Raw genomic sequence first — 288,358 nt, 5'->3', positions numbered from 1 at the left:
TATTTTAACCTGTAGCTTCAAAATTCAAGCCTGCCCTCTGAATCATATTCAATCCCGGCCCCAAGGTGCGCATGTGATGATAGGTAGGAATTGAAAGCTTTATAGAGAGGAAACCTGGTAGCCGGGATGAATACCAAGTAGAGTTGGCACTTTTTCTTCTTCTTCTTCTTCTCAAAAGCAGAGCATAAACAAGTGTAGGAGCCTCGGCGAATAAAGGATACGACTCTGTAAAGACGAACGGTGGGAACTGAGAGATATGGTGGGAGGGGGAAGGTATTTCATCATTCCAGCAAGATGTTAGTCATTGAATCAGTCAAGTCGGTGAACGGGAAGTCAACAATTTTTAACACGCTCCTCTGCCTTCCCCCCTCGGAGCGTCTTCATCCTTCTTAAAAGCAGCAGGAGATTCCTCCCTCCGCTCCTCCACGGCGGGAGAAGCGAGGCCCGTTCTCACATTTCAGGCCATTTATATCCTGGCAGATGCAGCTCGGTGATCTTAGCCCGTCGTTAGCCCGCACAGGGAAGCATCCAGTGCAAGTAAACAAAAAAATTAAGAGACGGCCCATTTATTCCCTCCCTCCCCCTCGTCTTCCGTGTGACTTGCGATTTCCTCAAAGCGAGAGGCATTACATTCGCCGTTTTGACAAATCGCAGCTCTGGCCTCCGTGTTAACGAGGCCTTGTTTGCGTGTCCCCAAAAATGTGTGCAGCCGGCACAGAAATGGAGCAGCTCTCCGGTGCAGTTGTCGTGAAGTTGATATTTCGCAAAAGATAAATTGCACCCGTGTTTCCTCAGGGTCCGTTAGCGAAGGGGATTCAAGCGGGCCACAGTCAGCCGTTGCGTAATCTCACACTTTTAGCCGGAAAAGGCAAATCTCTCACAGTTGTAAATAAATCACTGCTGTCAGCTGCGTTTCGCTGTTTCTGTAATTAATGCAGCCAAGAGTTAAGATATTCACGACCCCCAAAACACATCAAATGTCAGGAGGAAAGAGATTGGGATCATTTCAATCATTTTCCTTTTTCTTGGGGTGGAATAATCAATCTTCTCTCAGTGATGTGAAAAATACATACATCAAACTGGACATGATCCTATGTATTGTTATTTACCTGTTTAAGTACTTATGAATTCACCTGAAGTCACTTTTGATTTCATATATTGTTTATTATTATGCTCACATGGTTATTAATGGATTATTTGACCAACAGAAATGTAATCTGCTTCCAATTTCATTGTCCAAAACTCCAATATACCTCCAATATATATTTTTAAATGTTTTTATCATTGTGAAATGATCTACATCTTCGGTCTTTGGATTGCTGATGGGTCACATACGGAGATCTAAAGGCTCATCTGGGCTTTCTGGAAGATTGTCATGAGCAATTTTATCATCCAAAGTGACTTCCAACAAGTGCATTCAACCGTGAGCACAAACTCAGAACAACAAGAATCAGGAAAGTACAATTCCTTCAATGGAGTCAAACTACAAAGTGCAGTAAGAGACATTTAAGTGCTACTAAAGTGCTACTACTGCGCTAGTTTCCTTATGCAAGTAGTCGAAAAAGATGTGTTTTTAGTTTGCGCTGGAAGATGTGGACACTTCCTGCTGTCTTGATGTCAACTAGGAGCACGTTCCACCATCGAGGAGCCGGGACGGCAAACAGTCGTGACTTTGTCGAGTGTTTAGCTCGCAGTGAAGAAGCTACTAGCCGATTGGCAGAAGCTAAGCGGAGTGAGCGAGCTGAAAGTGTACGGTTTCACCATGTCCTGTATGTAGATCGGACCTGATCTGTTCGTAGCACAGTATTTAAGAGCTAATGTTTTGAAGCGGATGCGGGCGGCTACCGCTAACCAGTGAAGGGAGCGGAGTAGTGTGGCTGAATTTCAGGAGGTTAAAGATCAGTCGGATGCTGCTGCAGTCGAGCTGTAGAGGTCTGTAGACCTGCCAGGAGGGAGTTACAATAGTCAAGAGATGATCAGAGCCTCGACGAGAAGTTGGGCCGCCTTCTGAGTGAGAAAGGGAGGTTTTCTCCTGATGCCGTACAGCACGTACCTACAGGAACGTGCTGTTGCGGTAATGTTGGCAGTCAGGGAGAGTTGACCGCCGAGAGTCACACCGAGGTTCCTGGCCGTCGGGGTCGGGGCCAACACCGAGTCGCTGAAGGTAATAGTGGTGGTCGTGGATGAGAGAGCCTTTTTTCTGTTAGGAAAAGTAGCTCAGTCGATGTCATGATTTCAAAATGGTGGCTTAAGCCAGTTTAAAAATGATTAGCTTCAAATGAATTGATACCTACAAAAAGCTGCACACCTTCACGGTGAAGTCTCAGATTGTTGCGACACATAAAACAACACATTCTTAAATATCATTGCGCATGCAGAATTAATGAAGAAACCCAGCAATTAGTACAACACCTCTGACACTTGCAGTCCAATCACTAATCGTAGCTCTCTGCCCTCTCTATTGAATATCAGTGCTGAAAAAGATCTTTAAATTATAATTGAAAGTCAGAAATTAGACTGCTGAGGAGTGTGCTGTCGAAATCTTCTGAAATTGATACTGATATACTAATTATAACAGCGAGAGAGAGAGGCTGATTTCCCTCAGGAAAGATGATCGTACCGAAGGAAACGATGAACGAGGTTTTTTTACCGTGGAGATTGATTGTGACGAGTCGGATCCTGGCTCTTCGGCGGCATTTATTCCCGGCTCAGTTGTGTTGAAAAATGCTCAGCGTGGTCAAAAAGGAAAAGGGGGTCACATTTACCCAAACGAGTGTCAGCTGAAATACGCAGTCTGGCGATGTGACGAATAGTTTCGAGAGCTTCAACTGTAATTTCCCGTCATTTGGTTCCCTCTATTAGGGCATATATGCGCTTCAGCCTGCCCTTTGAGAGGTAGTTTTCCTCTCCGCCGACTGTTTACTCCGACAACCGTAGTCAGTTATTATTGTGAAGTATTCAAACGTGGTGGGGAAACAATGCTCGGCTGAGTGGCTGCTTTAAAAAAAAAAGAAGTAGTAGTTTGAAACGTAAGAAAGAGAAACCCGCACATTGGGGCTGCAGAGATCTGAGCGGGTGACGGCTTCGCTCCATCAGGAAGTCTGACACACACACACACACACACACCGATATCAAGGTCTGCTTTTAGTCTCAACTCCATCGCGATGGCAGCCGGCAATAAAGAGACTCTTGTTCATCCAGACCTTTTTTTTTTTTTTCCCCGTCTGCGACGCGCGGAGGCGCGTCAAGGCCTGAAGATTAACGCCGCCAAAAAAAGTATGCAAACACTGGAGGAGAACTGTGCAGCGACGCTAATGTGCAATACGAAGAACAATATAAGGCGACAACGTTCCAGTGCAGAAACGGTCGGACGGGAAAATGAATCGATTACTCGTTTCATTTCCATTCAGACTCGGCATCCGTTCAGGTTTTGACCTGTCGGGGCGGACAAAACAAGACATTTAATGACATCGCCTCGGACTCACTCGGCGGGATTTATAATGGGCATTTTCCACATTTTACTTTAATGACATTCCATACACGAGAGGATGAATGTATCCATCAAGGAAATTTGGTCAGAATAATGACAGAGATAGTGAATCGCGGCCCTAAATAATTGAGCATTACCTGATGCAATGATGAATGCTGTTTATGGATCGTTACAGGGCTGCAGCAGAGCGCTGCACAACGTGACGCTGGAACCGACGGAGCAGCTGACGGCAACAATTCAATACAATTGCTGTTAAAAGTAGAAGAGTGACATTTTTCAGACCGCGTTGACGCGCTGGATAAAAATTTAAAAAAGCAGACGAGTGACCGATGGTCGGCTCAGGCTCATCATCATTTTTTTGCTGCTTAAAAAAAACAAGGTATTACCCCTCTAGACCACTCACACATGTATCAATGCATCCTTTTAGTGCTCATTTCAGTCATTTTCCCCCCCTCCTTTCGCTTGAGACATAGTGGCAGGCTTTTTTTTCTCGAAAGCTCTCCCATCTTTGTCTGCAGCTCAGGCCTGCACTCCATACTCTTTCCTCGGGGCAGCCTTCCTCCACCTTCCTATTGATCTGCTGCGCAGCATCAACATGCCGGAGTGTCAATTAGAGAGCCCCTCCTGCCCATCTGTGAGAGGAGAGCTCAAACACATCTATAAAAGTTTCCCTTGGCTGGCTTTGCCATCCAGCAGCTGCTCAATCTCAGAAGATGAAGAGGGGAACAATCTGCGGAAAATAAATATATATATATATTAACTGGATATGTATCCTTGTTTGTATTCATAATGTTCCACTAGCAATGCCGATGGGATTGTAAAATGCTGGGGCCATATAGCGAGGAGTGCTGGAAAAAATAGGAGGCAGTTTCAAGGGCGGGGAGGGGGGGCTGGTCTGCGCAGTAACATTCTTCATCTTCATCTTCAAACAGAGCTTATCTTTGGTTTTCTTTCAGGTGGCGCGCAACTGTAAGGGCAGGCGGGTCGAGTACAGCGGAAGCGACGTATATTCCTCAGTGAAACGAGTTTCTGTTTGTGGCGTTGCGTCTCTCCCCTCCTCCCCCCTCCCCTTGTCGACGGCGTGTTCGCCGCACATCTTTCTGGATCAAACCTCGGCTGTTTTTATATTCGGTGTAAAAACACAAGTTGTCCCTAAACCACCTCCAGTCATTCTTTCTTTTGCACATTTGCAACACTTCCCTAAATATGAAAATGGGTCGTACGCTGGAAAAACTAGTCCCGGCGACAGATGTGTCGACGAAGCGAGACCAGACGCAATGTCAAACAACGCCCACGCCGCGTGCTCCCGTGCGTTCAAAGTCTTCATATTTTGATAATATTTCAGTCCGGATTCCTCATTAAGTCAAACCACCACGAATGGAAGTTGTCAAAACAGACATCTCCAATGCGCAGAAAGTAAATACAGATTGTTTTGAATATATTTTTCCGTAAACCCACAGGTTTCTAAACTTATCATTATTTTGCTGTTTCAGCTGCTGTCGCTGACGTGGCCGTCTAACAACGCTCTTATTTGCCTGAAGGTTATTGCATGGCCTTTTGAAATTAATGCATAGTCTATTCCGAGACTTGTTGGGCACCTGAGGAAAGGTTGTTCTCCTGTGAGGAAATCTCCAGTAACTCCCGCAGCTATCTTTGACATTTTGTAGCCGGTGAGCATTTTAGTTTTTTTCTTGGAGTCTGTGTCATACATGTTGTGATTCACCTTTAATTAAGGGCTTGTATGTAGATACCGTATGCACACTTTCCTTCTCTCTCATTCAGCGCTCTTGAAACTTGTTCCTCCGAAACAAACAGGGACTGAGGTCTGATTACAATTACACTGTAAGATCTACAATTACACTGTAAGATCTACAATTACACTGTAAGATATACAATTACACTGTAAGATATACAGTTACACTGCAAAATATAGTTACACTTTAAGATATACAATTACACTGTAAGTTATACAGTTACACTGTAAGATATACAATTACACTGTAAGTTATACAATCACACTGTAAGATCTACAATTACACTGTAAGATATACAATTACACTGTAAGATATATAATTACACTGTAAGATATACAGTTACACTGTAAGATATAGTTACACTTTAAGATATACAATTACACTGTAAGTTATACAGTTACACTGTAAGATATACAATTACACTGTAAGATATACAGTTACACAGTAAGATATACAATTACACTGTAAGATATACAGTTACACAGTAAGATATACAATTACACTTTAAGATATAGTTACACTTTAAGATATACTTTAAGATATACAATTACACTGTAAGTTATACAGTTACACTGTAAAATATACAGTTACACTGTAAAATATAGTTACACTTTAAGATATACAATTACACTGTAAGATATACAATTACACTGTAACATACAATTACAGTGTAAAATATACAGTTAGACTGTATATTTTACAGTGTAATTGTATATCTTATAGTTACACTGTAACATACAGTTACACTGTAAGATATAGTTACACTCTAAGATATACTGTTACATTGTAAGATATTCAATTACACTGTAAAATATACAGTTACACTTTAAGATATAGTTACACTTTAAGATATACTTTAAGATATACAATTACACTGTAAGTTATACAGTTACACTGTAAAATATACAGTTACACTGTAAAATATAGTTACACTTTAAGATATACTTTAAGATATACAATTACACTGTAAGATATACAATTACACTGTAACATACAATTACACTGTAAAATATACAGTCAGACTGTATATTTTACAGTGTAATTGTATATCTTATAGTTACACTGTAACATATACAGTTCCACTGTAAGATATAGTTACACTCTAAGATATACTGTTACATTGTAAGATATACAATTACACTGTAAAATATACAGTTACACTGTAAGATATTCAATTACACTTTAAGCCGACCTCAGTGAAACATTGATGAAATGCAACAGGTTCCTCTGTATCTCTTTTTACATTTGCTTACAGTGTGTCATGTTGAATACGGCCCTGAGAGGAGGCCGGCCTTAACCAAGGTGAATGTTTTCAAAATGGGGTTCACAGGTTTCAAAAGAATGATTTAAGTTTCTGAAATCATTCTTTCAGAGGATAAAACCAGCTCTCACCTGAAGCACCGACTTCTCCAAGATCATAGAAGGATTTGCGTGCATCCTGGTCAAGGAGGAAACGCTTCATAATGCATCTGGCGTGAGACAAAACAAGCTGATTAACGTGATAATGCGAGGAAGACGTTTTTCCTTCACTTGCTCTCGCGTTACTCTCTCAGATTGGCTCGCTGTTTCTCAGTCTGAAGGAGACGCGAGCTGTCTCCCCACCAGCTCTATTCTTCTGTGCAAACATGACGTTTGATGACATCTTTCTTGAAACCCGCAGTCTCGCAGAACTCTTTTTGAACCCTTCAGTTTATACAGCTGTATTTTTTTTTTCTTCTTCTTCTTCTTCTTTTTCTTCTGCCTTACCTATGCCGATGTATGTTGGCAGCTCACTGCCTTCACCTCGGCGCGCGCATTAGACGTTAGCTACGGCGTGTTGCTGGGTTGCGGGGGCCCAAGGTGAGTTTGCCGTCTTCGCAGTTGTCATCTGCTCTGCAGCAGTTAAAGTTAACCTGCAGTGAATCAACTCTGAAAAATGACTTCTCACTCAGGAGGAGATAGTTGGGTGTATTCAAAGGACCTTGTCACTTCCAATATGCTCTCAATGAATCTCAGATCCAAGGCTTCAACCCACTCCGCTGGGGAAAAAAAACAACCCAATGTCCACAGCTCTATTCCTCCCCGTGTGCAGGCAGATTGTTCCTTCCGACCAGGTGTTTTTTTTTGTGTGTGTCTATGTGGCACGCATCTAAAGTTTATGTCGGAAAGGAAGAAAAAAAAGAAAAAAAACACAAGTGAGGGAATAATATTGTCAGATTGTGGCGACGTGCAGAATGGGAACTCTGAATCCGGTAAAACAACAATTGCAATGTAGTGAGGTAGAGAGCTGGATTGTTGATCTTTGCTCTGTAACAGGTCCGTCGTCAGCGGACTCGGTGCAACATGTTTATATCCCGTCACGGGGGGAAAATGGCCGGCCGCACCAGTGATGATAGTTATGTAATTCTGGAAATGTTCACCATCCTGAGCCATGTTAATGGCTGCGTAGAAGTCCGCTTGCTTATTGCAGTGATTTCTCAAGGTGGGTATTTCTTTTTCTCCATTTCTGCCGACCGCGGATATAAAAGCGTCTCTCCGTCTGTAAAGGCATAATTAGGATTGCACACTCATTTCGGAGACTGTACCCTCTTCGGTTTGTTATACTTTTACCTACAAGGCACCGATTTGGACAAGCTTAAGAGACCCACATGTGAACGTTATTATACTATATGTAATTGATTTGCCCTGTAGTAGTTAGAAATACATGGGTAAGAGGTCCATTTGGCACAAAGAAATATCAGCTTCATCTGTAGCCCATTCAGTCAATTTGAACTTCCCTTGAAATCCTTTATGTTTCTGATGCTTTGTCGGGCTTTGAAGAAGTAATACGGCAGCAATGGTGAGACATTTTCTGGTAAATAATGATTTCGTAGCAACGCAGCGACACAGAACAGCATTATAACTAACACACAGCAGAACTACTGCGGACGCCAGGAGCGCGGTCGCGTGTTCCTGGCACCATAAAACAAGTCAGCCCCTTTTTTTCAGCTTTGATTCCAAATCAGTTTGATGTGAAATCAATAGCAAAAATAGGACATGTAATAGTTAAAGAACGCCACACTACGGACATGAAGCGTGAAGATGAAGCGTGTCGCTCTGACTGTCAACCTTGAGAGTCCACGGAAACCTTTTGAATTCAAAATGGCAGATGTCGGAGGACTATATGAGAAAAATAAATGAGTTTGGGGGCAGAACTGTCTCTTCGTGCCACATAATGCTGCACTAAAAAGGTTACGCACTAAAAAAAGAGGTATTGAAAAGCTCACACCAATACAAACCCCTTTGCCTTTTTTGGCCCTGTTTTCACTGTGCATTGTCTCACTGTCTTCTCTTTTTCATCTTTCAGGAATTCGCTGTGAAGCCTGTGGACCTAAGCAGGCCTGAGGGCTCTGACATATACCAAATCCCTGCCCAGGGGAACAGCAGAGATTAAAAACTTCTGATTGAGGTGGAGAGGAAAGAGACACACAGAGAGAAAAGGGGGGGAGAGAGAGAGAGAGAGAGAGAGAGAGACGGAGAGGAGAAAAAAAAGCTTATCGTTCACCTTTGTTCTTCCTAATGCCCCGAGTGAAAGATCTCCATCGGCAAGACTGTGAATAACAACAGACACCAGAGCAGCTGCCCACCGCTGTGGTCAGACGATGGAGTGAAAGAGGAGCAGAGCGGCAGGATTACGGCCCGTGACATAAGCCAACCTCATATTCACAATTAATTGAATGACCGGGAGAAAGGAGAGACATGAGAGGAAGCCATTTCTGTGCCAACTGCTTCAAGAGCTATTGCAATTAACCCTCTGGCCGTCCTAAAACAATACCTGGCGTCTGCTGTTTTCTTTTTCTTTTCTAAATTAGCCGGGGGTTTCGGTTGCACCGCGTGGATGCGCGCTCGGGCTGCGGCCATGGTTCAACCCCCGGTGTGTCGACCGGAGTGGACCGGCCGGATCCTGCTGCTGCTGCTGCTGCTGCTGCTCCTCGACAGCTCCCCGAAGGCCGCTCAGGCCGCCAAACCCAAAGGGCCGGGACAAACGCATTTGAACTCCATCCGCATCGACGGGGACATCTCCTTAGGCGGGCTCTTCCCGGTGCACGCCAGGGGCCACGACGGCAAGCCGTGCGGGGAGCTGAAGAAGGAGAAGGGCATCCACCGGCTGGAGGCCATGCTCTTTGCCCTCGACCGCATCAACAACGACAATAACCTGCTGCCCAACATCACGCTGGGGGCGCGCATCCTGGACACCTGTTCCAGGGACACACACGCCTTGGAGCAGTCGCTCACCTTCGTGCAGGCGCTGATCGAGAAGGACGGGACGGATGTTAAGTGTCTGGGCGGGGGCGCGCCCATCATCACCAAACCGGAGAGGGTGGTGGGCGTCATCGGCGCCTCCTCCAGCTCCGTCTCCATCATGGTGGCGAACATACTGCGGCTGTTTAAGGTAAGACGTTTGCCCTGGCTTGTTTTTTGTCTTCCCGGCTCCAGATTGCGAACGTCCACTTCTTCGCAGAACGAAGAACACGAGCTGTGTTTCAGTGCCGTGATTTGTGTTGTTTTATTGATCCTCTTATATGTTTTTTTCTTTAATAATTAATAACGCTGGCTGGAAAAAAAAAAAAAAAGCTAAACAATAGCAGCTGCAGGACAGTGTGGGAACACACTATGTGTTGGACACTATAGAGAGAAGAAAAGATGGTGAATCTCATCACTGGCTGTGGCCCTGCAGGGGTTGGTTGCTAAGCAGTGAGAGGTGTTATTGCCTGTCACAATACAGTCGTGATTAATAGAATACGACTTAATTTCATTTTCTCCCCATAGCCGCTTCTTCCAATCAGTTTGTTGTATACATCTGTTCCACGGTGGGAGAAATATCTTCCATTCATGTACATTTGAACATCTGATGAATTATTGAACACATTGTGTCTGCTGTGGAGCAAGTGCAACGGCTCTTTCTACGTTACTGAAGCTTTCATTGCTGTTTACTGCTCGGCTCTCTGCAAAATAATGCACCTGTTTTTGTTTTTTTTTTAATTTAAAAAAGAATTACCTTTTATGAATTACTGCAATGTGTTTCAACAGTTTCATGGGTAATTACACATTTTAGCACCGATATTACCTAAATTACTCTCCTTGGGACCGGCGAGGTAGTGGTTTATTCAAATGTTGTGTTAGAAAATGGGAAATCTTTACTTGGTTGAAACACAACTTCAAAATATGTGTGAAATCCTCTGCAATGCTTTCATCTAAACAGCTGATCGTAATCCTGACTTGAAGATGTACCTTCTCCTTAATCTCACGTGGAAATGACTTCCCTCGTCTGGAAGTGCTGAGGTCATGTGACTCTCCTCGCAACTGATTCAGTGTTTTAATTAAGGACACTGTCTGCATCCGACTTTTTGTCACCATTGCACGAAGAAAACATGACAACATGTGCACGTTTCACATTTTAAAGACCGATCCTTGAAAAAAAAACGGACTGCAAGTGAAAGAAAAACAAGAAAAAGAATCCCACTATTTTGATAATCGACGTCTAATTTGCGTCATGCTTTTCTTCATTCTCCAATTACAGCTTCTCAATTGTGAGAACCAGCTGCTTTTCTTTCTCTTCGGGCAATCTGAAGACGTTACCTTGTGATATAGGTCATTACAGTGACCTTTTTTGGTATTCTCTGACATTTTATTGAACAAAAAGTCGTAGATATCAGGCAAAAAACCCACTGGTGGATCAATTAATTATGAAAATAATCATAAGTTGCATTCATAGATGACTGAAATGGAAGCTAGAGCTGCGTGTTGTGTGGCCTGTGTGTTCATCTTTGTGTCTGCTGGCCGCTTTGATGCTCTCGGCTCATGATACTGAATGCTAGACTACTCTTGAACCAGACCAGACTCTGGCACGGCTTCGACTGCTGCCTTCCAGTGCGATCAACACGACACCAATGCCGAGCTGGAGAGATGCTCTGCAGTGTGTGATAGGATATAATTACTGAACTGTGATTAGGATAGCACTTCTTTTTTTTTGGGGGGGATTTCGTTGGCTGCGGGAACCCTGTGTTTTCACATGGCTGATGGAGATCGTGTCTGATGTGAGCACAGTGAGTCACGAGGTGAAACACGATTTCACACGGAGGCCGTTTAGGGCTGCGTCGACTCATCGACGTGATGGACACGGTCAATAACAGAAAAACATGGATTTACATGCAGTGAGTCAGCGCTGTTACACTGCAGCAGGTGAGAGTGGGATGGTTGGAGGATTCCTTTTTGGTGACGTGGATACAAAGCAAATATTGAAGAATAAATAAAAGAAAAATCGACAGCGCAGTGTGCAACCAATGGAAATGTCTCTTGTGTACCAAGTGTGTCAAAGAACTACAGTGGCCGACATAAATACGGGAGTGGCCTCATCTAGAGCCAGTGTTTGTTTTGTCTCTTCTGGGCCAGAACATTGTGGCTGCCTGTCTGAAGAGTATGGAAGCCCAGCCCCGCCACAAAAAAACAACTTCATAATTGTGACCAAAAAAAATTAGATCATAATTATGACAAAAAAGTATGACAAAAAATAAAATAAAAAGTAAGACAAAAAAGGTATGACAAAAAAGTTGACAAAAAATTATAATTCTGATCATAATAAAGACAAAAATAAATATGATAAAAAAGTGACAAAAAATAATTCATATGACAAAAAGAAATTACAAACAAAGTCTGTGCCGAAAAATAAAACAAAAAGGTATGACAAAAAAACAACATAATTATGGCCACTTAAACATTGTGGCTGTGAAAAAATTGTGAAAAAAAAGGAAATCGTAATTAGGACAAAAAAAGTTTTAAAAAATCCCCCCAAAAAAATCATAATTATGACAACAACAAAAAATTCACCAAAAAAAGTGTCTGGCTGAAGTGTATGGAGGCCCATTTCCGGCACAAAAAAACATGACACAAAGAAAAAATATATAATTATGACCAAAAAAAAGTTTGAGGAAAAAAAAATTCGACAAAAAAAAGAAAACTTATGAAATAATATTTCTTTTGTCATATTTATTTTTGTTGTCATAATTTTTTTTTTGCACGGATATGGGCTTCCATACAGGAGGACCCGCTCCACTGTAAAAAAAAAAAAAAAAGAAGCTCATTCTACGGTAATTATTCTATTTATATTGAATTCTGCCAATAGATCCCTCCACCAATGTACCTTTCATGCTTTTTGTGTGTAGCAGTTAATCTAATATGCAACAGCCTGCAGTGTGTGTATGCTTTAATAAGCTGCCTGGTTCCAGAGTGTCACAACCCACATGGGGACGTATCCTGTTTGTCGAGGCCCCCAGCGTAAACTGGATTGAACCTTTTATGCGCTCGAGGTATTGTTCTTCCTCTTTGCGTTGGTGTGCTTCACATGAACCTGTTGATCTACAAACGAGCTCGCGTGAACTCTTACATTTCCTTCTGTCTCACACATAAATCAGGAGTGTGCGCACGCTCACACAGGTAGACGTTGGCACACAGTAATGAGCCTCTCCAGCGGCGTGTTCTTGATCCCTCTCTCACATGGAAGCCTTAAATCCTTCGTCATTAGCACGGTGCTCCTTCCCGCTTCATTAATGCACGTAAGCGCTATCCTTGCATATTTAATTTAGATTTCTCTGATCTCCCTTCTCTTTATCCTCAATGTATATATTAGCATTTCCCTCTTACATTCAGGCATCTGTGGAGGTTAAAAACAAGCAGCTTCGACAGGTTGAGTACCTACTCAGCATAGTGCGATTTTACCGGTCCATCTTCAGTTACTGCCATCCGGGTTATGGTTCCAAGATAGTCGCCTATCAATCAACATCCACTCTAATTGAATGACGCTCATTGCAACGATCAGAAAAGAGGAAAAAAAAAGCTCCCCCGGACGTGAAGTAAAGCGGTCTGGCCTGTTCTATAGATTAAACCGTGAACCTTTAATGGAGAGTGGTGTGTGTGTGTGTGGTCATTTAGGGGGAGTCTTGAGTTACGGCTTCCCAGCGATCCATAGGTCAGCCGGACGACCGCCGGCTCTCTCCCTTCCTCGCGGATCACGCCGCCGGTCCCCGGGAAGGTAACCGGCTTGACTTTACGAGCGCCTCGTACCATGCGCCGCGCCAGCAAGACATCATTTGCTGCACGATGGAGCGTGCAGGGAGGAGAGGGACGAGCTCGTATACCGGCGCTGCGGCCAGACATAGATGTTTGCTTTGAACGGAGGCAACGCGTGCACTCGAGGACACACTCGGCATGCTGATGACGCCTGGAAGACCGTTGGACATGCAGACGTGCACGTTACACTCTGCCGTGTGCAAAACTCTCGCCACTCAAACACACACGGCGTCCATAAACACTCGGCACACGGAAACACAAGCAGACCACTTTAGGAGCCGGCGTCAGCGTCAGCCAGCGTGGTGTTGTTAGCAGGTTTCGAGAAAAGTGTTTCCTCAGCACTCGGCTGCATACAGATGTGGTCCAGAGCAGCGTGATGAATATTTTAACTCCGGCCTTATGTAATGGGAACACGGGGACCACGGGAGCTGGAGCTGGAGAACATTTTAGTGTGGTTTGCCGGGAGGTGGGAGATGCTGTGACAAGCGGTTGGGGGGAAAAAGATAATTCATGATCACAGACGAGATATGTCGGATGACTACATTATTCATTTGCGTAGCAGATGCGTTCATGAAGTTGACCCGTATCTGCGACAACGCACCGCTCCACCGGGTCTGTGCCTCTTGACTTGAACACCAGCGGGTGATAGTGACGGTTTTTTTTGTTTTTTTTTCTCAAATTAACCGTATTCGATAAGTTTGCTTCGTGCTCAGTGAGAGGAAAATGTATTTTCTTTTCATGAATCCTCGTTTGTTTCATTCTGCGGTGCACACGAGTAACACAAAAGAGAGGCAGTGACCCAGGAATGAGAAGCTCAAAGCGTTCTCGTCTGCACCGCTCCGTGGAAAACATTTTGGTGGGTTTCTTGTTCTGACATTACAGTTTATCGCTGGCTGAACAAAGCATCTCACATTCACTGAAGTGGCTAGTATCAGTAGTAGAGGGGGCCACAGAAGAGTAGAAAATGATCCATTTAGAGGGAGAAAAGTCGAAGGAAAAATACAAAATTCATGCAAGAGCACACAGGCCTTCAGCAACCCACTCATTCTGCCGTTTTCCCTCACCCTTAGTTCATGCTCTTGATTTTTAAGTTTCGCATCAGAGACACAGAAGCTGACCCACTGAGTAATTGTTTATGCACATTCACATCGTGTAGGAACCGTCTCCACCGTCTCACGATGGCGAATCGTCTGTGCGTCGTCTCAGAGGCGCATAACAAAACACAACACAACATCAATTACATGATCTTGTTTTCTTCCCCACATTGGAGGCAGGGCCCGTTTGCCGCCGCCACACCGCTTCACGTGGCGTTGCTGTAATTACAGTTTGGCAGTTAAATTGGTCTCAACCCTCCATGGGTTAGTTACGCGCTTCAAACTGTCAACAGAATGTGAAGCAAATAATATTTAGTGCAGGATAAACACTATATGTAATGAAAAGTTGATTAGAGATTGCCCAGAGCTGAGCCGTGTTTCCTCGTGAATTCCTTCTCGGCTTTCGTACATGATAACGTTGCTGATAAAACCATGTAAATAATGAACCACGGTGTTGAATAATACATTTACAAGACAGACGAGCAGTTATGAATACACTGGCTATTATTCATACACTTTGAGCTCATACAATGAACCAGATTTAATTCTAGCTGTATTTTTTTTTGGGCAAGCGACCAGCATCTTGTTGGATGTCGAGCGAGAGAAACACATTTTTGGGTATTAAAAGAAAAAGATTGAAAAAATTGAGCGTGTGTATGATTATTTACATATATATATATATATATATATACATATATATATATATATATATATATATATATATATATATATATATATATATATATTATAGTAAAGCTGCTATTATATGACAGCTGTAAAGGTAAAAGCTATCAGTGTCAATCTCAGTCAAAATACATGCATAAGGTGGAAACCCGGCCGCCCAGCGTACCGCGAGCAGGATGGCAGACATCATTAGCAGTTGACGGTTTCTTTCATGATTCCTTGAATGAGCGAGCCGATCCATTCTGCAGCTGTTTTGTGGTCAAAGCTGCGCTACATCCCTCTTTCCCAGAGGTGCTCACCATCTGCTTTGTTGCAACCTCCTTTTAGCGAGATAATGATTATTTCCCTCCAGTGGAGCCTCTGCTACTGTTAACATTTTTTTTTTTTTTGCTTCAGACCTGTTTGGTATTATGAGTCAATGTTATGTATTAATGTACCACACCACCTCAAACATTCCTCTTTTCTCTCTTTGGCAACAGTGAGGGAGCTCATAGATTATTTGTTTCTGCTTTACACTTGAAATCAGCCGTGTTTGATTTGTCTCTGACACAGAAATTGAAGTTCAACTTTTGTACTGAAGCACTACCTACTCTATTATTTTTTTTTTCAATTATCATTATTTTAATTTGAGGTTTTCAAGGGTTGGGCCAGAGTAACGGCTGTCATACTGGTTTGATATGAAGCCAAACACTGGACTGGATTGGTATATCAGATCCTACTATTTGGTAAATTGCTCCCTGTTGCTGTGTCTACGGTGTGTCGAGCAAAAAATGTAAGTCGCTTTGGATAAAAAAGCGCCAGCTAAATGAAACGTAACGTCAACTGAGCAGCCGCTCGACCAAAACTCCTAATGATAGCTTTCCTCTTAAATGAGAATAGTTGGTCCACGAGTCGACAAGTACAATTAAGAAAACACTCAAAACAGTCCGCATGATTTTCAGTTTAATCGAGACGTTTAAACATTGTGTATAAGAGCCATTTGAAATATATATATGTAGTAACCATATCAAATTTAAAATGCTGTTTGAATCAAATGTCCCCAGTGGCTGCTCTGGTTGCTCCGTTACGAATGCACCTCACAACCCCAGTGTGTGGTGTAATATTTTATGAAACAGGAGGTACTGTGCCACTGTTCATTAGCATGTTAGTGTGCAAGTTTTATTACCTTTCACCTTCTTTTACTCTCTCTCTCTCTCTCTCTCTCTCTCTCTCTCTCTTCGCCCTCCAACGTCCAAACAGCAAGCGATGCGGCGCTCGGCCCACAATTGTCTCTTTAACATGAATTGTCGCAGTCCTCAGTCCTCAAGTCCAAATGGATTGGGGGGGAAAAATTCACAACACGTTGCCACTTGGCCATCAGGATCTAAACTAATGCGCACTCACACGCCCGATGGCGGGGCCTTCGGGAGCAATTTGGGGTTCAGTATCTTGCCCAAGGACCATTTGACACGCGGACTGGAGGAGCTGGGGACTGAAACGCCGATAACGGGTACCACAGACCTCGGAAGCTTCGTTCAAAAAACCTCAGGCGAAGCTTGCTGGCCAATCCCGTCTATTAGGAGAAAACACTGTCTCGGTCAGAGGAGGCGTTTAGTCTGCGAGTCTACTTAACATGCAGATCCCTACAAGCGAGACATGAGAACATGGCTTGGGTCGTGATGTGTAGCATCGATTCATCAACAAATGGCCTAAACTCTACACACTGCACTGCTACGCACACACGGCGAGAGCAAACAAACACAACATGTGCCGTGCTCCTCCTCCCCAACCTCGACTCAAATTTTCTGCAGTGAATTGTGCTCGGCCTGTCGGGCACCAGTGGCTCGATTAGTCTGTTCATCAACAATATAATATATGAATCAATATTAATTACGTTGTCGTATTGCGCGTTGCAATACCAGCTGAGTCTGGCGCCGCGACGCTGTCGGCTCAGGTTGCGGATGTAGGCTACTTTTTTTAATTTCCCCGAACATGTCATTATAATGGCACGTCGGTTCTGCTGATTTGCACAGAATCATTGGACCCAACCCGACCCTGGTGAAACCCATCTCCTCCTTTTGTCAGCTTTTCAGAGCATTTAATTTGAGTTGCATTTGATCTTTTAGCCGCTGGACTTGTGTGACGCAATCCCACGAGCAGAGCTCTTCTATGGGAAAACGTAATCAAATGTATTAATTTAAATGCATGCTTTTTTTCTCAGACAGAATTAGATTAGAGGTAAAAAATAATATAATCCACTTGAAGAATTGGGTGTTAATCTTGCTTAAGAATTGTGTTTTATTTTCCATTTTCTTCTCTATGTAAACGGGAATTTAAAGATTGACATTCCCTAAAATTTAGCACAAACGGCCTTATTTTATATGAAGCTTATTCCTTTTTATTTATTTTTTACACCATTTCATCACTGCTTGGTTGAAAAACGAGTGGTCCTGTTTCTTGCATTTCATCACTGCTTGGTTGCCCAAACTTGTAGTGACTCTGGATAAGCCTGATAAATAATATAGGTCCAATCATGTATTATCCATTGTTTTAATTTCACCCTCATTGTGTATGGCGCATTCTTAAAACAAGAAAAAATGGTTTCATGTCATGAAATTTCATGCTTCGTCTGGCCTTGTTCCCATTTTTATACCCCTATAAACCTTCTCGCGACACAGTGGAACGACTGCCCCGTGTCACAATTGATTTAGCAGCTCATTTGGGGGAATGACGGCTAAATCAAGATAAACTAGTATCAGCCCATGGAGGCATCTCACTTCAAGCAAACCCACTCAGATGGCCAGTCACAATGCGGTTGTTCACACCCATTGCTTCTCTATGGAGCCATTAAAGACTGCTTCCTTACTCGACAGTACACGCGCTTTAATTTCATACAAGAAAGTAATAAGTTGAATGTTCATCATAATTGTTAGTGAGAGCAATTTGCCATGTACTATGTAGTTCAGTGACAAATGTGCACAATGGAGTCATGCAATATTGGGCCTATTTAATTGGCCAATGGGAGACTGTAGCAGATATGTCTGTATCCGTTCATATGCAGTTTGATTTACGCGGATATGGATTTTTAAAGGAACTAATATGGAAAGTGCTGCTTGAGTAATTTGGAAACGGTGCCATCACATAGTTTATCGAGCAGAGTGTCGTCCCTCTTAGGATACAGTGACAGAGCGCTTGGCATGCGATGCAAGACTTCTGCAATGTCAACCCAATGTTTCACAACATGGAGGACAAGAGCTGTGTGTCGGCGTCGCAAAGTACAGCAACTTAACCTGCTAATCAGTCCAGCACGCGGCATTAAGCAGGCACAATTAGAAAAGTGGGCCATACCTATCGCTACAAAACATGCGAGTCACAGCTAGCTTAAGCCTATTGCGTTTTACACTGCTTGAATTAGCCTAGCAGCTAGCAGCCCTTCCTTTTACTGACAACTGTTCTACTCTTACTTGGTTTTACGGCACTTCATCTTCCGGTTGAACACCGCTATTGAATTTCAGCCTGCATGCAAGTTTTTCCAGCCTAACTTTATTGAAACGGACTAGCTCGTAGCCTACTGGTAGCAAGGGCCGACAAGTTAGGGAACTGGCTATGTTGTGAATGCCATCGCTCTGTTCTCACAAAGTTTGTCCCTCATTGAAACACAGGAGAGAGGACAATTGAGCCAAAGTAAAGACTCTTCACAATGAGCTGAAATAAATCTAGTAAATATTATGTTTTCTGTGTTTCTTTCAGGCAATCTTAGGGGAAACACTGAAGTTTGTACTCTTCCCTGTAAAATATCCTGCCTCACACATATTTGTGTTATAAGTGTTTGATAGCCACAAGTGAGGGGCTACTGTGTTTGTGTGTCTATCAATAATCTTTCGCTTATACATCACGTACAGATGAATACCGGACGATAATTCCAAAACGTTTGTCTAATCCCTAATGAATTACCTCAAATATTCCGTATTGGTTGGGTTATGTTAGATTTACTCGCAGATGTCAGTTGAAGCACAGCTAGATTATATTATATTCTTTAATTAACAGAAAGCTGGACCGCATCCACGTCGCTCCAGACAGCAAAGCTGCAGCACCAATGGAAAGATATTATAGGGCATTGTTACTTTGTAATTTTGAAATGAGAGCCATCTTGGCCAGAGTACTGTAAGTCAATGTGTGAGCTTGCAGATAATAATCCCGTTCAGTTCAGGGAGGTAATACTTTTTCCAATTTTCCGTGGCTTCATCCACGTCATTTCATTCGGCTCATGCACACACTGCCTGCACCTATAGTGCAGGGCTCTGTCTGTCTCAACACATGAGAGGGGCAATTTGTGGAAATGTTTCTTTTTCACTGATTTGACCAAATCCTAAATCGCACCCCCCCCCTTAAAAAAATAGCTTTTTACAGAATGGCTCAGATTTGATGGATGGATATGCTGCAGAGCCACTTTCTGCAGGCCCTGTAGACCTGTGAAGGTGCAGGGCAGCATACTGTATATTGGTACCGGGTGTTGATTCGTGTCCCTGTTTTTAACTTAGTGGTTTCCAATGTTTTTGGCTTGTGACCCTTTAAATTGAAGCAATATCTTCGTGTGACCCCCAAGTCCCTAGTTACATACCAGTTGTTGTTTTTTTTGGGAGTCTAGAAAAAGTCTAATTAACCAAAGAAAAGATTGGGCGAAGCAAAGATTGGACTAAAGTTCTGAAAAGATGAACGGTGTTGGTTTTGTAGTCGCGGTAGTATTTAACCCCTCTGATTTATTTCACTACACTTTGAATGGGTCTAAACCCGCGGATGGAAAACCACTGTTTCAGTCGCATATTTCAGGTTAAATTAGATCGTTAGTGTCATTGAAATCACGTTGTGCCTAATAGTGATTCCAACAGTTTATCGTCAGCCAGGCACACTTTTAAGTTTACTTCTTTTATAACACTGAGGCATCCTTCATCCTTCATTAAATAATGGACCTGATGGCATTCGACATATCCTGTGTCAACCTCCGGGTTGATATTGTGTATTTGTTTCCATTGTGCAACGTGATTTTCCACTTAATTGTCCCATTAAACTGCTTTTCCACGGGAAGGATGAGAATATCAAAGTGTTGTGCACCAGAGGAAACACCTTTTGAAGAATCCTTAGTTTTGCTCTGTTTGTTTTTTTCTTTTCAAGAATTGTGACCAAGGGGCGGCCGTAGCTCATGCGGGGAGCGATCACGAGTAGTCTTCCTGGAAAACCACAAGGTAGCCGGTTCCATCCCTGGTCTCCCCATAGTTCGCGTGTCGAAGTCCTTGAGCAAGACACTGAAGCCCCAGTTGCTCCCCGGGCGCTTCACAGCCGCACAACGCTCCTTAATTACTGAGGATGGGTAAAATGCCGAGAATAATTTCCCCACTGTGCGATTAATAAAGGATTCCAAAATGATTTTATAGTTGAAAAAAATCAACTCGTCAGCGCTCGCTATAGTGAGGAAACTAAACTATGTCACAGTCACATCGTTTCTAAATGACCTCAATCTTAATTTGCCATTTGTCCTACAATTTCTTGCTGATTATCGGCTGACATTGATACCAAAATAATCTGCAACGTGTCAATATAGTTAAACTGGACATATTGGCATAGCTCTAATGCAGCCAATTACATCTGCTTATGTATGTGCAGCACACCTGTAAGGAATAGGATATTTATTTAGGGAAAAGTAGCCATGTTGCTTTGATGTGACGGGTGAATCCGATTGCTCTTTTTGCACTCTGCGAAATAACATTGTCTTCATATTAATGGCTTTATTTTCCACTCCGCTGCTTGAAGTGTTGATTCATTGTGACTTAGAAGACAGACACTTTATAACAACAACTGTAATTATACGACAAACGTGCCTCTGAGTTTTCACAAAGTTAAAAGACCGTACGCCATTTAGATTTTTTTTTAAAAAGGAACAATCCCTGAGTGTTTTTGTTGTGATTCTTTGTGATAGGTGATTTATTTCTCTTCAATCTGTTTGTTTTCCTCCCGTCAAAGAGACAAATCACCAGTGGCAGGTTTTGGCCTCCTCTGTAGGATTTCTGTGTGCCGCATGTTGTGTGTGTAACTGTATAATTACATTGTTTTACTCTATAATCATATTTTTCCTTACTTGTGATCTCATCGCACCAAATCCTCGCGTCTGATTCTTCGTGGAAATCAGACATAACGACATTTCGGTGTCTTCAGTAGTTGACAATCGTCCATCCACAATCCAAATCCAGACCTTCTTACCATCTGCCGGCTTCCTTCATGCCAGACACTCTCGTGTTTGTCTGTACGTGTGTGGGTGGGCGGGTTTGACCACATATGTGCGAGTGTGTGTCTTACAGGCTGCGTATTTACATGTTTGGTAATATGGACATTACTCCAATTCAACAGACGCATGTTTCTGATAAACCGGCCTGTATTTCCCTTTTGGCTCAACTTTATGTCAACAGAAAGCACATTTTGACTGCACAGAATCCATCAATGTTTATTCTGTTTTTCATTCTATTGTTGTGGATCTGTGTGGATGTTACGAAACCACCGGACGGCAGAAGTGAGTTGGCGTTAATGCTAGTCGATTGTTACCCATGTAAAGCTAATCCTAATTTATAATGTAAGATGCTTCCCTGGTTCCAAACCACTGAATTATGACCAAAACCCTCTATCACCATATAGGTCATCTCATCTCTCCATAGCAATAATCTTACATCTGTTTTGTGATTTATAGGTGAATGAAACAGTCATTTAGTAGCAGCTACTGGCATCCTTATCCTCTTGTTTTGGTGTCGGCATCGACCCGTTTTAGGTTTTTAAATGCATAAAAGAAGCACGTAAATGTGCTTATTGCATCAAGGCTTTTTGACTTGAACCTCTATTTCACTACATTATAAAATGCTCTGCTTGAAATGATGATCTTTATGTTGTTAGGGTCGGTCTCGACCCAGTTATACAAATGAGATTTGCTTTATTGGTTGTTATATTTTGTGTTCTGACTTAATTTTGCTTTTCATTTTGCGTTTGTATTGAAGTTCTATTGCTGAAAAAACTAAATATTTAAGAGAGGTGTTCTAAATAGTTAGGTAACAAAACAACCTTTTATTCTTGAGGTTGATTTGTAGTTTTTAGTGTATTTTACAGCTGATTTAAGACGTGGGTCAAAACCAACGATTCCAAGAGATGGTAACAGAAAGCTAAGACAAGAGGAAGGTTAACTTACTTTGATGAGATGACGTGGCATGGCCTGTAAATATAAATGAAATATTATTCATTTTTCAGTCAAATACCAACTTGGATGTTGTGTAAACGTTACAGCTCGGCAGCATTAGCCACTACTACGCTGTGAGGTGCAAAACACACCTCCAAACATTGTGACACTGTTTGTATTGGCTATTAGCGGCTTGCATTATGTTTTGATGCTTTCAATGGTTTTATGTGAAGCACTTTAAAACATATTGTTGTTCAAATGTGCTCTACAAATAAACATGCCTTACTGGAAAGTAACAAAAAGCAAACAGGGAAATTGCTGATAACTCTTGATTTGGTGAAAAGTCACACTCGACACATGCTGATTGCTTTAGGAGAGTTTAAATCCTCTCAGAAGATCACTTTTAGATCAACTTTCTGACGTCGTCAATCTGGTTTGGTAAAACTACAGCGAATGCTGAACGCCCACATGAAAGAAGACCAATCACAATGCCGCTGATCCTCATGACAGACGCTCGGCCACGCTGCTCCTTGCCTGGAGGGAACATTATCTTTGAGAAAAAAACAAACATAGCGCACGCATATTCATAACACAGGTTGTTATTTCACGAGCGGAAACTTCCCATGTATCCTCAAAACTACCCGACAAGTCAAGAATATGACTGAATACATCAATAAGTATATAACTGAATACATCAATAAGTATATAACTGAATACATCAATAAGTATATAACTGAATACATCAATAAGTATATAACTGAATACATCAATAAGTATATAACTGAATACATCAATAAGTATATAACTGAATACATCAATAAGTATATAACTGAATACATCAATAAGTATATAACTGAATACATCAATAAGTATATAACTGAATACATCAATAAGTATATAACTGAATACATCAATAAGTATATAACTGAATACATCAATAAGTATATAACTGAATAGATCAATAAGTATATAACTGAATACATCAATAAGTATATAACTGAATACATCAATAAGTATATAACTGAATACATCAATAAGTATATAACTGAATACATCAATAAGTATATAACTGAATACATCAATAAGTATATAACTGAATACATCAATAAGTATATAACTGAATACATCAATTAGTATATAACTGAATACATCAATTAGTATATAACTGAATACATCAATAAGTATATAACTGAATACATCAATAAGCGATATCGCAAGTTACATAATTCAAATCACGCATACAAATAATTAGAAAGTTTCTACTTTTATATCTTCCAATCAGTTGTGAAAAGAATATTTTGAATTTTAAAACGTGTAACTGATGGTCACATTTCTATTTCATTGAATTTAACTTTGAGATTTGTTTTGAAGTGAAAAATTACGATTATCAAAAATATTCCAACACCCTTCCTGGCAGCGATAGTTTGACTAGTTTTATAAACATTGTGGACTAAACGTAATAATTATTTTCACTCACAAATAACAAACGGGCCGTGTGCAAAGGCCTTCAGTCAGTATAGCGTTAGCGAGTGTATTTGCTAAAGTACAACATGTACACAGGATCAATTCACTGTACTTTACATGAATACAAATATGATCGCAAGATTAAAAAAAAAGGAATTAAACGGAGGACAGCAATATAATTAAAAAATCTCCAGTAAAAATGAAAATACAAAGTACATGAAACAGAATGAAGACATTAAAAAAGCAGCTCAATCACATGAAAGGAGACGTGTTTTTAACCTTAATAAAACAACGGCTACGTGTGGTGCACGCTCCCAGTTTGTCCCACTTGCATGCAGCATAACGGCTATTTTCATTTAGCATTTTCAACTTCACAGCATAAGAGAGGACTTTTAGTTTTATAGTTTTTTTTGTAATCCGTTGCCTTTTTGGGAACGTTTTCAGTGTTCGTACAGTGTAACACTGAGTATTCCTCATTTTTCATAAAGAAGATTATTATATTGTTTACTGTTAGAACAATGCCGCTCAACACCACGAGTACGATCCTTAATCGGGTAATTTGTTCAAACCCTTCAAGACGAGAGGCGGGCAGTGGAGGTTTGGCTCTACTCGACCCGGCTGCCTCCTCATCTTCCTTGAGATCAAGTCTCGATTGTCTTTCTGTGGGAGCTTCTTCCGAACAGCAGGTGTGTTAATTCTTTTAATACTCGCTGCTTCTGCCACCAGTACGACTGAAAACACTCGGCCTTCAGTCATGTAACGGCAAGACAAAGCTTCTAGGACAGAAACGCAACTATGCACACAAACTTAACACGAGGAAACATGCGGAAAGCGAAACAAATCAAAAAATGCACAACAGTGAATTAACCCGTAGGCCCTCAGACCATGCATGCTATTCACGGTCCCTTTGTTGCGTGAGACTTCCGACGATAAAAATAAGATAATCCTTTTTTAGATTAGATTAGATATTCCTTTATTCGTCCCGCAGTGGGGAAATTCACAGGATGAAATATGGAGTGTGTTTTAAAGGTACCTGAAACATCTCCTAATGTCAACATTCTGTGATCTGTAAGCCTGAAAAGTATTATTTTTCCAACATTGACCAAAGTTGCCTCGGTCCACAGCAGGTGGACCGTGTCCATCTACGACACCTGTGCTACTGGCGCATGAGTAAGACGCGCCTAAACTATGTTATCTTTACCGGCGCTGCCCCGATCGATTGGCTGCTCATCGCCATCGGCTAATATTCAGTAAACTTATGCAATATCGGCATTAATGCTTTCTAGTTGCTGATCCCGGATTTTGCTACATTGTGAAAGGAAAAACCATCTGTGCTAAAATGAGCGGGAGCAGCGCTAGTTAGCGGTTAGCTGCCAGTGGGCAGGAAGTCCACGCTTAGCAAAATTGCTGCTAACGGATGTTGCACTGAGTCACATCCTGATGCGTTAAAGCTCTATTCCGGAAGAATTAGTATCGGGTAAAGATGTATTATAAGTTTTGTCAAATGTAGAATCTTGAATCAAAACAGTTTTTTTTAAAAAAGGAGATGTTTTCACAGAAATATAGTAGATGATAAAGAGTCAATAATGACCTGTTGGACTTCCTAACACTAGCTCTGTGTCTATAATACATTATTACAACGACTAGGCCAGTTATGTTTAACTCAGGTGTGTATTCATGCAAATAGCTACATGTAAAACAAATCATAGCAACAGGATAACATTTAAAATGTCTGTCCTCTTGTCGTGACATTGATGGTGTTTATCTGGATTGTGGTCCATGCTTATACTACTCACATGAATCATTTCTGTTGTGTTCATGCTATGTGCTGTAACTCTGTTACGTTGCTCATTCTGGTCACATGACATCTTTTTGCTTCTGTCCATTCGGGGAGAAGGATCCTCCCGTGTTGCTCTCACGAAGGTTTCTTCCCTTTTTTTTTTTTCCTGTAAAAGGTTTTTTTCTATATTTTTTGGTGAAGTTTTCCCAGATCCGATGTGAGGTCCCGGGACATGGACGTCGTACATGGACAGATTGTAAAGCCCGCCGAGGCAAATTTGTCATTTGTAATTTTGGGCTGAATTGTCCAGTTGTTAAATAATGTTTTCATAGGTTCACATCTCTTTGGGGTTGATTGCTGGCAAAATGTGATCAGTATTTTTCACTAGTTCCTGAGCTTTTCTTACTATTATATGGACAAAACAATTATTCCATTGGGTCCAATAATCGTCAGATTAATCTGTAGTTATGTGAATGAAATCATTAGTTGCAGAAGAATGTTTTTTCTCTCCATCCGAGCCTGCATTGAGTCTTTGATGACCAATCCAAGCAAAGAAAAGACACGTCCGTACGACTTTGAACTATTTTTTTTTTCCACTAAGAAATGTCACGCCACTCAATGCAAATCGCATCGCTCACAGTACGTCGATGCCTCGCCTGTAGCCGCGTTGCTCTCCGGCATGCGCTGATCAGCCCGTGAAAAAAAAAAAAAGTGTATTGATTTGTTATTGAGCTACACGAGCTTCATCACATATTCTCATGGATTCACAGATCGCTGAACTACGTGATCGCTGGAGAGAGAGAGAAAATCCTATAAAGCGCATGCATTCTGTTTTTATCATACAGTAAACACATGGGATGCAATGATGTGGACATGGGCGACATCATTCCATCCCATGTGTTTACTGCACGTGTGTAAGTAGTCAAACGTCCGATTGCGGAGCGCAATTTATCATAAAAGGTCCACAACGCACGCTGCTCTAATACATCTGTTGACAGGCAAATGGTCAAAGTGGTTTATTATGGGACAAGATGATGTATTGATCTCTTAAGCTTTACGTCAGCCTTCCATGGTGTAGCTATGCACTTTCCATCCTCATCACACCCACACCAACACCCAAACAAGTGATTACAGCTGCTTACAGATCGCTGCTGTAATAGTCGGTGTGTCAGGCGGGGGGGAAAAAAGGCCGTGGCAGTGTCCGCAACGCGCAATCAGCTGCCTACGGGAAGCCTGAGCACTTCTTATCAAGCCGCTCGGCTGAGCGGCACAGATCGATTGTCAAGACGCTGGAACGTCAGATCGACCGGGGGGGAGGAGGGAGAAGTGAAATCCTGTTGTGGGCCGTTTTTTTTCTTTTTCTTTCCAGTGACATCTGGTTCATAAAATCGGGCTCATCATAACCTTTCCAAACATGAAAAGAGCCCAGCGTTTCACCTTTCGGCTGCTGGAGTATGATTGAGTAAGTAATTATTTAGACAAGCTTGTTTTTTTGTTTTTTTTTCGAGACGCCTCGGACAACCCGCAATTTGGTTTGACCTATTTGCGATCGTCAGTCTGACAGTGAAGTGGACAAATGCCAAACAGCGGAGAGAAACTGGAGGAAAAAAAACAAACACGCTCTGCTTGTGCGTTTTCCCTCTCAGTCAGTGCACTTGTGGTGCATGTCCATGGGCTTGTGTTTGTGCTGAAGTGCCTTCAACCTGCGTGTGTGTGTGTGTGTGTGTGTGTGTGTGCGCAGTCTGGGTGTCTTGTTTGTGAAAAGGCCACCGGACCTGTCGGAAATTGTTGAGGAGCAATGTTAACCCACCGCGGTTCAATTCCGTGCGTAGCTTTCGCCGGCTGACGACAGTCTGCAGCGAGGCATGAGAGAGACCATTACACACACGCCTGGCACGCTTTTAGATGATGAAGAGATCTGGGAACCCATCCTCTCTCGGAGAAGAAGAAAGAAAAAAAAACCCGCCTCCGGCCGAGACGACGTGCGCAGCAGCGAGTACGGGGCCGCGGCCGAGCTTTCGCCAGGCGCCGCTGACAAGACATACACGCGGCGGACGCTTCCCGGAGACGGCCCCGTGTCACACTCGAGTGTTAATAATTGATTGAAATGAATTGTGATCCCGCAGCGAGAGGAAAATGGGAATCCAGAGAGTGTCCTGATAAAGGGGTAAAAAGACACGGCGGAAAATATATTTGATATGTTATTAGCGTGGCTACAAAAAAAACGGGGATGACGAAAATGCTGGATGCATCTTCTTTGTGGTTCATTTAAATATTTGCTGTAATATAACTAATTATTGTAGAAAATGTTAGTAAGTTAGCAAAGACTTGCTTTGGTATTTCCTTTTTAAACACCCCATTTTAAATACACTTTAATATATCTTTGTTTAAAGTAAAAGGGAATACCCTTTGCAACAGTCTCCTGGGTTTCACTTCCTTTTTCTCGCTGACTTTAAATGCCAAGCTCAAGTAGTGTGAGAGCGAGGAGAGCGTCAATGAAGCAATTAGGGTAATTGTGACAGCGAGGGAGTGTTAAGTAGTCAAAAAGCATGTCTGTCTGATCAATTCTGACCAATATCTTGTCTGCTGCTTCAGGGGACTGCAGGGGCAGGAATCACACGGATGCTTAAGATGTGGTTTGAATTCAGTGTGTTTTGATCTGATTGAAATACATTTTGATTATCATAAATATTCAGATGTATTACATACGTGATGCATTTGTGCTCAGAGTGAGTCACTTTACAACCAAGAAATGGTCACGATGGGATCCCGCGATTTGCGAAAGTCTCGCAAGATAGTTGGAGTTAGACGTTGACCATGAACGGGTAAAGTGACAGTTCAACCCTTTTACCGGACGAAGACGAGGATGAAGACGAGGATGAAGACGAGGACGAAGACGAGGATGAGGACGAAGACGAGGACGAATCCGAGGACGAGGATAAAGACGAGGATGAAGACGAGGACGAAGACGAGGATGAGGACGTAGACGAGGACGAGGATGAGGATGAAGACGAGGACGAATCCGAGGACGAGGATAAAGACGAGGACGAGGATAAAGACGAGGATGAAGACGAGGCCGAATCTGAGGACAAGGACGAGGATAAAGACGAGGACGTAGACGCGGACGTAGACGAAGACGAGGACAAGACAAGGACGAAAACGATGATGAGGAAGAAGACGAGGACAAGACAAGGACGAAAACGATGATGAGGAAGAAGACGAGAAGAAGACAAGGACAAACGATGATGAGGAAGAAGACGAGGACGTAGACGAGGACGAAGACGAGGACGAGAACATAGACGAGGACGTAGACGAAGACGAGGACGTGGACGAAGACGAGGACGAGGACGAAGACGAGGATAAAGACGAGGACGTGGACGAGGACGAGGACGAGGACGAATACGAGGACGAAGACGAGGATAAAGACGAGGACGTGGACGAGGACGAGGACGAGGACTCTGGGTTTACGATTGTGAGAGCAGAGGAGAGAAACACCTGCCCTGATATCACCAAAACGTAGCGGCATAGTTTTTCTGTTCATTGTCATCCCATCCACACATTTACCTTCATGCTGAATCTGAAAGTCACTAAACTTCGCCGTAAAATGCATCCAAAATCCACAATTCGGCAAATGCTACGATAATCCGGCATTTACAACTGATTCCATTTTCATCCTCTAAGCCATAAATAATCTAATCACAGGAGCAGTTTAACTCTCTTTTTTTAGAAAAGCTGGAATCGGTCGTTGGGCAGACGAGCAAGACTTTTTTCTCCCAAGTGTGGGTTGTGGGTTATCTCACCACAACTAAATCATGAATTTCCCAGCTTCACTGTCACATTTCCCACAAAAGGTGTTCTAACTCTTCAGCACAGCAGCGGCGCGCCAACTCGGCCTTGGCGTGTAAACGTCTCCGCGCGGCGACAGAGTCTTTTGTCCCGGCGATATTGTGGCTCTTGAATAAAGTGCAGCTGTCGTCTTTGAAACGGCGTCAACTTATTTTCCAACAAGCTGTTTCCTCGACATCGCTCGCTGCTTTTGTGCGACGTCATTTCTGCGAATGCGTCGGATGAAACGGACCGACGGCGGTCTCGCTCTCCGTCTCCGTCTGACAGAACAGCTGTGGACTCGCTCTGGCCTCATCTTTAATCAAATCAAGCCCAGACATCAACTTGCCAGAGGATGAGAAACAACGTGGGATTGGAGCTCATGCACATTGGATCCCTGCACGGGTTTGGTCCAACTGTAACATGGCAACTGCATAAAGAGCAATGAAGTGATAATCTACCTGTTTTTTGATGTGGAAGTAAGAAAAAAAAACAAGAATGGGAGCATACACTTGTTATTTAATGAATCTAATCTTCTTTTATTGTATATGTATTTTGACAAATTGGAAATGATGCAACTCCTGAAGTGGACAATCAACAAATTAGTAATAGTTTGTATAAAACCACAAAGAAATCTTCTTTGCAGATGACTCGTGTCTGATCTCGTCCTAAAAAGACTGAATGTGTGATTTTATTCTTGTAGATATGACGATACGAATAATAAATGTACAGAAAATGTAATACGATCTTTGTTGATAAGCCTGTCACAATAATTACTATAATGATTTATTGTAAAATACCTCAAACATTTTTACGTTTCCACTTATCTTAAAATAAAAGAACCTGATCTCAATCATTTTTGCTGACTTTAATATTGTTCATTATGTTTAAATCTGTGTTTAATGTCCTCAATATTTGAGCCAACATTACTCCAGAGTAAAATAAACAATAAGCAGGTTTCCCATCTCTGTTCATGGAGCCAGAGAGTCAATTTTCATCCTTAACTGTTTTGTTTGTGATTTATTAATCACATCTTTATTTAAAAAAAAAAAAAAAAATCATTCTAATTCCAGTGTCTGAATAATTCGGAGTAGTAAAAGTTAATCGCTCTCTAATATCTGCACTCGTAATCTTATGTCAGTGGCATAAATCAGTGGCGCAAAATGACAATATCGTGTATCGCATTTATTAATATCCTCCAATACATCATCCACCAGAGTGATTCACTGTGACGGGGCCTGGTTGTTGATTAAAAAAAAAAAAGTATCACAATTAGAAAACTTCTTGAATTATGTACGCCCACATATTTCTTCTTTTAAGACTAATCATATTCCAAAGCATGTAGAAAGCTGCACATTTCAGCTGACATCCACCAAACAAATTCCTATTAGAAGGAAGGAAATCTCCATATTGCTGAGCCTCAGCACGCCGTCGAGAACCCAGCAGAAGATGTTTTTACGACCCCGGCGTTGATGATTTAACGTTGGCGGTGCAAGGCCGAGGTCAGCGTGACCTCACGAGACAATTTTCTTTTCCCACGATTCAATAATTCACTCGCTAAATATCTAGTAGGATGAAGGAGGAAAAAAAGAGGACAATTTGTACAGAAATGGATGTTTCCTGCAATTTGATTGGTTGGCGGAGGCGTACAAGCTGCGAGGCGAAAGATGAGGGGGGGGGGGAAAAGATCAAATAAACCCTGGAACAACGTGAGCATCGTGAGCAAAAAGGTGGAGGAAACGTGTCGCCATCAGGACCTCGCCTGGAGGCTGCTCCTCCAAGATGGATGATGGAGCAAGAGGGAGCCTCGTCGGGGAAGCGGAGATGCCACGGCAACCTTAAAAAATAAAAAAATAATTAAAAAAAGGCCAGTGCAGTAAAGCGAAGTCTGGCCTCTTGGTGTGTTTTAAAAGAAAACCCTTTTGAGGGCTTTGTGTTGTTCTCAGCGGTAAGATGGGAACGCGTCGACCGTCTCAAACAACGAGGGCGCGTGCTGATTAAAAAGAAGATAAAATACTTTTAATGTGAATACCAAAAAAAAAAGAAGAAAAGTTTGCGCTGTGACTCTGTGGGTGCACCAGAGAAGATGAAGGGCTTCACACCCTTCAAATCCACAGGATGGAGCTTCTACTGGTAAGCAGGACGATGAGAGCATCCTGCTGTGTGCTTCTCTTAAGCGAGGGACAAAAGGCCCGGTCAGGCTGGAAGAGGAGGAGGAGGAGGAGGAGCAGGAGGAGGAGGATGAACGACTGCAAACACCAACATACGCTGAGAAGCTGTGAAAAGAATATGCCGCCCTGTGCACAAAAAAATGAAGACGGAGAGGAAGGATTTCCATTTCCCGGCGTCACAACAATCTTAAGCACCAAACCAAAAGAATGGACTGATTGAAGAGAATTAAGGCTCGAAAGGGGCCAGATTTATGCATTTTAATGAGCGCGCCTCGACGCACTTTGTGAATAGTGAACATGCCACCCTTCCTCATTAGATTGATTATATCAAAAGTCCCCTTTCATGGAAAATACACTTTACAGTTGGGCATAATCACACGGCATTTAAATATAGGACTGTCACGTTAGTAACATGTAGAGTGAAAGGCAGCTCCCCTTTGTCACACGTTGTGTTACTTCTGCATCACCAAGTATACAAGAGGTATCTTTGGATTTGGATTGAACTGATATGGAGATGATAATGTTTTCTCTGGCTCTGGAGGAGCTCCCACTGAATCTCTGCTGTGTCCCTGTTTGAACTTTAAGATACCTGCATTATTTCACCCTCGGCTGTAAAGGAAAACCCAACGTTGTCTCGTTGTCTCTCCTTCCTCAGCAGCCTCTCTCTCTCTTCCTTTTTGCTTTAAAAAAAAAAAAGAAAGGAAATTGCCTTCATTTTTGAAACGCAGTACCCACTATAAGAATCGTTTCATATATTCTGAGGCCGCTATCGTACACACAAGTGCACTCGAATGCTATTTAATTAGTCTCAACCCGCACACATAAAAGAACAACGGGTCGGCTGCGCGTGAAATGAGCTCACAGAGCGATGGGTGGGTGGGTGGAGGGTGGGGAGGAGAAAGCTTCCTCGTTATAGAGTATTTCTGCTCCTCGTGCTTAAAATCTGGTCCCGCGAGCGCGGGGCTGTGACGGATGCCGGCTCCGCCGTCCCCGCGCCATGTCCGGCGCTCGGTCGGTGGGCGCCGACGGCAGCGCTCTCGGCGCGGAGGGGGCCGCGCGACGTTTTAATTGCGCGCGCGGCAACTTGGTTTGCACTCTGGAAGCTCGGGCCGCGCACCAGCCCGCTGCTGTTCGGACGTAATGGACTCGAGGGAAGCGTGTGGTTACTCAGCGAGAGCAGAGCCCGCTCGTAACGAAGGTGCACTTCCCTGCCGCGCTGCGACGACGCGCCTACACTTCGAAACCCAGTCGGGCCGAGCCAGCACGTGTACGGACAAAGCCCATAAAAGTCCCAGTACTGCAAACACGTCCACTTTGATTCAGACCAAACCTTTTTAATTTCATCGTCTCCCGACTTTATGGATGTGCAATACCGAATCACTGCAGTGCCCCTTTAAAGGCTCCTTCTGGTCTCTTACCATTTAGATCGGGACTCTTACGGTGCAGGACAAAAATAATCTGCTCAACGTTCCTAACAGTGGCGCTCTGCCTTCTCTGCTGGCCTGAACAGAATCACAAAGTTCTAGCTATTTTATGATTTAATTGTTTAAATGTAGCAGTCACAAATACACTACATGGATTATACGGTGCGCACACACTCCGGTACTTTAGGTGGCGCTGTATGCACCCAGTGAAGTTGGTTGCGAACCGCCACTTTTAACTTGAAGAAGAGGACGTTTGGCGGGTGCTGTGAAACTAAACAGCTCGCGCAGTGACCATTTCCACAGCCCACCACTGGTTCTTAAAGTGGTCAAACAAGATGGCCACGCAGCAGCTTCCTTTAGCAATGTCTATGACAGACCAGCTTAGCTAAAGGCCCATGGGTCTAAGTCAGCTCTGACTGCACCCACTACTGGAGGAGTTTGTTTTTCTCACTTCTTGGTGGAAATACAAGTCCTGTAGGGTAAAAAAACAACAGGTTTAGTTGTTCGATGCATCCAAATGCAATGTGCTTCATTGGCATGGCTACCATTACAATGCTGTCACACTTTTTACTTGGTGGTTTGCTGTAAATATTGTAATGAATGTCCAAAGCCCTTTTCGTATGTTGTGTTTGTGTTTTTGCCCCCGACCGCGAACCCAATTTCCCCTTCAGGGACGATACAGGTGAACTTAACCAGGGGCCTCACGGCCTTTTGTCAGTTTGTCGGTAAACCTCCATTTCAATTTTTAAAAAATGGCCAAATGGAGGAGGTTGCTGCCACGGACGTGTCGCATTCAGTGTCGCAGAACAAATTGCGGCCAAAACTTGGATCAAAGTTGTCATGAATCATCATTACCCCTTTAAACTAATTCTTTAAAAAAAAAGTTATTATGATTCAGCCTTATCTATTTGTATTGCCCAAGTGACGCTTGGCTTCATCTCTCCCAAGTGTTAATTGGAGGGTGTGAATACTTGTGTATCAAAGGTGTTTGAGTTTCTCAGTTTCAGCACGTTGTCAGACACACACACACACACACACACAGCGACTCACAGCACAGCAGCTTCTGATGGAGTGCCGGTGCAAGGTGTGCAATTGTTCACAACTCCACTTTAAAAAAAAAGGCATTGTTACTCAGCTGACGATAACAGGATGGTGAAAATGGAGACGTTTATTCATCGCGCAGCTGTTACGTCAACGTTTCTCTCGGAGAATGTTGAACCAGCCCTGAAAAGAAACTCGAGGAATTAAAAGATTGCACGAGACGTGACTTTGGAAAAGGTGTTTGTCTCCACTGCCATAGCCCATTCAAAGTCAGACGAAGGGTTTGAGTATCTGGTTTGTGTGTCTGTATTCAGGTTGCACGCATTTATTTCAGGCTCCAAAGGGAAGTGTGTTTGTTTTAAAAATCCCCAATTCCCCCTTTACCTCCCTTTCCTTGAAATCATAACCCATCATAGAGCAAAGACGGGTATCTAAAATTCCAATCCAACATGTCGGCTGCCTATTTAATGCGTTTCAAACGGCATATCTGTCAGATTGTGTTGTTTCATATGACTGAGATGTGGAACGCTGAGCAGTAATTAGGGTATGGTTTGAAGTTAAGAGCAGAAAACATTTCATTATCAAGCTTTTTTGCTATCTTTACTGTACACAATGTTTGATAAGTTTGTTTTAAGAGTAATATATGAAATAACCACGTCCTCCTGACAGTAACAGCATTGATATGGCCATCGTGTTGTCTCATTTGTCAATAAATAGTGACTTAACGGACATTTATTCATATGAAAATCTTCGAGTTGCCCCTCAGAGTTCTGGTTTTCAACCACTGTGCTGTGAGAGATTGTCAGGTGTGCAAAAAAAAATGTAGTTACCACAAATAATTTGCCATTATTGAGCGTCTGAGCCTGCAATATAGTGGCCTAATAACTCAATACTCTTGCTTGCCAGTAGGTAGCGCAGTGGTTGTTGGTTTCTGTAGTGTTTTTCAACCTTTTTTGGAACATTTTCTACAATAAAAAAACCAACAGTTTCGTCTGATTATCCACCTCTTCATTTTTATGCACGAGCACAAGAAGTACGAGAGCGTAAAATGTAACCAGGATGATGTTTGTTGTTTAAAAACAGACAAAAACAAGACCCCTCTTGTGATGAATCTGAATTATCCTGTAATTTAATGCATTTAAGTCATCATATTGCAGATCCTACAACGCCTCAGTAATTGCTAAGTACAGGGGGGGATTTATTAGCTGGGAAATTGAGAGAAATAATCATATTAAGTCTATTCTATTAAGCAGTCTTGAGACTTTCCTCAGACCTGCAAATTGTGACTCACATCTCGGCGAAACAGACAATTGTAAATGTGTTTTTTTTCCACATCTTTATGAATAAAAATGCTCGCTCTCACATTGGAGCTCATGGGATCGAACTGACAACACATCGCTAACAACAGGCAGTCCTCTGATTAGTCGTTCATGAAGTTCTAAACATTTTAAAACGCTGACATCTTCAGCAATTCCCCCGCTTGACTCGCACAGCTTCAGACTCCACAAGTCTATCAGAGGAGTGCAGAAGTATAGGCCCGGCGGGACCAGAGAAAGCAGAACATTGTCCTCACTAATGCTGAATTAGTCATCAAAATAATTAGCCTATTCACGGAGCAAACAAAAGCCAGAAGTACAAGCTACTGTCTCCAAGCAGCCGAGCGAGCCGAGCAACACTCGTGCAATCCGCCATGTTTCTCCTCCCGGTGAACGGAAAAGAAAAGAGCCAGTCAAAGTTTTCAGCTCAACATTTCCGCCACGGACACGTGACACACAACAAACAAACACAGCTCCAGATTACACAAAAATAAACTTGGTTAGCGTCTTTGTTGAGCTCACGTATAACTTTGAAAACACGTCTTTGCGTTCCAACTGAAATGTAACCGATAAGACGCCTCACATGCGATTAACAATTTCATTTTCACCTCACCTTGACCTTTATATATATATATATATATGATTTATTTGTAGACGTTACAAAACAAGACTTAATGTACAATAGACCCTTACAAATAAGGAGTGAAAGGATAACATGTACACATTACAGCCCCCGTTCCCAAAACAAATACACAACAAGGCAAATTGCGACACCAAAAGAAAAGGAAAATTATAAAAACGACCAAAACCCAACAACAGCGACTGGCTGTTAACACCGTGACCTTTTAATAACCTTGTTTTATCTTCCCTCCATGGAAAGGTAAGTCTAGTTTTACTTTATTGTCAAGAAAAGCCATGAAAGAGACCCGGACTAAGACTCACACGCTTAAAGCTGTCTGCCGCAGACCTCCACTGTCCACTGAGAACACAACGAGCCACGCTACTGCTTTTTAAGAGCGATACGAGTGCATTGAATTGAGCTAAACATAAATGTGATAAATAAGCCGCACTCCTCAACTGTGTGAACACACGTGTGAGTGGATGTCTGGTTTACTACACAATTCAAACAGTGGAATTAAGTGATCACGTAAATTGTTCCCGACACACAGTCTGTGCTCGTTTCCCCTGAAATCGATGTGCTCGCTGCCTTTTATTGATAGACAAAGTTAATTGAGGTTTCTTTACAATTACGAGAGAGCGAGAACACATTCTTTCCGTTGATAAGTGTCGGCCTATTTGTTTTCCTTCCTATTATTGCTCAAAGGTGAAAGAAAAGTAATGCTCCACTTTCTCAATTAAAATACTAATATTTGTGAAGACGTCGCAGACGTCTGATCTGATTTACAATTAAAACTGAATTGATAACATCAAAGATGAAAGTTACATTTTTATGCAATTAAATATTCAATCGTTTTATTTGTGCCTCAAACTAATCAGATTTGAATCAGCTGTCGTACACTTTTCCAGCACGAAGTTTCTTTTAACTTTTGCAATGTAATTATCTAATGTAAATGCATATGTCATTCATGCAGCCGTTTTATTGATCCGGCAGTGGCACGACGGCGCTTTACCAACGTAGCAAGAGCGCTTAAGAAGAGAAGAAGCAATGCAAACTCACTGTAGTGGAAATTAAAATGTGCCAAACCTGAAAAAAAACCCATCTCTGATCGATCGGCTTTGCAGGCGTCATAGAATATCATTGAGCTTAACACCGAACCCACTTTAATGTGTTCGCTGCAGTCGTGAGCTGAGGCTCATTCTTCACGTTCCTCTTCAGTTTCCCACCATAATGGCAAGAGAAGGAAAGCCCTGGATAGCTAAAGGGAGACATGTTTATCACGCTGTTGCACGTACACGCTACAGTGCATCACATCTCGGTGTGATGTGATGCAGAGGAAGGAGATTTTCCTGTAGTCGCTCCTAACTCTGGTTTACCTCTGACATCATGCAAAGTGAAAGTGATGTGAAGTGCTATCTGTTGGCCGATATCTTTCCACTGGCCGTCACTCTGATGAACATTTAATCAGACCATCCTCACTACTTGCACTATTACCACCTTTCTTACTAATATCCAAAATGAATTGTTCATAAATCTATTTGTGCCGCCTTTTTTGTTTAATTAATGGTTGTTTATTTCAAGACCTAGTTGGCAATGTGATTTTCCTGTTTGTGCCACGTTATGACATCACTTCCGGCTCGTCACGTCCGGGGGGGTGGGGGCTTCCGGTCGTGTCACTTCCGGTGCGGGACTTCCTGTTTTGTCACTTCCGGTTTAGCCACTTCCTGTGAAATGGTGTCTGGTTTCAGTTCTTCCCGTTGAGCAAACATCTGGACAGTGGACCGCACGCTCCAGAGTCCGCTCGCATCCATGGGGGAAACAACGCAGCAGCAACGCCGTGAGTGCTGTAATATATAGATATGCAATGTATATTAATATTTTGCGACTGTGAAATGTTATGTTAAGAATGTGGACTGAATCTTTGTGTTGTCTTTGTGTGCAGTTTTTTGAGTATCGGTAAATGGGTGAAACTTAGTACGAGCTCTGTCTTCAGTGTAGAACACTACAATATTATTCAATATATATTTATATCGTACATATTCGTTAAATGTTCATGCTGATGCTTCGTTTCTGCCCTTGAAGTCTTTTTTTTCATATTTATCTTCTTTATTTGTATATAATATGTACATAAGTACGGACAAAGTAGAGTCAAATTCCTTGCACGTGTACACACACATGGTCCAATAAAGCTGATCCTGGTAGTGAAATTCCCTGAGTGACGGCAGCGTAGAGCTCAACGTCACACTGCCACCGCGTGCTGGCAGCTAGCGCTCCGTTACGCGACGGCACGCTGCGGTGATCAAACCCGGCAGTGACCGCCGGCGTGTACGATCCCACCGCCGTTGACTGTCGCCTCGGCCAAAGTCCCGAGGATTGATTGCTCGCCGCGTGAGGAGCTTCGGTCCGGCCGCTCTCTGAGCAACGGCGTCGGACTTGTGTTTTGTGTTGCGTTGCAATCTGTAAGACGGGAGCGGAGATTTGTGGCGTTTCCATCTCCAGTCCCAACTTTCCTCACGTTCTCTGGCTCTCGGTTTGGTTCAAAAAACCCCAAGAAATGTGAAAATAGGCCCATTTGGCCCACTTTTCTTGCTCGTGATCGACATCTTTTTTCCCCAGCTCCAGTCAGTTAATTAGTATTATTACTGGAGTTGCACCGCATCGTTCGAAGCTCCATTCACAACGTTGACATTTCAGTTGTTATTTCATAATAACTTCCACCTTCCCTTCGCCTCGGTCTCTCGAACACTCGCTCGCATTCAGAACAGTCGCCGCTGTCGTCTGTTATCGAGGACCAACCAGTGACGCGGTGAGCGATAATGTCATCAGATCGACCGAGCCCGCTCTCTCACAGCCGCGAGAGCCCGTTGGCTTCAGGTCACTGAGACACATGTCGCGGTAGAACTGTTGTTTTGCTGACGGCTGTATGACTCCTTCACCCTTCTGCTGTTGTTATTTCTTCCATCACCGTATAGCTTTCGACCGTTGATAACGTCCTTCGTTTGAAATTAAGACTTTTTATGTTTGATGATAATTGAATTGTCAGGAATAAGTGTAGCATATAATTGTGTTTTTGACATTTTCCATTGTGGGCTTCCTTTTTAAAAATTGAGCTCAGAGGTGAACAAGATGAAGTTAATTAAGCGTCTCCTCCTCGCAGCATGTAGCTAAACCGGTGGGAGTAAAAAGATGAGGACTTTAACTTTTTGAGGAAATAACCCCCCCCTCCCCCCTCTCTTCCACTTCTGCATTCTTCCTCATTTTTTGTGGCCCGCATCAACCTTTTTCGTTGTCTTTACCTGAAAATGTATTTTGTCAGCCTCCCTTTCCATTTAAAGTGACACCGCCTTCCCCCGCTCTATATTTTTCTCGTCGCACTTGACGGGGCTCTCGTTGGCTCAATGACTTCACTCCCATTCTGTTATCCTCACTTTTCTTCTGCTGACTGTGTCCCATTCACCTCCGGAGTCTCGGGAGGCGCCGGGCGCTGAAGCAGGTTCCTCTGATGCGGACCGCCGTATCACAGCGGATTGATAGCGTTTGTTGAACCGTAGCTTTTGCTGGGAAATAATAAAAGTCTGGTGTGGCAGCAAGGGTGTTATTTGAAAATACACCTCTTAAGGAAGAGGAGTGATTGTATTTCAAATAAAGAAGATTCATCTTATATCCCCTCTCATAGTTATTCTAATTAATCTTCCCTGCTCGGGCAGGGTCCGCTCCCGTCGCATGTATTCTTCTTCTGTGGCCTTTATCACCGGGGGGGTAATGCCATTTTCTTTCCCTCTGCCACATATCACAGGCACGGAAACCGAAACTCTGACGGAGACTACAGGACGGAGTCTTTCAAAGGAACTCCAGTGGGTGTTCATGAAAAATGCATGAGTTGCCGGCTGCACATGGATGCTCGCTGACGCCGGGGCTCGGGAAGTATGACAGTGACAAACAATGGTCTGATATGTCAGCGCTACCACCGGGAGGAGGAGTATGGCTGGTGGGTAAGCCCAGGCTGTTGTATGCCAAAACCTCAGAGGGACTTCCAGTACAGTAACCCCCCTCCCCTCCCCCAAAAAATGCACAAGAAGAAACACTCGAGCTTCCTCTGGTTCTAGATTAATGCTTAATCAGGGATTGTTATGCTGCGTCTCCCCCTCGTGTCTTTGAAATCAACATCGTGAGCGGCGTTTCCTTTATCCGGTTAGAACTGTTTTCTTTTCCTTCTTTTTCAATCTGGTGAATCGGAAATTTAAAACTCGACCGCGATAGCGTCTGGTGAAGACAATTTCCTCTGAGCGCAATTTGAGTTGCGGCTCCAAGAAAATGTCCGACAATCGAAGGAGAGTGTACTTTGTGGAAATAAGTGGGTCCGAGGACAATGACGTCAGGGAGCCTGGGATACGTGTGAAGTCAGATTGCTGATCGCGTGGCTCGAGCTTCATACTTTTTTTTATAGCTTTCTTAAGCTCAATAAATGCAGATAATTTCTCCGGGACATTGAAATCTTCAAGGGCACGTGGACTGACACAAAACCCTGATTGTGAGATCAGAAGAAGAAGAAAAACCAATAAAATAAAACCTCTCAAAGTGAAAATGATTCTTTTGTTCGAGTGTTGCTACCCAATGTAGCCCCAGATTATCTCATGGATAAAGAAAGAAGATGGAGCAAATCCCCGAATGGAAATAGTGTTTGATGATTTGCAAAGCGGCAGCCGACGACGACGACGGGCTCTGCTGTAATCCCCCCGTGACGTATTATCGTTTATGAAATGCGACCTTTTCAATCTTGAACCACCTCACCTCGATTCTCCAAAACAAAAAGGGCCTCGAAATCAAATTGAGCGATTTGACGGATGAAACGAGGCAATACGTTAATTCTTGTAACGTCTCCCCTGTAACACTGTTTCGTGGTCACAGTCATCACAGGGGGTGGCACGGCATTGTGGGAGGTGGAAGGAGGGGGAGGAGGGGGGGTCTGTTAAGCCAGAGTCTCACATGAAAGACACGAACAGCTAACGGGCCGATATTAAGTCGGTTTCCCCTCTAATGCTGATAGTCACGGTCTATTTAAACCAGAGCCGATAACTTGGCTGTTACATGTTCGGTTCCACGAGGATACAAGCAGGAGCTGCAGGAGGTGAGGAAAGCCGATTGGAGAAGGAAGAGAGGAGTCGCTGCGGCCGACTTTATCCGTGAAAGTGAAGTCAATGAAACAAGACGGACGGATATTCTCGGCTCTGTTTTTTTTTTTGGGGGGGGAATCGAGGGAACAATGGCAAGTTGGTGAGGTGAAAAGAGTACAATTAACTCCAAATGATGAAAGAGGAGAGAAAAGATGACGAGTTAGCGCAGTCTGATGAAACATTACTTCTTTTTTTTTTTGCCAAACGTCAGCAAATGCATATTTTACCAAAGGGGGGGGGGGAACAAAACAGCTGTTGGGTACGTCTCTAATCAGCCGGCAAAAAAGTGTTGATTGTAATATTTTACCTTTTCACAGAAGTACCTCTTGTCTTTTTTTCCTTTTTTTTAAAATAATCTGAGTAAACCTCATTATTTTGGGAATGATTTTGGCTGGGTGTTGCCATGCTTTCACTTTTCGCTCATGCCCCAAAAGCCTGCTTGGTAATGGAATTTGTGACGCCCTTTTTTTTTTTTTTCGGTGACTCATCCCTGTTCCATCAAAAGGAAAAGAAGGTCACATTAAATGGGGATTTACATAAGGCTATCTGCACAACTATGACTTCCCGAGCTATTATGTCAGATCTGAAAAGGCACATCAATGCTTTTTGGAGAAACATCAAAAATTCATCAGAGACAAAATGATTGAGAAATCCGTCGCGGGAACCTTTGCCATCTCGTCTTTTAGCGTCGCTCGGTGAAGTGCGCACCATTTTGTTACGTGGGTGAAGACATGATGTCATGTCACCGTCTTCGGGGATTTGCTTTCAAAATGTCTCTGCTGGAAAAAAAAAAAAAAAAAAGACAAAAAGACAAATTTCTACCCCGCAAAAAGGAGCTCTTCGTCGTCGCTGTCAGAGTCTGTACGGCTTCCCGTCACTCTCAGAACAGCACAAGAAGCGTTTGATGCTATACGGCGGGGGGACACCACAACAACAAAAAGGCAAGTTCACACCCTGTCGAGCGAAACGTTTGCACAACGTCCTCGCCCGTTCACAATATTGCTCATATTTGTAATATTGGACAGCACATAAAAGATACCGATCTATTTCGCCGTGTGTTGCTCCACATAGGCCCGGCCATTGATAAGAGCGGTCTAATTGAAACGGCGAGGGATCGATTCGCCACGCCGGTGCGGAGAGCTCTCCGTGCGCGCGAGTCTTTATTATTAGATTCCGTACAATCTGATAACCCTTTTTTGCTTTTGATTGATCTCTTCCATTTTCAAACATTCAGGCCTCGGATCAATGGCTCTGCAGCCGCGACTGTCGGAGCAGTAGGAGGCCCGGAGCAGCAGGACATGGTCATTCCCCGAGACCTGCATTCAAGTGAAATCGTACAATGTTAAGACATTGGACACGTAGCATCCCCCCCCCCCCCCCCCGCCCTCTCTCTCTTTAACCAATCCTGGCGGTACACGTCATGAACAGTACATACGCCGAAACGTCAAATAAGAGCCCAGTTTTCATTTCTTTCTCGATAAGCTTCCGTCAAAAACAATTATGACGCCGCGATGCTTTAATAGAGGCTGTCAGATGAGAATCAAAAAAAGGGCCTTTCACTGTCACGGTCTTCACGTTCTTCCATCTGATCTTTCGACAGTGCGTTTCCAAAGAAGTGGGATTTGACAGCGAGGGGAGGAGAGTGAGTAAGCAGAGCTAAGTGCCCCTCTCTAATTCTCTCGGCCCGAATCTCTCGAGATGGTGGGTGTAGCCATATGAACGAACCGAAGGACTGAATGAACTGTAATGAGATTAGTAACTATAGTACACAGGAACAAGCGTTTTATGGGGCTGCACGGCTGGTATTGAATATCCTCCTGGAGCTGATCCTGCCGCTCAGCTCGGGCTAAGTGTATGTCGCCGATGAGAATATAATCTTTTGGAGATAAAGCTACTCAGCATATACATGTGTTTCTAAAGGCTTTCACAGAAAGCTTCAGCGTCTGCAGATCTACTCAAAGATCACAGTACGCTATTTATATCTAGACGTAATCCATACGTTGAAGGACGCTCTCGTTGTACACAATAGGCGGGAAGAGGGGAGCAAACGAGATAGATGACTGTGTTGTATTTTGGCGATTGATTCTCCTGCGACTACGAGCATCTGGAGTTCTGTTCATTTGGGCCAGAGCAAGGGACGGTGGTTTTTCTCGTTTTGTGGGGATGACTGCCTGCGTCGTCGGTGCAAAAACACAATTATGGTGACGGATAGATAGAAATACAGATGTTCTTTTACAGTGTTTTCCTTTCCTCTCTTTTATGTTACTGTGAAAAACACGATTCCATTTTCTCCCCCCCCCCCCCCCCCCCCCAAAAAAAAACTACATTTAAACACATTTTGATAATGTTATAATTTACCTTAACCCAATACACATTTTCACTCAGTGGGCCTTGAAGGCATCATAATGTGACCTAATGGGAGCCTCCGTTATTTAGCGCCGACTGCGCTCTCCCCCGGCTGCTAACGCTACCGCTACTAGCGCTCCAGATTTCAACTGAGATCTGTTGTTCACACTGTCGCATTTTAAGGCTCTTCATCCACTTCCAACCGGTCTGGTTTGTTTGTGGTGTGGCAGCAAAAAGCGCTGACACGGGGGATTTTGTGATAGTAGATATAGGATTATAGTATCGAGTCAGAAGGTAAAGTATTATTAAATCCCTCTGCTGATTTGTATGCACGTCCCCACGCGAGTGCAGGGAGTGAATGGATGTTAAAACAAAGTCATTTTGTGCTTTTGTCCGTGCATTTCGGCAGCTTCTCGTTTTTAAAAAGTGAGCGAATCGTAAAGCGGCCGCACAGTAATGATCAGTTTTTTCGTTTTTGTTTCGCTGGCTCTTTGTGACACCAGACATCACAGATAAACACATGGGAACATGAAAGTGCTGCATGACTCACCATTAGTCACCCGTCACGTTTCGATTCCCACCTCATTGGTCGGCGCGGCGCTGGTGAAGATGGATGACAGTCACCAGAGCTGTCCAATCAGCGAGCTCGCTTTCAGTCAGAAATACTTCACTTGTACGAGACTCGATTCATGAAGCAAAGTCCGTATGAGCACAAAGCAGACCAATGACGGGTAACAAGGGTAGTTTTCAATCCCTGAAATGAATGAAATACATGTTTTTTGTGTTGTTTTCGTAACCCACAGGTACTTTCTAAAACAAATTGCATCACTTGAAACTTCCATCTTGTTACTTCTTGCTTTAGCATTCTGCCCTGCGGATTAAATGTTGATCTGGGATTCTGGTTTTATAGCACTCTGTGGTTCTGACACTGCATGCTTTTTACCCTTGAATTCATCCTCATGAAAAGTTAATGCATTCTCATATACAAGCAGAGAAAAGATCACCGGCTGACGATGAGGATGGTGAGGGGGGGGGGGGACAAGCGACATGCTCTCTCTCCCCAGCGAGCTTCCATATTTGAAAGTGAAAGCGGAAAGCAACAAAAAAAAAAAAATAACACCGTGGCGCTCCATCTTCTCATTTTACCTTATTAAATCCAAACGTACATGCACATATTGAACGCGGGATGAAATGAAAAGCCAACAGACGCTTTTCATTGAGATCCATAACCTTGGAAACACTTTCGGCTGCAGGAACTGTCACAAACTTTGTTTTCTCCCCCCGTAGTGACACCGTGAAGTCCTGCTTATCGCACGTTGTATTGTTTACCCTCCAATCAGGTTCAGCTCCCACGAGGACCTTTTTAGTGTTTCCCCCGACGACACCTACACTAATCACTCAGACAGGCCGACCTGGAGGAATCCATAGTCCGCCTCATTTAAACCCTTCTCCAGGTTATCTTAACGCGCTCAAAGGGCACAGACACGCCCTCGCTAGGCTTCAATCGGGACTTCACGGCCACTTTGCTACGACGCTCATTTTGATAATTGTTCCTCTCGCGACGCAAAAACGACGAGGACGGGCTTACATTCAGCATCCTTACTCAGTTAATTCAATTAAAGTTAAATATAACTGCATTTGGTCCGTGGTATTATGAGCCTTTTCTAGAGCTTGAACCAGTTTGCTTAAAGCCATTATTGAATAACATTTTTTTTTATTTTTTTTTTTTATAAGCCGGCTTTCTCCACTCGCAGCAGAGTAATTGCTCACCCCCGACCCGTATGATCTGTGGCGCGATAACTAATGAGCTTATGAGAATCATAAGTTCCTGGCAGAAACAGTGCTCAATATTAATGAATGTACCCCGAGCTGATTTTGGAATATGAAATTAAATATGAGGATAAACTGCAGTCTATCTCAAGGTTTGGATGTATTTCTTTCTGTTACAGCTGACAACCATCGCAGAGCCCCCCCCCCACCCTCCGCTCCGCTCCGCCTCCCCGACATATTAGAGCGAGGAGAAACAATAACATAAATTGGTGTGCGGGTCGGGGTTGGGGCTGCGTTAGAAGTGGCGATCTGCATAATTAGGTGGAGTAATTAGGTTGTAGTCATCACTCACACGACAGTGTAACGGGGTCTTGGAAGCATCTCCTGAATTATGCAGAGGAGAGTGTGTGAAACGACAACGTCTTTTCTGTTTGCTTTTTTTTCAAGAATTGGTTCCATTAGAGTTGACGTAATTAGTTGGTTAGTCCAGCAATGGCAAGAACATTGATTATTTGATTGATCGATTTTACTGGTTGTTTTGCCCAGTTCGGGTCAAGAGAAAACAAGCTGTAAACACAACATTGATATTAACACAATAAAAGCTGTTGTGGTGAACTTGTTGGTTACAAATCCACCATTAAAAAGGCATTATTAGCATTTATTTGAGGTTGTGCGTCTGACCACCTGATGAATATTGTGTCTTTTTAGCTCTGTTTTGGTCCCAACCCGCTCAGGAGTGAAAGTTTTAGGCCTTTTGCACCTTAATACCTCACTATGTTCAACAGCTAGTTGTGTGTCTGCAGTGTGGTGCAGGACGGGAGGCTTACGCTGGGTTTATCCGAGCTTTTCTCGCTGAAATGACGCTGATCAGAGTAAAAAAGCAGTCGACTGGAAAAGCAAAATCAAGCGCTGAAAGACTCTGACACGCCGTTTTGGAGCTGAGGCAAAGCAGTCGAGTCTGAACTCCGATCGACCGCTTTCACATGACTCATCCTCACTTCACCCCTTGTTGTTACATGAAAATTGACCATTTAACACAAAGAGAATTAAAATATCGTTTTTCTTTTGTTTCAGCTGCACTCAGTAATATCCACAGTAACCTCGTGGAGCGATTTTTGCTGTGACCCTAAATCAAACTTCGTCGACGCGGCCGAGTCTATCGCAACACGTCAAATTCAATATTCATCCTAACATTATGATTATGAATAGATTACATTTTAACTCACTTTCTTCTGCCCGTCAGATCTAATTAGCCGCGGGTCTCATGGCCCTGAGTCTCTCTTTTTTTTTTACCCCTTTTTCTTCCTCTTCCTCTCCTTCTTCTTCCTGTCAGTAAGCGACTTGCCAGCATCCTGTGACCCTTCTGTCTGTGTTACAAAGCTGGCCATCATGCTGTTATAATCATTTATCCAACCGGTCCTGAAAGCCGGCTGTGAACTGCCAATCCCTCCCGCCATGTGCCAGCCTGCCCGAGCCTACTGATGTTGGGAGGCCATGTGCCGGAGAGGGAGTGTCTCGGGGGCAACGTCCCAGGGCTATTTGAAGGTCGCGGTGGCGCACGTCCACAGGCACACGCCGCTAATCGATTGCAAGCAATCTGGGATACGACGTCTCCGTGCGTGCCGTGGAAGTGTTTTGCATATATTTTGATCCATCTGTAATTTTTCCATGTCGCTAAAAAACACGCACGCACGAGATCTCGTGCACGCGTGTCCGTCAGAGGGAAGGATCCCTCCGACGTTTGCTCCTGAGGTTTCTTCCATCTTTTACCTGTTAGGGGTCTTTAGGTCAAGGGTCTAAAGACACAGGATGTTGTATATTGTACTTATTGTAAAGTCCCTTGAGGTTGTATATATATTTTACATATTTTGCACACTGTTGACATTTAATTTAATTGCCTTAATACATTGCAGTTATTTGTATTTTGTATTTGTATTCCATTGTATGTATGTATATATATATATATATATATATATATATATATATATATATATATATATATATATAAACACACAAAATAAAATAAAAAAAATAAATAAATAGCAATATATATTTAAAATAAAAAAATTATACATATATATAAATAAAATAAAATAAAAATATAATATATATTTATATATTTTAATTTTATATATATATATATATATTTTAAATAATAAAATAAAATATTTATATATATATTTTAATTTTCTTTTAATTTTTTAATTTTATTATTTATGTTGTGTGTTTAGTTTGTTTATTTAGTTCATTCCATTTGGTGTCTGTAAAGTGTGTGGCGCTGCTCCTATGACAAGCAATTTCCCCTTGGGGATAAATAATATACATATCAATCTGAATTTGTGAGTTAGGGCTATATAAATATAATTACTCCACTCGACATGCACTAAAATGCTGGTTCTGCTGTGTGTATTTTTTATTTATTTTCATTTGAGCTTTTTAGCCTTATTCTCATGAGTCATGATGCGGGCGAGAAAAGAAAAATCCCAGCATCAAAGGAGAGTGGAAAGAAAACGTGAACTCGCACATCTTGACAAGTTTGTGAAGGCTGACCAGAAGAGACGCCGCGTCACACTGAACGTGTTAATTACTTTGTGAATTCTGACTCGGAGCGCGATGGAGGGATCTCATGAGAAATGAGCCACACCTTTTTCTAAAGAGGAAAAGCAGGATTTCATGGGAGAAGCTCCCGGCTCCGAGACTTCCATTTTGAATGACTTGCTGTGACCAATAGCATTTTCTCCAGCTGTTGCAATTCTCGAGCTTATTCTTGGGGCCAGGGAGACTATCTTACTGACTTGCCAATAAAATGTCTGTTGCCACTGGAAAAGAGCAGGAACTGCCAATTGGTTTCACCTTATCTACCTTAAACATGCCTCTGCTGACTTCATGCTTCTTCCCATTGCTTTTTCATTGCACTTTTTCATTGTTTTCTTTTACCTCATTCTCCCTCGGCACAAATTACTGAAAACACATCATCAAGCTGGAGCTTTTAAACAGAAACCAGTTCAAACAAAGTCACTCTGCGTTTGGAATTAAATGTCTACATTTAGCGTTTGTCTCGTTTTATGATGATTCATTTAAACATGAAACGATATGGAATAATCCTTTGGTTTGATCTTGTCTCCTCACGGTCTGACACTAAAGGAGATTGTGTAACACAAACAGTCTTGTTGATAATCGAGTGTTCACGCGGTATTTGACAGGGGTCGGGTATCTCTTCATTTCTGGAGACAAGAGAGGAGGTCAGGGGAGGTACAACTGGTCCCCGAGTGCTCCTCAAAATCAGGACTCCAAAACAATCGTGGAAATATAGATGACAAAGCCTGGCCGGGGAATTGCTCTCAAAGGCTCTGATTGAAAGCTTGTGTTAGGGAGGCTGAAGCAATCAAAGGACTTGTGTATTTCAAGGCAAAGGAGGTCATGTTGAGAGCATGATAAATCCAGCATCCTGATCCGCCATTCAAAGGCAGCTGTTCTTCCATTATTGCTGCCGCTTGCTTGTGCTTGGCACTCTGAAATATTGTCTCCCCGTCTGCTTTGATGTGCAACAGTCCTGCAAGGTGTCAGAAGAGAGGCTAGGCATTGTTGATTCACTCGCATCTCATTGAGTTACCTATTTCAATCTCCTGCATGCCTTTTGCATTGCAATGACACGACGCTTAATATTATGAAGGAATCCCGACTGTGTAGTAACTTTTCTTTTTAGGTTGGGGCAAGCTGACAACACCGAGGTGCAGTGCTGGCAAGTTTGCCATGCAGGAAACTACCCGGTAATTGAGGAGCTGCCGGTTGGCTTCCAGCACTGCCAAAATGCCAATTAGCAAAAGCACAAGGCACCTGCCTGCTCACAGAGGAGAGTACGCTATTAGGCTGTCCTCGAGGAAATATAGCCTTAGCCGACCAACAGTCGACTTAACAGTGAGTTAAATTAGTTGATAACTTTATCAGCGTGTGTGTAAAACTAAAATGCACTTTTAGTTGGGTTTGTTTCCACGGGTTTCTTGAAAATGAGTCAATCAGCATGACAAAAACACAACCAAAAGATTAGAAATCTTCGTCAACTGAAAGGATCAGCCCTGAGATAAACATCTATACGTCCAAGGTGGCAGTCTTTCATATTGTCAAACTGCGCTTGTCAATGTTTTTATTGATCAAATGACCGTGAAGAATTGAAAGAGCTTGAGTGACAAGGCCACAATGAAAGCTCTGCTAGCTGCTTTAGCTTCTTCAAAGCTAATAGTTTGGGTTTTTTGGCCGACAGCTTTACTGTTTAGTTCACTTTTTACGCTTGTTCATCATCAGCGGCAGCAACGAGCAGATATTTTTCAGCAAAAGTGTTCTGATAAACCCGCTCTACATTACCTGCCCTGCAACAAACGGTAGCCTGACAAAGTTAGCGATTAGCTGGTGAACATAATGGAGGCTCTAGCAACTAAACTGCCAGATATTTTCCTCGGGAGTTAATGGAGAGCAAAGTGAAGCTGAAAAGGAGAAGGGAATGACCTCCATTTGTCAGGTGGACAGAAACACGTCTCCAAATAGACGCTAATGCGGCTTTGTGTCTGCCGGGTTTGTAAATAGGCAATATTGGCTGTTCATGTTAGCCATATCAAAATAATAATGTGATAATACGTCAATGTTGTGTTTACAACTTGTTCCAATGAGCCTCCAAGTAGCCTAAAAAAAAAAAAAATCAATATGCAGTTATTTTTCTTTTCTGGCCTTTTGCCTTTTAATAGATGGGATGGATTGAGACTGCTAAGGGGAGCGAGGAGGGACAACATGCACCACAGGGCCACCGGGAGCACTTTCCTCCCCCCCCCCCCCCCAGTTTTCCACCCGTGTGACATCATGAACCATATCGCTTTGCACCCAGCACTAATCATCACAATTAAGCAGATGCCCCCCCCTCCCCCTCCAAGCCAGTAAGTCACCCGCATTAACCCAGGCACTGCTTTCTACTTCAGGCACATTTAATAATTAAAGAACTCCAAGATCATTAATAATTGAGTCGTTTATTCATTAAACAACAAAAGAAAAGCAACAGAGGCAGAGTCAGTAAAGAACACTCTGCACTATTTATCCCGAGCTGACAGGGAAGCCTGATCTTTAGACCGGAGATTGGACTAAACTATTTTATGAATGACATTGTGGAAGTTATATCTCTTGTGGTTTTGCAGACAGGTTCTCCAGTAGGATGACAGATATGTGGTATGGATAATTGGGCCGGCGATAACTGTCATCTGAGCACTTTATGAAGATAATCTGCTTTTAGTTTGACAGCTCAGTTAGGGCTTTACCACTTTTTTTTACTCCCTGTACATACATTAAAAACTAAAATGATGAAGATCTTACTGTCAATTATAGTTTGAAATATATAATGTTCTGTATTTTTCCTTTTTTTCCTTAGCTCACCAAAATGTTCGAGATAAAGACACAAGCTCCCTCACCTCCTCCTGGTCACAATCGAGACAGAGCAGGGTTTTATAGCTATTAAAGACTATGAAATACTGCAAGTATCCCTCCTTTAGTTTGGGGTTTTTCAAGTACATTCTACTGCATTTCTCCTCGGCTTTGCATACGCTGTGTGTGGAGTGCTAACAAATGCAGAGCTGCTGCCATCAGCAACTTGCATACTAATGTAAATCATGGAAAAATAACTTGTAATATTGCACTCCCAATTTATTCACTATTAACAGCTAGCAGCTACTCATCCCATGAAAAAATAGAAAAACAATTAAAGAAGAAAGAAGCCTTTTTATTCTGGAGCGCCGGCTGAACCTGCCCGTACGAAGAGATACTTACATTGGAGGGGAATACTGGGCAACGTCTTGCTGATTCAATTCATTTGTGATCAATTGGTGATGGACAGTTTTTCCAAAAGGACATATTTAGAAGTGGGAGGGGAGCGGTGTGAAGTGGGAGCGTCGCCTCTTGTGTGATTTGATTCAAAAACAGGAAAATTCCCCTTCGCCGTTCTTCTCTTCTCCTGAAAAGCTCAACCACATGGTTATTGTTTTTAGCATCACCCATATCATCATCATCTATATTTGTCCGCCATCCAGAACCTCGAACAAGGTCAGTGTAATTGTGATTTATTTCACTGACCAGAAGGAGGAAAAACAATAATTTCCCCGAGTACAAGCAAACCCCATTTCAGTCCCACACCTTAAATCATGACAAACAGACTCCCTGGTTGTTCTTATGAGATTCATTTGAGGCAATTTATTTTCATTGACTGCGTGAGGAACACTCCTGCGTCGAGCAGCGTGCGCGGTTTGCGCGCCGGGTTTGTTTGGAGGATTTCTAGTCCGTGAACTCTTGCGCAACACCTTTGCCTCGGACGTTAGATAGACAATGATGATGTCTGCCGAGGATTTATTTATTTTATATGTCGGAAAGTAGTGTTCTCTTGAAGGTGACGACTTCAAGAGACGTCTGGCTCAGTTCAGTGTTTCTTCTTACTTTATAAACGGTTGCACCTTTTCAAAGTTTGGTGTTGACCGTCGATATCTTTTCCCGTCCGCCCTGTTCTGATATCTCAGGAAAACACCTCGAGGAAATGTTTTCAAATGTTGTCAAAGAACAAGATCAGTGTGACCTGACGAAACCCATGTAAGGATGCGTACAGGAGCCCAAAGCGGACGAAGCTTCATTTTGTTTTCCTTTACAACCACACACACACACGTTCTGCCAAGTCCCTACTGGTCTCCACCCATTTCCTCCTTCACAACAATAATTGTGGCAGTACACAATATTATTCTGCCACCTAACGAGACATTTCCATAGAACAAAGGACCTCTCTGTGTCCCAGCTGAGCGCACGGCTGCCAGCGTTCGCCGTCCAACAATAAACACATCCAATAAACTTGTGTCCCTCTTCACCCCACACCTCACACACTACCCGTGGTCTGGGTAGCAGCGGTGCGTTGGTTCGGCCTTAACTCAAGAATTCATAGGGTAATTACGACAAAGACACCATTTTTTATGAAGTTCCCTTAAAGTCCACACTGCAGGATTTTATATGAGACTGGACGGACAAAGTTAGAGTGCAACTTGACTAGTTGTTGGTGATATTCCATTGTTGTAGTCCACTTATCTTACATTTCCATGAGCAAATTGATGTAAATGAATGCAAACCCATATATATTTTTTTTACTATACGGTATGTGTATTATATTTTATCATGCCTTGCTTTTATTTAACGCTATTCATCAATAAACTCTGAATAAAGACACAATTTTAGAACCCCCAACAGTCCCACAAAACACACAAAACAGCAGGCTGGAGTAATGATTTATGTGCAATCGTGCATGTGCCGTCATTTTTTAGGAGAGGACCGTAATAGGTTATTGACCAACAGTGAAGTGAGACTGATGTTGCTGCGGAGGAATTCATAATTACAAATCCCCCCCCCCGATCAACTTCACCACCTCTCGTCTCTTTTTTATTCTCGCAAAATTAGTGCGAAAAATACTCGAAAGTCTTCAAGTTTAATTGGACGCTTGCTCTTTGTATATGAGCCGTGTATAAATATGTCAGGCGCTTTATAGAGAGGATTCTGCGGAGACATTTTCAGCACAGAGTTATGACTTTTTGCCCTTTTTTTTTTGTGGAATGTTTGAAGCGAAGGAAGACTGTAGCATTTTAATGTTTGTTCAGGAACACGGCACATCAACATTAAAGAGCAGAGAATCACACAGAATTTTAAATAAACCCTCAAATGCAACCGTTCCATTTTTATTTCCATCTGCTGGATAGATACCAGCGAGCTGAAATGTGTACTGGAGGTGAACCCAAGTGAGATAACACAAAGGGAGAACACAACCTCATAACCTGCCCGTCCTGATAAGGGTGTGTCTATTGACTCAAGATGTGTGTGTTTTTAAAAGCACGTGGATTAAAACACGACACACACGCAACAACCAATTTTTTTTCCAGGGTCAGTGAACGGGACACAGCTCTGTGGTCGATCCAGTTTGAGGAAAATAATTTGAGGTCCAAGGCAAACATTTTGCCTCTTCCTGTCTCTATAGTCCCAGCAGCGCAATAACGCTGATGGTCAGGTATCGATGATATCTCAGTGTCTTTATGAGGACATCCTCTGTGTGATTAAGTGGCATTTTATTGGTTTGGGAGGTTTTTATCTTGATTTTTCTCTCTCTCTCTCTCTCTCTTAAGCACACTGCAGATAAAGAGACCTTTCTTTTATCCGTCCCAAACCATCCCTAAAACTATTTGGTCATTATCTACCAGCTGGAAGTGTTAGTGTGTGTGTGTGTGTGTGTTTTCTCCCACCATATGCTTTCTAACGGCGGGTTGTCATGTGCCGCCGCTGGTCTCTGTGGACTCGTGAACCTTTGCTCCCGCCATGTCGGTCGGGACGTTATCTTTTGTGCTCGTGTGCCGTGTTTCCATCAGGTGAAGGCTTCCGCGTTTATGTCTTACTGGTTGCGTCGGTGACGGGTGACCGGCCATGCGCAGCAGAGGAGTCCCGCATGCGGATGTTTTTGCAAACAGGACACCAGGACGTGACTGGTGTCCACCTTTTGTACCCTCACTGCTCGGATGTGTTTTGATTTGGAGCGGCGGAGCTGGAAGCCATTCAAGCTTCGCTGGAAGCGGTTTCTGTGGGGTTTTTTGTTTTTTTTCCTTCCTTTTCTTCTTTTTTTCTGGCAAATAAATCCAATGCGCTTGTGAAGGTTGACGCGCGAGGAATGAAGGCGCTGGCGCTGCAAGTGTTAACGCTATTTGTTTGATATCATTTGTCTCACAATCACATCCGCGTGCTGCCGAGCCTTTCTTTCACAGCGGGAGATTTTGGACTTGAACTTGGCTGGAAAAGCACACGTGCGAGGAGTTCAAACCTGGACATTAAAACAAAAATACATGCATTCGATTACAGCATCTTGAATCGGATATTTGCACTGTTTCATTAAAAAAAAAGATAAACAGTATTGGAATTAAAACAATAAAAAGCACCAAGTGGTCAGTTTACTTATTAAAGTCCTCATGAAACTGTTTTAGAGAGTGTTTAATCAACTCAATGGACATTTTAGTGAAAAAGTGCTGCTGTAAGCGTATTAATTCTGATTGTGAACTGTCTTCAATCTGCATTGGGTAGACTAAATATTAGAAGTCAAACAAGATCTAAGTAAAAACAAAAGCCTTAACCTTTTTAAGGGGGCCTTTAACATTGTTTCATTAAATAATCCCAAGAACGCGTTTTCTTTAATTTCCTCGGGCACAGAAACAATTTTCTACATTGTTAATTTAAGTATAGGAGGTTATCCTCCACACCAGTTAGCCAATGCGAAGCAGCCGCTCATTATCTCGACATGTTGCCGTATCTTTACAGATTGTAAAACCCTGCGAGGCAAATTTAGCAATTTGTAAATTTTTGGGCTACACAAAACAAATTGAATTGAATTAAATGGCGCGTGAAGAAAGTTAAGCCCCTATGAGCTGACAGCTGCTTCTGGGTTAATAGATGATGTGGAAATCATCGCCTTCCCTCATCCTTTGTGAACCACCAGCCTGGAGCCGCGATGTAAATGAAACGTCAGTAACCTCTTCCCATTGACTCTCGTGTCTGAGGAGAAGAGTGTCCGCTCACGGAGAGACGGTCGTGGTGGCAGGTGACTGTCCAATGTGAAGGTGTGTGTGTGTGTGTGATACCGTGCAGCCAGGTCTCCATAACCCCCTTTCGAGGTTTGAATGACACGCATTCCCACTGAGCGACGGGACGCACACTCATATCAGACGGAGATGGATGGTGCGACGATGCTTTCAATGATGGATCTGTGAAGCTGGACCAGGACTGGATGCGACACACTGAGCTGCCAAAAACTTGCTCCTGGAGCAACATCCTCTGTTGTCAGATTGGAGAAGCCCTGCTTGTGTCTCCTCTGTGTTCTGAATTCCAGATCGAGAGGACGTCGAACATCTTTTTCCGGGTTATCGGTCTCCGCGAAGTTGTTTTGGGCTCTCTGAAACGGCGGCCGGCCCTCTCATGTGTCATCCGGCGCGGACTTGAGTGTATTTTCAACGAAACTTCAGCAGCTTTGAGTAAAAAAGGTCACTAAAGGTGGCATCTTTGGCGCACACCGAGAGGAGAGAAGAGAGATGGAGACCCAGATAGCAGGGAGTCGATTCCTCACACACTTTGTCATGAGGTCTCTAACAGATGGAAGGTGCTATGTTTAGCACAGATGTGGAGTGCTTCAAAGAACCTTGCAGCATATATATTTATATATATATGTATGGAAACCCATGTGATGAAGTTTGGACTCCGCATTGGAGTGGTATGTATTAATAGTGAGCGTGAGCTTCTTTTGAGGTGTTAGTAGGGCCGGGGCGATATGACGACATCACGATTATATCACATTCTTGCAAAATGAAAGTAGAGACACACCACTGAGAACATGATTTTCACTCTATTGCTAATGTCAGGGACCACAACTGTATTGCTGAGCATCCTGAATCTCATCCAGAAAGAATATTTGGAGAAATAAGCTTTGTTTCTTTTCATACATTTACTATATTTTATATTTGTTTTACCTCTTTTCCCCACAGCCGAGATTACACTTAAACTAATTTACATCTCCGAAGAAACGTAAAGCTCATATAAACCGAAATGGTAAGTTTCACCAATGTGATAAAAGGTGTTTCATTAAATATATTAGAATACACACAAAAGGAAAGACTTCTTTTCATGCATTGAGCTTCAATACGCAAGCTAGGTTGGAAGGAGTAATACAGTCTGAAAGGCTCAAGATATTGTACAGTGTCCTCTCATTGCTTTCTCTGAGCTTCTTCTCTCTGGATGGAGATTTAGACTTCCAGGTCTAAAGGGTGAAAAAGTATTTTATATCTCATCACGTGTCTTGTTGTCACTTGGCATCAATCTTTAATATATAGATCAAATGTTTCGCATGTGATTGGATCGCTAAAAAGTGGGCAGGCTTAGACTTTAGCGCGATATGGAGCTACTGTTGGCTCTGGTCTACACTTTGTGTGCCTCCATGCCGCTGGACCCTGAGCTCTAAGTTGTTTCGCAGCATCCAATGTACATTTATTTTAGTGCTCGCGCAGTGAGACAGAGGTTGAAAATCTGCAGAGTTTCCATGTCATTTAGCTGACACTTTCATCCAAAGTGACTTCCAATAAGTGCATTCAACCGTGAGCACAAACTCAGAACAACAAGAATCAGGAAAGTACAATTCCTTCAATGAAGTCAAACTACAAAGTGCTATCAGCAAGAGACATTTAAGTGCTACTGGAGCGCTGCTACTGCGCTACCTTCCTTATTCAACGGAAAAAGACGTGTTTTTAGTTTGTGACGGAAGATGTGGACACTTCCTGCTGTCATGATGTCAATGGAGAGCTCGTTCCACCATCGAGGAGCCGGGACGGTAAACAGTCGTGACTTTGTTGAGTGTTTAGCGCGCAGTGACGGAGCGACAAGCCGATTGGCTGGAGCTGAGCGCAGTGAACGAGCTGAAGGTGTACGGTTTCACCATGTCCTTCGTGTCGATCGGACCCGATCCGATCGCAGCGCGGTACAACAGTACCAACCGACCACCGGGAACCAGTGAAAGGGTTTCTTTGAAGGAATCAGACCTCAGGGACAAGGAAACGAACTCAATGTCTAAGCTCACGTCTATCAAAACACTTATGTCAGAGAAACACGGATTAAAAAACTGCGACGAATCGACAATGTACTAAGAGATGTACAAGAGCGTGTGAAAGATAAAGAAAACTACCTGCATCTAGCTGCTTTAAACCTCTCACAGGACACATTTTAAGCATATTTATACTCTAGCACTGATACATTATCACCGACTGCCATAAACAGACTCTGACAGCTTGATTCATCCGTCTTTATTGTACTGGTTAATTGATTTCCTCCTTTTAAATTAGGGAAAAATGTAACCGCTCATTAACAGGTTTTGTGAAGTTCTGCCACAGGTTAAAATATCATATTGACGTTCTCCAACTTCAGCGTTTTCTGCAGCACAAAGCAGATTATTTGTAAGAAATTCCTGGAGTTTGTCCAAGAAGCTCTGTGAAATACTGAATATAGCTTCACATCGGGCATATGATTTTAGTTTGCAGGCTAATGTGAGTAACTTTTATTTGTAATCAATCCCAGGTCAAACACAAAGCTCTGTTCAGCAGCCGTAAGGTCATCGCTCTCATCAATTCCAGACTAAATCAAAAGGTTGACAACTTGTTGAGCTAATCTGAGAACGCGGAGCAGAGTTGAGACACAAAAATCAATATCTGGAATGTCCTCTAACACAAAACAGACACGCACACAGTAGCACCCACACACCCGCAGTGTGCGAAGCTATCTGGGTCGATCGTGTGCGAGAGTCGAGCTCAACCGGTCCGTGTGGTGGGAGAAGCTCTCGGATCTTTGAGTCCAGCAGCACCACAGTGTAGAAATACGCTGATAAAGTACAAGTAATTCAAAAATGTTACTTCAGTGTATGTACAGCATCATAATACTGTATGTACAAGGCCCAAAAAATATGAACTATGCAGCTTATTTCTGAGTGGTATGAATAATATAGCTGGATTATAATTAGTGATGCATTCATGTGTAAATATTGCAAACGTTGTGGCTGATAAAGGTAAAAAAAAACACATTTTAATGTATTTTATGTTGTATTTATAATCTAAAGATGGTCTTACATAATTATAGTGGCATAAAAAGTACAATATTTACTTCCAAAATGTGATGGAGTAGAAGAATAAAGAAGTATGATATGGCAGAACTCAAGTACAAAAACCCCAGACTTGTACTTAAATAAACTTATTACATAATGCATACTTTGCATTTTTGCACTTTTCCACTGTTTACCTTTTATCTTTCATCCCAGCTATTTTTATTTTATTTTGTATATATCTTTTACCCTGTTTTATATTTTATTGTGTGTCTGTAAGGTGCTACTCCGTCAACTAATTTCCCCTTGGGGATTAATAAAGTATATATTCATTCATTCATTATTCACATCCCACCTCTGCTAACGCTACGCTGCTAACTGCACTGCACCATTCCCAGCTTAATATTGATTTTGACCACCATGCTTTTTATTATAAAAAGTAATAATCCAGCAGAAAATCACATTCATTCGTTCATGCAAACTTTATAATAGAGCAAAAAAATAATCTTCTTTGCGTGCGGGAGAGTGTTTCATGAATCATCTCTGTACATCATCTCTGACATCACACAGTTGGATGTGGTTTTTCCGTGTTTGAGGACAAACATCTCAAGGTAACCTCCCAGTTGTGCATCATCCGTACTGGTCACATCAGCAGCGTGTTCAGCTTAGTTCACAAAACCTTCCTCGAACTGAAGACTTTCCATCACTTTGCCGCAGCTGAGCGCGGAGGGATCCTGGTTCCCCAGAGTGATCCTGCGATATCGAAGCGAGGCTTATGTCGGCCTCCGTGGAAGACAATGCGGGAGGAGTTCAATTTTATTGGCTTTGCCTTCTTCTCTCAATTCATTGGAATGTCAAAATATTGAAAGGTCAGGTCTGAGCGATGGAAATATTATGAAAAGGTCTCAAGCATGCTTAGAAATGTTATTGGCAGACTCTTGGGGCCAAGCATTTGACAGTGGGCAGTGTGGCCTCGCTCTGCAGCTGTATCTGACTGCACTGGAGACGGGCAGCCTCATATTGTGGCTCACAGTTTACAATTTGAGCTCAATCAACCCCTCCCTAAGCCCTGGCCCCTCAAACTGTGACAGCGACAAGGAGCCCACACTGTCACTAACTGCACTCCCTGACTAAAGAGGATTTACAAAATTTGGGGTGAAAAAAAAAGGGTCTACAATATGCGCTGAAAGGATCTATGTGTCGAACTGATTCAACAATGGGCGACTGTGGCTCAGCGGTGAGCAGGATCGTCTTTAATTTAGAGGCTCGGCGGTTCGATCCCCGGCGACGCGAGCCCTTGTCGATGTGTCCTTGAGCAAGACACTCAACCCTAAAATTGCTCCCGCAGCTGCGCCTACGGAGTGTGAATGGTTGATGATGCTGATGTGGCACCTTGCATGGCGGCTCCTCCCATCAGGGTGTGAATGGGTGAATGATGTCATGTCGTGTTAAAGCGCTTTGAGTTGTTGGAAGACTAGAAAAGCGCGACACAAGTACATTTACTATTTGATAGAAAAAAGAAATCTGTGTAAAAGTGAAGCCCTACATCGAGAGACAAGACAATAAAAAGGAACAAAACTGTGATTCACAAGTATTAAAAAGTAAAACTAGCATCTGTGTACGTGCAGTCAATATCCCTTGAGTAGCTAGCATAGCATAGCGCTAAATAATCCTATTCTAAAACACTCTGTTCTTGTAAACTCCACAGGTTAGGAAATTATAACTCCTTCCAACCTCTCCGGGGAAGGATTATCAATATTACACAATGTGTAACCATGACTTGCTTAAAAATGCACAAAACATAGCCGAAACTTAGCAAACAGCCAATTAACTGTTGACCCAAACTCATTATCACTCGGCAGCGATTTAAAATAAACACAGAAACACAGGGGACGGGAGATACGAGTGTCCGCTTCTGTGAAAGTCCGCGAAAATAATAGAGATGATTAATTTATTTCGCTGCACTTGCACTTCATGTGATACGGCATCGGTCTGAGTCACAGCCAAATGTCCCCATTGTGTTCAGCGCGTCGTCGTCGTCGTTCATTCCCAGAGCAGCGAGAATCTGTTTTGTGAAATCATTATGCAGGAATTGCTTTTCTATTCAGGAGGTTCAGCTATTTGCTGCTCCACTTACCCTGACGGGAACAAAGTGAAACTTTAATCTCCCCTCAGTGTCAACAGCAGCTGATAGCAATTAAGGAGCGAGCCTGGATGCAGGAGTGGTGCGTTTGACTCAAAGAGTTCAACCCGCGTCCATCACTGCAAACATTTAAACGACTTCTCTTCATGCAGCCGCTGTCCAGGCCCAAAATGTATTTTCAGGCGCTTAAATTGAATTAAACAGCTCTGTGAATGAAATCATTCAGTGCGTCTGTGTCTGTGCAGATGTTGAGCACGCATGGGAAAATGGACAATTCTAGCTATATCGTTGTTTCTATTCTCGTGAGTGGCCATTATATAGTTAAACAACATACATTAGAAGCCATCATTTCAGTAAATTGATTCTGCATTTAGCTCGAGCAGAAGACTGCGGGCATTATCTCTGCCTGGATATAGTGGGAACACACTGATGTTTTGCCCACTGACACTTATATATAATAAGAATATTAAGGCAGCTGTTGTTGTACTGCAGCCAACACACAACGCTCCTCTTTGTGAGCGTGAGGAGCTTTTGCAGTGCGGGCGCTGCTGCTCGGTAGCCCTCTGAAACAGAACAAAACAAAGCCAAGCACCGCTGTTCATGGAGAGCAAAAGCAGACCTTGAACTATTTAGACTTTGGAGCCTGGCAGATTTTTCTGACGTTTGTATGATTATTACGACTGCTTGTTTTCGCATCTACACTCGTCTAAAGACGGCAAGCAGAGCGGGGAAAACGCCGATGATGTTGGTGAAATATCTTTTGTGCGTTGGTCTTTGAGTAAAAACATGTCGCCCCCCCACAGCGACCTACGGATCAAAAGAGTGAAGCCGATGCGAAAGCGCCTTAAACCTTCAGGGGGCGACTCCTCTGGTTGGATAGAAGTCTATGAGAAAGTGACCCTACTTCTCACTTGACTTATTCCCTCAGTAAGCATGAGTTTTTTGTTCTCAATCGATAGTTTCAAGTCATTTTCAGTACAGCAAGATGTTCATGTAGTAAATTATGGTCCCGTTGAGAGTGAGATAGATGATAATGGGTATGATTTAGGGCGTGGCTACTTTGTGATAGAGCGCTACATGACATCTGCAGTCCAAACATGGTCACTTCTGCTCACTAATTGCAAAAAAACAAGATGGCTACCACCAAAATCCAGCAGGACATAGGAAAAAAGAGAAGATTTTTCTATAATAAATATAAATTTCTATATTGCAAATGGATAAAACTCACGTTTACATTCAGTACTCTTCGAGATCATCCAAGCAAACTTGTTGATTGTATTTACTTCATGAAATAGTAGAATTGCTGCGTATCTGTCATGACTGTAGTTTTCTGTTTCCTGTTTTATTTTGTAGTCTTGTGTCCTCTGCGTCTTTGCACTTCCTGCTCTGGTGATTGTCTGACGTCTCGTCTATCTGGTTCCTGATTGTGTATTCCCTGCACCTGTGCTGCCCTCGTTGTGCCCACCTGTTGCTCGTTAACTCCCTGCGTGCCTCCTAATGATTTTTCAGCTTCTATCACCAAGTTAATGTTTTTGTTTTCTTCGTTATACCAAAGTTTGTGATGAAGTTGATCCGTAATGTAAAACTCAATTCAGACTAACACAATTGGGAAAACGGAAGTATGATATTAATGAAAAAGCCAAACTATTCTCAAATGGCAGGGTCATGAAGAAAAACCGCTTGGCTGAGCTCACGCTGTGTTGAAAACAGCATTCTTTTGTGATGGAATAAGATTGCCAAGTGGTGAGGATAAACTGTGTTTATCCATCCATGTTTTCCATATACAGCTTGATTGAAGCAGATGCTCTGCATTTGCACCACGCTGCAGGTTGCAAGGATCTGTCAGGTGCCTGCATTACACATGCAAATATAGTCAGCTATTTTGCATGCCGGCATAATTCGCCCAGAAAAAAATACATCACCTCCACCTCGGGTCTCAACATTATTATCATTAAGTTGCTCCAAGTCTTAACAGGATGCTCAACAAACCAAACAAGGGAGACAAATGTGGCCTCTAAAATGCAGTAAAGCACAAAAGGAACAGATTTTTTTTTTTCTTTCAATCATTTTATTTTAAGTTTTAACAGCATAACAACCAACTATCTGAATAGAAAAGGACAGAAAAACATGGACGTAAATTGAACATAAATCATCATCCTCCCTTTTGGAAGCCATGTACCCATATATGTGTACGGACCTCTTGTTCCCTGTGTTCACGTGGTCGAATGAACCCCAAATGAGTTTGAATACTTGTTTAATTTCATATCATTTTTTTTCCAATAATATATATTTTTTTTAATTAATTTTTTTTTAATAACTTCCAGCATCATTATATGAGCAAGATTTGGCAAAAATCCGTTATCGAGCGGTCCCCGAGTTTTTCCAACTTTATGGTCCAAGGCTTTAACAACATCCCACACACTAATAACACCTTTTTTGGAAAGGTCAGAACCTAAGAAATCCAAATCTGCAACAAAATTCACTGCAAAGGAAAGCTTTGACATCTTGGAAGGTTTTTAGTTAAAAAAAAAAAAAATTCGGTTCAAAATCAGAAAAGTTACTTGTTCTATCCGAAAACATTGTTGGATTTTTGCGCGCTGCGGCTTTAAATCTTCAGGAGCTTCTGCTGGTGCTCTGTGACCCGGAAGCAGAAACATCTTGGCTTCAGGGAAGCCTCTGCCTTCAAAATGAACCGCCGGCGAGAAAAAAGAAGACGCTGCGGCCGTTTCGTGACTTTACAGGTAGAATAATGAAGTTTACAAGGACATGGATTACTTTGTTAGACTTTATTAAGGGGAACTTATCACAAGTTTGGTGAAATGTTACGGTCGCTGCAGCAAGTTCATGGAGTTGCGTAAGTACCTCAATTTAAGGGTTACATTATTTTTTTTTACCCATATGTGAATTCACAAGGGTCACAGTATTGCAGCACTTTAAATGAAGTTAATAAATCAAGCGCTGGAATCAAACATGTAAAAGGATTGTATTTATCTCATGCTTACCACCATTTTCATTCCTTCATTCATTCATACAGGCCACCTATCGAATGTCCCCCCCAAGATTGATTATGTACAACATGCTCTCTGCACAGAAAGCCAGACACACCGATATCCAATGCTAGAAAGAAAGAGGGTACAACAGAATTGCCGACGAGGAAACCCCGCATTATGTCGGTCAAAACCATTAAATCATAATAAATATATAAATATTGCGGACCCATCCCTTGACAGAGTCACTCGGGTCCCAAAATTGCAAATACACAATATTTCTATGCCAAATTATTATTTTGGAGAGGCTTTTGGACCCGAGGCGATCTCATGATCTTTGGAAATGTTAAATGTAAATGTCTTGGTACCAATAGGGCAACACTTTAATTGGAAATCAGGCATTTTGGAGTAAATAGTCAAATGTTGGAGACTTTCCACGGGACTGATGAGCAAACCTCTTCACTTGCAGCTCCACATAGATTCAGGAAATAGATCATTGATTAATTAATAGGAGCTATTTGTGCTGCAGTGAATTCATGTAGAGTCTCGAGACTCAAATGCAATGTAATGGGAGACGGGTGTTGCAGTAAGAGATTTTTTTTCCCAGTCAAATAAACATACCTGTGTCACTGGGACACAATTATCACTGCAATGCATTGATGGTTAGTTCCATCACATGCAAAACTCCCACATTCACACGCTCAGGAGCTCACAAGTCGTGCAATATTCCCCTCAAGAGGAACATTTGTACATCTCCCTCAGCAAACAGCAACTTGTCACCTTCACAAATAAAAAACTGCAGTGTTCCCAAAATCTGCTATTTCGGTCCCGGGCGTGTACCTGCTAATAGTCTCGACAATTAAACGACGTTGCACTCTGCTGAGTCCTCGGCATCAAAAGATGAGAAAAACCACATGCCAAGCAGGAAAACAAACGTGTTCACGCTCATGCATGATTCATTTTCTGTTGAAAGACTTTCTTCAAATAGTCCACTCAGAGATGCAAGGTAATTAAGGAGACCTTAATCCATGCATCCTGTTCTGCACGCTGAAGAGTTATTCCTGATAATTTGGTGCAGTGCAGGTCCGTGTTGTCCTTAGTATGTGAAAGGAAAAGGAAGAAACTGGATGAAGAGGAGGGCAACACACCTGGCAAAACCCAAGCTTAATTAGTAAAGATATGGTTCATTACAAAAACAGAACAATAACTTTAATTAATAGGACACTTTGTGTGCTAATTTCACAGTACAAAGCTTTTATTTGACGTATATAATGTGTTGACACAGATAGCTTATTATGAAAGTCACTATAATAGAGAAGTGCAGTGAAAAGACTTGTCAAACATTTCTCAAGCAGCCTTTTAGTAACCTGAAGTATATTGTTTTCTTCCCTGAATAACCTCCATCAGTTGTAGGTTAGGATTTGTTTGGCGGGCTCTTGAAATTTCAGCTCGAGATTACACAGTTCTATTATTACAGTATGTTTTCCATATCATTATTTCATGTTTTTCCCCGACTCTCCCAGCGCATCTTCTTCAGGTCCTTGTACTGAAGTGAATTACCTCGGGGACTCCGGCCTCTAACCTGTCGAAATGAATACATTTCAAACCGAGCGGGGCTAGTGTGGACAAGCTGTGGTGGAGGGGACTGAAAATACAACAAACAAACCCCCTTGTGCCAAACAAAGAGTAAAAATACATCCTTTTTTTTAAAAAAAAACCTTATCGGTCCAAGAAATCTGAACTTTTCATGCCAGAGTCTGCATTGAACGAGGTCTAGATGTTACAACTATTGGTTTAGTTTGAATTAAATAAAAAAAAGAAAACCAACAAAAGATGCCAGCTTTGTTCCTAATCCAGAGTAAATCTATTCCATATGTACAACAACGTACTAATTGCCATTCTTGTCTGTTGTTTGATCACTGAGTATGAAATGATATCAACACATTTTTTAACAGCTCAAGCCAAGAAGAAATGACACAATATGTGTAACGTAATGCAGCTGATTAATCTCCACAAAGAGACACTTTAATGGTTTATTTCACTGTTTTTTTTTCTTTTCTTTCACCACCACCAACATGTATGGTATTGTTCTCCTTTCCTTTATGCATTGCAGTGTGGGAGAAAAATGTGCATCACGTAAGAAATGTGAACACTAAAAACCTGCTAAGACCTCGTTTGTATTATGGAATTGGGACACGGTGACATATTCAATCCAACATGATACATGGACATGCAAATTACAAAATGAAACAAACCTTCAATAGCATAAAACATTGACGTAGGGAATGCGTATAAAACACTAAACCTCGCTGCTGTTTCTCTTCTCTATTACTGACTTGCTTGAACGTTATACACAATATGTACTTTTTGTGTAAAATACTATATATAGTACGACTGAACTCATCTCATGATATCGCGCCATCTGGTAAGCTGCTCACAGCTTAAGCCTGAGAGAGTCTCTTCATTCTGACACAACTTTGATTGTGTCTCCTGGAGACCTAACGGGAACCTAACACCTTCAAATTGATCTCATCTTCCGGTTACACTTTCAAATTAACCTCCTTAATGCAGAGTATTCAATATATACTTTAAATATGCTTCGCTCTAGTCCACTCAAACACCTGTCAATAACGGTGCTTGTGGCTAAATACCGACCATTTCTAACTCTTGGGATTGCCTTAAAGTGACAGTAGACAGTCTCTGCCCCCTCTTAGCCTTCCCACGTCACATTAACCTTTTTGAAACCATGCGCGCCCATTTTTAGTCCCAGCATGCCCCACTCAGACAATATTTTGGCATAAAATACTTCATTTTTCCATTTTTAAACTGAACGACACAGTTTTTTTAGACTGAAACGCCTTCCTAACAGGCCAAGGCTTTTGTTTTATTGGGATCTTTGTTGCATATTCTGATTCTTTAGGTCCTAATCTTTCCAAAAAGGTGTCTTATTGACCGCTCCAGGAGGCATTTTCGGGGAATCTGGCTCATATCATGCTGGATGTTCAAAGTTATGATCAAAATATCTTTTTAAAGTGATTTTTTTGCAGATGTACATGTTTTTCCCAAGGCTTTGCTGAACAAATACATACAATCAACACAAGTATTGGAAATAATTTGGGGTTCCTACGTCGACGCAAACACAGGGAAAAAGGAGGTCTGGAGCTAACGGGTTAATGTTGATGCTGCTTTCTTAAAGACAATTGAAACACTCTCTGTTTACCTCAAAGCCTCCCAGAAACCAACAGGAGACAAACAGGACACACTGCATTGTGTTTTTTTCCACTGTTCCTTTCTTCACAGCATCCGCTTTTTCCACTGCTCGTGGTAGTTACTGCAAAACACGTAGCGGTGATGCTCTTTGGTAACTGGGAAGAGCTACAAGTAGCCACCGGGGTTAACAAAAACGCTACCATCTTCCTGCTTTTGTTGCGTTTGACTTCTCTTCTTTTTGTGCCGTTAATCAAGCCCTCATCGCAGGTTGTGGCAGAAAGAATCGCTTTGTAAAAGCTCAATTCAAACGCGCATGGTGCCAATGTTCTGTAGCCATTAGCCACTTCAACAACAACGTACCTATTGCCACTTTAGTATTCCTGCCATCAAACCTTACACAAATGATTTGTTTACGAGTTCTCATTAGTGTAATGTATGAGATCCACTCGAGCTAAGAACCTTTCTGTAGGTTTTCATCTTCTTTTCTTTTCTAGTCTGTTCTCTTTTTGAACACACACATGCACCCTGTGGCCAAGGGTCAAGATGAAACGCCAGTTCAAGTTTATTTATATATATATATATATATATATATATATATATATATATCCAAATGTGTGAGTTTCGACCACAGTGGTTTTCATCTTGGTGGGAGGAGTTTGCCTTGAAGTTCCATTTTTAATAGCAAGTGTTATCTGGCTCTCTCCGTGTGTGTGTGTGTGTGTGTGTGTGTGTGTGTGTGTGTGTGTGTGTGTGTGTGCTTCACAGCCTACAGGTCTGGTGTCTGTGATAATGAAATGCCACATGTGGCAAAGAGGCATCTGGAGCAAAAAAAAAAAAAAAATCTGTTTTTTCATGAGGGTCGTGTTTCACTGAGTGCACCTTCCCCTCATTTTGTTTAGGGACACCACAATATGACGACAGATCCTCATCAAAAGGGCACACTGTGTATGATTACCAGGAAAACACCCCGGCTGTCTGTCTGTCTGCTGAATCACCGTGAGCCGAAGGGATGAAAAATTCCATTTACCAGAACACAGTTTACCTATTACAACAACAACAAAAAAAATGACACTGCGCAATCCCATGAAAAGCAAACCCCCTGTGGTGAAGCACAACAACCACAGCCAGAAAATCTAAAATGATGGTCACTCAAGACTGTCTTCTTGCTTCAGCTGACCTATTTATATTTTCTCTTGAAGCTCCTTATGTAACTTTTTGCTTTCTTCAGCACACGCATCAGTAAAACAAAAAAAGGAATCTGTGGAGCAGTGGGAGCAGCAGACGCCTGCCATGATGCAAGATCTTGCATTTACAAAGCTTTACTCTTATAAAAGCTGCTGCTGTGTGTACTCTGCAGCAGTGGATCGTTTTCTTTTTTTAAAAATGTATTTATCAAAGACCTTGCAGCTAACAAACACACTCTGTGGCGTGTGAAACATGCTGCGTCCGGATGCTATGAGACATGTTCACGTTGAGCAAGTGACCCCCTATACTCCGAAGTCGGACACGCTCATCGTCTCTGCTCGTGAACCGGCTGCAGCGAGAGGGGGCGCTGAGTCTGCGTCTTTTAAAGGCTTTGTGGTGAGGAGGGAGGGGGGGGGGTTCGGGATCAGTATCTCTGTTCTGAATCTCAAAAGGGATGAAGAATATTGGACGCCCACAGACTTGTCTGGTAGTTTTTTTTTGTCCTTTATCAGAGATAAACAGACACACTTGCTCGTGGAGCCGAAGAAGAGTGATTATAAAAGTCAGAGCTCAGCTCCAGTCTCAAGACCACAGAGCAAGAAATACATCTTTGGCAAATCAGCCTCCCACCATCACCTCAAGAACATATAAAGCATTAAAGGACTTGCGTCTCTGCGAGGGTTACAAAAACTGCAAAGTGGATCACATCAAACCATTTCTCCGACGTGTACATGTTGCTCAAAGGATTGACTTCGAGATGCGAGGTCTACGGAGCTCCTAATGTTTCTGTATCTGTTGCTCCAGACCTCTCGGTTCGGGTCGGCTTACCGTCCCACCAGAGTCCAAACTAAACTCAGAGAAGCAGCTTTCAGTTAGTTATGCAGTTCCCCCGGGGGAAAAAAACCAACTGAACGTGCAATAACTGACTATGTATTCATATCTTGCATTGCACTGTAATTTGTATTCCCATTTCATCAGTTTTATTGTATTTAATCAGAATGTTGTATTATCTTTTATGCCTTTTTACATTGTATTTTAATATACCTTTATGCTACTTTTTATATCTTGCTTTAATAGCTTCCTTCTCTTCACTTTGAATTGCCTTGTTTTTGAAAGGTGCAATTAAAATAAACTCCCCTTCCCTTTTTTTTTTTTTTCATTCACCAACCACTCTCCATAAGCAGTTTCACCAAAAATGCCGCTTCAAGCTCCGTAATGTCATGAATATTCTCCCCCCGTGCAGATACCCCAGGTGAGCTACGCCTCCACGGCTCCGGAGCTCAGCGACAACACCCGCTACGACTTCTTCTCGCGCGTCGTGCCGCCTGACACCTACCAGGCCCAGGCCATGGTGGACATCGTGAAGGCCATGCGCTGGAACTACGTGTCCACGGTGGCCTCGGAGGGGAACTACGGAGAGAGCGGCGTCGACGCCTTCATTCAGAAGTCTCGGGAGGACGGTGAGTACAGTTGGCTTCATTGATCATCGCCGCGCGTCTGGCACCGGGGCGTGGGAAGAGATTACTCATGCAAGCGTTCTGGATTTGAGAAAATCTGTGAATCTCACAACAAAATCGGGTCCTAACTGAGCAGACCTACATAAAGAAGTAGTCCAAAAAGACTCTACGGGTAAAAATGATTCACGCACAATCAGGGCACTATATTTACTTCTATTTATGTCATCATTTTTGTTTTATTTTAGCGCGAGATGCGGATTTAACTGAAGGGAGATATACACTCTTGCAACTACAACTGCGGCTGGCCACGCAGTTGCATCCACGGCCTCGTGTTGGTTTATAGTTCCCGCCTTTTCCAGACGCCAGAACAGTTGGCGGCGCAACGAGCGTTTAGAGTCCACGTTCACCGATATCTCCCTCCGGGAATTTACCGCCATGGATTTCCTTATCCTCCGTCAGACGGGTTTTATAAACGCTCATACTCGCAGGACCTCTTCAGCCGAACGTTCTTCAACGGGATCCATTGTTCGTGTTTCTGCTGCGGCTTTTAAAAACAACGGTATCGTGCTATGAAACCGTGAAGTGCGAGACTCAGAAAGGACGCGGTTAGCAGAGCAACGGCTCGCGTAGCTTTGTCGGATAGTCCGAAATTTTGGGCGACGCACGCAAGATGGCTGACGGGACGACGCGAGGCGGCCTCAGATAACTAAAGACAAAATAACAGGTTGTGAGAATTCATGCTAATAATAATCCATTCTCACTCGCTTACAAAGTCGTATTTTTTGTATCCTCTTTTCTGCTCAGCCAGAACTGAAGTAAACAATTCAGTGTTTTTGTGCAGAACGCAGCAGAGTGTTGGTGTCTCAGGACTCATTGTTGTTTCTCTCTGGCCCAAACATAAACTACACAGTGTGTTGGAGTGTCATAGCTCTCATCCCCCCCCGACCCACCAATATGTACCTGCAGGCAACCATTTCCAGACAAAGCTCAGGCAAGCAAAATGAACACGTCCCGTCTGCGAAAAGCAGTACACAGTTGAGCATCTATAGCAGATGTTTTCCAAGGAGTTGGGGAAGATTGAGCTCAATGGGATGCTCACGCCGCGCCGCGTGCTCTGCATGTGGAAGTGGGCAGTTGTTTGCAGCGTTTCCTTGTCGGTATAGTGTTTGGTTTTGGAGTTTTTTTGTCACGTAGTGTTCACAAATAGCTTATGAGACTAAATGAAGTGTACAAAACACAGTAGCTTCTCTTCAAACCATGAATTATAGGCTTCAGGATTGAAACCAAAGTCTTTGCAACTAGGACTATCTTTGATTATATTTCAAAAGCGTTGATCTCAGTAATCAAGATTTAAAAAAAAACAACAACAGATCTAAAAGACATCTGTGTGTTTAATGAATCAACTCGGGGCCTAAATGTACCGGTTCAATCAGCATTTTAAGGTAGAAAGAAAAAAAATGTAAGCTGAATTTCAGAAAAATAATTTATCTCATAAGTTATACACCAGGACTTTTCAGTTGGATGGATTTTTTTTCTCCCCAATCCAGCAAATTAGTCTACTAAAAGATTTCCCAATGAATGTGAGGGTTTGGTTTGGCACAGTACGAGTGTAATTAAAAGGATGAGACTTCAAGGTGTCCCACTCGTGTCTCCAGCTTGAACTCTGCCCGGACCCGATGAGACCAGCCTGGCTGCGGTTGCTCATCAATTACGTCCGTCTCTCTCTCTTCTCTCTCAACACTTAATGGCCTGGTCGGACATCGCTGAGGGATGGAACAGAAGAGATGCTGGGTAAAACATGGAGGGATGTAATCGGGGGCTGGAGAAAAAAAAACAACCCAAAATGCATGTCTTTGTAAATTGCAACCTATGAGTCGTGTATCACCCAAACATAAGTACAGTGTCACACATGAGGTAAAACAAATGAAAACACTTAAATTGTTCAGTGCAATCAAAGACGGATCTGTCCAACTCTGAATGAACATGCTTATCTGTTGAGAAGGATACATCGATGGGGAATTTATGTGCTTTAAATACGTTTTTCGTCCAGAATCCAAATCATCAAACTCATTTGATATCGAAGGAACGGGAACAGAAGTGCACATCACTCAGTAGACGTGAGGCAACATTAATGACGAGGTAATACCTGAACGCGGTCCAAGCCACATCTTTATTTTTGTATTCCATTCAGCCGTTTTCAAGATATTATACAAACCACCAACATACATTGAGCCCAATACAATGTGGAGACTTTGAACACTTCCTGCATTTTCTTTTTAAATAGTATGGTAATTGAAGCATTTTCAATACTCATTTGCCTGTTCTCTCTCGCCTGCACAGCTCATCACACACACACACACACACACACACACTGAGCGGGGCGGTCATGTTTGAACAAGTCGTGCGGAGCGTGTGTAGTTCAACAACAACCGTAATGAATGCGGGGAACTCGGCCGCAGAGAGGCCGACACTGTTTCCTAACAGCAAGCGCGCGCACGTCTTACCACTTAAAACATCGGTGTGTGGAAGGCTACCCGCTAACTTCCAAGGTTTGTACTTTGTAAGCAGGAAACGCATGTTTTATACAGTGATATTTACTGGAAAATGAGATACAAAATGGCCAACAGCAAGTAGGAAACTTGTGCTGACGATCTCGCTCCAGCGAGCCGCCGCCTCATCTCGGTTTTTGAAGTGAAATGAGGAGGTTTGGTTTCAATTAGTCCTCAATTAAACTTCACGAGTCAGCCGTCCGTCCTCCATTGTCGTGCTTTCAAAGTGAGCAACATGAATTTAAAAGAAAAACACAGTTTGATGGACATCCTTTGCAAAAACAGATATTTGAATAGAACGGTTAAATTGAACGGTGCCTTTAATGGCACTCAAAGTCGTCGTACATCACACAAGACAAGTAATGAAACGTCATGTCATGAGGCAAACAAACTGGACTCTTTCTTTGTACGTGCATGCACACTTGGCTGATTAGGATTCAGCAATAAAAGTGCTTTTATAAGTCGTAGTTTGTTTACAGGCCAAATTTATACTTTTGCTTAGTTTTTTATTTAGTCTGGTTCATTTGAACATTATAAATAACGTATATAAGATGCTGTCGTTATAACTTCCTCAGGTGAGGGTCTATTTAATTAGAAGACGTGTTCATTCACCATCAGTGGAAAAATAGGAAAATAATCAGCAAATATTTTTGACATGAGATGAAGTCTTTTCTCTAATCTAAGGTTTTAATTGTTGTCCCACTTTATCATGCGTGATAATAAACTGCCTCCATCAGGTTTTGGGGTCTCATGGAGTTGTTTCATGTGTTGCTTCTTGGCATAAAATTGGGTTATTATTATTGGGTTATTAGCTTTTGCTTTTTTTTCCAGAAGAATTGGATGAAAATATCATTAATTGGCCTTAATCTGCAGTACCTCACGCACCATTGTTGGTTATCTCGTTGCTCTTTGTAGTAATGGATGGACGTCACATACGTCCATCAAGGTCTAACTCTGTCGTGTTTGCATTTCTTTTCCATAGCGTTTACACAACATTAGCTGTCTTATTTCACAAATGATTTATGGCTTGATGCGATGTCTTTGTCATCATAAAGTTCATTCCAAGTTTGTTTCAACTCGGAGTGGATATAAAAGTCTCTCTAATGAAACTCATCAAATCAGAGTAATTATATATTTTCCTGCCAAGTGATTAGTATCCAGTTTGATCCCTTAATTACATTTTTTACAGTAGTTTGCTCTTGCAGTTTTATACCAGCAAATCCATTAACTGTGGAACTATTTCATCTTTATATATAAACCCTATTTTGCACATATGCTGTTAATTTTCTGCTGCACTTTGCGAGCATTGTTTTGAGCAAAATGTACCAATATGGAGCATGCAGCCTTCACAGCAACAGCAACCCCGGCAGCAACCTGCTTGGAGTTGCACCAGCACAGCTTCACCCTCTCTCCCTTAAGTGGGCTCGCAAATATAACCGAGTACAATGTGGGCAACAAAAAAAAAGCAGATGATGAAAGGCAAATATGTATTCCAGGTGGGGTTTTTTTCTTTCAATCTCTGCTCTTTTTGTACCTCTCTTCTCCGGCATGCGCTTCCAGGAGCCGGGGATCGGTGGCCTCCGGTGCTCCGGTTCTTGGGGCGATTTTGAGGGCGACCATTTTCTCATCTCCCTCCTGCACTGACCCGTGATGAGACACCTCCTAAAGGGAGATATGAGAGCAGACGTAGGATGCATAGACATAGGGAAAGAAATCCCTCTGGTCTGTAAGAAAAAGCACTTCAGAAAACATCAGATGTGCAAGCGCCTGTTGGCCTTCAGATATCAACTCAGAAACAGTCCTATTGACAGCGCACTACATTGAAATTACAGTGAAGTGTGTGTGGTTGTAAAGCTTGTATTGGACGTAGAGCTTGTCTTGACCTTTTCTTTAATTCCAGACTCTATGAGGCTTTCCTGGCAATGTGCAATCTTGTAATTGTTTTTAAATGAAGAAGGCAAAGCAAACAGCAGGACAGCGGGCACTTATATCGCCAAATAATTTAGTAGGAGCATCTTCAGTGATGCATTGCTACCCCGGCCGATATGAACACAGTTCATTCCTCTACGTTCACGGGGCCTATTTTTCTGAAACATGCAATCAGTTTGTGGAATGGAAAGTTCCCAATGGTCATCCGGGGTCTACTTAAATGGTCTCCCGCTGCATGCTAGTTGGGTATTTATGAATATAAGATTATTTTTGAACACAGCCTTTTTGGCAACAGGCAAGACACAGCGAGGCCAGTGAAGAGTGGGCAGAAGAAGACCGGAGAGTCCCATATCTGACTGCCGGCGGCCCCTCCCTGCAGAGATGTTGATTACTGTGGAGCCTGCCCCAATAGATGCCATTAATCAAGTTAATGAAACACAACGTCAATAAGGACCCTAACAAGATTCCCATGCAAACCCGATGCCCCGCCCGACATCAACATGAGAAACACTTCTAATGGAGTACCTGCCGTCCCGGCTTGACGGGCAGGACTTCAAGCGTTAGCCAACGGAGTTGGGAGCGTCGCATGTGGGGAACGCAAAGGGAAGAAGAAGAAGAGGAAGAAGAGGAAGGGAACACAAACGGCTCCGCATTGCTCCCGGGTGATTTATTTCTAGATGCAGAGAACCGACGATATTACACTGGATTGAAGTCATGCAGAAAGGGAAATGCGAAGAGGAAAGTAGAGCCTAATTCTGCTTTGTTAACTGAATCTTAAAAAGATTTTCTTTATTTTTTTTTTAGGTTCATCAGAAGTTGTTTCTCTGAATAATTTATTACGAATAAAGCTGGCGATATTCTGTATGTTTTCTTGTAGTCAGCAAATCCTGTGAAAAGACCAAAACCAGCAATGTGTTCGTCAACGCTATGTGACTTCTCTAGCAACAGCCCATCCTCTCCTACCCAAGACGTAAGTCTTCAAAAACAGCACAAAAATGTGTCCTTAAATTCTTTTTAAAAGCATTATAACTTCCCAAAACTGCTCAATTCTGCTACTTATATGTAAAATCCAATCATTGTTGGTTTTGGTCTTTTCATTTAATGTAACTAAGAGACGTAAAATACCATCAGACATCCTAAATAATTGTAAACACGTTGCAGGACATGCTGATCGCGTTCGAGGACAGGACTGTGGGTCTGCGCACAGAGCAACATGGAGACGTTTGAACATCTGTATTCTAAATGGCTGCAGTCACCGGGGGGAGGAGATCACATCACGCTCAGCAATGTTGCTGCTTCTATCCATGTGGCCTTTTAATCTCTGGTTCATACCTGTGTGTGTGTGTGTGTGTGTGGTGTGTGGCGTGTCAGCCAGTCATTTCTTTATTTATTATTTGACATCACTCAAAATGACCCCTGAGAGCCTCGGATATGTTCTGCTGCAATTTGCTTAAACAGTCGCTTGTCATCGCTTAATTGGGCAAAGTGAATAGAGGAATGATCGGCACTCATCTTCCCTCACTTCTCTCTCTCTCTCTCTCTCTCTCTCTCTCTCTCTCTCTCTCACTCAGGGGCTCTTAGTGATATAAATGTGTCACTCTTAATGCACAGATATTTTAAAAGCCAATTTTCTTAAGCTCGTGCCACTGCTTGAACTTTGATCTCTGGTATTCTATTCAACACCCAGTAGAAGTGGCAGGTCAGTATTTCATGAGCTTTATTTAAACTGAAAGGTAACGCAGGTTCCAGTATGCGAGCATGTGCTTTGTAATGCAACTGTACATGACTAAATATTCAAACGCCGAAGAACATTATATAAACTACGGGTTGCCGATCCGATGGAAAGAGCAGGAAACCAAAGCACCGGATTACAGTACGGGGGAGGTTACGGGGGGGGGGGGGGGGGGGGATGCTGCAGCTTCATTTAGCCTCAATGCTGCACAAGTTGGCCACGAAAAGCCATGCCAATTGGTAAAGATGAGGTTAGCGCCTGCTACAAGCTAGTACACTATATGCATACTTACATGGGACATAAAAAAAAGAGACACAAAGAGGATTCTGGCAGATGTGAGATCAATACAAAATGTTCTGCCAATCGATAGACGGCAATGTCTGAGAAGCGTAATTTAAATGAAAGTCATCGGGTGTCACGTTGCTCTCAGTAACAGGAGACAATCAATTTACTGTACAATAATGATTAAAAGCAACAAATTAAACACGTTTGGGGGGGAAAAGTGCTGAATGAAACCGATTTAACTCATTTATGTAATAGCTCCATGTTTTGGACACTCGTTTGGAAACCGCTTATTTCAAAGCGTGAACAAGGTTTCAAGGATAAAGGATTCGATTTGGAAAGATACTTAAATCTGCGTTTATCTTCCCGAACTGTTAGGAAGGAAGGGATTTCAATTAGACGGCACGAGACAATATTGTAAATTGGACAGCTCATGCAACTAATCTGGATTACAATTCTGTAACTAATCCATGCCGCTCCTCTTCATTAGAACATATCTATCACTTTTTGTCAGGAGGATAAGAATCCCTCTGCTTCCACTAAGCACTTTCTAAACAGCTTCATGGGATCATCATTGGACTAAGCTTACATTTTGTATTATTCAGTGTTATAAAGATTTGATGAAAACATGTTGGAGACATTGATATTTTTCACTCATATGCAATTATGTGGTTATTAAAAGGACTTGCAATATAATTATTGTGTTTTAAAAGTCAAAGCTGTCAGGAAACTAAACAAATACATACTTGAAAAGTGAATGCAAGAGTTGTGTGTTTGACGTGTCTGTGTTTTGTAATTGTGTGAAGTCTCATGACTGATTTGGAGCCAGACATCAAGTTTTTATTAACAAGTTAAAGTTAAAGCCAAATTATAGTTTGGCAGAAATGTAGTTTTGTAGTTTTTACTGCTATTAAGGAAATATCGGATACATCTATTGCGTGTATATATACATGTTTACAAAACTGTGAATATTGATATTACATAACTATCCCAAATCCCACCGACCCAAATGAAACAAAGTAAGTTGATGTTCTTGCTTTTCTCTCTTCAGTAGTATATGTTTTTCTTTCCCTTCCTGGCATCCCGTTCATTTCTTCACCTAAACAATGTGCTCAAACGTGCACGTGATACGTGCACTACTTCACTATTTAAGAGCACAGCTTCATACAATGAATGCCCTCCAGTACAACTGACCTGACATAAATATCTTAATCTAGGAAGATTATAGAGTTCTTGTTGACAAATGTAGAACATTAGAAACATTTATTTTGTTATTTTTATATATTTTGATCATAACTTTGAACATCCAGCACGATATGAGCCAGATTTCCCAAAAATGCCTCCTAGAACGGTCAATAAGACGCCTTTTTGGAAAGATTAGGACCGAAAGAATCGAAATCTGCAACAAGAATCCCAATAAATCAAAGCCTTGGCCTGTTACGAAGGAGTTTCAGTCAAAAAAACGTGTAGTTCTGTTCAAAAATGGAAAAATATTACGTATTACATGCCAAAAGATTGTCTGAATGGGGCATGCCGGGACTTAAAATTGGCGCGGGAGGATTTTTCACACACGGTTTCCAACAGGTTAATCAAATGTTCGCTGCTAACCTGAAGTCATATCATCTTTTTGTCTTTGTATGAAGGAGAATGTTGTTTTTCGAAACATATTCAATGACCTCCAAAGGACACCAGCTGGTATGATGCAGCGACCTCCAACCAGCTTCACACGTGTATGTGTCATTTCAAGAATCAATGATATGAGCAATAATCTTCCTCCTTTTTAAATTGTATCCAATAGAAATGCTATTTTGAGCGGTAAAGTATTTTCTACCCTCAAGAGGTCACCTGACAATCAGTCAGCACTGTGACGTCCGTCTCCTTTCATCCTTTAAGTCAACAGAGGATCTCTTCCCGGTTGGCTTGACTGGCTGCGGCTGCTCCGGCTGCCATGCTGTATTCTCTAATGATACATCTTCACACATCAATCAAGTGTCGCTGCACCCGAACAAACATCTGGAAGTGAAGCGTGTCACTTCCGATGGCGACCAACGCAACGCTGAGACGGACAGAAAGCCGTGACGGAGGAACGTGTTTCCTGGAAACCTGTTAGGAACATTTACTCGACCCCCTCGGAGTAAAATCATTAAAACAGGAACATTTATTCGTTGCAAGGAAGGAGCAGAGTCAGACGTACAACGTGATGGACAAATTGCATATCCAAGACTGCTCAAAGAATGAGCGAAGCGCTGCCTTCTTAAATAGCTTAAGGTTATCAATACACCGAGGCCACCATGACGTCTTCATGGGTTCATCCCCCCAGTACGTCTTTAGATTGGCCTCGGCATGGTATGATGACAATAAAGTTGCACGTTCTTTCAGACAGAGACGCACAGATTCCCCTGTCTCGTTGAAATCAGGAGGCATGCCGAGTGTGTGTGTAAGATTAAACAGACAGTTCAGTGAGAAGTCTGAATATAACAGTGAAACAGCCACCGATTGAGCGTGAATAAGTTTCTCTTCCAACAGTCCCCAAGCGTGATTATTTATCCAAAAGCTGGTAATATTTCCAAGACTTCTTTTGTCTGTCCCTGGATTTCTCCCGTCCATGGCAGCATCACCGCTGGGAGAAGTCTGGAAATTGTTAATTATTTCATCTGGGACCCCCCCCTCAGTGATAATATGCACGTTGTGATATTTACCTACATACGCTGTCGAAAACTAGTCGTGACATTCTGCGGCAGTCTTTTCCAAAGTGACATCTGTAGTTTTTCCTAATTTGCACATTTGACATCTGGATTACCAGACCCATGTAGCCAGTGGCAGCACAGAGCGGCAATAGTCTTTAGATTAAGTCATTGAGTAAGAGTTATTGATTCCCTCGGGGAAATGAGGTCATTCCAGCAGCTAAAGTGCAAAGATTTAGCATAGGCAAAGACAAGGATAATGTAATCACACAAATGTTCAATAATGAAAAAAAAAAAGGTGTTCAGCTTAGCGGAGTTTGATGGGCACAAAATACATAAAGTGGGGACGTAATTAATGAACGTTTTGGGTTTTGTCACTCATTTCTCTTTCCTGACAGTGACGTCTTGACAGTCGCTCAACATTTGTACAATGGGAAAGGCTGGAAAAGGCTGAAAACGGCTTCCGTGAACTGGATATAGATTAAATAATCATTTGTATGCAGGGGAGTTTCTGTCTTGTGCAGTATCTGCATCAGAGCAGACGTTTGCGACGCAGCTCTTTTGCACAACGTCTAGTGGGTAAAGCCTCACGCAGCATGAGGCCTTGTATGACAAGTCAAAATGAAAGGCACATGCATCTGTCAGTACGTCCTCCTTTAGAACTATCGTTCCTTTCAAGATGGTTCCCGCTAATGAACAGGTGGGAGATACTATTGTTTAGTCAGCTTCTCCTCTTCATCCAGGAAAAACACCCTCTTGCAAAACGTCTCCTGTAACCTCAATTTAGAGCCTTTCATTTTAAAACTGGAGGCGTTTCATCCTGATTTGTACCAAAAATGGTTTGTATTTTCATTTTGTGGTCTAGTTTGAGTGGCGATGTATTGATTAGATCTTTTCTCAGGACTGTGTGTGGACACACTCCTCTGTTGCTGGCGCTGCACCTGTCAGGTAGACTTACACGTCTGTGATTCATTTTTTTTTTTTTTTGTAATAACGTTTCCCTCAACCGCATGCTGGTCTTCTCACTAGCTTACCTGTAAAAAAAACAAAAAAAAACGCTGACATTCTTTCTGAATCGACAAGCGTGTCCGAACACCGCGCCTGCTGCGAAGCGGCTCGGGGGACTCGAAGCAAACCAGAGGATTTCAAAGTGTCTTTATTACCTTTTCCATCACAATATACCTCTGTAATATGCTGCACATTTACAATGAAACAAAGACTGATTTCCATTCACACTACACCTTCTTTACCACAGAATAGGAGAACAGACTACTGTTTTAAAAAAAATGAAAAGCACATTCAAAAGAGCAGCCATTAATAAAAACTGTCTTGAAACAGATTCAAAAGGATTAAAAAAAAATGATTGATGACCATCTGTACCTGGAAAGAAGCATACATGTTATGGTACTGTATGATTCAAAAGGATCCAAGATCAACACCTTTAGAGATTATTGTTGCAGTGGCATTAATCTGCCTCTGTACCTGTGTTATACAGTTGAAACACTAATGTAATATCGTGCAGAGACGATTATTCACACATCTGCTTAGAGACCCTGAAGTGAGCCCTTGGTCTCTCGCCACATTGAAAATCAACCGTTTGCCTCGTTTCCATAATAATTTCATTACTCCGCAGTGTTCACAACTGTCGCAAAGGCCCAACAATTTTTTTTCAAACTGTACGCTTCCTCTAATGGAACATAAATGCAATTTCATTCCCGCACAAGGACCTTGAAGGGTCAATTTGGAAGCCGTGGTGTAAGGCGTCCTGGTGTTTAGCGAGGCAGTGGGACCACGATGGGGGACAAATATGGGATTTTGGTTCCTTGTGTGAGGGGAAAAACATCAGCATGAACCAACCACTGACTATCGGGGACAAGTAATCTCCACACACAGTTTGCTGAAGGAGCCTGGATGGTTCGGGAGTGAATGTGATTTAGCAAAAGAACAAACACGATGCTGTATTTTGAACTAGATTTCCATATGGTAATAGGCGTCACAGAGAGACACAAATTGTCCCATTAGCTGGATGAAATCAGGAAATTGTGTAGGCGAGGCAAAGACATCCACAGTTGATTGAAGGGAACGTCGGAGTAATTATTGTTATTCCTGACCGAACGCGTTAGCTTTGCTGACCACAGCTGCAGAACATATGTGCTCTGCCATGTATTCATGTCGTTTGTGGTTTGGTATTTGATCAAATAAATAATACTGGAAAATCTCCTTTGAGGATAAGCACACCATTTGCATTCATAGTCCGCAACATGCTGATTAATATGTCCGTGTGGCTTGTGTTTCGGACCAAACGGGCATTAAAAAACCTTTAGATTTTATTCCTCACTCACCCGTTTAACTTTAAGGTTAAAAGATCTTTCACAGCTTCATAAAAAGGCGAAGCTAACCACGAGTCTCTAGGAAACACCTTCGGGGCCGAGGCAATGCCACAAAAAGTCTTTCTTTGTTCCCGTATAAGAAGAGGCAGCCATTCCAGTGGAGCGGAGAAGGACAAACAGCCTTTTATTTGTTTGTTACCATTTAAAAGTTGAACATAATCCCCCTCCCACCCGCCTCCCCGTTTTCCTCAGCAACCGGCGACTTTCTTCCGTCAAAGACATTGTCTAGCGTTCAGGATTTGTTACAGGAGTTACGGAGGCTCTGTGGGAGTGTTTTTTTAATTGTATTCTGAATGAAGAACAGAGCAAGAGGGATTTAACCTGGCAGGAATTACACAGTACAGTTTTGACAATATGTCACTTTGACTCTGGGCGCGTCAACTTCATTACAAATGACAAGACCAGTCAGTTGAAACACAGAGCGAGGGAGAGGGAGAACGAGGGGGGAGGGCGTATGGGGGCGAGACGAAGCAGGATCAGATTTGAAAGGAAGTAAAGGAAATGTTTGCAGAATGCATGGAAACAGTTGTTTGATCAGCTCGTAGTGAGCAAGCTGCTGTAACTCTGTAACTCGTATTACTCATTTGTTCTTTTGTCAGTCAGATGCAGGTGTGATCAGAAGGAAACTGTTCATTCGTGAGAAAAACCAACGGGCACAATGCGGCGGGCGCCATGTCCCTGCAGGATTGTGTTGTGAACCATCACATACGTTTTCTGCTCTCTCGCGGTACGCGGGTCAATCTGTTGTAGCGGGGACGGGTGGGATATCGTCGAGGGGAGAAATCCATCCTTTTAAATCTTGCACTTCCATTTTTCCTCTTGGTATTGACCCATTTTGTACCATCAGCAAGCTTCGTGGATGGATTAAGCGGCTACGCAAACAAAGAGAACGCGGTGCCCCAACATCAACGGCGTGATCAATGGCGGAGACGTACCGGGTCAACAGTCTCAATGCCGGTGTTTACTGAGGCAAAGTATTGGAGCTGGAGAGGCTGGTGGAATAGAGGGTGCAAACTAGAATCAATACAGCAGCTATCATCATTTGCAAGGTTTATTAATGGCTTTGCCCCAAGCCAACGAGAGAGAAAGAGAGAGAACACTCTCTTGCATTTAGGGAACCAACACTCCGGCGTTTATGCGGCTCTCTTCCTATCAATCATCACAGTGTAAGTTGCTCTCAGCAATGGTCTGGCTACCTCCACTTACCTCACAACCCCCTCCTCCTCGTCCTCCTTCCCCTCAATCATGTAATGAATGGCATCAATTTTGTGCGCGAGGCTGCCAAGATATACAAATGATTCAGAACGGGTCAAAGTCTAAAGGCGAGAAAAAGTGCAGGGCTCAGTTTAATTCACTTTCTTTCCCTCTCCTCCTTGCCACGGCTCAATAGAGTTTTCATGAATTTTAAAAGGTATACCCACCTGTTCGAGACTGACAACAGCATCAGTCACACAGGATACAGCCATGAGGCACACGCGCTTTTTTCCACCAACAGGTGCTGCCGACCCTCGAAGTCGAGAAGATTCCTCGTCGATAAGAATTCTTCCGGACGCGGAGAGACTGCGAAACATGTCGCCGACTCTCATCGGACGGCCGGGAAAGAGACGCGCTGCATTTTACGGCTGTTTCCACAGGACGTAGAAGAGAAAGAGGAAGTTCAGTCAAACATCGTGGTCAGTGTGAAGCAAACGAACAATCCATTTTCCCCCGAATGTCAAATTTAACTGTCGACATTCACGTGAAAGATGAACAAAAAGAGAAATAGAGGTCTGCTATTTTACTCTATGATCAATATAGAGGAAGAGATATGATTGAAGAATGTATTTAGACTCAGTGTAATCTGATCCACAAGCTATCAACCAAGAGCAATGACACAAACCCTTCACGGAATATTGTAGAAATTTCAATCCAATTGAACGAGGGGAGGATTATTACGTCTCAAGACGCATAAAACTGCCAGCTGAGGATTTTTCTTGCTGGCTGTGCAAAGTTATCCTTGTTCTTCTTCTTCTTCTGTGTGGCTCTCAGGTCTTACGTCGCTCCCCAGATTAGACTGCGGTGCTGGGCTCAAGGTGCACTACCATGTCCATGGGATTATCCCCCCCTTTTACCACAGCTCCTGCTGCGCTGACCCACAGATTGAGAAATTGGTAGTCCTGCTTGACAAGGGCTGATCCACACAGGGGAGAGTATACCAGATGCAGGATTACCATATCTGGGGCCAAGAGCTGTGAAGAACACTGACATGAATGCCACCGCAAAGATTTTCTCGTCTCTTTTCACTATCATCTTTATGCCGCAGTACAAGGCCGAAGCGAATGTGCATCACCTCGTGTTTGTCTTCAGTAAATCTGCAGCACCTAGCAGCAGCATAATGAAGAAGGAGTTTGTTGAGCTGTCTAAAGGAAGTGTTTAAAGGTGTATTCACATTTTCACACACTGTTTAGCGCTAACTGTCACACTCACTGCGCGCATTTGACAAGTTGTACAAGACAAAAAGCTTTAATTCAAAGAATAATTGTCTCTTTCTGTCATTTATCATTCGAGGAATGAGAAACTTCTTTTTAGAGTAATTTACCAGAGGACAAACATGGCTGTGGCCCTACTCCTTCCTAGTGTACTTTTATTTCAGAGCTGGGAAATGAACAATTTGTGCATTCTGCTGTGAATCCTCCGAAGAATTTCTTGACAAGGCTTGAAAGAAAATGCAGGCATCAAATAGTCAGATCTCCATACGTTTGATTGTGGAAGTAGAATATCTGTCTGCATGCAAATCAGGGTGCCTTTTTCCCTGTCTTTTTCAAAAACAGGTACTTCCACTTACTTGTCTCTTATCGCGACGTCCATGAATCTCGATCTACAGGAAACACACAAAGCAATTTGCAAAAATATTCATGAGTATGTTCTATTGCAAAAACATCAATATGTAGGGTTATTATTAAGGCTGGCGTTAGAAGATAAACCATAGTTTTAAGTAGGCCCTAAACACATTTAAATTTCCATTTTAAACAAAGCTGCAGCAAATCTGTTTTGCACATTTAGCTAATCCAAATTATCGTTAAATACAATGCTCATCCACAGCTTGCCTTCAGTCATGAGATATTTACTACAATATTCATAATAAAACGCAAATTAGCACAGGAAGAGAGACTGGGCTGGCTGAGTGGGTGATACGCCATGTCTTGAGGAGAACATCAAAATCTTCCACGAGCGAGCCCCGAGGCCACCGGCATATTAAACTCTCATCATTATCTGACTTTACTCATATTGTTTATACCATATAAAATGAGTGTCTGTGAGGAACGGTTGAGACGTTTCTAGCTGAGGGCACTCTTTTAATGTGCCAGCGTGCATTCAAAAATAAATAAATGAATTAACTTCAGCGGTAGCCTGGAGATTAAAGAATTGTAACAGAAAGTGTCCCAGTTTGAAGACTCACTTGAGCTGGAAGAGGCTGGCTGCAGGGGGCCGCGTCGACTTTGTAACTGCTGTCAGCACCGAGAGAGACACTGACCCCAGATTCTTTAGCCTGTAAGCTAAGCAAGTAACACTATTACGGGGACTATATAGAGAAAAATGTATGCCCTCGAGGCACTGTAAACCATTTCGGCGCTTCTGTCGTTGACCCAGAAAAAAAAGCACTTTGTTCTCACAGCGGTGAACTTCATGTCCACTTTTTGGGGGGATTTATAAGTAATCATTTCTTTAAAAAGCTAGGATTTAACATTCAGCAATGCAGTGGCATTAAGAGAAAGTGTTCTCTGTTGTAATGTTTTCAATACATTATGTATAGAGGAAACATAACATGATGTTTATGTAAGGTTGGTCCATTTATATTGATGTAATTTACATAGCATGGAGAATGTTTGGTTATACTACCATCATTATAAAAAGCACAATAAGTTGTTTTTCTGCCTGGGTGAAGAAAATGTACATAGATCTAATAAATAGGAAATACTATTTCTGGAGCCTCGAGACTTCGGATATGAATCGTGTTGAACACTTGTGTTGGAGTAAGAAAACGTAAGGAAACCTGTTGCATCCATTGGTTGTGGTAGAGGAGACAACAACCAAAAGCTTGTTAAATTCACCTCAGACTTGCAGTAATTCTGTACTTTTCTTTACTCTGCTGTAATTATCTACTGTGAGATGACGACAGAAATCCGACTTCGATATCCTTTTTTATTGAAACCGAAATGGCTACAAATTGTTTAATGGTCCTCGAAAAATAATTTGCTGATACGTAGGTATATAATCACATTAAAATGGATGAATAAATAACAAATATGTCTAAAATGCTTGGCTTCATTGCGCCTGTGTGTCTTTCAATCTTCTCTGCTGTGTTGCAGCAGTCGGGACAGCATGCACACGCATCCACAATCAATAAAACAGCGGTATTATTCTGAGAATAATTCATAATAATACATGTTGCTGCACTAAAGAATAATGTGGGATTACTATTAATTATGTCATGGACTATTAGGGGGTTTTGGCGTAATGAATTTCCCAAAACAACAACAATGCATTCAAAGACTGTGTTGATTACCATGCTGACGATGGAGGATGCATTCACTACAAGCCCATACACTACCTGCAACATCTGTACATGTATGTATCTTTCATCTGTATGTTTTTCTTGGAGAATGCAACAACAGGATGGCAGACAAAAAAATGTTTTTAAACCTGGCTTTCATCATGAGAAACCTCTTCACCACAGAAACACCCAACAGGCAACATATTCAAGCCCTCAGAGAACATAGTCACAAAGAAACTGCCAAGTGTTGTTAAGCTCGACATGGACGTCTGCTAGTACAAGCATTTTTACAAAATAATACATTTGATCTGAACAGCGCTTTAAAAGGTATTACAAGGCACTTCACATGGTAAAAAACTGAACTGAACACACTGAACTAGCATCACAGGTTAAAAGCAGATTTGAATAAACCAGTTTTGAGTGAAAGTGCCGCCGGACGGAGAATATCTGAGGTGCCGGGGAGAGAGTTCAGAGTTCAGAGGGACGGGGAAGCAATGGAGAAGGTCCTGACCCCCCCCCCCCCCCCCCAGGTCCCATGCATGGACAGAGTTAGGGGGGCGGTGAGGAGGAGGTTGGCGTCAGCGGATCTGAGACATGAATGGGCTCGGTTATGAAGGGCTTTGTATGTGATGAGAATCTCGAATTGTAATCTGTGCCGTACGAGGAAGTGAAGGTCAGGATCTGAAAAGCGCTGAAGGACACGAGGGTTCATAAACTGCATGTGTTTACAACAACTCTGTGATATTTATTGGTATCTTGCAAGCAGAAAAAAACAAGTTTGAATCGCGCCAAAATAGAGAATGCCGCATTTGTAAAGCAGGAAATGTTGCTGCAAGAGATTTCGGGGGAAAATGATATCACTGTCGCTTTGAATTCTTTTCATCTGGCTTCTTTGATGCAAAATTGGTTTGGTGCAGCTGAGCACTCAACAACATCACAGGGTGTGTGAAATATTTTCCTCTCTGCACACAATCCTGTTTTTAGGGATTGTTTTTGTCAGTGACAACACTCACGTCTTTGTTTAATGTTATCTCAACAGTGCAGTATTAAGATCAGTGTGTTATATTGGCTGTTACAATTTCACAGCCCGTAATTAGACTACCGTTAGCTCAAAACTATCTTAACACACACACACACTCAAACACAAATATACACACATTCATTTCAGTATACTCACTTAAAACCCAACAAAACATTATCTGCCACTGTATTTGTGTTGTCTCAGAATGAACAACTTGAGGTCTTGGGAGCCTAATATAGTTTTTTACATATTAATTTAGGAAAAAGAAAAAAATCATCTCAAGAAGTTGACTAAAAGACATACTGTACTTGGGCTCAATAATGCTGTTCGCTTAATGCTAAGGTCAGCCTTCTAACTTGTGCTTGCAGTGAAATGGTTAGCATTTAATTCAATTACATTTATTTTGTATAGCCCAAAATCACAAAAGAAAAATTTGCCTCAGAGGGCTTGACAATAGGTAAACATACAACGTCCTCTCACCCGGGACCTCACGTCGGTTCAGGACAAACTCCCACAAAAAAAACGCTAACTACAAACCTGAGCCAGCGCTAACTATAAACCTGAGCCAGCGCTAACTATGAACCTGAGCCAGCCCTAACTATAAACCTGAGCCAGCGCTAACTATGAACCTGAGCCAGCCCTAACAATAAACCTGAGCCAGCGCTAACTATAAACCTGAGCCAGCCCTAACTATGAACCTGAGCCAGCGCTAACTATGAACCTGAGCCAGCCCTAACTATAAACCTGAGCCAGCGCTAACTATGAACCTGAGCCAGCCCTAACTATGAACCTGAGCTAGCGCTAACTATAAACCTGAGCCAGCGCTAACTATGAACCTGAGCCAGCGCTAACTATGAACCTGAGCCAGCCCTAACTATAAACCTGAGCCATCGCTAACTATAAACCTGAGCCAGCGCTAACTATAAACCTGAGCCAGCGCTAACTATAAACCTGAGCCAGCCCTAACTATGAACCTGAGCTAGCGCTAACTATAAACCTGAGCCAGCGCTAACTATGAACCTGAGCCAGCGCTAACTATGAACCTGAGCCAGCCCTAACTATAAACCTGAGCTAGCGCTAACTATAAACCTGAGCCAGTGCTACCTATGAACCTGAGCCAGCGCTAACTATAAACCTGAGCCAGCGCTAACTATAAACCTGAGCCAGCGCTTACTATAAACCTGAGCTAGCCCTAATTATAAACCTATAAACCTGAGCCAGCGCTAACTATAAACCTGAGCTAGCCCTAATTATAAACCTAAAAACCTGAGCCAGCCCTAATTATAAACCTAAAAACCTGAGCCAGCCCTAAATATAAACCTATAAACCTGAGCCAGCCCTAAATATAGACGCTATCAAAAAGGAAAGTCTTTTGTCTACTCTTAAATGTGGGGACTGTCTCTTCCCCCGGACTGAAAGTGGAAGCCGGCTCCACAGAAGAGGAGCTTGATAACGACGATGTTTAGACGGTATGTCACGTTCAACATCTTTACTTTGCCCAAAAGAAAAGACAAATTATTACCTGATGACAGAACCAGATGTGTCCTGAGATCACCAACGTAACTGCTGTTCATTTCAAGGGGGAAAATGAAGGCCTGTACCAAATGTGTGTCCCATATTGGTGGGACATTTCAGTCAAAGCCACACATGTAATCCTCCTGGTGGTGCTGAAGGAAACGTCTGGTGGTGGATTTCATCCTCTTTGGAACATAAATCTCTCTAGTACATTTCACGGCAATCTATCCCATAGCTGAGATATAGCAGTCTGGACCTTTAGCTCTCTTTATGCGTCAGGTCTGTTTCTGGCACGATTACTGCAAAGCTCTGCTCATGCCGGAGTTAGGGAGCTGCCACGATGCTTTGTGGGTACTCTGTGCTGAAATGGGCAACTCCTGCCTGTCCTGCTGGGTTTCCTGCTGGCATATTTAACAGCTTTTCCAAGGATGCATGCATTGTGACAGTTTGAATCCAGACATGCGGTACAGACATGTGAATCAAGTTTTCACAGCAAGTCTTAGTCAGCATCGAGAGGAATTAATTAGACCGAGTCGACCAGTTTCTGAGATGTTTTTGTTTATATGGAGAGATTTATTTATATTTATTTATTTGGAGCACCAACAATATTGTGAAAAAAAAACCCAGCTCAAACTTCAAGCTGTTAATAACTTCATGAGCTCATTATTTGGAAGCCGCAGTATTATATTGTGTTGTTTGTGAGGGATTCCTGTTATTTTGTCCATCCCTGTATTTTTGGTTGCCGATGTATCAGACTAGTATTTTGTGTGTCACAGAAACTATCTTTCTATATTGTGTTTTAGGGGATATCTATTTCATATGTTCTGTAATCAGAGTTGGTTGATTAGGTGGAAACACTGTAATTTACCGCGATATTATGGATGAATAAATAGCAGTGTTGTGGAGACATGAACTTTTGAAAAGAACTCATTTCAATATTCTACAAAATATTGATTATTGGGTCTACTTATTTTGAAAGAAAACTGTCTTAGTCAAACACTAATCCCTTAAAAGGGGGAGAAAAAAATCTTTCTTTGAGAGCATTTCAGTTTTTCCTCTTCAGGGGAAACTGAAAGCTGCTCCATGATATCATACTGATCCTTCACCAAGAATGGCAAACAGCTCTCTAATGAAAAATAGTCTTAACGAAATCCATTTCATAAACACCAATTGTCCTGAAGGGTGAAGTTAATATAGATCCCTGATGAATGGTTGGTGTATTGAGATGTGTCCAGGCCTGAGGATGAGCTATTGTTGAGGTGTTTTCCAGACAAATACAATGACAGCTAAATCTTTTTAAGAACTCCCACACAAGTCGGTCTCAGATTTAGGATATTTCTAAAGATGTCGAAGATGAACTCGGTTTTACATTATTTCTGTCTACATTTCTGTCCAAAGGGACTCGACGGCAACAACAAATTAGCGAAACAAAAGACTTGACTTATTTCTTTTGTCTTTAGTTTTTTTTGTTTCCTCAGCAGGCCAGGTTTTTTTTGTGTTTTTTTTTTAAAGATATGAATTCCCAAATGGTGTTTATATCACTTTCCCACATCAGTGGGCCCGCTAAAGCTGCATTGTATAAATCAAATGAAACACTTTAGGAGTTGCATCATAAAAACATCTTATAGGGTGATAGAAAAACAAATCAATCAGTCAATTAGAAGATGAAAGCAGCTGCTTCCTCTGCAGTGTTTTGTCGGCGTTTGATTGGTGGGGAGGTGATGATGATGATGCCGACTGGACAGAGGTCATTCATCTCCTGCAGAGGAGGTTTTCTTTAGCACCGGAACAATCAAAGGCTTTGTCTCGAGAGTAGGGAGGCGAAGAGGTTTTTTATTCCTTTTTTTATTTAGAAAATGGACCTGGTACATTATTCAGCCATTTTGGAAAAACACTTTACTTCACACATCAGTCTTGAGGTTGCACTTACTTCCTTACAAACTTTGCAGAATCGTTTTTTATTATCAAATGTTCCTCCAGGTCTGCTGCATTCATTATGTAAAACAGAATGCTTGATATGATTTCGACAACGCAACATAATGAATTTGCAGAAAAGGACTTGTTTGTTGCCTACATATTTCACCCCATATCTCTGCAGAGGTGTTATCTCTCAGGCCTGGAAGCTTAAGGGCTGGGATTTTCCTCCTTGGAAGCTCCAGCGCTCCCAGGCAACAGGTCCCTCTAATGACGGGAAATTATGCTTGTGGCACGTCAATTATGGTGCAAAAATACTCCTGAGCAGCTGTGTATCATTTTTTTTTTTTAAGGCTTAGCATTTCTCTCATAAGAGGTTTGCTGTGCTGTTGCAGGTCCCTTCCCACCCACAGTATCTCTCACAATAGCACCAATGAAACATTAAGCAAAAACAAACCTGATATATACTCTGAGTTCACGCTGCAAGAACTACTTCTCAGTCAAACTCTTCCTCTGGGAGACGTTTGATTTGACACGTTTTGACAAGAGGGAAAGGTGAACTGGTGTATCGCCAAATTAGCGAGTGAGCCACGTGCGTTCCAACGGAGCAGATTTCTAAAGCACCGGCAGCATGTAAAGACCTATTACCTAATAATTGTCAGCATGTCATTGAAGATGACCTCATCGCCCCAGAAACACAGAGAAAAGCAGCAAAGGGAAATAAAAAAACAGCAGGGGCCCGCTGCTCCGAAGCCTCTTCCCTATGGCGTACAGTTGCTTATTTAAACATCCAGCACATATTAAGTACTAATGTTGATCACTTTTAGCTCCAATTTGCTCTCCACCAACCCTTCAGGCTTCTTAGCTAAATGTTTTCCTATATATTTAGCAGCTATTCGATGACTTTTCCGGTTTTCCACAGGTGCAGGTAGTTTTCCCTAAACCAGCTAGTTGTCGATGACAATGACAGAATTATTATGTGTTATATGTATTTCAAAAACAACCGACAACGAGGAAGTCTAAAAACAACTACTGACTACGAGTAACCCCTTTTACGTCCATGTTTAGAGCCATTGCTCACAGAAAAATAGTTTTAAAGTGCCACTTTAAAATATGTCATGATAGATGGTTAAATATCACATCTGTTGACACGTTGATGTAACTGGTTTGGACTGATCCATCCTCAAAGGCACATGGGTAAGTAGACCTGCATTGTTTCGATGCTCCTCGTCGTGTTGAGGGCGATGCACTTGGAGGTGTATCAGTATTTGTACCAGTGTTGCCAAAGCCTGCTTGAAAGCTCAGTCAATTTGGTGGCACTGAACTATGACACTATTAAAGAGTCAATTAGGTAGGCAGCAGTCAAGTCCTCGTATTCGTAGGGCTTAGTGTGCAGACTCAGCTCTGCCCAAAGCGTTTCTGGACCGCAGTCACAAGGAAGAGGTCAGGCAAAAGTCAATTGGTTTGATTGAAACTGCTGCCCCCTGCTTTAAAGAAGAGGTCAAAATATAGAATAGAACATTATGAAGCCATGTATTATTTTTTTGGCGCGCACATCAAAGAGGGATTGCAATTGTTGATGGGACATCTCTGGTATATGAGAGATGCACCCGATCGATTCAGCCGTTTACCAGAATCGGACGATTTTCAGCTCGATCGGCCGTGACCGGTGACCTCACGGATCGGTCTTCGATACATAGCTGATTCTGTGCCGGTGGAAGCGTAAGAGCAAGTCCCTGCACGGTGGTTACAGGCAGTGCCTGACTGTCGTCAACAACGCGGGAGGTGTCCCTTCTCCTTGTGTGCAGATCACAGTCAGGAGGTGTGGGGAAGGCAGGAGGTAGCCACACCCCGAAGGTGTGGGAGTTGACACAATATAATACACATGAATTCCTACTGATACTGATTCCTTTCTTTTCATATGAATAAATAGAAAAACAAATACGTAGTTTTATACAGATAATTCTCTGTAACAGTCCTACATACACAATAGAGAATAATGTTGTCTCTCATTGTTATCTGATGTGTACATTAGATTATGTGCACATCATGCACGTCGTTTATGAACATGAATGGATCGATACAGGAGAATATTCCTGCCCACTGCTATTAGACTATAAGTCACCTCTGGCCAGACCCTCCTACGATTAAATCAACATCAATAGCCCTAGCCCTTTTGTTGTTGAGTTAGTCACTTCTATTTCACTGTATATACTTGTATACAATTCATATACACAGCATATACATTGCATTTTTGCACTCTGTACTGTTTATTTTTCCTAAATGTAATACGCTCTGCTGTTTTGTTATATATGTTTAGTATTTTTCATACCTAATGATATTTGTGTCTTCGATTCAACTTTGCTTGCTGCTGCCACACAGGTTTCCCCTTGGGGATGAATAATCTGTCTTTCAATCTATTTATCTATTTTCTATTAAAGAAAACTCACTGTCATTTTTAGTCCTTTGAAAAAAAGAAAGGAGGCAGGTCAGACTTTTAGGAAATCGGAATCAATCCAGACTGTAGCGATCGATGCGTCTCTACTGACGATGTTTCAGAAGAGCGGAGTGACTCCTATGTTATTTAATTCATGTGTTCTTTAGTTAAATATGATATGGCAGACACCACCTCCATTCAACGTTGCTAAAACGTCGAGGGATGATTCACTCGGGCACTTTGTTCTGATGTTTTAAAACGTTACAGTGATTAGCTTGATGGAGGCGATACTAACGAAAGGTCGCATCGTAAATGATGATGTGTTTTGACTCCTCCACCATCGCCCGATCCAAAGTGTGAAACAAATTAGGTCATTTTGAACAACATTGTCAAATTTCTGACACTGCAAACCTTTTTTTTGTGATTGCTAATTTTTTCTAGTAAATTATTACTATTATTATTATTATTTGTTTCTGTTTTTTCTAAATTTTTCATTGATTTATTTATTATATATTTTTATTTATTTGACTTGCACCACAGACTAAACACACGAAAAGACGCATAGTAAAGGAATAATAAAATTAGGAAACTCAGTGGAGCGGAGACACAACAAATAGTGTTTTCAGACTTAATACTATTATATTTCTTTGGTCTAATTGAACTCAGCGTTGACGCAGCGTCACAGAATAAAGTCTACAACCAGCCACGCTGACGGGGCAGGGAAAAAAAAATCTTGAAAACCTTTTTTGAGAAACAAATGTCTTTGTTGGACGGGAATTTCTTTTCTGGCACGTCGGACCCGCAGAGGCAGTTAAAGCTACACAGTATGCACTTGGCAAGTAAAGTGAATCATTTGCAGAAGGAAGTTATTTAAAATCTCCTCGCATTTCCTCAAAAACAAGCTCCTGACGCAAAGCAAGCCAACAGCAACCGTACGATTCCTCTTTGTATTGTAAATGCAGTCGGAAGGTAAAACCATCACAGGCAAAGTTACTTTCGAGCATCAAACAGCTTCCCGGGATCCGGTTTCCCGCTTTGAGTCTGCTGTCAGTTCAGTACTTAAAACCTTCCATGAACTTTTTGGACTTTCTGCAGTTTTCGCAATTCATTTGTAAAAAACTACAGTTCAGCTGATGAGAACACAATACTGCTGAATAGTTCACAAGTCTCATTTTTTTTTTTACCTCTGTTTCATATCAGATAAATATTATCAAATACCTTGTTGACAGACATCCTCACTAATCCAGCAATAACTGATGGGTAATGCTGATTTAGTGCTATCAGTATTCAGCATGAGGACAGCTGTGTCTTGTTGTTTTCCGTGAATAACTTTGCTCCCTGACTAAGAGGTCTTTACATAATGCATTCAAATTAGAGCGCAGAGAGAGGAGCAACGCTGAAGTTTTCAATGGAATTAAAAAGCAGCCGTTTTTTTTTTTTTTTTTTAAGGACTACTGCAAGGTTAGCAAGCTCACTGCTGTTCTCACAAGTCCTGATTCAAACAGGAAATTACAGAATGTTTTACCTTGAATTATTACATGAAAGCCGTGAAATAGAAAATGGGCTCTTACTGATGTGAAATACAGGCGAAATGAACGCAGTGACACTAAAGTTCCTGTTACAATAAAATGCTTTTGTCAGCTCATGCGGAGTTCAGCGTCGTGGAAATTTAATCCCGGATTTAAGAGGCGCTGATGCAATACACACGAGATACTGTATACTTCAAATGTTCCTCATCAACACAAACGTTCATGAATTCATACATCTGTGCATTCCTACTTCAACTAAGTTCTGCTAGCAGCTAGGTAGCAAAGAATACGCCCGGCATGTCAAACTAAAGATCTGATTGGTTGAAGACTGACAATCACGACGACATCCCCATGTAATTTAATCTGCAAAGGCCAGCTGGAAGGCCTCGGCTGCTCTTCCTCCATAGAGACATAGGAGGTGAAATCTGATTGGATAAAAAGCTGCGCTGGAAGCAGAGCTACAGAGGAAAACAGGAGCTGTGAGAAAATAAGCTAATAGGCCTGCCGCTGCTCAAACGTCCATCTGGATTCAGGGATGAACTGATTTGAATTTTTGGGGTCAGAAGTTAAAGTTACAGTGACCTCATGTTTTTTTTGTGTCACAAATTAAAGAAGTTAGGAAACACATTCACGACTTTGACAACGCAAATGTGCCCGAAGTAAGTCCCATACGACACACTCACAACTTTGTTTTATTTTTAACATTCAGATTGCATTATTCAGATTTTACTACAGATATTCCCCCCCGCATAGGGTTTGCATTTGACTAATTACTACTTTTGATATAGGTTTAGAGTCTTCCATAAACGTATTGTTATGTCTTTGTTTGATTGTGCTGTATCCTAGAAGCATTACTTCAGTTTTTTGTATTCTCAGTCTTCATTTTCTATCCGGAATGGGATATTTTGATATTTTCCTCATTTGCGTTATAACTACGAAAGGTTTGGCTTTGACAAGACGCAAACTTGCTTTTAAGCTTCGCTGAAGTTCCTTTAATTGCCTAGTATTTAAATATTAACTTCAATATACATTGTCAGTATGGTATTATAATGAATTGTCGTGGAAATGACATCACAATGGGTTTATTTTAAGTTACATTTGTATGTACATTTAATATTTTCAGTCCGAGTCGAGCGTGCAGCGCGGCATCAAGCAGTGGGCGAGTGAGAGAAAACGGTTGACTGTCCTTGAATTTAGTCTCTGATGACCACAGGTCATTAAAAACATTCTTTCACAGTTTCTCATCCCCATTTATGACTCAATAGATCTTCTCGCTGCATTCTCAATCTTATCGTCAGCTTATTTGGATCATCATTTGATTTCACGCTTTACGTAATCTGGTGTTCTCATAATTCAAGCACAAAGAAAAAACCGCAGCGGTTGTTGATGTCTTGACTTGATCTCACACGCGCACTGTGTCCGCTGTTATCCGGGAGGCATCTAAATATAAATGAAAAGCAGAAAATGAAAGCAGCTCAGCCATTGTGGCAAAGACGGATTACACGTCTGCGGCGGTCCTGACGCCGCCGCAGCTATTTGTCAACATTATGTTCCGTTCGTTTCAGTGAACACGTCGTGGAGAGGACCACGTGTGGGGAAAAAAGTCTTCCACTGTGGCATGTGAGAAGCTCAAAGTGACGGTGTGGTTTGCATGCTTCTCACTTATCCCAACCCGTCAATTTGAGTAAACACCCCAAATTGACGATAATAGAGTCTGTTTGAGTCAACTGGACAAGTGGGTCACCGCACACGTTGCTGAAGTGATGAAAACGCTCTCCCTTCAGCAGCCTGCCGTAAACTAACAGATGATGAGAAGCAACCAGACAGTTAAAGTGTGATGTTTTTTTTTTTTTTAATGGATACCTAAAATTTCCTTCTCGGATGAAATGACCCGATGGACGTCCTGCGAAAAATCTGTAACGCATCAAAAAGAAACTTGTTTGGATGTGTTGAAGAAACCTTTTTAGGAACCTGAAACGATCTCAAATCCTTGTTGCTAACCGCCTTGTCAGAACATTGGACTTGACAGAGCTGCACCAGAAACCATTAATCCATAAACTATTCATGTTTATTTATAAAGAATCTACAAATCTAATCTCTAACCCAGTTTCACCGCTGACTCACCAACACAATCTTGTTGTTGCTGTTTTTCCCTCAGTCAGAGGAACAATTGACCAATCGAAGCTTCGCAGCATAGCTATCGAGCTACATCCACAAAAGATTGAGACGGAGAAATGTGCCGGCTAAAAATGGATCCAGTGCTGCAAACAGACTTGCTTGTTTTTCTACTGTTGCAACAAAATAAATAAGAGTAAAAGCCTTCAATTCTGAAGTATTAAAAAGCAGCGATGAAATATGTGCCTCTTACCGTGAGCCCAGAGCTTCAAGACTTTCAAGACTTTTGTACTTTACTCTCTAAAAGAGAGTAAAGTACAAAAAGCCGCGTGACTGAAATTCTGTTTGCTGCAGTGATGAAGAAAGAAAGACGTGACCTAAGTGGGGGGGTCACGGAATAAAAGATTTAGTATTTTTGATTTTGTGGCGAGCGATCTTGATACCCTGCTGTCCCGCCTTTGTTTTTGTTTTTTTGCCTAATGAAGTCAAAAACCGAGCTGGAGAAGAAAGAGAATCTTACCAAATCTATTTCATCTGCAGTAATCCATGCTGGAAAAAAAAGAGAAAGTTGTTACCGAGCCAGATGATCCATTTGGACGACGGGGACGTTGGTTTCTTCGTAAACTCTCATTAGCCGTTGCGGCGAATCATTCTCAATGCGTGTCTCCACGCAGCTCTCATTGCAGAGATTGCTGCAGTTTTCCTCTTCTTTTGCTCGCAAAATTTAAAACCATTGCTTGTCTGAGAAACAAGGTCAGAAATTCTGTCCGACCTTCTCAAACTTAACGAGGTTTTGGTGACAGCTGTGAAAGAACCGGAGAGTTTCATCCAACACTGTCTCAAAAACCTCGAAACTTTTTCAGACAGCTAAATCTGGATTTGGCTGTCCACTCGCTGAGCCGGGCCCGAGGGAGTCTAGACCACCACCACCACCTCCACCACCATGCAGGTCACGCACACGGGACAATAATCTACAACCACTAATATAACAATGGCTCTGCGCTGTTGTATTTATTTATTTTTATCTGCGGGAGCTTCACGCGTCACGTCGTCGACATGACTCGCGCTGATGGAGAGGGAGGTGTTGCTTTAATTAATTTGCAGGTAATTGTACAATCATTTCCGTGGTTGTTTCCTGTGATGGCTTTCAGGGGGACAACGTGTCGGGCTGGAGAGCTAATCTTTCACATGACAAATACAAACTCACTTTGGCAAAGAATTAATTACATAGTTCAGCTTCCCTGACTCCGGTCACCATCTTCCACACAGGACGCATCTATGGTACATATATATATTGGTATATATATATAAGCTCCACAGCGAGCGTACAGGATGTACTAAGACGTTGTCTCGGTCGTGTCCCCACTGTCCTGAGAGCTGCAGGATGCTAAGAAGCAATCCGTCAGACAAACACGCCACACTGAGGCACTCTAAATCTCCCCTAAGAAATCCTGTTGGAGAAGCAGTGGAAACATTGCTGCGACTGCACAAAACACATCCCGACAGCCTTTTTTTTTTTGTTTGTTTTTTTTGGGGGGTCGGGTACTTTTCAGTTTGCTTTTGCGAGGACTCTTAAGTCTTGGTCATATTGTGAGTGTGCTGTATTACGGGTCTGAGCGGGGATTCAGGCCAAGAGCATTCACAGTCTTGCCTAAATGCTCTGTGTGCCGGTGTAGCGCGGTGAACAGTCAGTAAACGCTGCATGCCAGTCATCACTGTCGACATGGCGCCACACACGTTCTGCTCTCATTAACAGCTTCATGCATGACAAAACATTTACCTGCTCTTTGAAGTCGCACATAGTTAGCAAACACAGCATTTGTAAATGTTTGAATGAAAAGACTTGTGAGGCCTGTTGTTCCTTTGTCAATAACAGGACATGCTATGGAAGCCCATTTCCGCCAAAAAAACAAAAACATAATTATAATCATGATGACAAAAAAAATTAAAAATAAAAAGTATGAAAAAAAGGCATAATTATGACACAAAAACTTTCTATCTCATAATTTTGACTTTTTACTTCATCATGTCTTTTTCTTTTTTAAAACTTTATTTTACTTTTTTTCTGTCAGATTTTTTTTTGTCAACTTTTTGTCATATTTTTTTATCATATCTTTTTTTGTCATACTTTTTTGTCGTACTTTTTTGTCATAATTATGATATTTTGTTTTCTTTGTGTCACAATTATGACTTTTTGGGGGGGAAATGGGCTTCCATAACATTCCCTATTGTAGGAACGTGAATAACTCTATATGTAGATATATTTTACAACAGAAAAATACAATGGCATTGATTGGAATCATGGGAAAAGTAAGAAACATGACACATACAGTTAAAATGTGAATGAGTCCCGTTAAAAGTAGCAGGAAAGTATGAGATGAATCCACATGGGAATGTACAGGAATGTATGATGCTCTGTATATAAATAATAAATAATATGCATACACACTATAACACATAATTACATCAACTGCTAAACTGTAGATAAAGAAAATGCCTTGTATTAAGAAACTCTTACAGAGCTGTTTCTTTCTTTCAGAAGCCAATTTTTTAAGCACAACCTGGAAAAGTGACAACTTAAAGCCCTCGATTTCACTACCTCGTTGTTTATTTACGACCCAATTACATTTTTGTTGAATTCAAATGTGACATTTTTCATGTTTAATTCATGTTAACTTTCATTTCTGTGTGTGTGTGTGTGTGTGTGTGTTTAGGTGGTGTGTGCATCTCCCAGTCTGTCAAGATTCCCCGGGAGCCCAAGCAGGGAGAGTTCGACAAGATCATCCGACGCCTCCGAGAAAACCCAAACGCAAGAGTCGTCATACTTTTCGCCAACGAAGATGATATCAGGTAGGTCCTGGTAATAGCTGCACAACACTCCCTTGAAGATTAACGACATCAGAGCAACGGCGGTTCGGCCGGCGACGCCCGGACCGCCGTGTAACCAATTGCAAAACAAAATCAAAGCCGAGCCGGCCGGGGAATGCTGACCTTATCCGCGGCAACATCTGTTTCCTCACCTTTCGCAGGCAGCTGCTTCACGCAGCTAAAAAGGCCAACCAGACGGGTCATTTCATCTGGGTGGGGTCGGACAGCTGGGGCTCAAAGATCTCTCCGGTTGTGCACCAGGAGGAGATGGCAGAGGGAGCCGTCACCATCCTGCCCAAGCGGCTGTCCATCAAAGGTACAGAGAAGCGCATTGTGCTCTGTGCATGCATCCGATAATAAAACCATGTGGATATTTCAGGGAAGATGTTCTTTTCATGTGACGCAGGGCCGTGTCTGTTTGCAGAAGCGGACAAAAACATATTTCTAATGCTTAACCATTGATGATGTGATCATGAAAAGTTTAACATTTCTGTCAAGCAGAGCTACACATTAAATTGAACGCGACGTTTAATATTGAATCAATTGCGCCGTCGCAGCCGTCGGCTCTCAAACTGTACCGACGGCGTTGTTTTGTTTTTTTTGCGCCGATGCACACTATGGTCTGTGACAATGAAACGATGTGTCCAGGGTTTGATCGCTACTTCGTCAGCCGAACGCTGGAGAACAACAGAAGGAATATCTGGTTCGCCGAGTTCTGGGAGAACAACTTCAGCTGCAAACTCAGCCGCCACGCCGTGAAGAAAGGGTCCGGGCTGAAGAAGTGCACAAGTAAGAAACTCTCCTCCTGTGGTGTAAAAAAGCTTGTCTCACGCTCTTTGTGTTCCAACTTTTAACCGCCGTGAAAACATTCGCCTGATGTCTTAAGGGACACATTTGGCTCTGGATGTGTTATGACAGCATTGCACACCTATAAAGTTCAAAAGCACCTTTTAGATTCAATATTTAAACTCGCAGCTCATTTCAGTGCTGCGCTGTGTTTCTGCTGAGTCTAGTGGGTTTACCCACATGGCCATAACAAGCGACTGGCTCAGCTGGGCTGCACGGTTAAAGCTTCAGGCTCCGTGCCATACGTTGTACAGCTGTGGAGAGCACAATCTGTCTTGAGGAAAAAGACGGCGCATTATATGAAGATTTAATCCCCAATTAGGTAGTACAACATATATTTAAAAAATGAGGGAGACAAAAAAAGTTGCCTGGGGGCAGAAGCATCCCTGTTCTGAGGTAAAACTCTGTTACTTTTTCCTACACTAACAATGATCAATATAAAGGATGCTTCACAATAATAACTCTAACTTAATATGTGTAATGATAATCATTTGGGTGCCACGATGTGAGAAACATGCTGATTACACGATAATTATACTTTCAAGATATTCCTGATCATATTATTTAGCAGGGCCAGACATCTTTTTGCTTCTTAATTTGTGCCTATAAGCATACAGATATATTGAGCTGGTTGAAACAACTAGTCGACCATATTAATCAGCAACTAATTACATTTTACGCCTAAAAAGTACTGAACAGTACAGGATGATGAACAACTTGAAGCCTGCAGGGTAGCTAATGTGAGCAGCGTGTTAGCGCATTAGCTTCACAGAGGGAAACTTTAAAGAATACATTTTCTGCTTTGTTCTGTTTTTACATTTGTAAAACAAACCTTGGTGCTTGCTAATGATAAAAGTAAAAAAAATCCACTCACAATTTAACAATGCAGCTCAACAATGTCACCTCACAGCTAGAACAATGACATCTATGACATCTGACACCTCACATTTAAAGGAAATGAAAGAAAATGTGGAACAGAAATTACAAAACCACATGTAGAATAAAACCTGTGCAAGGTGTTCAGTATGTGTCACGAGAACAACGCTCCAGTAGCACAAAGTTAACAATGAAGGTTACTTTACATTTCTAATTAAGACCTCGGACATTAGATAATACTCATGTGACCCAGAAGGTTCATGTATAGACTCTTGAGAATGTGTATGGTTCATGTCGAGACGTGCATACACTACCTGGAAGCATTGAAACCAATAAGACGTACATGCATGAAGCTAAACTCTCAGTTGTCGTTACTGACAATAATTCCACCACACACACACACACATACATACTAGCTAGGACAGTGAGTGTACCCGCTGGTTTAATACATATTTTACCCACCTGCTTTTCCGCTGAATGAGAAGCTAAATGTCCGTCGACACTCGAGTCTCCACGCTCGTGTTGGAGTACAAGCGGAGACACAAACCAGAGGCACACACATCTACAGTGTCGCTTCTTCAGAGTCCAGAGGTTTTTAACTTCAGCAGGCGACCTGGACGACAGAACTTAAAGCTGAGTAATTTGATTCTCCAAGTTTCTGAGCTACCTGTTTGTATCAGAGACGTCTGTCTTTTACCTTTTATCACTGACGCTTGCTTCCCAAAGTGCCAGCGCCGCACTGAGCTCAGTCCTCGAGGCTCCATCCAGTCACGTGCCACAAGTAAAGATAACGAAAAACGGTATTGTTTCACAACATCGTCATGTGCGGCGGACACAGAGAGAAGCGGAGGGAGACGCGTCAGATAGAGCAGTACTTCATTGAGGACGTAGTTGCAAACTCATCAAAGTCTCACACTCATACTTCATTTTAAATCTCTCATCCAGCTGAATAATGTGTCTTTAGGTTGAAGTCACACACACACACACACACACACACACACACACACACACACACACACACTCCAGGGAATCAAAGTAACGACCTTCCTGGTGACTTCTTTGGGTTGTTCAGTCAGTTTCCCAGTTTGTACAGTCTGTAATAAGTCATAAAGGGCGGATCAGCTCATAAATTGGCCTTTTCCTGCTATAAAGATTTGCTTTTATATCTGCTTTAAAAAAAATCCACAATCAATCGACCTCTTGTTATATGTATTGCACTCCAGATGTTTTCGCTAGCTTGATAAAGTAATAAACTAGCAGCTGAGTGTATTACGAGCCTCATGCGGCAGCAGCAGTCTCTTCCATTGTCTCCAATTTTGTTTCTTAATTTTCTGTGAGGAGGAACAATAGTCAACTCCAGATGCACCAAATGTTACCCACAGGGTGCAGAATGATGAGTCCCACTTGATCATAAATCAGAGGCTGATGTAGGAACAAAATATAAAACTAATTGTGTATTCGAAGAAACGTAAGAGGAAATGTGTTCATACATTACTTCCATCATGACTTCCATTACCTTATAACGTGGTATGCGGCAGTAATGGCTGGTCATTATTATTGGGTGATGAGATGTAGATGCCACAAGCCGACAGTAATGTGTTCGCTCTCCGAGTTCCTGCCGCACCGTTGATGGTTAACTCTGTGTGATGGCAACAGACCAATCAGTAAGCAGCACTGCTTCATGGAAATACTGAAACTCAAGCATTTTATTTATAAATATGTGTGATGAAAACGTTGATTTGTCAGGTAGTTAATTCACGGAAGTTTCATTCCATCGCACATTTCCACCTGATTGTTTATCTCTCAAACTTTTCTCAGTCAAGCTTCCTGAAGACTATATGTTAATATATTGCTTTTTACAATGTAGTAAAATGAAATACACCAAGAAGAAGCAACTATTTCCCTTCCTACTGTGCATTAAAACTCAAAGGCTGCGTGGATGTTGCCATATAAAACAGTGATTTTGACGTGCATACATACAGCATGTACACACAGTTTTAATAGATAGGTTAATATCTATTATGTGTTCTTGTAGGAGTGATCATCACACTTATATATTCTCTGTATTGGTGTCTGTAATAAATAAAGTCCACTATGAAGAGATAAGGAGTTTTGTCTAGAGGCTCAAAACTCAAAAGGGTCTCGTTGCTTTTTTTATTTATAGCCTTGATTTAACAAAGGAAGATCTTGGCAAAACGGTAAACGACTAAAAACAGTTCTGCAGGAAACCGGTACAGACTCACTAAATGCACTAGAGAGAAACTCCAACTTTTACTCAGGAGGTGAGCTTCAAAACCAACTGCTGGCAACGTCTTCACAGTCCCGACGCTGAGAGAAACACTGCAGGGAAACGCTCGGACGGAAAAGCTAATACTGATGGACGAGTTAGTCTTGAGATTGGAAACGAGTGACCCCCCGGTTAGCTCGCCAGCGAGAGCGCTGGCGAGAACGTGGACCAGCTCCTCGGGGAGCGCCGGGGACGGTTCAGGAACGTGCCGACTGATCGACACTCTGGATAACGCTGCAAACGCGTGTTTACATTTTCGGAGCATAAGGAGGTGTGCGCGCAGGGGTTTAGATTTGGCTTAAAGACGGCGTGTTTCCATTGTGCACGTACACGCTTTTGTTCTGGGAGTTTTAAAAAAAAGAGTTTCATGCATCTGTCCCCGGAGTCCTCATATAGAGGGGTTGCTGGAATATTTACAAGTATCCCTTTCAGCTTATACAAAAAGTGAAGTTTTTACAGTGAATTGGCTAACGCACAACCCGCCAGGTTTTTAAAGGATACGTCTGGGGATGTTGTCTATTCTTCCTACTGTCAACAGATCTCATGAAAAGACCGAGACAAACACCGTCACAGATGCTCAGGTGAGTTCCGCTCGTAGCGGCTAATGTAGCCTCAAGCCACGAGCCTCAAACGGCTGAGATAAGGACATAAGCTCTCTTCTTTCTACAGTACCGCCACATCTCCGGATTGTTGCATTCCTTCAGCCTCAAACGGATGCTTCAGGCTATTAAATCAGACTTTGCGCCGCTCAGTCTGAAGCTACAAAAGGCTTTAAACCAGTGGCGGGCCGTGCATTTACTACCAGCGCCTTCTGTGCCGTCTTACTGCAGCCGGACAATCTGATAAGCTCATTATGACGTCACAGCGACAGGTTATTACTTGTTTAATGTCAACACCTCATATTCACATAACACTGCAATATTTGACAAGCGAAATAAAACGTCATATGAAGCGCAACACCTGCAAATGCACTAATGCAGAGTGCAGGTGTCACAGGATGGAGGAAGTAACGCCAACAATGGTACCTAAAGGACATTTAGAGACCATTAAACATATTATAGAAAACAAGCTAAGGTCTTTAATAACAGGAGAGAGAAGTATGAAATATCACCAGACCCATCCTTCATAATGAAGATGAGCTGCTTCAAAAGGTGAGGCTGTTCACTGGAGTTGGATTTTTCCTGCGGGTTTGCAAACAAGACGAGAAGCATTAAAACACAACAACCAAATACCAAAGAATGAAACTGCAAAAGTGGGAAAAAGAACACGTCGTTCACACTGTCGAATGAACTAATTATGAGACACACGCCACCTAAATCTCGAGCACTGGACCAAATAATTGACTGAAGTGATCACTAGTGCTGTAAGACATCCACAACCCAGTCAACGTTAATGTAAAAGTAAATGATCCTTTAATGATTACACGAGTTGACGCACTTCCCTACTCCAAATGTGCGCGTCCTCTCCATAATTTACTCATTACAACCCCTCGGTGCAGGGGTTCATTTCATGACTCCGAACATGGTGAACACTCTCGCTTGAGCGGGAAGGCGACCGCGGTAGGTACGCGTGCGACGCAGCCGGTAGCTCCACGACATGCCTTCCTCGTTACAGACATGTAAGCGCCGAGCGTATCCGTGGGCTCTGCTTCGTGGAGGGGAGAGAGAGACAGAGAGAGAGAGAGAGAGAGAGAGAGAGTCTCGCGGCATTTGTTTGAGGTTAAAGTGTGACACTGGGTAACGTCTCCGAGGCGGCTGTGAGAGCGCCGCATGGGGCGTGCCGCAGAGTCATCGGCGTCCTGAGAGGGTTCGGCGGCTCAGCGCGATCAAAGGATAAGGAGGGCATGAAGGACTTGTGAGGGGGGGAGAGGGGGGGAAAGGGAGACTTGTCTTTTATATGGGAATGAAGGAGATGTAACGCTGACATTGATTAGTGTGGAAAGGCTGTGAGGTAAGGTATGAGACCGGCTCATAGGCTCCTTATTTCTCTTGCATATTAATGATGTGGGCACAGCAGGAAACACAGCAATGCAGATAGAGCGAGCGTGTGCTTTGCCTTTTCATCCAAGCATCTATTTTTTAAACCGCTTATCCTGTTCATGGTTGCAGGAAGCTGGAGCCTTTCCCAGCATGCATTTTGGTTAGAGATGGGGCCCATTATTTTTTTTTTTTGTATGATTAAAATAAATACAGCATAGGAGGTGTTTGAGGACAATATCTCGACTCTTTCCTGGAGGCGTAATGTACCGCTGGATACCAGGTAGAAGTCAAATGTTCAGCGAGTTAGAACACTTGTGACTTTGAAACAGTCACACTATAAGACACAAATGTTGTGTTTCATCATATTTTAAAGGTAAAATGCACTTTTAAAATCCCAATTTTGACATTTTTAACCTATAGTTCAAGTCCAATCGATTGGTCAGTTACATGATCAGCTTTGATAATAACATATTTGTTTGTGATTCATGAAGAAAAAAAGGCAAATATTTGCTGATTCCTTCTCACATGACCATCGCTGCTTCCTGTTTCAGATCCGTGTGGCTGTAATATCTTTGGCTTTATTATTGGGAGAAAAACAAGTAACATGAAGACATTATTTTCGGATCTAGGAATCTGTGATTGACGTCTTTCACTGTTTGTTTTTTAATATTTCATAGTCAAAGTAAATATCCTTTTAATTTAAAACCTCTTTTACAGATATTTCAATAATGCAAACAACTGTAAACCCTAAAACCTAAATTGCAGCTTTAGCTGTCGATTCAGTAATACCAAGATATAAAGTCAAATTGTAAGATGAACCCAGTAATGAAATAAATAAGCGCGGCACACAGCGCCATGTGTCAGATTAATTTAAGAGGCAGCCCAAATGTTTTGGCAGGAGAGAACTGGATGGCTTCTGGCCAATCGCGAGATGAAAAACCGGTCAAAGGTCTCAGCCCACACACACTGTCACAAAGTCACACAAATGTCTTGTGTGACACCTCAGAGTGGAAGACACCCACACGTTGCTTCACATTTACTTCTGCTTAATCTTAATGGATTTCTCTGAAAGCAAAACGCCCGCCTGTAAAAAAAAAATGTGTGTGAAAGAGCCAAAAATGCCAACGAGTAGGGAGCTAGAGAGTGAGACGGAGAGGGGGGGGGGGGGGGGGGGAGAAGGGAAATGGTCTTATGGAGAAGAGACAATACAAAGTTAGTGTGGGTGGCCTGCCAAGCCTGCAAGAGAAATATCACTCTCTCTCATTCTGGCTCGCAAAAGATTCCCAATGGCATAAGCATGTAGGCCAAACTGTGACAATCTCTGTCCAATCAATGCCCTGTGGCCCTTAATTACTGAGCCGTAACCTCCGACAATAATTCATGCATTTCAAAAGCACACGAGATAATCGGGGGCATTAAAGCCCCTCTGGTCTGAAGCAAGAGTCGGAGATTGTAGTGAATGAAAGATGGCGAACAGAAGGAGACCTTTGCTGATTTGGGGGCTGGCACTCTTTCAGATTGAAGGGGCTTTTTTTTTTGTTTGTTGGAAAATTGCTTGCACCTGAAGAGGACAGATGTTGCATGAAGAACGAGCGATCTGTCATGAAATGTCTGGTAATGCATCGCTACAGCCGACATGCCTGAAACCTCACCAGAGGCGTGAGGGAAGATGAACGTATGCATCGGCGTGGGTCACTACACTGGCGGTGCATCATGCTGTTAACATATATGCACATTTAATCATTTGTGAAAGCTCCTCAACCAGAAAATGTGAGGATTTCCAAGTACGCACCCAATATATCATCAGCCAATTAAATAAAACACCTAATGTCACAGTGACATTATGAATACAATTAACTGTGATCCTGATTAAACAAGCCGGTTAAACATGTATTGACAATATTTACAAAGTTTTTTTTTATCTGTATATGTTTTATTCAACAAGAATCATTCCTTCACATCCATTTTATTCCCAGGTTTCACTTTATTTTGCTGTGACATGCTACTTTTCCTTTTGCTATCGAGGTAGTCCAATATGTCACTCGCAGATAAAAAATAACAGTATGATTGCACCAAATGTACATCTTGCATTTTGGGTTATTAGTCCCAACATCAAAGCTAAATTGTCTGTTTGCTGCTGTTATTATTTTACCTCTGCAACATAAAGTGCTCTTGTGTCTGAAACCTTTCATGGTTGAACATATATATTTGCTTTATTAAGGAAGGAAAATCATCAACTCAAAAGTCTGATTAGACGCTAGAGATGCAGCGATGCCATCTGGTATCAGGTACCACTATTTTAATCCATGACAATTCAGTACATCTACAGTATGTCTGCATTTATTTGTTATATTTTGTCACGCCTGACATGAGAGTGATCCCGGGCCCTTCCACACCGTACAGCTTATTCATTTAACACTGACATTAGATCTCCTCGGCATCGGTCCATACCCGAAGCCCAGGTTTCATAATTCGGACTGAAAATGTCGCGTGCATCCCGAGAAACTACACCTCTGATTAAATCAACACATTTTGGTTCATAACTTCTAAATTGAGAAACTTAATTCTTATACTTTACATCCATGGATTCCTTACATGGTTTCTACAGTCCCTGATGAAGCCCATGTCAATTTGTTCCCTGTTTATTTTCACAATATCCCCCCGAAAAAGAAGAAAAAACTTACATTTTTAACGAGTTGTTTAAACTGGTTGTTTATTTACTTGTTTCAGATATACGACGTTGTCCTATGCCAAGTAACTGTGCTTTGTATGTTGTATAGTGTCAATTTGGAAAAGCTCTCTGGTTTGACGTGCGGATTTATGATGTCAAACCAAAATTATAAACAACTTTGAACACAGTTGGATTCCTCCTCTGGACACCGTAGATATCTGTACCACATTTCATGGCAAGCCATCTCATAGCGGTTGAGATATCGTATTTACCACATCGGGCGTTATTTCACATTCATGTGCTAAATTTGATGAAAAACGTCTCCACACGCCATCAGGTAATTTTGCACCCACATTTATTTTAGAAATGACACCAGCACATCCCCCACTGTGCGCTTATTAACTTGCAAAGCCTAATTAATACATCCATTTGGCATGTATATAAATATGTGCGGCTCCATCATCAGCTCATCCCTGGTAATTAGTCTACTATTAATCTCAACCGAACACACCTGCTTTTTTTTTAATCTCTCCTGCACGTGAAGCGGAGTTGCACGGAGACGGCTTTCCGATTTGAGACCTGAGAGGAGAAAGGAGAAGTTGGGATTGGCATGTTGTATCTCCCCCCACCGCCTCATAGCAATTAACAATCACAAAAACCTATGGAACGCCCTGGGCCGGGATTAATAAACTCCTATCACGAGTTATTACATTGAGCCTATGAGGGGATTATCCCCGTCCTGTGAATGGATGTCTCCATTTCCTGGGTCTCCGTTTCCTCCGACTTAATTCACAGTCGGACACTCAGTCAAGCAGGTCAGGATTCGATCATAATGGAACATATATCTGTTTTTTTTTTAAAGTTGCTAATGGAAAATGGCATGAGGCATATACTGCGAGTAACAGCTAATGGAATGGACACGTAGGTCCGAGTCCTAATGTGTACAGACTCGCTCGGAGGGAAATCCATGTATTCCTGCCGGAGAGACGAGAAAGACTTTTTGTTTTTTGACTGATGAGATTTCCCGGAGGAGAAAACCTTGCACTTCAGATATTGGAATTGATTTGGTCCTCTGCAGCGGTCCAGATATTTACCTTCCACCTAATTGCGAGAGGCAAGACCCATTCAGCGTAGAAAGAATAAGACTCACCGAGGAGCAATGTATTTCTTCCTCCGGCGCGGCTTTTGGACCGACGCCACACCCTCCATTTAAAAGGTCCGGTCCGACCTGAGCTGCTCTCCAAAGTGGGTGTGACGCGACGTGTCGAAAAAAGATCGATTTTACACCAGGAGTATCTTCAAGTTCTTCTGTAATTGAGTTCCAAAATGGATCGCTGCAAAAATGTTTTTTTCGCTACCATTATGGATATTAGTTGTCTGGGACAAGCACTAAATTTGCTATTCATCACCAGCCCACTTCAAACGAGGGTCAGAGACAAACTCGCGAGTAGATAATTCTTTAAGCTGTACCCGTTCATGGAACCCACTCCAGTCCTTGAGTGAACACATTTCTTCTTGATTGCATGATGTGGCTGAGAGAATTACCCACCGAGTATTTCAAACACACTCGTGAAATCCTTTACAATCTCCCTCCGGATTGTTGAACTAGGCGGATACAAATGTGAGACTCAACCTCTCACTTGACATGTTTAACTATGAGCTGAAGGAGTGACCGCACAGGAGAACTTACCCACCATTTAACTGCGTGCGGGCGGGCAATTTTGCAAAAATGGCACTCATTGCGGCGTATTGACGTACAACTTTCCGTGTCTTGCAGATCAGGAGCGGATTGGAAAGGACTCCAACTATGAGCAGGAAGGAAAAGTGCAGTTTGTTATCGATGCCGTCTACGCCATGGCTCATGCCCTGCACAAGATGCACCAGGAGCTCTGCCCGGGGAAGGTGGGCCTCTGCGCCAAAATGGATCACATCAACGGCACTCACCTGCTGAAGAACATCCGCCATCTGAACTTTGCAGGTCAGTCACATTCATGGATACTGGAGTGCATGTTTGTCTCAACTGGAGAGGGATTGTTGCGTAAGCCTTTGAACGCACTCAGGTCAGTTTAGTTTGCGGTAATACATTAGTGACACAGTTAATGTACAGCTCAAATGCAGCTCTTAAATGTTTTACCGTTCTGGGAAAACCAGACTCAGAGTCTGCAGCCACTGCTGCACTTAGGCAGAGCGATATGCACGCTAACATGCTCACAAGGAAAATGCTAGCATGCTCTTGTTAGCTCGCCCGAATCGAGTGGCACGGCGCCGCGTCGCACAGACATTGACGTTTTATGAATATTACTGTCTTCGCGATTAAACAGTACAGAGGTATAGTTTCAACTCTGGCGGAATCAGTAGACGTTCAGCTTCCTTGTCCTGCTCTCACGTCATCGCAGATGATCCACTCAGTGAGATATGAGCGTGACCTCAGACCTCTGTGGGTTAAGCATGTATCACATTCACCATCAGTTTAGCTTGCAAAATACTATTTCAATTTAAATATAGGTATTCTGGCCTACACATCACATGCTTCAAATGTAAAAAAAATCATCTTTATTTGGGGCAGATCCTGGCAAAAATCACAACTTAGTCATTTAAATATGTTTGATTGAATGATTCCCTCCAATAATGGAAATCATATCACAATTGCAATATCAGTACAACATAATCCCATAAACATACTTTTTATTTATTTGTTGCATCATCATCAATCAGCCATCTCTGTCGACGACATCAACTTCATTCTGTTGCTTGACCCATTTTCCATTTCCTCAATGTCGCCATAGGTTACACCAGCTGTCAGTCAAGAGCACATTCACGACTGACGCATTAATAATGAACTGCTTTGACAGAGAAGAGCATTGGTCCTTAGTTTCATTCTATAGACACTGAAGCATTTTGAGACAATTAAAATCCCCTCTCAGAGAACTTGAGTATGCAGTGTTTGTACAGATAAATTATTCATTTGAACTCCTGCTCTTCAAGCTAATTTGTCATTCTAATATCTACTTGTTGCATTAGTAAAATGTCAATTCAATGTTTAATTCATATCTGAGAAGTGAAAGAAGGTATTTCCTTAAAACTATTAAAATGGTGACTTTAAAGGCTACAAAAATCAGTGTTTTGAGATATACATACATATAAATAGATACACACAGAGTATAAGGGAAGTTTTCTTCCACATGATGCTCAATATTGGTTCACATCAAAGTAAAGCCTCTGAGTAAATCAGGTAGAACAAGTAAATACTCTTCTTCAACAACAACCATTCAGATGCTCGTAACCTGCTTCTTCCCCAGCTGAGCTGCTGGGAATCCAATCGCGTACGTGAGGAAAACAACCGCTGGGCTGTTGTTCACAACATGGAGCCCGTTGGGTTCACTGGTTCTCCTGATCAGTTGTAAAACAGACAAAACTTCTGTTTCTGGTAGTCTGCGTCGAGATAAATGAGCTTTATATAACTGTCAACAAAGCTTATTTTTTAATTGGCGTACTCAGTATGAAATGTTTCATTTAATCTATATATCATTTGTTTTTTACACGATTGAAGCTGGCACGAGTTCAGAGTTTTTAGTTTAAAATGCAACCACTCTGGGAAAACATGGCAGCTTTTATTACTCCCTTTCAGCACGGATGTTGGATTTCTTCTGCAAGGAATGTTTGGAGCTTTGGACAACTAAATCAAGATATTGCAAAAAAAAAAAAAAGATTGATTATCGCTATAAGCTAAGCCCCATTCTCCCCCAGCCTGGTTTTCACAACAACAAAAACTTGTTTTTAAAAACGGAAACTTAATTATCTCTGCAACCACGTGGTTTATAAACTTTATTTAAATTGCTAAAATACCGCAACCCTTGTGTGAAGATACCAATGGCTTAAAAAAAGAAAAAAAACGTTAAGTTTAAGCACTTACGTAAATCTGTAAACTTGCGGCGACCGAACCATTTCGCTAAACTCGTGAGAAGTATTCTTTACTGCAGCGTTCGACATTCCTGCAGCTATCGCCGTCATTACAGTCACCAAAGTGGTTAGCTAGTAGCTCCTAGCAGCTAGCATTCACGGGAGAAAAATGACAGACAACCATCGTCTCTTTGCTCTGGAAACTCACCGAGTGTTTATTCAGCGCATGCGCACAACAGCAGCCAGTGTACACAGCTCATGTGAACGTGTGTTACTGCACCGGACACTCAACATGGCTTTGCTAGTCAGGAGTATGAGGCCGTGTTACACGGCACGCCATGCAATTGCATCAGCACGCTTCATGATATTGAACGTGTACATAAAACAACTTAACTGCTGATTCTGGATTTGCTGGATAGTGAATTATATTTTCGAAGAAACTATTTCCCTGTGTGTTGTGGTGTTCGTATGTGATGCACCAGTGACCACGAGCAATCGTCCCTTTTTTTTTTTCCTCAAACAAATCGCAATCGCGAGTCTGCCTGTAAAATAGGTCTTTCTTTGTTTTGTTATTGTGATGAATCATACTTGAGGCTGAGCCAGCAATAATCTATTGTTATGCATTTCTGTTTGTCAGCAGTTTTAGTGGACATATGCTAAAAATAATTCACATGTCTTCCTCTGCAGAGCTGCACAGCGCTCAGGAGGACCGTCAGACTCTGTCCATAGCTAATGCATTGTGTCTTAGGTCGCATGTGGAATGAAACTGTTGATAAAGGTCAAATGTCAGAGAGCTTTTCTTTTTTTTTTTAAACCAAAGGCTCTCACAGTGGCCATACACCTGGCATGCTCACAAAAGCATTTATCTGTGAAAGCTCAGTGGGCTGTCAGGGTCTCAACAGGGGACACAGTAAGCTCGCTCATGACAGATAACCTTTTAGAAAAGATGAAACGTAATCTGACGGAAGCATTCGCTCCGCTGAGATATTTTCAGTAGTCTGGGATTATCCGTGTGCTTTCCCCGGAGCCTTTGTATTTAAGTACATTTACTCGAATGCTGTACAGTACACAGACTAGGTACTTTTACTTTACTCGAGTATTTTCATTTGATGTAATTTTAGGATTCTACTCCACCTCAGAGACAATTATTTCACTTTTTACTCTTTACTCAAAAGATGTATCGGCACATTTGTTGATTTTCCAATGTGATTTCTCTATGTTTTTCTGCTGTGTTCCTTCATGCAGTACATTATCCTACTTCTTAAACTAAGGCAATAACAACAGTCATTGCTGTGGTTTAAACCCAAAGGAGTTCAAATTTAGTCAACCTTAAAAGTAAAAACGCAACATTTCCTGTTAATCCCAAAAACATTATGTAAAATAGTTCAACACTGACCGTTTTTCTGCATGATGAGTTATTTTTCTTCGTACATGTTTGTAATACTTTCACTTCAGTCATAGTTTGAGTCCAGGACTTTTCCTTGCAGTATTTTCATAGAGTGGTATTATTATTTGGACTCGGGTGAAGGATCTGAATACTCCTTCCACCACTCGATGTCTCTAAAGTTGGGGCTTAATTCTAAATCCTCAACTTTTCATGTGCTCATTTGCTCATTCAGCGGCAGTCGACAAAGCCGAGGAATCAAACACCTCCCGTCTTTGTGCTCCGTTTGACTGTCTTCAGAGCCTCTTTCTCTCGTTCCCACCTCGGCATCCGACGTGTCGAGGAGTCGCTCAGACTTCAATGAGCCACAATTGAATGAAGCTTCTCATCAGTGTTTCATGTCTCTCGCCTCCACGTCGGGGAAAAGGCGCGTTTGCTCCGCCGCAGACTAAAAAGCAGCGGCCTTTTCCCGCCGTCATTCTCACCAGGGACGGCTGTTTTGAGTGCGGCGTGGAGTCGAGATCTGAGGGTTTTCCCATCGCTGCACACCTGCCTCTCCCTCTCTCTCTCTCTCTCTCTCTCTCTCTCTCTCTCTCTCTCTCCTCACGCATGTGCAATGTCTTCATTGTTGTGCAGCTCTGAAGACGCTTCTGGTAGAGAAAATGTCTTTGTGTTTGTATTTTCTTTTCTTTTCCTGACACACCCACGCTCGATGTTCACAAAAAAAAAGGGTGATTATCAGCAAGAATGGACAGCGATAGATACAAAGCTCATTCATGTGGAACATTCAAAAGAAATACAGATATTAGTTGGTTTTTGCACAGATTACAAAGTGATTGCACATGTTACTAGTTTTTGTCTGATGGAGCAATCTGGTTTACTTGAAAAGGATTCAAATTTTCTTTAATCTATTATTTGAAAAAGCACGGATGGAAGAGTTACAAAAAGTTGGAGCGTTTTGTTAAAAATGTCTTGTGGCGGTGGGGGCCGAATATTTTTCTTCCTCCAAATTGCGGCGTGACATAAAAAAGTTTGAGAACCCCTGCTTCACGTAGTCGTCGTGGGATAATGCACATTTCCACATTTCATATCAACGTCACAGTTTTTCTTCTGTAACAAAAATGCTCTTTTCATTTACTGTTAAGTTACCGTCAGTTAAACTCGACTGACGCTCCACTTTCAAATCCGTCCCGTGACTCAAAGGCCGTGAAGCTCTGAATGTGAGACGGTGAGTGTTAATTTGTACTGAAAACAACTTAATCACACATTCTGTTCGAATGAGCGAAAACTCTATTTCTGTTTAAATGGAGAAAGTATAAGCAGGAAATGGGCGCGCTTGGCGCTGCGTGAAATGTACAAGCGCTAAATTTACCTCGTGCCACGTCTGCTGCACTTGTGGAGAGCGGAAGCGAGCCGACGTCTCGACATTGACGGAGGAGCGGCGGGAGAAAAAAAAGGACACACACCTCTTTCCGCGGGTGAAGTGTGTCCGTAGTAAATTCTGCATGACTTGCCCGCGTCCAGGTCTTTAAGAGTTAATGACCGAGAGGAGGGGCGGGAAAAGGCGGCGCCGCGGTTCACTTACGGTGTCCCCCCCCCGGTTGTGCGCCGGTGCAGAACGAGCGCATGTTGGATTAACGATCACTCGGGTAATTCTTAAGGTGTTTGGAAGAGAGGGAGCTGGATGGAGCGAGGGGGTTGAGCCAACACAACGATCATTAAATATTACATATAATCACAAGCACCTCATTAACCCCCAACGCTTCGTTGAGAGGAAACGAGCGCTGGTGCACACACACGCACACACACGTACGCGAGCGCGACCCCCGGGCTACCCTGTCACATTAGTGCACAGCCCAATGCAGCGGTGGCAGAAGCCTCTGAGGGACTCATTATGCCCCTGACTTAGTGAGAGGACTGTTTAGACAAGCAATTTGTGCCACATGACAGGCCTAATTCCTCATCTGCAACTCAAACATTGACCATATGCCCAAAACCGCGGCGCTCTCTTCACTCTTAATGAGGGGGACAACGCCGCCGCCTCCGGAACAATGGCAGCGACCCCGGGCAGTATTTCCCCACAGTGCCTTTAATCTGTCAATTCATTACCGTGCACAGGGAAGCCAGGTTTGTCTTCTCCGTTTGTTTCACCGTTATGGGCACCAGAGGAGGTGTGTGATGTCGTGTGCCAGCACACAATGCCATCTGAGAACTTCTCATGTGCCGAAATGTTGAAGTTGCAGCACATTATTATACTTATTTGGCTCTGGATCTGCTGCGTTAAGATGAAAGGAACACAAATTAAGTCATTTTGCTTTCACACACAGGCGACAGCTGAGAACAGCAACTTGGTTAAAAGAAGTAGATAACTACTTTTAAGTGGTAATATTTAGGGACATTGTTTTATTTTTGACACTTCCCAGAAATTATTTGAGCAGCGTGATCAATCCTGACTTGAATTAGTGGTGGTTGTTGCTGCTGTTGCTGATCACTCACCTCACTGATTCATTTCATTGTGTTGTCATGACCGTCAGACATGTAGCAGCTGATGTAGCACTGAAGAAGAAGCTCTCGTGATGTGAGCGCAGTTTGAACAACAGTCTTCATGATCTATGGGAAAAAAAGAAGAAAAAAATCTGATTTTATGTGTAAACACAATGGTCCCAAAATGAAAACATTAATTTTTAGTTTTTTTTACGGTCACTACAAAGCAAATTCTTTAAATTACTTTCATGTGGCTCAAACTTGTGTGTGTCTGTGTGTTCAAAATGAGTAGAAATGTGTGCATATTCAAATAACAGATGTCAATGAAAGGTACGAATATGAAAAGCCAGCGTGACCGAAAGACCCACGAAGCTATTAAATACAATAATCATATACTGACCACCATGATGGTATTCAGGGTCCATTTTGCTCTTTCAGTGTATGTCGTAGGAAAAAACTACAATCTTTGATAGAAAATATGACGGCTTACACATAGCGTAGATGTGCTTAATATTCTCATGTAGACATATTGCATCTCTTCTTTTATAAAGCCACTGTGATCCTCCCCTGATCATTAAACTGCTTTGTGATGTGGGCGGCATTGTCACAGATGCACGTCGGAGTGAAATAGTACGCTGTAATCCAGCGGGGCTGACTCATCAAGATGTGGATTAGGGCGCCGCATCTACCTCGAAAACAAAAAGGCAAGAACAAAAGCGACAAAAAAAGACTCATCAGCAGAAATCCATCCGCAGCAATTGGCCACGTTAGATGTGTTGTTCTCACTTGGTAATAAAACAGCTTTCATTTGTTTGACGGCAGAGAGCTTTCGTGTACGTTGATGTGAAAAGCAATTAGACGAAGAAGTTTTGTCCCTCTACGGAGAACTTTTCATGTTCTACCTTTATTAAATGGATCGCTTTACAGGAAGTGTGCTTCACCTCGTTACAGAGAAATCTGTGGTGGGCGACTTGACCTAAAAATGTCCCACTTCAATACATTATTGTTCTAACATTGTTGTAACAATGATGTTATTGTTATAACATTGTTATAGCAATGCATTCCTGTGTGTTCGAGGGCCGTTTGGCTGCAGAACGCCAGATACTGCTGATTTAAAAGCTGTGATCATCCTCAATGACATCTTTTAACAACCTTTTAAGTTGCAAATTTGTAAATCACAACCACAGCTTTCTCAAAATAAGCAAACCTAAACACTCCAGTGAAGGTTAAGGTGTGATCTAATTTGCTAATCAGACTTAATTGCCTTCTTGATTTCTGTTTGGTATGGGGGATGTTTTGTTTTGCTTGATCTAATCAGGGGCAATTAATGTATCCTTCATGCCGGCATCGTTTTAATTCAACAAGGAAGCTGTGGTAGCGATTAGTAGGAGCATTACATAATTGTATTACTGTATGACCCATTTTTCTTGTAGGTAGCTAGGTTGTTAGCTAGCTATTATTGCTAATTAAGACGATGTTGCCATTCTCAAGCCCACCTCTAACGCTCTGAGTGGATGGTTGTTTCTCCAATTAGGAGATAAAGGTGGTGATTTCAATATATGAATCCAGACTTGATGACCATTATAAAGAGCCCAAATCTTTTGGGCTGTGAAGGGACATGAACGGCAATCTTCGCCATTCACCAGCCCGACCTTCGCATCACTCACATTTCCACATCGCAAGCTGAGAGCAAGTCGGCAATGAGCAGAAGTCTTTATGCATTCAAATTGTCCAAAATGATCCTAATTCTCAGTGCATATGCTGAATGTTCTCATTAGGAAACAGTGGTTGAGAATATGTGCTCAGTCGTCTTGCCAAACAAGAGAAAAAAATGAAATAGTGTTTGATTCGCGAGCATAATTTTGATTTCTAATGTAGTGGAATAATAACTCGTATCAATGACAACACATTAGTTTGCTCTCGTAGAATCAACGCTCACTCTGCAGAACAAAACTCAACGATGTGCAGTAAATGATGATGATGATGATTGTTCTCTCCTTTAGGCATAGCTGGAAACCCGGTGCTCTTCAATGAAAACGGAGATGCTCCTGGACGCTACGAGATCTACCAGTACCAGATCAGAAACCAGACCTCCGAATACAAAATCATTGGCCACTGGACGGATCAACTCAATCTCAACGTGAGCGTCGCTTTTTTCAATTCCTGTTATGTTTGTGTTTACTGTCGAAAGTCCTCCGCCGGAGAAAAAAAAATAAATGTTTTCCCCAGCTCTGCAGCTGCGAGTTTGCTCACTGACTCCTCCCCCCAACCATTTGATAGCGCTTAGCGCCATCTTCAAAGGTGTAAATATCCAGAGGGCGCTTTAAATGATTAACAGGGCGAGCTGTGATAAAGAGAAAGCCATGAGAGCTTACGGACGGACATATTTAATATCACCTCTGCAGACGGCATTGCTGGCTTCCAAAAAAACAATACTGTGGGCAGGCGGTGTAATGAAGTAACAGTAAATTACACGAAGGAACCAAAGAAATTCTGTTTTGACGAAATGGAGAGGAAGCCCTGGGCAGCCAGACGAGAGTACAATTGAACACATAAAGCAGCTTGAGAGGAGCTTTGCCTTCTTTACCTCTTTCAACTACATGTGCCGTGGAAGAAAAAAGGAAAAAGCGTTTGTGGTGGGCACCTACTGCGGGATGTGCCAGTTCTGACTCTTAAGCCATATTTAATTAGCGTTCTTTGAGTTCTTAATTAAATGCACATTTAGAGACACATTTAACGGCTTTGAATGAACAGCCACAATTGAATAAAATTGATAACGTAACATCAAAGGGAGCGGACACGTTTGAAATGACGTATTTAATTCATCTGTGCAAGAATGCTTGTAAAAAAAAAAGGTGTGTGGGGGTGTGTGGGGGGGGGGGATCCACAAGAGGAGGAGTATCCTAAAACAAAATTCATCCATTTCTCTTCTGATCAGAGACAGGCGCGGTATTGATTTATTTTTAACACAGACAACAATTTACGAGGAGAAACACTGTCAGTTCCCTTCAGAAAAAAAAACAGTATGCTTCCTTCTTTCTTTGGAAAATTCAACCTCGCACTGGAAGACATTTGACCCCTAGCTTTCCCTTTTCCACCCAACACCCAAGTAAATAAATAAAACCAAGAAGCACGGGGAGTTTACAGAATGGTACTCCGGGCCAGGTTCAAAACACTCACACGGTAAGTGGCCACTGTAGACTTTCCTTGACCCCCAGGTGGCCTGGAGGGGCCTCCTTTGGATCGATAAAGCAACATGTTCTCTACATGACAACATTTTAAAAGGATATGAACAGTTTCGTTCTCCACAAACGTCTTCTCTTCTGTCCGTTGACGTCTGTCCGTGTTCCCCTCGCCTCCTTTCGCAGGTCCGTACGATGCAGTGGCCCGGCGGTGTCCGTCAGATCCCTTCCTCCATCTGCAGCCACCCCTGTCAGGCCGGCGAGCGCAAGAAGATTGTCAAGGGCATGCCTTGCTGTTGGCACTGCGAGCGCTGCGACGGCTATCAGTACCAGGCCGACACCTACACGTGTAAGATGTGCCGCTTTGACTTGCGGCCCAACGTGAATCACACCGGCTGCGTCCCGATCCCCATCGTTAAGCTGGAGTGGAGCTCGCCGTGGGCCGTCTTCCCCGTGCTGATTGCGGTCGTCGGCATCATGGCCACCGTGTTCGTGGTGGCCACGTTCGTCCGCTACAACGACACGCCCATTGTGAAAGCGTCCGGCCGAGAGCTGAGCTACGTGCTGCTCACTGGCATCTTCCTCTGCTACGCCACGACGTTCCTCATGATTTCCACCCCCGATGTGGGAATCTGCTCCCTCCGGAGGATCTTCTTGGGTCTGGGCATGAGCATTAGTTACGCCGCCCTGCTCACCAAAACCAACCGTATCTACCGCATCTTCGAGCAGGGCTCCATGTCCGTCAGTGCGCCCAGGTTGATTTCTCCAGCCTCCCAGCTGGTCATCACGTTCACCCTGGCCTCGGTGCAGCTGCTCGGGGTGTGCATCTGGTTCGGCGTGGACCCCTCCAAGGCCATTATTGACTATGAGGACCAGAGGACCTCTAACCCGGTGATGTCTCGTGGGGTGCTCAAGTGCGACATCTCTGATCTGTCTCTCATCTGCCTGCTGGGCTACAGCATGCTGCTCATGGTCACCTGTACGGTCTACGCCATAAAAACCAGAGGAGTGCCGGAGACCTTCAATGAGGCCAAACCCATCGGTTTCACCATGTACACCACCTGCATTATCTGGCTGGCCTTCATCCCGATCTTCTTTGGCACTTCACAGTCCACGGAAAAGGTACGCTTACAACTATTTGCTAACTCACGGCATTACTTAAGAGTCTTTAGAAATCTTCACAGGCACACAAAAGCTTCGTTAATACCAAACCTGTTAGGTTGCTTTCTTTGTTTATTGCTTGTTTGTTCACAAGAATGTTTGCAACACCAATGCAGGAGTGTGCAGGTACAGATAAAGAAAAAGTACCGTTGGTGGAAAATACTTAAGTACATCTACTGAAGTACAATGTTGAGGTACATGTTGTGCTTCTTTACACTTATACTTCATTACACTTCAGTGTACTTTTAATTCCACTACATTTCTCTGACTTCTATGATTACTGGTTACATTGCAGGATATATTTTGTAAGTAAATTATGAAGCATTGTTAAAGATAAAACCAGAACTTCCAGCGCCTTTTGGTCTCATGACCCCTGCAAACAAAAGGACATCTTCCTGTCATCTCCTTGAGTGCCGGACACGTGTTGCCTGCGTCTTCAAACTGTAACCAGTTGAACCAAATGATTTTTCCCTCATTGTTTCATTTTCTTCTTTTCCATTTAGCACCTCTAGACCTGTCACATTTGTCTTGTGAGGGTCTTGACCCACAGATTAGGAACTATTGAATTAAACTAACCAACAGTATAATAGGCACTTACAATTAGGTCAGCTACATTATAATATATAGTATTATAAAGTGTAATTTTACTGTAAGACTCAGTTGTAAGTTCATTCTGCTGCTAATGCCTCTGCACCTTTACTTGCTTGAACATGTAATGTCAGATTTTTTTTTATAAATTGTAATACCACAATTTAAAAAAATACTCCATTATGTAAGGTTATAAGTAGTTCTTCCACTACTACACATAAGTCAACTTATTTTTTTAAATCAGCAATGTTTAAATGTGTCTTTTAGTCCCATGAAGACCTCCAATGTTCTTGTTCTCCTCGCCTCGTGTTTCATATGCACTAACAACATACCGCATGTGGACACAGAGTTGTATAAGTGCATTCTGTAATAACGCCATGCAGGCCTATGACTCACACACTGTGTATGTGATGGCTGTATGCCACAGTGCATTAGAGACTCCTGAGCTGTTTACACAAAGACGAGATCGCACTCGTACTCTTGGGTCAAATCGATGTGGCCCTACCTCGTGGACCTGGATCGCATCCAGTCGGAGCTCTGGGGCGCTGCAGGTCAAGTGAGATACAAAACGAGGGGCATGGAAACGGAGGGCCGGGCTTGGAACTCACATTCAGCGGAGACAGTCTGGGTTGGGAGCCAAAAGGGGTAAAACAATGACGGTTAGAAATGTGTAGATCCACTTGAAAGAGGTATGTTGGCAGTGCAACAAAACGGGCTCAGTGGCTACAAGAGAGGACAGTGGTGAGGGGAAAATCCTCATATTGGCATGGACACTATCGGCGGTGCCAGCGTGGGTCTGACAGATGCAACAAATTAATCCTTACCTCCTCCCCTCCGGGATTAAACAAAACAATGCATCAAAACGCTAGCCTTGAAAACTGGCTGCGGTAGTTAGCTTTGTGGGAAAGAGAGAGACCAATTGTGTGCATTGTGTCACTGCTCAACGTCCCAAAAAATAATGACCACTGTATAGTCGACTCCTGCATTGCAGGAAATCTGCATATGACTGCAGCCACATTGAATTATATTAATAATGTAGTATGTGACCAGCAGCACAATGACTTCATATGCTGCATGTTGTGTTACACCCACAAAGTTCAAACTGCTGTGAATCTGCATATTGGCCTTCTCTTGCCCCATAAATCTCCCGCTGTTAACACTAAAATTGAGCAACAGCAGCAACATGTTGAAAACAATGAGAGACCTGCTGCGCCCGCCAGATGCTGCTTGTTACGCTGCAGTTACTGAAATATATCAAGGAAAATGTTACCGAAATGTCAACCGCAGCTCTGTCACGATACGGTCTTGATCCGCGCGCACAGTAAAGAGAATCCCGGAGAAAGTCCGAGTTCAAAGTGCATGTTGTTTTTATACTGCGACTGTTGCACGTCTTAAGTCGCATGTCAACAGCAGCCGTGGATATCAGCGAGTTCTTTGTTTAATCATTCCATCTCCTCTCTCTGAAGATCAAAGAGAATTATACAATCACAGAGGGAACAGCCTTTTTGGAGGATGAGGTAATCCATTAGCTAGCATGGCTTTGAATAGTGAAATAGAAGTGGGGGGGAAAAAGTATTTAAGGGTAAGTGAAGCCCTACTTTTTGTTTCTTCTTCTTCTTACAAACCCTGAAAAACTTCTCGCTCACCCTGATTAAAGATAGGCACTCCAAATGATATTGTTCACTCATTAATAATTATTTCCTGTGGAAAGATGAACAAACAATGTCGAGGAGATAGTTTCACTTTTGTTATTTGGAAAACTTCTCCCATTGCCCTCGGCGTTGTTAAGGTAAGACATGAAATGGAAGATAAAACGGAAATCTGGCTGCAGGGAAATGTCCTACATTTTTCCTCATTTAAGAGAGAATAATCATATTTAATATAGAACCAAAAGGACTGTGCAGTCAGAAAAAAACTTCACTTAATTCACAGTCTAATACGGTTTCGTCTAGTCAGACCATGCAGCAGGTTTGTTATTGAGGAACGTCCTCCCGAGAACAACAACTTGTGTTTATGCTGAAGTGACAGCGACAGTGTTGTGACGCTGTTTACCTGCTTGTTTCCTTTTTCCTTCTCCCTCTTCTTTTAACCACCACCATGACGGTTAACCAACCTTAACCCGGTGGTTGTTATTGTCATCGTGACGAGGAAGTAGTCATTTCAACACAAACCACGATGACCATAAAAGAGATTTGTTCATGTGAATAGATGCACTTTGAGGTACTTTTATGGATCGTCCTCGGCCACTACATTAATTTAAAGAGTTAGCTTGTTACTACGAGATTTAGATAATTAATGCAAAACTATAAAATCTCTCAACCACCAATCTCTCAACCACTTTTATATCACGTCAGAAGGTAATCAAGAAGAAAACGTGGTATTAATCCCCAAAAAATTACAAAAAAAACATGTTGGGTATCAAATTAAACACACAAATCAGGGCTACAATAATATATAATCCCCATGTACAACCTTTTAACACAACTCAAACAATAAATAGGATTAGGGGTTGGTGTTGGGGCTTGAAGGGCTAATATGTAGCACGTTGGAAGCACACATCCAAGAGAAAGCTACAGGAATAGTGGACAATATAGTGACATCGAGCGGAAGAAGCTTAAACTGGCCTTTGTGCTAAATGAATACTAATCAGTATAATGTATTGCTATATCTTGTGTACTTTTTAATTAAGTATGATTTTTGAATGCAGGGTATTAGTGCAGCATTTTCACCCTGCAGTATTGCTTTCTATTTTCTCTCGAGAAGAAGATCTGAGATGCTTATTCCACCATCCTTCCAAACTGAATAGTTATGCCGCGGGAAGTTAAGAACAATTGATGTCACCATGGGGATGGATCAGAAAACATCTAACAGTGTATGTAAGACATTTTAAAGTTGCCACTTTTGTAAATAAAAAAAAAACCCTTTCACTGATTCGCCGAGCGCTTACATAAAAAGAAATGTTATTTAGGGAATTAACACGTCAAAGCAAACACACCTCATGATCATTTCACTGTAAATGACAGACCCCACAAAGCCTCCGCATCCCACTTCGACGCGTCTTTTAGAGCAATTAAATGCTCCACTTCCTCCGGGTCTTGATTTACCTTATCGAGCCGCCCGTGTGCTCGTCGCCACTGCACGAGCGGGGCCTCAGCGCTACAAGCGCACGCCGTCTCTTATTTGTCATCTGGCGCCAGGATAAATGCAACAAATGCCACGGGAGCCTCTCGCTTATCGATCAAATAGGGACATCTGCTCCATCTCCGGAGAGCGTGGTCGCCGAGCGTTGCCGCGCTCGCGTCAGGAATAGACGCGACACCTGCTTACCTGGAGAAGCAGTTTCGAATCGGCGGCGGCGGCGGCGGCGGCCTCAAAGACAGGAGTGAGAGGCGACGGACAATGGCGTGCATGGGAATGAGGCTTTCGGCACAATGGGGCCCGGTTCAAATTCAATCAGCCCACACAAAGAGGTCCTGCCATCACGGCGCGTGAATGGGCTGGTGAATCGAGTGGTTTCCTGTATTTCCCCTATGAAGCCTCCGCCGCGCCATCGGCATTGTCGGCTCGACCGCGACAACAACAAAAAACTGCTGTTAGTGCACTCGGCAGACAAAGAGGACGGGGAGTGGCAGCGAGTTCAACGGGGACCAGATGTCAGACAGGAGGGTCCCCCCCCCCCCCCCCCCCCCCACACACACACCCTCCGCTACCTGTAACCACCTCCCCCCCCGGTCCCTTTCCATATCTCCGTCTTTGTCACTTTTCAGTACAAAGGCACACGGCGTTACTCACAGTAGCGTCCCCGCAGGCCCAATAACACGTAATGAAGATTGATGCTCCGGAGCGGCGGGAGCTCGGCAACGTCTCCGAACCTCGCAGAGCAGTTTGTTGTGTTCGTTAGGCCTACGGCGGAGAAGCCCTCTGGGGTCGTGGCCGTTGACCTCCCGGGTGCTCCGACGATAACAACAACGAGCTGTGAAGCCAATCAGGGCTGGAGAATTGTGATCTTTATACTCGACGTTCTCCCAAGAAGCCATGTTATTGTGTCCCTTTGGGCTTCTATTTGTTTATTAGCTTAATTAGAAGTGCAATTATATTGAATGCTCATGGAGCAAGCCCCTCTGTTGAACGTTTCCGCAGCATGCTGAGCAATAAGGCAGTTGCTTCGTGTAGAAAGTAGTTTGCGTCTTGCAGCAGAAGCTCTCCAGAGTCGCCGGTCGGAAATAGAATCTGTTTACGTTTATTAACCCTCAAATTAATCTCACGTTATCAGCCGACACGGACGTTCTCAATCAGTTCGGAGACTCTGCAGCGATGTGGGAGGCCATTACCTCTCATCATATGTGTGATGATGGAGCCCCATTGTTTCCCTCTGCGTCTAATTAACGCCGCCACACACCGCTGCTCCGACGCCATGTTCCGCCTCAGGCGAGATCCGCCGCTTGCGACGCGGTGCGTGCGTGAGGCGTACGGCGACGGGCTCGTGCACGTCAGGATTGCAAACGGACAATGAAGCAAAATTACCTCCAGCTCCATGAAGCACTGCAGGGGGGGGAAATAAACTGATTATACTTAATTATACTGATTTAAAATAAGGGCTGGACAACAACAATGTGGTCATTGTGTTTAGAGCTGAACTTGTTAATGAGCAAGGTCGATACATCAGGACAGGATTCGTGAATATCCAATTTTATCGACACATAATATGTCCGGTGATGAAGATCATTTTGTACGAGAATGAGGAAAAAAATGTTTAGATCATTTAGAAACAAGGAACATATCTTTGGATATGAACAGTTTGTTCACTGATATCACTTTAAAAAAAAGTCAATATCAAACACTTTGTCACAAATCTTTAATAACTCCCTGAAGTTTTTTTGTGAGTAAATATTTGTGTATTTAAAGAATTAAATAATGAATACCAACCAATATATAGTGATCTAAAATATTCAGGATGTATAGATGTATATGCAAATAGTTTATCTGCAGATAATTGCATGATGGAGTAGTTGTTGGTTGCAGCCTGAACCTTTTTATAGTTGGAATGCAACTTTGCATTTTATTGAATTATGAGCATTTTATTGTTAAATCTCTCTCAAATTAGGGTTGAAGATGTTTTTATACAATATTGGGAGCATTTAGATTGCCTTTCAACGGCCCTCAACATGGCGAGAGCGGAGCCGGTCGCTCGCACTCGACGGCGCCAACAGCGGCACGAGTGCCTGAAGAGCCAACAGTGTTTACCTGAGGGGGAAGCAGAGGGGGGGGGGGGGGGGTGAGGGGGAAGGAGGGCTTTGCGGTCGATCGGGGTGACGATACCGGCTTAAACCGCCGCGTGATTGCAGTTCAGAGCGACGCCTGTGAGCCAACCAGTGGGACCTCTCATGCAGTAACCTGTGCTAAAAGACAACAACACACACACACACACACACACACACAGAAAGAGAGACAGCGACTTGGTTCTCTGCTCAGGTAGACTCAGGTGTTACTCCACTACGCCTTGACACAGAGAGTGCTGCTCCATTAATGCTCTGAATCCTGAATATTCATCACTCCCTCAGTTTATTCGTACAGTGACTACGAGAATGTCCCATTTCTGCCTGAGAGGTGGCAGAGCATTAGTTTTTCTCTGTTTACGCCAGCAGCAGCTCGGGTTCAACAGTCTGTCCCTGAGGCGGCAGTGAACTGAGCCCAGAGCGCTTCACTGGTTCACGCTCCCTGCCGCTGGGAGGGAACCACTGCAGCTGTCCCTCCGTCACACAGCCGCCATTCTTTCATCCCCGTCTCCAGCCAGCAGTCCAGCACGGTACCGAGGACTGGCTGAGACGAGTTGCGGCATCACAGAGAGCCACAAATATTACAAAAACAAATGTATATGTTCAAGGAGAGGTCACATCTACCTCTACGCTAAACGTTCCTCTGCTTTGGTGGAAAACCAGCAAGGCCTTACAGGGCTGGGGGTCACCCAGTGGCTCCATAATGAAGAGGTACGAAATGATTACATCCAAATATTTACAGTACAAAAGCCTTTCAGTGGCAGCCTGTTTTAGTTGCATCTTATATCAAAGCCCGAGAAAAGGTCCTGATCTGCTAGCACGCATTAAGATCATATATTGGAATTCTTTAGTCAGCAGCGGTTTAATTACAGTTGTAAATCACTTCCCGCAGCAGTGTTTCATATTGAAAATCTGCTCCGTCCTTCGTTCATTCAGAGAAAATAGCAATCATTGCTCTATGGGAATTGTTTTTTGATTTGAAGAAATATACTTCTGCTGCTGTACTATTTAATAAACTGCCTTTAGAAGACTGGAACTGAACACGAGCCTTATTAAATGCCATCATATGTAATAAACAAACAAAAAGAGCTTCCGCTTGAGGCAGAGTAAGAACCTAAGAAATAGTAGTGATCGATTGTGCTGTTTACAAAAGCAACAGACGCAGACCAGATGCTGCAACGTCAGGCTGCTGGATCAGAAGTGGCAAGTCGACAATCTAGATAAACGAACTCTACTCAAATGACAATTATCAATTTCACCCTTTTGTGCTGTTTATTGGAAGACAACGCATTTATCTGCCTTGTAAAGTCGAGTATATTAGAATACTGCTTTCCTGAGATGCTGACTGCTGCCAGCTCCTGCACACGTTAAAGTGAAGACACTGTAACATTGTGTTGGAGCCCTCCAAGTCATTATGTCATAAATATACTCTGAATAGGAAGTAGAAGCCTCAAACATTGTTGTCATTTCCAGTCCTACATTGTCACTTTCTTTTTAGAAGGTTAGCACACAGCAGTATTTCTCAAATCCATCACAGCTGATACGAAGCCACGAGACATTTACCTCAGCTATTCCAGTATTTAGCCCGCAAAATAAGTGAAATAATAATTTCCTTTTTTAAGCTATATTGAGCTGCCATTTTGTGCAGGTGAAAGTGGCCTTTGCTGCATATTTCATCCTCATCCTCACTCCATGACTAAACTTAATAATTATTGATCAAGCTGCTTATTCTACGTTGCTTTTGTTGCATTTGTGCATTGTTGGCGTAATGAGAAGAACAGGAAAGTCTCCCATTGCTGATCGCATAGTATATATATATATATATATATATATATATATATATATATATATATATATATATATATATACCCTAAATGAGATTATTTTGTTGTTCTAGGTATTTGTAAGTGTGACCGCATACAAGCAAATGTTGATTTGTATCTTTTATTGTTCCTATTGGATTTTATTTGAATGTCGCTGCCGGCCGTGTTTCCTTTGGGATAAATATTTTTCCCCCCACCCGCCTGCTCATAAGTACGGTTTTACCAACGTGCCGTGAACGCACCGTTACTGTGACGAGGTAGCAAACATCAACAAAAAAGAAGCAAAAAATAGAGTTTTACAGAACTCCTTTTTTAAAAAATGTCAACGTTTGCGTTGACGTCTGCGGCATCATTAAACTGTAACTTGTGTCAGACAACTTGCAAAGTAATTCTACTCACATGGCCGGTCAACTTAATACAAAGTATAGAAATTACACAAACTTTCCTTCAATGTTTTCCTGAAGATGACTCATTAATTTGCTGCAGCTTTGCAAACAATTAAAAAGCGAATGAGCGCGCGGCCCGTCCCCGTTGATTCAGAGGGTTTGACCATGTGTAACATTTTCACAAGCTTGTATACTTTCTTTTATTGGCTCGCTTGTTGCCAGTGAGAATGGGATCCGATCGGCTCCCGTTATCAAATGTGTGTTCAGGTAGTCGTGATGGCCATATTAAAACTAGCATGGCAGAAAATTAAACAAACAAGGTGGCCTTGGCTGGTTCAGTGTGCGCCGTAAAAGCAGATGAGTTGCTGATTTATAGGAGTTTTATAACACCGCAAGCAGTAAACACTTGTGAGAGCTTCTATCGGACGCAGTAGAAAGAACTTCAGCAGCAGCTTGGCCGACTTACGGGTCATTGGATGATCTAATTAGAACGATGCGCAGCAGATGTCGCCTGTGCCGCGCAGGTCCCGCGTAGAAGAAAAAGGTGCAGAAGAAGTTCAACTCTTTGCGTTTGCCTCTTGCAGATGTACATCCAGACCACCACGCTGACCATCTCCGTGAGCCTGAGCGCCTCCGTGTCCCTCGGGTTGCTCTACATGCCCAAGGTCTACGTGGTCCTCTTCCACCCCGAGCAGAACGTGCCCAAGCGCACGCGCAGCCTGAAGGCCGTGGTTACCGCCGCCACCATGTCCAACAAGTTCAACCCCAAGGCCGGACTCAGACCCAACGGAGAGGCCAAGACCGAGCTGTGCGAAAGCCTCGAATCACAAAGTAGGTATTGAATGCTAATGAGGGGGCTAAGAGCGACTAAGGACCCGCCGTTCTTTTCTTTCTCGGGCTTGTTTTGTCCTTCAGTGGCTGTAGATCATACACAATTGATGCAGAGATATGAAGCAGAGAAGAAGATTTATTAAAATATATGTGGCATGTTGTGTAACACCTCATTGAATCCAGTGCACACTGTTGTCTACTCACGTTTTATTGACCTGCAAAACATATTCTGCAGGTCAATAATAGATCAATTCTACTTCAGTAAAACCTTGATTGTCATTTTCTTTTCATCGTTTCATTGAATTTAGCGCCTGAAATCTAGCATCACATGCTAAAAAGGTGCCTTCCTTCTTTGGCTGTCGCTCTCTGTATTTATACACGTCGAGTCCTGAAACAACGAGCTCATCACTTCACCAGTCACAAGACATTTTTGATAATTGAAGGGTTGTTGAAGTCACATGATTCAAACTAATAACTAGGTTGTTCTCTCTTGGTGCTGTTCGGCATAAATAAAGTGTTTTTTTATCGACAAGTGTCACAATCAATAAATCCAGCGATTTATAAAACGTCAGAAGACCCGTTGACCTATTCAAGCATGTTTTTGTTTAACCTCGACTGTATTCAGTTTGGTCTCCGATGTCACAAAGAAAAGGATAGCGTCGTCTCATTTAAGCAAACTGAATCTACTATCAAAATAATAACCCTTTAAATGACGGTATTAATGAATTGGCTAATCGTTTCTGCTGTAGGGTAAATAGATGTCCATGTCAATAAAGCGCAACTATTAATCAAACATCTATCCTTTCTGAAGCAGCTGTGTCTCTCCGCTAGTGCCTGCTCCTGTAGCGCCGATACGCTTGCTCGGTGGTACAGTATCAGTGACACGCCAGCGAAGTAAATAACGACTTCTTAATCGCTCATGTCTGTCAAGAGAGATGCTTTCCCGGCGTCCGGGCCCAATAACAAGGACATTGAGCCTTTTGTCAAACATTTTAAAGCTGTTTTTCAGTCCTCACCTTTCAACAGTCGCGAGAAACGTTTCCCTTCATAGGAGAATAAAAGAGCCGACAGCGCATTTAACATTTACAGAGAAATGTTAATATAAACACTGTGACAATGCACTGTAGTAACAATGGCACATTGTGGTGAGGCCTCCTCACAATAGATGGACGTAAACACACATTGCGATCCTGCTTTAACTTTCCGTGGAGGGTTAAATGGAGGCCTTTTTTTTTTTTTTTTTTTTGTACAATGAGTCAGAAGGCAAAGGCGCAGAATTGATAGCCGGCAGCAATTTCTCCTGATGGGGTTACCGTTTACAGGCGCTGTACAGTCCATGCCCATTTGAATAAGCACCATTTGTCATTGTCATCGCCACCGCGGATACATCGCTTGATGAAATTGAAAAATTCCCGTCCTGGGCCGGCTCCCACAACTGCCGCGATCCGGTGGCGATATGTCAGGATTTATCTGCTCCACCTCAGCGAATCAGCTCACACAGTCAGGGGGAACAACTGGAAAGTTGAAGCCTGATAGCTGAAGGAAAAGGAGGTGTGATGGGAGAAGGAAGGGGGGGATGAGGGGAGGCAGACAGTTGGCTTCACTAAAAGCCCTTTCTGCTGTAGGTGCAGGCATGTAATCAGGGGAAAACATACCAAGAGCGTCGAGGGATTTTTGGGAATGATTGGCATCGGCGCTGCACTGCAGCATGCCGACTAACAAGCAAATGAACACATTTTCCGCCATTTCTTTTTTTTTTTTTGTTGACATTTCATCTTACACTTGTTGCATCAGGGCGACGAGGCTAAACAAAAACACCCACATGCCCTTCAATAATCTTCTGTCATCGAGACCACGATAGTAGAATCTCAATATAACCTCTCCTTCGTTTTCTTCTCTTTTCAGCTTTCCCAACAAAGCAGACCTACATCAGCTACAGCAACCACGCAATCTAAAGGACAAATGTACTCATCGTAAATTGCCACATTGACGGAGAAAAAACATGCGGTGGTGGGAGTTTCGCACAGCCGGCATAGAAAAATGGATGTGTCGTTGTGCGGCCGGAGATCACGGAAGCGTTTTTTCCAAATGCGTGAGACTTGGCGAGGAGAGAGAGAGAGAGAGAGAGAGAGAGAGAGAGAGAGAGAGACCACGGGAGATGGACAAAACAGGGGACCAGAACAGATAACGGTACGATTGCAAGGTTCCATCTTCTGTCTGCCTCACAAGAATAAACACACACACACATAAAAAAGAAAAAAAAGAAAAATACTTGCATGGCAGAGGCTGATGGATGGAGCTTTCCTTTTGAGTGTTTACATTTCAGCTATGCCCTCTTTCAAAAACATCTGTCATCTTGAGCAGTGCTGACGGAAACAGGACTGAAATCCAGAATATGTTCAGGTGTTCTCAATGTCGTCTGCCAGTTTTGAAAACTGTAATTAATCGTGAAACCCTCTCAACGCATCACCCGGGATTAATCAACACCAAAAAGGCATGAAAACACGGGCCGTGGATTTCTAACGAGGGTGGGAGGGGCTGGTGTTTTGTTTTTATTTTTCCAAAAATGTATTTTCCGGTCTCCCGAGTCAAAACGACTGGATATGGCGGTCATCTCAACAACGCAAACAAATCTGTGCCAGACAATTTTTTTGGAGGGGGGGGGGTCGGGGGGGGGATTTATTTTCATCCCTCTTTCAGGTTTCCAGTGAGTCAATAAGATGGAGTACACATATAAGACGGTCTCTGCCAATTTTGGAGCATGCCAGTTTCAACATCCTGTGTTGTGTCGTTTGAAAAAAAATAATAATAATAATAATGAATTTAAAAAAAAAAAAACAATGAAAAAACTAAAAGAAAAAAATGATATCTTTGGAATGCGTTTAAACTCTGTTGCAGCGTTGTTAACAATTGTTTGGGCCCGGGCCTATTGTACGTTTAAAAAACTGTTCTCAAATGGTGAAGGTCTAGTGAGTGATTATTTATCTGTGCTTAAGTGAGGCCATGATTTGTATTACCAGCTAGCCGAAGGCTGCCACTGCCCTCCACATACCTGGATGTGCTTTGAAACAGCGGCTCGTGGGTTAAACATCTGCAGTATTTTATCCAGGAGATGTTACTGTAAGCTGTCGTCCAGGATGACCCTCCCATCACTGCCACCAGCTGTTTTTCTCGGGGTCACACGTGTGTGTGTGTGTAAGGGGTAAAGCTTAGCTTGAAGAGATCCATTAGGACGGGGAATTAAGATGAAGTATGCCCTTGAGAGGATTGTGCAATATGACCTGAAGGTGATCTCCGTAATGGACCAGCTACTGAGAAGATTCATTACAACACATGTCCAACCCTCGGGCACTCTCGGGATAAGGGGGAGGTGTCGGGAAGGTGTGAGGCTTTTCAACAAATGAAAATCTAATTGCAAAAAGTATAAAATATCTCTATCAATCACCCTCAGCTCGCTGAACAGATTAATAGTTGGCTCCGTAAAGTATAAAGCCCTCTAATGTCTCGGGGGGGGGGGGGGGGGGACATCGTGGGGTCATTTGTGTTGTGAAGTCGACGCTGCTCTTCATGCCTCCCTCTGTATTACTTTCAACACCATTTGTGTTGCAGAATAAAATGTGAGTGCTGACCAAATTAAATGGCAAGTTAATGTATGTTATTAAATAGATTGATGATGTCTGCTTTATGTCCTGACATATCCTACAATTGGGGAAAATGTACAAAAAGATACAGTGCCTGGCTATCTGAATATGTATTTGTAAAACCCTATGGAAACTAATGAAGTGTGTGAAGCATGTTTAGTTTTTTTTATACAAAATTTTATTTCTATTAAAAATGTTTTAAAACTTCAACATCCGTATTCAGGTCCTTCTTTTTTCCCGACCCGTATCTTTAGAAATGAAGAGAGGAATACTTTATTTTCCTGTCGATGGGGGCAATGCATACTGCTTCATCTTCAGCTCAATGATTGGCAGGTGTGTGTGTGTGTGTGTGTGTGTGTGTGTGTGTGTGTGTCTTTTTTTCTTTTCTTCCTTATGTAAACTAATAATACAGATTAAAAAAAAACAGTTTGTCAGCCCTGAAGGAAAAAAAAAAGAGAATGTCTGCCATCTTCTGAATAATACATTGCCACTCCTGCTCTGATAATAGCACCGGAAAGATGGAAAGCGGGTGGAGGAAAACATGAAATTATATCAAATGAATGGTTTGCTTCTACTTGAAACTAAGGCCTCTGCATGCAGAGCTCTCAGGAGCCATCAGCTGCTCCACGCCTCCTCCATACACTAAACAAAAGGATCGACAATAGCGGTCGTTGCCTAGCAAGGTGCACATACTGGGTACATGTCATCTTTACACAGCGGAGACTGAATAAGATGCAATGCTTCGTCTCATGAGACGGTTTTACGTGATGCACGCTGTTGTCGATTTGTTTAAGAAATATGTTGTGCCACTACGGCAGAAACAACAAAGAACACTAATAAAAAAGGGTCGACATTCAAGTGGGATTGTACATTCAGCATTTAAAGTAGAAAATACCAGGTTTCAAATTAGATTTTTTTAAATTGAAAGTCACGTGATTCACCTTCTAAGGCATCAAGCTTCACTTGTGGAAGTATTTAGTACAGAAATGGACGCAGTTTATGGCTAGCTCCCAAATAAAAATCTATATACAGCATGAGAGACATCGCGGGACACTGTTGTGGGATACCAACTAAAGACATCAGTAAATTCATACATTATTACACTCCGCGAATAACCACTATATTGTTACTCCAGACCCAAAAAGGGGATTATTCAATCCCACATGGATCTGACAGACACGATTATTTGGAAGCAAGATGACTGCGTTTGCGCTCGTTTCTCTGGAAGAAATCTAAAACGTTTACTCGGCTGAATGAATACACTTTCACGTCAGAATAAAACCCTTCATTGATATAGACTCCAATGTTTCCCGTCTGAGTAAGACAACGTAAGGAGAGCGCTGATGTCATCTGACCCTCAGAGATCGTCGTGAATCAGTGGAACCGTGACGTATTTGTGCTTTTTGGTCAGAAAGCCAAACTAAAACCAACAATGTGGGGAGCACGACATGAGTTTATCAATTCTTGACATGCGACATGTTTGATTCATTTTTTTTCAAGCCATTATTCAGGGCCAGTGTAATTTAACAGTGTTGACTCAGCAGCTTCCTTGTCGACAAATTCTTACATTTTCGACAAATTCTTACAAATTCAGCATTTTTTCAAGACGACGAGGTGAACATCTCAATGTTTCTAGTTTCTACTGCACACACCACACCCAGTGCACAGTCCTGCACACATATTTCCTCATATCAGATCGATTTTCTAGTTATATTATGATTTGATCTCAATGACGTCTGTGGACTTGATGGATTTAAAAGAAAGCACGCAGGAAAAAAACCTCTTTTCTTCCTATTTTTTTTTATTTATTATGGCAGCACCAGACGATCAGCTCCAGTCAGCAGAGACTTCCACCTCTAGAACGAAGGACTTCCCTCTCGACTGTGTGAGAAGAAGATGGGCGAGCGTGCGTTGTTTCCCACAGCTGGTTTCTCTCCGCTTCAATGCTTCGGATTCTGAATAGCCAGTGATTTTTCAAATACATGAGAAGATGTGTTTTAGGACAACACAAGATGTTGTTTTGCAGGGTCGTGGCAAAAGGCATTCAGACAAAACGCATTTCTGTGGGCAGTTTTCACGTTGACACCACGGGAGAGGTCCAGCGGCGTGGAGAGATTTATCGCCACGACCACTGTGGACCGGGCGGCCTCGTGATGGGAAAGCCGACCCCTCCTCGTCGCTGTGCGATCACGGGGACGGCGACAGCTCCTTCAAGTCAGCGGAACGAATTGCTTCCACGTCAGTGGAGACGTTGCCGCCAGCGCGTACGTACCCACACAGCCAATCACACGAGGGCCGGGGTCTCGCCGCGATAATTAATCCTGTCATACCTTCTTGAAATGGTCTCGGCACACTTTCCCTGGAGAATTGGAGCTCGTCAAAGTGTAAACGGAAGTATTGTTTCCCCCCTCCACGAGAGAGCTCCCGCGAGCCATTTGATTGAAGTCAACCAATAACAATTTATTCATATAATGGTTTTCTTTTTTTTGTGTGACCAATCCTTTGTTTGCATTGTTGACATTCATAACGGGACATTTTTATAGCATACTGTACTCGGACTTTGACTTTTTTTGCGTTACACAAAACATTTTTTTTTTTCCAATATAAATCTCAGATTTTTTATGACGTATTGAACGATTTTTTTTAAACGCATTTTTACGTTTGATGATTTGGGGTTTTTCCTTGCTCAGTTTTTTGATATATTTCGTTCCCTCCCTCTTACGTCCTGCATCTCTTTGTAATCCCGTCTATGTGATTTTTCCCTCCTTTTTGCATCACTTGTGTGTAACTCTCGTCCGCCTCGCTCTGTTTTCTCCGTTTCTTCCACCAAACAGTTTCCCGTCTGCCCACCTGTGTCCTCTTGTCTGATTAGTTTATTGTGTATTTATAGCTCTGTCTTTTCGCTATTTTATGTCGGTTCGTCTTTCTGTGCTTTTGTTGCAGCTCGAAACTTACGTTACCCGGTTTGTGACTCGCTTGCCATCTGGACTCTCATTCTGTAAGCTGGTTTTTATTTTATTTTTTTCATTCAAGTGTCTTTATTGCATGTGCCTGCCTCTGAGTCTGCATTCGGGCCCTTTTCCCCTCATGGACCTGCACCCTGTGATGATGCTGTGGCTTTTCATGACATTTCAACAAGACACTATGCTACCACTTTGTAGAATATGCTATTCTACAACTTCTTGATATATTATGACATTTATACCAGAACACATTTATATCGTAAAGTACTCAGACTTCGTTATAACATTAATATGACTTTTATTACATATTAACGTCGCTGGTTTTTGCGTCGCGAGGAGCTGCTTGCTTAGTGAGACCAGCCAGTGGGCGTAAAAACACAAAGCTGTCAACATGTTGACAGCGTTTGTAATAACTTTCACTGCCAGAAGCGATAGACAGCACTGCATGTTAACCACGCGGTATACAAACGAATAATAATCAAATGTCCCTTGATTATTTATTTGTTTTACATACTATACTATGACTGTGATGACATACTTTACCATTCAATTCTGTTCTACTATACTAGGCATTTTTTTTAAGGATATTATTATTATTTTTTGGTCATACAAATCTTTTTTTTTTTGACATTCATTATACGTGTATACAAATTATGTTTCCACAGAAAAATGGAAAATGGTTTCACTAACAGAAAAAGGCACATTGGTGTGCTCTGCCCTCGCCAAAACGTTCAAATTAAATTTGACCACGTTTATTACAGTTTCCAACCTCCATTTTTTTCCCCGCCCTCCTGTCTGTCTCATGGACCTCCCGCCCCGGTCCAGCTGACTTCTTAATTGTTGTCTTTTTAAGCTATAACATTATAAATGTATGTTACATAGTAATTACACCCCCTACTAAATACCAGTACAGAACATTTTGAGGCTCACTGTATGTACCCGAATTTAAACATGTTGGTAAAGAGTTAATTTATATGGAAAAATGAGCCACAGTCGGCCAAATTGGTAGATTATATGTAGGGTAAGACATATAACTGTGGATCATATTATTATATGACTGCTTGTGCCAGTAGCATTCTTGAAAATTGAATATATATATATATATATATATATATATATATATATATATATATATATATATATATATATTTACACACAGACTCACATACACATTGACAGATATACACATCTATAATCCATTACACAAAATACAATCTACAATGCGGCAATAGCGAGAGCTTTTCAGCCTGCACGCCCCATAATCTTGCTATTGAAAATTCTAAAAAAAGGACCTTATAAAAAGATGAAAGCCAATGGTTTATACGATCACGCGGATATTTCCACCTCATTACTACCATTTCTTTCGCTGCTTTTTATTTAACACAAACGCTTTTTTAATGGCTTGATAAGGCGAGAGCGGAATCACCATCATTGAAATGCAAGGGAATACTTTGATCCATCATATACTGGAATCCATAAGGTTTTATATACATGTGTTTTATTTTGTGGGTAAAATAAACACACAGGGCTTGAAGTCAATTTAATTTGGCAACATGTTCTTGGCAATAAAACCTTTGAATTACTTTATTTAGCAACTGGTGATTATAATTACTTGCAGTGGGTGGAATATCATTAGTATTATTTATGTTCTGTTTCATTAATTATTTACACCGCGTCTGATTGCTGCGGACGAGGGGAGTCAAAGACGTCTTCGGCAATGAAGCGGCAATGTTGGGACAATCCTCGCGAAGGCGTGAATAGCTGAGCAGGTGAATCGTGTATCCGGTCCTCTCCCTCGGGCACCTGAGGATCATGCAATACAGCTAACTGCCCTCAGATGACAGAATGAGCACAGGGCCACACGCGTCTAGCATTGAGCACCAATACAGAGCAGAATTAAGCGAAGCATCGCGGTGACGTTCCTCTCAAGGGTCCTTTGACTGAGCTCTCTCAGCTGTATTGCTATTGTGCGCCAGCGCCGGCTTTGCTATGAAAAAAAAAGAAAAAAGGATCAGATCTCGAGGAGTGATCTTCCAGCAGAAGAGACAGCGCAGGATGCAAAAGGCTACCAATTCGCTGTGGACGCAGATAGAAGAGCGACGTAAAGCCAAGTGACTCCCTGTGCGCATGAGGCAAAAATAACACGGAAGAATAACAAGTATTTGGGAAGTGAGGTAACTGAAATAAATGCAGCGGCGCTCCCATGACGACATGTTTGTGCCACACGTCTTCTCAGATATTCCACTAATATTTCATTCACCTTTTGTCTCCGGGAGGGATGAGTGATCCGAGACGTGGCGCTGCATCTTATACGCAGCGCATACACTATGTTGCTAGGAAACAGTAGCTCATGAATACCCTGCAGTTATTGCACATCAAAGGAGTAATGTTCGGATCGTTCAGCGAGCGAGATGAAAAAAGGGAAACATTTTGGAAGGGTACCTCCCCACAGGAAAAACATACATAAATATTGCTATGTGAATATCTATTTCTAAATACTGAGTTTGTATGACACAGATGCACCAGCAGCATCGTGATGAGGTCACATAGATGCAGCTTTTTGTACAGTTGATCCATTACTTCTGATGTGCGACAGTGTAAACAGCGTACTACTTTTTCATTCTTGCTCATCGGCGTCTTTTGTACTTGGCCCCTTATATTTACTTCTCTTCTTCATACTACAATAGCACATACTTACTGTCGATAGCACATACTTACTGTCGATAGCACATACTCACTGTCGATAGCACATACTTCTGATATTACATACTTTGATAACACATACTTCGATAGCACATACTTCGATAACACATACTTACTGTCGATAGCACATACTTACGATAGCACATACTGTGGGTAGCACATACTTACTGTCGATAGCACATACTTACGATAGCACATACTGTGGGTAGCACATACTTACTGTCGATAGCACATAGTTACGATAGCACATACTTCGATAGCACATACGATAGCACATACTTACGATAGCACAGACTGTCGATAACACATACTTACTGTCGATAGCACATACTTATGCTAGCACATACTTACTGTCAATAGCACATACTTACTGTCGATAGCACATAGTTACGATAGCACATACTTCGATAGCACATACTTACGATAGCACATACTTACTGTCGATAGCACATACTTACTGTCGATAGCAGATAGTTACGATAGCACATACTTCGATAGCACATACTTCGATAGCACATACTTACGATAGCACATACTTACTGTCGATAGCACATACTTACTGTCGATAGCACATAGTTACGATAGCACATACTTCGATAGCACATACTTACGATAGCACATACTTACTGTCGATAGCACATACTTACTGTCGATAGCACATACTTACTGTCGATAGCACATAGTTACGATAGCACATACTTCGATAGCACATACTTACGATAGCACAGACTGTCGATAACACATACTTACTGTCGATAGCACATACTTACTGTGGATAGCACATACTTACGATAGCACATACTTACTGAATATCCGCCGATATAACTGGCAATCAATCAATCGAGGCGTCCTGAATAAAAGATTGCGTTTATTCTTTAACTCGGCCAATCGGACGACAGCAGGAGGCGATCCACTTGCACTCGATGTTGAGCGCTGCCGCGTCTTATAAAACTTCTCTCAAATGTTTGTGGCCATCATGAAAGCAAAACTATTTCATAATTAGCTCCGAATACCTTGTTTGACGAAAGATGTTTCATATAATAAAACACCTGGGCACTGTAGCTTTAAGCAAGTATTTCTCATACAGGAGTAAATAGTACTACTAATACACATTTTATGTGCAAGGGAGTATTTACAACAGCAGGACCAGGTATCTGGGATCGACTCTGAATAGAAATATCATGAAGTGACTTGTTACCATCAGTGTGTTTTTGACATGATCGTTTTTGGACAAAATGTGTGATATAATCTACACAAACTTTTTCAGTAAGATCCATTCAATGTGAGTTTTGGTCTCATAATGCCATTTTTTTTTACATGTTTTTTAATTTTATTAGGCAGCATATGCAATGAATTGTATTCAACTACCTGCCGGTGCTGTTATTATACTTACATTGTTAACTCACAGTCACGGCAGATTTCTTAGCTATTGCTCGTAAGGGATCCACATTATTGGATGTAATTGTTGGCAAAAAATCCATTCGTGGTCAAAAAAATAAAATATTAATTCGTGTTAAGAATAATTCATTTCGTCATGTATCTATGAAAAATATATCAGCCACTGGTGTATCATGCATCTCAAGTATGAATCCATATTTCACATGAAACTTTAATTTCTAATGGACTATGTAAAATATTAGACATGTGTTACCATTGGCTGTATTGTATTTTGGCAAGATTACAGTTTGATTTTATTATCTTAGTACAGGTTAGTTTCTAATTATTATGATTAGAACACCATCAGTCTTGATGTAAATATCTCTTAACTTTGTTATTTGCTGTGTTCCTGTCTCATAACACTTCACTACTAATTAGGTTCATTTAGATTTCAACCATCGTATTAACTCTTCTGAAGCAGATGTGTGTCCCCGTCATAACAAACAATATCCAACTGTGATCAACAGCAGACAAAGATGCCGTTCGCCGACTCATCTTCGTTTATTCGCTGTGTTGTTGTTTTTTTTAAAGAGAACGCACTCGTCTGATCGTCTCAACGCGTTAAGTTCACCGAACGACGTCTCTAATTGAGCCAGAGGGAAAGAAGGGAACCAGACGAGTGCTGTACGCACAGATCCCCAGGTTAAAGACAGACACTTGGGTAACATCCCTCAGGGGGGGGGGGAGAAGAAGAAGAAAAAAAAAACAAGTGCGAGGAGGTGGGTGAAGCCTTTACAATGAAACTAGGCCATTCTAACAAGGACTGAGAAAGACTGTGACAGGAGAATACAGAGCCGGGTACACAGCGGCAGCGGCGAAGGTCTCTCACATTCACTGCCAATATTGCTTTCATTTGCTATGCACCATTTCACTCCCTCCTTTAAGCTCTGCAGACCTCAAATGCTTTATCATGTTGTACGGTAAATATATTTCCTTAGGTATTCCGACAGCAGGCTGTTTCTCTCCCGACAAAGAAGATGACAAAGAAAGGTTTATGTCTGCGCCATATGTTAGCTCTCGCATGTAATTCCTTTAATCCATATTTTAGTCCTTTTGTTAATGTTTCATGCTCGACTATATTCATAACCCTTTACAATTTCATTTCCATCTCTGAACTGCCACGCGTCTCTTTTGGGCGCCTTCACACAGCTCATACTTACTCATTTGGTTTTGAAGAGCCTGCGCTCGGATACTTAACATATAAATGTTAATGTCCGCCGCTTTGGTCCAGACTTAATAACCATTGGTTGGGTGACATTTTCATTGTTGAGGGTGCTGGACACAGTTCTCATGCTACTCTTATACGATGCAACAAAAGGGAACGAACGACATGTTCTAATACAACACTTCACTCGCTAATTATTCCCCAACACTGAGACCGGCACGTAAAGCACAATAAATTACTGTTATACCTTATTAAAATGCAATCATACACGTGAACACTTGATTTGAAGCGACAGTATAATCTCAGATTGATGTATGTTGCTTAATAGCTTCAACATCCACACATTTTCAGACAGAGCAGAATTAGAAATGAAGCTGAAGCTCACGTTGTAACGTAAATATGACACACAGACAGCCGTCGTTCTCTCCGATATGAACATCTTCTACGAGAAAATGATCAAATCTCTTGATTTATACCGCAGTAAACATTGCAAACATGAGTTTATGGTCTCAAACGGCAGATTTACGTCTTTTTTAGTACAGCAAAAATGTTCACGGAGTAAATGACGGTCTCACTTAGAGTAAAATGGAAGATAAAGCAGATGTACGCTTTAGGGTGTGGCTACCTTGTGATTGACACACAAGGTAGCCACGCCCACGGGTCGACACAAACGTGGTATTCGGTCTGGAAGTTCGTTTGTATTTTTGTTTTAGCCCTTTCATGCTGTGTTTTCAATTTGTGAAAGTTAGATATAAGGTTTTGGATCGCATGAATAAAAAATGTCCGATTCAGCGTTTGCTTGTATTATTCCCCCTCTTGTGTCAATTCCCGTTGAAGAAAAAGAGCCTGGTAACGGCCAAAAACCAAGGTGGCGCCGACTAAAATGCCAAACTGGAGGTTTTCAAAACCGTAATCCCATTTAGTCCCATTTTTACAAGATAGGTGATTAAAAAAATTAGCAGCGCTGTCGGCAGAAGCGAGTTCAGTTCCCAAAAATACGGTTGAAGACGTGTTTATTTTCTGTCTTTTGTAACATTTACAGACTGAATGTGTGTGGGTTTTGACATTTCATAATGAATCTATGTTGCAAATCATTTTTGCGACACAACCTTTGAAGAACCAACACGGAGAAACATTTGACAGAGCTTAAACCAACATTACAATTCTTATTTTAATAAACCTCCAAACTGAAAACAAAACGTCCCAAAAAATGTGTTTATGGGAAAACGTAATGAAAATGTGCCCCGCAAAAAAACAACAACCACAAAGTCAAAATTAAATAAATTGTTACATTTGAATATTTCCGTAAGCTCAACATGACTCAGCGATTTTAAGCAGACTTTGATGGCTGGTTTGAGATACTATCAGAGTGGATCAGAGGTCGCTAACTCCTCCTCCAACACCTCTCTCAGGCCTCGAAGGGCTTCTTGGTGCTTCAGGTGTGGGACACTGTCAAATAAATGAAGCCGCAAAGTGGACAATGGGTCTTCGGGGAAGATCTACCTTTGTCTTTACCACGAAGGCATTCCACAACAACTTTATGTGGACTTTGCTCAGAAATAGATGAAGTCTAGATGGAGCCAAACCCCATCCCCAAAGCCGTTAAAAATCGTGATTTATTGCGAGCCGTTCAAACCCCCTCACCACCAGTGACACTGTGGATGACACTGGAAGGTAAACGTGACGCAGAGGCTAAAAAAAACATTCTGCTTTCATGAGCAGAGCAGAGGGATGGAGGGAGGGAGGGAGAGAGGGAAGGAGAGAGAGAAGGGAAGGAGGGAGGGAGGGAGGCGGCTGCACGGTGAGCAAAAGATGCACAAAAGGAAATGACTCGTCGTTTTCGAGCTCCAGATAGTCAGCACGGCCGTCCTAATATGACCACTCGCGTTGCAACAATTGTGGTTAACACCGAGAAACACTTGCTCTGATTACGTCCACAACGCTTTGTTCTTCGCGTCTGAAAGAATTAAAGCCCAACGAGGAATACGCTTTTTTTTTCTCCCAATCTCGGCAGGTTGGCAGCAAACTAGATAGATTATGAGCTACCGGGGAATGTTTATCTCCACTTTTCCACCTCGGAAAGTATAATTTCACTGGATTGATTGGGCTGTTAAACCTTCCATTGAGATTAATATTAAATGCCCATATTTTCTGGCCCGGGAAAATTGTGTATCCATAAATACTGCTCCACTTAAAATACCTTTGCACAGTTCCTCTTTGAGCCAAAATGTGTTGGTACAGATTTTCTGCTTGTAGCTCTTCTCCCTCTGTGGGACGATTATCCTGCACCCTGAAAAAAAAAGGTTATTATTTAAGATTCGCTTGTGTTAGAGTCTGTGTGTGTGTGTGTGTGTGTGTGTGTGTGTGTGTGTGTGTGTCCACATGCACACTTATAAACCTGAAATATGTTTTTTTTATATTAAATCTTTGTTTTATAAAATAAATATATATATTTGATGATGTTGTATGTCACTGATACACACAAGACTCTTTGTAGGTATCCGTTTGGTGAAAGCTTCTGTAAAACACACAAATCCCCCCCAAAATGAATCTCATTCATTTCAGAAAGTTTTGTGTGAAAAGAAAAATCTTAATCCAAATGTTTCAAATCATAAATAAAGCTTTCATGACTCACTTCTGACTTCTTAAACCTGTCTTCAAGTTGAACTCTTTGACCCATGAGGACAGAGCTACATTTCTCATGAGCCCGCGCCACGTCAGCGTTTCTTTTTCCACATTAACATAATTTCAATGTGTTTCTCGTGTCAAACCTAAATCTGACCTAGCTGTTGGGTATCACAATTCATACTGTATTCATTTTCTTTCCCCTGCGCAGCAAGAAAAAATGAAACAATTGCTTTTTTCGCCTCCAGGTAAACTCTGAATTCACCACTGGGTCTGAACAAGGTCTTCAAATGCAAAACCAAATGTTTGTTCACCCGTCCGTGACAAATGAGATTATTCACACAAGTCAGAACAGGGAAGTAACTATCCAAGAAAAGGAACAAAACCTCAATGTTCCCATCTATTCCCACACGGGAGGATATACATACTGGAGGAGAGCAAAGCAATGACAATGGCTTATGAAAAAAATATATCCTGCACCAAGCAGAAGCCAATACAAACAAATGATGGAGCCGTGAGCTGAGGGTGCCCGAGCCAAAATGAGAAATCTACTGCGAAGGTCGTGGTCACTCTCTCGCTAACCACGCTGCATCTTTCATCACGAGAGCTTAAACCACACCGGTCCTCCCTGACGTGTCAGTTAAAGTGCGAGGAATCCGAGCGCGCCGGCTGGTTTCTGGGTGTCGGGTTGGCAGAGCCAAATATAACGCTCATGAAAGTGACATATTCTAGCCTCCTAATTATCAAGCGCCATCTGCACATGGTGTCTGAGGAATCGTGATGATTTGTTTGGAGAATCCTAAACAATGAGCTCTGGCAAACAAACTGTGGCATAAGGCAAACCAATGCCACGTTTAAGATACGTGTGAGGGGTTGACGTTTGCGTTGCTGGTTATGACGATCTTAGTTGTTGCTCTCCGTGTGGGAAGTTAATGCACATCATGGGCAATGAGAGGCTGGGTTGTAACACGTCGACAGATATTAAGGAACATTATGATTCACGTCGAGGCGTCTTTCTGGCACACTGATGAATGTTTTTGTTCTCTATCAAGTCCTGAATGAAAGAGCTGGCTCGGGTGACGCCGACCCAAACCGCGAGCTAAAAGGAAGGGTTGGCTCTTTATTCCAAACAACCGCTTCCACATCAAACACAGCTATCAAACCAACCGCGTGTATAAACATACAGATTACCGCAGCTGTAAAGGCTATAGTTCAACATTTTGGAGAATACGCTACGAGTGTGGAGCTGGTGTTGCCTTAGCTTCACATGCAGACTGGAAACACAGAGAGAAAGCTACCGGGGTTCTGTCAAAGGGTTAAAAAATATGTCTAGCGGCAACCTCCAGAGCTCACGTCGCGCTTTGTTTGTCTGATCTGTGTATGGAAGTCCGAAAACGATACATTTGTTGTTTCAGAGTTATGGGCGACAGTTTATCCATCCATCCACTTTGTATCGCCCCCACTGGTCACCTTGCAATCGAACTGTGATGCCACGACTGCAGGAAGACGCAGCGTCCAAATGCTGTTGACTGAGAAACAAGAAAGCACAAGTTGTGGATTTTACACTCCTGTTGGTGCACAGATTAAATGAACTCCCAGTCGTGATGCTAAGCTAATTGCCTCCTGGCTACAGCTCCATACTCAACACGCAGACAAGTGGTGCTGTTAATCTTCTCATCTAACTCTTGGACTCAAAGACATCAGGCATTTATCCCAAAATGTTGAAGTATTCCTTTAATGCTATTAGTGCTACCAAAAGCAGCGGAAGGAGGAGACAAACTAACGCTTTCTTCTGGGCGGTGATACGGTTAGCGGATGAAGCCTGGTCTGTGGATTATCTTGAGTCACTGAGTCAGAGTTTCTGGAAAGAGACATTGCTGTGGAGGTTATTTTTTGGGCGCTTTAGTTCCCTGATAATCAGCGAAAGCATGCTAGATAGATAAATAGCACTACGGGTAAGAGGAAGACATATATATTTATACTTTGGGGTGAACTGTCCCTTTAAGCATCCCTTAAACTTCAAAATAAAGCTCAATTATCTGCATTATTTCAAAGGATTCTGAGCCAAATTATTGAGGAGTGCAACAGGAGTCTAAAGAGGAGTCTGGAAGGATGCAAAAACATTGACACAGTCTGAAAGCCGAACACATCTCACGGGGCTCGCTGTTCAGAGCACTCAAGGAAATGCGACCAGGGAAATGCGACCAGGGAACTGCTCCGCATACGTGGGAAAGTGTAGAGAGCGTTGCACATCGTTGGAGCGGACTCTTATGTGCCGTGACGACCTACACGTGTTCTCCTGGCACTCTCTCTCACATCTGGTTTCATTGTGAGATCTGCGCTGCCAATAGATATTACCTCCGAAAGACACGTTTTTAAAGATAGCGCAGGGAATACGTGTCAAGCAGACACGGATGTATTTGTTCTGAGGCCCCCCCCAAAAAGAAGAGGTTTTCCATTCCTGTGTTGTTCTGTTGTTTCTTCCCTCCCGTCTCTTTCTGCCTCTGCAGCACACTCACTATCTGCTGGGATCTGACACGGCCGACCTGCTGACTGATACAGTAATTGAGGGACAGGTGATAAACTGCGTCGGCCTACTTCGAAAGGCCTGTGTGCTCCGTGCTGATAGGAGAATAGATTGGACCAGCTGTGGGGAACAGCCAGTAGTCTGAAAGCATCATCACTGTCCAATTAGAGGGTCTAGATTACTCACCCGCCTCATAGAGACCGGCTCCGTCAGACTGATTAGTGAATCAATGCTGTTTATGTCTGGATGACTTAACCTGTCGTCCTGGTAGTAAAGAAAAAAATACATCTATTTGTACTTTTGAAGGTAATGTACAGTATCTGTACATGTATGCACGGTTAAGCAGCTCTATTGTTTAAGAAAAGTAAAAAAGGAGATCATTTTGCGTCTCAAAAATAAAAAGCAGCAGAATAATTACGACGGGTGATTGGGGTTTTAACTAATATCACCATGAGACACGAGCTGGTTACTTACACTAAGACAGCTCTGACGCTAACAATTCTTGTGCAAATGCATTATCTCATCATATATGTGTTTAATTGCAATCATTTCCAAAACGTTTGGATTTCGGATATCTCTTTGTATCGCTTATAGAAAGTAATGGAAGTCATTAAAAGATAATGTTGGCCTCAGTTCATACATTTTTGCCAAACACTGGAGGTGAATAATGACGAAATGTGTTGTAAAATGTTACATTTTACTCAAAATGACATTTATAAACGATTCTAACCTTTGGTAAATTTCGGAGGAACCGAACGAAACAAAAGTGAAGTCAAATAAACAACGAAATGTGTATTTTGGATGTTTTCTTCCCACCGGTCTGAAACGTAATGGAAGCAAAATAACTCAAATTTCAAGATGTTTCTTGACCCGGGGTGTCACACCTAAGTTGGTTAGATCCTAACCTAATAGAAGCGCCGCAAACAGGCGCATTAACATGCATAAAAAACCCCTGATGGCGATAGCCTCGAGGCTCCAGACCTCCAGAGGCTCCACAAGCTCAACTTTCACGGTGTGCAGTTGGTTGTGATCATTTAAAGACCCCCTCCAGACATGAATTTTTTAAGACGCATTAAAATACACGGAATAATAATTGTGTCCGATAGGAATTCTCCGCAAATAATAAAAGGAAAAGTGCACCCAGTAGAGTGCAGAGCTACTGTGCGAGGCTAAACCCAGGCCTAGACACCGAGGGCCTGTCGGGCGTCGTCAAACACACGTCGACGTTTAGTGTGTGTGATAAAGACGTTCTGCGACGCACAGAGTCGTGTGTGAGGGGTGGGGGATGGGGGGTCAGCCGGCAGTCTGTGGAAATTGAAAACAGGAACTCAAAGTTGTTCTGAGGAAGTGTGCAGAATGCAAGATGAGCTGTGGACAGACGCAGAGGAGCGCGCTCACTCGATCATGAACGCACACGGAGAAGCGAGCGGAAACAAACCGCGAACGACGGCAACAGTGTGTCCAGTGTTTACCTGAGGCGGGTGTGTGGGGGGGTTGGAGGGTTGGAGGGGGCCGGAAGGCGGGAGCGACCCCATCAGTCACGGCGGCGTTATCAGCTGTAACCACCGTATGAGAGCAGCGCAGGGCGGCAGCCTGGAGCTAGCCGGTGGGACACGAGCGGGCCGGTTGTGTAAACACTGCACAGAGACGCTCGGAGTGAAAGCCACACAGAGGGAGAGCGACGTCGTTCCCGGCTCAGGTAGACATTGCTCCACTCCGTCTTTTAAATGATTAAATAGTTGCCTGCTGCTGCAAACATCTCTGATTACAGTTTAGCGAACCTTTAAGGTTCGATAAACACCATGAGCGTGGCACATCAACTCAGTCTAAAGGTATAATGAAGGAATGGAAAGATTGTGGTGACAATTACATCCATCACCCCGACCTCCACACCTGTCGCTCAAAGTAGGACAAACTGCTTCCTGCATCGGCACTGGACGGACATTGTGAGGCCCGATATTATAGTGGGGTCAATTACTATAGAGACCTTTTATTATTACTATTATTAAGTAGCATAAACCAAACCTAATGACAGGCAAAATATAATGAAGCTAACCATGTAGCATGTCGTGTGTGCCACATGCTGAGTACTTAACCTTTTTAGGCCCGAGCACCCCGAGCCCCGGAGCGTCCATTATCAGACGAGGGAATAAAAAAATAAGTCGAGTGACGTTTCCTAAAGGATCTCCGGAACCACAACGTTGATTAAAATAATTTAAATAGCTGAACTACAGTGAAGCCTTGTGGGAAGAGTTCTATCCGAACAGAACAAATTCAACTTACCGTTAATTTTATGTGATTACGTAAACGCCGTAGACCCGCCGTCACTTTCAAGTGCGGCTGTGCGGTTTCACTAGAACGTTAATAAATACACTTTACAAAGTCAAGAAGAGATACCTCTATGTAACCGTGAGAGATAGTAGGAGTCTAATGAAACATGATGCATTATTCTGGGTTGTATATTAGTACCTAATAAATCAAAGTGTGGCCGACTTATTTTTCTCCTACACCTTCAACTTTTCAGACTGCGGCGGCTTCCGCGGTCGGGGGATGTTCCTTCGAACGCGTCACACGTCCTAAGAAATGTATGCAAATTGTAATACCCAGCATGCCCCAATCCGAGCAGGTTCAGGCATAAAGCTTATAGCTTTTCCATTTTTGACTAAAATCCTTGGTAAGTGGCCAAGGCTTTGTTTTATTGTGACTTTTACGATTCTTTAGGTCACTCTCTTGCCAAAGAGGAGTCTTATACAACTCTGTCGGTTGTTGTTTAGGTATGAAGGACTTGGAAAAACTCTGGGGCGGCTCGAAAAGGCATTTTTGGGAAATCTTGCGCAGATCAGGCTGGATGTTCATACTTATGATAAAAATGTTATACTTTTTTTTTATCTTTTCACAAAATAATTTGATATAAAACAACACAAGTATTATAACTCTTTTGGGGTTCATATGACAGGAGTCAGGGGGCACATGACTTAACGTTTGCCCTCTACCCCTGGAGTGTCAGTTTTGGACATAAAAGGGATTAAATGTCAATTTCTGCTTGTTACATGCACACCCAAAAACAAAAAAAAAGCCTCTGCGTTGACAGAAAACATAAAGTTACTGCTTGTTACACGCCAACAGTCACTCTAAAAAATAAACTTCCAATCTAGATTCACTATGATTTGCAGTTTACTTGGTTAGGTTCAGGCAACAGGGAAAAGATTGTGGTTGCGTATGTATTTGCGCTACCGAACTGACGCCAAGTACGTTTTGCAATTCACGACGAAAATAAATGACTCAACATTTACTCGGTTTCCAACATTTACTCGGTTTCCAACAGGACACACATGTCTGTTCTCATTTGACGTGTCAATCTTTTCCTTCCACCGGCTGTTCACGGACAACCTCACTCTCTTTATCATGTCAGTTGCTCTGACCGTCTAACAATGACGCGGATGGGTAAACATTGGAGTTTGTTGAAAGCCTGGATTCTGAAGGGAGCCTCAATTTGTTGGTTTCTGACGCCAAAGGGCACTGACCGAGCATCGTTCCTTTTGACGAATTGGGAGTGAGATCGGTTTGGCTTGTGATGTCAACTGTGTTTTGTGTCAGCACCAGTCGGGAAGAAGAGTATTTAAACATATTTGAATAGAAACATGAGTCTGTGGGAGCGTGTGGGTGGACAGAAGTAGACCAACGCTGCAGGACTGTTTTGAGACATTTCGATGGACTTTTAAGCTGTTCGCAGCCTCTTTTCTCCATTAAAGAGCCGACCGAAAACTTTTTTTTTACAGCCACGCCATCTCTCGAGTCTACAGAGTTTAAGTAATTCAAAAGATACTGTAGGTTTTGGGTGGAGTCTATCCGTTTAACAGCCTGCAGGTGCTCGGGTAATTCACTGCACTGCCTGTCATCGCGGAGAGCTTTCCCCGGCTGCTTTTGTTTGAGCACAATCACGAGTCCTTGAAGTTGACAAACTGCTTTAATCTGGCTTTAATGACTGCCGACATTGACGAGGATACAAACAGCACCGGAGGAAGATGCACATTATTTGCGCGTACATCGGAATGAATGAACCTCATCAGATGGACTCATGATTCATAATCTACAGACACAGGTGGGTGAAGCGAATGAGTAATACTGTCCCGTTACTCAGAAATTACTGTCAAATTGCCCTTGATGAAGCCACTGGAGTTTGTATTCAGAAGGGAGGAGGGGCACTACACAGTGATACAATCTCAAGGGGGATTTTATTTGCTCTGCAGTGTCAAATAAAAAAAAAACCTTGCCGGATATAAAACACGGACGCTTGATTACTATCACTGTTGTGGTAATTAGAGGTGGGAATTAATTGTGTTCGAAGAAAAGAGGGAGGCTGAACTCAAACGATGTGAACTTAATCAGCAACACAACACTGAACGTACACCTTCCTGGTCCAAAGCATTTAAACCTTAACATTGACATTTTCTTCACGAAACACATGTAAACTCGCATGATCCGTCCAGCAGCCACGCAAGGGTGAAACGCTAGTCCACGGGTCCAAAGCCAGGACTACGTCTACATTGTTCCTACTGGATCGGAGGTTCGCCAATTGGTTAGAGCCTATTTTCCAAATGCAGTCTTGTGTTTGTCAGCCAAGACAGCCCAACAATGTCCAGAGCCTTCAGCATCTCAGGGTGAATCTCATCCACCACAGGAATTGTTTGACTACCTCAGCGACCTTTCTGACGGGTGCATGGATGTGTCTTCAGACTGCCTCCTCGGTCGGGTTCAGGAGTTCCTCAAAGCATTCTTTCTACCGATTGCAAATACTTTTCTGTCGAGTGAAAATTAGTCCACTGCTGAAGCAGACTAGACACCAAATCTGTCAAACAGCCAAGAATTATTACTGTCATAGGTGGTGAGGAACTCAAAAATGCCAAATGTCAGTGAAAATCATTTTTGACTGCTATACCGAAAGATTGATAGGAAAAAAGTGGGAGAGCACAGTGACAGACGTGAAAAATGTTGTACTTGGTGGTCTTCTAATCAGCTTCATCAAATATCCTGGCCAATACTGAAATAGACGACATTACACAAATACTCAGAGGAAAATGTGAGAATACCTGAATGTACATAAATACATCTTCAACAAAAAAAAAAGGTCAGAATGCTGTCATACTTATATGTTTTGGGCGATGAAACCCAAGAGATTAGATTAACATCATGTTTATGAGTAAATCTAGTAGAAGTATTAAGCTGTTCACTTTGAAACAGGGACGAGAGTTTGAAGAGCATTATGGTTCATAACACACTGGGAATCTCTTACTAAAAAACACCTCTCCATGCTTAATTCTCACATCCTGCCATGATGCTTTACAGTAAATGTGTCAGCGCTGAACATCAAGGCTGAGAGAACATGATAACAACACTTATGGTAAGTGCGCGCACCGCAGACTGGAAACATGATGCCCAAATAACATAATGTACAGGAAATGTGAGTGTTCGTGGAAGGGTCGACACTGAAGGTAGTTCAGGCTTGTGTTTCTGATGTACAGAGACGTGCGTCTTCGCAGTACTACTGATGCTTTATGTTCAAGCTAACTTTGAGAAGGAATCATCCATTGGAATCCTGGATTTAGGGCAGTTTCTTCACTAATGTCACACTTTTTCTTTCATTCTTTTTAGCTCGAGGAGCTTAAAATCAGTGAAGAACCGACACAGTGTGACAAGTAGTAAGCCTGGAGAGATTTCTTTTCCAGTGCTTTCTACAATTGTGTCATATTGTAGTGTCTTACCCTCCGACCTCAGGGCTACACTTGTCACTCTCGCCTACTCACACTGCCTAGACATGAATGTACGTAACACCTTACATATATGTTCATACTTGATATCACAGTTTTGTTGATCGTATTTCGCGCAAATCTTTATTTCCTTCATTCCTCTGACTTGCTGCTTTGTTGTATTGTTGTGCACTTGCAGTGAGGGAAGTTTGATTTGGATCAGCCAGACTACAGGATAAATGGTTGTTATGATCGAATATGATAGACCGCACGAACAGAGTTGTTTTTTTTCTTCTTTATTGGCTCTTTCCAAGGTGAGAAAAAAAAGCATGGACAGCAGAAAGCATTAAATGAGCAATTCTACTTCACATATAAAAGCTCAATTGTTGCGTGTGTTTTTTTTCTCGTCTAATTCCTTCCAGAAACCATATTTATCCTCTTCAACTGGTAATCCATCACAGAGAAAATGAGGCTCCCTTTGCAGAAGTCCACTATGTTTGAGATTACGTTTTAAACAAGAGAGCAGGTACAGGATTGTTTTCATGTTCTTCAGAGTGAACCGGAGCTGCTGGACTATATATTGTTGTTTCACCTTCACTTCAAGCTGACTGCGCAGAGCTACGCGCTCTGCAACTACCAAAAGAGGACTCACCTGCCAGAATAGCTTGATGGGGTTCAGAGGTCAAGCAACAAAAGGCCATCTGATTTTCTCAGTCATACTCCAATTGCCCTTTTCCCCCACAACAAGAGGCAGAGATGGGGAAGTATCACACAGAGCCATTACGATGAGGCTTATCAGATGGTTCATCAGAAGCACGCAGAAGAATGGCATTCAGCGTAAGCAAAGCCTGAGATGGGGACCTTAAGATATTAGCCTAAATGATAACCACTATTTCCACCTGCAGAGGATAAGGTTGTTTGGTAGGACTGGCAAAGGCAAAAGCAGCACAAACAAACTTTAGAAGTTTTAGAAGTTAGTTTGGCATACTTTCCCTTGTATTTTGAAAATGATGGAGGTACACTGCTAAGAGCAGGCCTATTTGAGCTAAATGTGAACGACTTCATGCTAACATGCTCATAATGACAATGCAAATCTGCAGATCTTGAGCAGGTACAACGTCAACCACGCACTATCACAGTGTAGCATGTTAGCAACCTAGCATCCGCACCACTCGAGCTAAACAGAAACTACAGCTGAGCTTGTGGGTAAAAGCTAAATTAAAATAAGGACCTGATGATGCGGTAAATGACAAGTCAAGGATGACCCGAAGCCGTTGCAGTTCATCCTGAGGGGACCACGAATGTCTACACCAAGCTGTCTGCCAATGCATCACATGGATATGTAAGCTGCTGGCGGCACCAGAGGAAAACCAAATCAAATCACCAAAGTCAGTTTTGTGGATCCTCTGGGGATCTTGAATGTCTGGATAAGATTTAATGGCAATACATCTCATACGAGTTGAGATATATCATCCTAAACTTAAGGACAGACCGACATAACCATGCAAGAGCCTCGCCGCTGGAATCGCTGAAAGAAAATGGGTCAGCTTCACAAAATTGACCTCTGACACCGTGTTGCTTGAATGTGCCTACACACGCTGAATGAAATGCACTTATTAGGTTTTTCAGCACTACTGGACAGGAAATTATTCTGCATAGTGACAACCTTGGGCAGCTCAGACATACACAGGAGGAGCGTTGGGATTTAATTCCTCCAGAGTTTCATCCCACATGACACTTTCAGCAGAAAGGACCTTTATTAAAGAAGTGTGTTTTATTAAGAATACATTCCTACAAGGAGGGGCTCGTCTATCATCATGGCTGCTCACAGGTCCATTATTACAACAGAGTTATCGCTCCTGTTCTCGGTAACACTGCAGTGCTCAAACGGCTACTATAAGGAAGAGTTATGGTGACCAAGACAGAGAGATATACAACGGCCAAGCATCACATGATGAATTACTGCTTTGCCTGGGCTTATTTGCTGGTACTTAGGGTTGGCTGTGATATATACTAAAAAGCGGTGGCACGGTACAGAGGTGGTTTGCGATAGTCTGTCAGGGTGGTTGGGTATCAGACAGGCCAACAAGCTAGGAGAAGGAAGAAGGTGTGGGGTGAGAAAAACAGACCATAAATGTTCAGATTATTTCTTGTTCTAACATGCAAGATGTGCTCTGTTCTATGATCCCATCATCCATCACTACACCACGAAGAGAACACAAACAAACCTTTAGTGGACAGTCATACATGTGGCTATGCTCGTAAGCTGCCATCGGAGGTATATTTTCAATGTATGTAGATTTTGCAGGCAGAAAAAGCAGGAGATGTGTAGAAAATAGGCAGGTGGATACTTTTAGCCTTTATGTACTGACCTATGCTAAATAATATATTTCCAATACATCAAATAATATCCCAAGAACTTGTCAAAATGTAGAAATCATTTGAACCAAATTAGCAGCTCATCTGGTAGAGCAGACGCCCAATGCACCAAGACCGAGTCCTTACCACTGCTGGGTTTAAACTACAGTCCTTTACTGATTGTTCCCATCTATCTTCAGACGCACTAATAGTTGAAAACAGCCCAAAAAAATAAATCAAGAAAAAGAGAAAAAAAAAATGGGAATGCTGTATCCAACAATTACCTCTGTCGCGTTGTAATAATAAAGTAGTGTGCGTATTCTAAAATTGATGCGACATAATGTGCATTTCTATCCACTAACATTGTGCCCATTGAGATAAACAGCCAGTGACGCAAATGCTGCTGTTTGAATAGCATTAAACCAGCAAGAGGGAGGGCAATAATGCAAATGAAGGAGCGGTAGCTAAAGCTCAAACAATGGTGATTTCTTCCCGAAATCTGTTTCCATTGCGCTTAGTCACATTTCTATCAATACATTAACTTTTCCATTTCACTTAACACTTTGTGATATTTTCATGGAAACGCACCGAATGGCACACACATCATACACTGGACTGATAACAATGTTTAAAGAGTAAACCAATTATTATCAGCTTAGAGTGCATCGCTATTCATTTACTTTATATTCACCAACTGTAATGACAGGTTGTGATAACATTGACTACTGGAGGGAGATGAGATGCCTTCAAATGTTTCACTGCACAATTCAACAGATCGCTGTGAAGGTTGGAGAAGTGCCTCCTTGGGATTTGTAATACAACACCAATCAGCAAACTGCTGTTTTAGAGGAGAAATACTATTCAACTCCTGCTTTTAGGAGAAAGCAATTTTGAAGTTTGGTGCTGAAGACAATTTTCGTAAAAAAGAATAATATGCTAATCCTATTGGAAGTGCGCTGTGGGGTTTTATTCATGATGCAGCCACGAATCACCCAATTGTTTAATCACACATCAGGGTAAAAGCATGGCCACTCTTAAGCGAGCTTTTTTTTTCTCATCATGTCGGTGTCTGACGTCTTGCTTTGAAGCGTCATGTTTCAAAATGTTGCCTCGAGAAATATATAAAATCATTTTCTCCAGCAGTTGTCAAAGCCCCGTACTGTTGTTGGAGAGTGTCCCTCATGGGTAAGCCCTTGACAGATCTGTTTACAAAAGTACAAAACAAATAAAAACACGACCATCGTTGATTCACATTTCAACAATTATCAATTTTGTCTCATCAAGATTACTTTATTCCCAAAATAGAGGAAATAAAATGCTCCGTGACAGCTGGTAATCGCCCTATTTTCAAAATGAATTCAGAAATTGTCATTCAATGTCACCTCCAGTATTATATCCACATAAGAAATGGTTAATGTGATGAGAGAAAAAAAGAAGCAATTTTGTTGGTTCCTCCTCGATGAAGGCTTAGAACAGTAGGAAAAAAAAAAACCTTTCCCTTTGGCAACGCAATCCAATTTTACCTCTGCCTTCCACGCACTGCTATATGTCTGCTAAGAAATGGATGGCCATTAAGAAATGGAGGTCTCTCTGTTTATGTATATACATATTCCAAGACACCACTTATCATCTAAGTGAATTTCATAATGCAATCAATACTTCATGGCCACACCAACTACATCAACGCGAACGGAGCGCGGCCTCGAAACCGCATTGTTACCATATTGGATCCATAAATTCTGACCGGATGACTCCGCAAGTTTTTATTTTTTAATGTATTAATCTCATCCCCTGCTTTCAAGGGGAAGCCTGTCCTCAGCTGTGCGACACAACAAAGTATAACAATGCCATCTAGTGGCGACACCGGATTCAATATAACACGGGGGCGGCAACGTCTCGAGGAATCCAGTCGGTCGTTTTTGTCCGTTTGGTCCGACTGACGTTGAAGGAACAGATCCTCTTTAAAACGACTCTGTTTCAACGGCTAATCCACGATGTTGTTTCATAACGCTGACCCTTTATGTCTTAACCTCGCTCTGATACGGAGGAGACACTCGATCTATATGCTTTTCACTGCTGCTCAGCACTGATGATCACTTTCCCAGGAACTATTTTAAACCCTGCTGGCCACAGACACCAGAGCCTCCGGCCATCGTCTGGTGCTCAGAGATTGTAACTATGCGGGCAGGAGCAACGGAGTTGGTTCATAATAAAAAAAAGCAATAATAAACTTTCTTAACATCATGATTGATGTATGTTTCTTTAACAAAACATCTATAAATGAATGCAATTATTGAGATAGCACAAACAATTAGTACAACGATGCTCACAAGTCACAGGAGGTCATCTTCAATCCCTCATCAACATCCAGATCAGTTCCACTGAGAGAAAAACATCTTGCTAGTTAATCAGTGCTCTCATGTACAATTCATTAAAACCATTGACAGTATTTCTTTAATTAAAATATATTTAAAATATATATTTCCAGTCAATTATACGGCACAGGTTAAAGAAGAGGTTGTTTCCTTCTTCTCTTCAGGTTTTTCCATCTGTTGATCTATCTTTACATTTGTCTGTAATTCTGCCTAATTAGGTCTTCGAGAAGAAAAGGAGTCAACGCAGTGCTTTGTCCAGTATCCATGGCGACTGAGGATAATGATGAGACGGTTGTAATGTATTAATGATAATGATAATTGTCGTGAAAAATACTTGAAGAAGTTGTCTTGACACTCTAATGATGTCTAAATACGGTATCATCTGTTGTTCAAAGAATGAGATTATAAGGGGAAAGAAATGGTATCTAAAAAAAGAGTTTGATGTCTTGGACAATTTGGTGTTTATTTATATATTGATTTAAAGAAGTTAGGTGAACCTGTTTATGCTGCTATTCCAAGAGAGCAACATCACTGTGTGGTCGCCTTGCTGCTTCTTGCAGGAATGTACACATAACCTTCCTTTGTGCAAGAGGATCTGGCAAAAGTAGAGGTTGTTGGGCATGTAAAGGCTTTAATGAAGTGGAAATGTATGCATTATGTCATCCAGCATCTGAAAATAGTAACATGTTGTTAAACATATACAGGATTATCACTTCAACTCAAGAGACATTCCGGAAAGAACGTGGCAACATCTCAAAGAAAAATGGAGGCCGTACATGTGAGAATGTGCCAGCGGCTCAAATGTCAAAAGGCGCCTCTGTTTACTGTTGCAGAGGAGTCGGGTTGAAACAGGGCAGACGCTTTGGATCAGCGTATCATCCATCATCCACTGGGCAGGGTAAGACAGGGTGAAACCAGTGACACTGGGCCGATTCTAACTGATGATAAAATACATGAAAATGCCAAAAGATTTATCACTCCATAACTGATTGTTTAAGGTCAACGGCACACAAAAAAAACCCCACAATCTGGGCTAATTAGTCACCATAGAAGAACTTTTCTAAAGTTGTATTGTTGCTGGTAAATATGGCTGCTTTGTGCACGTAGCCAGGATTCAGGATGGTAGTCCTCAGGTTGAGTGTTCTCTCCCTGTAATCTCCACAAAGAAGAAAACTGCTGTTATTATGTTCACATTATAAAAAAGAAAAAAAGATTAAAAAAAGGATAAAAGATTAAAAAAAAGGAGGCCTGTACACAGCAAGGGAATAAAAACTGCCTGAAAAGCAGATTTTTAATCACGAAAGTCCAAACCTCAAACAATGTTGTGGAGCATGCAGTAAAGGTGAATCATGTACTTTACGATTTCTTCCCTCAATCTGCTTCAATTGCCCTTTCTTCAACAAAGATGTTGGGTTATTGAAGCATATGTTTGATCGTATTTGATAAAAGTGATTCTGAGCTGGTTCCGTTTATGTAAAGAGGGCGGTGAATATTAATATGTGTAGGCGTCCTTCTTAATTTGGCCTTCTGGGCAGAAAGCCTAACAATAATTGGACAAAATTGCACTGTTCTGCAAATAATGCACCAGTTGTGTACATGTGCGTGAAAGTCATGCAATTGTAGGAGTTAAGACTCCCAGAGGTTCTGATTAATCTACATAACACAAGAGATATAAAAGGCCTATTGGTAGTACGGTGAGGTATCTAGATGTGACGTTTGAGTACAGTTGCCATATCATTATTGTCTTTTTTGTTTAGCTTTCATCTGCGTCTTAATGTCTTCGTCAGGGGTTGCATTTCAATAGCAAACGTCATGTGTGGATAAAGCCCATAAAGACTACGAGATGCAATTAAAAGCCAGAAAAAAAGCTAGAAAATGGATTAAAGTATGACTACCCACTCAGGTCCAAGCCTTAGTCCACTTCTACATTATGAAAGTCTTGACGCAGCCTTGATAAATATGATGGCTTCAGTCACTTGGAAAATAGCAATATGACCTGGGGCCCTGAATTTGATGGATTCATTGCTTATCAGACCACAAGTGAGACAAGAATTACACCTCATGGTCACTGCGCCTCACTCCCTGCCGCTGAGAGACTAGTTTACCGCGAGGAGAGCGCACGGACACTCCAGAAAGAGTCACGGCTGTATCAATTCAAGCTGTCTCCTAGCTGTAGCCTCCTAGCTGTAGTCCCCGAGCAGCAGTCTGCTAGCTGTAGTCTCCTAGCTGTAGTCTCCTAGCAGTAGTCAGCTGTAGTCTCCTAGCTGTATCTCCTAGCTGTCGTCAGCTGTAGCCTCCTAGCTGTAGCCTCCTAGCTGTAGCCTCCTAGCTGTAGTCCCCGAGCAGCAGTCTGCTAGCGGTAGTCTCCTAGCTGTAGTCTCCTAGCTGTATATCCTAGCTGTCGACAGCTGTAGTCTCCTCGCTGTAGCCTCCTCGCTGTAGTCTCCGAGCAGTAGTCTCCAAGCTTTATCTTCTAGCTGTAGTCTCCTAGTGGTCGTCTACTAGCTGTAGTCTCCTAGCTGTAGTCTCCTAGCTGTAGCCTCCTAGCTGTCAGAGCAAGAAATAAACGCTGCTGCTAACCACCAGCCCACTTTTCCGCTAATTTTCCAGTGATAGCATGAAAACATGGTGGAATTAGCAACATAATTTGTTTACTAGCCAGACACTAAATGATAAACAAGTATTGTTAATCAACACACTTTTTCAAATTTTAGGAAAAGTATGTTGCGGACGTTGTATTGTGCAAAAAGGTGAGTAGGAGGGTCTGATTAGAGAGCATTTAAATTATTCACTCATTTTTTATTTCATGACGCAGATTAGTCTCAATCTATCAACTCTCAGATCTGCAGGATTAGAGCTGATTTAAACTTGAAGGAATGTAAATATAACCCGCTCATTGATGCGTCTCATCATAGTACAGTCATATCATTTAGTTCATAGATTAAAAAACCTGTTAAAGTGTTGTGTTACACTTAAGTCTTCAATTGTATTAAGGACACTCATGTTATTTCAAGAACATGTCAGCTGACAGCGTGTACTGTATTACAGGCGATCATCTCTTTCAGCACATGTAAGGAAGCCATTATAGGTGTTAATTTATCAGTTATGCGGTCAGGCTTTAGCTGGATTATCATGGAGGCCTTTTGGTTGTGCTTGTAAGCCACTGGGTCTGTCGCAGATTACACCAAAGCTACTTCTTTCATTTCCCAGGTGTGTTATTAATAAACAGTAGATTGTTATCTTTTCACCGCAGAGGCTTATGTGACTGACTTTTTGTTGACTGAGTTGATCCTAGATGTATAATTGAACGGCAACTATCGCTGATGCTGGGCGACAGAGCTTACAATTAAGGCTGCGTTGAAGATCTTAAGTCGAAGATTTCACGCGCAATTACTCTTAAGTATTTCACATCAAGTGCACTTTGTAGACCTACCAATGTGACAGAACAAGGGGACGAGTGAGAGCCATTTTGGATATCCTTTAATTTGTGAAAACATATTCTCTACTTAAAGAAATTACCCAAGATAATTAAAATGACTTCACAGCAGCTGTGAAATACACCCAATGCAAAACGTTTTTCCAAACTAATTTAGCAGAATCTAATCTTGAGTATCATGTTAAGTTCACTGAGCCTGCCGAGTATTAAACCATTACACCACTAAATCACAGCTTCCGCCACAGCAGATCCTCTGAGATAGAGCGGTTCCGATGTACTATTGAGGACACAAGAGTCTTGGAAGTACATACTGTGTTTTAAAAAAAACAATTAGATTTATTAAAGCTGCCAAACTGTTGATTGCCTCTTTGGCCCTCGAGATGTTTTGCTCCAACTGTTGAAGAAGTTTAGCACTGTTGATCATTGCTTTCATAAATGGCACATTATTTTGGATCCCACGTACCTATCAGCAGAAAAAACATTGTCCTCGGCACCTCCAAATATCGTAAAGAGAAACATATCCATATCGCCGTTTGCTGATCTGCTGCCGTTACAGTGGAGGTTTGGTCAGGTTTAGGCCACAGACTGTAAGAAAAGTAGACAACGTCTCCGTGACGTCACCCATCGGTTTTCTGAAGAGCTGCTGTTTACACAACTCACTTGTTTGAGTTTTATTAAGGATTTAAAGTCATGCATGATTCAGGGCGACAGTTGGGAACGCTCGACGCGTGCCGTCTCTTCTGCTCCGTCACCACGCTCCCCCCTCGGCTCCACCGTCGATCTCACTTTTTGTAAAGGTCGCGAGTTCGTCCGTGTCTTCACCCACACTGAACCTCACGACATAAAAACCACCATATCCTTCCATATTTTATACAGTGCACGATGCTTCCCCATGAAGTCTGGCTTGAAACAGTGTTACGCTGCTTCAGGCTTTGTTCCTTGTGAGGACTATGGCATTTAAACAAACAGTAAATACTCTTATTTATCAGGCTGATTTTTGTAAAAGCGGTAGCAGTTTTCAGAAGGAAAAATATACGACAATGAGCATCATTTTCTTTCTTTAAATTTTGTACAATATTGTTTATTGGAATTGCAGATGAATAGGTATTTAACTACCTATTTTGACAGTGGAATAATGGTCTTACAGCAGAGTAAAATATGTGCGGTATGAAAGCTCTACTGAGTGATATACACACACACTCACACACACACAGTATATATAAATATAGTTGTTTTTTGAAGACTTGTATCGCAACATATTGTTGATCCTAAGCTTTCTAGCAGTGAGCCAGTAGCCTTCTGCCTTTCTGCATAATATCTGTTAGCAGTGGACTGACCAGCAAGAATTGGACCCATGACAGCCGTAAAAAGATACCCGCATGGGGGTCGGGGGAGTAAATGACCTAGTAGTGCCAAGTTTGCAGTACTCCAAGTGTCCCAGCATGCACCAGCAACAGGTGGCGCCTTTATGAGTGCCCAGAGTGTTGCATGACAGCTATGGGTTTATCACCACGGTCAAAGGGAAAGACATGCGAGAGGAGGGGGAACAGGAGTCGAATGTCAGTGGATGAGACGCTAAAAGTCTGACTTCATGAATTTTGATTAATAAGCAAAGTGTGGAGGAGGGGTGGGGGGGGGGGGGATTCACCGTTAATGATGATTAGTGAGACGCTTGCACTACTTCTCTTTTTCCATTTTGGTGTGAAGAAATGAAGTAGATCGCCTCCTCGCTGAAAATAGAGACATCCCAGTCATCCCAAACACTCCCTGAGCAGCCGCCTCACATGATGGACAGAGAATTCCAGGGAGGCCACGCTGACCTCGACCTTGTGACTCTCGTCCCGCAGCTAAAAGAGCTTCTGCTCGTGACTCAAGCCAGTAGGAGGACCCGAAAGAATGTCAACTAATCACGAATCTTGTGACCTGCAATGAAATGACCCAATATTTTTACACACGCAGCATCAAACTCCACCAGCCAACGCACTTTGAAGAAGCAGTAAAATGAGCCAAATGCAGCATGAGAACATCCAAACAGTTACTAAAACCCATAACCCGGGCCGGGCTGACCCACATCCATCTTTACTAGCGGAGAAAGTAGCTATTGTTATTCTTTTTTTACTTCCTCATTAATCCATTTATTTTTTTAAATATATTTTTGCATTTACTTTCTTTTATGTCTATTGATGATATTGATGAAATTGCATCTTGATGAAGTTGCCCCTTTCAATGCACCTCTAAGTAATGCATTATTAATATAATTTGCATTATTATATTCAATTAAATATTGCTTTAGCAAGTTTCTGTTGTAAAGAAATGAAGGATTCACTTTAGACCATCTCTGACGAATGGCCTTTACCTTTATTTTTAAATTAAACCCCATGATCGTACTTTTGCCTCTACACTCTCCTCCTCTGTATTGTTTGTTTTTGCCTCTGAATCTTTTCTATGATCCGACTCTGCACTACCTTCCTGCATTTCCTGTAATTTATCAGATGAGCTACACAAGCTTCCTGCCCCTGTTTTAGGAGACACAGGTTTACCGTGCATCATGACATAGAAGCGAGGTTGAAATGTGTCGCCAACCTTTGGTTTACATTGATTTAATCCATCGCTTGTTGCAGTCGTAATCTCTACCGGGAGTGCCTCAAACTCAAAACACTTGCCTGGTTAATAAAAGCCACCATGTACATTGTTAATCTGCCCAAAGACTTGTCAAATAAAGTTTGCATAGCTCTTAATTAATCTCATGAAGTGCAGCTTCGAGTTTAGCATAGCACCTGCTCTTTTTTAAGGAATATCTAATCACCATAACCGCGCTCGTACGCACCCACGTAATTAAGAACTAATTTTGTCCACGTTCAACTTCATCTTTCAGTTAATAGCTCCGTGAAAACCAATTTAACTCAATATGCTGCGTTGACAGGTTGACACCGGCTCCCACTCTCGTGATGGCGAGGTGCCAAGATGTGACCATTTTGCGTTCCTGCTAAATTGTCAATTAACATGTATGAAGACGGTATCATCTCTCATAGCGAGGTACTACACGCGTCTGCTCAACCATCTGTTAACTGCGCCACGCCAGAGCTGTTGTACGGCCACGCAGCCGGAGGGAATCCAGGTTCCAGCGCTCGCGCTCGCCTCCTCATTAGATTGAAGTGCGGCTGTGTGAATGACAGAAAGGGTCACACCTTGGATTTTATCTGAACTTTATCATTTAGCATCGTGGAGATTATACATCTTTTCTGCTACTTTGTACTTCCACGCCATGAGATGAATAAATATACTTTTTTAATCGACTACGTTGACAGATAGTCATGCACAAAACTAATTAATATATTATACACATATCAGGTGTATGAAAATGTGATTATCTCCACTCCAGTGAGTTTTATTGCATTACCACAAAAGAGAAAGACAGAGGAGGAGTTTATTTTGCCGTGTTCAGCTTGTTTCATAAGACTGGCCCCACTCAATAGCTTCACTTCATCTATGTGGGACTGAACAGCTTGTTCCTCAGTGCTCTATTAATCACAGTGATAACACAGTTTAAGGCTGACTACTCAGTTGGGATATTCGGATGGAGACTGAAACGTTTCCCATTAACTTAGGGAATTTGTGCGTCTCGCTGACAGTCAAGTGAAGGTAATAGCACATGTATAGTACACTCCTTCCACTTGATTCACATCGGACTGCAGCTTTTTTCCGGGTGTGATAAGCATTTTCCCACGAGGGCGACTCCGGTCACTGTCTCATAGTACATTGTCAGTAAAGTATTTCTTTGAACATATAATTCGGCCAAAATTGAATTTTGCACGCTGTTGGGTCCATGACAGGGACATGATGGACGCTGCTTTAGAGTCAGAGAAGTGGGGAAAGTAAGCATTCAATTCCTCTGGAAAGGTAAAGTAAGAAGTTTAGCCGCCTCTTCTCCATCACTGGCTGGGTGAGGGTGCGCCTTTGCTTTAAAAGAGGTTTTATTTACTTCAACCTCCTGGTTCACAGGTGAGGTAGAGGCTCCAACTGTCAACAACCAAGAGATACAACCATTTATATCCACCATTAAATGTGTAGCTGATGCCATTAAACTTGAAAATCAAATATTAACACGTCCCCTTTTTTTTGACATTTGTTTGAGCCAGAAAAAGCGAACCCTTGTAAAGGCCTGGGCAAAGCAACACACTCTTAAACACTCTTCCAACTTCTTTTACCACCAAGAAGGTGTCAGAAATATCTCCTGCTTTATATTTGCTGCAGTGGGCCGAGTTCTGACCAGGATGTATCGGCATAGCGAAGCGAGCAGAGCAGTAAATCAGACACACGGCGTGACCTCATCAGCCCCTGGCGTCGTACAAGGATTGGGGGCATTACCCTTCCTGATGGCGCCGGTGCACTCCCTGAAGCTCCCAAACATTATCCACGGTTGATAAAAACGTCTCTCTGATTCAGACACTATTAAAATCATTCTGATGAAAGCGCTGCAGCCACAGACACCTGAGGAGGAGAGATGGCGGACAGCGCGGCTGCCTGGGAAAATGTAACCTTTGCAGTCTAGCTGCGAAAAAAAAAAACGCTTTTTATATATATTTTTTTTTCCAAATATCATTTGGCAACTTTTAAATCAGTGTTCATGTCAAATGGAGCAAACTAACAAGCCGATGGACGCGTCGCAGACAAATGTATAATACAGCTATACCGACGTCTGGCAATAATGAAGCGGCAAAGTGCTACATTGACCGAGACGGATCAAAATGAAAGAGAGGGAGATAAGACGTCGCTTGAGGGAGCAGACTCAAAGGAAGGACTGGAATATCAAAGAATAGGTAGATAGGGAAGGTAAATGAAGTGGAAGGAAGACAACAGGGAGCCAGGGGATGTGGAGTGTGAATTGTGACAAAGACCATTGAAACAGATGCAGACAGTTGTTAGGAGCCAGCAGGCAAGTAGGTCAAAGACTTTGGAGAATACTAAGCAACCACTGTATACTTGAAAGCTTTAATCAGAAGAAATGTAAACAGGAGTATGCTGGGAGAGCTTGGACAAGCCTCTTATCCAAGATTATTAGTCTTTTTAGGGCAAATTCCTTCTTTGTGTTACGACTCCTTCACTGCAGTTTAGGAAGGAAATACTGTCTGGAGGAAGTCTCTGACTGGACAATGAGAAGAAGAGGAATGATTACAGCAAGCAAAAAACCTGCACTTAAGGGGCCACTTGTCTATTTTCTAGGTTGAAGACAGAGTTGAAAAATGCGAACCTTTCCTTTCACAAAGTTTTGCTCTCAATTTTGCAATAAAAAAAATAAATGCGGCCACTTTAGAATCAGAATTGTTGATTTGCCGAGTGCGTTGTACTTACAAGGGGAAAAGTAGACAACAAAACAATGAAACAATAAACTGATAACCTTACATTACATTAAAACAAATATATATTATAACATAAAAACGGCAAGTGTATTATAATGAAGAGAAGGAAAGGTGTCCACGGGTGTTGAAGGAAATTGTCCTGGGGATGTCAGAGTGCAGAGTCAGCGGCGGTCCCGGGATTTGTTGATGAACCCGACTGCAGCTGGACAGAAACTCTTCTTGCGGCGTGAGGTCTTGGCCCTGATGGACCGCAGCCTCCTGCCAGAGGGAAGGGACTCCAACAGTTTGTGTCCAGGGCGAGAGCGGTCGGCTACCTGCCCGGACAAGTCATGGCGGGATGGGAGACTGCAGCCAGTGACCCTCTCAGCAGAGCGAATGACGCGCTGGTGGAGGAGCAGAGCATGGCGGTGTGGAAGTGCACCGTCATTGTCTTTGGCAGGTTCAACATCCTCTGCTGACGGTACCATTGCGCCATTGTTCTTGCATTCAAGTCAATTACCTAAGATTTGTCAAAAAAGTAAAAGTAAAGTTATTTAAGGTGCAAGATATGTGATGGGGAGCATTTATATTGCCTCTCCACAGTTCTCAACATGGTGACAGAGAGCCAGCTAATGGTGCCAAAAGTGCAAATAACTGCAACAGTGTACGTTTAGGGGAAGTGGCGGGTTGGACGCAGTCGGTCAGGTTTGCCGTATCAGAGCAGAGCAGAGAAGCGGCCGTGAACTAAGCAGTGGGGCGCACATAGAGGCACAGCGACTTCACTCCCTGCTCAGGTAGACATTATTCTGTTCTGTCTTTTCAGAGTCAAAATCAATTTTCTTCATATAATGTTAAAAAAAAAAAAAAAAAATCTCACATTTGCCTCTGGAGGCTTTGATATATCCCCATTGACATCATAATGGAATCACCTGCCATTATAATGCAGCACAGATCAACAGCAGCACAAAGTACTTCATCAAAATGATCATGAAGTTGAATGAACACCATTAAAACACTTTTTTTTACAAACAATGTGATCATCATAACCTTAATGAAGGAAGGATTTATTGGATTGTTGGTCTCAGACTGCTTTTGTTTTAGTTGGGGGTCCCGAATAAAAATGTGAAGTTACTTTTATGCGCGTGGATGTGTCCACTGCTTAAAAAGATAACGTTTGTGTGTACACCGAGTTGTCCTGTTAATTGTGACATATGACATCGCAGTGACCCAAATATAGTTTGAGAGTTTTTTGAATGCCCTCCGTCAACCGGAGCCAGACTTCACTCAGACCAGATGACGTGGCTCCAGCTCCGGTGTCATCTTCCCATACAAGTCGACCATTAAGTCAGTCGAGTAGCTGCCAAAAAGCTATGTATGCTTAAGCATCAAGTAATTATCATTGTAACACCCAAGCTGCTGCTGGTGAGACAGTGTTTCAGCGTCTGAAATCACACACTCTAGATGTTTCTGAGTAGCTTAACATCATACAAACAATACAATAAAGGTTGCTTTTTTCCCCCCCTTCTTAAAAATATATTGCGAAATAACACATACAAGCAGATCACTGGCGTTTGTCGTGACTCCTGCTAAGCACAGTGAACCACTTCAGTGGTTAAAGAACCTGGAAGACCACCCTGCTAGAAAAATGATACCAGAAGGCAAATGTGTCTAAGTGAGACAGATTTATGGTTGTTTATGTTTGCTGAAGGCAAAAGTTCACCAGTTTTACAGTTGGGACAAGAAAACATGCAGTAAAAACACTTTTATGGGAGAGCTGTCCTGTTTGATTGTACAAATAATAATAAATCCATGAAACCATTTGCATAATCATATTTTACATTCACGAGCAAAATGCAGGTATCATATAAGTCACTCCAGTAATCAGATCCATATTATAACGAAACTAAAGTCTTAATGCTGAGAAAAATAAAAACACACAACAAGGATAATATACTACTTCATGTAAGGAACAAAGATGGTTTCACATAAATCAATGTGGATCACGTTGTAGGGCGAAATGTTTTATGTTTCTTCTATTGCTTTATTTCCTGTAAAGTGTATTTATGGCCAGCATGTTTTCGTTGGAGTCGTCGATCCTCTTGATCTGGTTTCAGACGTTCACAGGGACACAAACACGCAACAGCTGCTCTGTGTTCGGCGCGGCCCCCGCTGGGAGGGAACACTGTGTCACACCTACTACACATCACGTCTTTATTTAAGCCTCTGAGGACAGTGGCTGGAAACATTTACGGTGCATCTTAAAATAATACAACTCTGGAAATGACATGCAACTGGAATACCAGCATGTAATAAAAGAGAAAAGGAATTCAATGGCTGCAGCCTCGAGGCCACGGTTGAGACGCAGCTTTCGCTTCGAATCTATAGGTTTCATTTAAAGCCGCGGACAGAACAACGTGTCATAAGATGACCCGGGGTTTAATAATATGGGATTAATAACTATTTTCATTATAATGTGTCTGCTGTTTTCAAATACCTGCAGGAAAAGAGTTCCTTGGTATCAAATTTCATGTGAACATGATAATTATATACTGTATTTCCACCCACGTTTGTCAATTGAAGATAGTCCATTTACATATTCCTTCTTTTGTTAATTGAAGCTGGCAGGGCGGTTATTAATGTGTCCCAGTTGTCTCAACATAATCAGCCTTACAAGATCAACCAACGCATCTGACGGCATTCTGACCTTTTCCCTGCACACAAATAAATGTTGACTTTGACATGGTCTCCATGTTAACGTTCTCTTTTTTCCCCGGCTTTACACAGTTTTATGTTTCGTGCTGAGCGACGTGAGAGAAGCAGGCACATTGTTACATCTATTCTTGTATAGGCTTAAAAATGAACAATCTACGTAAATGTTCTTGAAGAAAAAAACAGAAACGACAATTTAATTGCACTCAAGTTTCACCTTTATTTTCACAAAGAACAAAGTGAGGACTTCGATGGCATTAACATGCACCGCAGTAAACACATGAAGGTAATCTTCATTGGCGCCACTACATCTGGCTCATGGGAACAAATGATTCTCAGAGCTATTCAACCTGCTCTGACCCAGCCTCCGGTGTGCCCCCTCTCTGCCTCAGCGCTCACCCAACCTCCAATGTCTTTGGAGTCACCACAAATACAAAAAAAGCCTAAACAGCTTTTGGCAGTCACTGCTTCTAGGCAGGAGAGGAGCATCAAGCACAGACGTGCAACGCTGCTGGAAGGATCTATTACGTTTAAAAAAAAAAAAAAAATTAAATAGGAGAAGGCACAGTGTGAGCAGGAACCGCTGCCTGAAAGGGAACGGCGCCGAGAGCACCGAGGACCGTGAGCAGGTAGGTGGCCCTCAAAACGAAGGCATGCCGGATTAGAAAATGTGGTGAGCAGACACGAGAAAATGAATTACTGCTCAACCGATTTCTTTTAAGTCGGCCCCTGCAACATCATCGGGATGAATACAATGTGTACCGTCACTTGTTTGCGTCAGGAAGAGATTTTGCGAGCAGGTGCAAGGAAACCGTTCGCAGTAAAGATAAAAATGCGTGTAATGAATACACGCTTCTATTTTCCTCCACAAAGAGCTGAACTTGTGCTCGAAGAGCAACGAAGTCACTCAAGAGTCCAATTTTTTTTTTTACGCGCTATCTAATTTCAGATGCTCAAATTACAGTGCATGTAACCACGTTAATAATTTTTGATATTCATTGAACATTGTACAGGATTTAGTTCCACAGGTGACACACAAATTTGGTGGCGGCGCATGAAATCACTTCAGTAAGGCATGCAGGCTTCTCAGTTTGAATTTCACGCGTTTAAATCTGGGGAAGCTGGATCCCAGCAGTAAGGTCAGAGCTTTCAGGCTGCTGGTTAAAGACTAACTTTAGATGGAGGAATCCAATCAATATGTAGCCCGAGAAAACAGTGTGGCGTGAATGGCGTGGGTTGTGTTTTGGCAGAAAATAGGATCTCTATTCACGTTAAAAAGAAATACAGTTTATACTATCCTCACTGCCGCCGCTTTTTCCATGCTTGTGTCTCACACTTCTTTTTTTTTTTTTTTTTTTTTGTGAAAGGCAATTATCCTCAACGCAGTCACGCTTCATAGATCTGAACGAACACGATCAATTTCTAAGATAAGACCACCAAAAAAAGAAAGAAAATGAGAACACACAGTGACTGATCAAAAAAAAAAAAAAAACATGCTGCCACCCACCACGCTGCAGCTTAAGCATTTTTTACGACATGTTTTTTTGAACAACGTACATCAACTTGTCAGCCCCCTGGAGCAAATCCACCAGGGAAAGCTCAAAAAGGCACCATTAGTGCTTATTTGACACCAAAAGGCCTCGTCGCCGGGTGCAGCTTTGTGCGAGTTACACGGCTGGAGCTATTTTCTCCGTGTACACTTCGCTGCAGTCAGTGGTGTGTGGAGAAATGCAGTGAGGGACATTTGAGAAGCTACCAGAAACCATTTCAGCAGGCTGTGGTCAGTGTTGCAGGCACTGAATCCCGAAAGACAAGTCACGTAATCTGTTGATCTGCCCCTGCCGCCTCTCGAGGGCCTTTTTTTCTTCTTCCAATCTTCAAAGAACAAATGCTGACAGTGTACGTCATGTCGTTAATTCGATAAGAGGTCAACTTCAAGAAATGTCCAGGGATGTGGCGCGCATGCAAAGATGACAGAATACAGGCAATTATCACAGGGTTTGACCATGCATGGACAGGAAGCAGCTCACACACACACACACACACACACACACACACAAACCCTCGCATCGTTCCGTTGAAGACGGCAACAAATTAGTTATGAGACAAACTGTCAAAATACTACGGGAGGGGGGCCCAAATAACAACACGGGCCTTTTTTAATTAGGTTACCAACATCTATATAAATATCCATCATATGTATATCAATACAATTTTCTCCTTCACGGTTGTGTGTGTGCAGAGCAGAGAGTGAGATTCCACACAAGGACTCAATGTAACACCTTCAGCTTGTTAGTGGCATCAGGCCAAGTACGTGCTCATCCGTCTGACAGCTGTCAAGAGCTCTTGTAAAGCGATACCAAGAGTCTGGTGATGCTTGGATCTTGTATACACACACAGTCACACATATACAGTATATCTATATATAGATATCTATATCTATACATATATATAAAGTTAATGACAATGGAAGGCATGTGCAGACTCTCTGAGGGTTGACTAAGGGCGAAAAGCTGGATATTATCTTTTTGCTACACTGGACCAACATTTCAGATTGCCGGTCCCTAATTTGAGGATTGGTGACTTGTTGCCTGCAGTGACAGTCAGCCTGCCTCCATACTGGTTCGATGTAATGATGTTATGAGCCATTATATTTTTAACAGTGTTTTACCGTAATGCAGCCTGCAGTCCACCTAAAAACGCAGAAATGGCGACAGGCAAAAGACGCTCAATCTATTGACAGCTACTTCTTCGATAACGTCCCCCCGCCTACTAGTCAGATTTTATGAGAGCCTCAGCCAAACATTAAACTATAAATATAATGAGCTAAAATGGCAAAACTATTCAGTGGGAGGGAAGAAGAGTGCGCTTCCTTTAATGCAAAAGGCGTCCTGCCAAAGTGTCTCCTGTTGCAGGCTGTTTTGCTTTTACCATATGTGTTGTGTGGTTCATTTTCAAGATCCACCAACCGCCAAGATCACTGCTGGAGCCCACGGCCTTTTCTGAGCACAAGCCGGACGAGGAGTACGGCTAAAAATAACACGCTTACTTTTTAAGGCAGAGGGGTCGTATTTGTACGTGAAATCAGGACTGACGGAAAATGTTTACGTCACATGGAGGTTAGATGCATTAGGAAGACATTTTGTAAGCGGGTGCATGAATGATGCAGATGAATCATTTTGCTATGATTATGTAAAACCCTTCGTTTAAACCAGGCAGCGTTGGGTTTGTATCTATTACAGGAAATGGACATGACAACTTAAAATAAAAGGGGCATGCAATCAATAGTTACAAGGATTTTTTTGGGGTGGAAAGTGAGCTGTGCAAAATAGCAAGCACTAAACAAAATCCTAATAACATAGTGGAAATAATCCATATTATCATATTAGGTCCAAGTAAATACAAAAGCATGCAGTTATTCACATCGAGCATTAGAATTCAAACGGGACTCACCTCTTCGTGTCAACAACATTTTCTGCAAAGCAATAGTGACAATAATATGAATTTACTCGCATAACCACACCCACTTTAAGACCCTGTCCAATGAGGAGGTTACGACCAATTAACTTGAGTCATTAGGTCAAATTTTACAAGAACAAAAAATAGGGACGGCATCGAGCGATGCTTGTGACCTTTCATACCAGAGGGGAGGCATTGCTCATCTCACAGTCAGACAGAGTCAACCACCATTACGTTTCTACATGAAACTGTCCTGGTTCATAAAGCCTCAGGAAAGGCAACTTAAAACATAGTATTGCATATTAATACGTCATATTAAATAAGGACTGTGATGCTATAGCAGTGGCAGTGTGAGTATTTGGAAACTAGGCCTCAGTCTTCACCCTGCTTATGATAGGCATTCATCTCACGTTAAGGCCAAGTGCTACTGTAAACGACACGAGCTGCTGCCTCACACCGACTGGTCAGAGGAACTGCAGTGAGCTTTGAAAAAAAATACCATCCGAGTAGTTCAGAGCAGCAGGACTTTCTTCCAAACGTTTTGAATGAATATGTGAGTGACCAAGTGAAACAAACCGACCTCAAAGACTCGACGCCTCAAGTTCCGAGGAGAACGTCGTTCAATATCACGGCTTTCATTTTGAGCCATGCAAGTATGCGTTGCTAACTATTTTCTTGTATCTTTTGTCTTTTTTTTTTCTACCGCAGAGACTTCTGAATCAGCAGCGCTCGAGAGGAAAGGAAAGATGTGGAAGAAGTCAAAGGTCACCGATCAAACTGCCGCTGGGCAGACGGGTAAGTGCAAGATGGTGGACGCCCTTCAGTCCAAGGGTTTGTATTGCAGCCGTCTCTGCCGTTATTTCCTCTTCCGTATAGGAAATGATCACGCACAGGATCTATTTGACCGACACAACTAATCTCTAAACAAAAACAAAAAGATTTGAGGGAAATTGAATCGAAGAAAAAAAACCCTGCAAGACATGAAAACCCCCGTGGGAGGTTTACCGCCTCAAAGATCACATGGTCTGTGTCTACAAAATGCATCTTTTAAAGAAGACTTAGGATTCCCAAGACATCTGAAAAATGCTGTATTATGTTGAGGAGGGCGTCTACTGAGAGGAAGTGAAGACAAGCATCAAAGCGTTTTCTTATGTCAAGTGGAACAGTCCAAATATTATTCATGGGTTTTCAAGAAAACTCAACAACAAAGGCAAAATGTGTTGTCATCAAAAGACGGCACTTTCCAAAAGGTAAGCTTTCTGCTTTGTGAAAAGAAGAAAAAAAACGAGCAGCAACAAGTTTGAACGTGGCGCTGGCCGTGCGATTTATCAACGCGTCTATTACGAAGATCAACTAAATGAACAAGAGCGTCAAAAGATGCCAGAAGATGAGATGCAGAAAAAAGGCTGAAGAGAGGATACTGGGGGAAAAAAAAATCATGACAAAAAGTAGTCAAAGGATCTTCACTCTGATACCACTGAAGAGACGGGATGAAGACACAAATCAATACATTTCCAAGAAGTTACCCTTACACAAAGTATTTGCATATAATTTCTCTCAAGCACTGCCCAGGAAGCATCCTGAGATGAGCCATGAGAAAATGTTTGAGCAAGCTTGAAGTTAAGTCTAATCAGCAGTTGCACAGCGCAACAATTAACACGCTGCTGCAACAACAAATTGCTAACAAACTGTATTTTACCTTGTCTCTTGACTAACCATTGTTGTGTGATGTGTCCCTGAATATTTTGTTCTGCCCAAGTTGTGTCTGTGTGCGTGTTTCCCATTCGTGGGTTACACTGTTTATAGTTGTTGTTGTTTTATGTTTCTTGTGACCATAATCCTGTCGAAGTTCCAACCTGCCATGGTGCTTTTGTCAGGATTAATATTTACCTGTCCTGTTCCCTCTCCTGCCGTCACGTTGCGTGTTAAGTCGACGCTTCAGAGGGAGTTCAACCCGACGACAAAGGTATGCGAGCAAAAAAAAAAAAAAAAAGAAGAAAAAAAAAAGAAATCAGATTTCACAAACGACTCACCTTGTAAGTGCATGACTCCACGTTGGGTGAGTTGCATGTATGATGTGATCTCCATCACGCCTTGAAAGGGTGTCATCCGAAATGGATGATTCAACTTTCAGAGTCACAAGGGTTGCATTTCGTTGTGACATTTTAATCCACTTCTATATGAATACTAAGGCTGTTGCTATCGGGCGGTTGATTTCCACGCGCCTGCTTCATCTTGTCATTTAAAAAAGGAAAAGAAATGCCACTTTGTAAACATATGTTCACATGTCAATTAGTCTTGGAAAGTATGTTTGCACAGTTCAGTCTCAATAAGTGAACTTGCCCGATGGGGACGTCCACAAAGCGGTGGCATGACCTCTCCTAAAATCTAGCTGAACACACAAATCTCCAAGATTAAAGATAATTAACTTGAAAGTTTGGATGCAAACTACATGAATAAGTCGAATGTAACTAAAAAATATTTGAGGCCAAGGCAAACTGACTTCCCCGTCCCTTTAAGTTACCCTTTCTGTATTACTTACTGTGAGTTTTAGCCTTTTTTCCTGCCTGACCCTCATGCTCTCCTCGGCTTCACCGTGATGAAAAGGACCGTCACAGATACAAAATTGGAATTTCTATGATCCTCGCAGTTCAAAGGTGATCTAAGAGAACCATATGCTGTCTAGTTAACACAGAACATTGAGGTCTGGAGGTAATCAGCTGGAACGACCCCTGTGGCCTGTGGGAGCCCTTTTGGCCTCACCCAACTCTCCATATCCTTTGCTGTCTTGTGTTCCTTTCACTACTGCTTTGGGGGGAATTTGGGGCAACACAAGTGAGCAATGCTCTTTGGTATCAAATCTCTGTAAACCTGGCCATGGACTAAAATAAATTAGAAATAATGATAAATCAAAAAATACAAGTTCACATCTATAAAGCAAAAACTGGTAATGAAAGTAAATCTCAAGAATATCTTGATTAATGTTGTCCGGGACAATTAAGAACAGTGAATGAAATTACATTGGGACATAAACAAATGAAGAGTCTATTAGTTACTGTACATGCTTTCCAGCTACAAATTATATTAAAAAAAAGTTTAAAAAAAAAAAGAAAAGTTTAAAAAAGTCAACAATGGAAATGGTTAAAGCTGCACGGATAATAAGCGCACAAAGAAACACAACATCACACAACAGTGGGCAACAGCAACAAACCTTTGGAGAGCTTATCATTCATTCACGTATTTGTTAGCTGTATTTGTAAAGCTCCTTTCAGTCACAAAAGCTTTTCAAAGGGCTTTTTAAAAGCCACGGAAGACATTAAATAAGAAAAACCCAAAATTTAAAAAGAGCCAGAAGCACAACAAAAAATAAAAAAAGACGAGAGCACAGAGCAATAAGTAGAGGAAAGTGCAGGTGTAACTTGTTACTATTCAGACAGTTAGAAAACTGCAATAACTCCTGTGAGTTTGTTCCAGATCAGTGGAGCGTTGTGGTCCACATAGATATGGTTAAAGTGCAAAATAAAAAACACTTAAAAATGGTGGTTAAAACGGCAAACAAAGAGCCTTGTGAGCGAACGCTTACCCTGTCCATAAGTCATCCTCATGGAGTCCAGCTACAACAAAAGGAGTCCATTAAACATGACGCACGAGCAAAATAACAACGGCAACACATTTTGACAAATGACTTAATACAAAAGAAAAGCAAGTAAAAAAAGTCCTTCCAGTGCAACCGTGTTAGAAAATAGATTAGAGCAGTGAAGGTATTTCCCCCCACAGGCTTTTCAGACAAGGACTGAATGTAGCACCCTCAGCTTGTGCATGCTCATCCGCCTGACGGCTGTCAAGGTCTCTTGACAAACTACATCAATAATCTGGTGATGTTTGCATCTAATATGACTCCCATAATATAAACACACAGCACTTACTAAGCAAGTAAATCATGTTAAATCTGCGTAGGAACAACTTATTTCTGTCTCCAATTCATGCCAATTATACTGCATCAAACATTTTTTAACGACTGACCCGTGAAAGCAATGTCCACCCTAAACATGCAGCTTTAATTACAGTTCACAATTAATAGGCTGATCAATATTTCCATGCAAACGAATTGCTTTTAATGGCATCATCTTCACGATTTCCACAACGTCCGGCTTGTTAACTCATGTGCTGTTATCAGTGCTCTGCCACACACACAGTAATGTTTTCTCCTGCCGCAAGCATTTTACCTCCATTGCGCTTAAGACTGCAAAACGCTGCGTCACCCTGCTCATTTCTTCATACTTAAAACTATATATTCTATAGTATATATATATATATATTCTGCCTATTACAGGTCTTTCATGTCAAGAGAAAAATAATTAAAGATCCCCGGACCAGCTGAACCTCTGCGATCAGCATTCAGTGATGTCGCCCTCGAGATTGCTTTGGGTTAGTCCATGTTGGTACTCTCAGGTGTTCTGGGACTTCTGCAAAGCACTTCAACCTGCATCGATGCCTAATTCTAGAGTTTTTAATAGCTTTAAAAGTGAGCCAAGTTGGACTCGCACTTTGTATCCTGTGGATCTTTCGAGAATGCAGAAGGTAGTCCGATTTTTTCCCCCCCAACACAGAAAACCTCTGGCCAACTTTCCCTGTTTTGAGGGCTCACAAGTTAGACTGAACTATGCTGGAAATAAGAATATTATGTAGTACTGGAGTTAGCTGACAATAGTTCAATAGTTAGGTGACTAACTTTTTGTCATTATATATTCAACCTATTAAAAGTCAACTCCGAAGACACTTATAATGTGCGTCTATATGGCACATCTCTATTATGGCCACAAACTGCTTCTTTAGGCTTATAAAACTTTTTTAAAAAAGAGTAAATATCATAAAGTTTTAAGTAAAACGACTACTGTGCCAACATTTAAAATAAGATTTAGCACAAGGCTTCTTTACACTCAGTTCAAAGGAAGCATGAAACTCTAGAAATGTACTTGTCAATGTGGAATTGATCATATATACTTGTATTCAAAGTAAATATGAATCGTCTCATATTTTAATTAACATTAACTCAAAGTTCCCACTCACGTTTAAAACATGCCATAAACATTCATGTTTATGGAAAGAGTCCTCCAACACCAAATATTAGCTCATTTTGCCTGCTACTGACATAAATACGGCATGTCAATATGAAGATTAAACACTCACTACTAATGTCAAAGGCCCATGAGGTAGGAGTCTAAAGTACAATATTACAGAAAACTTGGTCTTTTACAAACTTGCTTAAAAATGGTGGTGTTGGAAATTGTCTTGATGCATAAATTAGACATTCTCAATCCTCTTGAAGAGGTTTCTGACTTTTGACCACACTGTTGGTCGTTTGATCCGCTCCTTTTGAGAGGATGTAGTGTTGGAGCGAAGCTAACCCACAGGAGACGTTAAGAGTAGGTGGGGATGCAAATTACCGTACTCACATTTTGTTCTTTTAAAAAGAGCAGTAGGATTATTGCTAAAAAATTCCAGAACAAGTATAATACACTTTTGGCAGGGTCAAATTTAAAGGTGGCGGAGAGAGGGTAATGTGAAAAGATAATATTAGTAAAACTTTTGTATTTGCTTAAAATTTATCTCGATTTACTTCGTTTATTTGCTTGAAATTTATCTTGATTTACTCCTTTTATTTATAAAATGCTGGATAATCTTAGATAACTACCTGGATCAAGTTATTTCTTAGCAATGAAAGTATTTAGAAGTTGGACTCTTTATCGTGGCATTTTTATACCAAGCGTATAAATGTGACTTTGTGTGAAGCTTATACTGACATGTGTTAACTGGGTATTTGTCTGAGTTGTAATCTGTTATCCACTTTTGAACAATAATCTGAATACAATCAAACAAACTGTACTCATTCAAGTACACTGATATACAGAGGTGGCTCCTAAAATCAAATTAACATTTTCATGCTTTGACGAAAATATAGCACAAACTGCATCTTTTATTACTTGTCCCCTTGCTAATTCATTTTTTTTTATTTGATTAGGCATCAAGAAGAAATCGAAGGTGCCTGGTGTCATGATAACGCAGTATATGGAGGAACTTCCAGAGGAAATGACAACTCCAGATTTCACCCGCAAACCCATCGCTCTGACTATTCAAGAGGGTAAGTCTTCGTACATTCGAGCGATTGACTCATTCCATTCAAAACATTGCTTCGAGAAGTAGATGATTTTTTAAAATTGTTATTCCCCCCCTTCTGAAAACAAGTTGAAATTTTTGGTCCAACATTTTTAAGGTTGCATCACATGTTAGCCATCATCCCCTTGTGGTGCGTTCACAACAAAACAGTTGTGAATTTTTGCAACGCTTTTTCGTCATTCACCCAGTCACGGCAGAAAGGGGGCGTGGCTACGTTACCTCAAGTTAGCAGTACATAGGCTCACTAGCTAACCTAAACTGACCCGGTCACGTTCCTGTAGTTACCAGTACATAGCCTCACTAGCTAACCTAAACTTACCCGGTCACGTTCCTGTAGTTACCAGCACATAGCCTCACGAGCTAACCTAAACTGACCCGGTCACGTTCCTGTAGTTACCAGCACATAGCCTCACTAGCTAACCTAAACTGACTCGGTCACGTTCCTGTAGTTACCAGCACATAGCCTCACGAGCTAACCTAAACTGACCCGGTCACGTTCCTGTAGTTACCAGCACTTAGCCTCACAAGCTAACCTAAACTTACCCGGTCACGTTCCTGTAGTTACCAGCACATAGCCTCACTAGCTAACCTAAACTGACCCGGTCACGTTCCTGTAGTTACCAGCACATAGCCTTACTAGCTAGCCTAAACTGACCCGGTCACGTTCCTGTAGTTACCAGCACATAGCCTTACTAGCTAGCCTAAACTGACCCGGTCACGTTCCTGTAGTTACCAGCACATAGCCTTACTAGCTAGCCTAAACTGACCCGGTCACGTTCCTGTAGTTACCAGCACATAGCCTTACTAGCTAGCCTAAACTGACCCAGTCACGTTCCTGTAGTTACCAGCACATAGCCTCACTAGCTAACCTAAACTGACCCGGTCACGTTCCTGTAGTTACCAGCACTTAGCCTCACAAGCTAACCTAAACTTACCCGGTCACGTTCCTGTATTTACCAGCACATAGCCTCACTAGCTAACCTAAACTGACCCGGTCACGTTCCTGTAGTTACCAGCACATAGCCTTACTAGCTAGCCTAAACTGACCCAGTCACGTTCCTGTAAAAGTTCTCATTTCCACCATCAACCATGGGACATTAACAACTATTTATTTATACTCCGTTGTACGTTCCTTTGTCAGAACGTCAAACACCCTCGTGTTTGGGTTTATAACATCATCCGTAGCCGCACATAGCTCTGTGAATTTCACCGACTGCTCCAGGAACTGCGTTTGGATGGCGGCAGCAAATTTTTCACCCGAGATGAAATATTTCAACTTGAGAGAAAAAGCAAACATTGACAACGCTTTTTCGTGTCATTCGCGCCGCCCGGTGTCTGTGCATTGACTTTACATGTAATATACTTGCGCAAATATTTCGCAACTCTTTTGCTATGAACATGGCAAAAGTATTCTCTGAAAATTTCTCTGAATCAGATATGTAAGACAAGATGCTCAAACAATGTATTTGAGTATATTTTCAAAATGTAACTACTTTAAATGTAACTTTAAAAAAACTTCTACATCATTGACCTCGGTAACGTCTAATGACGTTTTGCCATGTGGAGACACTGCATGCTTCAACCAAGTCTGTGTGTTTGGTAGTCAATGCAATAAAGCATCCATGCACTGGGAATGATTTGTCACTAATAAGGAAATCTTTATATTTTCTAATTCCAGGGAAATGTGCTATCTTTAAAGCAATAGTAGTCGGCAACCCAACACCTACTGTAACATGGGGCAGAGCGAAGGGAGAAATTCATTTTCACCCCGACATGTGCGTGCAAAAGTATGATGATGCATCTCACGAACACACCATCGAGGTAAGCTTTACATGTGTAAATGATGACAACATGCAGAAAACCGTAAAGGCACAGTGACGTTATGATTATAATCAACAAAAAGTATCCGCACTCGACCCAAAAATAAGTATGTGATCTCACAAGGAATAAACATTGATTAACAACCATAGACTGTAAATGGGTATGAACGGGCTAGTGCTCAAATGAGAGATTGCAGGAAAACCTGCTTGGATTTGTCCGTAGTCTGGAAATATGCAAATATAAAATGGAGCAAATATTCAGCCACTGGAAATGTAATGTGCCAATGCCTTAAGACTGAATAATATAGTGCTAATTATACAATGTCAGTAACTCTGTGTTTGCATTTTATTAGTTTCCAAAGGTTGCTTCTGAGGACGCTGACACCTACAAGTGTTTTGCATCAAATGAATACGGAAAGGCCGTTTGCACCGTTGTCTTGAATGTTATTTCGGGTAGGATCCTTATTTTTTTTTACTTTGAAATGGTGCATCTATGAAGTGTAATGGATATAAATTGAATCATTGAAAAAAAAACACTTCATATGTTTGTATTGAACTGTGACAAACAGAATGAAAAATAAGTTAACTGTTTCTTTGCAGTTGGATTCTCTAAGAGCAAGGAACTTCAAACGAAACAGGGTGAAGGTGAGGTTTAAAACACGTTATTTCTGTAGAGGTTTGAAATATGAATATGGCTGTCAGGTCAAGGCCAACTATTAAAGGTCAAATTCATCACAATAGGAGAGCTCTCTCTCTCTCTCTCTCTCGATTATCCTTGCCCTCAACATCAGACACAAACATATGAGACCAACAAGCGCTGGAATTAAAAATCCATTTTAAGAAATTGGGCAAACCAGTACAAAGATGAATATAGGTTGATGGTTCTTATTGAGGCCATCAATACTCTGAATGATTGCAGCAGCTCAATTCCTCTGTGTTACAACCCAGCCCATATATTTTCATAGCAACATGACATTTTTTCACTAATTGGAATTATTGGGAAAAAATTCTCGTCATGAACCATCTGTCATATTAGCACTGTGTCACTGTATAGTTGACACAATAACAAGCTAAGAAATAAGAACTTGACTGAAAAATGTGCACATCAGCAACCAGAATCACGTGCAGTAGTATATAAAGCCCAACACAATGTGCTAAGGTTCCCAGAAGGTTTGTAATCATCTCTGGACTGAGCATTGTGAGGAAGACATCTTAATGTAATGTTTGATCATTCAGATAATATGTGTGAATAGTGGAATTATATTTTGGCATTAAGGATTAATATGCCATGTGTGGATGTGGTGCCAATTGAATTATACGCTTCTTCTCTATTAGCCATTTAAGTGCATTTTCAACAATCGGTGTGAGCCTGGCTCCTCCTCATAGTTTGATAAAATGCAAAACAAGTGGGCAGGGGGCTGATCTGAGAGGTGAGACTGAGGAGGGAGGTGGGTGTATGAGGTAGGAGTTGCTCATTGATTAGAGGGGATCATATGAATGTCATGATGTAAATTAGTCCCAAATGATCGACTCAGCTTCGTGAGGTTAAAGTCCGATTAAGAACAGACTTTAACCTCTGATGTATTTGGTAAGAAAAGTCAGTATTAAGTAAAGATAGTTTACTCAAGAAAAAAAAATTAAGTGTGTGGTAAATCTTAAAGTAAAAATATTGCTAAATTGTATTTAAAAAAGTAATGGACGGACATTTTTTGTTATGGTTCACCAGATTCAAAGGACCTCAGAAAAAAGCTTAAAAAACGGTAAGTAAAACATAACCCGAGTAAACATATCTGTTTCTTCAATGAACGGTTACGGTATTTGTATTATGCCTGAAATATAAAACAGTAAAGAAGATGGAACACGTGAGGAAAAGCAGATGGAGCCGGAGGAGAAGGTCTGGGAGATTCTGCTTAGTGCCGACAAGAAAGACTACGAGCGCATCTGTGTGGAGTACGGTATCACAGACTTCCGCTATATGCTGAAGAAACTCACTGAAATGAAGAAAGAGAGAGAGGATGAGATTGCAGAGGTACGTACGTATCTTTTTGATTCTCCCAATCAATCCAAAGCATGTCTGGTCAATCGTCTTCACCTGGAGTATTGGCTTGTTTCTGGTGTTCATCTTAGACTGTATGAGCAGACTGATTAAACATGTTTAATTTCTGCTGTAGTTTGTGACTCACATCAGTACACTGAAACACATTGAAGTCAACGACGACGACTGTGCAACAATTGAGTTGGACATGGACCTCAAGGACCCTGCCAGCAAACTCTTCCTGTACAAGGTGAGGGGGCGTGAACTCTCACTTGTATCATCTCGCTGCATTGTAGTATCGATCATCAATATGTTAACGTACCCATACACTCTGCAGGACGGCGTCATGATTCCATTCACCATAGAAGACAGCGAGTCAATGAAGCATAACTTGAAACAAGTTGGCAAGAAATACATATTCACAATTAAAAACCTCGGTTCAGAAGATGCTGGACTCTACTCAGTGGATGTTGGGGGCATCAATGTGTTCTCCACAGATTTTAAAGGTATGTCTTTAATCAAAGTGATTCAAATTTGATTGGGTTTAAGTGAATTCAGCCCAAAGATTACCAATTTATTGTTACTGACCACAGATGTTTTTAATGCGCCTGTACAGATTAGGTGATTTAGGAAATGAAATGGGATGGATTGGTGAAGTTTAAAAAAGTTACTCTCTGCCTCTTTTTGTGCCTTTCTGTAACCCTAAAGTGCCTGAAGTTGACTTTGCCGTCAAAATAAAAGAAGTTATAGCAGAAGAACGACAGGACGCCATCTTTCAATGTGTCCTGACTGCACCGATGGAAGATCTCAGATGGTTGTGCAAAAACGCGCCGCTGTCAAATAGCGAGAAATTTGAAATAACTGTATCTGAAGATAAGCTTATCCACAAGTTGACGGTGCGGGACTGTATGCCTTTGGATGGTGGCATCTATGCTGCTGTGGCAGGAATCAAATCCTGCAATGCCTGGCTTGTAGTTGAAGGTGAGAAAAATAACAAATTTCAGTTGCATGCATACAGTACACACAGAATACCTTGAAGATCATTTTCTCTTTCAACACATTTGTTAAATGTTGAATTCTGAATTGAATATTCAGCATAATATTATAAATGCATTTGCCATAATCTCATTTATAGCTGACAAGGATCCTGCCAACAAGGGCAAAAAGGCAGTTCGCAAAACTACTACGGCTGGAGGCGGTAATGACGAAGATCTGATGAAAATAGCTAAGGAGCAGCAGGAAAAATATCAGAAAGAAATGGAAGAAAAAATGGAAATTGCCAAGAAGGCTCAAGCAGAGCGAGAAGTGTCAGAAGCAGCTGCCAAATTGGAGGCCGAAGCAGCTAAAAAGGCAGCGGCAGAAGAAAAAGCTGCGGCTAAGGCCGCAGCTAAAGCCGCGAAAGCCGCGAAAGCAAAGAAGGGAGCGGCCGCTAAGGATGGCGCTCCCAAGAAGAAAAAGGAAGGTGGTGTTGCTGATGGTAGCGGAGGCACTGGCGGAGCCGGTGGTGCAGGGGGTGCTGGTGGCGAAGGTGTAGGTGCTGCCGGGGCTGGAGACGCTGGTGGTGAAGGTGTAGGTGCTGGAGGTGCCGGTGGTGCTGGAGGTGCCGGCAGTGCTGGTGGTGCTGGAGGTGCCGGCGGTGCTGGTGGTGCTGGAGGTGCCGGTGGTGCAGGGGGAGCCGGCGGCGCAGGGGGAGCTAGTGGTGCAGGGGGAGCCGGCGGTGCAGGGGGAGCCGGCGGCGCAGGGGCTGATGGAACTGCAGCTGGAGGTGGAGCTGGAGGTAATGGTCTGGGAGGAGACTTAGAAGGAGAAGAAGGCGAATCTGATTCATTTGAAGATTCTGATGAAGAATTGGAGGGAGAGGGAGGCGGAGAAGGAGGAGGAGATGGCAAAGGAGCGGGAGATGGAAAAGGAGCAGGAGATGGAGGAGTGGGAGATGGAGAGGCAGAAGGAGGAGAAGGAGGCGGAAAAGGAGGGAGACGCAAGAAGCGTGCAAGAGCTGGTCCTCTTGTTCCAGAAACAGTAATAGGTAAGAACAACATTCATACTGAAAATTATGCTGAGAGACTTAAAAACAAACAATTGCTTCCAAAATGGCCTTTAACATGTTTACAGAGAAACATCATTATCAATATTACAAATAGTGGGAGCAGTAGAAAGTGTTTGTATTTTGTTGTTGATCATTTTATATTTTGATATTAGTCTCCTTTTTCCTCTCGTCTACATTTTACCATTTTCTTGATGTTTATTTGTTACTGTTTGTTTTTTCCATTAACTTACAGATTCATTATGAAAGTATATTCATCTATTGATCTTTAATTAACATCTTTTAAAATATATATTGAAGAACAAAAACAACTTTTGAAACATTTTCAAGAAAGGAAGTGAAAAAGATTTTGTTCAGATCATGCAGAGTGTCAGTATACATATCTCATTGCCTTTCAAGTCATTAGTTTAACGTTGATAGTACATTATTGTATTTAGATGCTTGACATTCTGATTAAAGTTGGTACTTATCATCAATAGGAGATAATAACGATGCCGCAAATCAACCAGGTGAAAACTCGGAGAAAAAAGAAAAAAGTCTCAAAAAGAAAAATGTGGTTGAAGAAGCGGTTGTTGGTAAGAGACGTCAATGGCAGCATGTTGTAGCCATGTTACTGATTAATGAAGTCATTTGGGAATGAAAATGACTTTGACATCACAAATGAGGAAAACTCAACGTTTTCTAACTGTGACGCACGCTGGCGTGACCAAGCTCCTCTGCACGGCTCTGCTTTGTTGTAGCAAAACAAGGCTCGAGCCGAGAATCTACAAACATAGTTCAGACAGATTGTTGAGCCTAAATGGCAAAATGTACTATAATTAAGATTTTACTGATTTAGCATTGGTTCACAATTACATTTACTAATTATTCTGAAGTCCCAGGAAACTTCATTGTTCACACGTTTTCAGTGAAAAAAAATTAAAACCCCTGGGATTTAATTTTGTATTATGGACTAAGTGATAAATAAAATAATGACTAATAAAACATAATTAGAGATTTCTCCATCTATGTTTGTTTGTGCGCCTCTTCTGAGAAACAGACAGTAGTATAACATGTATAAATATATACTATGCTACATGCTGCTTCCTCTTCCATCTAATTCTTTCCTGAAATGAATATAGATGGTCTACATTTGTGTTTTGTGTGTATTACGTATGCTTTCATGTTTGTCTTATTGCTGTTATAAGTACCTTGTTTAATTCAAGTCAAGTGTGTTATGTTAAAGGGGTAAAATGGAAAAGGTGACAAAACTAAAGATGTATTTTAAGTTGAAAAGATAAAAAGGTAATTTTTCGGTTTGGTATATTTATATCATATATTATATAAATATTACATATATGTATGTATATATTACATAATATTAATATATGTTTATAGAAACAGAAACATGAATTACACAATTAATTTACAATACCGTTAATGTTGTTGAATACTACCAAATGTAAAATAGAGTAAATTAAAAAAGTACCAGCACTTTTTTTCTCCATCGATATTACTCGTTGTGTTGAAGTATTTGTGATACCACGTCTCCGTGGAACTACAGTCCGACCTGCAAAAGAAAAACACTCCAAGAAGCCTTTCGGTTGCTTAAGTAGCTTCATAATGACACCATTATGGAATCGATTTTGAGTATCACTTTTTCCACCACCCTCTTTCTTCTGTATTAAAGTGAATGTCTGTTATTTCTGTTGTTTCTTGTTTTCCTGCTAACATTTGAATCGTTACTGTTTTCATTAATGTTATTTGTAAGGCATATCCAACAGAAAATGAGAAGCATTGGATTGATGGTAATTACGATATCATCCCCTAAAACTGAAAAACATAAAGCAAAAAACAGAGAAGCGAGTGGTGCCAGTGGTGATAATGGCACCGGGCCAGCAGCAGGCTGTGATGAATCTGCTGAAAATGGTGAGGGTGCAGACGGCGGTGAGCCAGCAGCAGCTGGCAAGCGTTCAGGTCGTGCACGGCAAGGCCCATTGATCGTGGAGGCAGTTAGGGGTAAGATTACTGGCGCTGCATTAACTGCTGCATGGGAAGCACCATCACAGAATAAAGTCATTTTATGAGCGGATGACTTTTTCGGAGGTTCGAGGGTTAACACTAAAAGTGCAGAATGCTACATATAATATCTAATTGAGTGAATTTGACCTTGAGTGGCTTTAAGAAAATTTGATTCACTAATAGTTCTGTCAATAGCACACCATATGACAAAAAAAAACATACTTAAGTCTTTTGTTTTGTAGACTATAGCATTGGTTATATAATTTAATTTCTATGGTTTAGAGGTTGGATATCAGTGTGCAACATTTATGTGTCCAACTCCGTCTCTATTGTATTGCTTTGCAAACTGTGTGTGTGTAAGTAATGTTTAACTGCCTGTGCTCTGTGTTAACAATCTTGCTTGCTTTTGAAATGGTAAATCAGGATGAGTCGGTGCATTGAGGCGAATTATGCCCATGAGCAAATGCAGAACTCGTCATGTTCTTGATGCAATAACTGCAACACTTTTATGTCAACACACTCTTGCATAATTTGAAGATAGAAGAGAACCCGAGCCCACCCTCGAGGAAGACCGTGCTCTGAAACCCAGCACAATGAAGACTGAATTCAGATCAATCAAACAAAAATGATAATGTCGACCACTGACCAAGGAAACGTCAGACTTGAGTTGGATTTGATATCTCTTAAGGGCACACATTTCTTTCAAGAGAAACTAAATGAACAGAGGCAACTGAGAGCCTCGCTGACAAAATTCTTATGAGCTTCAAATCTGCAAATTGTTTCAGGTTGAAGAAAGGCCACCCCCAAACAAGACAATCAAGCTCCATGCAAACCAAGAAGACATCATCAAGTTTTAAATAAATACCATAAACACTCCTCTTACATCCCTTACGAGCTTGGATACTATAGTCTGTTTAAGTATGATATTTTCTGACATGTCTGCATTTTTACATGTATTTTATGATTAAATCCCATTAAAAAATACATGGTAACAACAAAAATGCACAAGGATAAACGAGTGATGAAAGTGAGGTAAGTGTGTAAGCATTCACACGTGGATGCGTTACAAAAACGTGAAACAACTTAACTTGTATGCAGATGTGAGCTGCTGACTGTGTTCATCCACTAACTTGGCGGTTGGAATCCTCAGATCCAGGAGTTCACTTTCATGCCGGGCTTTCTGACTGCAAAGCCATTATTGGAGAAGCAGCAGAGCTGGAGTGTAAAGTGAGCAGGGAAGACTGTGTGGGACTCTGGTACAAAGACGGGGAAGAGGTGAGCCCGGGGTCGACAGGAAATGTCCTTAATGTGATCGTAGTAATGTAAGCAAAGAGGACTGTCATGTATTTATAAACCTAAGAGCTTTAGGTTAAGCTTGATTTATATTTGATGTTACAGTAATATGTGTGTTTTGTTCTAGATTAAATCATCTGAGGGTATAACCATTTCAAAAGATGGAACTTTCCACAAGTTGAAAATTCACAAGGTCACAGAGGAATTTGCTGGAAAATATAAATTTGAAGCAGATGGACGGAAGACAGAGTCCTTGATTGTTGTTGAAGGTAGTATTAACTTTTCTCCAGAAATTACTCATACTTTCCTCACTTATTAGGAAAAAAAACATTTATTCTGCAGATTAAGTTAATAAAGTTAATCTGAAGTACATAACCACAAAGCATAACACTTAAAATATCTCTCTTGTTTTATCAATCGCTATAGATCCACCCAGATTTCCTGCTAAAGACCTGGAAGCATTTAAAACCGCTGTAACAGTGAAAAAAGGACACAAAGCTAACTTCAAAGTACCTTATATTGGACGGGAACCTCTCAAAATTCAGTGGTACCTTGAGGGTGAAGAGCTTTCGGATGAGGCGACGATCAAGATAGATAACTCGGAGGGTTACTGCCGTCTGCTTCTAACCAAGCTTCAGCGCAAGGACAGTGGGGAAGTCAAGCTCAAAATCAAGAATGAGTTTGGCACTGTTGAAGCCATCACCCAGCTTATTGTACTGGGTATGTATATAAACATTATTTGACAGTATTTTGTATGCACTTAAATACTAGGTGGCACAAAAATTGCGTGCCTTACATATTTCCTTTTGTAACAGGGCAGGTTAATATTCACTAATACTTGGTTTTCTGGCAGATAAACCCACTCCTCCGATGGGACCACTGGAGATTGTGGAAGCATCCTCCTCTGCACTGGAATTCAAGTGGAGGTCCCCGAAAGACAGTGGGGGATGCAAAATAGGCAACTACATCCTTGAGCGACAACAAGTTGGCCGCAACACCTGGAAGAAAGTGGGGCCAATTGGTCCAGAGGCCAAATACAGGGACACAGATGTAGATCACGGCAGGAAGTACTGCTATCGCATCAGAGTAGAGACTGAAATTGGCACCAGTGAGCTGATGGAAACAGAGGACATTCAGGCCGGAACAAAAGGTAAATGCAAACAATTGGCAGACTTTTGCAAAGTTGGTGGACCAACACATTTGCTGAGTTGGCCAATAGCAAATCATCTAGTGTTGATGTTTGAAGGGAGTCTGAGAATCTAAAATAGAGGCTATTGTAGCTTTGTTGTTTTTGCATTATCCAGTCTGTAGAACACACTGCTCCTCAAAAGTTTCTTAGTGGTCGATGCTATGCACAAATATATCTCTTTAATTAACTATGTAAACGTATTGCCTCGTTAACAACGCTTCAATAGTTTTTAATTAAGTAAAAACAATGTACAATCCTGAGAATGAAATCCTACTGGATAAAACACAGCTTTTGTGACTGCATGTAGTGCTACCACGTTCACCAGCAAAAGTAGTTCACCAACTATCATAGCAAGTAAACCCTTCACCATTGAGCTATTACACTCCACGCTTAATTCATGAAATCCCACTGAATTCCACTCCACTTTCAGGTATGACTGTCTTGACTTACTACAAATAATTTTACATTTTTAAAAATGATAACAGATCCCAATCTTCTCTGTGTACAGCATACCCCGGGCCTGCATCAGCACCGAAGGTTGTAACTGCCTTCAAGGACTGCATCAACCTCTCTTGGTCTCCTCCATCCGACACTGGAGGAACCAATATTCTGGGATACAACCTTGAGAAACGCAAGAAGGGCAGCAACCTGTGGGGCCAAGTCAACCGACCCGATGAGATGATCACAGGTCACTGACTCTTTGATCATGTGATGACAATCTGTTTCAACACAAAAGAGGGACGCCTCATGATTTATTGCTTCCTATATTGCATATGTGTTTTTCCAATACAGGTAAAGGATTTGGAGTTAAAGACGTGGTCGAGGGCATGGAGTACGAATTTCGTGTTTCAGCAATCAACAACTCTGGAGCGGGTGAATTCAGTATGCCATCTGAGTTTGTGTTTGCCAGAGATCCTAAAAGTAGGTGGACATTTAGAACTGTGATCACGGTCATTATTTCATCAACACTTCATATAGCCTACGAATTGCAGCCCTGAATGTGATTCACGTGTTACAGAGCCTCCTGGTAAAGTCATAGACTTCAAAGTGACAGATTCCACCTACACAACCCTGTCCCTGTCTTGGACCAAACCCAAGGACATTGAGGGGGTTGAGGATGAAGCCAAGGGATATTTTGTGGAGATCAGGCCTGCAGAGAGCACAGAATGGGACCGCTGCAATTCCAACCCAATAACCATGACTTCCTATACAGTGAAAGGCTTGAAGTCAATGGGCATGTACTGGGTGAGAGCCATAGCGACTAATGATGGAGGAGAGGGGGAGTCACAGGAGCTGGATAATTACATCCTTGCTACGCCACCCCCTGGTAAGAAAATCACTTCTGAATTATTTGTGTCGAACTGTTATAAAGAATATTGGTATTATAGGGAAACCACTTCATAGTTCAAGACCGAGTAGTTGTGCCAGCCAGGTTATTGAAGAAAATGTAGATGTGGGGAACGCAAATAAAAGCAATGCGTATTGTGAAAATCCAGCAAAGATAATGACAGGGAATAACCAAATTATATCCTACCATTCACCCACAGTGAGGCCAAGATTCACAGATGCCAAAATCAAGAGTTTCATGGTGGTAAGAGCAGGGAATTCTGCCCGAATCAACATCAACTTTGAGGTAATTTAGGAAGAACTTAAGATGTCATATATCCATGATAATGAATATATAGTGATCTAATTTCCTCTTCTGAGAAAATCACGTTTCCATTTTCTTTTAGGCATCTCCTTGGCCTGAGGTCACCTGGATGAAAGATGGCGCGCCAGTTCCTAAAAAGGTGACCATCAGCAATGCAGAGGGAACATCCCAGCTGCTGATTCCTTCCTCTGAGCGGTCAGATACTGGAATCTATACCATCATTGTCAAGAACATCGTCGCCCAGGAATCATTAAGCATTGAAATAAGAGTCACCGGTGAGTTTGATAAAATACGGTACCTTCCTCCCGTATAAACAATCTCCTTCTATTCCATACACTGTAGATACAAATATAAAAGGTTTGTGTCTGAACTCTAGATGAGCCAAAGCCAGCAGGTCCTGTGGAGACTGACGAAAACGTGCCTGGCACAGTGACCGTTTCATGGACCGCATCACCAGATGAGAAACGTGACGACAGGCTGCACTACATGGTGACTAAGCGTGACTCAATTAAAAGAACATGGCACACCATTGCAGACCACATCTTCAACAATAGATTCACAGTCTGCAACATAATGCCGGGCCGAGAATACCAGTTCAGAGTCTACGCAAAGAATGACATGGGCTCCTCGGAGTACTCCGAATCACCAAAATGGCTGATTTCTAGCAAAAAAGGTATGTAAATGCAGGTAAACATGTTGGGGTCAATACCATAATACTTTAAGACTTAAGACCAACCCTTGGTTTGTACTTTAACATTTCTTTTCTCGTGTCAATAGCTAGCTAATTAATCTGGCCGATATGTAAGCTTTTGATGTTTGCATCAAATTATTACATCAAATTAAGTATCTTTGCAAATTTTGGCGATCCATCCACATCTATAGATTTTACACTCTAACCCATTCAGCCATCACATACTTTTTTAGCACCGACAGAACGAGAGAGTGAACATTGTTTATATGTTTTGCTGTGATATCATTCAAGTAATTCAGGATATATATTAAATACATGTATATAGGGCCAGAATGTACTTTACCTGGACATTTCCAATCCTAGCCTACCTATAGAATATCCCTCAGGTCAATGCTCTTCTGTTAGATCATTATAGTTCTAATTTGATGCAATGCAAATGTTCTCTTTTGCAGAAAAGTTCACTGTGAACATACCAGAAACAAAGGCATGTGACCTACAGTGTCCTCCCAAGTTCCTCGTCCCACTGAAAATGCACACTGCTCCTCAAGGCTATGAATGCTACATGAGCTGTGCTATAAAAGGGGATCCAACTCCTCATGTCACCTGGCTCCGCAACAATATCAGTCTGAATACCAACACTAACTACTTCATCTCCAACACCTGTGGAGTTTGCTCACTGCTCATATTGACGGTTGGAGCTAAAGACACCGGGGAGTACACGATTGTTGCAGAAAACTCCCTGGGGAGGGCCGAATGCTCCACTAAACTGACAGTCAGAGGTACATCTTTACCAGAGTGAAACCATATTTTAAAGATGCTTTCACCTTGTCTACATGGGTAGGTTTGTTATAAAGTGATGATCTTTGAAACCTAAAACTAACGGCCGCCTTTGTCTTCTTTTTTTCAGAATGAATGAACACACTGAAGATGGAAGAATTGCTCTAAAATGCTTTCAGAAATTGTCAAATGTAGAATTAATGATTATTTAATATTGCCGTGATACTCTGCTTATAGGTTATTAAACACCTTGACTAATTCCTATACAGGCTGGCATTTATTCCAAGTTGAACTCAGACTAAAGTCTTAGAATTTTTGTTGAAGTAAAAGCCACAAACCTGGTTTTCTATTGGGCAATCTCAATCAAATGGAAACTTTAAATACGAGTGTGAAATGCAGCATATTTTAACAGGTAGTATGCATGTCAAATAGCAAGTTTTAAGTACAGAACACTACGCAGACTGGTTTTATTGATTAGAATTATATAAGATGTTGGTCTAACCCTCGTGGGACTATCCCTCATGCGTGTGTCTTTCAATTATTTTTAGATGTAAAAATTGTTTGGTTGCAATTTCTTTCATTGTAGATTTTCAATTTTTCACCAAACTGAAATGACGAAAAATACTGACAAAAACAAATGTATATGACTATTACAGTCTGTTGCATGTCAAAAAATGTGTGGGTTTATTGTAAAATAAATATTTCATCTTGCTATTCTGAAGTGGGATTTGTAATCTGTCAATTTGATAAACAGTTATGCTATGAAGAGAAAATAATTTCATATGGATAAAAAAAAAAGAAAAAGTTCAACTAAAAATGTATATACATTATATCCATGTATGAGCATACACTGGAGCACATATTCAGACATAGCAAGCAAGTATCAAACTTCATACCACTTGTTCACCTCCATAAAGGTTTATGCGAATAATTTATGTCTAGTCTTCTTGAATTACCACTCTGTGCATATTTTTTGTGAGGTCAGAGACAAGTCCAAGTTTAGAGTCACTGAAGAAGAGAGGTTCAACAGGCTAAAACATGTCTGACGTGTGCAGGATGACGCCTCTCAGTTTCAATGTCAAGTCCTAGTTACAATGTAAATATCACATCTGTTGGGTTTCAATCCAACAAAACAGAACAAAAGAATCGTCGCTTGTATTAGAAATTAGGTTTTCAATTGTTTTGTTTCGACTGATACACCCTGAGCTTGCAGAGTCAATAAGAAAATATGAATGTTGATGCAAATTGTCAATTTTTGGGACAGACGTTAAACAAACTAATGCAACGCAAACAATTTAAATTAAATTGAACTGGCACCTACCTCTTGTTAAAGGCTGGGATGAATATCAGCAATCTACATGTTCAATTAAGCTAATGGTGAGGCTGCTCATCCCATGGCACTGCCATGTCCCTTTCTATGAGACTTCTCTTTTGAGTAAAAAGCACCTTGCTGCTGGAATTCCAGTTGTGAGGGAGGGATTAGGCGCTGCCCTCCTGCATCTGATCTGGCGCCCCTTTTCGAGATCCTATAGCACTTCAGGGCTGAAATGCACGTGAGTAAACCTATCCCCGGGAGCCATAGTGGAGGGGGGAGGGGGGGAAGTGGGTTGGATTGTGAAAGACTTTATTGGCTCTCAAAAGGAAGAGCCGACACTCAAGAATCAGCCGGAACTCGGCCAGCATCTGACAGCAGGGAACAGCAGTTCATTTGGAGAAAAAAAAAAAAAAAGTAAGTACATTTACCAAATACTTTGAAAATTCCCAATGTAACGCTAACCTGACAGTAGCATGAGTGTATAGATGGTAATGCGATCTTACTGGTTAGCCTAAGTCTGAATTATTCAAATGTTTAGTATCTGATATGATAAGAACCAATATGATGATTGGTAATATTTTTTTTTTATTATACATGTTTTGAGGAAAGAGTAATTGATTGATAAGAAATAAAATACAGGAGACAGTAGCAGTAACTTAGTCAAACTATAAAGACATATAAGCACATAAAATTGGTGCAACATTCTCTAATAAACAAAGGGTTACTTCACATTTAGGATATGCTCACCTCTGATATTAAATGCAGCTATGGGATTGAGGACATAGATAAGTCCATACCCTTTGCCTGTATACTTAAACTATTGATTTATACCTAAATACAAGTACACGTTTATATCTGATTTATACTCAAGTATAAATCAATGCTTTTCTAAATCATTTTGTGAGTCTAAAATAAAAGAAGGTCGAATGCCATATATCACAATGTGAATGTGTCCATCAGTCTTTTGTTCTGATTACAACAAACAATCCATCAATTTAGGAACTACTGTCGAGTATATTTATGTAAAAAAAAGATTTCTTTTCTATACTTACTAAGCATTTGATTTTTCAAAAACACTGTTTAAACAAGTGGTGACTGAAGCTTGCCTCTACGATAAAGGACTATCGGCTGGAACATGGCATCTGATAAATTATACCACTTTGTAGTAATTATGAATTGATTAAAGTGAAAGGTTATCAATAAAATGACAATCTCACAGTTTCAGAATAATTTCAATTTAGAATGTTTTTAACCTTTTTACCTTAAGATAATTCAGAGTTAAAAAGAAAGCAATGCCTCGATACAAAGATGGTTGTGACTAATGCTACATTTGCAGTAAGGCAGCCACGTGTGCCACCTCCTGAGTAATGACACAGTACGGTAGATGTTTTATGAGGTATGTGACCTACTGCCTTTGCCAAATTAGGCCATCCACTTACAGGAATCTACAAAAGGATTGATCTCAGGAATTCTTTCATATATAGAACGGATAGAGTTACTAACACATGCATCCTCACACCATTTGCGACACACGTCTTACTCTCATAGTTTAACAGTGACGTCCCACAATGCAGCGCTTGTAATTGGAGGGAGGAATAAATTGTGTCCCATTACATCTTAATGTTCTCTCAGAGGACGAGCTTTACTTAAAAAAGCATCGACAAAGTGTTGTAAAAACAGTCAAACTGCCTTAAGCCACTAGTTAAAACAATGTGATAACATTACAGATTCAGACCATCTGGTAGAGATTGACTGCCTGTCAGACAGATGGTTACCAACAGTGGTCAAGTAACAGCTCCAGACTGCATTGGGATTCTAGGATATGTTGGGCATTGACAAAGGGAGATAAGCCCTGGTACAAGCAAAGAAACCATCAAAGTGAAAACTAATTAAAACTGTTGCCTTATATGAAGTGTTTCAGAAGTGCATTGTAATGTTTTTTTGCAGTTAAAAAAAAGCCGTTGTCAAGATCAAGATGGTTAAAATACGAAAATCAAAGGAAGAGGAGCCAACGGCTCCGGGGCAGGGTAAGTAATGAGAGTTTGAACACTCCATGTTTCAACATTACTGACAAACAATAGAATATGTGATGAAAGCTAAATGCAGAGCCTTTTCTGAGGCGTATTAATCCAAATCAAATTCACTCTCTTGGATTTGTAAATAATGCAACTTATCTCATTGATTGACAGTGAAAATAAAAAGGAGGTCAAAGGTGGCCGGAGTTATGATCACCCAGTATATGGAAGAACTACCTGAAGGCATGAGCACCCCGGATTTCACCCGGAAACCTATTGCTCTCACTATTCAAGAAGGTAAGGTACCATTCCCATTCTAATCACACGAGTAAACTTCAGATTATTTTTTTTAAGATAATAAATCAATGGGAGATTGTTTGTTGCCACTTCTATAGGAAAATTGGCCATCTTCAAAGCAGTTGTTACTGGCAACCCAACGCCGACTGTGACCTGGGTTAGAAATAATGGGGAAATGGATGAAGAAAACAACATAATTGTCTTTGATTCAGTGAGTGGTGAATGCCAACTTCAGGTAAGATCATTGTGACACAATGAATGCTTATTCAAATAACTTTAAATCTAAAAAGGAGACTTAAAAATCAAACAATGGAGTAATCAGTTGGCCGTCTTGCACTATTTTTTGTCTTCCCAAAAACACTGATAATCATGTATTGATTGACAGATGCCTGATGTATCGGCGGATCAAGCCGACACCTACAAATGTTTTGCTAGAAATGAATATGGAAAAGCGGTTGTGACCGCTGCGCTTAATATTATTGAGGGTCAGTTACTCACTTTAATGTCATTATAAATTGTTTTAGAATAAATTAAGATAAATAACATGCCTCACTTTACTTCAATTATCTTCCATTTTAGTTGGTTTTAAGAAGAGCAAAGCCATGAAAGAATCCAGAACAGGTACACAGCCTACATCCAATGTATAATGATGCAACGTCAGACATTTAGTAAAAGCTGTTAACATGCTGTTGGTTTTGTTGTAGCGGTCAGAGAGCTACCTGAAGACTTCAAAAAGAACTTAAATAAGTAAGTAGTACATTTACATTGCGTGGTTTAATTACTGTGTAGTGTTTACTAATATTTTTGGGGGGTTTGCAGAGTCGAAATCGAGGCAAAAGAAGAAAAAAAACCTGAAATTGATGAAAAGTTTTGGGAACTGTTGATGAGTTCAGAAAAGAAAGATTATGAGTCCATCTGTGCTCATTATGGTGTCACTGATTTCCGTGGGATGCTTAAGAAACTAAGTGAGAGGAAGATGGAGAGGGAGCAAGAGCAAGAAAAGGTCTGTTTCAGCTTGATCAAATCTATAATTGTAGACAATAATTGCTGAAGTATAAGTACAAACTCTAATTTGTATTTTTCTCCAATGAATACAGGTTGTTGAAAGGCTATGCAACCTAAAGCCCATTGAACTGAAGGCTGATGGTGATGCAGAGTTTGAACTTGAAATGTCACTGAAAGACCCAACCAGCAAAATCTTCTTATTCAAGGTGAAATGTCTCATTTGAAATAGTTAATTTTGTTCCCTCAATGGTGAATTAATTAAACAAAAGGGACTGAAAGTCAGAAACATACTGCTCTAACATGTACGACTGCTTATGTTTAAACAGGATGGAGTTATGATTCCTTTTGAAGTGGACACAGACGTAAAACACGGACTGAAGCAGGTGGGAAAGAAGTTTGTTTTCAGCATCAATGGTGTCGACCCAGACGATGCAGGGCTGTACCAAGTGGAGGTTGATGGAGTAAAGATCTTCTCGACTGACTTCAAACGTAAGAAGATTCACCAAATTGTGATCTACACACTGAAAAATAGAGCTGCGTATTCACGTGTTGCCTTGAGAGAGGAAATGCAAAATAGCATGTTATTGTTTATAATAATGTATTTATTTTCCTAGTTCCCCCTGTGGAGTTCTTGGTCAAGATTCAAGATGTGAAAGCAGAGGAAAGAGAGGACGCCGTGTTTGAGTGTGTCCTCTCACAGCCCCTGAAAAAAGTAAAATGGATGGGAAAGAATAACCCACTAGAACAAGGGGAGAAGTATGACATTACTGTGTCAGAGGACATGCTGATTCACTCGTTAGTGGTGAAGGACTGCCTGCCATTGGATAAAGGAATTTATGCGGCTGTGACTGGACTTAACTCCTGCAATGCCTGGCTTGTAGTGGAAGGTACCGTTTACACATGTTAAAAAACATAAGTTTATCAAATACTGAAAATGTATCAGAAAACCTCGACAAATCATCCTTGTTTTGTCTTTTTTGTTTTCATTAGCCGACAATGATCCAAACAGGAAGAAGAAACCTCGCAAAACAACCAGAGCAGGTGGTGGTGGAGCCGACCTGTTGAAGATTGCCGAAGAGCAACAGGCGAAGATACAGATGGAGAGAGACAAGTTGATTGCAAAGGCAAGGGCCGACGCAGAAGCTGCCGCCGCAGCCGCAGCCGCGGCGGCGGCCGAAGCCGCCGCAGCAGCCGCCGCGGCTGCAGCTGAGAAAGAGGAGGCTATGCCCCAAGCGAAAGTGGAGAAGAAAGCCAAAACTAAAGCAAAGCCAAAAGCAAAGGCACAGAAGAAAACTGAGACAAAGGCAGATGATAAAACAGAAGCAACCGCCGTTGAGGAGGAGGAAGAGCAGGAAGAGGAGGAGGAGAGGGAGGAGGAGGAGAAAGAAGATGTACAGGGAGAGGCTCCTGCTGAAGTTGCTGATACAGAAGAAGAGGAGCCAGCTCAAGAGAAAAGAAAGAGAGTGAGAGCAGGCCCACTTGTCCCTGAAACAGTCATTGGTATGCATTAGAACAGTCATTCATTTCTGGGGCTTCTTTGTTCATATATTCCTGTTCCTTGTAAACACTATTGTTGTATTTCCATTCAGACCCAGGAGTATACTTCACGGGCGGACTGTCAGATGTAACCACAATCATTGGTACTGATGCAGAACTGGTCTGCAGCCTTAGCAGTGAGGACTGTGATGGAGTCTGGTACAAAGATGGGAAAGAGGTGAAGTGCAGTTGAGCGAGGGTCAGCTTTCGTCTTTAACTTTCTGAAATTTAAGTGCGTTTACATATGTGTGTGCATGCATTTCAGATAACGGCTACAGAAGATATCTGTATTGTTAAAGATGGGACTTATCGCAAACTAATTATCAAGAACTGTAAAGAAGATGATGCTGGAAAGTACCGCTGTGAAGCTGATGGCCGTAAAACAGAAGCTGCGCTCAGTGTTGAAGGTATCGTGATCAGAATCAATTTGAGGCCCTCCAACTAAAGAGTAGCAGAAAATGTGGAGAACATTATTCTTTTCAGCTCAGCAATTAAAGTCTGATAAAATGTTTGTTGCTTCTGCTAGATCCGCCAAGAATCAACCCCGATGACCTCGCAGAGTTCAGAGAACCTGTCATAATCAAAACAGGGAAAGATGCAAGCTTCAAAGTCTCCTTTGTGGGCCGGGAACCCATGAAGATCCAGTGGTTTAATGAGGGTGAAGAGCTCTTTGAGGAGACCCACATCAGAATAGAGAAGTCTTCCTCACACAGCCGCCTGGTGCTCACCAAGTGCCAACGCAAAATCACAGGAGAAATTAAGATTAGGATTAAAAATGAATGTGGAACAACTGAAGCCGTCACGCAGCTTGTTGTTTTAGGTATGGTTTGGACACTGCCTGTTAAGAGCTGCATGTTTTCAGTTGTACGAAGGTTATATACAAAATAAGAGACGTGGAAATGAGTGTTTGTCCTCTATATTGTCACCCCACAGATAAACCAACACCCCCATTAGGCCCGGTTGAGATTATCGAAGCCTCGTCAACTTGCATTGAATTCAAATGGAGGACTCCCAAAGACAATGGAGGTTCCCCCATCACAGACTACATCTTGGAGCGCCAGCAACTTGGCCGAAACAGTTGGAAGAAATTAGGCAAGATTGGCCCAGAGCCTAAATACAGGGATAGTGACGTCGATCATGGCAGAAAGTACTGCTACCACATCAGGGCGGAAACTGATCAAGCCATCAGTGAAATGATGGAGACAGATGACATTCAGGCAGGAACTAAAGGTGAGTCTTTTGACAAGCATGCCGACGTGTATTGAGTGAGAGTCACTTTAAAAGTGACAGTTTTTCTTTCATTTCCTCCCTCAGCATACCCTGGAGCTCCTTCTACACCAAAAATTGTAAGTGCTTTCAAGGACTGTATCAATCTTGCTTGGTCTGCACCCACTAATACTGGAGGAACCAACCTTTTGGGATACAACATTGAGAAACGCAAGAACGGCAGTAATCTGTGGGGCCATGTCAACCCTCCTAATGAACCCATCAAAGGTATAGTGTGCATTGAAAAATGTGCAAAAGTCTAGGATTATATTCTATACTCGTAACTATACTGTTTGACATGCCGACAGATAAAACCTATGCAGTGAAAGACGTTGTTGAAGGCATCGAATACGAGTTCCGTGTGTCAGCAATCAACATTTCCGGAGCTGGAGAGCCAAGTTCGCCTTCTATATTTGTGTTTGCCAGAGATCCAAAGAGTGAGTATTAAATCAATACATGCTATATTATTATCTCAACACTTAATTGTTGAAAATCTCAATGCTTGAATGTTTATGCTTCCAGAGCCCCCAGGTAAGGTTATTGACCTGAAGGTGACAGACTCCACATACACCACCTTATCGCTGGCCTGGACCAAACCCACAGAGGAGGAAGGGGTCCAGGATGAGGCCAAAGGATACTTTGTGGAGCTCAGACCAGCAGAAAACCCAGAATGGGGTCGCTGTAACTCCAACGCTGTCATTATGAGCTCCTATACAATTATGGGTTTGAAGTCCATGGCCATGTACTGGGTAAGAGTTCTAGCCACCAATGAGGGTGGAGACGGGGAGCCTCAAGAGTTAAACAACTATATCATTGCAATGCCTCCTCCAGGTGAGTCAGTGGAAATTGTGAACTGTCTGCAGTCAGAAATGTACACATTTCACCGTTATTTAATGACCTTCCCCACACTGTTACAGTGAGACCTCAATTCACCGACAAAAACATAAAGAACTTCATAGTGATGAAAGCTGGGAACTCTGCTCGAGTCAACTTCAACTTTCAGGTTCAGTATTACATTTAAACGAAACCCTAGAAGCATACAAACACCAAGTTGTGTGGTTCAATGTTCTTTATGTAGGTTTAAAGTGTCAGATTAGACACTCTCCAAAAAAAAGCATCAACCCACGTCTTAGCACTGTATCTCCTGTTGTTGGCAGGCCTCTCCAATACCAGCCATCAAATGGCTCAAGGATGGTGTTCCTGTCGCCAAGCATGTGACGGTGCACAACACAGACACATCATCGCAGCTAATGATCCCCACAGCAGAGCGCCATGACACTGGGATCTATACCATCATTGTCAAGAACATCGTTGGTCAGGAGACCTCAAGTGTTGAGATACGAGTGACAGGTAGAGTGAAAAAGGAATATTTAAACTAATCCCTAACAAATATAACACCATAAAGAGTACCAATGATCAAGGAATTTACATTATCTTTTTAAGACAATTACAAAGTTTTGGAGGAAGTAATATGCTTCTAAAAAGTAATCAGTGCTAAATAAATTGTGCATGCCTACAATATATTCAAAATATTGTGTAGACAACATATTAAGCCATGGGTTGAGAAAGTATCGAGAGCAACACTAAGAGCAAGATAACAAACATATTGTCCTACCCATTTCCAGATGAGCCCAAGCCTCCAGGCCCCGTGGAGCTGGAGGAGAACGTGTTGGGAACGGTGACGGTGTCCTGGACTCCGTCTCCGGATGAGAAGAAAGACGACAGGCTGCACTACGTGATCACCAAGCGAGACTCTGTGAAGCGTTCTTGGCACACTGTGGCGGACCATCTCTTCAATAACAAGTTCACCGTCATCAACATTATGCCGGGGAGGCAGTATAACTTCCGGGTATACACCAAGAATGACATGGGACTTTCGAAACCTTCCGAGTCCCCGACCTGGGAAGTGAAGAGGAGAAAAGGCAGGTTTCACAAAAGTGATACAAATTGTGTATTTTGCAGAAACAAGTAGTTTGGTGTTAAATTAGTTGATCAACTGAGAATAAAAGGGCAACCATGTATCCATCATATAGGCTCTCAAATCTTGTGGTGGCCATTTTTTCACAATTTCTTAGACCAAACAGATTAATCTACAATAACAAAAGTATTGTTAGTTGCAACCCTAGTGCAGATGAAAAGACATCAACCCAAATCTAAATAAACAAGTCAATCAGTTCAGTCCAAAAAAAAATCCACATATCATATTTAGAAAAGATAATAGTTCAAGGGTTTGCCGGCCCTGCGCGTCGAGCTCAACGCCCTTGAACAGTACATTATTGACGATACGGTACTGCATTTTATATGGCTACATATCCTGCAATAGAGGAGTCAAGTTAGTCAAAAAAAAAAAACTGACGAAAGAGACTAAAGCAATAGACTACTCTGGATTAATTTATATTTTCTTTCTCTTGTATCCTTCCAGAAACATTTTCTTTGAACTTTCCTGCCACTAAAAACTGCTGCTTCGAGACGCCCCCCTCTTTCTCTGTTCCGCTAAAAATGCACAAAAGTCCAGAGAGCTACGAGTGCTACATGAGCTGTGCTGTGACAGGAGACCCTAAACCCCATGTCACCTGGTACAGAAACAACATCAGCCTCAACACCAACACCAACTACTACATCACGAACACATGTGGCGTCTGCTCCATGGTGATACTTAAAGTTGGCCCGAAGGACAGCGGGGATTACACAGTCACTGCAGAAAACCCTCTGGGAAGAATGGAGTGTTCAACTAAACTTGTTGTTCAAGGTAAAAAACACATTCAAATGTATTTGTTACAGCTTAATTTTCTACTCCTCTGGCTACATGTTTGAATAATTCTCTTCTCTACATCCTCCTTCAGATTAGGAGGATGCAGTGGGCCTGAACTCCTGAAGACGCCATGTTCCATTTAAGATGAACGAACCCTTTGCCAATTTTGAAACCTGCTTTTTGGGAATTACAGTATTACTGGGTTTCAATAAACTGTGGAGAAGAAATTAAGGATGCAAGAGAGAAGGAAAGAGCTCTTGGTGTTTAAATCTAAACAAATGGGCTGGATGAAACTCGATTTCAATAGTTGTATTTGAGTGTAGATTTTACTAAATGTATCAGCTGGATGCAAAGAGCACTTTGAAAAGGAGACATTTGGGATTCAACATTAATTACATGCTAATCTTTTACCAAACGTGTTTATTCATTGGACTCTTTTTTCCTCTGCGGTTTCATGAAAAGGAAACAAAAACATTTAGTTGACTTCCTCATGGAAATGTGCAGATATGCAATATGGCTATAACAGCGTATGTTTCAGTGTTAGCATATTTCCTGTTTAAATTATTAATGATGCTCAAAATGTAAATAAAGCCTTCCCGTTGAACACTAAACTGTCTTACTTGTCAATCTTTAGCCTAAATTGAATCAGGAGCCCCTCACTTGATGTCCAGTTTACCAAGATTAAAGTCTACAGACACTGTACCTGTGTGGCTGTACTTGTTTTGAGCTAAATGCTAACGCTCATATGCTATTACTCCACATCTGCCGCCTCCTCCAGAATCTTCCAAACCCGGTTCTTTCTCTTGAGAAAGGTCCTTTAGAAAAAACAAGAGAAAAACAAGTTTGCCAGTTTTCTTGCTAATGGTTAGATAAGGGGACAATGCACATTAATGAAAACATTTCTGTTCAAAGTGACAGAGTTAGCTAAGAAGCTGTTTTCCATCCGTAGCCCCGAGGCAGATGTTAAAAAAAACTAAAACAAACCTACAAATTCAAATAAAAATAAATGTACAAGGATTATGAAATGTTGACGCTTTCAGAAGCCATGAACAACAAACACAGCTAAAAAAAAAAAGCAATAAAAGACATGCAGGTTAGATTATGGTCAACGGGCAAAGTCAAGACAGACAGCGGACAACAAAAACGGACAGATTGAGGAAGGCAAGGAGCAGTTCTGGGCACCAATCAACCATTTATTTAGTTGTGCCTTAAAACTATGCGAGTACATCTCGAATAGTCCCTGGAATGGAGTTCCAGTCTAGTACAGGTTGCACAGAAAATGCTGACTGACTGAAAGCACTCTTCCTGGGTGGGATAATACAATCCTCTCTTGCTGCACCTCGTGAGCCGGTATCCAGCAGATCGTGAAATAACAGATTGTTTATTCTTAGAATGAATAAATAAAAATAGCACAGGTAAAGGCCCTGCCAATCCCCATAAAAGGGAGTGAGACTGCAGGATGGTGTGCACATATATACATTGAAAGGAAAGGTTTAGGGAATTAAGTAAAGAGTGCCAAGACAAGAAAAAACACATATTTTTGCAGGGCTTTTAGTTCTACACCAACCGAGCATGAGGTGTTATTACTCCATCATTTTGGACGTGTAAGTGTAGTGTTTGTTTCATACAGCTATAGAATTAAAGAAAACACAATTACAAATAGAGTATGCATAGATTCAGGTTTTACCTAAGAGCCAATAACAAATAAGAAAACATCAGTAAATGTCAAAAAAAAAAAAATGGTTAAGAAATGTAAAAATGGTGACACATAACATGAAGACAAACAATATTTACATTTTTTGATTAATTTGAACTGATCCAGTGGGGCAAATCAAATTTTCTTCCACGTTCCAGACAAGAAATGAACATCTTAACCTGAGTGCAACACAACAAAGAGTTGTAGAGCCAGATGTCAACCTTACAGTAGGTGCTGGAGGAAAGGTCACAGGACCTATGAAGTCATTAGGATTCATCATCTGGGCACCGTGAATGTTTTCGTCAAATACAATGTCAATGCATCAAATTCTTGCTGAAAAGTTGAGTTGAGTTGCTGTTAAATAAAAAATAAAAGTATCAACATCGTGGTTATACATCTAAACATCGTTGAAATATGTCACTTTGCCACAAAGCGCCGGACCAACAGACCTTCATCTGCTTGGTTTTAGAACAAAGAAACAGAAATCATGCCTAAAAATCCCATGCTCCAAAATGTCAATATTAGTGTGGCCTTCAGGCACAATCAACAATTATTTGTTATTTCCAACACCAAATGCTTGCCCCGAAAAAATATTTTTATTGTAAGAATCAAGTTCCAATTTGCATATCTCTAAGATGTCTACCAAGTAGTTTCCTACACACTTGTGAAAATTATTTTTGGCTACATTCATCCCATTAAAAATTCCCACTAATCCCATCTAGTGAACCACAAACAGCCGGCATACAGCGAGACATTTATTGCTCCTTTCCGTTTTGTTCCCAGCTTCTGCTTTGCCACCTGTTGCATGGCTTCAAATTTCTCTCCGCCCGCCTCATGCGTTTGCAATGCTTTCAGAGTATATTGGGGGTCTATTATAGAAAGTCATAAAGGAAAAACATGTCGCGCGCATGACTAAGTGCAACCTTGCAAACAACTGTGCATCATCCTGTGTTAAGTCTTAGAACACACTCGTATTATCGCCGCATGGCATCCGGTTATTTTAGACACACTTATTAACTGGAAGTTTATTGCGCTCTGATTTCACATTTAAAAGCCTCAAACCACATGTCAATAGCATTTCACTACTACGTGTAGTAAATGATAAAGAAAGAAATAAAGATGTTGCTAACATACAGTGCAAAAGAGGTTTGCTTCAATCGGACATGATGAAAGAAACCTTCCTTTTACAACATAAAAAACTTCGACGCAGTCGATGTTTTTTTCCACACTAGGTTCAAATCTTTTTGCAATTTTATTGAAGTTTAGGTTTAATGACCAATTAGGCCAGTGCAGTGTACATTGCCACGTTGCTAACACCCGTGTGGGGTTACCTTTGTCCATGCTGCGCGCTGTTGTGTTGTGTGTTGTCCGGTGGTTTTGTCCTTCTTTTGCAGGGTAGAATGTAAAGCTGCTGACTTCAGTGACCTTGGGTAGTAAATGCCTTCAGGAACATCAAGCCTGTCGTATCAGCTTCCCATGCCTGAGAACAGTCATAGTTCCTGTCCCACGCATTCACTTTAATTACACCGCTTGAAATATCCGCGCACACATAATCGTGCTCAGACTGAGCATAGCTCTGTTATTACTAAGACCACAATAACTGGCTGCTGGTTTCAAGTGCAGGCGACACAGACGCCATGAGGAATCTCAAGGCCTTCTCACGTTTAGGTTGATATCTTCAAGGTGAAGTGTGTAGAACAGATATACAATACATCTTGGATTGTTAATAAGCATTTCACATGTTTTGAATTACAAGCAGAAAAACAGCGATATATTTTGTTCTTATGATGGAGGTCTGAACCAGCAATGCTGCATTAATTGTTAAGTGTATAATAGTTACTGAACTAATTCAATTAATGCAAATAATTTCTGCTCTATGGTTAGGCAATTTGGAAAAAAAGAAGAAAAAAAACTACCTTTGAATTCTTTGTTTGATTTTATAAAGAAAATATTTGCATAAATAATATTAAACTACATAAAGCGCTGGTCAAAGGAAAATGACTCCACTAAGACAAGACACAGATTACAGACAGCACTTGTTTTCTGAGGAATTAATGAATGGTAATTTGTGAGTAGATAGATAAATAAATGGCAGTCTGACAGACGATCTTGACAAAGTAACAAAGAGTGAACAACAACAAAACTGTTCACACCGTCAAAACACAACACAATCTAAAAAGGGCAAGACACAGCAAACAAGCATGTACACACTGCACCTGCGTCAAAGGAAATAACTCTCTAAATATCAGCAGGTGGCACAAGTCTCATTCATCATGGAAAAGGGAAAACTGGACGATGTGAGCCTACGGATGTAAAAAAAAAAAAAACGCTCTCTCGCCACGTCCCTGCTTCATTCCAGATGGCCATGTCATTGTGAAAATGCCTGTGTGTTGGAGGGATCAGATGAGATGAAGATGAAAAATGAGAAGAGCCCTCTGTGTGCCCTTTTGACTTTATTCAACATGCTGAATTGGCCAAAAAGCCGCCAACGCGGTCCGACTAGTGACAGCATCAGAGCAGGAATGTATATTTGCAAGTCTTTTTGTGCGTTTTATTTATTTTTTTCTCCTTTTTTCCGTCCAATACAGTGTTTGTCTGAAGTGATACAGAATCAAAAAATATATCGCATCAATAAAATGTTATATTTCCTGAATCCCAGAGACACACAGTGACTCACAGAACTAACCAAAAGCCTTCAAGCCAAAAGAAAGACAAACACAGGGATGGAGGAAGTAACAGAATCTGGAGTCCGAAAAAAAACTCAACTCAAAAGACAAATGTCATGCAAGCAGCAAAGCACACATTGGAGCATCTATGAATTGATAATATGACGAAAATTGGGTATTTTTCAGACGGAAAATGTGTATCATTCTAAACGATGGTAAAGAACTGCACTTAATGAAGACTTTTCTTGTCTTCCGACCACTCAAAGTGCTTTAACGCGACATGACATCATTCACCCATTCACACGTATTCCTACAGTGATGGCTGGGGTTACCACGCAACTTGCCACCTGCCCATCAGGACGACCTCACCATTCACCACCCGTTAAGGAGCAATTTCGGGGGTCAAGTGTCTCGCCCAAGGACACATTGACACGGACCAGGGGATCAAACCGCCGATCCTCTAATTGAAGGACGACCCTGCTCTCCCACTGAGCTTTAGTCGTCCCCCGTGCACTTGTCAGAAGAAGCCAGAGTCATGGTCGTCCCACCGAGAGGCTGCCCCCTCCCCCTCCTTGGAGGTTGTGATTTATGCCAAAAACAAAAAAGCAATCCCCTTTTTGGCAGCCTCCATGTCATGACAACGTGGGTGCTTGTCGCAGAGTCATTGGCATTCCCGTAAGCATTAAATAGCTTAAAGACCAGAGAGGCAACACTCAAATATCAGACTGGGAAGTAGCACCACTCAAGAGGATCATAGGAGTACAGAGGTGAGTTTATCATCCAGCTTACATACAACACCATTCTTAGATGGAGGTGTTAAATGTTTAGCCGCCTTGGCATCAGTCGACACTGAACTAATCCTGTGGCCGATTCACTCTCGAGTCCAAAGATAACATGGAGTTAATGTGGCAAACTCTGGAAAGTGTTTGCTATGAACACAATGGAGCTGCCTTGTTGGAGGAAGTGGGCTTTGGAAAGTGCAGCATGTTAGTTTTCTATCATTCACATAATTTAATAGCCTGATGGGAGATGACTCACATTTTTCTAGTGTTTACGCACACGTGAACATTTTGGATTCATGTGGTATAAAGATAAATCAGGTGTCAAAAGGTTATCTGAGTCATTTTATAGAGCTTAGAAGTGAAAATATATGCTCATGTACACAACAGCAACAGTTGCTTCTTACTTCACAAGTTTTTTGGCAAGTTGGCAAATACAAAATGTTTTACTAAAATTCATAGTTTTATCTCTACTTTCTGTCACAAACAGATCGTTAGATAATAAACATCAAATGACTGCATGGCTGTTCCTGCCTGTTTTTTCTCTGACCGCTTAAAGAAAAATACTTTTCAGGACATCCTCCTTTTGTTTATATTTTCTAACTGTTAAAAAAATGTGATTCCAGATTCCACTTCATCTGCTCACTGAAAAATAATACAAACCACATAATGTCTCTGCGACTAAGGCAAAAAGAGAGCTCGTGAACAACCCAAAACAAGGCAAACCTCTCAGATATGGCACATGCTAAGCATCGACGTCATCGCCATAGATAGCCATGTGCTTTTTGAACATGCCCTTAGTAGCATCTTGCCTCCAATTCATTTTATGATCCTCTTAGTCTCAGTCCCGTGCCGTATTTCAGCGCCAGTCACATGAGCAGCTGGTAGCGTTAACGGCGGCGTGCAACACAGGACACATGTGAACGCCATAAAAAAACAACTCTCACAGCGAGAAGGCTGTTCACACACCACACAAAGTTTTAAAGCGAGAGAGAGGAACTCAAAATGCATCGCATGGACTTTCAATTTCAGAGCACAGCATTTAGTTTATATAAAAAAAAACAGTTTCGATAGCAGGCGACTAATAGTCATGTGTATTGCTTATTATATACATTATATATATATATATTTACAATATATTTTACCTAAGTGTGTGTGTGTGTGTGTGTATATATATATATATATATATATATATATATATATATATATATAAAATAAGCAATGAGATGATCTAGACAGGCAGGCTTCACCCCATTACGACTCACTCATAATGTCAACAGTGATTTACATGCATATTAAGAGGTTCAAGATGGGATGTTCACAGTTTTATGTGGCATGTGACATATCGTATGACAATCCAGTTTTCTCATCTTCCACACGGTCCATCGACACCCAAGAACGTCACGTGGCAAAACTGGGAGGTGCTAGCCTTGTATAAATACTGTACATGCGAGAGGTCAAACATGTCAGGAAGAAAAGTTCAATGTGTCCATTTTATCAACACGACGGCAACAGTGTCAACGGTTTAGTGGAACATTAATTCACGCTGATGAATGTCATGCAGTTGTTGATCGAGTCTCTTTTTCTTTCTTATTACTTTGAAAAAAAAGACTTATTTACCACCAAAAATAAAACTCAGCCCTATGAAACACTGAAATAATCTGGTAAAATTATTTTAGCATCTGTGAGAAGAAATAAATATTTGAGTTCTTTAGCTGAAATTCCTGATTTAGTTTTTGAAAATAAAAGCACGAGCTGCCTTAAACTTGCCTTTTCATCTAATGGCCAGCAGGGGGCGACCCCTCCGGTTACTAAAAGAAGTCAGATTGTGTACAAGTCTCTGAGATAACGACCCGACTCTTCAGTTGAATTATTACCTCGGTACACATGGTAAACATAAGCGTATCGTCTGAATCTCTAGTTTCAAGTGTTCTCCAAAACCGCATGATGTTCATTTAGTAAATGATGTTCCCATTGAGAGTAAAATAGACCTTACAGAACAATATGCTTTTGGACGGGGCTACCTTGTGATTGTCACTTCTGGTTACAAAAAAAATCCAGATGGTTAAAGCCAAGATGGCGAACCCCAAAATGCTAAATCAAGGCTTCATAACGGCAATACACAAACTCAGGGGTGACGCCACAGTGACTGGTGTGCACTTTCTATATACAGTCTTAAAGTGGCTGCTGTACTGTGTTCATTCCATTGCAGACAGTATGTCTGTGGCGTGGTGTTGACGTGAGCGGTAGGTTGCTGCGATTACAAGCTACAAGAGAACATGAGGGAACATGACCATCTCTCCCCCCAAAGCTTTAAACCAAAGATCTATCAAAAGTTACAGGACATAGCAGGACGTTCTTGTAGCTGCAACAGAAAATACCTTTTAAATCCAGGCAATACGCTGCCAGCCACATAGAGTACAAAATTAATATTTTAACCTACACTGCAATAACGATGAGGGTCAGGCAATAAAGACGGCTTGGAAAAAAAAAAAAACATTCTATATTTACTTCTCCATTGCCTGTTTTGGAAGGTATATTATATGCATCTTGGTCTTAGCAATGTCGACATGATTGCCTCAGCAGTCAGGATGCTCTAACAGCAAGTACGCTTTACCTCATCTTAATTTAAATGACCAAACTCGTCGCTCAACCTACTCCTACCAAATAGCAATTAATCGTCTTCTGTGGAGTTTTCTAAGAATCAAAGTTTCTTTTTACAGTCAATGTTACGCACCAAAACGTAATGTGCGTATCATAGAGGTCTACCAAAATGTGTATTTTATAGAACTGCATCTTTATTACAATCAATATTGGTGGACATAACAGACGTTATTGGTCACTGTAATACTGCAGATATTGGGGAGAGGCAAATGGAGGTTTTTTTTTTGCCAAAAATGATGCACCTCGGGCAAGTGTAATATCTAATAAAAACTTCACTTCGCATGACTATCGTATTGTTGGCGGTCTAAAGAAATAGTAACATGTCTGTAAATCCACTTTAGCGATTAGCAACACTTACGCGATTGCAATTAATGGTCCATTAGTCTATTTTAGAGAAGTGACATTCGTCATGCTAAGTTTAGCAACCACATGGGCAATGAAAGATTGCCATGTACTAGCAGAGATCCCTGCTGCGACTGGATCCGACAGATCATAAAAAAAATGTTCACTTGATAAGCACGTCATAAATTGAACATCGCGCCAGCCTGCCGCAGCTTAACGTGACGGAAGACTTGAATAACGAAAGTTAAAACCTGCTCGGATATTACATCATGAGGGTTGATGAAACTTTACACTTCAGGTCCAATTTTAAGAGGTTTTTAATCTTGGGAATGTGAGAACACTTGAGATACAGCAAGCAGCTGCATGGCAGACACAGATATCCACGGTAATGTTTGGGGAGAGCGTATTTTATTAATGTATGTGACAGATTTTTGGGAAAAAGCTGTAACTTTCCTACTTTTGAGAGGATTCAAAAATATTCAAGAAACCACTCTTTTCAGGAGTGAATTAGTAATTAACACACATTTAACTAATCCTAGCTACTCGAAGAGGTTTGAAAATGATTTTCTCCACACGAGCTCAACAAACTGGAAGAGCACAATGCACTTGATCAAATAAAGTACAAGTTCAAGGTCAAACGTAATCCAAACGAGATGTTCATTACAAACTTCCTTCCTTGAGGCTCGTTAGGCGCTTCTCCTGCCTGAACTGAATTTGTACACAAAGACACTATCCTTCTTACTACATATCAACAGCAAAGTAACACTTGAAAGCTTCCAGTGAATTATTAACTGTATTCTGAACAGATACATGAAACATTCGTTTTTACTCCCGTTTCTTTTTATTCATTGGTACCGTTCTCTATCGCAGTTTGGAGAACCTTGCTGAATCTATCAAGGAATCAAAGGCTCCAAGATGTTTCGAAGAACAAAAGTGACGGACGGGACAGGCGTCGGCCAAGGTACGCACTCAAGTCTAATCTCATCCTCGACAGAAGGAATGTCCTATATCAAGTTTACGCCTGGTTTCTTTTCCTTCAAACGCTGAAGATCAATTAGATGCACAGACGTGACGAGTAAGTTTGATCTCCTCGACAGACTCTGACAAAGTAATAAGATGACACATTTCCAGATCAGAGTCGAACACAATTGATAGAATGAGGTTAGCAACGAGATCCATTTGTGAATAAATCTAAAGAAAATGGAGAGTAGCCTATATCTAATAACCGCCGGCTTCAAATGGTTAAATATAAAGGCTTCATCTTACCTACAAGGACTCCAGCTGGCTTTCCCGGTGATGCTCCTAAAATCTGACTATTCCAAAAGCTCAAGACTGCAATTTGTCAATTAGCGACCGTATTTAGACTTTACAAGAGTACTTTACATGAGCTCATAAAGCAGGTAAACATATACAGCGGACTGATCATACTGGTGGCCACTGAGAAGCAGGTGAACTTTACAGGGTTAACGCTCTACTGCGTCGGAAAATGAGAATTGCATATCCATATTCACGTGTGTGTTTGTGCATTGATAAGCCACAGTACACACGACCTTTTGTACTATATATAGCTGTAACCTGAGACACAGCAACCAGAACTAAATGCTGAAAACATTTCAGTTTTATCCGGGCTGCGCCAACTGCTGCTCTGCGTTTGTGTTTGATTTCCTGTCCCTCAGTTTCACTATTTAAGTCTGATCCTTCGTCGAATGTAAGAACCATGCTGACGTGCTGTGTGTGCTTTTTGACATGTGCCTTAGCAGATCCCGATGCAGAGAATGGTAAAGAAGGTAGGCTTAGCGGACAACAGAGAAGCCGTCACCAGCCATCTTTTTTTTCCCCCTCCCTCCCTCCTCACGAAGGCATGACGTGCAATCGGTTTATTAATATAATACACCGTATGAGCGTACATATGATGTGTGCGTGGATATGTAGGCGCATCACTACATATCTGTTCTCAGGTTGAAAGTCAGGCATGGATTCCCAAGGAGAGAAAACTGAAAAAAAAGGTTAACAGGATGAAGTTATTGAAATGTAAATGTTGTGAACATGTGACACAAGCGAGACTTATACAGCAGAGCCACAAACAGCTCTGTATGATAAGTCACTGATATACTGAGTAACATCACACATTCTAATATTTCATGTATTAGAATGTATTTCAGCATGGATCATCATGAGGGTGATGAGTTGATTACAAACCAACGATTAATGGTTGCCTTTCTCATTCTCTTCTCAAGTGTCACATGTGCCGTCACTGATATTCATTTCTTTCCGATGCCGACAGTGGGGATAAAGAAAAAATCGAGGGTCCCCGGGGTGATGATTACGCAGTTTATCGAGACGCTGCCAGAGGGGAAGAGCCACCCAGACTTCACCCGCAAGCCGATCGCGTTGACCATACAAGAAGGTAGGTCCGATAGTATGAGAACCATTTAAAACAAATAATATCACAGATTATTATACGGTGGAATTTCCATGATTCTGCATAATGGATTAGATCCATGACGTTTGTGCAACGGACCAGCAAACACCCAAAACTCCTTTGCTAGGCAGATAGAATTAAACACACACTGGTTTCAATATAAAACTAGGAAATGTATAAGATTAGATAAATCTATGGTGATATAATTTTGCAGAAGACAAATTCTCCACCGTGAGGTGACCTTGTCTTTTCTTTTTTTCTTTCTACAGGCAAATTTGCTTATTTTAAAGCGATCGTCATTGGAGACCCGCAGCCGGCCGTAACGTGGAGCAGAAATAATGGAGATGTGTCTGATACATCAAGATATCAGACTAAATATGATCCCAATTCCAATGAGCATACATTTGAGGCAAGCGAAAAGGGGCTATCAAATGGCAGTGATACTATACAGGAAAGGGAGTGGCAAAAAAAAAAAAAAGAAAAGGCCTAGAGAAAAATAGATTAATTCACAGAGAATGCGATAGGGGACAAAAAAAAAAATAAAAAAATAAATCAATTTCAGCATATCAATGTCATTCAGACTTCTGACCCATCACTTTGCACTGACAATTACTTTTTCTATATAAAAAAGGTGATTTAACTCATCTTGGGAGGCGCACACTCCAATATCTGTTACATGAAATGGACTGAAGACGTCCACCAACATATCCAGTCAATGCAGCTTAACAAGGCACGCGGTTACACATCAAGGGCCATTTACCAATCAAGCAGAGCGCAAGGACTGGAAATTGTTCCCAGTGTTTCAATCAAAATCGGTCCGTCTGGCGCAAGATGTCCCATTGGGATGTATATTAGATCATTATGCATTTTAAACTCTACAACAATAGCTCCCAAACAGGGGAAATACCCAAGTGGGTTCATCTGCATTTGAGGGTACAGGGAAATAGCTACAAACAAATGTAAATATGATTTTGTGAGAAAAAATATATCCACTAATCCAATGAACTAGCTGTGATATGCTGAAAAGGGATCCGAGTGAGTTTCAACAACTTAACGCCACATGATAAAGTGATAGGGCAGGCATTGAAATAAGAACCAGAGATCTTTAGTTTTCTAAAAGAATTGGTTAAATAGTTGAAAAATACAGCTTTTTTTTAACTTCAAATTGAAAAACAAAGTAGAAATGGAACCAAAAAAAACACAAAACAAGAAAAGAAAAATCAATTAGGACTGAAAAAACTGTTGAATAATGTGAACTTGAGCTGATGGAACTTTGTGTATGTATAAGAAAAAAAGAAAAAAGGTTAGGGGGAAACAGAAACTGACAAAGTCAACTATTTCCCCCACCGGGTCTATTTTACTGAGCGCGTCTTATGTCTTCCAGATGCCAAATGTCATGCCAGATCAAGCCGACACCTATAAATGCTTTGCCAAAAATGAATATGGACAAGCCATTGTGACAGTTGTTCTGAACGTGATTGCAGGTAAGGAGCGTCTGCTCGCTACAGATATGACTACTGAGTTTAAGTAATATCTTGCAGAGTCGTTTCATCTGATACAGCTTGTAGACTCAAACGTTCCCAAAGTTACTCCAAATGAAGTACCCGAGGATCCCAATTTGAAAATTAGCCACTTCACACCCTTGAATTCGTCACTCTGCAGTCCCTCGTGTCTGATATTTAGTTACAGGATTCTATAACAATGTGAAAACCCTCTTTTCTGCTTTCAGTTGGTTTCAAAAAGAACGCCCAGAAGGGACCAGCTGAAGCCCCCGATGGAAATTTTACGACTGTACTAAAAAGAAGAAGGTGGGGTTGTGTTACGAGTGTTGACGGCTTCTGTGTTACAAAAGATTTCTGTTTCCTCAACTAAATGCTCCCTTTTTTTCATTTCCAGTAACGTCCGGCCAAAATCTGAGCAACCTGAGAAAAAAGAAGGAGAGATCGATCCTAAATTCTGGGAGCTCTTAATCAGCTCCGACAAGAAAGACTATGAGGGCATCTGTGCCGAGTTTGGAGTGACTGACTTTCGTTGGATGCTGAAGAAACTTAATGAAATGAAGAAAGAAAGGGAGGAAGAACAAGCTGAGGTTTGTCGTTTTCTCATTTTGAAGTTTGCCTTTTCTGATTGCGAGGTTTGAAGCTGCTTATCTACATCCAAAAATACATGTTGACTGGTAAATTAAGGCAATAACATGTAAGAAAACTTATGTCTTCTTATTTTTTTTGTCCCAGTTTGTCAGCAGCCTGTCTAACCTGAAACACATCCAGGTCAATGCTGATGGCACTGCATCCTTTGAGATTGACATGGACCTCATTGAACCAAGCAGCTCTATATACCTGTACAAGGTTGGTGTGAAAACAAAATGACAGCAGCCCAACAACACTAAAGAGAAGCAAGTCACTCAAATAAATCAACTGTAGCCATCCTCAAGGCCCTTATTATTAATTAATTTACTGATTTAATTGCAATCTGGCCATTTCTTGTGAATAAGCGTCAAGTTATCTGAATTAAGTAATAGATGGACAGATGGATCAGCATCATTGGGCCCAACCACTAGTTAACGCATACCTCTGAGACGCCTCATTTTGCTGCAAGATTAAAAACACAAATCATCAATAAACAGTCTCCTAGAGTTTACGGCCATACGTTTGAAAATGCTTTGATCAAATCCTGCTATGATGCTTTCTAGTTGACGTCAAACGATTGGCATTTATTCAGCTATTTCCTCGCACGCACAATTTGAAGCAGACCAACAGTAATGTGCATTGTTATCTCTGCAGGATGGCGTAATGGTTCCATATACAAAGGAGTTGGGAGATCAGATGAAGCACACTCTTAAACAAGTGGGGAAAAAGTATATGTTCAGTTTGAGGGACCTTATGCCAGACGATGCTGGACTGTACCAGGTAGATGTCGGGGATGTGAATATGTTTTCCACTGACTTTAAAAGTAAGTAAGTTACACTTACACACATATTTGTATCGCCAATTAAAGCAAAGGAAGATAATGGCTTTAATACTAGTAGCCCTGATTTTAAAGTGTTTTTCCTAATAATTATCATTCATGCCAATATAACATAACATTTGAATGTTTAATGCATTGCTTGTTATTTCCCAGTCCCCGTGGTGGACTACTTGGTGAAGATTCAGGAAGTGAAGGCAATGGAGAGAGAAGATGCTGTTTTCGAGTGTGTCCTGTCCAATCCCTTTTCAAAGATTTTGTGGTTTGGCAAGAATTTACCACTGGAACAAAACGATAAATATGATATCCAGGTCTCAGAAGACAAGCTCATCCACAGGCTGGTGGTCAAAGACTGCTTGATAGTAGACAAGGGAATTTATTCCGCCTGCGCGGGAATAAAATCTTGCAACGCGTGGCTTATTGTTGAAGGTAAGATATCATACTCCAGAACACAAATCTAAATGTTTTGAGAATGGTGAATGATTTCTAATGGAATAATAATGTGAAAGAAAAAATATGCCTGATTCATTCTGGCCAATTATTGGTCTCTTTCATCGTTTTGTATTCAGCTGATAAAGATGCAGAAAAGGGCAAAAAGACAGCGAGGAAAACCACGAGGGCAGGAGGATCTGGGATGGATCTGCAGAAGGTTGCCGAAGAGCAGCAAACTAAATTAGTGAAGGAGAGAGAAGAAAGGAAAGAGCAGATTAAAGCGGCGGCGGCAGTTGCACCTCCACCTGAATCTCCTCCAGCTCCTGCACCCGTTCAGGCCGAACCACAGGCAGCAAAAGACGCTGAGCCAAGTAAGAACGCAGACCAAGGAAGCTGCATTGGAAACTCATCTATTTTAGTTAAGGTTAATTAATACCAATGTAGATATAATCAAAAATGTAGCTCTTGATACGGGATTACTTTATTTCTTTTACAACTTCATAAAAATGGCGCCATAGGCAGCAACAGTATACTAAATTAAGTCCACATGATTTCAGGAAATGGTTTGGGGTTCATTATTACAATAACCTTTTTCTATATATTTGCATAAATTACTTGCTATGATATTTTGTTGATATGGCAACAACTAACTAGATTTAATGCTCGGTAGGAATTGCAAGCGAACCAGCACCAGCAGCAGCAGCTGCAGCGGAGGATCCACCTGTTGCAGAGGTAGAAAGCACTGGTAAGAAACTTCAATTGTTGTGACAACCTCTGCATGCAATCTGAGGGGAACAGGACATCTATTTGGCTGTGTTTCATGTTGTGTTGTCAGCTCATTATGTGATTGGCTGCTTCTTCGGGCTGCGTTGAACCCCAAATGCGCTGCGTTGCGTTTCTCCAAAAGTTGACTGAGCTTTTTGCCACAGGATACTGCGTTGATATTCTTGCAGTCCCCGGTGACTACGCGTTCTGCGCACTGCACACATTAAAGTGGATGAAAGGACGGGGGAGGGGGTTTTGCCGACGTGCCCGATTTTGTGTGAATAAAGCTTTAATGGTGCTCTCTTGCTCTCATGCAGTGCCTCTGCATGTTTTAGCCCTTTTTTAAATTTTTTTTCACAAATCACACTATTGTTTAAAGCATGCTGTAGTTTTTAAGATTTGTATGATTGTTTTTCCATCATACATAAAGCAGACATGTCACTGCAATATATTACTCATGCAGAGATTGTCTGGTCTTACGTTAATGTTGTAATCGCTTTAGTGTTTTTGCATGTGTAGACTGGTTGGAACCATTAATCATAGAAACATGGTCTTCAACAATCAATCAAACAATATGCACAATCTCTGATTATGTAATTGGATAACTGTTGAACTGAACATCCAATTCAAAGTAATAATACCTAGATACATAAATCTGTATTACTGAATATCAAAAAAAGTAATAAAACGACAAATACCTAGTTTTTTGGCTTAAAGTACCAGTTAAATTACTTCTTTTCTTTCCTGTCTAACGGTCTTCTATCATGGACAAAGAACTGAGAGTTGAGTTATAAATTCAAGATCTGAATGCTGCGATAAAAATAAGGGTCTATTCACCAAGTCCATTAAAACATAATTCAAAGTGCTGAGAGCCCGAGCCCATTTCCGTCGATAACAATAGTTTGCAAAACATCCCATCTGTGCCAATTAATCTGTTTAATTTCCACCGTCCTTCGCTGCCGTTCTGAAAGAAAAGCCAAAACGAGTGGAGCTGATTCGACTAATTGCGTTTCATCTCTGTATGTTCAAAACTGGCAATATTTTTAGAAAAGCAAAGCAGCAGGGCTCAGAGTGTAAGTACAGTAACGGTGAAGGTAGTCACCCGTAAAGTTACCAGCTTTCATAAAAAGAAACTAAACTCCTCCCACTCCACAACGACATTTCGAAAAGGTGCAACACGATGGAATATTTTTGAAAAATGGTTAAATCTTATGAACACAAACCTTTATCAGAACAAAGTATCCACACATTCATGGGGGCAGGTACACATCTCATCTTCATACTGTGTGTGATCACTAATAGGTGATTCAATCCAATCAACAGCACCAGCTGCAGACTCAGGAAGTGGTAAGTGCGACAACAAGGGAGCCAATCAAATAGAGGAAGTAAATGACTAAACGAAGTCTAAATGACTTACTGTTGTCCTTGCTGTCAAATCAGTCGAAGAAGTCGTTCGCTGTGAAAGGCTCGATCCGCCACTTGCAGATGCGGGAGGTGGGTTGCCAGAAAATCAATACTGAAAGTACAAGTAACAGAGATATTAAACCACTAAAAGAATAACTTTGTATTAGTAACGTAAGAGTTTTCAAATCAACTAATATATAATCAAATTATGTTTCTTTCTCTAACAGTTTCTCAAAAAGCCAAATGCAAATTCATAAACAAGAGGGCGTAAAACAATAACTAGCATGTGTAAAAATATATATATATATATTAATTTAAATCTTATTGTAACACAGAAATAATACTTGGAACAAAGACTCGCACTGTTCGAAATTGCTCATGTCATCGTTTTATGTTTGCTGCTTATCAATGTGTTTGCTTTTGATGTCATAAGTTTGCTTTGTAACTTGAGTTCATCTGTAACTTTCTAACACAATCACACTAAACAAATATTTACTTGCAATGCATTTATTGAAAAAACCAAATGTTGTTTCTTGATGTTTTTTTAAAATTATGATCATACTCCCAATTCCTCACTATTTACACGGTGGAAGAATTCAAAACCTTTTTTAAAGGAGTAACATTAACTTTACAATGGTAGGTACAATCATGATATTATTGACATGATGATGATGAACAATATTCCTTTTATTGAGAAGAGATTAAAAGCACATGTGTATGTAACTGATTCATTAGGAGTTGTGTACTTTTATTGAGCATACACATAGTCCTTAACTGAAAGATGCTGCACATAAGGTGCAAAGTAGTGAGTCATTTTGTTTTATGTTGCCCAGAGCCGGGAATTACCTGTGGACTTTCTGATGTTTATGTTCTTCGTGGAAATCCGGCTAAATTAACGGTGAAGATGAACATTGACTGCGATGGCAGCTGGCACAGAGATGGAGAGCCGGTAAGGCCAATGAATCCACATACTTACAATAAGGACACGTTGCTTTACTTTGAGTAAATTAGGAGAGCAAAAGGTAAGATAATTCGTATGTTTTTTCCACATTAGAAATGACACATTTGAAAGTACAAAATAACTAATAGTCTTGCATCTTTCAGTGGGAGTTTATGTCCTTTAGCAAATGTTGTTCTGCAACACACAGAAGTATAATGTTCTCCCTTTAACATCATATTTGCTAGTTGGACTCAGGCGCCGGGGTCAACATAACCAAAGATGGAACCTCTCACCTGCTGACAATTCAAAGCTGCAAGGACGACGACTCTGGAGTTTATCGTTTTGCATTCGGGGATCAGAGTACACAAGGAAAGGTCACCATCGGAGGTAGGATTTACTCCCCTGTGTTGCACACCATATTGAATGCCACAACGACCTTTGTGCATTACATTAAATCACATTTTGTGTTTCACAGGCGTACCCGAGTTTGACCCGGACGACCTTCACAAGTTCTCCAAACCTGTGATTATACGAGTCGGCCAGAATGCCGCTTTCAAGATGCCTTTTCCGCCTCAGGAGTCTTTGGTGGTCAGTTGGTTCAAGGACGGCACTGAGATCAAAGACGGAGGAGGAGTCAAGATCGTGAGGGAGCCCAATCACAGCCGGCTGCTGCTCAAAGACTGCCTGCGGACAGACGCAGGGGAAATAAAGATCCAACTCAAAAACCCATTTGGGGCTGTAGAAGCCACATCTAAGCTTATTGTGCTTGGTAGGAAAAAAAAAGTAATCTAACAAGAAAAGTTAGAACTACTGAGAGATAAGAAAATTACATTTCCAGTATTAGTTTACCCCTCCACTCAGGGCTCGGCTCAAAACATAAACACAACTATCACCTTTACTGAGCGTCACATTTACGTTGCTACATTTGAAATGTAACCCAATATTTTTGTGATAGATCGGCCCGGCCCCCCGGAGGGTCCAGTGGAGACTGTTGAAACAACCTCATCTTTAATTGAGATTAAATGGAACCCTCCCAAAGACGACGGCGGCTCCGCCGTCACCAACTATATCATAGAAAGGCAGCCGGCGAGACAAGCGCTGTGGACGAAACTTGGGGACGTGTCAGCTGACAAGACCTCCATCAGAGACAGGAATGTGACCCATGGAAAGAAATACAACTACCGCATCTACGCCGAAAACCCCGAAGGCCTCAGCGACACCCTGGAGACCGCCGATAGCATTATGGCTGGCATAATGAGTAAGTGCAGGGAGGAAAAAAAAAGAAATCTCATTTGCCATTCCTCAGCAAATCCCATGTAAATCTCCCCCAGGTTGTAACAAATGAAAATGCCTCTGGGTAGTTTTGTGATTGCTTCAAATCGTTTGTCACCAGAACTATTTAGTCACTGTAGAAAGCCTCCCTTTTATCACTGCTGTAAAGATTGCTCCATCTCCAGGAGGAATAGTTTGCAATATCCGGCAGTGGCATCATGTAGATGTCCTTGATTTATTCCATGCCTTTAATCCCCACTTAACTATTGATAAGGAGCATCCTCAATTAATTTGACTATTTGTCATTCTGTAGTACTCTCCGGTCCACCTGGTGCCCCCACAGTGGTGAGTGCCTCTAAAACCTGCATCAACTTGACCTGGACCCCCCCAGGGGACGACAAAGGAGTACCGATTATTGGTTACCAATTAGAAAAACGAAAGAAGGACACAAATGTGTGGGTTGCCCTGAATACACTTAATGAACCAATTCAAGGTTTGTCAGAAAGACGCTCCGTCGTGTTTTGATTAAAAAGAAAATTTGATTTTTGTCTTTTTCCTGAAACGCTTTGAATTTTCTTCTCAGACGTGAAGTATGCAGTGAAAGAGGTCACTGAGGGATCGGAGTACGAGTTCAGGGTTTTAGCGATTAATGAGTCCGGATCAGGAGACCCGAGCCCTCCCTCTGCAATGGTGTGTGCAAAGAACCCCAACAGTAAGCAGTTAACTTCCTCCGCTGTGCATATTAATAATTGAACTATGTTATCCAGAGCAATGTTTGCTCCCTGTCTGCATTCATGTTTTGTTGGTTTTCCTCCAGTGAGACCTTGTTTTAAAGACCCAGAGGACTTCATTGTTGTCAGAGCAGGAAATTCAGCACGTGTCAAAATTTGCTATGAGGTAAGCCTAAAAGCTGAGGCCGTGGCATGAATACTAAATCTTCTCAAGTCAGTGCATTCCTCATTTTATTCCTCCATTCCAGCCATGTCAGATTCTTGAGTTATTACAGTGTGACGTGACTGCAAACGTCTGATACTTCATCTCATTTACCCAATATTGATATCTCCAGGCTGAACCTCCACCTCAGATCACTTGGCTGAAGGATAATGAGCCAATATCCCCGTGGATTAATATCATCAATACAGAGGGAATGTCTCAGCTCGTTATCCCTTCATCAAAGCGCTCAGATTCAGCCATTTACACCATCAAAGCCAAAAACTCTGTGGGTGAGGCTTCATTTGACATCGAGGTCAGAGTCACAGGTAAGAACAAACTATGATCTACTGTGATGAGCGCAGAAAAGTTCTGGAAAAAGTAGTGATATTGTTTGTGCCGATATTATCTGCATCAAAATCCAAATAAGGATTGTTGCAAAGTAAGTTAAGCACTTACGAGACATAGTTTCGTGCATATGAAAAAAACATTCAGTGGAAATAAAATATATAGGCAAATTGATGCAAAAGAAAACATAAAATAGAAAAATTACAATAGAACTTGAACAAAGATACTTCTAAGACAAATTGAAAGGACAAATGTGCAAGTTTGACAATCCTCTTTAAATAAAAACATTTTTTTTAAATTAAATAAGGAAATAATTCAAATTAATGCTTGAGATGGGTTCCACTGGCCAGAGGAAAACGTCATTAATTCGATACTCTACAATAGTAATTGGGTCATATTTATCCAATTAAATATCAATGACACACCAATGTATTTGCAACCGAATGCGAAACCCCAATTAACAGTGAACAACTTTGAAACGGAAAGAGAAACCTAATTCTCACTGTGTAACATGCATTAATAGGATGTAATTAACTGAACAAACGCAAGTGTAATCCTGACCAAACACCACAGAGGAATTTAAGGCCTCTCAAGTATGGTAGGATTACGGAAGGTTTCAAAGTAGTTACAGTGCAAAGAAATTAAGACAAATGGCGTATTTTAAAAAAGGGGGAAGAGGGAAAATGGAACAAATGTTGAGCAATTGATTCAGTCCTCTCTAACATGCTCCGCATCTTATTGCACGTGTTGCTAGATGAACCCAAAACTCCAGGGCCAGTGGAGCTGGAGCAAACGGTCCACGGCAAAGTGGCGGTATCATGGGCTCCTTCTCCAGACGAGGAGCTGGACGACCGCCTTTACTATGTGGTGTCTCAATGCGACTCCAACACCAGAGTGTGGAAGACCGTAGCGGACCGCCTCTTCACCAACACATACACTGTCAACAACATCCTTTCCGGGGTAGAGTACCATTTTCGGATCTACGCCAAGAATGATATGGGCCTCTCAGATCCATCTCAGTCACCTACACTAGGGGCCAACAGCAACAGAGGTGGGTTATTATAGTTGTTCCCGTTTAGTCATGACTAGAAAGCAGCATGCACTGCACATGTGTCTGACAATTTAAAGTTTAATCTGTTTGTAAGAATGTGGTGGACTCTGTTTTAAGTAGGCATGAGCTATGACTCCAATGAACAATAGCTGGCGTTAATGATCAGGGCTGGACAGTAAGCTTTTTGATTACTTATCCAAGATGAAAAAATGTAGGCTTATCAAATAGTTAATATATATTTGGAAAATAATTTAACTTGATTAACTTTGAAAGTATACAATTAATATGTTATGCTACTAGACTATTGACAGAAACAGTAACTTTACCTTGCTGTTCATTGTAAAAAAAAGTGCTCTCTTTTTAAATTTGACAGAAACAAAACTATTCCAACAATCACCAACTCTGGTTGCAGAAGCTCTGCATTTGTAGTTATAGTTATGTTGTATACGCTGCTTAGAGCTAGTCTCAGGAAGTAAACGGGTCCTAATTCTCTCTCATATCTTTTTTTAAAATGTATATTACTGTGAAAAAAATGTCCTTCAAACAACTGGACTTATTTAAGTTTCTTGCCAAAAAAACATTTTTACAAGATAAGATTCATCCTGATGTTATAAATGACTTTCGACCAATATACAGTTTTACTGAATAGAGCTTGAACGCATATCAATGTCAGTCAATTGAATATCTGTTAATGTCCATTTTAGCCAAGCAGGACAATGCTGCTGACGTCACCTAGCTCTTCTAGCCATTTTGTCACGGATTGGTTGCTCACCATAAAGTCGTATCAGGGATCGGCGACTAAAAGGCAATAATGCCGATCTCGCAATCGCATATTTTTTCCCTCAAATTATCCAATCCATAATTGGGAGTTTACTTGCCTCTGCAAGCGCTTATGTTGTGCCTTGATGGTAATTGAATATTCTGGCTTCTGTTTGTTTGGAAACATCAGACTTCAGTAACCATAAAACTAGCCAGACTCCTAAAACAATCGCACCATCTGTTGGTGAAGTTGTCGGTTCCCCCATGACTAACAGTTAAGCTTCAGTACTGTATGTGCTCCCTAGCTGCCCGAGTACACAAATAACCTTCCCAACTGTTGAAATTGAATATATCAGTGTTACAGTCCAAATTTGGAGTAAATGTCTTCGGTACAGAGCCTAAATCCCAATTTTAGCCATGCGAGTAGGCTATGTAAAAAAATAAAAGGGTGGCATCATCGGTCGGTCCAAAGATCAGGAGACTTAAGGTTTTCAATTACCCAGTAAAATATCTCAATGTCTCTTACATGGATCGGTGCAACATTAAAGCTTTCTAGATGATGCATCCTGATGACTTTAGTTGTGCCCTGGTATTTAAAATGGCTCCATCAGTTCAAAATGAATATTTGGCCAATAGTAATTATGACCTGCAAGCTAAAAAAAAGGCATTCCTACCATCCTCAGCATTTCGTGTTAGTGAGGTAAGATGGTGAGCATGTTGTCATAGTCACTGTGAGCCTTCTGATGCGTTGACATAAACATAGATACTTCATCCCAGAGAAAGTATCTGGGTGGTAGACGCTCAGTCTTTGAAGTCTCTGATACTTCAGAATCTATTATTCCATCGCCGGGTGATAGAAGAAAATGTCTGAAACATTTCTGAATTTATAAGATTAGAAATGTGACTTAAATAGCATTTTCAATCCTATGTTGTTTTTTTTCTCCCCCTATCTAGTTCTAATACCTTCAAATGGAGTTAATTCATCAGGGATCAGCTTTGAGAGGCCTCCATCCATCTTGGTGCCTCTGAAAGTCCACACACCACCGAAAGGTTACAAACTCTACATGACATGTGCTGTCCGGGGATGCCCTACGCCCACTGTCTCCTGGTACCTGAATGACGTCTGCATCAACTCAGACCACAACTACTACATCACCAACGCGTTCGGGGTGTGCTCCTTGTACATTCTCAGAGTCCGATCAAAAGACAGCGGCGTCTGTAAAGTTGTCGCAGTCAACTCTTTTGGCCAAGCAGAGTGTTCTACTAAACTTATTGTGCGAGGTAAGGTTTAACTTTACAACTGGAATGGTTTCACAATAATCCATTTTGGTTCATGCTTATAATGAATATTGTTCTCTCTACTTTTTTTCAACAGATTAAAATGGCATGAAGACATTCAGCAGCCTTTCCTCATATTGACATGTTCTGGACAATAAGGAAGGGGAATGCTTTTTGTTTTACTACATAGACTGCATTAATTTATTTGCAATGTGACAATTGATACTCCGTTTTCAGAAATAATAGCACAAGTGAAGTGACACACTGATGGGAAAAAACATGTCAAAATATCTTGTGGCAACTCCAATAAATCATGAAACTGACAAGTGTGTTGCGTTCTTTTTGGTCTTGTTTTGTCCCTGAATTATTCCTTTATCAATAACTTTGCATTTATTCTTCACTAAATCCACTGACAAAAAACAACAACTTATTCATTCAAGCAACGGACTTTTCATGTCTTGTTTGCACATGTTTTCCAATATCTGAGCCCACAACATCACGCACATCACATTAAGGCCTTTTGAACCGAGTGCACATTTTCATTGCATTTCCATCTACAGGATATCCACCTGAGCCTCCCAGTAAATTGTCTAAAACAAGATCCTCAGCTGCAAACCTTAAATGAGTCCATTTTATATCTCCATTCAAATAGCCGTAACAGAAATAGCTTTAAAGGGATGCCACCGTTTGTGTATATCACTGCTGGTTAAATACTTTTGACTATACACATACAGCCCAGTTGCCCATTTTATCTGATGGAATCACACTGATAAGAGCAATATAATGCAATATTGTTATTTCTATAATCTTTAGTGCAGCGTTATGTCCTTACCTCGTTTCCTGAAGGTATGGACAGAGTTGATATTTGTGTTTATTCTCCACACGTGTCATCAGCCTTGTTTATGAGGTTGGGGTTACTATTGAAACTGTCTGGAGAAGTCATGCTTGTTAAACCTCCGACAATGTGAACCCAAAGCCCGCTCTGAGCAACGTGTCCATCACACTGGCACGCCATCAACAACCATCTTTTTATAATGCTACCAGAGGTCCACCCCCCAAATACCACAGACTGAGAATTTACGTCGATACTTTTGTAAGCTAATCGGAACGGCCAATTTATTCGTATGAACCGGAGCTTATTTTACCAAATAAAATGTCTCGAGTTAATGTTTATTGGTCAATAAAGTCTATAGTAAAGGGATCCTGTTACGAGACCTTGTGAAGCTGCCAGTCGAAAGCTTTTGGTGAGAGGCATTGAGTCTGGCATGGCTATTGTGGATCCATAAATCACGAAGCCTTTACCATCAACCACTTATGTACAGTATATCTGTCACTAATTCACAATAGTTTTAAGTGCGAATCTTGATGTTTGCTTATTTGCACCTGGTGTTTTTATGCGCTCAACAGTAATGGCGGAAAACTGTTGAGTGGATAAGCCCAATACAAGATTGAATGAACAGTCAAAATGTATTTCCAGTGCGAAGTGATCGCTTTCATAGGGATGGGTAAGACGAACCTCCACCCTTTATCACTGCTGTAATACGGGTTTTTAGCAAGCACATTTCACCCATGTATGGGTCTTTATGCGCCCCAAACTTTTATCACCGAACAAAAAGGGGTGTCACCGCTGAAATATTGGACAGTGAGAAGACTTCACAAGCTGAAGACAGATAGCGGAACGTAGACGAAGAAGAACTGAAAGTAAGTCCGATTTTTTTTATTATTATGCCAAATTTCTTCTGTCAATCATTTTCAGAGAATTATAACCTGACCAAACGCAACAACAGCGTCTTATATGGTGAACTCTCATGCAGGATACTTCAGTACAATAAGAGGTACAGGTCAGGGCAACTGTGTAAACATCTAAATATGGGATAACAGAAAGGCAGCATTTGTTAAGAGAGGCCAATCAGAAACAGTACAGACGAGCTACATACATGTCTAATTTGTGACATTTTACTTTAAAACATATAGAGATCAGGTGTGTCTTTTGTACATCATTTCATATACAAGGCAAATACAAAAATCATCTTATCCTAAATAAGCATTAGATTGGGTTCATGGCTGTCAAAGTATTCGGTTCTGCTGCTGCAAAAAATTGACTAATCCTGATGAAAATAAAAGATGAGCATTTAAAAATGTTTGTTTTTAATTAAATGACCTGCAGACAAAGACATGGTGCCATTTTGTAAAGCCGTAAAAAATGGTATGTCTGGTATGTTAGCATAGTATCACTAACGTGAGCCATAACAACAAGAACCGCCAAAATATACTTTACTGCTGGCACTGCCACGGGCACAGTGGTATAAAAATAAAAACACTCAAATGTTATTGTGCTGCATATCATGAATTACTAAAGTGAAACAGAAGAATTTTGATACCTTGCAAAAGAAGAAAAAAAAGAGTGAATGGACCTGAATGCTGTAATATGGATGTTAAAGATCTAAACCGTGTGCTGTATTTCAGTCACGAATGTGACCTTATCAACTGGCTCACCATGACTAACAAAAGGATTGAGCAGGAGGTTATGATCCGTTTGCACTACAGGATGTGTGACACATTAAAACTTAAATATAAATATACTGCTGGCTTGTAGATTATCAAAGTTGAATATTCTTTGTCACATTTTTCCATTTTCCTTTTACGTTCTTTAAAATGAAAAAGAGCTATGTAAAAAGCCGTATAGCTATTATCTTGAGATGCGACCCCTCTTAATTCTTGTTAAAAATCACTTCAGCACCGAAGATGCTAAACAAATTACTCAGTTAGCATTAAGATTAACATAACCACACTAACAATTTTTATGTAATTTACATTAACTGGTACTTGACCAAAATGCATTGTGTGAAAGTCGATAGTCAAAGCCTTTATTATCTCAAGTATCTTTTTTTTATCATATTGGTTAAAACAAATCTATGTCATTATCTCTCTAGAGAGAGTTTGTTATGTAATTAATAAATCCACTACCGTCCCAATTGTTGATTTCTCCCACAAAACAAATTCACATGATCGCCCAACACGAGCACTTTGAGTTTAAAGTTTCTTTGCAGCCTTTTGCTGGTAGTTAACAACTAGGCGCCTCACTGTGCAAAACATCATTTTTAAGAGATGGCGGCATAAAAAAAGATTTACAGATATGTGCGTTGGCTTAACAGTTTGATTGGAAGACATTCTGCCCCTGTCTATGTTTGGACCTGAGCAGTTAAATCGCTGGCACGACCACTTGACTCCAGAGGCAGTCGGACAGAGTCAGCCACTAGGTGGGATTTCACATTCCCCGTTTACTGTGTGTCCCAGCACGTCTCCAAGTGTCTGCTCAGGTCACGCTATAGTCCAAGCATCCCCACTTTGAGAGGCTGATAACATCCAGTAACATAGACAACCCATGACGAGAACCTCCAAGGCCGGGTTTATCTATAACATTAGTTTGTTTTTCTTCCTGTGTTACTTAAAAACAATGGCCAAACATATTAGCTGTTCAAATGCTTTCAATAAATAAGGACAAATAGCAGTCCTTGTGTTTTCATTGAAACACAATGTGAAAGATTTTCTGCTAAGATTTTACATTATACTTACTGGTGTAAAACCCCCAAATTCAAAAGAATTGATACAATTCAATGTTGGCCATGTAAATCATGAAAACGTTGGTTTTGAATATGACACATGCAGACTAACGTAGCTACAATTCTTCTTTGTGTTTCAGCCAAAAGAGCGAAAAGAGACTCTTAGTTGGCGAACAACCAACGACACTGAAATGAGTTCAAAAACAAACCAGGACCCAAAAGCCTTCGGTAAGTTTGGAAAATCTGAGGGACTTATTCATGTCTGTTCCATTTGCTGTTCAAGGAGATACGGTGTTTTTAGGAGTCTGCCAAGATCAGAAAACCTTTTATTCAACAAGCCAAATCAGATTTTTCTGACAATAAAAGCCTAAAAACAAAACATAAAATAAAAATAAATAAAAAAAATGTCGCCCCTTCCTGATAAATGCTAATTAGATTATCCCCATGTCTGACTATGTCCACTTACAGCTTGAGAACTACTTTTGCAAAAGGTGCGTCATATTTCTCTCGTAAGTCTGAGCAGACTGTGCTTTTTCAGGAACGGGGATTAAAAGAGACGAGCACTAAAATTGGGAGTTTCAGACAGAGGTACAGGTACATTTCAAAAAGACAGCGTGAAAAACATTTTGTGTTCATGAACTTAAGGCATGTGTAAATATTCTAGCATGAACCTATAAAGTACCACATGCCCCGTTTAAGTTTAAGCCTTTCACGATTAGTATCTACATTTTTCTATTCAGCTGAATAGAATAAGCTTTTCTTTGACTTTTTCAAACAATTGTAAAATATGACTGCAGAAGAAGAAAAAAGAAAGAAAGAAAAATAGTTCCGCTTTTATTTGATGTGAGAAAAAACATTTCTTTAGTACTTCGACTGGAGTGAAGTCGATCACAAATACATATAAAAGGACACCATGTGTCCCAATTTTACTTTAGAACTCCAAGAAACACTCAAAGTGTCTGAAACCATTCACACTCCTTCTCGAGGCCTCGTGTTGGTGACTCAGAGTGGTTTATGGAAATGATATCCACTTTAAACAGCCAACAAATTCATATTTAAAGTGTTGAGAAGTCTGCTGGTGTCCAAATCAAACAGTTTCCTCCCAGAGTGATTGGTATGCGGAGGCAAACGACTGACTGCTGTCCTTCCAGACTTGGATTATGTGTGAATCAATACTTGAGGAGCAAGAATCCGGCCTGCATTCAGATGATCTACTGTAAGAGCCTAAACCAATCCTCTGAGAGATGACACAGGCAGCGTGATGAATATGTAATATACGCCCTCAAACTGGAGGAGGGCTGCTGTGGAAAAGTGTTGAGGAATGGATAATCTAAAAGTTACACACAGTAGTAGTAGTCGCCAAATATTGAGTCAAGCCTTATGAGTTTACTGGATGTCGTTCAGATGGCGTGCGATCTGGTTCCACTTTGAAGTTCACGTTGTCAACGTAATTAGTTGATGTTGTGCTTTTTCAATGAATTAAATCTGTTTATTTTTCCTTCTGTGATCGTTATAATCTGCCTCCTTACGTATGTGTTGTGCAACTACAGTAGACAGATGATGATGAGGGGAGATACAAATAAGCGGTAAAAGCTAGCAGAATATACTTCAACCTCTGAAACGTGTGAATGGCCATATTTTAACTGTTAGTATCTAGGAAGTCAAACAATTTGTGGAGGTGACTCGTAAAATGATTGCTGGATAGACACAATGTGCTGGAACAACCTTTGAAACATTTAAAGCCCACTTAAGTCTGGTCAAGGACCTACATCCCTTGAAAAAAACAAACTTATTGACGTTAAGTCCCATATTCAAACACATACGGGCCATCACCTGTCAGGGTCCGACAAGGCAAAATCCAGAAAAAAAGACCTTCCCAGCTATACAGAGACAGTTTTGTTGTCTTCCGGCTCCATCACCAGGTGGTGCGTCACTTTTACACTGCGATTTGTCGTCTTATCTTTATCTTTTCAATCTATTTTCGCTGCTGAATCAGTTTGACATCCTGGATGTATCCTTTTTTTACTCTTATGGTAGACTACTTCTGCTTCTCACTGAAATCCCTTTTTTTTCCTTTTCAAAAATGAGATAATATTTAGCTATGGGGAGTGAAATTAGTGAAGTCGTGGGCTTCATGGTAACCCGACCACTTGACGGAGTAGCAGCGAGGGGCGGGGCTTAGCAAAGGGTCAACTGTAGCCGGTGGTCTTATTAAATAAATCTGAATGGGATCTATGTTTCAGTACGGTATCTGCATAGTTAACTCGGGCATAATTATACACATACAATGAATCCTAGACCACAGATAGCTCCATATGGCTAAAGACCTGAATTTACAACTAGAAGTGTGGTAATTAGCAGTTTGCCCCGTCTTTATTATGCAGCAGTAAAGTCTTCCTAAATGCTTCAGCCCCAGGGTGAATGAAGCATGAGGAGTCATGACGCTGCTGGCGCAGGAAAAAAGGAGCAACTGAGGGTGGGCTGGAGTTTTTGATTTCAACAGCTGTTGGGTGAACTCACTGTTGGATGCTGAGTCATCCTACAGTTGAAATCCTAGAGTGGAATAACGTTGACAAAATGTGTCACTCATCTCTCCTTTTGCTATCTCCAGCACCACAGGAGGGACTATGTTAATAGTCCCATGGGTGACTATAATATTGCAGTTGACTTTGAGGCATCATCATTCATGTCATTTGTCATAATTATAATGTACTTACTTGATTTATACACATATTAGTTCATTGGAATAGATATTAAAATAAATTAATGACATCATAACTACGTTTTAACTGGTTTTGACACATGTATGGGTTTGCTGTTAAACAAAAACTGATCGTTTAATCCAAATATTAGCACAGTTCAAGAGTTAAAAGGTCTAGCTGATGAGGCGGCTGTCATGGTTGACAACAGAAAGGAAATACTGACCTCTTGTGAAGTTCTAGCTCAACTGCAACCAAAAGTAAAAGCAGTGGTAACGCGTGTGTGATCTAAAGTGACCGTTTACTATGTTGCTTTTATCTGATATTGTAACTATTATTAAGATAATGTTACAGTTTTTAACCCTTAAAGAAAAAAGGGGGAGGTTTTAATACTGTGATCCTTCAGCAGCGCATTCAATATTTTTAACTATAACCAATCCAATCTTTTTGCTCAGGCACGTTTTAACAGTGTGAATATTGAACACAACTCATGTGCTAAAGAACAAAGTATTGATCTTGAACGTGTATGTGATATGTCGTTCTTATGTTTGCAAACTGGAAGATCTCTCTTTAAAAACCTGCCTGTTAAAGTCACTATCACCGAATGAGGCAACACCGTGGTCATTGAGCCTACATTGTCCACGGACGAAGGTATTGCAATAATGACATTTTTGCAGAATTAACTCCCAGAAAAGAATTATTGCCGATGCTAATCATTAAACATTTTCTTGGGGCTAGAGCTTCAAATCAAAAGCATTTATCTGGCAAAATGTGATTTGACATTTAATATGAAGCACAGTAGTCAGAAGAAACGTGAGGTGGGTGTCAGTGAGCTGGAAACTGAGCGCTATCATTCATCAAAAATACATCTACAAAGAAAAAAAGATCATATTAGGCCATTTTTGACAGCGGATCAGTTTTAAATACTGCATAATGGAACACGAAGGAGCAGCCACAGAGCGGTTAACTGCTTTGGCTGCTCGCAGACTCGTGTGCGTCATAAAAATCTGCTCACGGTTGGTCGCTCACTGGATGATGGAAAGCGTGGACAGGACCTGTCGTGGTGAACCCGTATTTACATACCATCAGGAAATAGGGTGTCGCCAAATCAACCAGGAATGAAATGTTAAGGATTGCCACACTAACAACATCCCACAGCAGAGTTTAACTGTTATTTTCTGCTCCCAACAGTGGCCATTAAGAAAAGGTCCAGAGTTCCCGGGGTCATGATCACTCAGTATGTTGAGCAACTGCCCGTAGGAAAGTCAACGCCAGACTTTGTCCGGAAACCAATGCCTATGACTATTCAAGATGGTAAATGGGAAAACACCACATAAAGCGTTGATTGCGACAACATTATCAACCACTATCTACAACTGCATCACTGGCCGAAGTCTTTCTGTATTTTTCTCATTTTTCCAGGTAAAAAAGGATTTTTTAAAGCTTTGGTTAGTGGAGAGCCGGCGCCAGCTGTGACATGGGGCCGTAATAAAGGAGAGGTCGAGGACCCCGAAAAATACAAGACCAGATACGATGAAAGAGCTCAAGAGTACATCCTCGAGGTGAGAAAACACCATCTAAATACAGGCCTCCAAATCTCATAAAAACGTACAAACGTATAGGATTTATCCTGACTTATATTCCCGTCCTTTCTCCTATACTCCCACACGTGCTGAATTAAACATGTATATTTTAATTGTTTTTAAAGTATGGTACACTTATTAATTTTAATTTCTCAACCTTCCAGTACTCAATTAAAAGAGCTCATTGATTGTTACAATATGAGACAGAGCCTAATAGTCAGCCCTAAAGACGTAATCAAAATATTATAATATCGCTCCACCAGATACTCGATGTAAAACCAGATCAAGCCGACACCTACAAATGTTTTGCCACCAATGAGTATGGAATGGCTGTCTGCACTGCAACTCTCAATGTCATTGGAGGTAAAATACAAGATTATTATTACTCTGCCAAATGGTCATTGTGAATTATTCAAAAGACTGAATTTGCTATTGTTCTGATTTCTTTCCCAAGGTCTCAAGAAGAAAGCCAAAGAAGACGGTAAAGATCCATGAAGGAGATTGACGGTTCTCTTTTCATGTAGTTTCTTTTGAGAATTCTAGATAGGTCATGATCTATTTTAATTTCAGAAGCAACAACAAAAATGGAAGTGGACAAGGTCAAATAATGACTTAAGAATAATGATACTTTACAAAAAAAATAAAAAAACATCTCTGCAATTGAAGAGCAGGACTTATTACAAATTAATTTGATCCAGGGTTTGCAAGTTACAGTTTAGATAGAACCATAAAGAATTTAGACAAACTTGATAGTCGGGTTATTTGTGATAAAAAATATTTTCCTTCAAATTCAAATCTCATTTTCTTTTAGCAAATGGACAAGAACAAGATTTCAGAAAAATGCTAAAGAAAACGTAAGTTTCAAAGTCAAGCCCTAGTGTTTTGTTATCTTTTGTCAACATGTACTGCTGGAGATCTCCAAAAACATCTGACTTTATGCCTCTTGTTTTAGTGTCGTTGAAAAAAAAAAGAAACCTCTCCCGCCTAAAAAAGAGGGAGAAATTGATCCGAAGCTCATGGAGCTGCTTATCTGCGCACCAAAGAAGGACTATGAAAAAATCTGCTTTGACTTTGGTGTTACTGACTTCCGCTGGTTGCTCAAGAGACTCAACCAGCTGAAAAAGGAGAGGCAAGATGAGCAGGCAAAGGTACTGAGCAGTATGCCGTTTGTAATAACTGAGCAATTGTGTTTTTGTTTAACCTTTGAACATGTTTTTGGTGACTCTAAAAAGGGTAACTTCACACCAGGCTGTGAAGTAGTGATTTACTGCCGTCTGGGTGAAAGTTTCAAGATAGATTAGTTAGATCAGTGAAACCACTGGATGTCTGAACAAAAACATTTTAAAAAGGGTCTTAAGTTACTCTTACAAAGCATGACTTGTAAAGAAAAAAAGAAAGAAAGTTGTAATACCAGTGTAATGTTTCTTGAAAACATCCACGCTTCATTCAAGTGAAAGATCTACAGATACACGAGACATTTCATTTATCCTTTTCAGGTCGTAGAGCAACTGGACAATGTGAAACAAATAGAAGTGCAACCAAACGGGAGAGCCGAGTTCAGCTTCGACATGAAACTACATGATCCCAACAGCGCAATTAACTTATACAAGGTGAGTTAATATGTATTACAGGATAAACTATGTGTAACCAATCACTGCTCAAATGAAAAAAAAAAGAAATGAAAACTAATCTGAGCCCTTTTCTCTAAAAAAGGATGGGACGATGCTTCCATATGGGGACGATGACGATTCAAAGCATAGCCTTAAGAAAACAGGGACAAATTATCTTTTCAGCATCAAAGATGTCGAGGCAGAAGATGCTGGTTTTTACCAGGTCGATGTTGAAGATGCAAACGTCCTTGCAACTGACTTCCAAGGTGAGCCGTAACTAATGAAACTGTAATAAACTGGATGATTGTACCTTCAGTTGGTGAGACGATGAAAAGCTCATTCAGGAACAAGAACTCAAGTCATTTAATCCCCATCCGCCCTTCACCTCCTCTCTCAGTGCCTGCTGTGGACTTCATAGCCAAGATTAAGGATGTGAAGGCCTTTGAAAGTCAAGACGCCATCTTCCAGTGCGTCTTGTCAACACCCCTCAACAGAATCACTTGGTCAAATCAGCATTCATCACTTGACCACGGGGACAAATATGAGATCACTGTCTCAGAGGACAAGCTCATTCACACGTTGAGAGTCAAAGACTGTAAAATGGGAGATGATGGAGAGTATTACGCCATTGCTGGCATAACATCCAGCTGTGCCTCTCTTAAAGTGGAAGGTGGGGGATCTTTTTTTTTTATAGATTAAAAAAAAAATAATTCAAAAACACGCAAACTCAGCTTGATAGTGTGACAGCTGGATATGCACTTCTCGTTTCTTTGCTTATTTAACAAGTGAGAGAAAAGTTAACGACTCAATATCCGTAATTTTATGTTCAGCTGATCCAAATGGTAAAGGAGGCAAAGGCACCCAAACTGGCAATCAAGATGACCTGAGTAGACTTGCATTGGAGCAGCAGGCCAAGCTGCAAAAACAGAAAGACGACTTGGAGGCGGCTGGACGAGCGCGGGCTGAAAAGGACGCCATGGGGGAAGGAGGCGATGGAGATGAGGGTGGAGACGGCACGAATAAAAACCTGACAGACGGAGAGGATGAAAATAAAGACAACGATGCATATGATAAGAAAAAGAAGCGAGTACGAGCCGGCCCTTTGGTTCCTGACACTATCATAGGTAAAAGCCTTTTGTTTTGCTCAGCCCTCATTCTGTGGAGACTGAATAATGTGCCACTACACTTTTAGTTCCAGTCGTCGAAACGTTGTCACATTGTCAGCTTTGCTATCAGGGTTCGTACTGATTAAGTGTTTCAGTACTGGACTGAAGATTTGACTACAAAATACAATCTGTCCCAAACTAAAATATGAGAGATAGTACGGGCCGACGTGATGTGTCAATTGAGGCATTTTGCTTAATAGAAACTTCGTTAAACTGTTCTTGTGCAGTGGGCAAACATCAGATCTATGAATTCAGGAAGTTGTTTTTCTCAAATGTGGCCTTTCATTTCTAAACTAATGTAATAACGTTTGGATTTTCCAATAACACATAACTCACTACAACAAGAAGTTCAGTGGCAGAAAACTATCTGTTAGGGGTCACACTAAAAATGTGGGGCAATTCAATAGACTCTGGTTATATTCTTATGGTATTTGTAAAATGATTCGATTTTTATTTAGGGCAACCGTTTCATTTAATAACTATAAAAGGACTTTGATGATCTACGATATGAAACACTGTGCAGTGCTGCATATAGACCACTAGAGAGCGACAGACTGGAAACAAGAAAACTAGAAGAGTTAACAGTGTTAGAAAATGGAAAACTGCATGCGCCTTCAACATTGTTTGCTCCATGTAATCCACATTATATTTATGTAAGGAATGGAACACTAAAATGGTCCATTTGGACCAGAGGTTTGATATGGCCAAACACATTAAACAGTCATTTTTGATGATTTCACAAAATTTGCTTTGTTCTTATTTGCAGACCGCGGAGTTCAGTTCGTCTGTGGACTCTCGGATACCGTTGCAAATATTGGTCAACGGGCAGAGCTGTCTTGCAAACTAAGCAGTGACACCTCTGAGGGACGTTGGTATAAAAATGGGAAACTGGTAAGTCAATTTTTTAGAGGATGTTGTGTACATAGCACTATTGCCATTAATATCCCTTTTAGTGCCTTTTTTAGTACCTTTTAGTGCACTGCATGTCTTCATTTATCCAAATGTTTGTGTGATGAAAATTGAATCTTTTTATCTGGCAAGCTAACCAGTGAGGATGGGGTAACGATTATCAAAGATGGAGCCTGTCACAGGTTGGTAATTGATTGCTGTAAAAAAGATGATGCAGCCGTGTACTGCTTCGAAGCTGAAGGCCGTAAATCAGAAGCAGCGCTTAATGTTCAAGGTCAGAATAAAAGTCAATAACATGGTTTGGCATCATTTGATTAATTATCGCTTGGGTAAAATGGGTGGAGGTGTTTGACCAAAAACTTTTCTCTCCAACACTGAAGATCCACCAATAATCGATGACGATGCACTAGGAAAATTCACAAAGCCAGTCATTGTAAAGGCAGGTGAAAATGCAGAATGGAAGCTGCCATTCTCAGGTGGGGCTCCGATGACTATACAGTGGTTCAAGGATGGCGATGAGCTTTTGCCCGCTCTCAATGTGAAGATTGAAACATCCGCTACTGAGACCAAACTACGCCTTGTTAAGTGTCAAAGGAAAGATGGTGGAGAGATCAGAATAAAAATAAAAAATGAATTCGGTACAACGGAAGCTATTTCCAAACTTATCGTACTGGGTGAGTTGTCAAAAAGAGACTTGAAGTGTCCATGTATTTTGCTCATTGTTCCGTGTGTACGAAGAGAAAGTATTTTCCCCTTTTTCACAGTACGACTACTTTCGTTCCATCAACAGACAAACCCACACCACCACAGGGACCGGTGGACATTATGGAAAGTGCTGTAACATCTGTGGAGTTTAAATGGAAGCCACCAAAACACAGCGGCGGATGCCCGGTCACCAACTATGTCATAGAACGCCAGCAAGTCGGGCGCAATAAATGGTCAGATCTTGGCGAGATCCCCGGCAGCAACCCAAGTTATAAAGATTCAGACGTGGACCCTGGAAGGAGATACTGCTACCGGATCAGAGCCAAGAACGCAGAAGGCGTCAGTGATTACCTGCAGACAGAGGACATAGCAGCTGGTGTATTACGTAAGTCTTTAGCTTGAGCCCAACGCTGGCTTCAGAAGGGCTGCCGTCTGATCAAAACCTCTTGGGAAGCAAAGTGAACAACAGAGTGAAACAAGCTAGCAAAAGATGATGTTTCTTTCCATCTATTTTAACTTCTTTCATGATTTCATTCTTCACTCTGATAGATTTTCCTATCGCCATTACATATAAGAGGATTGTTATTGTGGTTAGGCATTTCTGATGCTTCGACAAGGAGTTGCCAGAAATCAGAACCAGGCTTTAATCATTTGAACTTGGCTCCATGACAATCGTTTACATAATGCATCATGGAAATATGTTTGCATGAGAGGAAAACATAACTTCATCCAACTCCCAGTGGAAGTAATACAAGTTGAAACATCTTGCGTTGAGAACACACTCACAGCGAGGTGCAGACACTGTGTACACTGCGTGTCCATCAAATGTAAAAATGATTTTTTTCCAGTACAGTCTGCTATATTTGCCTGCCATTTTTATGCTCTCTTGCTGGTTTTATTTGGTGAATAAAACAGGGTGTACTGGAGTTAACATGTATTAACTTTGGATCTAATAAAAACAACATTAGAACAATGAAGCATAACACAGAATAGTCACGTTGCCTCCACAGGTTATCCCGGATCCCCAACAGCGCCAAAAGTGGTCAGTGCCTTTAAAGATTGCATCAATCTGACATGGTGTCCTCCATGTGACACCGGAGGAACCAAAATAGTGGGATACAACTTGGAAAAGAACAAGAAAGGCACAACTTACTGGAGCCTTGTAAATCAAGGGGGTCCTATTACAGGTACAACTTGTATGGCAATCTGCAGAAATTTGACAAATAACACAGTGTGAATATTTGGCTCAAATTTAACTGTGGTAATCATCTGTCGTGAGATGCGGTGATTGTACTTCGTAAGAGTTAAAGAGACAAACCAAACCAACCAACCAACTAACTAAAGCCTGTCAGCTGCTCAGCTAGTTCCTGTGGTGTAAAATTACATGAAGGAAGAATTTTTTGTAGATTAGAGCACACTTGTAACGCACTGCATAAGGATTTATGTTGTATTTGTAATGTTAATTTCACTGAGGTGGTGCTCGTATTGTAAATTATAGAATGTAGTCTGATGTTTTAAAGGACTTTATAAATAAAACAGAGTTCAGAAGCCCGTGAAGATTCACACCTCCAGTATGCATAGCAGCATGCACGTTTTTTTTCAGCCCAATATTGTTGAAACTAGGCCGCTAATATCGGTAGCCAGAGCAGAAGAACTAAGCGGACGGCAAACTGCAGTAGAATGGAGAAATATCTCCACAATTTAACATTTCTAGTAATATGACAACAAAACATCTTTGTTTCCACAGATACAAAGTATGCAGTGAAAGATGTTTTTGAAGGGGCGGCATATGAATTTAGGGTGTCTGCTATCAACCTGTCTGGTGCAGGAGATCCTAGTATTCCATGTGACACGGTAATCGCAAGAGATCCAATGAGTAAGTCACACTGAATTATTTTACTCTATTGCAGCCGTCTCCACTGAAAATTATAATACATTTTATAAATTAAGTGATGCATCATAGGGAACCTGTTCAACATTATGCTCTCTGTAACTCTTTGGTTAATACAAAAGCATGACAATGTTGAGCCAATAACCTCATTTCTGCATTTTCAGAACCTCCAGGCAAAGTCACAGATCTGAAGTTAACATCCTCCAATTACACCACATTTTCACTGGCTTGGGCTAAACCTAAAGAAATGAAAGGGGTGGAGGATGAAGCCCAAGGCTACTATGTGGAGATCAGACCAATAGAAAACCTTGAATGGACTCGTTGCAATGCCCTCCCAATCACTCTAACTTCCTACACCGTGCTTGGCTTGAAGGCAATGGCCAGCTACTGGGTGAGGGTAATTGCCACCAATTATGGAGGCAATGGAGAACCTCATGGCTTCGACAGTTACGTCATTGCAATGCCTCCTCCTGGTAAGATGTGATTTTCCTTCAGTGATTTTATAGTGTCTATACATAGTATAGTGTTAAAGGGTGGGACAGTTTAAGGAGCAATGTGCAGGATTTAGTGACATTTCGTGCTAAGGAAGCAGATTGAATATTCCTCCGCTCACCCCTCCCTTTCTGAGCATGTCAGAGAACTACAGTGGTCTTCAGGTAACGTAAAGCGCGACAGACTCTGGCTAGTGCCAGTATTTGGTATGTCCATTCTGGGCTACTGTAGAAACATGGAGGTGCAACATGGCTGACTCCGTAAAGAAGACTTGCTCCCTGTACATAAATGGCTAATTAAAACAGAAGTGAAACAAGAGGGTGGAGCTAGGTAAAACCCAATGCTGGGTAAGGAGTTTTTAGGTAACCAAAAAGGTTATATCTAACTTTCTCAAAGTGAAAAAACACTATGAAAGGGTTAAAGTTCCAACACAAAATCACGGTTTACTCCCAAACCAGAACACTCTGTACTCGTGATCCGTCAATCAAAATGTAGCCACGCTCGAAAGCATACCCTGCTTTATGGTATTTTTTACTCTTAAAAAGGACTATCAATTACTTTATTAGCATTATGCTGTATTGAACGCTTGAAACTACGATTGAGCCCATAAACTCTGTTGTCCTGAGGTAATAAATCAAGTGAGGAGTAGGGTTACTTTCTCATAAAGATTTATTAAATCAGACTACTTTTTTCAGATGAGTCGCCCCCTGTTGGCCGTAAGAAAGAATGCATGTTTGAGGGACGTCAGCACTGGCTTTGCTCTTCTGACGCAGAGACTGCTGTCAAAGTTAATATACGATGCAATACAGTGCACAGAATTAAAAATGAATAAAGAATGAGACTTATTTCAAGAAAAATTAAATACTACCATACTGCTAAATTGTATAATTACAAGAATCTAAACATTTTATTCTAATATTCACAGTACGGCCAAAGTTTAAAGATCGCAACATGAAGACCTTTCTGGTGGTACGATCTGGAAACACTGTCCGTCTGAACATCAATTTTGAGGTATTGTGCATTACGTTTTTTTCTTCTCATGGGTTGATTGGAAACATATTGAACCTAATTAGCCAATTCATTTTCTTTCTGCCTACAGGCCTCACCCCTGCCACAAATCTTGTGGCAAAAAGATGGTACTCCAGTGTTCAAACATGTTACCATTACCAACTCTGATAAAGGCTCTCAAATGTTAATCCCCACATCCGAGCGGTCAGACAGTGGCATCTACACCATCACTGTCAAGAACATTGTCGGCCAGGAAAGCGTCAATGTTGAAATCAGAGTCACAGGTAAATTACAGCGTGCACGGTTATAAGATTAGAAACTGAGCCGGATATAGCAAGTACAGTTTGTTGCATACAAGATACACTTTTGTAACTCGGACCTCTGTCTCTCTAAATCTGGACGTAGATGATCCCAAGCCTCCAGGTCCATTGGAGCTGGATCAGAACATCCCAGGAACGGTGACTCTGTCCTGGACCTCCTCTCCAGATGAGAAGAGGGATGACAGACTACACTACATGGTATCCATGCGCGACTCCTTCAAACGCACTTGGAAGACAGTGGCTGACAACCTCTTCAACAATAAGTTCACAGTTATCAATATTATGTCCGGACGGGAGTATTACTTCAGGGTATTTGCTAAAAATGACATGGGTCTTTCATCGCCTTCTGAATGCCCCGTGTTTGGAACCATAAGTCAAAAAGGTTGGTGTCTCTGGTTAAAATCACAAAGACATGGATGTGAATTCTCACTTTGCTGTACTCACTGAATCATGTTTCCTATGGTGAAATGCAGATGAAGGTTCCCACAGAAGCTGCCTCAGAATAACACTTATATTGTACAATTTAAAAACCATACCACTCACCAAACCCGATCTCAGGACTGTTTAACTCTATTGATCCCTCAGGTATACTGACCTTGGACAGACAGGCACCTTATAAACGGAATAAGGGATGTTTTATTTTACTTTTAACTTCTTTGTGAATTCAACCACTTAGTCAGAACCATACTGCTGTAATAATACCTTTAGTATTTTGAGTATTAATACAACTAAAAATATGTTTTGTATAATTCAAAAATGGTTCGAATTCATATAGAAAGTACTGTGGTAGAACATTTCAGACAAAAAAAAAAAAAAAAACAGAGAAAAAATGTTATAACAAAGTTTGAAGAAAAGCGACCATTTGTAAAAGTCTGAACTTTGCTTTTCAGGAAAGTTTAAAGTAAACATGCCAGAGAGAAAATCCCTCGACTTGCAGTCCCCGCCATCATTTATCGTTCCCCTGAAAGCGCGCACAGCTCCACAGGGTTACGAGAGCTACATGAGCTGTGCAGTTCGGGGGGATCCAGCTCCACGAGTGACGTGGTACCACAACAACATCAGCCTGAACACAAACACCAACTACCACATCACCAATGTGTGTGGAGTTTGCAGCTTGCTCATACTGACGGTGGGACCCCGAGACAACGGGGAGTACAAAGTGGTCATCGAGAACAAACTGGGGACGGCTGAGTCCTCGATGACACTGGTTGTCAGAGGTATTTAACACTTGAGTGAGGTTTGAAATGTTTTGTCGAGACACTGATGAATGATTTGAGTGAGCGGTAAGTGAATGAAACAAACTGAGAGTCTCAATATGTTCCTTTACAGAGTGAAGAAGAGCTGCAGCAGCTGAACAGAAGCTGAACCAAAAGATTTTTACTGCGTTTTAAATCAATAACCCAAAATGTAGCGACTCATTCATTTAAAGTTACTTCAGCTCCAGCTAGTGTGAGGCGCCACTATTTGCACGCATATCTTTCGAAAGTACCAAAAAAAAACTAAACATGACTTGTGTCATTTGGGAATATGTTACATCTGTACTGTTAAGAGTCAACTTTAAAGATATTTCACCATCCTGCTTTTATTTTCTGAGAATTCAAATACAAAATGTGATGTATTATGTTAACATGTTTAAGTTATACTGTTTAATTATACTTAACATGTAACACACAAGCCCTTATAGCAGCTTATTATTGGACTAGATTAGTGCAGCTGCCTTCACTTTCTTCCTAGTTTACTCACCGCTATTGGTTCTGGACAATGAGCATTATGGTAGAGAGACACTGGAAATGTTTTTTTTCTCTCATACAGCAGACTGGGGTCGCTCTATGAATTCAGAACAGTTGTTATTGCTGGTGTCTTACATTAAAATGCTAAAAAAAAAAAAAAAAGCCCTGGGAATTGGAATCCTTGCCCTGAACACCACAGTCTGATCCATTACACACAAAGGCGACACGATACACTTTCCTGTCAACGGGTTCACGTCATTGGTCGGTTTGAAAATGACAGCTGTCAGTGCATGGAGAGTGGCACCAGAAGGGAGGACATAAATAGGTAAAGAGACTTAAATGCTTCACATAAGTAGTTTCAAAAGAGGCATTTGGAATTTAATTTAGTGTTTTAATGTTGTACTAAAATTACTACTAATGCACTGCATTTTCAGAGTGAAGGGTTAGGGTTTCAATTTGATTCCACTACATTAATCTGATGGTTCAATTGCATGCATATTTATAAGCTTGTGAAATGTGATGCTTTACTACAAATAAGCACCACAACAGCACATCATCTGGGCACACCAGGACCAGCTATAAAAGTATAAAGTTGCTAAAAATTACACATTCTGAAACCTTTAATAGTTGTTATAAACACAGTAGTTTTTTTAAATGTGTTAATTATTTGATATGCATACACATTGTGTTGCTAATGCCACTGCACTTTCCTGTGAAAGTAAGTTTGGATGTTATGAATGCAAGACTATTGCAATTTTATTTAGTTGTTTCTTTTACACTGTGGTATTATACTTAGCTCTTCTTCCACTACTGCAGTCACATAACACGCTGCCACGCCCCCCTCCACCCCAACAGTTGCTGTCATGGGTGTCATGGGGGTCCAATGAATGACTAGGTCAAAGGCTCTAGCAGAAGAAGAAGAAACATGTGATACCTTTGTATCTCCAGAAGAGAAGCCACACTTTGCAGAATCCAGTTCCCTGAAGAAGCAGGTCTTCAAGTCCTCCTCTCCTCCCGCTGCCATGACCAAGCGCAAGTCAAAGAAGCCGCAAGAGGAAGACACCTCCATTTTATTGGAGCCATCGGTGTCGCAGGCCAAGAGCAAGACAAGCTCCCATACTACTTCCAAAACTCCAGTTTTGTTGTTCATTGTCGTCTTCACCGTCGGGGCCTCTATGATGGGGTGGTTTTGTGCACAGCAGCAGGAGAGCCTCGACAAACTGTCGGTGACTTTTACAACAATGCAAAGGAAAATCGCAAACCTCCAGCAGGTGGCCGACGCTCAGGTGACGTTAACTTTGTTTTTGTTTTTTTGCGAGAACATTGTTAAATACTGTAATGTTACTTGCATTTACTGGTTTAGTTCAGTTTTATCGTGTACTATGGTCAAATAAATCGACAACTGTTGTACGTGGACGTTATTTAGGCGTCGCAGAGAGAGATAATTATCAGTGCATGGCTGTGCAAGTGCAGACAGCTGCGTTTAACTCCCTAACCCGGATGTAGGGGATATGCCTTCAAAATAATGTATTTACGACTGTCGTTTTTGAGACAATGATTCAATATGAATAAACAAACAAATACAAAAGGAGGCATAGGTGAGGACTCTTTTAGACATGTGTTGTTTGTGGCGTTTAGAGGATAATATGACTGAAAATCTAAGGTCTGGGACTTTATTTTGAAAAGCTATGGATGTCCAATGTCTTAAAACGACGGGCTTGACTCTGATAGTAAAGCTTGTTAAATTTAGCACGACCTGACTTTCAGTGGCATTTACAGCCCTGACAGCTATTGTGAAATATTAATAGCCTTATGCTAAATATCTTTCATCATTATCACCAGTGTTACTGGCTGTCTGTCCCATGATTAGACTCATCGAGATAGTATATTTACAAGAAACTTAATTGTTTTGGGACGTCTTAAAAAAAATAAAAAAAATAACACTGCTCAAAGATTATTAAATTGTTTTAACACTACCCACAATTGCCTAATTTACCCAGGGATATTAACAGTTATAGACAACATTTAGATTAGACTAATATATATTGTCTAATCACGGAAGATTATATATTATACCAGCCCTATATTCTAAAGCAATATGACAGCTCAGTCTGACAGAAATCAATGACAAGAGGAGATTTAACATGTTTGAACTAAAATCAAACCACATGGCTAAATATGTTTTATCTTACTCTCTAGACTGGTTTTAGTGTGGAGGAGAGGATATTTGCCCTGGAGGAGGCCCAGAAACAGGCTCGGAAGAAGGCTGACGTTGCCCTGACCACTTCAGAGAAGTTGAAGAACTCCGACAACTACGCGCAGCTGTGGGCCCTCCACGATGAGACGGATACGCGACTGACTGAGATAAAGCAGGTCGCCCTGTCCGTCACAACCCTCCAGGCCATGTTCAATAACCAGAGTGTGGAGTTTGAGGCTGTGAAGGAGAGCGTCAAGGCCGGTTTGAGCTCCAGCTCGGCACTGGCCGAAAACGTGGCTGGGTTGACCAATGTTATGCTGAGTGCATGCTCCAGAGTTGACGATCAGGTTGCATCGGTGGAGGCTCTTCATGCTCAGTTAGAAGGGCAGGCCTCAGACCTGAATGAGCTGAAAGAGTCAATGGACCTTCATCAAGATGCACTTCACACAAACAACCAGGAGATGGCTGCAATAAAGTGAGCTCGGTTTGATTTAACAGCTCTTATACGCATGCCTCGACACTATTTATATTAGCTGACTTTCCAAAGAAGTGTTCTTTTATGATTTGTTTGTGGTTTTCAGGGAACTCGTCGAGGCAAAGCAGGTCATGCGAGCCCAGGCATTGGAGGAGATGCTCAGCTCAGTGCAGATGACTCTGGATGAGCAGTATTTCACTTCACAGACGCTTCGCGGCAGCCTCATGACTCAGCTTCAGACATTTCACTCCCGGGTAAGAAAAAAAAACCCTACATTTTCAAAGTATTTTTTCTTTTATCTGATCAATTTAAATATTTAGTGACAGTGTACTACATTGTTTTTAAAGCCAAACTCCTTTAGTTTTAATAATGAATAACATATCCGTCAATTTCAGTTGGCGAATCCTTCTCGGCCAATGAAAGCTAAATCAAATGAGGAGAGTCCGGCAGCAGAAGAGTTCGTCTCCACTACAGGACAGAATGCCGTTGAGGTGATGGAGGAGAAGCTAGAAGATATGGACGAACAGGATGACGATGAAGCAGAAGAGGAGGCAGAGGAGGAGGAAGCTATGCAAGAAGAACAGCCACTGGAACAGGAAGTAGAGGGGAGCATTGTAGAGGAGCAAGGGGAAGAGGAGGAAATTACAGAAGAGGAAGAAGACATTACACCAAAGGAGGAAGAAGACATTACACCAGAGCAGGAAGAAGACATTACACCAGAGGAGGAGGAAGAAGACAAGGACAATACAGAACAGAGTAAGGTGGTTGCCGAAGAGGATGTCGGAGAAGAGACCGTAGACAGTCTTGTTTTAGACGAGTCTTTGGAAGAGGAGGTATCCGAAGAAGTTGAAAAGACTGTAGTGGAAGATTCTGGTGAATTGAATCGCGAGGTCTTCATGGACGGAAATTATGAGGATGTGTAGGACTTAAAATTCTCCTGGAAATCAGTAGTTCATAAGACTGTGATTTTTAAGTCTTATTAGGATCAATGGGAACCATTTTTACACGCATGCGACACACTTTCTTACAAATTATATGAAGTATTTGTTTTGTTCTGGAGATGACTTAAATTTTATAAATGTTAGTCTTGACAACTGTTGTCAATTAAATATACAAATGTACAGTCGGCAGAAACACTGGAACGATTGAAAGTCACAAAAGGAGAGAATTCCTTTGTCAAACCTGAAAAAAGTTTTAGAACAGTTGGTGTCAAAAAGATTTGATATTTAATTAACTGCATTTGATTTGTTTGTTCATGAAGAGATTAGTGTACGAGAGTATAAAATGTAAAGTTTGTTTTTTGCAATTTGACAGACATGATTGTGACTGTACTTACTGCTTGTAATTTAACACAAGTACATACGGAGTGCTTCTCTCAGTGAAGTTATTTATAGTACACGTGTACATGCTCTACACATGGTACATTGGTACATTCTGTTCTCTCATCATGAACCTCTTTTTTGAAAAGGTTAAAGTGCTATTTCTGCCAGCAGGTGGTGCCTGATTACTACCGCAATGTTAAAGAAGAATCAACAAACACAACTTTTTCTAAAAAAAAAAAAAAAAGGAGGGGATATCTGAGTGGTTCATGACTTTTATTTTAATGGTAAGGACTCTGTTGTTTTACCTTTTTAGAATGAGCCATTTATATCTACATATGGAGCGGGTCCAACACACCGTGTTTCAGTTCATTGCAATCTGCCACTGCACCACTAGATGTCACCAGCTCCTCCTACACAACCTTAAATGGTGATTGTATTTTATAAATGGAAGTAATTACATTATTCTCTCAGGACAGAACAACAAAAAGGACAGCATGATGACAAGTAGGAGACAAGCTCACATGTAGAATAGGTTAACTGTTATATGTTAAACACCATTTCTATATTGTTAATTTGATGTTCCTAAACAGTAGTGTTCATCCCAAAAATAAATAAAACGCATACAAATAAAATAGGAGCAGAACAGATAGTCCTATTCGAAGCAACAAAGCAGGATGGTCTAAGCGGTGGCCGTTTTTATGTACCATTGTGACTGCTTGAGGGAGTTAACTTCTCTACGAACTAAAACGACTTGCAGCAAGTCACAATTTCTCCAAAAATTAGATTTTGCTGCAACAAATAAAACAATGTTACAAAGGCTAAAGGGCCAGAATAAATTAGTAACATTTAATGCTTAATTCACACTCTTGCAACAGTTTCAGAAAGCGCATCGCTATCACTAGATCAATGGCTTATTTTACTTTAACAAGTTTAGCATTTAAGAATGGTGGAATTTGCTAATTACTTACATGTTACAGAAAACAAACAGAAAAGCATCAATGCTCGTCCGAACGGCCCCTCCGCCTCTACCCCCGCCACTGCGGAGAAGGTCAAGCTACCTAGCTAACAAGGTGGCCGTCATGGTTAGCTGCAACAACATCACTGATGACCACGTGTGATGTCACTACAACAACGGAACATTACTCGCCATTTTCTTTTGTACGAACCAAATGACCACAGAAAACATCAGTTCAACTCCTACCTTTTTCGCTGAGATATAATCGTTTCTCCAAAAATATACTGTGGAGCCATTGCGAGTGGAGCACCACATGCGCTCATCAGTGTCACTGTGGGAATGGAAATTCGAGAAACTATTCGTCTTATTAAGTTCTGTGATTAGTTTGCAGCAGGTGCAGGAAGCGGCTTGCTCTGACAGCCAACTCTTAACTCAGGCTGGAAATAATTAGAAGCACACTAATAATGGAGACATGGAATTATACATGTGGTGTGTCTCACCGTGTTAAGACGTTAAGATTTTTGAGCCATGCTAAATATTTTGTGTGAAACTTCACAGTGGAGGCTACTTGCTTTGAAATGTATGTCCCATTCCATAAGCATTTACTGGTAGAGTAACACAGATAGCACTCCCTTTTTAGGAGAATAAATTGCAAACAAATGACGTGTGCTAACATAATGAATGCAACTGTGTCACGTAACACAGTCAGAAAGGTATGTAAACCCGTCTTAACCGTCAACACATGCAGCCTCCAGCTTGATTTCATTAAAAAAACAGGTCTCAGCTCAGTATATTTGTGCCTCTGACCTACCTGTTGTTTTTATCTCACTCTGACACAAACATATGTGCTTGTCCAGCTCAACTGTGTGTATTTTTTTATTCTACTTCTAGATTTAGCTTCAACCAATTGTTTTGATTGAGGAGTTACCATTTTAACAGTTTTTTTTTCACAGTGGTGGAATGTAACTAAGCACATTTACTCAAGTACTATGACTCAGTACATTTTTGAAGAACAAGTAGTTTCCTGTTATGCTACTTCATATTTTACTCTACAATTCAGAAGGAAATGTTGCAATTTTATCTGACAACATGCAATTTTAGTTACTTTGCAGATTCTGATTCAAACCAAATTAAATCAACTAATAATGTATGATTTATTATATCTAGTAGTATAGTAAGTAGTTTAAATGAATTGTAACTTTACCAGCTGCAACATTAAAGTAATGTACACATAATGCATCAGTATTTATAATCTGATTATATAATAAACATGATTCCGGACCATGAGTACTTTTACTTTTAGTACTTTAAGCACATTTTGATACTTCTATACTGTAGTAACATTTTGAATTTTTACTAGTAACAAAGTAGCTTTATAGTAGTGCTACTTAAGTAAAAAATCTTCTTCAACCACAGTTTCCTCTTTGTACAAAAAGTGTGGTAAAATCACTTATTTTCAGCGCAAAAAAAACGCACACTTATAATAAGCACAACTTCCTGTGCATTACACACAGAACCAAAATAGAGTGCTGAGATGTAAATAATACACACATTGTGGAAACAACTTCCACATTTCTATCTCCAGAAACTACCCTAAAAGCACCAAGACTATAATGCTGCTTTACTTTTTCCATTTTTGGCTGAAAGACAGAGTCCCTTGAGAGCCCTTGTACACAATACTGCTGTCAAATCCTTGTGTCACACACACACACACACACACACAATACTGCCCGCCTACTCCCCAGTCCCACCACTTCCTCCACGGCTCTCACATTTGTGCAGTTCTTTCATGCTCATCACATATTCAACATCTCCCCATCACAGGAAGATCACACTTGCTCACTCAAACGCAGGAAACAGGAACAGAATTGAATCTCAGTCGGTGGATTATAAGTAGATCCCTCTTCATCTTCTTTGCTGCTCTTTTTCTTGTTGTTTTAGACAAAAAAAGAAAAGAAAAAAAAACTTTTTCGGAAGTCCTTTGGACCAAATCACAGCTGCATGCGGAGGCCAGCCGCTTTGGGAGCGATGTCGTCTCTACTTTCTCACAACAAAGATCAGCCACGCATCAGAAAGTCGCTCTCGGACTCCTCTCCAACTTCATCCACAGCCACCACCAAGAGCCCGAGGGTAAGGCCGGACTGTCTTTAATCTCCCCAGTGTCTGTTTGGTTAGAGGAAAAAGCCACGGCTGACATGATGCAAACACTAACATTAAAGTGCCTTCCCTGTCACACACACACATACACACACACACACACACGTCTCTAACGAGCCACAGAGGTATTCCTGTGTGTTTGTATGCTCGGACGTGTAATCTGAGCAGCATTGTTTACATGTGACAGCTGTTGGAATGCAACTAAGGATTGTTCTAATGTCCTCCAAACCACTTCGCACTGTCTACAGCACTATCATTATTGCAATAATTCCATTTATATCGTGCTGCAATCAAGTAAACGTACATGTCGAAGGAGAATTTCTCAAGAGATGGCGTAATCGGTGCCTTTTAAAGCTCAACATATCATTTCACGCATGTATTTGGGCGCTATTATTGACCATTAATCATTTCCAAACAGTTGCAGATGGAGTTGTATCCATTTACCATATTCATCAGTGTAATATTTAAAAAATAACGCACCATACTTGCTGATTAGAATGACACATGTTCTTTATTCAATTTAAACTTTACCAACATGAATTGTTTTGATTATAAAGTTGTTTTCTAGATTTTTTTTGGGGGTGGGGGGCATTTGCCTTGATCTCTATTCGCGTAACAGGGACATTATATTCCATGATACGCATCTTGGACCCCCTGAGTCACCCCCCCAATACCGATGCATCTCTTCTCACCCTTTGACGCGCTTCTAAGGGCTGGTGATGACTCACACAACGTGTGAAACTCAGTTGCCTGTTGATGTACATGAGCACGGAGGAACAGAACTTGTAAGTGAAACCAAAGAAAAGTTATAACGAGCTGTTAGTCTTATCTGTAGAATCCACTTGGGAAAGATTAATGGAGAGGCACAGAGAGAGGGATACAGGAAGAGAGAAAGAGAGGGAGAGAGAGAGAGAGAGAGCAGGGGGTGAAAGACAGGATGACGGAGAACAGAGAGGAGGAGGGAGAGAGCGCTAAGGACTGGCTTGTGGGAACTCAGACGCAGTATTTATGGATGTTTATCTCTCTGCTAGTCCTAAGGGAACCTCACATTTTCCACTTGGGAATAGCTGGTCAGCAAGCAAGAAGTTCCTCTATGGATCTAAAAAGGCTGGGGGGACAGCTTAGTGACAGAGTCGCTCACATGCACGGGACACAAAAGCCTGTGTTTCCATCAGCATCTGTTTATAAGTGCTGTCGCCTAATCTAAACCAGAGCGTTCTCCCAGTCTGCACACTGTATATCATTAATTGCCGTTTACCGAGCGTATCCAAGTGTCCAGAGAGAGTCTTAAAGGAGCTGACATCAGAGTCTGGGGAAGATCCAGAGATCTTGTAAATGTCTGAGCAGAGGCATATCATTGTGTTTACACATAGTGTCTGTCACTGAAAGCCCTGTTTCGTCTTTAAAGGAATCCTCTTGCCAGCTCCATGATTTAGTTGGATGTGTAACTGTTCACCGTTCTGCCTTTTGCTTGAGTTTATGCATCTAAAATAATAGACTACAATGCATAAAGGAACTGCATGTACTGTCTTAGCAGTTGTGTCAGCAGCAATAAGTAATTCAGTGCGTCATTTATTCTGATATATGCTGATGGGAAATCGCTGAAGGCTGGATAATGACCTCTTCTAAGTTAATACATATTGATTTGTAGCATTAGTGAACATAATAAAAACTGGAAGATATATATAGACATATTATCTTTTCTCATGATTAATCTGAGAGCATTTGAAGATGGAGAGGATGAGTTCAGGAGGTTCAGAGAGGATATGTGGCCACGCTGTTTTATACCCTCATGTCATTTTATCGTCTATGTAAAGCACTTTGAATTGCATTGTTGTTGAAAAGTCCTCACCTAGAGTGATGCTAGCAGCAATGGGAGGCTTCACGAAGGCAGAGCTTATGTCATTTCTCACATCAGCATGCTAACATGCTCACAAGGACAACGCTAACAAGCTGATGCTAATTAGTAGCAAACACAAAGTACAGCTGAGCTGATGGGGAAGTCATTTAGTGGGTTTTTGGACACAAAGCAAAGTATTGGACAGAGTGGCTTCATCGGCTTCTCTCGTAGATATTACTCTATATCTCAGCAAATTGTTGTTTGCTGCTATATTAATGCAGTGAAGGTTGTGTATTGCTACTTTAAGTCAATGGGATGCATTAATGAATAAATGAAAGTTCATCATAATCCATCCAGAAGTTGAGATTTGTCTGTACCAAAGCAGTCGACAGAACAACATTGCCATCCATAGAGCCTCGCCAAAATAAAATAAAATAACGTAATCACTTGAAGCGTTGCACTGAATACAATTTTAGCAACTGCTACAAAATGACATTCTGACAGTAATGTTTGAAACAAGTGGTTAATGTTGTAAACAAAACACAAAGTCAAAACATAGACTCCACCAAACTTTATTAGATTTAGGCAACTAAACAACCGAACATAATTTGTCTTAAAATACTTTGAACTTCAAAACAAAAGTACTCGGCTCTGTTAGGAAGTAAAACTACTTGTTGGTTAACTTTAGGCAAAAAAAGGTCTTTGGTTCGTAACAGTATCTCAGGTGAACCCGCTATGATTTTTAAGCTCTCCACCAACCGGACCTTCCTCCCCATACGGACTTTCTACAGACTCGTTTAAAAAGTATGAGTGAAACAAGAAAAAAAAACATAATCCTTGACTAAACACGTATGTTAAAAAAAAATGATATATGTAATCGTAAACTATGGCGTTCACAGTCACCAGAAGAAATCCAAATTGAAAACCGATGTGAGCTTGGGGACCATGTGTTACACAGCACTCTCTGCCATCATCATCATCATCATCATCATCATCATCAAAAGCACTAAATAAGGAAATATGTTTTGTGATAATATTGTTTAAATTGTTCCACGGTGGCTCAATAAGACACTTTATGTTACCGGACTATCTGCATCATTTACTTGGCTTCATATCACCTTACTGGCGATAACTAAACCTTTGTCCCTTGCAGTCATCAGGCTATAATTTGTCATTTATTTTAGGGAGTTTTTTTTTTTATTGTCGAGCTGTTGTTCTGCTCTCCCGAGGGAAAGCCTCTCACGGAGTAAACCGCATAACCCTTCGAACTTCAGCAGGCAATAATGAAGACATTGTGAAAGCCACCGCCAGAACTATTACCTTTTTTGGATGTGTTTAGTTATCTCTGCTTGTCAGTTTATTTCAGAGATCACTTCCTCTCTCCTTCTTTGACTCGGCCTGGTATTTCAGACCGCCATAAACCTTTTCTTGGAAAACTGGAAAGGAAAAAAAAAAAGGAAAGTCTTCCATGAGGAATTCCTTCATGGTAATGTCACTTCAAAGAGCCACTGAGCTTTGCTGTCGAGATCTTTTGATAATGAATGTACTTGCTGACATTGTACGCGTCCATGAGATATGTCTTGTGCGCATTGCGACGGCATGTTTACAATGTTACGCAGAGGAAATGGTCAACATGGTACACAGGACAACCTCGTTTGCGGATTGCGTCATAAATCTCAAAGCCACGACCAAACAGCCCGTCAAAACAAACGAGGAAGTCAAGCTGCGTGACGTCGTTACTCGGGCGGTAATGAGCACCGAGAAGACTGCTCGCGATGGGATCGCAGGACTTGTTCATGCCATTGTAACGTTTAAATTTGGGACTAAGCTTCAACCTTTGGGAAGATAAAATCCCCAGGAAGGTGCTCACAAAAATGACATTGGTTTGGTTGTCAGATTGCCGCTTCTAAATCTTTTCTCCTCTCTTTTAGCACGAGAGACTGTCGAGGTAAGCGACTCTAAATCACTCCTTAACTACAGAAAAGACATTTGAGACAGGACAAACAAGTCATCGCAGTGACATTAAACTTTGAATAGTCGATAATGCCTCTCTTGTGTTTTCAGACTGAGCTCGTCTGGATCCTCGGACGTCTCCAACGACGCGTCGACGAACCACGCCGAGTCCTACTTCTTGCGGCGAGAGAACCGGCTGTCTGCAAGGAAACGGGCAGAAGAGGAGACGGCCAACAACGACTATAAGAAGGCAGGTGAAGCTTTCTGCATGTTGAGAAAAAGTCAGAGGGACTGAACGACAAATGAACGACATGTGGAAACACTCGACAATCCATGAGCTTCAAGAATCTGCCTTTAAACTCCACCAGTGGTTATCGTCATGGTGCTTTACTGAGCGGCTGAAAAGCCCTCCTGTAAACACACCACAAGATGGCCGAGCTTTAGTCGAATATCCGGCCTCTCGAGGATGTTGCGCCACCGACCGGGAGATTTCAAAATAAAAGTACGCAGCAAAATAGAAACAACTTGTCATTTAATCCGCTGGACCACAGAAAATAAATTGGCATGAAGTTTTGTGAGTGATTTTTTTTGTCCTTGATTTAACAAGAATTCCTGATGTATTCAAATTTCTTGAATGTAAATTCAATATCTTTGGGTTTTCTGACATTTTCCCCTATTTTCCTGACGTTTTATAGACTGAAGGATACATTTCTAAATCTCAAATCTCAACTCAAATCTCATCAACAAAGCCCGGGACACTTCACTTCACATGCATTGCATCTCTCCACTATGTTTTTGTCATTATTGCACGATGTCTATGGTCACACACCGATCCCCAAGCCCCATTCCTTGTATGTGCAAAACATACTTGGCAATAAACCAATTCTGATTCTGATCTTCAGCTCAATAAAGGGAGTTCATATCAGTGAATAAAGAAAGTGACTGTTAAAGACAAGACAGAGAGTCTCCAGCCACGCTAGCGGCTCTGTTTGTTGTAATTGCTAAACTCTCCGGGAATAAACAAAGTAATTAGCATTTGCGGCGACCTGAAAATCTGTACCACATTTCACAGAAGACAATGTTGAGATACAAATGTTGACTTCAGTCCTCAGCGACGGAAAAAAATAATTAGTTGCGTATTAACTGCGAAAACAACCACACAAACACTCACTTCAGCCGTCGACGTTGATGTTTGTTAGTCTGCGAGCTGTGAAAACAATCAAACGCTCCCTTTTTGGCTAACAAGATCCTATTTTGTAGATGTACGAAAAGGCCCTGGCGACCAATCAAAGGCTGAAGTCCAGGCTGGAAACAAGTAAACAGGAACTGGCCATGATTCAGGACCAGCTGCAAAGAGCGCAGGTACGGTACGCGCAGTAAATGTGCCAGATCCAGATTCACGAGGGTGGAGGAACTGATGGAAACGGTCGCTGCAGAGGCACCTAAAAAAATGAATCAGAAAGTTTCTGCAAGTCATCATTCAGACTATTCTGGTCGGTGCAGACAGAAATGCCTCCCAGACGTTCTCATGGTGACATCAGGTAATGCTGTAATTGGGGAGAAATGCGACATGACAGATAGCAGTTATACAAGGAGGCTGCAATTTTGGAATAAGTGAAAGGATATTGGATATCCTACATGAGTCACTTGTGCTCACTGTTATGAAAATACAGCACCTGTAACCGCACCGCTTCAAGGCGTTGTACTGTAATCTTTTTTGTAATAACCTTTCATTTATGCAGAAGGGGAGAGGAGGAGACTGTGGCTCCAACTTGCTTGAGACCGAAAAAAAGGTATGAACTCAGGATTATACGGACATTTAAAGTTTTTATTCAAAGTCTTGGTCCTGAGTTTACATTTTTTCAAGTGACTTTTTTTGAATGTTCTTTATTTACAGGAAAGTCGGAGTCTACAAAAGAGGATATCAGATATGGAAGAACAGTTAAAGGTAATTTATATATTAGTTTTTTGGAGGGGATTTACATAAAATTCACTTGTTTTTTCACATTCAGTCAGTCTCCTATAAAAATAATAATAGCTAACAATATTTCAGAACCCCCCCTTACACGGGAGAACGTAAAGCTCATTTGACACGAGGAAAACAACGAACAATCAAATCCAAACGGTGTAAAGTGTCTGCGGGACTTGGAGCGGCGGTGTCAGCGGCTCTGTCTGCGGCGGTTTCAGCTGACATCATTTGTCACCATTATGCTCCGCCGGCTGTGGAATGTGAGAGCGTTTTGACACTGCAGCGAGCGAGCCATCAGTATTCATCTGCAGTCTGACGCCCGCAGATGTCTGCTGTGTTTTTTGCCCAAGAGGAAGCCAACAAAAAAACCTCTTGTTATCTGTGAATAAGAGGTCTAAACAAACACGGGATGCTGGTTTGAAAATAGATATCCACAACAGAGGAGCACTGTTGTTGAGGGTATTCAAATGAGCTCGTCTGTTCCAGTTGTGTCAGTGTGTCGCTGGAAGTGTTAAAAAAGATGGTGTGTGCGCGTGGGATAGTATTTGTTTTATTCAGACGAGATTATACTTTTTGGGTGAAGCTAATTTCTCTTCTGGTTTAGTCATTCTGGATTCAGATTAATTCAAAATGAGGCTTCAGCAGTCTGAGTTAGACAAACTGAGTTGGTCTTCTAAAGTTACAAAAGTTCCTCTTTCTTCATCTCTCCAGCGCAGCTTCAGCTTGAACTGAACATTAGAATATTCTTTTAGTTTGGGCCTAAAAAGTTGATGTAATGGAGGCTTAACATCTTGTGTTAATCAAAACAAGGATGTTGTGCATAGCATATGAAAATACTACCAAGATATGAATTGACTAAAAGTAAATCCCAAGAAAATGAGCTGTACAGTTTTCATATGGTAACAATTCACACACAGCATGTGAGGTAGACCTGTCGTCTTGTTTAATGTTTTCATTTCTTCTATTCATCATTATTATATGTTCCACCCAGCACAATGAGCCCTCCAGTTTATGAGCAACATGTAATTTCACATCCACGCCCATCGTCTCGTACTCTTTCTTCAGGTTAAAGGAGAGCTGAAGGTGGAGAACCAGAGGCTGAAGGACGAGAATGGAGCTTTAATCCGGGTCATCACTAAACTGTCCAAGTGACACCGAGAGCAGGAAGGACGAGAAGAAGAGTGACGGATACCAAAAGCCATCTCTATCCCTACATTCTTCTTACAGTCATCCTATCCTCAGACAGAATGTATGTTCGTATAGTTTTGTAATGTTGGGAACATTTGCAGGGATCGAGACACATTTTACACCAGACGTTAAAGTGTCATGTTACCGTACTGTATCTAAAGTAGCAGCACATTCCTTATTATAATAATGATATATTAAATTAAAGTTCTTGTATACTCCTAACATATTTCTAGATAAAGGCGAATGCCAACACGACCACTTCCTGTGTTTTTCTCTTCTGTGTTAGCATGAACAAACTGTTCAGGAGTCAAGCATTTATAAAACTGTGTAATCATGTCAACAGGATCCAGACATACATATATGGACAAAGTATTGCAGGTATTTCCACTTGGGTATTACCATGGAAACTGCGATTTAATTTTTTTTTTACATTCCATATGTAGACCTTGAAAATAAAATGGGCTCCGAGGTATCAGGGACAGCGGATGATGGATGAGCTACATTTCTCAGGAGCGTGGGAGCGTCTTCTTTGATTCAAGAGCTTTACCTTGAAGTATGATGTCACAAATGACACGCTTTTCCTCTTCACCTGCAATAAACTATTACACAAAGCCAAAAATGCATTAACCCCCCCGCCCCAGTAAAATCATACTTGCCTGTAAGATATATGAATCAAGTAATGAAAATCCACAAAGCAAACTCACCTCGAGGGTTCGGACATGCCGTCGCCGTTCTGGAGCTTTCAGTCAGGTGAAGATCATGATCTTCTTCAGCGGATGGTGAGATTGTTTTTTTTTCGGCTGTAGCGTCGAAGATCAGAAGTGAATTTTGAACCTGGACTTCGTGGCTGCATCTGTTGCCTCCACACGGCTCTCAACACGGCGACAGCTGAGCAGCTAGCAGCTAGCGGCTAACCTTTTCAGTCTCTCTGTTTTTGTATATTAAATTGTGCCCCTACTCATTGCATTGTAATGATTGACTGAATGAAAAAACACAAACAAACATGGCGACAGCTGAGCCGAGGGCGAGCGGCTAACAGTGCTAGCAGCTAACAGTGCTAAACATGAGCTAACCAGCGAAGCACAACGGAGACACCCTGCATCGGTGCACGCTGCCGGCCGAGCTACGTCAATAAAGCACAGAGAAGCTTGAGTAAGGCACAATGAGGGAGTCGACTTAATGTTCAGCTTCGGAAGAACATTACTCCACTTCGTCTTGACAGAGCAAATAGTTGTTTGCTGCTGTATTAAGGCTTTGAATCTCGTATAGAGAACCTTTAAACTCAACAAATGAGAAGTTCTGGTGAAGATCATGTAAAATGACCCAAAGCTCAAGAACAACTTTTGTATCAAGGAACTTTTAGATGCACTACTGTATAAAAAAAAAACAACCAATGAAATAAAGAGAATTCTCTTGTATGTGGGAATTTCCCTTAAATTCAATTTGATCATAACAAATGAAAACCAATTTTCATGAAAGCTTTAGAAGCGCCACTCTGGCCATAATTTATCTTCTAAATTACATTCTGAAGATTAATGAGCCTCATTAATATTCTCACATTAATGGGACTTTTTTTTATTTTCATGTCTGTTCATATTTAATTTAGATTATTATATGGTATTGATAATTTGAAGAAGAACACTCACATAAGTCTCAACAGTGTAATTTCTTTTAGGGAGCATAAAATGTCATGCATAATAACCTAATCTCAGATTAACTCAAACTTCTTTGTAGCCTCATAGTCCCATTTATGTTTTGTCAGAGAAGTGGCTATGAACTGTGCTCCTCAACACTCTTCAATGTATTTTTCTTATCCTGCGCATGCTGCCACCCACTGGTGGAAAGCGGGAAAGCACCCTCTGGTCCATTTACACACCACACAGGACGCGTCTACTTAAAATGCCTTTATTTCCTATGGTTACATTTTCACAACACACAGACATGTCCTGACCACATCCCATATTTTGGATTTCCTTGAGTAATTCAGTTCTACATAGAGCGACATATGAGTACAAGTTTTGTGGTCTAATTGTTCCCCTTCTTTTTTTTCCTTTTTCTTTTTTTTTTTTTTTGCTGTAAAACATGGATTTTGTATGGAAATAAATCATGCAGATCACATAAAGGCACAACTATTGACACACCTCTACAACAAGACAAAAACAAGAGTCAAGGGAGACGTCCACGCGTTCGCCCTCGTCTCTGTTGCTCGGAAAAAGTGAACGCCTGATGGAGTTAGGTCGGGTGACGATCAGGTCTTTGGGTGTTCTGTATCATGGCTATGTTCGCATAAGAGGACTAAAGAGGAACCGGTAGTAAAGCAGCAGGTTGGCAGTATTGCATTGCGAATGATGTTCTGCTCTGTTTGGGTCTGCTCTGTGCTCAGCTAGCCTGTGAGACCCAGGAAGACGGGGATTTTGTTGCCTGCATTGCAGAAAAGTGACAGACTCATATAGTCCATTAACAGAACACCAATAAACACATACTATTGGTCCTATGGCAAATACACGAAAATAGGAGACAGAATCTGATGGCAGCTCATACATATACGTAGATGAGAGTGAGTTTATTCAACGATCCCAGGAAAAGATGACCTGGGACACGTCGTGGGAAAAGAATAATGTAGCTTATTGAATGGAGAGTGTGTGTGCGTGTGTGTGTGTGTGCGTGCGTGTGTGCGTGCGTGCGTGTGTGTGTGTTTCTCTCAGCCCCTCAAACACAGAGCGATAGCTACATTATACTCTGAAAGATGGACTGTCATGAAGATTATGATTGTTCATCTTCATGTATGTTGTAAATGACGGTGTATGTGCCAGTAAATGACAGTGACTCCGAGAAAAAGAAAAAGAAAAAAGAAAAGCACTCAGGGGTAAACAAGCCCCCACACTGTAAACGGCATGGTAACACACAGCATCAGTATCTCAGAGCATGCGACAGTGACACAAAACCAGCTCATCTCATTGCAATCCATTAGTCAAACTGCGTGTTCGCTCATAAAGGGACATTTGGAATGAAAAGATTATTGATTGCTTAATTACATGACTGGAGCTCCTCTGCATCAATAATATGCAGCAATAATATGACGTAGAACGAATCCAGTGAAGCAATCGTAATAAAAAAACAACAACCTGTAATAAACTATAATGGCATTAAAAAATCAAGGTATATTTAGTTCATCAGCGTTACTGACTCATTTCTTACGTTAAAACGTATAATCAGACAGGAGAGCAGGTGTATTTGAATAGCAATAAGATGTGGAGGTACAATTAATTGAAATATGGATGGAAAAATGGGCTACAAGTCATTTAAGTAATCCAATGTGTTGACATTTAATCCACTTTAAAAGACTTGACACCCATCTGGCAGGAGTAGATGAAGGAAACACTTACGGTACACTGAGATAGAAAATCAAGGAGCCGGCAAATATTCTCCTTTTTCTTTTCTTTTTTAAAATATATACAGTTCATTGGTCAGCGACCAACACAGACTGTATATCAAGTGCAAGCAGAAATGAGTAATAATTACATAACTTGTAGCCCAGGCATATCGTAACATATCGTATAGCACAGAGGACAAACAGTGACAGAAAACCAGACGGTCATGCAGTATTATGGCAAACGAAGCGGATACACAAAGCCACCCTGCTTCTGTCCCGGGCGGTCCAGGGACCTGTGAACCCTCACATGGATTATTATTCAGTCACACTTTCAGTCCCATTCAGCAAAAATACATACTCTTTGCAGTCAGTGCATACTCTTTTTTTTTCTTTTTTTTTTAACTCCATTTTATTATCAAAAGTGACACAGAACACAAACACACATACACATTATAATTATGGTTCCTCTTTAAAACATGCTACTATTTACATCATCTTGTGAGTACATGCTGTAGCCTATTAACAAATCTGCGCGATGCATAATGTCAACAATAGGGAGGAATAGTACTGTGCATGGACCAGTCGGTGTGCTGCCGTTCACCCAGCTGCAGAATTCATATTTTATTTTTTTTACTTCTGGAAACTATATATGGCCTCCTGTCGAAGCAAGAAAGGCTGTAATCATTTGAGTTTTATACTCAACTGAACACCCAATTCTAAAACGTAATGACTAATAATACTTAGCATTGACATGTATATATTATATATACCACTGAGGTTAGAGAATTTACATTTTTCACTTTGAAAATCATCTTTGAATTCACATGGTTACGAATACCCTTTTTTGTCCAAATTTACAAAAACTAGTTCTTTTAAAAGTCCGAGCTTGTCTTTTGTCGATTATCTTACTGACAAAATGTAACCAAGTTCCCCTCCATCGAATTCAAGAGTTCTTTTGAAATGGTATGAACAGTATTAATAACTGTATATACCGTTAAAATATATTCTTCTTGTTCTTAGTTCTCAGTTTTTCTACTTGGACAGATGCTGGATTGTCATTTTATAATCCTCATTTAGATTTTTAGGTCTTTATTATTTCACTCCTTTTTGCCAACATGGGGATTTATTCCTTTTTGTCCTTTTTTTTTATCAAATCATAATTCCCCTCAGGCTTTAGGTTATCCTTGTTAGTCAAAACATTCAAGATTTTAAGGCGTCTGAATGAGCTTGACTTGAATTTTAAGGTCAAAGACGAGCAACTGAAATTCAGCCATTTGGTTTCAGTTTAACGTGAATTGATTCTGTGAATTGAACACAACCAAATCAATTAGTCTTTGAAATTTCCAGGCGGGGCATTGAAATATGTTCTTACAAGTTAAGACATGCCAATGGTATAAATTCAGTGGTACAAACAGTTGATGTAAGGTGTTGAGTTGCTGATAGGATTTAAATCCACACGATCTTATTTTCTGGCCTCCGTGCCTCTGCACATCCGTCCAACACAGTATGTTTGTGATGAAGTTGTAACCGCGTCATGACGCAGCACTTTGGCTCCAGGTTTACAAAGCTTGTGGCCGATGAGCGAGCGAGCGATCGAAACAACATGAAATACTGCGAGGCATGATACATGCTAGATTCTGCAGCTCTATTTGGTTCAAGCAAAAAATGGTCCGAGATATGTTTATTGTATTATATGTTTTGATGGAACACTCGCCCCGTTGAGGTTTATACAAACCGGCTGTTTTGTACGTTGAATTCTCGCCCTCCTAAAAAGTGCAGCTACATCTCATATTTCAAATTTCAGTTCTCTATAAAAACATCTCGTCTTTGACAGAAATCCTCCTGTTGTTTCAACCAAGAAACTTTGAAAGTATTTGAAGTGTACTGCAGTATGTTTTCTAATCCACAACATTCGTCAAAAGAAAGACACGTCTAGTCCGTTAAGTGGGTATCAAAACAAAATAAATCGGTTCGATGGCACTGTTTTAAGGAAGCAAGAGCAGAATCTAAAAGAAGTCATGATAGGTTTGAACATCATCGACAAGCCTTCCCTTTGTCCACAGATAAGTAAGGTTTTACATCCAAGTGGTCAACACAGCTCAAGACAGATTCCAGATGGCACATTCACAGTGTCCCTGACGACTTTTGAATGACTTTCAAAAGTTTCTCATCAAAAAAGAAAAGAAAATGAAGCTTACTGTGTTTCTCAAAGTGTCACGTCAGGAAAGGCACCCTTGTATTCCTGTCCTACATTAGATCTGTGTGAGGACACAGACGTGTGTGTTGAACCTAAATGCATAGATGTGCCTTCATGGCAACACTAAACGAGCAACTTAAAAATCCACTACTCCAAAACCGTGTTGTACTGAGCTGATTAAACGAAGACAATCGTTTATGCAGATTTATCTTGAAAATATATCGCAACATGGAGCGTTGCAGTCTGTGACTTTGACCTCATTCATTCTCAATTGAATATTTTTTTGCATTTATAGACTTAAACAGACTCTATGCAGGAAATAACCCAATACTACAGTACTTTCTATTGCAAGTTATAGCACACTTATTAGCAAGATACAATACTGGGCGTGGTGTATGCAGAGCAGCGGGGGAGGTAAGGAAAGCATGCCCTATAAACTAAAGCTTTATTTCCAGCGTTGTCTTTACCAAGACTTCCCTTCAGTGTCAGCACCCTAAGAATCAGTTGCTAAGTTTCTTCGAACGAAAGAAAGACCGACAGTCGAGCATTCACGAACCAGTCACTCAATACCTCAACGCCACTCTTCCCCAGCGGACACCAATGTGTGAGATGTGAAGCTTAAAAAGAGTTTTGTTTTTCCGACTTAACCGTGAATGAGCGGATATTCTAAGATGTCTCTTTTTTGCTGAGCGGGTTTCATGGCGAGTAGTCACGTGTTAAGTCATGGGTTTCATGCAAAGTAGGGGGCGGGGGGAGGGGGTGTGGGGGTTGGATTTCTGAGTTTAGTGCGGTAGCTGGTCGGTGGAGCACGTTACTTCTTTGCGTTCAAGGATGCCAGCTGACCATCTATATCCTCCTCTGGCTGCAACGGATGCCACTGGGCGATGGGGCGGCGCGGATTGGTCAGCATGTCGGACCAGTGCTTCAGACCCAGGCCATTCGCCTTACTGCCCACGAAGATCTTTCCGATGGCGTCGTTCTTACCGATCTTGTCGTAATCAAACACTGTGACCGCCACTAAGATTTTCTACGGAGGGAACAAGAGAGAACGTGTCACGTCTCAGAGCAAGTCATTAAAGTACGCTTGTCAATTACTTTCATGGTGGAGAAACAACACTTTGCTCTACTTGTTTTGACTTTCTCCTCAAGGAGCATATTGTGGTTTGACTTGCACCGTACCTGCATCTGTTCCAGAGGGATTTCAAAACTGAAGGATTCGTTGTAGTAAGGGTTGAGGGTGTTCTTCTTCACCGTCGTCTTCTTTTTCTTCAGACGCTTGCCCCCCTGCAGCAGCTGGATCTTCACATAAGGATCTGCAAAGGGCATCAATATGATCAGCAATAGCAAAAACATCAAGTGATTGTGATTTAATAGTTCCTGTTGTTCCTGCGGTATATATTTCTTCCCGAGATTTTTGGAAATTCTCTTAGCAGGACTGTATAACACGCGTGTAGAGCTAGTGCTGCTAGCATCTCGTCAAATAGCAAGGATTGGTCGGTGGCCATCAGCTTTAAACTATGATGCTAGGAGGCTAACTACGGTCATAAACAAACACAAATCAGTCTAAAAACAGTCTAACCTGTTTCTCCTCTGTCTATCAATTGTGATTCGTCATACCAGATAATCCACAGGCGTCCATCTTCTTCAGGTTCTTTGCCTCCAGGATGCAGACGGTGAGTTTCCCGGCGGTCGGGACGTAACGGAGCGAGATGCAGATGTCTCCGAGTTTCTCAGGCTGATCAGGCGGCACGGAGAGAAGAGACAGAAAGGACACAAGCTCAACAGCCGACAACAGCAAACTGCTTGTGTAAGAACATGATGATGGATGGAGATAAAATGGTGGGAACGCTGACAAAATGCTTGCTTAATGGAACAGCTGCGCTTGAAATTAGGGCTTTTGAATGAGATTCATGATTTTTGCTTGGAAGGGTCCATATTTGTATGACAATAAGTCACATATATCAGTATCATAATTACAAGGTCACGTTATGGTATTAAGACAAGATGAAACCTGATTGGAACAGCTGTAAATCTATTAATCATCACAGTCTTCTTTATAAGCGACATTTCCAAAGTGTATTGTTAACAGCACCTCCTCTTGATCGGCGCTCTCCAGATCCCGCCACTCCTCGATCGGCCGCCCGAGGTCGATGGTGTTCATGGCAATCTTCACATCTCCGATGACGTCATGTTTGGAAAATCGGTCGTAGTCATAGACAGACATCATCAGAGTCTTCCCACCGAGCTCCTCGTAGGGCACCTGATGGACGAACACAAAGCTTTATTGATTTGTACTTTAATAGATCATGGTTTTCCCATGAGGGATTATACAGTAGATATAATATACAGAGTATATATATATATAGTATACAGAGACATTAGTGACTTTAAAAACAGGATACAATTGAAGAAAGGGAGTAGAAAGATAGAGTCGAAGAAATTAGTTTCAGAAAGTTCACTCTCAAACCAATTTCCATCACCAAAACAGTCCAACCACATGAGAAAAGTTATGTTTTAATAAGAGATATGAAGAATTTTCAAAAATTGAGATTCAATTTTTCAGCTTTAGACTCATGTTTTGTCTTTACGCTTTTGCCTTATGACAATGGTGCCTCATTATATAGATAGCTGAGATTGTGCTGCGATTCATCATGTAAAACACGGGTATGTATCTTATATGAAAGAGCCTTAAAAGGCAAATTAAACAAAATATGTCAAAACGAGAAAATCGACTAAAAATGACCCGAGGGGCCTGAGTTCAAGAGGGATTTTGAGAATGAATCACGTGATCCAGTTTCCTCCAAATGCAACTGACCAACAGGTGAGCCATGTTGACCGGAGAAGCTTAACATCAAATGAACAAACTAAAAGTGCAAATTAAATCCAAATGATCAGAGAGAAGACTCCCTGCATTTATGGACCAATCATCCAAATAACATCACATGAATTCATTTCCGTGACATCATCTCAATATGTAAGAAAGATATCAGAAAAGAGGCTCCAGCTAATGGACTTTTCTTCGATGAAGATGAGGACAATCACACACGTTTCCATCCTCTGATGACCGTAATCCGTCTAATCAGGTTCAGAGAGGAAGAAGTCCCTGAAACAAACCTTCCCAGTGAAACACTAAATGTGTCTGTGAGCTGTGTCCGGGGTAGGAAAGTCAGTTGTTCAGCAAAATGGGATGTTTTTAGTTGTTGTTTTTTTTCGCTACTGCAAATTTGCAGGCGGGCAGAGCGTCCAGTGAGACCCAGAGGCACTTGTAAAGTCTCTGCGGGCTTTATTAGCCAGGACAGGAAAGAGCAGCATCCACTGAAGGTTGCACAGACCAGTGTGAACACACACACACACACAGACAGACATGCTGAAACACACGATAGGAGACTGGAGGGTCAGGAAGATTATTTATGAAGCTCTTTTTCTGTACAAAAACACAAACTTGCTCACTATCAGCCATGTTTATCGCTGATTCTCTCTCCTCGGCATCGAAAGCAGTGCCGACTCGAAAGGAGGATGCACACCTGATCTGCAACAGATTCTCAAAGCAACAGACCTATTTTGTTTTACTCATAAGCATTACCTTGAATACAAATGTCTCATTGAAGACGGGGTTCAGCGTTTTCTTGTGGACCTTGGTGTCGAACTTCTTCTTCTTCTCGGGTAGGAGCTGGACTTTGACGTAAGGATCGGAGGTTCCACCTGAGTCCATGGATATCAGGTCCGCAGCTTGAAGGATGCCAACTGTGAGCTGTGTGCAGGTAGAGGATGTCAGGGACGGGAAACAGAATTTTATGAGGCCCCCCAAAAAAAAAAACTTCAATGTTTGTGGGTTTTTTTTCATTTGTGTCAGGGTCACTGCGGCAGAGATTGGTTATAAAACATCATCTGACAACTCAAGCCTCGCAATCAATCTCCACAAACTTCTTTCCCGACTGGAAAAAATCTTCTTGAATGTCACACAACTGACACATTTTCCTCTACCATAAGATCTGAGACTATACATGTGAGCTAAACACGATACTATGTACACTATACTATCACAGGGACAAATGAAACATACACATTCAAACTGCACCTATTATTCTCATCCTGTTTTATCTTGACTTAATTGAAGGAATTTCTTCTTTAATTCAGCCCTCAGAGACTCATTAATTCACATCAAATACGGCCGGTGTGTCCATATGCGGTCCAGAGCGTCACAGTAATGATGATAAAGTGACAGAATCTTTGACAAATGTGTTCCCTTCCTGGAAGTGAAAAATATTGCGACGCTATTTATTACAATCAAGTTTTTTTTTTTGCATCCCGTCTTCATGCTAAACTAAGCCATCCAGCTGCTCGGTGTAACTTTATATTCAACTTGCAGGCATCAATTTGGCACGATTGCAGTGGACATGAAGGGTTTAGTTCTGTGTTGTATTGTGATAATAAAACATTTTTGGAGATTAATGCATTTTTGTACACGGCCCCTGATATGAATAAATGTAATAAACTAAACTACACACACAGAGAAATAGCTTTCTTGTTTCCCTCAGCAAGAACACTGATCTGTGTACGACTTCTTTAAACTTTCATGTTGATAGATATGAAAAATATTCCCTATAAAGCCCTCTCTCAATCTTATCTGATTGAGACTTGCATTTCTTATGAAGCCAATATGTGTAATAATTTCACCAGGGACAAGCACAGACCTTTGCATTCTCAAAGTCATACTCTATAGAATACTGCAGCTTCCCCAGCTTCTCTTCTTCTTTCTCCTCTTCCTCTTTCTCCTCCTCCGTCAGTCCGGTCTCGCCCTCGTCGTCGTCCTCGTCGTCCTGGTGTATCTGTGGTGACGAGACGCAGCGGGGCGTTACAGGTCTGGGGGGGGGGGGGGTCGGTGGTCTGACCCACAGGGCTCCCTACGACAGCCAGCATGCCACAGACACTGGAGCTCCAGAAAGTTTTGACATGGGAGATACATGTTGTGGTTACTGTTTACCTGCAGCACCTGATGATAATACCTAGGGGTTTATTATTTACAAGGTGGGAAACCCACAAATCCATGTTTATATGTATAAACATATATATTTACTCAGCACACCTTGTCCTCTAAATGTTTTAGGGGATCAATTCCTTCAACATGCTTGTGCAGTACAGTGACAGCCAGCGTCAGTGGAGGCTTTGCATGCTAGTTCACTAAGAAGGCTAAAAGTGTTCCAATGAAGTCAGATGTTAGCGTTTTGACAAAGTGCTTTGAGTTCTCCAAAGCTTTATATTAAAAAACCTGAAGGAACTTGCTCACAATAGCAAATGCAATGCATAATAAAACAAAAGGACAATAAGACATACTATTCAGTGCAAGGAGCTGGCTTTTAAATAACCACATTAAACCCTACACAACTTGGATATTTCGAAATCAAATCCACCAGCTCACTATTATTATAATAAAGGTTTTTTTTTTTTTTTTTAATAATGTATAGTCTCTGCAGTGTTATTATTGTAGTTAAATAAAAGCTTATTGCCAAGGAAGCCTTGACTCTTAAAAGTCTTTCACTTGTTTTTTCTTCAGGCCATCACGTGTCTCCACATCTTTCCTCCTCCTTGGGCAATATAATAAAAAGGATTTGCGAGTAATTTGTATCTTCATGCAGTTTTATCATCACCGTCTCCATGTCTCCCAAACAACCAACCATGCCCTTTATATCACATGCATCGGTCACAGTGTTAAAAGTGTCTTGCATATCATCTCTTAGTCCAATACTTTCCATATTGGTGTGAGTAACAGTTACATTGTCCCAGGAACAATGCATTAGATGGTTAGACTCTCCTCTCTGGGGTTTATGGAGCAGATCATAGCTTTCCATTGTTACATTCTCAAGCTGCCATAACAAACACGTATTCATAAAAAAATCCACAAAAAAAAAAAAAAGAGTTGCAAAGGAAGCTACGACTTTCATTCCATGAAACCCCCTCCGCCCGGGGGCCGGAGAGCGTCAACGGGAGCTATCCACCTACCGTAGAGCGGGAGTCCACCACAGTCAAGAAACACGAGGCACACACAAGACAGACACACAGCGGGAAGGGGAGGGGGGGGAAGAAGGAGAGCAGAGAGAGGAAGAGATTCAACTCACAAGACACCAAACACACTACAAGAAGAGAGGCAGTCAACACCACCACCACATATGATGAGAAATGACACTCGCTTTAATTACCTGTCACTGGAGTTCAGGGCAATCTGTGGTGATATTAGTTGATTAGCTTTTGAATAAATCAATGTTTTTAGTATTATTTATCCTCTGATTTACTGTACTTTGTTGCCGAAATCTCTCAGTATATCTGCAGGTGTTTAGGCCTCTATCCACAATCTTTAATTAAAAAAATGCGGCTTTTTTTTTTTTTACCATTCAGAAAATACACTTTACACTTCATGACGGTGCTCATTATTCTTTGCCCGACCTCCTCCCCCCGGTGACTAAGTGTGTCATTTTTCACCACGCAGCCACAATGGAGAACGTCACACATTGGACGACCACAACGACAACATCAAATAAATGGAGGGGAAGAGAGCTCTCCTTGTGTCCTCTACAGCTTGGGCTACAACAGCTGCTGGTAAAAGATCAAATTTGGTTAGCCAGAGACATATTCAAATGAATAAAAATGCAGCAATATATCATGGAAAGAACAATAGAAACTTGAATGATAAATGAGATGTAGAAAAGAAGACATCCCCCAGAACAGCCCGTTACCCTGACTGTTTCAGCACGGAGGAAGCACAAGGCTTCATACCTCGCCCTGCATGTTCTTCATGTTGAAGCCGTCCTTGCCCTTCTTCCCTTTCTTGTTCTTCTTCTTCTTGCAGCAGCACTTTTTGATGATGCAGAAGCAGCAGGTGAGGATGAGCAACGCGGCCACCACAGCAATGGCGATCAGAGCCCAGGGCGGTACTGTCGGTTTCAAAGACAAGATGATTGACATTGACTTGTAGGTTTGTGTGTTTGTCATAAAGGAAGTTCTATCTTTTTGTTGACTAAAAGGGCATTTTGAATCCCAGCGCTAAGCAGCATTACTTACATGGGATTTTATCAATTTCATTCAAGAATTTGCTCTTGATCTCCTCGAACATGTCGTTCTTGTTGATCTCTGTGTTGTTGGAGCCGGAGGTGTCCGGCATCGAGGTGGAGACGAAAGCCTGGGTGGGAGCCATGGTGGTGGTGGCACCGGTGGCGGTGGTGGCACCGGTGGGCTCGGCGGCCGCCACGGCCTGTGGCCTTCTGAACAAGTTGAACTTCATTATCAAAGACTAAGTGCAGCGTCCCTGAGGAACACAGATCAGACCGAGAGGGAAGATAAGAAGAAGAAGAAAAATGTAGTGTCATGACCTCACTCGTGAAATATGGAAGAAAAGTGAAATCAATCGTTCTTAAAGATATATGTTCTCCTCAAGGCTTAAATGTTAGAGATTAGGCCTTGTTAGACACATTGATATGTCTTTAGCCCTTCACAGTTCATTCTGGCTGAGTGCTACACTGGGAAAAGACAAGACTGATGTGTATCATAGAGAAAAACATAAGTGTATCGCTAAAAATATTTGCTAATTTCTTGATAAGACAACAACAACAAAAAGAGTTTGGACATTTATTCAAATAAATAATTAGTTTACTGTCTTTCTTACCAAGTCAGCTGCAAAGTGTGACACTATTCCTGTAGTTGCATTAAGCATGGCACTAAAAAGCGATGCGGTTAGCTTAGCATACAAATTGCAAATAGGGAAACGGCTATCATGCTGACTTTCATCGAAGTGAAAAGAATAAAGTTCCCCCAGCATCTCACTAGCTACGTGCTGCAGCTATTTCTTGATGAGCTGCAGTTCATCCGTCCGTGCGGCGTCTCTTGGTTATAGCCTTGGTTGCCTGGCAACTTTGTTGCTTGTGAGCCTCCAGGTGCGTTCAGACGGAAAGCGGCAGGAATGCATACAAAGATGTGAGGAGGGGCGATTTGACAAGGCCAACTGAGGTGAAGACGCAGCCGTCCCAGCGGAAAATGTTTTGACTCGAGCACAAACCACAGGTCAGCCCAGAGCTTTGTGAATCGACTTCGTACGCGCAGGGATTAAAGGATTTTTCCCTCATGAAAGCCTTCATGAAAATTACAGAATGCACTGGAGTCAGTGTCTGAGCTGAACACAAACACACAGGTGTAAACTCCCACACACAAGAGGCTTTTGTGTTAGTTGCCAGTTAGCTAGTGTCAGCTAACAGCTAATATCTGACGGTTGACACATCGGCGACTCAGAACAAACTATAGAAATGTAGACGGATGCTATCAGGTGAACATTTGTTCATCTTATGCTCTGACACACCACAAAAGGTGTTGTTAGCCACGCTAACTCGTTTCTCCAACACGTTTTCACTCCCAACTCGTCGTGTAAAAACTCTTGGTTTAGCACACGTGTATGCCGTTAGCTCCATTGTTTTTAACGTGCAGCGTAGTCCCAGACACTTTAACACCGTTGTGAATTCAAACAAAACTTCTTGGTTAGGTTGAGGAAAAGATAAAAGATCTTGCTTTTTGTTACAAGACTTTAGGGACGTATCAGTCAAGTATCTTACGAAAGTTAACTTTGGTGCCACACAGGACACAAACCGCAGACTCCTGAGTGAAAGTCCTGTGTTCGTTTGCCTCGTCTATCCACTTGGACATTCTTACCTCACGGACATTGCCGCTGTCTATAATACACCACTTTCTCCTCTCCTCTGGTCATAATCACTTCAGCTACTAAAGGCAGTGCTGCGCCTACAAAACTGACTAGAGGGCTGCGTGAAGCTCCATAGTTTGACACAAAGGACCACTTACTTTTTAGACAAAACTACGCTAATCGCACTCCAGCTCAAGTGATTTTGATCTTCATATTCAACTCTCGGATAAGAAAGCATTTAGGTTTCTGTTTCGCTGCAGTCTAAACTTAAAAAAAATGTCATGTTTGTGGCTTATATTGTTTATTTTTTAATAAGTTAATAATGGATAATGATGAATAATGGATAATGATGATCCCAGTTGTTTGAGAGATGATGAGATCAGTAGCTGGAAGCTGCTCAGCCTTGTGAAAGACGGAGGGATGTAGAAACAGGCAGTCTGGGAGTACTAATCAACAATGTCCGTTGTCTATGAAAGATTAAACAGAAACAATTACATTAATGAGCACAAACCCTCAACTGATGAATCTCATAAGACATAAAAGCCATGAAAGTTGAGACTACTCACACGCATTATGCTGACGATGCGAGACTTTACTGCCGGTGTGAAGCATGAGCAGAAACCGAGGTGATTATATCTCCACTTTTATCACAGAGATCTACTAAAGAAGAACAGAAGGTATGTACAGATATGCCACTATGGATTTGGCTCTTCAGATTGAGAGATCAGTTGTTAAAAGAATAATAGAGAAAATCTATACACGGCAAGACTTGAAACAGCGGGGAGCGCTTTGCCCAAAAATAGGCGGAATTCAGTTGCCAGTAAAGCCACATATACATTATTAATTGGTAAATTGTACAGTAGAGGTCGAGGTGAACACCTTTGTACAGTGCCAGGCTCGCTGTTTCCAGTCTTTATGCTAAGCTAAGCTAACTGGCTCCCAGCCAGTCGTGTCACATTTACCATACAGACATGAGAGTGGAATCGATCATGTCATTTTAACTTAGCGAATACCAGCAGCAGCATGAAAGCCTGAAGTTGTGTCTCTTCAGTGTGAAGTCAACATGTCCTGATCCGCAAGGTTGTTCTCTGGCAAACACACATGTTGAAATGTTGGGCTTTTTGATTCAGCATAATGTTGTTGAAATAAATAACGATCGTTCAATGAATTAACATGTTCTTCGCACATGTTACATGGATTTATAATTGTTTTCTGTCTGTTTGAGTTTTAGTTCTGTGTCCTGCCTTCGACTAAATCCTTGGATGGACAGTATTTACCTTTCCGTGATCGTAAATGACAACCAGTCTGTGAAAGAAACATTGATGGCAAATAGTCATTTGAAGTTGATTTAACTGTTTAACATGTTACAAAATTTAAAAAAAGAAGTCAATATTTGAATACTTATTAAATCAAATTCAAGAAACAGCTGAAATAATAAACACACTTGTATTCTTTGTCTTTGTTTTATAATCTTAAATCAAATATCTTCAAGTTCATAGTCGGATCAAATATGACATTTGATGACATTATTTTTGGTACAATTGTCATGATTTGTCTGATATTTTATGGGCTAGAAATCAGTTTGTCACAGATTAATAATTGAAGCTCTAAGAAGGAATACACTGAACTGAAAAATGAGGCTGCCACTCAAATTGGTTTCCCCACATTAAGAGAATAACAAGTGCCTCTTTACAATGATTCACCTTCTCTATCCTCTGGAAATTCAATCCATCGGAAAACAGCTGACAAAATCAATTTACCTCTGAGCCTCAAGTGAGCGTTATATTATGTTATCCTCCGTTTTCTCGATGCAAAGTGACCAGAAAGATATTAGCATTTATGAAGGTGTTCATCCTCTGGTTCAATGAATGTCCATCCATATTTATGCATTTATTTTTGTGTTGTTCTTGTTTACTTTTTTTGCACAGAAACGAAAAACATATGCTGCTGAAAAACGACTCAATTCACTTAGAATTATAATTTGGTGCAGGAAAAAAAAGAAATCCTTCTTTTCTGGTCATTTAATAGATGACTTTAAGCAGAGAGTAATACATATTACATTAAATTATGTTAGATATTCCTTTAGTGGATCATTAATAAGGAACAAAAACAGTTTGGTGGTGTGGATTCCATCAGCGAGAGTGATTTGACTGCAGTGTGATACATTTCTGGGAGCTGCTGGTGTGACCGAGTGGACTGTGATTCCCACGCTGCCTTTATGCTTTCATGCCCCCCACCAGCTCCACATAATACTCACAAATAATTGGTAACTTCACAACCGTTTACTTGTTCTGCAGCTATAACCATCTCTTTGTTTGTTTGTCTTCAGGGTGAAAAAAATAATGCATTTTGGAGCACACACCGAGAGCGTTGTGTGATCCATTCTCTTTCTTTTGAATTACTTAGTCCCTTAATATCACTGACACGGCGGATAAGCAACCACAGTGTGGAGACATCAAATGAAAATACATAAAACAAATTGTGTGTGTACGTGGGTGTATGTGGGAGTGTGCGTGTGTGTGTGTGTGTGTGTGTGTGCCATCGCAATTCAAATGCATTGCTATTCAAAGGATGTTTGTTCAATCCACAATAGAAGCACTAGAAGAAAATATTTCTTCTCAGTTCAAAAGAAATGAGCAGGGACGACAACTAAGTGCAGGGTATTACACACTCACGCACACAAGCACACGCACACATGCACACACACACACACACACACACTACTTTGTGTGATACACAGTGAGTCTTCTGCTGTGGAGACATCTACATGTGCTCACAGTGCATGTGAGGATTCCTGTATCACAACATGAAAGTGAACCTGCTAATGTCAAACACAATCAGCCTCACCGCCGCCGCCTCGCAGGCCACAGATCAATAACTATTGCATGCCCACATGTGTATTTCAGCCTGGAGTCCTCACGAGGTGGGATTTGTGGTCAAATCTGAGCCGTTCACACAGACTAGAGGCCTGCGTGCTCCGGGCCGGCAGATTATTGTTGCTAAGCAATCCTGATAGTGTCTGTCAGCCATCCAGAATTGCCCACAACCTGCCTATAGCCGAGCTGACCAGCCAATCAAATAGCCAACTGGCTCGAGGCCAGAGCCAAGTCACTCACGGGCGTCATGTGAGCGCCGACGGCTCTGAAGCAAGAGTCCCTCCGAAAAAACTGTCACTCAGTGTCTGTCCAAGAAATCATCGCCTCTCATCACCTCGAACAAAACATGTGCGCAGTTGTTCCTGATTCAAAAGAACTCAATCTAACTTTCAGAAGTTGCACTTAATTAACCAGGAATAAGGATATTGTCTTCACGCAAAATACACTCAAAACACATCCGTAGCCCCCCCCCCTTTAGTTTGAGTCTTGTGTTTACCTCTGTGCCATCAGCACTCAGTCCTTATCTGCCTTTGATTTCTGCAGCTCACCCCTGGCCAGCATCACTCAGCCACACACACACACACACATACACACACATGCGTATATAAAAAGAGGCTCTGACACATCCTCAATCATAAGACTATCTTCATACACAGAGAACACAGGCGCAGCGTGCGGTACCAATAGTTTATCATGACTCACTGATAGTTTAACAATGCAGAGAAGATCTCCCGACACAGCTCATCTTCTAGTTGTGCGTTTCCATTGTATTCACGTCACAAAGATGCCCCTTAATTAAAAAAAAAAAAAAGATCCCAAAACTCACCAGTCAGATGTGGTATTCCCCTTCGCGAGGCGGCCCATCCAATATCGACGACTACAGCGAGCTACAGTCCCTCTAGAGCGGTGGTAACATAGTCTGATCTCTCCCATAAGCAGAGACTGCAGTCTCCTCTCACTTCTCTCCACTGCAGCACTACACCCCCCCTCCTCCTCCTCCTCTTCTTCCCCCCTCCTCCTCCTCCTCCTCCTCCTCCTCTTCCAATGCACACCGTCTCCCCCATTTTCCACCCTCCCATCCCACTGTCTCTCTCTCTCAATGTACGTATGCACACAGCTTTTCTCTCTCCCTTTCTCCCCTCTCTCTCTCTCTCTCTCTCTCTCTCTCTCTCTCTCTCTCCAACCTCATTTGCGATGCTGCTCACACAGCTGATTGCAGCATGCCACTCTTTAATCTAGCATTGGAGGGCAGTTGTAAAAGATCAATATGTACAAGCTCTCGCTCTTTCTCTCTGTCTCTGTCTCTGTCTCTCTCTCTCTCTCTCTCTCTCTCTCTCTCTCTGTGTGTGTGTGTGTGTGTGTGTGTTTGTGCATGTGTGTGTGTGTTTGAATAAAGCCACAGTTTGCACAGATCAGAGATGGGGAACAAGCAAGGCAGGGAGCAGGATGGCTGACAAAGGGGCGTGCTGACTTTATACTACATCAGCCTCAAATAGTTTCACGATGAGCTCATACGATTAATTGGATCCCTGCGATTGGTCTCAGAAGTGCGATTTCAGCCCCTCTGGAGAGACCTTTCCCTGGGAAACCCATTCGGAGTGAACAGCTGGAATCAAGAAGGATTAGGTCAACTTGTCTGCCTCTCGCCAATCCCTCAGGAGACTCGGCGGTGATGATCGGAAGTGAGCAGAATGCAGAGCAGAGTCTCCGGTCACAATACAAGCAAAGAATGCAGAAGCCCACGCCGTCGATTTCAAACCATCACATCGCCAAACGAGGCATGTGTGATCAGGAAAGCCACACGTGCATCGAGGGATCAACTCATTGCTGGTGTTAAAACAACCAAAACATACAGACGTCCCACAAATTTAAGCCCCCTTTAGTTCCAGCATTCCATCTTTTTCCCCGACTCTCTCCTCAAACACCGTCTCCCTCCTCTCTCTCTCCTCGGGGAAATACCTCTCTGTGTGCTCATGCTCAGCTAGCAGCTGTCAGCAGCCGGCGTGAGGCGCCGGCTCTCACTTCGGGTTACGCTGCAATGAGCGTGTCCTGCCAGAGAGGGGCAGGGATCTCCCACAAAAGTGCTGCATCACAGGGCATCCTTTTTCTTTCTGTTTCGAGACACACATGCTGCAAAAGGTATGCCCTGAGTTATTTGTCTTCCAGGTTTTTTCCCCCCAATTAAGTTTTCATCTTCTGGCAAAAGTCAGAGTGACACGGAAGAGGCTTTTCAAATCAGACGTTTAGCTGCGACCGCCTTTTGCTTTGTTACGGCTGCAATGGATATTTCACTTGGTTTGAAGTGAAAATAGACTTTAACTTTCACCAGGTTTCTGAAACCTTCTCACTTCCGAAGTTGCGTGACCTCGCGAGCCACATAACTCAGATTAGAAATTGGTGAATTTGGAAGACTGAGGTGGGTGTGACACACGGTCACATCTGTGAAAGTAAACATAAACTATGACCTTGCGCTGCTTTAAAGCATCTACATTTACTAGAAATGGCACTCCACTGACAGTATACTCTGTCATTCAGAGCGGAAAACGCATCTCTGCTGCTTGTCATATTTTCCCTTGCAGTTAAATGAACATGAATACAAACAGCGGCTGGACGTAAACACGTGTGGCCCTGTTAGTGAAGCTCAAAATCTGGTCTGCCTGCATCTTAAAATGAGACGAAATAACGTCCTCGTATTTTGAACGGACAGATGTGAGCGTTTATTAGCTTCGTATAATGACAGAAAACAGTCTGAAGACAAAAGAGGAGTATTACGTAGAACTATTGGGGCTGTGGTATCAAGGTCGCAGTGGTTTCCTGAAGCTAATTGTGTTACATTTTCAGATGTTTTTATGTCTAAATGAGGACAACTATTCTTTTAAATTGGTCCAGTATGGGACAACACTGTTGCACTCAACGGGACGTAATCCCTCGGGGGAACTCATTATCTTCAATACTTCCACTAAAACTGCTTGTTTTTGCCGCTGACAGGCTCAGATTGTTGGACAGAGTGAAAGTTTTGCCATAATGCTGTCAGACGCTGATGATAACAAGCCTGTCAGTGGACAAGACGGTCACTTTTAGTGGCCGTGCATTGATGGTGTGGAATTGCCCGATATGATTACATTGCAGCGCCGTCCGTCTGCAGCGTTCTCCCTCAAAAAAAATGCAGTCCCTCTTTAGTCGTCTGGACACCACAAACATGGGAAATGGTGTCCAGGTGGAAAAATACAATAATTACTCTTTATCAAGTTAAATTAGGAGGGGTTGATCATTGGATCTTCTCACCTTTCGACTACCATACGTTTTCTCAGATTCACTTCTTACTGCATTTATAGTTGTTTTTATGTTGTTGAATGACAGGGCGACTGAGAAACCAAATAAGGATCGACATGTGGTAGAAGTGGAAGCACCGATTCAAACTTTCCGTCCAGCGACAGGGCCCTCGTTTGAAGGTTAGCGCGGGCAACAGAAGAGCCGAATGAGCGCTTTGCTGCTTGGGGGTTTAAAACTGTGCCTGCAAGTTAAAGTACACACTCATTGTGAGTATGAACTCGTTGTGCTATCTCAATGGAAAGTTCCTACGGTTGGTAAGTATAGCGTGGCATTTATTGTTAAGTAGCACTCACTGTGACTCTTCATTTTCAGAGGAGGAAAATTGGCAATAACTACAATTGAATTCACTAAAAGTAGATTTAGGACACAGTAAACCAAGACTTCATTGTACAGTTAAAGATGGAGATAATGTTGATGGCAGAGAACCAAACCAAACAGTACCACTCTCGAGAGAAATTATGAAAGGCTGCATTATGAGTGATTTAAAAAATGCTTAAATGGCTTTTTTTTAACCGATATAAAAAAGAGATTCCAGTCAATTAAATGTAGCCTTTTCAATATCTATGAAGCAGAAGGGATGACAGATTGAAAACCTCTCAAAGTCATAAAACTAAACCATAATCAGAAAAATGTTGCACGCTGCCATCAATTTGCATAATGTGAAAACTTAACTGCAACTCCTGCAGTGCTGAAGTGTTATTATCCGATTTAAAGGTCGAGTTGGTGCGTTGTGGCGGCCTCTAGTGTTGACGTTGCAGATCACGACCAACTGAAACCTCTCGTGCGCGCCAAGAGGGTAGAAAAACTACGGGGAGGGGCAAACGCAAAAGATGGATATGTAGATTCAAACGGCTCAGTCAGAGGTGACTAAAACACAGGTAATTACAAACTAAAGAAAACATACTTATTAAATCACAAACTAAAGAAAACATACTTATTAATAACATATTCTATTCATGCCAGTAGATCCCTTCAAATGCTACACACTGTTCCTTCAAAATGTTCTATGTTCTGGATTTTTCTTTCGATATAACCTTCATATATTGGTTATATAACCTCTTGAGATCACGTCATAGACATAAACAAGAAGACATTAATAATTAAAAGTCAAACTAAAGCCAGATAGCGAGCTTGTTGGTGATAACAAAGTCATGTCACAGATTTGCCATCCTACTGGACGTCGTCATCAGATATATAATCAGCTAATGTTCCTGACCAGGTTTTATAAATCTCTCGTGCTTCTTGACTCAGCAGTTTTGCGAATGGGGGAGAGTTTAATGCAAGGTCACGATGCAGCTGCATTATCACCCAGAGCACTGATAGTACAGCGGGATTGGTTCACTCGGTCTCCGAGTGCGTTGAGGGACCCTCCTGTTCTTCTCTCTCATTCCTCCAACACATCTGTGAATGAGTAAAACTCCCTCAACTAAGCGTCCTCTCCACAAAGGATGAGTCAGGCCTGACGCTGGGGCGTCAATAACAGCGCCGCATACCGCCATCAAACCCCCGGATAGCGAGCGCGCGCACAGGGCAGCTGCTAGCGGCGCCGGGGCCGTTTTGGTCGAGATGATCCGACTCCTCCGAGGCGGCAGAGGGGAAGTGGAAAAAGACTGCACCCTCTCAGCTCCTGCAGGGAGTGCTGCAATGCAGGGGTGGAAGAGAGAGAAACACGAAGCTCCAAGGCAGTTCGTCCAACAGTCAGCTGCTCACACTCTTCTCTCCATTTCCTGCCATGCCTCGCTTCTTCCTCTCCTCATTGCTTTCATCTTTTCCCTCCATTATTCTCACACTTTCTGCCTCGCCACCATCTTTCTCTCTCTCTCTCCCTGTATCTCTCGCTCTGTATCTCTCACACACACACACACACACACACCTACACACACACTGAGGGCACGAGTCGTATTCTGGCACATCATTACTGCAGCGTAAACAACAGTAAACAGAAAGCACCATATGGCCGCAGTTGGCTCTGTACATCATTTTTAGTGTTTGGATGTCTTGGAAGTAGCAGTTGGTCAACAAGGTGACAGTGTGTCTGTGTCCGTCTCTATGTGTGTGTGTGTGTGTGTATGTGTGTGTGTGTGTGCGTCTGCAAACACTGGGGGGATATTTATGCAGTATGCCATGTGGGTGGACGGCTGTCGAAGAAGAGCTCTTGTGCTCTGACAGCAGCTTTTCACTCTAACTGAGTTACTGGCATGATGATGCTACGCAGCGTCCGTCTCCCAAGTGAAGTATCGGGGAGCCGTGGTCGGTCAATGTCAACATGATCGTGTGAGCAAAGCCATAAGTCATTCAAATAGGGATGTAAATGAAAAGATTTAAGTCGAAAAATAGTATTTTACCAAAGCAAAGAAAGACAATTATCAAAGCTAACATTTATCTAACGAAGGCGTAGGCCATGTAAGGATGATTTGGGGGGCATTTGGGGATCATAGAAATGAAATCGGAGTAGAATAGACATTCCCATTCATATTAGAGTAGCAGGGTGATCAGAGCGGCGGCCATTTTCACGAGTACCGCTGCCATTTGCAACTATTGCAGGAGACTGACTGAATCGAGCAACAACTACTATAAGCAGCGGAGTAACGCATAAAGAAGAGTGAATGAGTAAAATACAACAACTAAATGCTTCATCAACTCACTCTTCTCACGGCGTAGGAACGTTGCTATCGCCAGATGACAACTTTGTCTAGCTTGTTTTCCCTTTAATCATTGCAGCTTCGAAGCTAACTAGTGGACAGCTGGCTGTTGAGCTAGCTTGATTCCCTCACACTTGAGAGCTGCACTGGGGACAGAAAATTAGCTGAACGGCGGGATGGTGGCCAGTGACACAAGCTAAGTAGGTAATCATTACGTTCTTTATACTAAGTCGTCTGACTTATTGTTTTGCAACTGTTTGAATGATGAAGGGCACGAGAGCGTCTTCTTGCATTTGTATTGGTGATCAAACTTGTGAATAGATGAAAACAGGACCCTTCTAACTCATATATATGATGTTTAAAACCCCAACGCCCAATCGAAAAAATTGAAATCCGAATATTTCTAAGGCTTCAAAGAAAATGAGCTCGCTTTGACTAAATGTACCCCTATAACGAGGGAATTATCAGTGTCAGCAATCGAAGCAGGGCATTGATGTGTGAAGTAAGTGAGAGGTGGAGGTGCTGAATAGTGGTAAAATGAGATGAGGAAACCGAAGTGAGCTAATGGGCCACATTTTGAATGTTCCACAAAGGAGCCATGGTTGATCGGGGGATATACAACAGCTAACCATCCTCCCAGATCAGACATTTGCCCTTTGTGCTCAACCATACCTGTCCTCTATGTGAGGGAGGTCAACAACGTTCACATGGAAAGAAGAATACATGAATATAAATGTGTCTCTTCGAGATAACTCGTTTAGAAAATGCAAATCTCTTTCAAACAATCAAACTGTCCAAACCAAAACGTCTGCAGGCTTCTCCATTGGGAGTTAGTCATGATCACTTTCATGCTACAGTTCGTCACCGTTTACTGACATCAGGAAACAACCGGAAAACAGTCATTACTAACAAAAGTAATTAACTGCGTAAAGACTTTCTACTAAATTTCCCCTGAGAGTTGATTCAAATACATTAACTTAGAGACCAACTATAACGCCCACAAACCTTTCCCTGTGGTCATGAAAAACGTAACTGACACAGAAACATCATAAATAAAGTGGACATATAAAAGAAAAGCTAATTTCATTGTAGTTTAGGTAATAGAGTTCACTGCATGGAAATTAATTAACTTATTGCAGTTATTCAGTGCACAAACTTTGGTTCTCTGAAATTGATGCGCTAAGGTTTTATTTAATTTAAAGGGATAGTTCTGGTGTTTTGAAGTTGTATAAGTTATAGATGTGTCAGCACGGCCCGATTCAGGAGGAACAGATGGGGTATATTTTCCGACATGCACAAATATGATAAGTAACTCACACAACTTCATTTCAAAACACCAAAAATATCGCTTTAAGGCCTCTAAGATTGGACAAATCTTAAACTTCAGTCATGGAAACTCTTTTCCTCTGATCCTCTTCCCACACCATGAACACAAATAATCCCAAAACAGATTAACTATACACATTATTAGGATTGACACCAACAAACAACCATGCAAATCTTCATCTACAAACCCTACACACTGGGTTTTTTGTACTTTCCGGTGATTAAAATATGGCCTGGCTGACGTACGCTGGAAGGGAAGGGAGGGAGAGACATTAGGAGACAGGAACGGAGGAAAAGGTGAAGGATGTGTTGCCCAGCTGCAAATATCTGGGGCAACATGGCGGACTCGTGTAGAGTAGAGCGAAGCCAGAAGGGACACGAGTACAGTGTGCAATTATCTGATCCTTCTGCATCGACTTCCTACGTTCCCTCTCTGGCCTCAAAAAGCATTTCACGTCAGCTTGTATTCAAGACTCTAGCTAATTAAACAGTGAACAGTCATTTTATTTCCCCTGTCTGTCTCTTATTAAAACTCCTAATGCATTCGAGGCATGGAAAGTGTCACTGCAGAAAGTATTGTGGATGCATTTGGGAGCAAAAACTTTAAGGTTGTGTTCCCAAAAGTCTTGAGGCTAAACGCAAAGCCATAAATACAAGAACCAGATGTGTCAATCGTGGCATCTTCAATTTTCTGCTCCGGCAAATTTCCAAAATGTGTCAGGGGTTTCGAGCCAGAAGAGGAGAAGACAAAGTGGCATCATTAAGAAAACCCTTCATCAGCAAATCCTCAAAAACAAGTCTGTGTTCAGCAGACTCGGAATAAGGAGCAAATATCCTCTTTGTTCTGCTTTTATAACCAATAAATTACTCAATGTATTGATATGGAAAATATTCAGTTCATACAGAGAAATAGTCATTCTCTGATCAATATATCAAACCTAGAGTGACCAGTTTAGGGCACTTTGTATGTTTACAGTCTGTATCTTACAGAAATGGCTCTACACATGTGACAAACAGTCTAGTGCATACACTACTAGCTTATTGTGGGTATTAAAACTACACACTCACTGTATTACTGTCATAATTGTGCTTTTAGAGTGCAATTTACTATAAAAATACTCCTTACTTCTTCACCACTGCCTTTCAGGCGAAGCTATTATACTTTTTACTCCACTTGATGCATCTTCTATATCTAAGAGTTCTCCGAAAGTAAACCTAAAGTCTCAGAGGACTAACTAGGTAGAGTGATCTATCATTATTACAAAACAAATAAAAGACTAGAGAAGTGGAATCTTCAATGTTTAACTTGTACTCTTTGGTATTAAATCATCCAGCAGCTATGCAGCGATATTACGATTCATCTGGAGTTCAGTTTCTGCCCACCTGATGAATGCAAGTCCAATATTCTCTCTCTTTTAGCTCTGTTTCTGGTACTTAAATATATTAATTCATCCATGAAGCTCTTGAAATTGATCCGCTGAAAGCTATTGATCTTCCTGTGCGGTCGAGCTGAAACTGACTGTCAAGTGCATACTGTACAGTAGTCTTCACTGAAGCGAGTAAATAAAGGAAATGGCAGACCAATGCACTTCGGTAACATATCATATAGTGTAGCGTTGTCTGCCGGTTAGTGGTGAGCAGGTTGTGCGGTCGGTTTAGTCCGTCTTTGCTCTTTCACCCTGAATTCCTCTTCAGTAGTCACGTGTTGTTTGGAAAAGCATCCATTAGGTAAGCTGCCGCATCCATCCAGCCGTTATCTTGAACTGCTTCTCCGGCTCGGGGTCGCGGCGGCAGGATTGGGCAGGAGTCACGAATTAATTTAAACTGTATGTCGTTGGACTGTGAGCGGAAGCTGGGGAACCCAGAGGGAACCCTCGCTGACACTGGAGAACACACAAAATCCACGCAGAAAGACCCTGTTTGGCTTCTAAGATGTTTTAAATGTCTTCTTTTGTCTTAGTCTCAAATGAATACAACGATACTCAGTTCACAATCATCACATTGGCGAAGCTGCAACCACGACGGTTGTAGTTTTTCCCTAAAAAATGACTTAATCGACTAATTAATTTCCTTGTAATAGTTGCTGAATCGAGTAAAAGCTGTGGCTTCCTCTCCCTTTGATGTTACTCCAGTCTGTATTGTGGATTTGACCCGCTGCCTCTTTTCCTCGGGGAAAGCCTCGGAGGTTTCAGCGTCCACATTTTCGATACACAAACGAACAAAAAAAAAGAACAAAAAATCTTGGTCAACTGTTGATGGCGTGACGATTGTGTGACTCATAGTTTGATTGCAGTTAAACATTAAATAAGCTCTGTTGTATTCACGGGCATATACATACTGATAGAAAACACTGTAAACAGAAGAGGCTTCAGTTTAACACCTTTCACAGAGACAAGTCTGTAACATCTCCCCTGACATCACCGTCTGCCATACTGCCAAAAGGTCTCTCAAAACAAATATGTCATCAAATGCCATTTTGTGAACTTGTATCACGATGAATACCTGCATTGTAGTGCTAGTGATGATACACACAACACTGTGTCTGGAGCATAAATGAGAAACATCAACAGTGTGCGGTGCATTGATGCACATGAAAGCATGTGGAAGAGGAGCTGCGTTGAGACAGGACAGGATTAAAGGCTGCAGTACAGAATCCCATTTCATGAAGCATCAAGCAGTAGACCTCCTGCGGGCATGAACATCTCTCCTCAGGAGGAGCAGCACTGTGGGAGGAGCTCAAATGAGGCCTCCTGGATAACTGCAAGAACTGACCACAACCTGGACTAAAACAAGTCACTGAGATTCAGATTTTTCAACACACGTTGATCTGATAACACTGTCACCAAGTCACTTACGGTCACGCACATATGGACCAGTCAGTGCCTTCTAAAACCTACTATTAAGGTATATGAGGTGGTTAGCTCGCGTTAAAATAATGTATCCAATGTAGGAGGAGGAAGCCAACAGTGCGCAAACCGTGTAATTACAACTTCCTGGTATGTCACGTGATGGCAAAAGACTTTCCCCATAGACTTCAATTAAGAAAAATGAGTTTTTACCTCAGCAGATCTTTTTTAGACTTCCAATTGTCTCCCAACAGCTCCCAACATGGCGGGGTAAAGGAAAGGCTAGAGCGGTTGCTCTACCGGCCCCATGGATGCAGAAGATCAGCAGGAGATTCAGGTCATTTCATGCATCTGCCGTCAAACCGTTGAGCCATTTTAGCTTCAGACGCCACTGAACATCTTTTCATCTGAATGAAAGGCCTCCAGCTCCGTATCCAGTTCTCTTTACATTCACTTCGGCACGGCGAGCTACATGCTAACGTCGACATGCTCACAATGACAATGCTGACATGCGGATGTTTCGCAGTTCTGACGTTTACTATCTTCGTTGAGAATATTAGCATGCTAACATCTGCTAGTTATCCACCAAACACAGAGCAGGCCTCCAGCGGAGGCTGAATGTCCTTTCACACATTTCATGGGACGCTGTTGTTCAGACATCTCACTCAAAGCCAAAAATGTCAACGGCTAAAAGTCAAGAGGCCACCAAAGAAAGCATGAACGTCTGTAAAACATGTCGTAGCAATCCATCCAACAGGAGTTGTCGATGTATTTCAGTCTGGATGAAATTGGCGGGCTGAGCAGGCCTTTAGCTACACCGCTAGCATGGCTAGAAGAAGAGTGCTTGCTTGCATATATTTGACAAGGAAACTCAGTCAGTATTACAGGGAAAACCTTTTAAAGTGATCAACCACTTATATAGTAACCAAATAGTCCACTTACAGATTTTATTTTGGGTCATAACAACATATGGGGAAAAAAGTATGTGTTTTATATTGATATAAGGTTTACTTTTCAGGCCTGTTGTTTAAATGCACTGAAACCACTGACAAGCTAAGGCTAAGTAGTCTACTAGCACAACTAAAGTTACTGTTTTTGTAGCCAGCGCAACACTGCTTTAGGTTATAGCCTATTATAATTTGAACTATAGTATTTATAGTATTATAGTGTATTAGCAAAGTATACATAGTACAGTGATTACATTTGTACAGTTATTTGTCAAATCGTATCCATCTGTAGTGATCAATCCGACCCGGACGGACGTGAACAAGGTTCCACTGAAAGCGACTCTTATGAAAGCGATCTCATCATCTCTGAGACGAAACGCTGACTTCATCGCCAGACGCCCAGCACAGACTGCAAAACTCTGCGATAACATTAATCCTCTCCCAGGATACTGCTGGATGCAAATTCAGCAGGAAAACACAACTTTAGATGCAAAAATGATTTTGTCTTTGTTTGCCGGAGTCCAAAAAAACCTACAGGACAGTTTAAAAATCAGAAACGTGCTGCCGTGCCGCTTCATACTCTGGCGATTAAGCTCGTGCTCTCTCTCACCCTTTTTTAATCCCATGAGCAACCTAATCACGACTGCCTTTAACGGTTAATAAAACAAACGTAATAGAGGGGAAACAATATATAAACACTAATATAAGAAGAAGCTTTCTTATCGCATGGCAAGGTCACAGTCACTGTACTCTCTGCTATTTGAAGAAATGTCACTTTGCACCTGTTCAGCATCTATTGCAGCACTAAATGCACCAAGGCAAGGCCATCGAGGGGAGAGCTGCGTGTGTCAGTGTGCGTGTGTCAGCACGGACACACTGCAGCTACACACCACCGTGATCCACCGCTGCTGATGCCAGAGGAAGTCCTCATTTGGCTTACACACTCTGGAGCGTCCCATGTACTCATAACGCCCCCGGGGAATGGAGAAACCACTGCACCACCTGATCTGTTCACACCACCGCACTGCCAACACCAACCATTCTCTCATGTGGTTGGACATGAAATATTTCTTAATCGATGTGAAAAACAGAGGAATATGTCGATGTATCTAGATTAGGGGTTGTCTGCCAGGCCAAATAAGAGAGATTGTGAAGTCTAAATGACAAGAAAATTAAAAAATAATGGCATGCTTCAGTGTAATCAGTGTCCATCAGAGGCTGTAATGCGCAAAAAAAATGTACGGGCATGTTAATGAGAGCTTCACTTTCAAGCACCTTTCCAGGGCAAAGGGACTATTTGTACTCAAATTCATTCAAAGAAAAGGTTGTAATGGACTTGGTACAAATTCATTAGCATAAGAGATTCACATGAGCACATTGAGCTCTGCAGACTCCTACGTGGGCCTTTCAGTCCTGCTGGCTCAGCAGATTTGACTTTGCACACACTCCCTCGGAGCTTTTACTGTATAAGAGTGAGCTGCCTCTCATCATCCATCTACAGGAGAGACGGCCATACTGTAAAGTGCCCCGCTAGAGAAAATACGGATGAAAAAAAAGAAGAAAAGAAAATCAATTCAAATATCTTATTTTTCGATCTCGACAACATCAAACACTTTCCCACATATCCAGATGACAAGCAGCCAATTAAAAGTGTTGTAACTGAAACCCCCCATCTCACGCTCTCCCCCTCGCACACTTTTGTTTTTGATATGTAATATTATACTGCAGCATGATGCTTCAGTGTGTGCAGGCATGAGGACTCACCGGCACGCTGTAAAAGTTCCACCCTGGCAGATTTCAGATGATTTCAAGTGCATTAAAAAGCAGAGGCGACGGGCAAAACGCTCACACTGTCTGCTCTAATTACCCCTGAGCCATTTATTATCTCTTTCTCTCTCTGCAGAGCCGTTCTTCCCTTTTTTTTTCCTCCTTCTTCTTCTCCTCCGCGCTCAGACAGGATGTGTGTAATGAGGCTAGGTGCCTCTGTGACAACCTGCAGCAAAGCCCCAGTAACTGATGATGCAGTCTCGGACAAGGCAGTGAAACCCAAAATGCTGCTTACCTTCAAGACAGATGTGCCGCCTCCTAAACAAGGAGTGGAAGCAGAGAACGGGGTCGGATAGACGCAGGAAGAACAAAAAAAGGAAGAAAGAAAAAAAATCTTAACAATCTGCACTTTGGTTCATCCAAGACATCTCAAAAAGCCCAGAGCTGGAAGGTCCCAGTTTCACCCTCAAACAAGACTTTTTTTTTTTTCAAAGGGGGTTGGGAGAAATGTGCTGCTGACGTGTACTCAGATCAAGCAGGCAGGAGAGGAAACACAGATTAACATTGTTCTGACACACTGAAATCAGCACGAGCATCAGAGCCGGTGCAGCTCCACTGCTGTATTTCCCGGCACTGTACGCTCATTGGCCGAGGAGCTACTCAATAAAAAGCCTCCTTGTCATCAATTGGGCTCGGAGGGGAAGGGAAGGGGGGGGGGCTAGATTTTTCTGTGGCGCACTAACAACCGTGCTCCTCCTCTTTTCCTTCTTGCTCCATCACTTTTTTCCCTCTCAGCACGGTCAGCCAGGGGAGTGCTGAGCTTTGAGAATTAGACGCAGGAGGAGGAAAGGGAGGAAGAGAGCGAGGAATAGGGAGGGAAGTGCAGAAAGCAAGGGAGGGAGGGGGGTAATCGATGAATGGAGAGGTGGAGATGGTGACCGGCAAAATCTTGGTTTTAGGGGTCCTGTGCGCCTCCCTGCTGCTGCAGGAGCTCTGCAGGAACCCGAGTGCAGTGAGGTGTGAGGACCAGGGGGGATAGAAAGGGAGATGGGGGTGGAGGGGAGGAGGGGCAGGATGGGTGAGGGGGGGTGTTACCGGTCTGCTCGGGCTGGTTTTTGCTGCAGTATAGAGGGGAAGTTGTGTGTGTTTTTTTTTTTTTTTTCTTCCTGTTTTCCCAGCAGCAGTTGACGTGACGCTCCAGCAGACTCGGCAGCATAGAGAGAGAGAGAGAGAGAGAGAGAGAGAGAGAGAGAGAGAGAGAGAGAGAAAGGCAACTATAGTTCCTCCCTTCCTTGTTTACAGGCGTCTTTCCCATAGCTGGTGAATAATTCAGGAGAGCAGAAGGTGGGCCGAGCTGCAGGACAGACAGCGATCACTGCCGCCTCATTAAGGCGACGGAGATGACAGAGTCGTCTTGTTATGCAAAAGGATTCAAAGTCAAGCAGGAGCGAAGGAGAGCATCGCACCTGGCGTGCAGACACAACACTCAGTCCAGCAGCTTGACACTTGACATGGTTCATAGATCAGGATTTGGACACGTCAGGTGACGCAAAGAAACAAAAAAAAGACCAGACACACATGTTGCAACATTATAGTATTTATTTTGGCTTGTATTTCATCTCCTACAGACCCAACCACTTAGTTAATTTAATTAAACGTACTTAAAGAAGTCTCATTCCGCCGTCTGAAATCAATAGACACACCGGACAGCTGCATCGCACTGACGCTGCAGCTTTCTCCAGGGAAATCAGAAGAATGTGTTGCGGGAATGACTGTGTCCCTCAGCTGAGCACTGCCCAGCAGAGGGAAATATAACTAATACAATATAATAGTTGACATATTCAATGTGAAGGCAGGAAGAGCACCCGGAGACAATAATTGTCCCCAAAAAGGGCCTTTAAAAATGTTCACACACGAGAGGAAAAAGCCTCAGTGTCACCTCACAGCAGCGTACAGGGAACACGACCCGCGTTATGAATCACTTCTACGGGGAGGAAAGTCCGGTCAATATGGTGTCGTGAACGCGAGATATACTTTCTCTTAAAGCCAGAAACCAGAGCCCAACTTGTGACCTTCTGTGTTTGTATTGTAAGGAGATGCACCCATATACTCAGATGACTCCCCTGGGTGCTCTCAGCGTCATCGATAACATTTATAATCATTATCCACGGAGCGGTTTCAATGCTTGTACTTAACCACGTCACACATTTGGGCTTTTGCAGTCTAGTTTTAGGATTTGGGAGCCACTTATGTTCTACTATCCTAATATGTTATGGAAGTATTACCTAAACTTTTTTTCCGGGGACACACTTTTTAAAAGATGACAAACCATCGTGACCCGATTCACAAAAGGCCTCATGTATAAATCATGAGAAGAGCAAATTTGTGTGCAAATGAACGCTCCTGAATATTTGTTATCGGATCTAGTGGACCATTTATTTTGAGGAGATTCACACTCACAGTTATGCTTTTTCCCCTTGAAAACATACACATAGCAAATATTTCATAAATGAGACTAATAATGCATTTCAATGAAGTTAAGAGGCGCTCTTTTTTTTTTCAATTTCCCCTCAAAAGCAAAGCAAAAAAAAATGTGTGCTACCCTTTCATATTGGATTAAATTTAATAAAAAGGCGACAATCAAGCTCCCTCCGGTGGCTTAAATGTGTACCACAGTCCGTAGATATAAAGATTAAATACAATATTATGGAGGAGATTCAGCATATGTATTCATATGTATCGGATGAAGCTGAATCAAACCTCCTCGGTGGTTAAAATCGTGATCTTTGGGAACGCCTCGGACCAGGAATAACATGTACGCGTTCTCAAAATGTCCGTAGCACACGCCTTTAAGTGCTCACGTCTTTGGCGAGTAAGAAGTGTCTTCAAACAGTCTGTCCGGCTGATGAAGCAGCACAACATTTGTTGATGAAAGCAGCGAGAGGAAAGCGGTGCGGGTGCCAGTTTCACCATTACACTTATTGAAACCTTCTGGGACTGTTGCCAACGTCTCTGCAGCAAATAGCAGCCGGGCTCCCTCCCCGGAGGACACCCCGCTCCATCGCCTTTGGCGTTGCCCTTGACACGACAGCGGCCGGGCGGCGCTCGGTGCACCGCCAGCGATGAGCACCGCCACTCGAGTAAAGACGAGCTGCACCACCGACGCCGCCGGCCTTTTTGTGAACTTCCCATCGCTCTGAGGCCGTCTGCGACCCGCTCGAGGGCGGAGAGAAAAAACTTTCGATGGAACCCAATTATATACTTTGGGATTGCCTTGAGTTGAACTTGTTCCACACATAAATCTCAATAGACGACACAGAGACACGGAGATGATTTCAGCAGAGAGATTAGAGGTGTGCCTTGAAGCGCCGGCAATAATAAAGGTGAACCAGGAAGTCTAACGAGCATCAAATGGAAAAGAAACATGGACGTGAGTACCGGAGAGCCAAACGATAACAATGCTAACACATGCTAATGATGTTGAGCAGGTGTATCTCACTTTGGGGTCCTGGCACCTCAACCCCT

At 41.7% G+C, this 288,358-nt stretch overlaps 8 protein-coding genes and 1 long non-coding RNA gene across 13 annotated transcripts in view; 7 read left to right on the top strand and 2 right to left on the bottom strand.

Moving 5' to 3' along the window:
• LOC137795910 (metabotropic glutamate receptor 4-like) overlaps positions 1-130,699 on the top strand; it is a 152,272-nt gene extending 21,573 nt beyond the window's left edge. Inside the window, exons 2-11 of the mRNA XM_068593475.1 lie at positions 8,570-9,655; positions 68,668-68,884; positions 98,227-98,362; positions 98,542-98,696; positions 99,029-99,169; positions 108,817-109,017; positions 116,811-116,947; positions 118,176-119,111; positions 127,808-128,054; positions 129,960-130,699. Coding sequence (XP_068449576.1) covers positions 9,101-9,655; positions 68,668-68,884; positions 98,227-98,362; positions 98,542-98,696; positions 99,029-99,169; positions 108,817-109,017; positions 116,811-116,947; positions 118,176-119,111; positions 127,808-128,054; positions 129,960-130,009 — 2,775 coding nt within the window. The 5' untranslated portion in view covers positions 8,570-9,100 and the 3' untranslated portion in view covers positions 130,010-130,699. The remainder of the gene's footprint in view (positions 1-8,569; positions 9,656-68,667; positions 68,885-98,226; positions 98,363-98,541; positions 98,697-99,028; positions 99,170-108,816; positions 109,018-116,810; positions 116,948-118,175; positions 119,112-127,807; positions 128,055-129,959) is intronic.
• Positions 130,700-167,505: 36,806 nt separating this feature from the next.
• On the top strand, positions 167,506-190,930 carry LOC137795961 (immunoglobulin-like and fibronectin type III domain-containing protein 1). 2 transcript variants are annotated; one of them, XM_068593566.1, is made up of 25 exons: positions 167,506-167,708; positions 171,247-171,333; positions 176,561-176,680; positions 178,394-178,536; positions 178,889-178,988; positions 179,136-179,180; positions 180,262-180,295; positions 180,381-180,564; positions 180,707-180,820; positions 180,908-181,076; positions 181,279-181,551; positions 181,706-182,596; positions 183,094-183,189; positions 185,766-185,890; positions 186,036-186,177; positions 186,335-186,628; positions 186,762-187,058; positions 187,606-187,785; positions 187,890-188,018; positions 188,116-188,424; positions 188,645-188,730; positions 188,831-189,023; positions 189,125-189,421; positions 189,892-190,218; positions 190,347-190,930. In XM_068593566.1, exons 2-25 carry the CDS (start codon positions 171,285-171,287, stop codon positions 190,349-190,351), a joined length of 4,602 nt encoding a protein of 1,533 aa, XP_068449667.1. In that variant the 5' UTR covers positions 167,506-167,708; positions 171,247-171,284; the 3' UTR covers positions 190,352-190,930. The 2 variants fall into 2 exon arrangements, with proteins under 2 accessions (XP_068449667.1, XP_068449668.1); XM_068593567.1 differs by lacking the exon at positions 183,094-183,189.
• Positions 190,931-191,018: 88 nt separating this feature from the next.
• LOC137795962 (immunoglobulin-like and fibronectin type III domain-containing protein 1) lies at positions 191,019-200,995 on the top strand. Its single transcript, XM_068593568.1, has 23 exons — positions 191,019-193,558; positions 193,721-193,843; positions 193,942-194,078; positions 194,229-194,328; positions 194,423-194,464; positions 194,548-194,590; positions 194,663-194,846; positions 194,941-195,054; positions 195,175-195,337; positions 195,463-195,735; positions 195,839-196,348; positions 196,438-196,562; positions 196,650-196,791; positions 196,911-197,204; positions 197,318-197,614; positions 197,699-197,878; positions 197,959-198,087; positions 198,173-198,481; positions 198,568-198,653; positions 198,808-199,000; positions 199,276-199,572; positions 200,073-200,399; positions 200,494-200,995. The coding sequence occupies exons 1-23, from the start codon at positions 193,507-193,509 to the stop codon at positions 200,496-200,498; spliced, it is 4,125 nt and encodes a 1,374-aa protein (XP_068449669.1). The 5' UTR covers positions 191,019-193,506; the 3' UTR covers positions 200,499-200,995.
• A 123-nt stretch (positions 200,996-201,118) lies between these two features.
• LOC137795966 (uncharacterized) lies at positions 201,119-242,242 on the bottom strand. Its single transcript, XR_011078564.1, has 3 exons — positions 241,725-242,242; positions 216,550-216,648; positions 201,119-201,217 (listed from the first exon to the last, which is right to left on the bottom strand). It is a non-coding gene; the product is annotated as an uncharacterized lncRNA (long non-coding RNA).
• On the top strand, positions 205,465-223,423 carry LOC137795965 (immunoglobulin-like and fibronectin type III domain-containing protein 1). Its single transcript, XM_068593570.1, has 24 exons — positions 205,465-205,531; positions 209,420-209,510; positions 210,834-210,956; positions 211,241-211,380; positions 212,356-212,455; positions 212,701-212,779; positions 212,868-213,060; positions 213,206-213,319; positions 213,755-213,923; positions 214,092-214,364; positions 214,505-214,738; positions 215,071-215,113; positions 216,565-216,626; positions 217,370-217,485; positions 217,722-217,863; positions 217,952-218,245; positions 218,432-218,734; positions 219,062-219,241; positions 219,332-219,460; positions 219,566-219,645; positions 219,815-220,007; positions 220,781-221,077; positions 222,791-223,117; positions 223,212-223,423. Exons 2-24 carry the CDS (start codon positions 209,465-209,467, stop codon positions 223,214-223,216), a joined length of 3,642 nt encoding a protein of 1,213 aa, XP_068449671.1. The 5' UTR covers positions 205,465-205,531; positions 209,420-209,464; the 3' UTR covers positions 223,217-223,423.
• Positions 230,603-240,471, top strand: LOC137795994 (immunoglobulin-like and fibronectin type III domain-containing protein 1). Its single transcript, XM_068593622.1, has 22 exons — positions 230,603-230,690; positions 230,799-230,938; positions 231,223-231,322; positions 231,414-231,440; positions 231,771-231,813; positions 231,912-232,107; positions 232,456-232,569; positions 232,673-232,835; positions 232,967-233,239; positions 233,448-233,693; positions 234,502-234,626; positions 234,777-234,918; positions 235,025-235,318; positions 235,435-235,734; positions 236,360-236,536; positions 237,097-237,225; positions 237,405-237,713; positions 238,658-238,743; positions 238,832-239,024; positions 239,146-239,442; positions 239,951-240,277; positions 240,390-240,471. The coding sequence occupies exons 1-22, from the start codon at positions 230,603-230,605 to the stop codon at positions 240,392-240,394; spliced, it is 3,774 nt and encodes a 1,257-aa protein (XP_068449723.1). The 3' UTR covers positions 240,395-240,471.
• Positions 241,675-245,198, top strand: LOC137795964 (ring-infected erythrocyte surface antigen-like). The gene is made up of 4 exons (XM_068593569.1): positions 241,675-242,076; positions 242,990-243,462; positions 243,569-243,716; positions 243,858-245,198. Exons 1-4 carry the CDS (start codon positions 241,678-241,680, stop codon positions 244,383-244,385), a joined length of 1,548 nt encoding a protein of 515 aa, XP_068449670.1. The 5' UTR covers positions 241,675-241,677; the 3' UTR covers positions 244,386-245,198.
• Positions 245,199-247,533: 2,335 nt separating this feature from the next.
• Positions 247,534-255,733, top strand: LOC137796582 (protein phosphatase 1 regulatory subunit 12B-like). Its single transcript, XM_068594586.1, has 7 exons — positions 247,534-247,869; positions 251,668-251,684; positions 251,801-251,939; positions 252,950-253,051; positions 253,432-253,482; positions 253,587-253,637; positions 254,724-255,733. The coding sequence occupies exons 1-7, from the start codon at positions 247,741-247,743 to the stop codon at positions 254,808-254,810; spliced, it is 576 nt and encodes a 191-aa protein (XP_068450687.1). The 5' UTR covers positions 247,534-247,740; the 3' UTR covers positions 254,811-255,733.
• Positions 255,734-258,599: 2,866 nt separating this feature from the next.
• On the bottom strand, positions 258,600-285,456 carry LOC137796163 (synaptotagmin-2-like). Of its 4 annotated transcripts, none has more exons than XM_068593894.1 (9): positions 285,129-285,456; positions 267,473-267,716; positions 267,188-267,345; positions 265,111-265,245; positions 264,000-264,167; positions 262,509-262,676; positions 262,034-262,151; positions 261,596-261,729; positions 258,600-261,443 (listed from the first exon to the last, which is right to left on the bottom strand). In XM_068593894.1, exons 2-9 carry the CDS (start codon positions 267,690-267,692, stop codon positions 261,228-261,230), a joined length of 1,317 nt encoding a protein of 438 aa, XP_068449995.1. In that variant the 5' UTR covers positions 267,693-267,716; positions 285,129-285,456; the 3' UTR covers positions 258,600-261,227. The 4 variants fall into 4 exon arrangements, with proteins under 4 accessions (XP_068449995.1, XP_068449998.1, XP_068449997.1 ...); XM_068593897.1 differs by having other exon boundaries at positions 265,111-265,236; XM_068593896.1 differs by lacking the exon at positions 285,129-285,456 and adding an exon at positions 284,831-285,031.
• Positions 285,457-288,358: the final 2,902 nt, after the last annotated feature.

Source organism: Clinocottus analis, unplaced genomic scaffold (assembly GCF_023055335.1).
Source record: "Clinocottus analis isolate CAN_PGR_092001 unplaced genomic scaffold, fCliAna1.0.p SCAF_3, whole genome shotgun sequence".
Lineage (NCBI taxonomy): Eukaryota > Metazoa > Chordata > Actinopteri > Perciformes > Cottidae > Clinocottus > Clinocottus analis.
Note: the sequence above shows the minus strand (reverse complement) of the source record. Positions and strands in the feature narration are given on the sequence as shown.

Coding starts and splice junctions, on each gene's coding strand:
- LOC137795965 (XM_068593570.1), top strand. CDS start 209,465: ATGTTTCGAAGAACAAAAGTGACGGACGGGACAGGCGTCGGCCAAG. Junction 214,739..215,070: donor AGCAAAAGACGCTGAGCCAA/GTAAGAACGCAG, acceptor CAGCAGCAGCAG/CTGCAGCGGAGGATCCACCT. Junction 221,078..222,790: donor AGGGGCCAACAGCAACAGAG/GTGGGTTATTAT, acceptor CCCCCTATCTAG/TTCTAATACCTTCAAATGGA.
- LOC137795962 (XM_068593568.1), top strand. CDS start 193,507: ATGGTTAAAATACGAAAATCAAAGGAAGAGGAGCCAACGGCTCCGGGG. Junction 198,482..198,567: donor CATTGCAATGCCTCCTCCAG/GTGAGTCAGTGG, acceptor ACACTGTTACAG/TGAGACCTCAATTCACCGAC. Junction 199,001..199,275: donor TGTTGAGATACGAGTGACAG/GTAGAGTGAAAA, acceptor ACCCATTTCCAG/ATGAGCCCAAGCCTCCAGGC.
- LOC137795961 (XM_068593566.1), top strand. CDS start 171,285: ATGTGGAAGAAGTCAAAGGTCACCGATCAAACTGCCGCTGGGCAGACG. Junction 180,565..180,706: donor GAGAGGATGAGATTGCAGAG/GTACGTACGTAT, acceptor TTTCTGCTGTAG/TTTGTGACTCACATCAGTAC. Junction 183,190..185,765: donor GGTTGAAGAAGCGGTTGTTG/GTAAGAGACGTC, acceptor TGGAATCCTCAG/ATCCAGGAGTTCACTTTCAT.
- LOC137796582 (XM_068594586.1), top strand. CDS start 247,741: ATGCGGAGGCCAGCCGCTTTGGGAGCGATGTCGTCTCTACTTTCTCAC. Junction 253,052..253,431: donor ACCAGCTGCAAAGAGCGCAG/GTACGGTACGCG, acceptor TCATTTATGCAG/AAGGGGAGAGGAGGAGACTG. Junction 253,483..253,586: donor TGCTTGAGACCGAAAAAAAG/GTATGAACTCAG, acceptor CTTTATTTACAG/GAAAGTCGGAGTCTACAAAA.
- LOC137795964 (XM_068593569.1), top strand. CDS start 241,678: ATGACTAGGTCAAAGGCTCTAGCAGAAGAAGAAGAAACATGTGATACC. Junction 242,077..242,989: donor AGCAGGTGGCCGACGCTCAG/GTGACGTTAACT, acceptor CTTACTCTCTAG/ACTGGTTTTAGTGTGGAGGA. Junction 243,463..243,568: donor CAGGAGATGGCTGCAATAAA/GTGAGCTCGGTT, acceptor TGTGGTTTTCAG/GGAACTCGTCGAGGCAAAGC.
- LOC137795994 (XM_068593622.1), top strand. CDS start 230,603: ATGATCACTCAGTATGTTGAGCAACTGCCCGTAGGAAAGTCAACGCCA. Junction 234,919..235,024: donor AGCAGCGCTTAATGTTCAAG/GTCAGAATAAAA, acceptor CCAACACTGAAG/ATCCACCAATAATCGATGAC. Junction 237,226..237,404: donor AATCGCAAGAGATCCAATGA/GTAAGTCACACT, acceptor CTGCATTTTCAG/AACCTCCAGGCAAAGTCACA.
- LOC137796163 (XM_068593894.1), bottom strand. CDS start 267,692: ATGAAGTTCAACTTGTTCAGAAGGCCACAGGCCGTGGCGGCCGCCGAG. Junction 267,346..267,472: donor TGAAATTGATAAAATCCCAT/GTAAGTAATGCT, acceptor TGAAACCGACAG/TACCGCCCTGGGCTCTGATC. Junction 261,444..261,595: donor TCCCTCTGGAACAGATGCAG/GTACGGTGCAAG, acceptor TTCCCTCCGTAG/AAAATCTTAGTGGCGGTCAC.